Genomic DNA, 236389 nt, shown 5'->3' with positions numbered 1-236389 from the left:
CCACATGCCGCGGAGCGGCTGGGCCCGTGAGCCATGGCTGCTGAGCCTGCGCGTCCGGAGCCTGTGCTCCGCAACGGGAGAGGCCACAACAGTGAGAGGCCCGCGTACCGCAAGAACCGTCTTGGGTGTGGAAATGGAGTCCCATGAAAGAAGAGGAAGATGGAACCCAACAGACAAGCCCCGCCCACCTGCTCTTCAGATCACCGTGCTCAAAGCTGACCCATGTGATGCAAAACTTCAGTAGAAAACGTTCAGCTGAGCTAGCGTACTTGGCATCGTATAGATGGGAAATGTTATTTAAATGAATTTAGATACGTTTTCATGATTTGACAGATTGAATCTGCTTGCCTGTCTCCCTTCCCTCCAGTGACAGCAGTCAGGGGAGAGGGGGATATAAACCCAACAGCGAAACGCCACTGAGGGAGAGTGGGAGAGCAGGAAGGGAGAGAATCTGAGACGGAGTCCCAGGGGGCACCAGTATTTGAAAGATGGGAAGAGGGAAAAGAACAGGAGAGAGCAGGGAAGGAGGAGGAAAACCTGGACGGATGGTCCCTTGACATCCTAGGGCAGAGACCATTGCAAAGGGAGGTGAGGTCAGCAGGGCTGCGTGCTAATCAGGGGTCACGCAAGACGCGGGTGGGGTGCATCCAAAGGACTGAGCAACAAGAGTTACATTAGTGCCTTTAGTGAGACTAATTATGGGGCACATGCAGGGTTCTTAAATTCAGCCTCCAAAGAATGCGTAGTGTTTGACAGGGGGAGATGGGAGGAAGGGAGGAGGGTCAGGGAGGTGCCAGAAGAGGGCACTAGAGAGCATTCCAGACCCAGAGCACGACCAAAGTCCCGGGGTGAGACATGAGATGGGCCCAGGAGCTAGCACATTTGGCTTAGAGATAGTATGCATTGTATTTTATTTGTTTAATAAACACATTAGCACCTAGACAGTGTTCTAAGATGTTTACAAATATTAGCTCACTTAACAAATCCAGTATTTTACGCTACATAGAACTCTAGGTTGCCGATAGACCATTTAACTTCGGTATGCTATGAGAAACATAATAAAGGCAAGAGAACTGGAAAGGATTCAGTAACCACCTACAGCAGTTACCTCTTCTAAATCTGCTTTCTACCAAATGGCATGAGTAATATCTTTCTCAGGGATCAGTAGAGTAAACATGGGGGAGCTTGGACCTCGTTTCAAGTTCATTTTGCTCACAGGACAAGTGACAAAGGGGCTTTTCTTCATGTATGCCTGCAGTTGTGAAAACGCGCACCATTTTGAGGATATTGCTATCCTCAAGGCCACAAGATGGAGAGGTTTTTCTCTGTGGTGTACACATTCAGGTATGCGTGTCTTGTTCTCACTCTCAGGGTGCTCACCGTCTGCAGCCCCTGCAGGTTGTGCCTCATTCAGACTTGGTGTGTGTTGCCCTCATTTGCCTTCCTGGGCCTTATTTCTGGGTCGGAGGCTGTGGCTTTGTCTTTGAGGATGTGGCCAGCGGGAGGCAGTTCACTTTTCAGGATTCATCTTTCCAGATCTCACCTCTTTTTTGGCGTTTTGCTCTTTGTGTGTTTTCCTCTCTCTTTTTTTTTTTTTTTTTTTTTTTGCGGTACACCGGGCCTCTCACTGTTGTGGCCTCTCCCGTTACGGAGCACAGGCTCCAGACGCGCAGGCTCAGTGGCCATGGCTCATGGGCCTAGCCGCTCCGCGGCATGTGGGATCTTCCCGGACCGGGGCACGAACCCGTGTCCCCTGCATCGGCAGGCGGACTCTCAACCACTGCGCCACCAGGGAAGCCCTCCTCTCTCTTTGACAGTGTATCTGTCTCATCTTCTTTTCCCCTGTATCTTTCTACCTCTTCCACACATTATTTCTTCTCTCTCTCCTTTCCCCTTTATTATGATTCTGTTTCTTAACAAGTCACAATGCAGGCCTATATTTGTTTTACTTATTCTTAAGAAATTACTTCCTATTTCTGCTTTAAACCTTCGATCGTCTGAAATGATACATTTTGCATGGAACTGGTGTTTAATAACTACAGGACTCCTTAAACAAAAGCTTCAGGGGCAGGGCATTATACCACAGAGGATGTGAAAGGCTGGACACTGCATTCAAATCAGGAAAAACAGGAGCTATGGCTTTAAGGGCAAAGGGTAGAGTGAGGCTTGGCAGGGTGAAGGGAATCTGTTTGTGGAAATGGCAGCCTTGGAGGAATTACACCAGCAAAATCAGGGGAATAGGGAAACCATTCATTTTCTGCTTCTGCTCCTAGAAGAAAAAGGATCAGACACCTGAACGGGGATACGGGAAAGGTAAAGAGAGGCAGGAATGGCATTCAGCAGAAAAGAGTTATAGAAAAAAACAAACAAACTCACAAAAAACCCCAAACCACAATCAGCCTGTGAATGTAAAACAAGCTGTGATGTAGACACACAGAAGATAGGGTGATTTTGTTGGAGGTTTCAGGAATGGTAGATTAGGGTGGATCTGCAGGAGAAAAAGAAGCAATCCAGCCCTGCAGGGAAATTTCTGTGATGAGGGAAGATGGGTAATAGCTTGGTGTGCCTGACATGCAGTCCAGGCTGAACTTGGATAAACTAGGCAGACATGGCACAGAGAGAAGCCTCTAGCTCAAGAGTGGATGCAGAAAGGAGGGCAGACACAGGAAGAGCTCTTTGAAAAGCGCGAGGGTCCGATTAAGCCAAGTTAAACCTAGCTCAGTGATTAATCAGTGGGATTGAGCATTTCTGTGCTGTGCACAGTTTGTATCGTAAAGTCTCCTCCCCTGGCATGAAAGAGCCTGCCCCTATGTGGCAACCCCCAGAGGGAGATTGACTGGAATGGCAGAGGGCTGTCAGGGCTGGCTCTTTGCTCTGATGTTGCCGTGAGCTCTTCGATGCCAAATCCAGTGCCCTTTTCCAGCTCCTCCCCTGGTTGATCTCTAGAAACACATTAGTTAGGTGCTGTTAATTCCTTCATTGTTCTTGAATCAATCCCCTCCCTTTTCATAACAATGCACTTATAAAATTTCCCTTCAATTCTCCTGGTCATTCCTTCTCTCTCCCTTTCTTCCTTCCTTTCTTTCTTTCTTCCTTCGTTTCTCTCTCTCTCCCTTTCACTCTCTCTCCCTTTCTCTTCCTGTCTCCCTTCCTTCCTTCCTTCCTTTCTTTTTCTTTCTTTCTTTCTTTCTTTCTTTCTTTCTTTCCTCCCTTCCTCCCTCCCTCCCTTTCTTTCTTTCTTTCCTTTTTCTTTCTTTCTTTCCCTTTCTTTCTTTTCACCAAGAAATTCCATTCATCAAATGTTCAGTGATTGCTTACTATGTGTTAGAGTCTATAGCAGGAGCTGGGAGTAAAAAGGGAATAAGCCACAGAACCCTTTTTCAAGGAGCTCCAGTTCAAAACTACCAGGTAAAGTGTACAATACAGTATGGTGAGTACAACAATTAAAAGATGCACATGGTCAAAAGCTGGCACAGAGAGACAAATGGCAAGGAGTGTGTTTATAGGACGGGGGTAGATGGGCGTCTGTGCCCAGCAGCATGAATTCTGGCTTGGGGACAGTACGTAGAAAGGCATGTGTGTCCAGGATCCGTAAGAAGTCTGAATACTGCTAAACACAAAGAGCAGTGGTCAGGGAGGGATGCCAAGTCAACGAATTTGGGTACATATTCTATATGTGCCAGGTGTGGGGAGAAAATGAGTTCAATTTTGAACTGTTGAGTTTAAGGTTCCTATGAGATATTCAGATAGGAATGCTCAGTTGCCAAGTGGGTGTAGGGGGCTGGGGGATAAAAAAATTTTTGAGTCATCAGTATATCATGGGTGGCTAATCCCATGGGAGCAGGGAGATCACACAGGGAGAGGTTATATATACGTGGTGGTGTTTCTCAAAGTGTGGTCCTTGGGTCACCTGCATCAAAACCACACAGGGGCTTTCTAAACATGCAGATTCCTCGGGGGGAATCCCAAACCTACTGACTCAGGAATCTCTGAGGGTAGTGCCTGGAAATCTGCATTTTAAATTCACCCCCGAGAGAATACAGTTATAACAGGGAAGTTCAACAGCCACTGGTCTGGGGCAGTCACTGGTATGAGAAGCTAAGAGTTTAAAGGATGGAACTCGGAAGGGGAAGACCTAATCCTTCAAGAGGCTGTGTGATTTTCTCTAGGATTAGGTGCTACCCCAGAGTCCTGACATCTTGGAGATGAACTGACTTGGAACCACTAATTTCCAAGCATCTTGTTAAGTGAGAGGAGTGAGGTCTTTTTTTTTTTTTTTTTTTTTTTTGCGGTATGTGGGCCTCTCACTGTCGTGGCCTCTCCCGTTGCGGAGCACAGGCTCCGGACGCGCAGGCTCAGCGGCCATGGCTCACGGGCCCAGCCGCTCCACGGCATGAGGGATCTTCCCGGACTGGGGCACGAACCCGTGTCCTCTGCATCGGCAGGCGGACTCTCAACCACTGCGCCACCAAGGAAGCTCTAGTTTTTTTTTTATTTAAAAAAAAAAAAAAAAGGTTCTTTTGTCATAGAATTCTGAGGACTTTCACTGTACGTGTGAGATAAATTTGAATTTTTAAAGAATTTCTTTTGAAATATGGCAGTATGTTCAGCTCACGTTCTGTTTGCTGTGGGTGATACACTTAATCCACATTCAGAAACTGCTGATTTGCTTATCTTTTCTTGAGGAGACATATACTGCCTGGCTGATTTGAGCTAGCTTGTCTGGTTGAGTTGGATGTTTCAATAGAAGGCAGAACAAAAACGAAAAGTAAGATTTCTTTTTAATATTCTTAAATTTCCTTGTGTTCTTTCAACACTGTTTTGCTGATTCTAACTCCTGAACGTTAAATCCTGTGTTAAATAACCACTGAGAGGGGAAGGTGGTGAGCAGCAGGGAGGGGTCAGAGTTCTTTCTTCAGGAAAATAGGCTGGTGAATAACAAAAATACATCACTGGGCACCTGAGTCTGAACTTTGGGCAAAGCCAGGCCATGCCTGGAGACCATGTGCTAGAAACGGGCTCAACAGGGCATTAGGTATGAGACCAACCCTGCCCACCTTGTCCCCCAACCCCCGCTGTCCTTCACTGAACCCCATTTCCCTTACCCAGTGTTCTTAAACTTTTTTTTTTTTTTTTGCGGTACGCGGGCCTCTCACTGTTGCGGCCTCTCCCGTGGCGGAGCACAGGCTCCAGACGCGCAGGCTCAGCGGCCATGGCTCACGGGCTCAGCCGCTCCGCGGCATGTGGGATCTTCCCGGACCGGGGCACGAACCCATGTCCCCTGCATCGGCAGGCGGACTCTCAACCACTGCGCCACCAGGGAAGCCCCTTAAACTATTTTGTTCCATGAACTCCCTGGAAGTCTGGTGGAGCCTAGGTACCCCTTCTTAGAGAAATGCTTTTAGATGTATTAAAAAAATACATAAGGTTACAAAAGAATCTAATTACATTGAGATACAGTTATTAAATATATGTTTCTTTATTGATACATTAAATAACAAGACGTAACTGAAGGCGCAATAGTTACAAAGTAGTGATGAATATGAAAAATAGTTCAAGTTACCCATAACAACTGTCAATATGATATAAAAATGCCTGTGGCTTCCATTGGTGACAAAATCACAGGTACTGCAATTACTCCTGTGGTTGGCTGCCTATAGTCAGATTTGAAGATTTAAGGTTCATGAAAATAAAGAAGTTACTTTTTTTCCCCATCTAAGTTCACAGATCCTCTGAATTGTATCCATGAACCCCTTGTGGGTATGGAACTCCAAGATAAGAATCCCTGCCCTTATCCTATTCTGCTGTCTTTCTGCAGAGTATTTTTATTACTTTCTAACATATATTATTTACTTATTTTTAAGTTCATTTTTTACTGTCTGATTCTCCTAATTAAAATGTAAACTCCAGGGCTTCCCTGGTGGCGCAGTGGTTGAGAGTCCACCTGCCGACGCAGGGGACGCGGGTTCGTGCCCTGGTCTGGGAAGATCCCACATGCCGTGGAGCGGCTGGGCCCGTGAGCCATGGCCGCTGAGCCTGCGCGTCCGGAGCTTGGGCTCCACAACGGGAGAGGCCACAACAGTGAGAGGCCCGTGTACCGCAAAAAAAAAAAAAAAAGTAAACTCTAGGAATTCCCTGGTGGTCCAGTGGTTAAGACTCAGCGCTTTCAGTGCAGTGGCCCAGGTTCAATCCTGGTTGGGGAGCTAAGATCCCACAAGCGGCATGGCGCAGCCAAAAACATAAGGCAAGTAAACACACAACAGTATGGTGTGATTAATGCTCTGACGGACAAAGGGCAAGAGCTGTAGGAGGGTAACTCATGAGATCCTGAGGCCCATGAAATTCAGTCTTAGAGCCAGAGTCAAGGACAGTCCATTGGCTCCAAGTAATTTCAATTTTTTTTTTTCATTTCTGGAACAGCACAAAGGTGGGTTCAAACTCATAGTGCATGACAAGAATAATTAAATCTCCTTTTATTTTACCCCCAGATTTTATTTTCTTCTCCCAGTCACCCCAGGATTTTGTTGTACAGATTGACAAACTTTTGCCTTCCTTTTGGCGTTGAAGGAAGGAGACAGGGCAGAAATTCCATGGCTGGCAATTTCAAGGTTCTCTTTGGTAGATAATGAAAAAGAGAGGGCTGTGGGTGCCCCCTTAGTGGTAACTTTGCCCAGACATCCCAGGGAAGTGATTTGTAAGCCAAACACTGAAGGATGAAGAGGACAGGGGAGTGTTCCCGACAGCATGGGGCCTGGAGGATGAGAGATCATGGCCCCTAGCTGGGGGAATTCAGTCTGCCTAGAACATAAGGGATGAGTAGGAAGCTGGCAAGAGGAAGAGTGATGAGGAAGGTGGAATGGAGGGAGATCAGAGGGGCAGCGGAGCCAAGTCACACAATGCTTTATAAACCTCATCAAGGCATTGGGATGTGTCCAGAGATCACGGGAAGTTAGGGAGTGACAAGATCAGAGTTTTTAAAGCACTTATTGGGTGCAAAGTGGCAATAGATCAGAGGCCATAAGATTAGGAGGCAGAGAATGAGGCAGACCTGGGCCATGGTGATGTAACAGTTAGGAGAAATGACTGGTTTTAAGAGACATTCCAGGGCTTCCCTGGTGGCGCAGTGGTTGAGAGTCCACCTGCCGATGCAGGGGACACGGGTTCGTGCCCCGGTCCGGGAAGATCCCACATGCCGCGGAGTGGCTGGGCCCGTGAGCCATGGCCGCTGAGCCTGTGAGTCGGAGCCTGTGCTCTGCAACGGGAGAGGCCACAACAGTGAGAGGCCCACGTACCGCAAAAAAAAAAAAAGAAAAAAAAAAGAGACATTCCAGAGCTGGAATCTATAGGCCTTAATGGCTAGTCGTATGGGGAGGAAGGGGGAGTGTTACGGGTTAAACTGTGTCCCCCACCAAAAAAAAAAGACATATGGAAGTCGTAACCGTCAATACCTCAGAATGTGAGCTTATTTGGAAATTGGGCCATTGCAGATGTAATTAGTTCAATTAAGACAAGGTAGTGCAGTAGTGTGGGCTCTACTCCAATATAACTAGTGTCCTTAGAAGAAGATGGCCGTGTGAAGGCAGAGACACAGGGAGAAGGCCATGTGGAGACAGCGAATTGGAGGGGTGCATCCATGAGCGAAGGAATGCCGAAGATTGCCAGAGAACCACCGGAAGCTAGGAAAAGGCAAGGAAGTATCCCCTCCAGGTTTCAGAGGGAACATGGCCGGTAGACACCTTGATGTCAGACCTCTTGCTTCTAGAACTATGAGACAATACATTTCTGGTGTTTAAGCCATGGAGTCTGTGGTACTTTGTTACAGCAGCTAAAGGAGACTCGTACAGGAGGCAGTTAAGCCACACCAGAGCAGGGAACATGCAGGCTACTCTGAACTTTTATTATTACAACCATTACAGAGAAAGAGGAGCTGGAAAATATGAACATAAATTAAAAGGAAAACCCCAAAATGCTTCACATCAATTCAGAAATGCCTGAAGCCCCACAGCTGCTGCTGGAACTCGGTCTCCTCAGGCCCCGGGCTTGCCTGGTGGTTTAGATGAGGTGATGCGCGTAAAATTGTTTTGTACACATAAAGTGCTCTGGGGGTGTGAAAGCTTTGTCTTCACTTTAATTAAATAAAAACACAAGGTCATGTGTTGGAGTTGTCCCCACAAATAGTTCCCACCCACAGGCCTGGTGACATAATTTGTGGAGCCCAGGGCAAGTTGAAAATGTGAGCCCCTGGTTCAGAAATTATTGCGAATTTCAGGACAGTGTCAGCAGAGCATCAAGCCAAGCACATGGTCCTGTGCACCTGCCCTTGGAAAAGGGGCAGCCAGACCCATGGGGGGGCGGGCCGCCTTAGAATGCTGAGCTGTGCCCAGAGCACCATAGGATTGGACTGGAGGGAAGAGGAGAAGCGGGGAGAAAAGGCTCAGGGTTGAGAATGGAGGGATGAACATAGTGCATCGAATGGAGAGCGCCCTGCCCAACAGCGGACAGAGGTTAGGCAAGACTGAATACAGCACACATGTAGACAGTTAGATTGGGCCTGCACTGAGGATAGCCTTTAGTGCCAAGCAGAGATGTTCGACTCTATTTCTATAAGCAATGGAGAAGCACTGAATATTTTCCAGCAGGAGTCCAAGTTGGTAGAGAGCGAAAGACGGAAAGGAAGGGTTGGGAAACAAAAGCTATAAGGTTTTGAGTCCAGGTCAATCCTACCTTGTAAACTATTCTCAGAAGAAGACTTAACCCCTCACCCCAGCTCTCTCTGCATGACACCTGCCTATATGCTGAATGGTGGTCCTTGGGGTGAGGGTGTGTCACTCTGACCGGGTTTAGCACACCCACACCCCAGACATACAGACTCACCTTTCGGTCTGCTTTGTAATAATTTGAGAAATTACAGAAAATGCCTATACTTTTAGTATCTCTTTATTAACGAAATGGCCAACCGAGTGACTAGGATTTGATGATCTTTTTACTGTGGTCTCAGCTCACTGCATCCTGTAAGAGTATTTTTTTCTAGAGTATTTTTAGGTCTGTATGTGTAGTTCTACGTCAATTCCTCCTTCGACCGACACTGAGCTTTAACCGTTGCTTCGTAATCTGAACGGTATGGTTAGTTAGGCCCACGGGTGAAATGCCAAGGCATCTGTTTATCTGTTCCATCATTTATTTCCTCTTCATCCTCAAGTGTACATATCTCTCTACAGTAACTTCCCCTTTATCCCACATACCTGTGACCACGTGGCAATCATTCTATCCAAAACAGCTGCATCAAGATCTTAGGCTTACTAAATAATTTGTCTTAGCTACAGAGTCAGTGGAGCTTTAATTTAAAATGCAAGTAGGGACCAGGGGGATCCTTTGGGTTTCATGGTTGAGTGAAGTATTCAAACGTGCCCCACTTCTACTGCTACTACTAACAGCATGCTAATGATTTTTGACAACTGGAACAATTCAAGTCCTGCTAATTTCCTTTCATCCTCCTTTCTTTTTCATCCCCAACTGTTTTCTATTCATCTTTTATCCTACTTTTAAAGAAAAACTGAAATAGTTATTTAGAAAATCTCCCCTCCTGTCAAGACAACAAAACCTATCAGGCAAGAGCAATTGACAAAAAGTGCTCCAAAAGAGAAATGATTCCTTAAACTTCTGGAGAAAAGAAATCAAGTTTGCACTGTGATCAAACTAAACTAAGTTACATGGTAGTAAGGAAAATTTTTAATGTCAGACCATTTTTCCCCTTGCTCCTGTGCATTCATTCTCATGGATAAGGTGGGAGGTTTAGGTCTCTATATGAAATTTGTATGAGTTAGTGGATGTTAAGAGCATGGGTAACAATGATGGCGCTGTTGATTGAGAGAGGTTCTGGATTTCACATCTGGTTATTCATTTTAAAAAACCCAAACAAACAACAAACCGAAACCCTAACATGTACAGTGGAAGCCACGGCCTCGGTTCCGTCACACACCTGCTGTAACAGATCAAAGCTAACAATGGCCTAACACAATGGAAGTTGATTTCTCCTAACATCCCAGAGTGGGTGTTCAGCAGGTGACCTTTCGTGCAGTGATGCAGGGACTGAGGCTTCCCCCACTGCTGTGTGGGACCTCAGAGCCCTGTGCTTCCAGCTGGCAGACAGGAGAGAATGGGGCCCAATGGGAGGTTTTCGTGGGCCAGGCCTAGGGGTGGTGTCCCTGTCTTCCATCTTCACTCCAAGGGCTACAACTCAGTCACGTGGCTCTACCTAACAAGAGTGGGCTGGGAAACGGATCTTCTCCAAGAGAAGGAGAGCAAGTTACAGGAAGACCATACAGCCCCTGAACCGCCAAGGGCCCAGTTCTGCACTGGGTCATGTTCAAAGAAACATAAGTTCAGCCTCAAGAAATCATCACAGTAAGAAAGGTAAATTTAAACCCTGGCTGCTGTCACTCAAGAAAACTTCAGAGAAGAATTATCTTCTAAATGCACAAACTCTTAAGTCTTCTTGCATCTTGACCTTTGCATGTGTGTACCCCGTACACAAGGCAGCCACCTCCCAAAGTCCTCTCCTCCCTACTCCAAGCTCCTGAATCTCTTTGCAACTTAGATCGCTCGGACTTTTTCCTCCCTTTCACCTTAACTGTGCCTCACTTAGCCCTCTAGGCTTCGATTGCCCCATCTGTGAAATGAGAAACTTGAACCAGATGACCTTCATGTATTCAACACTCAGTGAATATTTATTAAGTGCCCACTGGGCTAGGCCAGCTCAGACATTCTCAGATGCTATGAAAAGGGCAAAATGCTTAAATCAGGGACTCCCTCAAAATGGCAGAAGCCTTATGAGAATCCATATCCCACGGGGTTGTTTAACAGCCCCTTCATGTAATGAGGAAATAGATTTTTCTGATTAAAATAAGGTCCTTCTCTTTGTGTCATTAAGAAATGGTCAATGAAATTCACTGCAATTCATGAAAAACAGCTTATAGAACTGGAACTACCATTTCTTTAAAAAAGGCATTCCCAATTTGGGGAATCCAGTTTACAGAAGCAAAAATATCAATATCTAACAATATAGGCACAGAAGTATTTAACAATTTATTATTTAATACTTTATTGTTATTGTAGTGGCCAAAGACTAGACTCGACTGAAGCAGGACATTGGGCAAATCTCCCCAAACCAGAGGATATGATGCAGCTACCAAAAGATAACGTGTTTGAGTTATATTCATCAACATATCAAGTGAGAAGAGTAAGTTTCAGAGTAAGGTGCCTCATATAAGCCCACATGTATAGAAAGAATTTGGAAATCCCAAACTGTGCTGTGTGTCTTAGTATGATCCTGGTGAAAGGTGCAGAAGGCTGCTAACCCCAGTCTTTCCACATCTAGGATGACAAGGGTCAGGAATGGAGATGTGAGATTATTAACTTTTTCTTTACTCATTTCTGGAGTGGGTTTTTTGTTCCATCTCTTGCAATGATTGCATACTTTGGAATTAAAACAATTTAAAGTATGATTGAAAGATGCTAAACGAAGATGCATTTTATAATGACATATGTAAATGGGTGGTAGTTCTCATGAAATTTAGAAAAAAGAAGTGAAGAGGAAGAATGTGTCTGTGTATCTCCACATTATAATATTCTTTTCCCTGGGAAGGCAGTTTCCAAAGCCAAGCAGGGCTGGCGTGTGTATCAGGCTATGCTATTCTCCACAGCAAGTGCAGCCCAAGACTCCGATTCCATGCTTAGCAAGCTACCTCTTCTTTAGAAATGTCATTTACCAGTTTTGTGTATATCAGAAGGTAAGTGCCCTGGACCTAAATATTTGGACTGTAGATCTCTCACTCTAATACACTCGTGCTGTGATTTGGGAGAAAAAAAAAAGCTAGTCTGTGGTTTGGTTAGAAAGCATCAACTCCTCAGATCTTGATGACTGTTTGGTAAACTGAAAAAACAGAGTTACCAAAACCACAAGGCTGAGACCTGGACCACGGCTCCACAAGATTCTGCAGAGATACAATCCCTGTGAGGCCAAAGAGCCAGCCAGCCTCACCCATGACCTGTTTGGTGGTTGGTTTCTGGCCTGTGCTATCACCCACTCTCGTCTTTATTCTCTCTGCAGTTCCCAGAGGTTGAAGACGCTCTCTTTTAGGTCAATTTACTAGAGAACTTAGCCCAGCATCTACGTATAGTTTATTGACAAAACAAACAAATTAAAACAGTGATAGCCACGTAGGCGGTTATCCTTCAGGAATTCCATGGAACAAAGTTGGATGAATGGTTAGCTGGTCCTCTTCAGCCACCAGGGATGTGAGGCAGTGAGAGGGCTCAGGCACCTCATCTACTTACACAGTCACAGGAGCCGAGTTTGCTCTGAGCCAGGGCTTTGGCTACTAGGTCGAGTCTGCGGCAAAGGATGAATGAGGGAAGAGAGAAAGGATTACTGTCACTCCTCTCCTCCAAAAGAGATGTCTTGGAAAATGCACTTTTTAATTTGTAAGCATCATTTGGTATTATTTGAGGCTGAGATAAGAGACCATAAATAAGAAATAAGGCAAAACAGTAAAGGAGAAGAGGACCGATGTGAACATTTGATGCGACATTATCTGACTTGCACCAAGAAGGGTCATGTGGGCTGTTTGCCTGCAGCCTGCCTAATTCATGGCTGACTAGGCAAGATGTTCAGATCAGATCACCAGTTTCTACATATGTAATCGAATGGTTATCTACCAGGTGGATGGCATAAGTTAACACTTCTTGAGGAAGAAAAATAGCGTAAAGCATTCCTGCGGGTATCCTATTAGTCAATGGTACATTTTTAAAGTATTTATTGAACACCTACTATGTGCCAGACACTGTTTTAGTGCGTGGCATACATCAGTGAACACCTCTGTCTCACAAGCTTGTAGTGCAAGACAAAACAGAAACCCAGAAGAAATGAACAAATAATATCCAGGCGGTATGTGATCCTGGCCAGATGAAAGATTCATATTATAAATTCTATTGACTTTTAAGGGATGGAAAGATCGCAGTCTGCTGAAATAGTCAAGAAAAGCTTAAATTTTGAGCCAAACATTTAGGGAAAGATTTGATTTAGAAAAGCAGGGAAGAAAAGGAAACATATTTCACACGAGATGGGACAGCATAATAGGGGGAACATTTAAAAGTGCTTTACAGTTTGCGGAGCATTTTCTCATCCATGCTGTAGAGGTGAAAATGAGCAAAGTTTTTCAGAGTCAAGTTCTGAGATGAAGCTGGCTTATCAGAAGGGAAACATCCCTCCTTTCCCCTCTACCCTTCCTTCCTGATCAGGGTTCATGGTTTCATATGGACTTGCTAATCTAAAGCCCTTCTACAGGGGAATTTCTCCCCACAGATGTGGCAAAGGGAGCCAGGAAGCTGTATTCTTCTGGATATCTCGCGTGTGTGTTGTGTGCCAACTAACAGTTGGCATGGGACACTTTCTATTTGGGGTGAACACGACATTTTACAGCTTATAATCCCAAATTAAGTAACTCCTGGACTTTGAAGGACTTCTCTTTCTTGGCCAATCTTACTTCTCATCCCTTCCCAGGTCAAAGTAGATCTATTCTTCCTCCCTATTTCACAGCCCCATCTGGCTTTTCTACTTCTACTCTTGCTATATGCTGCTTGCTCCACCAAACCGGGTCCTACCATCACCCTTCAGTTTTTAGATCAAGCCCTACCACCTTCACAAGCTCCTCTCCATCTATAAGTGCCAGTGGTGATTATTTGCACCCTCCTGATCTCTGCAATGCTTCTTACTATTGGGAGGAGGTGTAACGTATCCCTTTGAGAATCTGATGAACGCATATACACATATACACAAAAAATGTTCCTAATTTCAAGAGACTCATGTTTCTCTGAAAACATCACTTTATAGAACACATTTGTTTGGTACAAACCATATACTTCAATGCTTTCAAATATACTTTTATATTATTTTGTCTAACGTATGTCTTACTGTCATAATTAGACTAAACTTGAAAATAAAGCTATTTTAGAAATTTTTGGTAACCCTCTTAGAACTAGGTAGAATATAGAGCACATGGGAGGTATATAATAATACAAAACAGAATGGATAAACAAACTGTGGTACATCCATACAATGGAATATCATTCAGTGATTAAACCAAATGAAATATCAAGCCACAGAAAAACATGCAAGAACCTTAAATGCACATCGCTAAATGAAAGGAGCCAGTCTGAAAAGGCCACATGCTATATAATTCCAACTATATGACATTCTCGAGTAGGCAAGCCTATGGAGACATTAAATAGATCAGCGGTTTCCAGGGATACAGGGGGAGGGAGGGATGAAAAAGTAGAGCACAGGGGATTTTTAGGGCAGTGAATCTATTCTGTCTGATACTATAATGGTGGATACATGTCACTACACATTTGTCAAAACCCACAGAACGTACAAACACAAAGGGTGAACCCTAGTATAAACTGTGGACTTTAGTCTATAATAATGTATCAATATTGTCTTGTCAATTGTACAACATACTACACTAAGGTAAGATGTTAATAATAGAGGAAACTGGGGAGGGGGAATAATGGGAACCCTCCGCATTTTCTGCTTATTTATCTGTAAAATTTCTAAACTTCTAAAACTGTCCTAAAAATAAAGTCTATTAATTTTTTTTAAGAAAGAGTTTCAGATTTTGACCGTAGCCTCTAATGACTATTGGGATAAAGAATAGGCAACTCCTCATGCAATGCGTGTATTTGAGGTTTTCAAAGGTTGTATCTATTGATGTTAAACTCAGTTAAACTTGTTGCTTGACATCATGTCGACACACTATCCAGGATTTTTAAATGAACTAACCGAATTAGTAAGATGGGTTCTCATGATGTAGACTCAGCCCAATCCTCATGTCAATGAAAAATTCAACATTTAACACACAACTTTCAATGGGAAAAATACTATCAGCTTATAACTAGTGAGTCTTAGACATAAGCAGAAAGAAACCCCACCAAGACATGGTAGTTATTTAAAAGAGTTCTTTTTTTCTTGGTCTGTCTCTCTATTCCTAACAGGAGCTTTGAGGAAAAGTCGTATCTATCTGGAACAAAATGAATATTTGGAACCACAGAACATCAGTTTAGCAAGTAAAGGGCCAAATTCAGTGTCTTGTTCTCAATTTTGAAGGAACATAGTTAGGGGTGACTGGCCCAGGAAACTTCTCCCCCGAGGCTGTTTATGCCTGAATTGATTATTCTGAGGTCAGTCAAGGATGTTGACCACAGTATTAGCCATTTACCCCACATTGATTCCTACATAGTATCATCTTGTTTGGTTTTTTAAAAGCTCGAATTGATGGAATGAACCATGCCAAAGTCCTAGTATTCTGTCCATCTTAACAAATAAAGTTAAGCTAGTAGTGAGTCAGCTGGTTGGGTAGAAAGTCATCCATTATGAAAGTTGTTTCCCTCTCCTTGGCCATCCTTTTCTATCCCAAACAAATCTCCCAGCTCTTGACCTTCTTGTTTGCTGTTTGGCCTTGGGGGGAATGGAGGGAAAGAGAGAAGAGTTAAGTCAAGGGTCAGCAAATGAAGGCTCCCACATGGTCAGTGGGTCGCTCTGCAGTCCCCTGGGGCCACTCACAACGGAGGATACAGTGGACACAGTAGTCAAACTTTCCAAGAAGGGCCACGGTGCCCTCTCAGTGACTCTTTTGACCTCAACCACGGCTCTGGCCGTGCGAAGCATTAATTTGATTCTGCTTATTATCTTCTTCAATAATTATAAAAATAATGTTTTCCAGATAAAACGAAGAGACTACTTGCTTCAACTCTTCTCAATCATTCGTGATGTGCATTCAAAGTGTGTAGCCTGGGGTCGCCATTGTATACACACAATAAATCTTAGTTTATCTGGAATCCAGGCGGTCATGAAGCCTGGATGATGAGGGTTTTTTTTTTTAAACAGACAGAAGTCAGGGAGGGCAGTCATTGCTCAGACAATGCGATTCCAGCAAGTGCTGTTCTGAATCTCTGAGCTCTGAAGGGAAGAAGATGGATGAGCAGGCAAACTGAGAAGACAAGTGAGCCAGAGGGAAAGGAAGAAGTTGCTGAAGCAGGAAGAGAAAAAGGCATTAAAGGGGAGGAAGATAAGAAATGGAAGCTAGCAGAGGGGGAGAAGCGAATTGTCAGCAGGGGAGGAAAACCAGGGAGAGACCAGGGAGACCGAGTGGGTGGGCCAAATTTTCCGTGTGCTGTGAACAGGGGCCGCCAGGTATATTGGTCTGCAAACCACATTATTAGCTGCCTACCATATGGCTTCTGAGATATGTGGGGAAAGCAAAGGCAGAAAATAAAATGTTAGTTGTTCTAACACTGAAAAAGAATCTGTAAATTTTGAGAGGTGTGAGAATAGGAACCCTCAAAGTGGGAGATCAGTGTCTTTGTACATTTCATATATTGAGGTTCAAAGAGGACATTTCCCCAAACCATGGTAGTTCTCTTCCAAATAAAGTTGTTTCAGACCAACCATAATTAATGTTCCTAATGGTAACCCCGAAGCATGTCAAGAACCTAAAGGAAACTTCTGAATTTTCAAAGATTAGGTATGTTGAGTGCAGTTTGACTAGTGAATGCCAGTTGAATGTTAAGGGTGTGTTGCTATATTCTCGTTTTTGGGAGATTGTGCATCCACATGTGAAAGATAGAATCACCCTCAATTACCTAGCATGCAGCTCATTTGGCAACCAGTCTGGACCTTAGATCCTAGTTCCAATTCTGTAACTATATCTATTGTCTAGTGGACATTTCTCTCTGAGAGCCCTGTCGTCATTCAAAAACATTATCGGGAACAGCCTTGGGCTTCCCTGGTGGCACAGTGGTTAAGAATCCGCCTGCCAACGCAGGGGACGTGGGTTCAATCCCTGGTCCGGGAAGACCCCACATGCCACGGAACAAATAAGACCGTGCACCACAACTACTGAGGCTGTGCTCCAGAGCCCGTGAGCCACAACTACTGAGCCTGCGTGCCACAACTACTGAAGCCCGCATGCCTAGAGCCCATGCACCGCAGCAAGAGAAGCCACCGTAATGAGAATCCTACGCACCGCAATGCAGAGTAGGCTCCGCTCGCCGCAACTAGAGAAAGTCCTCACACAGCAACAAAGACCCAAAGCAGCCAAAAATAAATAAAATAAAATAAATAAATTTATAAAAATAAAAAAGAGTAGCCTCATCTCTCCACCTATCCTTTTCTGGAACATTGGCACCATTCATCTCTCATTGCAACTTTGATTCTCTCTTCTTTATCTCCGTGGGCTGCTAAATATTTCTTCAAAATCTCTCAGTCCCTCCTCACCATTCTCACTGCCCTGAATTAAGCCCAGGTCCTAATTTACTGGCCTCCCTCTCCACTCCTTTTATTCACAGCACACACGTCCTAGAACAACTTTCTCATCACTGCTTTCATCTGGATCCGATCTCAGAGCCCAGGAGTTTTCCCAGTTGCCCTGGCCGCAAGCCTAGCCTGCCCCACCAACTCATTATATGTCTTATCTGCTCATTTCTGGGCACCCTCCAACTGCATCTTCTCCAGCGGGGAGCGAGGTTTCACACCAGAAACTTGTGGATCATCCTGTACTCCTCCCTCCCTCCCTTAAACCATCCATCACCAAGCCCTGCAGATTTCCCCCCAGTGCGTTCACCCATCTCCCCCTTTGCATCTGCACAGTCACCACACCTGAGTTCAGGCAATCATAATCGTTGATAGCTCCAGCTATACACCAGGACTTGTTCTCGACATTCACCTGTATTTCCTTATTTAATCCTCACAATAACTCCATGAGGTGTATTTCATCATTATCCCCCTTTTATAGATGAGGAAACTGAGGCTCAGTGAAGTAAATTATCCAAGCAAATAATTAGTAGAGCCAGGATTCAAACCCAAAGAGTTTGGTTCAGGAATCCACGTGCTTAACTTTTATTTTATATTGCCTCTCTTCTGTATATTTTCTTCATTTATGCCTGTTTCTTTTCTGTGTCTCTTGTTTCCGTACATGGAGGGCAAAGAGAAACTGAAGAAAGAAGCAGATTGGTAGGTAGCGGGGTGAATAAACAAAGGAGCTTACTCGCAAGGCTTGTCTTGGGCTCTGCAGGACGAGCACGTCTCCACACCAGCCCACCACAATCTCAAGTTTATAGAGAAGCCTTAACGGGGCTCATTTACATATTCAGTCCAGATGGTTTCAACAACACCTTACTGTCTCAAGGCTGCATCCTTGAAACAGCTCTTAGTGTGGGAATAGTGGACAAAACATTCCAAGGACAGAGGAGGTGGTAAGGAGCCTCCCATTGCCCCGGTCCAGCTCATGGGTCAACCTGTGGTCACATCCTCCAGCAGTGTTGGTTGAAATCACCAGGTACACTTTCTCAGATGGATTTAGGGAGGGTCCCTGCCACATCTGGGAGGAGCCCAGCCGCCCAAGGGCTTCCCTTTTGGGGTGGCCAAGCCTCATTCCTGGGCCTGGGACACAAATGCTGCTGGTCAGGGGGTAGAAGGATGCGTCCTTCTCTAGCGGCTTCTCCCTGACACCATAACTCAGCTCCAGCACCAGGAGGGTCTGTCCCGTGCCATCTGCTGACACACATCACTTTCTGGTGAGTCTAATTTTAGGTCTTCCTTCTCATGTTGGTTCCCCTTTGCCTTAATATGTAGAACAAATCCCTAGATTTTTTTTGGACAATTACATAGAAGATTTTAGTGCTTCTCTGGCAGGAAGCAAGATTTCCTTCTTTTTATTTAAAAGAATCTGGGGGTCCTCTCAGTGGTTTCTGGGGGCTGGGGGTTGACTGCCTGTGTTCTGCTCCCCTCTTTCCAGGTCTCCCCCTCCTTCTTCCTTTTCTCCCTCTCTCCTGCTTTTTTTTTTTTTTTTTGCTTGTTAATTGAATCTTTATTTTTTATTTATTTATTTATTTATTTATTTATTGGCCGTGTTGGGTCTTCGTTGCTGCGCGTGGGCTTTCTCTAGTTGCAGCGAGTAGAGGCTACTCTTCATTGTGTTCTCATTGCGGTGGCTTCTCTTGTTGCAGAGCACGGGCTCTAGGTGCGTGGGCTTCAGTAGTTGTGGCACGTGGGCTTCAGTAGCTGTGGCTCACAGGCTCTAGAGCACAGGCTCAGTAGTTGTGGCTCACGGGCTTAGTTGCTCCATAGCATGTGGGATCTTCCCAGACTAGGGATCAAACCCGTGTCCCCTGCATTGGCAGGCAGATTCGTAACTACTGTGCCACCAGGAAAGTCCCTCTCCTACTTACTGAGACACTCTTCTCCTTTGCCTTCCATTATGCTTGGTTCTCAAAAGAGATTCTCTGGATGAGCCTCTCCCTACACTCCTTTTCCATCTGCACCTTGCTTCTCCCCTTTGCTGCATCCTCTGCCTGCTGACCTTTCCACTCTAGGCACTCTCCTTGGTGAGCTCACACGCCCTAAAGGTTTCACTATTATCCCCACGTCGAGGGTGTCCAGCCAAGGGCCCTAGCCCGGATGTGTTGTGAAGCTTCCTTTAAACAGCCAGTTGTCTGCTGGATATTCTCCCCCCGTCCTCAAAGACCAGACATCGCAAACTCAGCATGTTGGAAGCTGCACTAGACACCTTTTCTCACAGAATGTGCGTCCTGCACGGTGAGCGAGTCCATCTAGCGCAGCAGACTCTAGTTCGGCCGGCCTCCAGCCAGACAACACTCCCCACTTGTGTGAGGATGATCACCCCCTCCTAAAGTCCTTTGAAGCCTCCAGCCCCAGCTCCTCAAGGTGGCCTGCAAGGTCACGGGGGGTTTGGCCTCCTCGATCCCTGCTCCCTGCTGTGTTCTGTTCCCGGATCTCTGCACAGCTTGGAGGTCCCTGCCTTTAACTTCTGTGGCCTTGTCCTTGCCTGCTGGTAAATGGCCTTCTGGGGAGGAAATCATCCCTGATCTATAGCATTTGTGACTCTTCTGGTGTAAATACTACCACCACGGCAGATTTCAGACTAACATGACGTGGGACTTTCCTGGTGGTCCAGTGGTTAAGAATCCGTCTTCCAATGCAGGGGACATGGGTTCAATCCCTGGTCGGGGAACTAAGATCCCACATGCCGCGGGGCAACTAAGCCCTCGCGCCGCAACTAGAGAGAAGCCCACGTGCTGCAACGAAAAGATCCCACATGCCGCAACTAAGATCCAATGCAGCTAAAAATAAATACATCAGTAAATATTAAAAAAAAAAAAAAAACTAACATGACGTAAAGTTGGGAAAAGTAGCAACCATTAGACAGTATTTCCACCATATACTTAACAATAGCCCTAAAAAACCTCAAGGCATAGATAATAGTAAAATGTAGGAAAATAATTAGGGAGTAATATATTTTTAGTATTTGTTACCTTTGCTTTTAATGTGATTTATTTAATTGTAAAAGAATATAAATTTAAATGTTAATAATGATCACGTCTCACAACCAGCTTGCAAGACTGAACATTTAACGATCGGTCCTCGTGAGCTGGTTCGAACCAGCTCCATGGCACCACTGACCCCTTTCCCAGAGATCCCTCCACCCCACTGACATCTGGTCAAGGGTTATTAGGAGTCAGCTCTTTTCACGCTGGGAACGCGCCTCTATTTTTTTTTTTTTTTTTTTTTTTTTGCAGTACGCGGGCCTCTCTCTGTTGCGGCCTCTCCCGTTGCGGAGCACAGGCTCCAGACACGCAGGCTCAGCGGCCATGGCCCATGGGCCCAGCCGCTCTGCGGCATGTGGGATCTTCCTGGACCGGGGCACGAACCCGTGTCCCCTGCATTGGCAGGCGGACTCTCAACCACTGCGCCACCAGGGAAGCCCAACGTGCCTCTTTTTTGTCTCCATCATTGTTCTTTCCACATTGAGTCTATTTATACACCTGTCTCCCCTCCTAGTCCGCGAGCGTCTCAAGGGCAGAGGCTGTGTCTTTGTAATCCCAGTACAGTGCCTGATACGTACTAGACACTCAGTAACTTATCATTTAAATAATTGATGATGCCTTTCCTATTGGTACCATCCTATCCTCATCCATATCCCTTCCCATCTACTATGGGAAGGGCCTTTGGCTGCAGATGGTACAATGTTCCAGGTCTCAGTGAAAACAATGCTTGTTGATTGGATTAGCTGACCGAGTGGACTAGAACATTTACAGGTAAGAATAGTTTACCCACATACATTAGAGGTAGGAAAGGGTGTGCTCTCCCAACAAGTCCCCAGACATGGGGTCCCCATGCCCTTGCCCATCACAGCTCATGTCTATAGGGTGCCAATTCATGACTTGTGGGAAAGTGGTCATTCAAAGCACTTGTACACGTTTGATGTTCTGCATACTTCAAAGCTCAGATTTTGTCTTTTTTTTACTGAATGAAAATTAACATTCTAAACCATCATTCTGACAGAAAATCAGACCAGTCCACCAGGAAGACAGAATGGAACAGGGACTGAGCATTTTTATGTTAACAGGTAGTGTATTAGCCACAGGGATGGATCAATGGAAAAGGAATCTGTAAATGTCCCGATGGTATTGATGATATTTTTTTCGGTATTTCAACTGAATGCTTGTCATTTTAATGAGATAGACTCTAATTTCTCAGCATTTTTAGAGTCATGCATAGTTTTTGTAGCTGATTAAACACATAGACTGTAATCTAGAGTGACACATCTGTAGAACGTAGCTCCAGCCTGAGAAGGGGTAGCAGTACGTTTTCTAGAATTGTGATTTTATACTTCACTAGAATGACTTGTTTATATAAAGGAATCTTTCTGTTTTCCAAGAAGATTCAACAGTTCCATTAAGCAACAGCAAAAGCAGTAGTCACGTCTCCCTAACAGGTTTCAATCTTAGCAAGACTTATATTTCGCAAATAAATATTTAAAAGCAAATCGTAACAGAGTGAAAACCAACACTACTACACACACCCAAACTACACCAGTTAGTCTGGGTCCACTTCAAGGAATTAGGTGTTTCTGAAACCTATGTCGATTTCACTGTCTCCCTAAAGAAAAGTTTGGTGTCTTTACGATTCTATCTATACACACACACACACGTCAGTCTGAAAAGCAAAATCAAAAGACTGAGCTCACTCAGATTTAACCCTACTGCAAGTAAGTAGAATTTGAAAGAACAAGCTTTTCGACTGGATTCAGCCTAAAGAATACTGAGATTTCTTAATATCTCCTTTTACAGGTGAAACATTATTTCTTGCCTATGAGGGGCACAAATCTATATATACTCTGCACATACGTCACTCTTTGTCACCTTGGATAATGAGTCCCATCTGTGGTGGACAGATGTTTCCAAAGAGTCTAAGATTCACGAGCAAAAGGTATGTTGCAGGTGACAGTGGTGCCTGTTCCGAATGGATGTGTCAAAAGAGAGCTGTGCCCCACAGCTTGTCCAGCAGCCGAATGAGCCCCATCAGAGGAGGACAGAATGGCATGTGCAGGCTCTTTTCGCCAGTCTTCGAAAAGACCAGCATCTTAGGAGATTGAATCTCTCTGTTATTGATGATTCTGGACTAGACATGATCCCCTGGCATGATTGAGGCTCTTGGAACTATGGAACTCACTTCCAGAAGGAAAATCTAGGCGTGGTCTATAGACTCGAGAACTAATTGTTAAAGGAAAAAAATAAGGGAAAGAAGAAAAAAGGAAAAGGACTTTTTCACTCTGACAAGAACCACAGGAGTAGTTAACCCTGAAGATGGAAACAGCAAATGACCTTTGGTGAGGGACATTTTCTGAGCATTTCAAGCAGGACTGACTGCTTTATATTACTTCAGATGGCATGGAAAGTTCTCTATCATGAATGAGAAATATCCCCTTTAAAATGAGCAAAGCCTTAAGTTTTGTGTCTGACCAGGTGGAACATTTCAATCCTGCACTTCCTGGCCTGTACCCTTTAGAGCAATTGCATTTTGTAAATTACAGGAACGTGCCAAGAACAGGTGGTTGAGACATGGGGATGGTCATAAGTCTGGGGCTCAGTGGCTTCCAGCCCCCAAAGTCAAGGTTCTCAAGTGCTGGCCTTGACACAACTGGAATTCCTGCCATAGAATTGTCTTCCACAGGTGGAAATTCAGTGTCTTATAATATATTTCTAATCACCATCCTTGAAAAGCCGCAGTGTATAGGAATGTTAAAAGAGCTCTCTTTTTTCATCACACCATAAAAGGCTAGATGGAAGCTCTTTCTGAAGCAAAGATAATTAGGTTGGAATGTTGTACACTTTGTGGCCAAGGCTGAATTCCTACTGAGCAAATATGCACGAGCACAGGGAGGTGATATGGACCCCACGCTGCCAGGGTGAGCTTCTCAGACTCAGATGGAATAAACACCTTCCATGAAGTTATCCTCCTATCACATGCTTGCAGCCCAAATCAGAAGTTTTTCTAGAAGATTTTTTTTTCCATTTCAAAAGTAATACATATTCAAGCTAGATTTTTAAGAACTTCAGACAAAACATAAGGAAGAAAATTTCCTTTGTTTTCTCCATAAGTACATGCAAAAACATGTCTTTTTGCCCTGTGTTGCATTCTGTGGATTAGGTCTCAGTAAAGACAGCACTGTTCTTAGAGACAGGTTTCAAAATGAGTAGGAGGGTCACAAAAGGAGTGGAAGTAGAATATAACATGTCTCCACATTCCCACTCCCTTTCTTTGGGGGAAAGGTTGGAGATCTTCAATGCTCCTGCACGAGTAACATGGCACCTGGTCAGCTTCCCATGAAACATGGACGTTCAACTTCAGCCAAAGTGCTTTGAATGTCTGCAAAGAACGTGATGGGTCACTTGGTTGATCTTCTGAGGAGGTGCCATTTTGCTGGAGGACAAGGCATGGATTTTTCATATCCAGTCCTTCCAATATGTGGTATTCTGGACACCTTCCAGCATTGGGCCAATGATGTCCTTTTGGGATATGTTTGACCACCCACCTTGGAGGCATCTTATCGTTCCTCTCTTGTGTCACACCACCACAGGGCTGGCCGCCAAGAAAAAATGCTTCTGCTGAAGGGGCTGAGGAAAATTTACTGCCCATTGGACTGCTTAGAGCTTCTGGAAAAGTTTTCAAGATGGAGGGATAAGTCGGGGTTCCTTAGGTTTGTCCAAATGTTTAGCTATTTCACATCGTTCTTCTTTCGAATAATAACGCCCATTACAGGTTTATGAATTATGTCCCCAGACCCTGGATTGGGTCCCCAAATCCCATCATAATTGCTTTTCTCTAATTATGTAATTGAAGCCATCTTACCTGATTCAGGAGCCCTAGAACTCAAGCTCTGTGGATTTTCCAGATCTTTCTTATAACTGTGGTAAATGTTAGCAAATACTAGGTTCAATGATGACAGACATAGGATGTATATCTTTTTCTGCCAAAAGCAGGTGTAAATGGGAGTTATGACATTTGGGACCCAGTCTCGAAGGTAGCTGGGATGCAGGGGGCAAGGGCAAAATGGGAGCCTCCAGGTCCTATGCTCTCTCTCTTCTCCAGGAGCAAAGTCTTCGCCCCCGGTCTGTTGGTGTGGTCCAGCTTCCATCTCTCTGTCCAGCCCCCTGTGGATAGTGTTTCTACTGGATTGTTCGTGTGGCTTGAGTGCCTCCCTCCCCCCGCACCACCACCCCTCCCTGCCTGTCCTGAATGGAACACTGCAACGTCACAATGTGTCATCCCTTCACTACAGACAAATCATCTAAGAGGAAAGTAGTCTCTGAGTCCGTCTCTCTCCGTAGCATTGTGAAGAGCAGGCTTCCTTCCTTCCCTCAGCTCACTTCTCCATCCACTCAGGCCATGGCCTGGGCAATCGGTCTGTTCTCCGTGAGGAGGAAAGCCTGAAGCACAGGGTTCCAGCTCTCACGTTCTCCCCCAGGTTTGCTGGGAAGGTTGGATGGTGGGTTCACGTAAGATTCAGGAAGCTGGACTCCAACTGCTCTCAACATGATGGTGGAGCCGTGTGATGAAAGCACTGTCGGGCCAGGGGGCGCGTGGCCCGATTTCTAGTCTTGTCTTTGCCAAAGTTCGCTGAACCTGACCAAGCTGGAAAGTAACTGCTTGGTCAAGCGGGCACTCTCTGGCCCTGCCTAAACCCCAGGATGGTTGTCACTAACCGATAAAAGAACAGATGTGGGAGTCCTAGTACAGGTGGGGAAATTAGATGCAGATTCTGAAGCTGTGTAACAAAAGAAGGGTGGCTTTGCCGGAACTGAGCTCCCCAGAATTGGGGGAATTCAAGCAGAGACCAAGAGCTTCCAGGGATGCTATGAAGGGGGAAGGTTAGACTAGGTGCCTGGAGTCTCCGTTTGGTTTTCCAAAGATTGTGATTTTCCAGACTTTTCCAAAGATGGTGATTCATGCCCAAAAGAGATCTGACCTGGAGTCCTCACACAGACACGGTCTTGACTGGGGTCTGACGTCCTGGGTCACCGAGCGGCGAGCTCCCCAGGCACTTTCCTCATCCACCCTCCTCTCCCAGCCCCTGTCCCTGAGCCTCTCACCTCATGGGTGTTCCAGAGTGTTTCCTAATGGACGATGCCATGCTTGGCTCTCCTAACCTCAGCTTGGAGCCCAAGTCCTGTCTCAAATTCAGACTGGCTTGGCCAATTCACATAACTTGTTGGGAGAAGGAGAGGTGTCTTCATGATACTGACAATTAGTGTGACTTGAATCTCAGTGTTGCCATCCAGGTGTTTCATGTAATGGGCTGTGAGTTTCAGGCAGACGTTAGGATTGTGGGTTTGAGATGAGAACCTGGCCTTGCCCTTCCGTGGCTGTGAAAGTAGCAGAGGGAGCAGGACAGATGGGAGGACAGGGCATGCATGAAAAAGAGACAGACAGATGGGAAGATGTTCAACAAAGAAGCCCGTGGGCAGAGAGGTTCCCATGCAGCGCCCAGGCAATTCTCCTAGCTTCTAGGTAGCCTGACCAAGCAGGCAGGATAATTCGGTCACTTCCACAAAGAGGGTGCCTCTTCTGATGTGCATTCTGCTAATTCGTGGCTCATTCGACAAAGCAAAAGCAGAGACTAGCACACCCCAAATTGGTTTTGTTGGTAAACAGCATCCAACTGTTTTCTTATTAATTTACCTTGGCAATACCTCTCTATTATGTAATTATGTGGAATTTCAGACCCATATTTACTTCTATCCCACACACACCTTCTGTTCCTCCATCTTCCCACTACCATATTGAGAGAAAGGACACAGATCTTCTCTTAGCTCCCGCAGAGCCGCAAATAGTCCTATTGGGAGAGAAGACAGATGTCGTCCAAAGAGTGGGGCGAAACCAGGGCTGTGGCAGGAGGAGGTCACGTAGTAGCAGGGAGGAGGGGGAGGGGTAGCACCTGCTAAGCAGGTGAGCAGGCATGACCCACCCACAGGAAATGCAGAATAGAAATTTCTGGAATAAGAGCTAGGAAAAGCAAAGTGACAAGTGTTCATTGTGAAAGAACCTAGTTTGAAATAGTTCACGTTGATCCTTAGGGAGGATTGTGCAATTCTGGCCAGTTTAGTACACCTGTCAGGGAAAGAGGGAAAGCTGAGGCCTTCCCTGAGGGAAAAAGGAGGGCATTAGGGACAAAATGGGGGAAATTCATAAACGAAAACCAAAGAATTGCTAATACGTTGCCGCTCAAATACAGCAGCACTTCAGACCTGCGGTGTCCCCAGAGGTGCTGTCTGAATCTACTGTGTAGGTGGACGGAAAACCCTCTGGGAGAGTTCTTTCAGCGGGATGGGATTCTGGTGGTTTGGGTAGGGCTCTGACTTTAGCATGAAAGAAAATCTCCCGTGGTGCTCTGAACGCAGAGCTAGGGGCCAAAAGCTCTATTCTCAAAGAGCCCGTCCCAGACCAGCAGCAGCAGAGTCACCTGGGAATTTGATAGAAATGCAAATTCTCAGACCCCAGCCCAGCCCTACAGAATCAGAAAGTGATGGGGGGAGGGGAGGCCCAGTCGTCTGTGTTTTAAAAGCCCTCCCAGGTGTGTCTGACGTCCACTCAAGTTTGAGAACCGCTGCACTAGAGACATAGGAAACTCGAGATGCTCCTTCCCTTAAAAACGGCCCTCCCTCCATCTTCCCCATTTCTTTCAGAAACACCACCCATGTCTCCTTCATCCAGGCTGGGAACCTTGGAGTGTGCCTCGCAGGGCTGCTGTGGAGCGGGGCGGGCACGGAATAACTGAGTCCAGGGGTGCTGGTCACCCAGGAGCTTGCTAGACAAGACAATTGTCCAGCAGGCGGAAGTAAAGTGTCCTGGGGAAGCCATGCCTTTTTCTAATTTGCACCAAGTCAGGCTTTAATCAAAGGTGGGGCTCTTGCCCAGGCTCTCTTCTCTCGCTCTCATTCCCAATCCGTCGTCGAATCCTCCAGGTGTTCTACCTATGGAGCATCTCCTGAACCCACCCAGGTGTCCACCAGCCCTGTTCTCCACTTGTCTCCTGCCTCAGCTCTACTCACCAGGTCACCGCAGCAACCTCCCAGTGGTCTCCCTTGCTTCAGGATCCCCCTAGGCCCCCCTGTCCATCCTTCTCAACACCATCTGGTACATGTCCCTCCCTCCCTCCCCATTCCACCGCCCTTTCACTCACACACACACGTGTGCACGCACGCCCGCACGTGCACGCACACGTGTGCACGCCACAAGAATCTCTGCCAGTTACTCTGTTGCGTGCAGGGTAAAGTTCACACTCATCCCGGTACCCAGAGGCCTCCTCCCGCCGGCCCCTCCCTACTGCTCCAACCTTATCTCCTAGCCTTCTTCGTGAACCCTCTGCTCCAGCCAAACTGGTCTACTGGTAAAACCCTGATAAGATAAGCAAGTCAAATTAGAGCCAGTGAACCCGGAACAGGTACAGGCAGCCACAAGGGTGTCCGGCTGGCTGCAGAAACTTCAAATACTTAGGAGTCCAAATGGATACTCTTGGGTCTCTGATAAATAGTCTCATACTTAGATCAAGTGGAGAATGGTACGAAGGACTCAAGGACCCAACGGTGCTTTCTCTGTATCTCCTCCTTTCCTTTTTTATATCTTTATTATAAAGTCTAGCTTTAGAAATGATTTTGTGGGGTTTTTCCAATAAACTGATACATTTTATAGAAAATTAACCAAGTGCTTGGATTATGGGAACAAATCTCAGTTGATTTTCAGGTGTTCTTGCAGAAAGAGCATGACCACGTACCTTCATGACCCAAAGGACACTATTGCCATCTGGTGGTTACTACCTGAAACACAGGCAGAAGTGCATTTATTCATTCAACAAACATTCCGTGAATACCTATTGAGTGACAGACAGGCTTTCTCCTGGCCTCTGAAAATATATTGTTGAATCAGAAAAGGTCTCTGTTCTCAAAACATTTACATCTAGAGGGTAGACATGCAATTAGTCAGGCAACCTCAGTGGAGAAAGCTTGGGGTGCTATAGCAGGATAGGGAACTCATCATCATGGGTGGTCCTGGAGGACTTCCTTGAGGAGGTGACATCTAGCCTGGGTCCTGAAAATGCACAGGAAGGAGTCTGGCCTGTTATAGGAGGTTGAGGATATAAGATGACAAAGGGCTTGTCATGACTCAGGCGGGCACAGGTACAAGGCAAGCTGGGACTTCAGTACACAGACCAGTGCAGAAAGGGAGGGAGCTGGGACCAGTAGAAGCAGAGGCTTGACAAAATGTTCAAGGTACAAGGTTGACTTCTTCAGAAAGAGCAAATGTTTTTGGTTCACATTGTCCACTGGCGTGTGGAGACTTGAGGCTTGATTCAAGCAGCCCTACAGTCTAAGAGGGTCTAGTTGGGTGGACTAGTCTTGTCTAGTTGGGTCTAGATGAGCATCACACGTGGGTGGATGGCACCAATGGTCTCATGGAACTGCAGGCAGGCTCTGGCAGTGAATTTAGAGCAGGACCCCAGCTAGCAGCTGGGGCTCGGGAGGTAGGCTCAGCCTCCTGGAAGGAGTTGGGAAAACTTGGTCAGATGTCAGCACTCCATCACTGTGGAGGCTAGACCCACTTTCTCCCTGATCCCTGAACTGATTGCAGTCTGCTGTCAAAACCCTGCGGATGCTGGATTCTTCTTTCTGGGCATGTCGTCTGTCTCCACCATGCCTGCCCCACCCCCTGTGGCTAAGAGGTGAAAAATGGCTGTTCCAGACACTAGCTTGCCTTAAGGCAGCTCCAAGACTTGCCTCAAGGCAGTGAAGCCATCTGCTGACTCTCCGCTTCACAAGCAGAAGGATGCCTGATTGTCCACATGTAGCCACACCCTGCCACGAGCAGTGCCTCGAGAGACTCGATGACAATTTAGAAAGTGCGAATATCGGACAAGCCGAGATCATGGGTGACATATATTGACAGGCTGAGATGTGAAGGAAATGGGATGGGCCATGTCTGATTAGCAATATCAAGACACGTCCGGATCCTGCCTTTCAATGGCGCCCACGGCCAAGGTCCGGATGGTGGCACTGCCTCAACATCCCCACTGTGTGGCTGGGGACCTGGGCGATGTTGACGTGTGGCGGTTAGACTGTTATCTGATGAGCTCCATACTCATTTTAATAATGGGACCAGTTGAGGTACAGTTGGCGTAAGTAGCATCACGTCACTCTCCAGCTTAAAGCCCTTCCTTCAATGGCTCCCCCTACTTCCTTTGGGGAGGAAGTAGTACATTTTGCACATAGCCCACCAGGTCTTAGGTGCTCTGACCCCCACCTCTCCTCCTCCACCATGCAGTCTCACGTTTCCCTTGCCCAGTGCCTCCCAGGCACACTGGTCTCCCGGGCATTTTTCAGGCACCCCCAGCACAGTGCCAGGCACCGAGCACAAACTCAGCAAATAAATGTTGATGAATGAACGAGAGGCAGGGAGGCTGCTAAGAGACAGTTGCAATCTAGTGAGAGATCATAGTGCTGCGATTTGGGTGGATCTCTCTCCAGATACAAGCGCTCTGAGATCAGAAACCTAGCTTGTTTGCTGCCCCTCTGCCTAGAACAGTAGCTAAAACCGAGTAGATGCCGGTATATTTATTGAGTGAGCGAAATGAAGTGGAATGAATGAAAGAATGAACGGATAAAGGGAGTAGTGGTGAGAAATGGGAGAGACTCAGTAGGCAGGACCAACAGGGTTTGGTGATTAATGAATGTGGAGGTGGGGAGGGGCTGGGAGAGAAGGAAGAGGCAAGGATGAGCCCAAATTCCTGACTTGGGCGCTGGGGGGAAGGAGGTACGATTCACTAAGATGAGGAACACGGGACAAGGACGAGGTTAATGGAGGAAGGAGGCTGCGCTCATGAGGCCAGTTTTAGACACTGCGAGTCTGCAGCATCTGTAGGATATCTGTGAGAAGAGGTCCAGTGGGCGGCTGGATATATTAGTCTGAAACTCAGGAATGAGAACTGGGCTGGAGAGAATAGATTGGAGAGGGATCAGCCTATGGGTGTTAATTTAAAGCCAAGTCAGTGTATGAGATTGCAATGTGACAGGTAGCGTGGCTGTATAATGATATAGAAAATATGGTCCCTGCTCTCATAACCAATACAAAATCAAAATTTGATGTGGACCTTTAAACTGTTTACAAACCCATCCATGTCTCCATAGCAACCTTGAAGAGAAGAGATAGTTCTGTCCTTATCTCAGGAGGGAGACACACACAGATGGCGGCCGTGCCCTAATGCAGGAGATGTTCTGGCTTCACGTGGGTCACACAAAGAATGGCACCTGGAAATTCTATGCTAGCTGGTCCAAACCTGTGTCTTCCCCCACGTCTCAGCCATGGGGCCACAGAGATGGACAGAGAAGTGTGAATCAGTCCTTTTCAAATTTCCTTTTCTCTAGTTCTGTCTCTCTACACCCACCACTCCACCAAAGCCATCCTGGGAGTGGTGGTAATGATCAAAATTGCTGAATCCGAAGGTATTTCGGTAAGCACCTCACCTGGTTTTTCTGTAACATTCACGCCTGTGGCCATTTCCTATTTCTTTCAACAGTCCCCCCGTGGCTTTGGTGGAAACGATCGCAGACCATGTGTACGAGTGCTTCCCATGTGTCAGGGCTCCACTAAGCATGCTCCACGGTACCTTGTTTTCCTCACAACAGCCCTGGGAAGTATGTACAGTTATCCCCACTTCACAAATGAGAAACAGGCTCCAAAAGGTTAAGTACCCTCCCAAGAGCATCCGAGCTAGAGAGCTGAAGTGGTTGGATTTGAATCCAGGACTTTTGAAAACAAAAGGCTGTATCTTTAAGCACTAAAATAGGGTCCCTTTCCTGGTTCTGCTGCTGTCTCCCAGATCATCCTTCCTCCACCTCTTTTCAGGCCCCTCTTGGCCCCTCCCCTGCAAGGCTGCTCTCGTTACTGTTCTTTCTGTGACCCACTACGAAAATAAAACTCCTTCTCTAGTTCAGGTTTCTCTCCTGACCGCTCCAGGGTCTGGAGTCCTCCGGCGCATCCTTACCTGTGTGGCCACCAGGGGCCTCGTGCTCAGCTTGCTCACCACTGAAGTCACAATCACTTCCCTCCACTCATTCCTTCCCCCAAGTCCTTATTGTGTTGTACGGCACCACATGGGCTCCATCAAAGGAGCCAGAAATTGGGGACTTATCTTCAGCAATCCTTTACCACCACACCCAATAACCAAATACTCTTGATTCTGTCCTCCCAGTCCTCTCTTCCCCATTTCCACATCTACTATTTCATTCAGACCGTCCTCTCTTACCTAGACCAGTGCCTCTTCGCTGGTCTCCCATCTCAGCTGTAACCCATCCAATCTGCCTTCTAAGGAGTATTCCTAAAAATCCAATCACGTTGCACTCAATTTTTGGTCCTACCCTGGCTTCCTAGGATAAAGTGTGTGGCCCACACTGCCTTGCCTGACCTGGCCTCTGAGTATCTGTCCCCTCCACTCACCCCCAGCATCCGATGCCCTCAGGCAAGCCCTAGACGTGCGCCCTCTCCCAAGCACATCTGTCCTACTGTCATCTGCGTGGTCATCGGTCCAGTCTAAGCTCAGATGTCATCTGTTCAAAGCCTTTAAAAGTCTCCTTCCTCCTATTTTTGCCCCCTCTGTGCCCTGTCTATTTATGTCACAGTCCCTGTAACACTGACAGCACGTAGGTGTTTACCAGTCTGCTTCCCTATCCTGGAAGCTGAGTTCCTTGGAAGCAACACCTGGAACGTGAGGCCTTACACGTTGGGATTCCACTCCTGGTGCCAAGTGCCTACTGACTGTCCAACGCGTGTGTGCTAACTGATGGAATGAAGAGTGGAGGAGCCTCTGAATCCGACCCCTGTTCTCAGAAACTGGACAGGGAGTCCCTAAGATACTGGATGACGTTGAGGAGACTGGGCTGCACTGGGGCTAGCTGAGGTTTCCCACCTTCCAAAGGGGCCCCAGTAGCTTCTCCATGGAGATAAAGCAGCCGGCAGGCCTGCACCAGCACTTTGTCTTCCTTAACTGCAGCAGCTCTGCATCCCAGGAGCAGAAACAAGCTATATCACAACTCTGGTCTGCTGGGTGAACTATGAATATTTAGACCAAGATGTGGCTTTAGCTTTAGTGGATAAACCATTGGGTTTAAAGCCAGAAGATTAGGGTTTGAGTTCGTCGGCCTCTAGGATTTATGAAATGTACGATTTCCGACAGTCTTGTAACATCTCTGAACTCTTTTTTCCCACTTGGAACCCAGGAATGAAAAGTCCTGCTCACCTACTGCCCAGGGTTGCTATGAGGCTGAAACAAGGTTATAGGTCAATGCTCCATGACCGTCTACAGTGCTGAGGAAACACTGTTGTCCTTTCCCTCGGGGTCCTGCAGGGCAGAGGGAACACGCTCTGAGGCCTCAAACCTCGTCAGAGACGTGGGGCTTTGTGCAGGCCAGGTGGGAAGCTTCCGCAGAGGCAGTTTTTAAACACAGGGAACATGGAGGAAATACCACAGAATTTATGGAGTGAAAGCTTTAAAAAGAAACACGAGACTTAAGTCAAAACAGTTGACTCAACTCTGGGGGAGGCGTCTGCCTGGAAGTAGGAGAGAAAAGAGCTAGACTTGGAGTGGGTTGAGACAGAAGGGTAAGCTCTGTGGAGTGTCCCATGGAGCAGGGAAAACCTCAGTACACAGCTCGGGGGAGGGAAGCTGACTGTCTCTGCAGAGGGTAGCACCTACTTGCATTTTTGAAATTCCACTTTTGAGAATGTTGCTTGGGCTATACTCAGGCAAGGCCACAGTGATATGCATAAGGATGTTCACTGAAGCCTCATTTGTAGTTGGGAAAACTTGCAAACAGCTTGAATGCCATTCGACACAGGATGGGCTACATGAATTACAACACATCCAACCAGGGGAATCCCGAGAAGCAAATGATGTGTATCTCTGGGTATGAACACGGAAAGATATTCGCCATACGGAGAATGAAAAGGCCAGTTGTAGATGGCATGGATATGATGATCTTGTTTTCATAAAAACTAAAAATACACCTGTGCTTGCATATGCATAGAAAAAGATAGGGGAGGGCATATGCTAACTGCATGCTAAGAGTTTGTCTCTGGGAGTTGGGATTATAGGCTATTTTCTATACAGTTCTGTAGAGTTGTTTTTTTAAATAGATATATATTGAAAAGAAAATATCCAGAGATATTTTCTTCCCTGGTGGACCAGTGGTTGAGAATCCGCCTGCCAATGCAGGGGACACGGGTTCGAGCCCCAGTCTGGGAAGACCCCACATGCCGTGGAGCAACTAAGCCCATGCGCCACAACTACTGAGCCTGCGCTTTAGAGCCCACGAGCCACAACTACTGAGCCTGTGTGCCACAACTACTGAAGCCCACGCGTCTACAGCCCGTGCTCCACAGCAAAAGAAGCCACTGCAATGAGAAGCCCACACACTGCAACGAAGACTCAATGCAGCCAAAAATTAAAATAAATAAATTTATAAAAAAAATCCAGAGAATAAAGGCCTAATATTTAATTATGGTAAATATCATGGCAACAGTCTGCTCCCATCCTGGAAAAATCCCAACCAGCGTGTCCCTGCATTGTGTCACAGATACTGAAATTGTAATACATCCTTAATCACGTTATTCTCCTGATGAAAAGCCTTAAAACCTCTCATATTTGACCCTTCCACTCCATCCCAGTTCACTTACTGTCCACAATTCACTGAGTATTATCTCTGCTCTGAGGCGAGTGTAGAATGGGGGTGATTATCTTTCCACGGCATTTACAGCTTCCACAAATCACAAATCACACAAAAAGGGTTCCAACAATATTAGTCGGAGGAGTGAATGTGTGAAATTGATGTCACTAGGGGAGGTGGTCACCCCTGAGGACATCTCTGAGCTGGTGGCCAGCATCAAAGCCGTCTCCGTGAAGCAGGCAGGGCCTGTGCTAGGCCCACAGGTCCACGGCGGGATGGGAGGAGTACATTCTAGATGCAGATCCTGAAAAGGAAGATGAGGGTCCTGGGCTCTATCACCAGGCAGCTGTGGGACTTTGTACCATCACTTTCCCTTTCTGGGTTTTCGTTTCCCCCTCTGTAAATAAGAGGTCACCATGGGCTTGGTCAACAGACTTTCCAAGCACTTTCCTAAAAGCACATCTGGGCTGTTCATAAATGTCCCTTAAGAGGGATCCCGTGGTCAAATGCACTTGGGGGATGCTGTTCTCTGCACCCCCCTCTTGGAGAGTTCCCATGCACATCGGCAGGTTCAAGTTTCCGAGAGGTCTTGAGTAAATAAACTTACGTATCAATGCTCACACCAGCATTTCTCACTTTCATTCCACCTTGGAACCTTAATTTCTTTTCCTGAGCATCTTTCTGTTACAGACATTGGTCTAAGTAATATCTGAGGTTCTTCCAACGCTCTGAATCCGTGGCCATGATGAACCACGCCAGTTCTCGATCCTCCCACATCCCACACAGTGGTGCCTGTGGCTGAAAGCACCATATTTCTGATGGCCCTTGTGGAAGCACAGCTTGGTTTTGTGAGGAGGACACACAGATCCGTTAACATCTCAGTATGGTACTGATCATATGGGACAAAAGAGACATGGAATATGGAGAGAGGACAGGAAGTCCGAAAGGGCTGAGCTGGAGCATGGGGCACTGGTCCAGATGTGATGCAGCTGTTGGGGGACATCTAAGTAGAGATACAAAATAGGGAGTCAGGGCAAATGGTTAGAGAAAGGGGAAGGTGCTTGGAAGGTACTTGGTACTTGTGCGGTTCACTCCCTTATTTGTGGCTCATCTATGCCTCTGGATTTAACTACCATTTACGTATTGGTGCCTTCTACGTTTGAATATAACCTTTTGATTAAGAGTATGGGCTTTAGAGTCATACATCCCATGCCTCAGTTTCTACTTCTCTAAAATAGGGTTAATAATAAGCGTTACTTCATAGAGTGGCTTATGAGGATTAAATGAGCTAACATATCTGGATGTTCTTAGAATAGTAACTCGCACATAGTAAGTACTTCATAAATGGTATTGTCATTATTCATTATTATTACTTACATTTCCAGCTGAGATTCCTCTGTGACTTGACAGCTCCACTCTGAGGTATCCCAGGCATCTCAAACTTAACAGGACCAAAATTCAATTTTTATGCACAGAGCATTTTTTTCTATATTTGTGATTATAATTTGAGTTGTTTATGTTGCCATTGGCCTTTGGTATCATAGCCCTTGAAGTAGATACATCATAATTAATATCACTTTGTCCCTACTGTTGAACATTTTTCACTCTTCCCAATTTTTTTTCTTCTTTTGATTTTTTCTTTTTTTTTAATTGAAGTGTAGTTGATGTACAATATTGTACCAATCTCTGCTGTACAACAAAGTGACCCATTTATACACATACACACTTTTTTCGTATTCTTTTCCAGTATGATTTATCACAGGATATTGAATATAGTTCCCTGTGCTATACAGAAGGACCTTGTTGTTTATCCATTCTAAATATAATAGTTTGCATCTACCAACTTCAAACTCCCAGTCCATCCCTCTCCCTCTCCCCCTCCCCCCTGGCAACCACAAGTCTGTTCTCTATGTCTGTGAGTCTGTTTCTGCAAAACCCAGCTTTTGATCTTCCCAACAATACCACATCTTTCCCCAGCCTTCCTCATCTCAGTGAATGATGCTCCCTCAAGTCAGGAACCTGGGGGGTCAGATGTGCTACCTCCTTCCCCTCCCTTCTGTAGCCAATCCACCAGGAAATTCTGCAGAGTCAATCCCAGAATAGATTTCTAATTCCTCTACTTCTTTCCGCCTCCCATCCCTATTCTCGTGTGAGCAGCCTCATCTCGGGATGAACGAAATAGTCTTCCAAGTGCCTTCCTACTTTTCCTTCCATGAATTCTTCACGTGGAGCCAGAACAACTCTAACAAACAGAAATACGACCACACTGAACTTCCCTGGTGGCGCAGTGGTTAAGAATCCGCCTGCCAATGCAGGGGACATGGGTTCAAGCCCTGGTCCGGGAAGATCCCACATGCCGCAGAGCAACTAAGCCCGTGCGCCACAACTACTGAGCCTGCGCTCCAGAGCTCGCGAGCCACAACTACTGAAGCCTGCGTGCCTGGAGCCCATGCTCCACAACAAGAGAAGGCACTGCAATGAGAAGCCCATGCACTGCAACGAAGAGTTGCCCCCGCTCGCCGCAGCTAGAGAAAGCCCGCGTGCAGCAACGAAGACCCAACACAGCCACAAATAAATAAATAAATAAATTTATAAAAAAAAAAAAAAAGAAGAAGAAATACAACCACGCTAAACTGCTAAGTTGCACATCAAATGAAGCCCAGGCTTCTCACTGTGGCTCTGAGCTGTCTGCTCTCTGTCGATGTCTCCACCTCCCCCCAGCTGCTCCCCCAGCTGGCCCACTGGACTCTCTCAGGTTCCCACAATGCGGGGACTTCTTCCCCACCTTAGAGCCTTTATCTTTTTTTTTTAAATTAATTAATTATTTATTTATTTATTTTTTTGCCGTACGCGGGCCTCTCACTGTTGTGGCCTCTCCCGCTGCGGAGCACAGGCTCCGGACGCGCAGGCCCAGCGGCCATGGCTCACGGGCCCAGCCGCTCTGCGGCATGTGGGATCCTCCTGGACCGGGGCACAAACCCGTGTCGCCCACATCGGCAGGCGAACTCTCAACACCGCACCACCAGGGAAGCCCTAGAGCCTTTATCTTGTCACACTTTTTGGCCCGAAGGCTTTGCCCGCGGCTCTTTACCGGAAGGTCTCCTCCTCACCTGAGACTCTCAGCTTCAAGCTTTCCTCCTCGGACAGATTTCCTCCCACACTCTCTTAATGGGTTACCCCAGTCATTCCCAGTCACAGCCCCATGTTCACAACCTTCACAGCACCGTTCTCAACTCGCTATTACTTATTTCTTTGTCTACCTGTTTACTGTCTGTCTCTCCCCAGAGAAAATTCTCCAGAGTCTAGTACTTCTATTTTCCAAACTCTGTAGACTCAGCACAGAGCCTGGCCCCCATACGTGGTGAATAAACAAATGAGTGTCATGGTGAGTGAATGATTTCCTCTCTGAAACACCTTCCAGTTACTAAAGGTATCATACGCTGACTAATAAGCAAAAAAGAATTCTGTCTACCTTAGTCAGATAAGCTCAGAGCGAGAACAAGGGACCCATACATGAGCCAGTGGATATGCTATTAGACATTTAAGAAATCCTCCAACTCATGATGAGAGGGCTGGCCCGAGGCAAGATCTTCAGTCTGTCCCAACAGGCAGTCACCAGGGACCCCACTGAACCCACAGGTGTCACTGGACCCCAGGAATGAATGAACTTAATGGGATGGATATCCTCAGTGCAGCCAGCATTCTTCATCAGGCTGATGTCTGGCCTCAAATTTTTCTGGGACATTCAGTCTCCTCACCCATATCATCATTTAATTACAAATTAATTTTTTAAAAGAAGAATCTTTCTTTTTTATTTTTTTGCGGTTCGCGGGCCTCTCACTGTTGTGGCCTCTCCCGTTGCGGAGCACAGGCTCCGGACGCGCAGGCTCAGCGGCCATGGCTCACGGGCCCAGCCGCTCCACGGCATGAGGGATCTTCCCGGACCGGGGCACGAACCCGCGTCCCCTGCATCGGCAGGCGGACTCTCAACCACTGCGCCACCAGGGAAGCCCGAGGGGTCTTTCTTTAAGGACTACTTGTCACAGCAGAAATCTATGGTTGCAACCATTTTCTTTCCCAGCAAACAGGGAGCCAGTTCTGCTGCTGCTTCCCGGGGAAGTTAATGTAAATGTTTATTGGCTGTACAGTCATCAAGAAAATAAAGTTGCTGATTCACTGCCTTACACTGAAACCCTTTGTTTTCCCCTCCTCTTCCTTCCTCTTTATAAGAAGGCACTTCTGAGAAAGAGCACATTTCAGGGACCCACTTGATGTGATGTTTTCTTGGTTGCCTAAGTCTTTCATCTGCGGATCGTGGTTCCTGTAACTGCAGGGGGACCAGCCCCACCCTTTCCTCTGGAGGACCACCCCTCTAGGGTCTCTGAGGAACAATGGAAGTCTTGGGGTTCCTCAGACTGGAAGCCAGTGGCCCCATGGTGATGGTAGCCCTGTCAGTGGTCCTCTTGGTTCTCCTGAAGTGGTAAGTGCAGCCAGCATGTTCCAATGACTGTGACATTGTCAGGAATAGCAGCCGTGGAGCCCTGCTGGAGCCGGGGTGGGGTATGTGGGAGTGTGTTTTTCTTCCCCTCTAACCTAGAGGGAGTTGAGTATTAACACAGCTTCAGAATTGAAAGCAAACAGCCAGGTTAATCTTTTGCTCAAATGCACGAGATGGAGGTGTCAGGAAAGACTGGTGATTCAGTGGCTGAGAACGCTACACGTAATTAAGTTTGAAAGAGATGGAAAAAGCAACAAATTGGAAAGGTTTGGGGAGAAGTAGCTCCTTGCACCCCCATCCTATCTTCTCACCTCGTTTTTCTAAGATCCTCTCCCCAGGTTGCATTTACAGCAGATGCAGCCTCTTGGGTCTGATGACATTAAAAACAAAAAAAAAGATATAGGAGCTGTCTGGCAACATGGGCCACTTCGTAGAATGTCATTGACAGGGCTTTCTGTAGGTTTAAGGGCAAAGTGGTGGAACTAATTTCCTCATTTTCTAATATTTGATGGAAGGGAATGGATTCCAACGAACGCAGTGTGTGCAGTGCCACAAAGTCTGAGACCCTGGGGGAATCTCAAATTTAAACTGGGAGTAACCTCCCGTGATTTAGTTAATTCAACAGGAGGTTTTCTGAAGTCTGGCTTGATCGAAGGCTGGATGGAAGGCCCCACAATATGTTCTATTTGTACATATTCACCCTGTCGGCAAAACTTATTAAAGTTACCCACTCCATCAAAAGCACCTGAATTTAGGCGGCTCTGGTTTTTGAGGGGAAAGTGGAAAAAATAATGGAGAACTTCAGTTTGAACAGAATTTCAATTTATGTCTCCGGTAGTAATAAAGCCTCCTCTAGATTAATAACTGGGAAAGCACTTTGAAAAGCATCAAGCGTTATGCAAATGTGAGGTATTATTCTTTTGGAATTTGCATAGCTGAAAATGGAACTCACGTCTGATGTTCTAGGATGATGAAATTACCTCTTGGAAATTGGCTCTGAAACACAGCTTCAGTCCCAGTGCTGTTTTGCTTTCTAACTGGTTTAATTATCTTTTGAACTTTTCTCAGTGTGGCTTATCTTGCCTTGAAACCAGCCACATGCAAACCCAGGAGCAAGCGGTACCCCCTCTCCCCCCCAACTCCATTCATCCACCTCAGCTTCTGCTCAGAGATGAGATGCACTTAGCGCAGTGCCTGACACGTAGCGGGTGCTCAGTAGATGTCAGCCACTATCATTAACTATCATTTATATAACCTAAACGCACAGGAAAATAAGTCTTCAGTGCTTTAGGTATATTTAAAATTTCTCATTAATATGCTTATTAATATTAATTTCTCATCGACAGTTGTGCTCTGATTGTGATTCTCGAAGTGTGTCCAACCTGAGGCCTCCAGGTGGTCTCGCAGCATCATTGTTTCTATTGCACACTTCACTGTGCTTCTGTTTCTGTCTTTATTGGGTCTTTTTAATTTCCGTAGTCTTGACTTCCAGCTCAGTGCCTGATATACAGTACGACCTCGATAAACATCTGATGAATGGATGAGTGAATTGCATACATTAATGTTGCTCTGGTCACGGAAAGAGGCATGTGTCCTGACTGATAAGTTGGCTGTAACTGGGTGTTTCTAATCAGCGTAGATCAGAGTCACGGCCAATAACACCATACCATTCAGCAAGGCAGTTGTGCATTTGTAATCTGTTCTGGGGCCATGCTAATAACCTGGGTCAAAGACACAGAGATAAGAGAGATGCATGAAGCAGAGATGGTGAATAGGAAGTGAGGGCCGACTTCTATTGGTTCTTGCAAAAATATTTATTGATTTGTTCATGTGTGCCAGGCATGGCGTGAGGCCCTGGTACAAGGTCAGAAAACAGGAGGTCTGGATCAGATGCCCAAGGTTGGGGAGACGTGGAGGTTCTGGGTGAGCTCGGTGTCTGTTGAGGATAACGCCGAAGAGAAGGAGGCAGCAGGAGGGAGTAGCCATGGCCGTGGCCGTGGCTCTGGTGCTCCTGGGTCTATCCCTTGATCAGTTCAAGGTCACCATCCTTGGGCTCTCAACCCTCCTCTTCCAGGCAAGACTCCAGGTAGCCTCTGAGCAACAGACATCAGCTTGAATGCGGCAGGGCCTCCCTCCAGCTTCATTTTCTCGACAGGGTGCATGTGGGAGACAGAGGGGCACTCTGGGAGAGCTGGGGGTGGAGAGACCCTCACAGCCATGTGGCCCCCGAGGAGATCTTGTGGAGGGTGCTGTCCTGAACGTTTAAACTCCTTAGTCTTTCCTTTAAGAGTCCCCCCTGTCATTGGACCAGGCAAGTGTGCAATGAAAGCCTTGACTCTGGAAAGGTAACAAGAGGAGGACCACTTCTTGTCTGCTCAACGAGCCTAGGAGTTCTTTCAAGGCAGGACAGAGGTCCTGTATCTCATTGCAGTTCTGGAAACTTCTGTCCATGACTCAGATGTTCTTCTAGCATCTGGTTGAATGCGGGTAAAGTGAAGAAGTACACATTCATCAGCCCAGCACCCGGGACGTAGTGTTTGGTCCCTGACTCAGCGGCTTCATCCACCAGGCTCTGACCCCAACCTGTGGGCCTGGCAGTTCTGTGAACAGTCACGTTGCTGCAGGCGTCCGTGCCTCTGCCCTTGCTGGTCTCCATGCTTGGAATCCCCTTCCTCCTCTCTTTCCTTCAAGGAGCTCAGGGGCACCTCCTCAGGGAAGCTTCTCCTGTTTGCCCAAGACACTGAGAAGTCCCACTCACTGTTGTTTTCCTCATGACTCTCATCTCCACCACCACCCTTGCATGCAGTTGGTGCCTAATAAATGTTGGCTCGACTCTCCCCTGGCATTTTTCTTTCTTTCTTTCTTTCTTTTTTTTTTTTGGCCACACCATGCAGCTTGCGGGATCTTAGTTCCCCGACCAGGGATTGAACCTGGGCCAATCCTGGACAGTGAACCGCTGCACTGCCAGGGAATTCCCATCCACTGATATTTTCTTGCTGGTTCTTCTCTTAGGCATCACAGCTCAGTACAAATCTAATTCTTCTGCCCACGTGCATCACCCTTTTCCTGAAAGCCTATTGTGTTTTCAGTTTGGACCGACTTGGTGTCCACGTTTCTAATAGTTACAAGTGCACTGTTTTTGAATCTCCACTCACCTTGTACAGCAAGACCATGGCATGTACTTAATAAACACTTCTTAATAATTAAGTGTTGTGTGAATTTAGAAAGAAGACAAAAGAGTCAATTTCATCTAAAAAGAGACTAATATAACATAGGCATAGTATATTTTGATAGTTTTCCCCAAACTGCATTTGACACAATTTTTTGATGACAGTCACTTAAAGTGACAGTTATGAGGCTGAGCTGCGTGCACTGGGGTCTGAGGAGATCACGGCTGTTCCACTGGGGCTGGAGATGAGCTGGTATGTAGAATACATTAGCTAGAAGCACATGAAGCACATGCGAAGGTGATCTAAACTCGTGATAAAACATTTTTTAAACTCATTTTTTCTGTATAAAATTGTTGGAAATGCTGACTTCCGGAAGAGATTTGATGTACGAGAAATAAGTTGTGTGAGTTGAATAGTGGTAGAGGCAATCTTAAGTATAGTGTATTTAAACTTTCAAGTGTACCTACGAACTGGCAGCTTTTGGTAAGATGAGGGTTTCTTTATTAAGAAAGAGTGTAAGGACTCCCCAGATAATTATGTACAAGTTCATCTGCCCCATCCATACAGACAGAAAGTAGATGAGTGGTTGCCAGGGGCTGGAGGAGGGGAGAAGGGAGTGGCTGCTGATAGGTATGGAGTTTCTTTTGGGGCTGATGAAAATGTTCTGAAACTAGACGATGGTGATGGTTGCACAGCTCTGTGAATGTACTAAAACCACTGAATCACGTACTTTAATAAAAGGATGAATTTTATGACATGTGAATTATATTGCAATAAAAAAATTCATGTACCCAGAAAAAAAAAAAAAGAAAGAGAGAAAGAATATAAAGAAATAGCCTCGATATTAATAGTGGTTTTCTTCCAATGGTGGGATTATGGGTGATTTTTTTCTTCCTCTGGTCTTTCTGTATCTTCCGTATTCTTTTTTTAAATGAATATCAATTATTGAGCAAAAAAAGAGAAATTTTACTAAAAAGAACAGGGAATTGCTCCTCTCTAGTGCTGAAGAGGAAAGCAGTTTTATGCTTTGGGCATAGAGGTCTTGAGACTGTAAGCTAACTATTTCTACAGCAAAGTGGAATGTACAGGGGAGTTTGGAGTAATCAGGGAGCTTCTTGGCTGATGAAGCAGTGAGAAAAGTAAACCGTGGTTGTTGCATTAAGTAACTAAACAGTCAAAGCAGTTAAATATATAAATATGGTGGAAACTGAGAAGAGTTGTCTTGGGAAGGTGGAAGGGCTTTCAACGCCAAGCTGCATTTAAATCTCAGGAGCCTGAGACCCAGAGGTATAAATCAAATGGACATTAAAATAGGAATCAGGGTAAGTTAGTGTTCTGATCTAGTCTCATTCTAAGACCAGGTTAAATTAAATTGTGAAAGGTGATTATTAAGACTTAAGACTACAATGAAAAAGTCCATCCCTGTACTTGGAAGTTTCTTTCTCAGAGAGCTTCCTTTACATGTGGAAAAACTGGATTCTAATTCTAGACCTACATCTAATCACAGGCCATATTTAAAAGAAACCACTGCTCTCTGGGATGCAAGATGGTTCAACATATACAAATCAATAAACCTGATACACCACATTAACAGAATGAAGAATAAAAAATCCTATAATTATCTCAATACATGCAGAAAAAGCATTTGACAAAATTCAACTTCCTTTCATGATAGACACTCTCAACAAACTCGGTATAGAAGGAATGTACCTCAACATGATAAAGGCCATAGTATATGACAAACTCACAGCTAACACCATAATCAACAGTGAGAAGCTGAAAGTTTTCTGTCTAAGATCAGTAACAAGACAAGAATGCTCACTCTTGTCGCTTTTATTCAGCATAATGCCAGAAGTCCTAGCCAGAGCAATTAGACAAGAAAAGGAAATAATGGGCATCCAAATGGGAAAGGAAGAAGTAAAAATACCTCTGTTTGCAGAGCATATGATCTTATATATGCAAAATCCTAAGGACTCACAAAAAAAACTGTTAGAACTAATTAATGAATTCATTAAAGTTGCAGGATAGAAAATCAACATAAAAAATCAGTTGTATTCCTACGTACTAACAACAAACTATCTGAAAAAGAAATCAATCCCGTTTACAATAGCATCAAAGGGAATAAACTACTTAAGGAAAAATTTAACTAAGGAGGTAAAAGATCTACGCACTGAAAATTATACGACACTGATGAAAAAAATGGAAAAGGTTGCGAAGTACATGGAAAGATATCCTGTGTTTATGCATGGGAAGAATTAATATTGTTAAAATGTTCATACTACCCAAAGTGATCTACAGAGTCAATGCAACCCCTATCAAAATTCCAATGGCATTTTCCACAGAAATAGAAAAAAAATCCTAAAATTTGTATGGATCCACAAAAGACTCTGAATCGTCAAAGCAATCTTGAGAAAGAAGAACAAATGTGGAGGCATTGCAATTCCTTTTTTTTTTTTGGGGCCGCGCACCTTGTGGGATATTAGTTCCTGACCAGGGATCAAACCTGTGCCCCCCTGCAATGGAAGCACAGAGTCCTAACCACTGAACAGCCAGGAAATTCCCCATCACAATTCCTGATTTCAAACTATATTACAAAGCTATAGTAGTCAAAACAGTATGGTTCTGGGCTTCCCTAGTGGCGCAGTGGTTGAGAGTCTGCCTGCCAATGCAGGGGACACGGGTTCATGGCCCAGTCCGGGAAGATCCCACATGCTGCGTAGCAGCTGGGCCTGTGAGCCATGGCTACTGAGCCTGCGCGTCCGGAGCCTGTGCTCCACAACGGAAGAGGCCACAGCAGTGAGAGGCCCGCGTACTGCAAAACAAAACAAAACAAAACAAAAAAACAGTATGGTTCTGGAATAAAAACAGACACACAGATCAATGGAACAGAATAAAACATCCAGAAACAAACGGTCAATTAATTTTTGACAAAGGATTCAAAAATACACAATGGGGAAAGGATAGTCTCTTCAATAAATGATGCTGGGAAAAGTAGATAATCATATGCAAAGTAATGAAATTGGACCCTTATCTTATACCATAAACAAACAAAAAACTCAAATTGGATTAACAACTTAAATGTAGGACCTGAAACTGTAAAAATCCTAGAAGAAAACAGAGCAAAAGCCCCACGACATTGGTCTCGGCAATGATGTTTTGGTGTTTTCGACACTAAAAGCACAGGCAATAAAAGCACAAACAAGTCAGTGGGACTGCATCAAACTAAAATTTTCTGCACAGCAAAGGAAACACTGAACAAAATGAAAGGCCACCCGGTACCTTCTAGATTTACTCCATGACTGCTTCATCTGTTGATGGTCTTGCTTGGGCTGGTCTGTGCTGAATGCAGCTGCAGCTGCTGGTGGTGAAAAAGAAGTCAGATAAGACCCAATGGGTCCACTAGTGACTGCTCCCTCTCCTGCCTGGGCCCCCTACTCTTCCTCAGTGGCAGTTCCTATGGTGCTGATTGTCCCAGGAGCCGGGAAATACTCTCCGGAAGTGGCTTTTGGGGGCCTTTTAGCTTCGTGCATGATTTTTTTTTTTTTTTTTTTTTTTTTTGCGGTACTCGGGACTCTCACTGCTATAGCCTGTCCCACCGCGGAGCACAGGCTCCGGACGCGCAGGCTCAGCGGCCATGACTCACGGGCCCAGCCACTCTGCGGCGCGCGGGATCCTCCCGGACCGGGGCACGAACCCACGCCCTCTGCATCGGCAGGCGGACTCTCAACCACTGCGCCACCAGGGAAGCCCTCGTGCATGATTCTTGCTTCTCGCCTTCCAGCCCCAATCCTTCAGCCTTTCTGGGTCTCCAGCCAGTCACAGGTGGCTTTGGAAAGCAGAAAGGTCTTGGTCTAGGTCTTGAAACGCAGGGAAGGATTAGCAGAGGAGGGTGGACATTTTAGGTGGGCAAGTATCACAGGTGAAGGCAACATTGGGGTTTGTAACATTTGGTGGAACAGACCATTCAGAATGTGAATAATAGATGCATTTTAGAAATACATTTTAAAGGCCGTGGATAATTTCCAGTGTCCCAGAGCATGTAGAGAAGGATGAATGCTATTTGCCTTTTTTATTTTTTGTGCTTTTGTCTAGGATATGATTGGTACTTCCGTTTAATAATTCAGTGATGAGCTTGGAGATAAAATTGAGCCCCCTTATGAAAACTAGGTCTGTGTTTCCTTGAGGACCATTTTCACAGAATATCATTTTTTGTTTTCTCTTTTAAATAGCTATACACAATATCCCCAGCCTTCTTCTCACTTTATTGATTTTCCAGAACGAGAGTACGAGTTGTGATTATAAAGTAAGGTGACTGATTATTTTAGCATACACACCAGAACTTATACAGCCAAATGAATTTTATGACCTTCAAAGGCAGTTTCCTGATAGGCTATAGCCTTACTGCAGATATGCCATATCAGAAAACACATTCTTAGCACTTTTCTTTGGGAATGGTCCTCGGTGTGTGAATGCGGTTTTTTGACCGCCCTCAAGGCAACAAATCATTGTCTTTGTTGAGAACGGATTGATTTTTTTAAAAACAGCCCAAATTTTGGCAGCTAAGTGATTAGACAGGGTAATATTATTTTTAATCCGAAACAAAATATGATTATAAGACAATAAAACTTGTTGTTCTTTACTGAGAAGTTTATGAGGCATTTCTGGAAGCCGAGGGATTCTGTCCGGCCACACTCATTGGGCCTATGAGTTGCTCTTAGTTTAGCTTTGTTTTAAAGAAAACAACAGCAATAATCTTAACCCTTATGGTTATACCTCTTCTTATCTTGTAAGGAATTCAGGCTTGTGGAATTGGTAGCATCGACTCTTTGGTCAGAGATGAAAGAAGAATCTCATTCATTCTATAAACAAAGCAGACCAATTTACATTGGTGCCTTACTGAGCTGCTTGAGTCAATGCTTGGTGCTGCTCTCCTGGGAGGACAGTGGTTCTTCCAGAAATAAAGCCACTGAATGGACCCTCCCCTCCACCCCTGAGTACCATGGTAACAACCTACCAGATAGGCTGTCATCTGCCACTGAGGGCAAGGGTCTCATCTTTGGGAACCTGAACAGCATGGCAAGGACTTGTTTCTGTTTGTAAAAATGACGTACGTCTCAACAAGGGGGCGAGACTTTGGGGAGAGCAGGGACAGGGGGCAGGTCTCGCGCTGCTGTGGATTGGCGCTTCAATTATTAAGCGCCACCTTGTCCCTGGTTTGCCAGAAATCTGTGATGCTGCACAATGTCCTGGGGGTGGGGGAGGGGCGTCAGCTGAGTGGGAGACCCCACGACCCCCGCCATCTCAGGTGTCTTTGGGCCCCCAGGCAAAGCCTGGCACGGGGCTACCCTGCGGGGCCATCCTAAACCTCTGGGTGGCCTTGCGAAGGTGTGTTTCTTAGGTTTCGCCTCAGCAGATGGAAATTCCCGAATATGGTCCCAGAAACAGATGGCTTTTTTTGCTCAAAGTTTTCTGGGAAAATCGTGTCAGAGAATGACAGCAAGGCCAACCTCTACCAAGAGTGGCTTCAACCACAACCCCATTTCCCAAGCCCTGCCCAGAACGCCCCGGAGAGAGCCAGCTCCGGGCACCAAACCCAGCAGCTGTCTCTGCCCTCTGAGCTGGAAGGTGCACTGAAACCCTCCCCGAGTCTCCCTCCTCCACCCCTTCTCTCCACACTCTGCCTGCACATCACAGACTCCTGCTGCCCGAATGCCCTCCCCTCTCTGTTTAAATGAAATCCCACCCACCCCTCAAAACCTTGTCCAAACGTTGCTCTTCCTGAACGTCTCCTTAGCCAGGCCAGCCCTCAAGAGCCTGGCCTCCTTTGAACTCCAGCAGTGCCTGCTGTCCCTTGGCACACACTGTCTTATTCTATTGTTCATGCCTGTGTCCTATTTCCTAGCCTGATGATAAGGCCCTGAGGGCAGGGGCTGAATCTTAAGACGGTGGGTGCCTTGTGCATAGTAGCTGCTCAGTAAACGTTAATGATCACAATCACGGCGCTGCTTCCAAACGACTGCCGTCACGTGTGCGTGCGAGCCAGTCTCCCTCTGACTGGCACACTAGTGCCACCATGTTCTCAACATCTGGCAGAATGCTTTGCGTGCGGGCCATTGAAAGAGTAAATAAATTCCTTCTTAGTTCATACGCTCATTGAATGCTGAAGGCTTTCTAGGCTATGTGCTGGTTCTACGTCATTGATGGGCTATGGATCACATGCCCATGAACTCAGATACATAAAGTAACTGTCACGTTAGAAATCAAAGGGCAAGGCTCCGATGCAAAAGGAGGGGATGGGATAGAACGCAGGACACAGCCATTTAGAAGATGAGGTATGCGGGGAGTACAGAACACTTGGTGTGTGAGCGGGGCGTCCTGACCACAGTGTAGGGAAGGGGGGGCATCCAGCCCCCAGCAGAGGCATCAAAGGGCAAATACTTCCTTCTTCACTGTTTCATTAACCGCTAATCCCCACAGTTCGAAGCACCGCTATCTAAACTCTTCACCAACATCTACTGTTTATATTATTTCCCCATAGGTCCTGTGTTCTATTGTCCAAACAACGATGTACATTTAAGTAATGAATGATTTATTTTCCCATTTTAATTATTCAAAGACAAGCCGATGGAAGCTCTGCCAACGAGAACCAGCATTAGTGTACCAAGTTATAATTCTTCTCCGAAGCAAAGAAACTTGACATTTTAGTTAACCTGCACAATCGTATTGTCAATAAAGGCACGATTTACATTTAGGCTCTTTGCAATGTTGAAAATGTCTCACGTACCCCCTTCCTATCTTCGCAAGTCAATAGGCATCTGGGAAGCCCAGGCTGTGAGCATTGTAAAGCACAGTCAGTTACACATTTAATGTTTCAACACTGTCTATACACAGAGAGTGGCCAAAATTGGTAGCATCGTCTCGTGATATAAGGGAGATAACTGGGAAGTTCTTAGGAGAAATATGGCACTGTGGAAATCAGCAAGACCTTTCCAGTTGAGGGCAGATACACTTTTTCCACTGGAGGACCTTGGGCAAGTCACTCCATCCTTGCCGGTTTCCTCACTGATAAGAGAGGGCTGACAGTCCCTGGCTCTCAGCATACGGCATCCTTTCCACCCAGCCCCCCAGGCCAGCTCTCCCTCACCCCTCCCAGTTAGCCCAGTCTTGTTTCCTAAGTGGTGGCTGAATCCTTCTTTCCCCTTTCTGCTCTTCTACTCTGTAGTTCAGGATTTCAAGAGCATCCCTTGGCTGGAAATAGGCACCCAGCTGATTTCCCTACCTCGTGTCTTGTGCCCCTCAAATTTGTCCTCCAACTCTGCAGCCGGAAGAACACACCAGAATCTCACCGCTGCTTCAGAAAACCCTCCCGTGGCCCTCCCCGCCTGGGGAACCGGTCTCCCTGGCTGGCGCGGGAGGCCCTCTCTGACCTGGTCCCATCCACTTCTGCGTGGTCACCTCCTCACCTGGCACCTTGCTCTCCAGTTCTCCCCACGCCACGCTGTTTGCCCTCAATTTCCTTCCCTCTCCTGGGGTGCTCTTCACCCCTTCATTCCGGCGAGAGCCCTGCATCTCCTGTGGTCTTGGCCCTACTACAGCCGGTACCTTCTCTCTCTCTCTCGTACCACTTCCCTGGCTCCCCCATTAGAAGGTGAGCAGAACTGGGTCTTACCCAGCTTTCCCCTTAAGTGCCTAGCACTGTGCCTGTACACTTCTGTTGGGTAATAGGCATTCGATGATTTGTTGACCAAAGCTGAATTAAGAGGGACGGTGTATAGGATTTCGTGTGGCGCACGCTTGGCATATAAAGACACAAACTCATGTTAGCGGTTCTTTGCTGCTATGAATATCCTCATAGAGAATTTCCATTTATTTCTGGATGCATGTCACTGCAGCCAGCTGCCACCCCTACATGTTATAAAACAAAATTTCACTGAATTGAACTCTGAATCTCAATAAAAATTTCATCTTTATAATTCAGGCAAGACTGGGCTGTGGGTTGAAGTTCATCTCTGCATGGTTTATGAGGGAAGGCTTGCTAAACAAAATCTTAGTGCAAAGGTGACTGTTGAACCCATTTAAGAAAATAAACTATTCTCAAGCACGTTAGCCGACGTTAGTTCATCAACACCGCCCTTAAAAAACACACTAAAACCACTTCACTCTTGGCTCCCTTTCCCCACATGTGTAACGGTCCAGAGCTTGGGCTCTGGAACCTGATTGCCTGGGTTCAAGTCCTGGATAGCTTCGTGACCTTAAGGAAGTTTTTAAGGTCGCTGTGCCTCAGTTCACCCAGTTTTAAGTAGGGATAATAACAGTGCTCACCTCACAGCGTGCTGGAAGGATTAAACTCAGAGCAGTGCTGGGCACGGTTAATGTTCAGTAAGTGTTAGCTATTGTTACCCCATTATTAACTGCAGGTTTGGACTCCACAATAATCGCATAGATGCTAGGTAGGTAGATCGTGGTTTTTATTTTATCGTTTTAAAATACCGTTTGGAATTCTCACATGATCCCCAAGACTGCACTGAAGTGAGCAGTGAAGAGAGCCATGTGTCAAACACGTGGCTTCATTTTGATTGATCTTGAGCTTATACCAATAGGTAGCTTTTGGTCTTGAACAAGTAAGATGGGGTTTAAAAAATACCTATTGGACTTAGCAACTAAGAAGTTTTAGGTGATGTTGGAGGTGGTAAGAATAGACGCCAGATTGCAGCAGGTTTAGAAGTGACTGGGAAAGAAGAATAGCCTTTGTTTCACTGGTTGACATTTGCCTTGCCCTTGGGTTTGAGAACTTGGAGTGTAAACGATGCATAGCAAATCAGTAAATAAATCCTGGGAAGTTCTCACCCTGTTCTCTCTCACAGACCAGACCTCTGGTTTCCTGCGCACTCTTGTCCAAGCCCCTGCCTTCGTTATCCCTTTATTATGACACCGTAAACGTTTCTTTGCAGGTTCAGTTCTCTCCCGTCTTAAAACATACAAGCGAGTCAGCCGACCAACAGGCACCTCTTCTCTGACTATGCGCTCCACCTCTGCCACGACTGCATCTCATCCTTCCCTTCCCAGTCAAGACCCCACGCTTGCTCGCTTTCTCAGTTCCCATTTACCCTCAGCCCTACAATGGGGCTTCTGCTCCATTGCCCACAGAAACGACTCTCTCCAAGGCCACCAGTGAGTCCCTGGTTCCTAAACAGAATTCACATTTCCCAATCCTTCTCTTTCTTGAGCGCTTTGCAGTATTTGACTCTGATATGCTTAGTCTCTTACTGTTGGGTTTACTGCAGGGCTCTCAGTTGTGTAGGGGTAGAGAAAAGGCTGAGCACCTCGAATATAGTCCAATGGCCTCATTTTACAGATAAGGAAATGAAGGTCTAGAGAAGTGAACTGCCCTGTATCAGTCAGCTACTGCTGAAATAACACTGTGTAACAAACCACCCCAAACTCACTGGCAAATGACAACATTTATTTTTCTCATGGTCTGTGTGTTGGCTGGGGTAGTTCTGTTCCAGGCTTGGGTGGGGTTCAGATCTGCTCCACATGGGTTTGTGGCGGGGTGTAGGCTGAAGAGGATACTTCAGGAAAGTTCTGCTCCTGATAGATCACAGGGATGCAAGAAATGCAACAGGAAATAAGCAATGTCTCTTGAGGACTCAGCCTTAAAGTGGCTTAATGTCAATTTTGCCCATATTCCTTTGGTTAAAGCAAGCCACATGCCCAAGCCTAACATTAATGGGTTGGGGAAGAAGACTCCATTGTAGTGGGAGGTACTTCAAAGTCATAGAACAAAGGCTGATGATGTAGAATTTTGATAAAGGGAGGGCATGAAGAGTTGGGAGGAATGATTCAATCTACCACATGCTTGAAGATCGCACATGTGGGTTGTGATCTCTGACAAGAGAGAAAGAGGCCATGAGTGACTAGAGAAAACAAAAGAGGAAACAAAGAGAAAAACAAACAAAGAGCAAACAAAACAAAAACGTAAAGCTAATGGAAGTTTGGATTTTTATCATAAATGACAACAATGATCTCTGAAAAAAGAACAGACACTGATGGGAAGTTTGCCAGCTGAGGCAACGAGATGGTGAGTCAGAGTGCGTCTTGGCTGTGAAGTGAGGAAGTAGCACCAAGAGGGCTAAAGCAGGGTTGTGAGCTCAGTGTAGGGGCTCAGCTTGGACCTGGGCTGAGCCTGGGGATGAACCCAGGAATATCTAGATGAATAAGAGGTAGAGATCAGGAACTGACCAATGATGGAGCTACAACGTACCCTGAGAAGAGTAAATATTGATTCAGGTATGGGGTAGGGAAGAGAGCAGCTGCCACATAAAGGATCCAATTCTAGTCTGGAAAAGCAGGATTGAGGGAAAACATTTCTCAAGTCCAGAAAGACCAGAGGAACCCTGAAAGCAGAGAGCCTAGTGTGTTCACCATACCCTGAAATACAACAAGCAGGGGATATCCTCATAGACTGTGAGCTGTATCATTTGGGACAAATTCATTGTTCTATACTTGGCAATACATGTATGTATGCTGTTATACCAAGACACGGCTATGGCTGAATACATAAATTGCTCCAGAATTACTATAAATATTCTCATGGGTGCTGGGGCCCTACTGAGTTATCAAAGAAAAAATATGTTTTAGGATTGTCGCTTGCCCTTCCAGAAGCTACCCCTTGGTGCTGGCTAGTGGCTGAAAGGAGAAAGGGTGTGGGCCAGCATCACAAGCCCTGTTAGACACAGTGAACTGAGCTTGAGCTCTGAAAGATAAAAATTACATTCTCCTCTAGGAAGCTGCTGGTGAATCTCAGCAGTGACATGCTCTTGCAATCCAAAATCAGCCATAAACTTTCATTTCCTTTTTTGCTCTAAAAAGGATATGCTGACTGAAACAACTAAAATATAGATTAGTTAGCATACTAATAATAAATACCAGAAAATACACACCCCAATATACAAAAATCCCCACAAACAAACAAACAAACCCGAAGCCCAACGTTCAAAGTGAGCCAAGGAAAAATGTATTTGAATTAGCATTTTCTTTCATTAGAGTCAGTTTCTTTCCACGTTGCCTCCTCTGACCACAGGGACCTGTCCCCATCCACATACCCAGGTGTTGGCCTTTCCCATGGCCGGTGACAGCTCTGATGGTCTTGGTACTGGGTTAAGTAGTGTCCTCCCACCCCCAGATTCATGGTCACTTGGCACCTCCGAATGTGGCCTTAATTGGAAATAGTGTGTTTTTAGGGGCAACCAAGTTAAGTTCATGCTGAATTAGAGTGAGTCCTAATCCAGGACTGATGTCCTTTTAAGAGGAAATTTGGACACAGAGACACACAGAGCGAAGATGTTGTGAAGACACAGACACACAAGGAGAACATCATGTGAGGATGGAGGCCGAGATTGGAATGATGTATCTGCACAGGAACTCCAAGGATTGCTGGCAAACGCCAGAAGCTAGGAAGAGCAAGGGAGGGTCTTCCCTTGGAGCCTCTGAGTGAGCTTGGCCTGGCCAACATCTTGATATCAGACTTCCGGCCTCCAGAATTGTGAGAGAGTAAATTTCTGTCGTTGTAAGCCCCCAGTTTGTGGTACTGTTACAGCGGCCCTAGAAGATGACTGCAGTCTCCTTCCCCTCATGAGCCTTGCTGAGCCAGAACAGACCAGTCGAAGGCCTGGCTAGAGGCTCAGGCTGTTCAGTCAGAGAGACCAGGCCTGGGCTGCGGGCTGGCCACTGACCAGTGTGTCAGACACTGGGGCTGGTCTCTACATCTCAGTTTCCCCATCTGTATAATGGACATAACAAGGATGTTGGTGGAGATTAAAGGCCACCATATTTATAAAGTGCTTGGTACAATGCCTGGTCCATAGCACATGCTTAATAAATGTTAGCTGCTATTATCAGCCATATGGTTTCCACCTCAGTTTGAAGTTTCCCTGATTTTACTTTTCCAGTAAGAGCCAAGTAGATATCTATTCCCTTGGGGATGTACCATGGCATCTGGCACAGAGTAGGCACTAAAAACAACTTTATGGAATGAAGAATGGCACAACTACAGCTCATCATAGGAAGAACCAGCTTATAGGCTTCATAAGTTTTAGTAACCATCTGGAAAAACGCAAGGTGAAACTTTGGAAGAAGAATGTACTTTAATCAAATTTGTTCATGCTGGGGCATAGGGATGGTCCCTAATGATCCTTGTCCCCTAGGATTCACACCTTTGCTTAGTCCCCTCCTGCACTGTTCCAGAGTCAGTCGGGTGACCAACAGAATACAGCAAAGGTGACGGTGTATCACTTTTTTTTTTTTTTTTTTTGTGGTACGCGGCCTCTCACTGTTGTGGCCTCTCCCGTTGCGGAGCACAGGCTCCGGACGTGCAGGGTCAGCGGCCATGGCTCACGGGCCCAGCCACTCCGTGGGCTCTCTCTCCACCTTGGGTTGCTTGTTTAGGGGGAAACCAGCTGCCATGTTGAGCAGCCCTACGGAGGGCCCATATGGTGAAGCCTGCCAACAGCTACATAAGTGGGCATGAATGTGATTCTCTAAGGCCAGGCAAGCTTTAGATCACTGCAGCCTCAGTTGACAGCTTGGCAGTATCCTCATGAGAAACCCTCACCCACAAACCTCCCAGGAAACACCCTCCCAGATTCCTGACCCTTGAAAACCATGTGAGATGACAAATGATTGTTGCTTAAAGCCACTTAGGAGATGGGGGTAATTTGTTACACAGCACTAGATAACCAATACAGGCGATGAGAAAGGAATGGCCAGGATGAGCCAGGACTGGGACCAGGGACTGTAATGGGAGACATTATAAAACACAGCAGGCAGGCAAGAGGCCAAACCCAGATGGGTCAGACATGCAGATGGTCAGGCAGGTTCTGTGGGTCAGCACATCTGGTCCAGAGCCCAGGGGGGTGAGAGCCACAACCAACCACATCACTGAGCAAAAGTCACTGAGATCTTGGTGACCTTAGACTGGAGACCTTGTTTTACACAATTTCCAGTTGGACCTTCAGTTGACCGCTGTAGCTATGAGGTCATCAAAGGCCAATGAGTGAATTTGCCAAGAATTAGGTCAACACAAAGATATGGGGATTACGGTAACAAACAAAATGCGATGGGATTATAATTTTTGAAACACTCACAATATTCTTTTGTTATTTTGACTGCCTAAGTTCTCTAAGTTATCTGCCAAGCTGGGAGGCAGAATGGGATTTCCTAGGCCTGTTCCAGGCTATTGGGCAGGTCACAGTGCAATAGAAAGTTGGAAATATTGGCTGGGTTTATGAAGATGTACATCAAATCCAACTGGCAAATATTTTCTGAATGCTTACTAGGCTAGTTATAAGAGAATTTAGAGTCATCCGGTGCACCTAGTACAAGTACCTAATGCTCCTTACCCTCCCCGTGGCTACTCAGGGATATTGAGACTCAACAGGCGAGAAAACAGTTCCTTTACTCTTTGCACAGGCCAGGTTTCCCCTTTAAATTGACCTATCCTTGTTTCAAGCCTTGGGGCCCTGTTGACTCAGTGGCAAATCTGATCAGTTATTTGATCCCAGGGGATAAAAGAGTCCCGTGAATGGCATCTGTCTTTTCACAGGGACATCAGAGTCCTTGCTCCACAGAAGTGAGCAAAGCCTCCCACACCCCCTGTCTTGTAGACTGGTCGAGTTCTAGGCAATTTGCTGCTCTGCAAATGTAATACAAGAGACACAGAGGCTACTAGCTAAGGGCACAGACTCAGAGCCAGACAGCCTGGGTTTGAATGTCAGCTCCTCTACTTACTAGCTGTACAGCCTTGGGCGAGTGACTTAATCTCTCTGAGCCTCAGTTTTCCCATCTGCAAAACGAAGATGATCATAATAGCACCTCCCACACAGAGTGTGGAGAGGAGTCAATGAGTTAATGTGTGAAGCACTTAGAACAGCTCCTGGCCCCTGGGAAATAGTCTGTAACTGTTCGCTATTATTATGCAGGATATAGAGGCAAAAGTAGCCCCCTCTGCCCTCTCTGGGCTCAAATGTAATTGTCTTCTGGGGTTCACTCAAGGCAGATGTCTCTCTTTCACAACATCTAAAGGGTTCTTTAAGGACTTCATAAAAACAAAAGGATTAACTACAGATGACTAAGCCCACATGATGGACACAGAACCAGGTACAGTAAATAATGAGCTTAGGCAGGATTATATTCCTACAAACAATACACCAAGTTCTCCTGTTCTTTGTCTGCAATCCCCCTACCATGAGGGAGCCAGTGGCCAAGGAGAATGTCTCTGTGTGCCCAGGATAATCTTGGGTGGGCTCCTGGAGGAGGCATCCCTCAAGCAGAGACTTGAATTCAGGACTTGCCAGGTAAAGAAAAAGGCTGGGTACACCAGGCAGAGAAGAGTGCACTGGGAGCAGGGTGAGGTAAGCAGGCACCTGGGACACGAGATTTAAGGAGGCACTCACTCTCAGGGTCGTGTAGGAGCAGGGTCAGCACCTGCACTTCCCTGGGAGTGAGTGCCTCCTTAAATTTTGCATCCTAGATGCCTCTCTTGTTTCACCTTAATCCTGGCCCGGGAGAAGAGCACGGGTAAGAGCCTGGAAGGGTGAAACAAGTCAGTATAACTAGCAATGTCCAGGTCATGGAAGACTGCTTGAGGACAGAGATCGCTTGGAGTGAGGCTGAGCAGTTGGGCTGAGGCCAGATCATCAAAGGTCTTATGCGCCAAATAAAGGAGTTTAGCGTTGGTCTAAAAGTGACAGGTAACCAATGAAGAATTCTGAACCGGTCCACAACATGATCAGATGTGCATGTTAGCAAGATTCTTCTGGCACTAGCATGGATGACAGATTGGTGGATGAGGGAAGAAACTGGAGACTGGGAGGCCAGTCCAGGACTCTATTGAGTCCATGCCCAAGGGACAGACAATGATGGCCTGAAATAGGGCAGTGCCAGTCAGAAGTAAGGAGAACTCACTAGAGAAGTGGTTTGAAGATAGAATTGACAGCACCTGGTGATTGATTGCAGATGAGGTTTGATGGGAAGAGTCAAAAATGGCACAGTTGGGCTTCCCTGGTGGCGCAGTGGTTGAGAGTCCTCCTACCAATGCAGGGGACACGGGTTCGTGCCCCAGTCTGGGAGGATCCCACATGCCGCGGAGCGGCTGGGCCCGTGAGCCATGGCCGCTGGGCCTGTGCGTCCGGAGCCTGTGCTCCGCAACGGGAGAGGCCTCAACAGTGACAGGCACGTGTACCGCAAAAAAAAAAAAAAAAAAAAAGGCACAGTTTAGAAGCCATGGGGAGTTATTAGGTAAGATAAGAAGTACACGGACGACAATTATCAGGGCTTCCCCAAGTCCAAGGGAAACCTCCCCATGGCCCATTTGTTTTCCATAGGATGCAGTCTCTGGGAGTCAGATGTGTCTTACCCTTTGTACGGTACCCACACTCTCTAAGTATCGCTGACCTGAGATGAGCCACTTCCAGACCCCATCCCCCCATCTACTCATTGGCTTTCCAAGTAGCCTTAAGGTTGTCCAAGTCCTTTTAAAGACTGTGCAGCTGGGCTCAGACCGACACACCACCAAGTCCAGCCTTCTATTCTGGACACGCAGGCCCCAGGGCTCTGACCTGCCTGCATGATCCGGCCTGGGGCTCTGGGAGGCGAGGGAGGGGACGCAAGGGGATGAGGGCCTGTCAGGAGGCTGGCGAAGCTTCAACCACCTGGGAAGAGCCTTACGAGAGACAACTGGGATCAGAAAGGCAGCTGGAGGGCAGCTGGGTTCTGAGGTGCTGTCCAGAAAGGCTGAGTCAGCAACGCGGGGGAAGGAGGGCCGTGTTCGGGGGGCCAAGCCCGGAGCAGGGGGAAGTACTAGGGCTCACGTGGAGGCACACGCCGGGATGAACTTCCTCGGAGCTAGGTACAGCCACACGCACTGACCCTGTGCTCCACTAAAGGCCTCAGATCCCTTCCCATGAACTTCAGGGAAGGTCTCCCACCCTTCCTGCACTTGAGAAGTTTGGAAGATATCAGCTCTGCACACCTGACATTCTCATAAAAATAAAGGGAGTGAAAAAGCGAGTCAGAGCTCTTTAAAACATTCATTAAAGACACCATCGTTTCCTTATGTAACTGAGGGTTGCTACCTCATTTGGGATTATTAGCAAAGCGAGACAGCCTTTGTTGTGCTTGACAAAGTGGTTAACTCAGACTCTAGGTGACTTTTGGCTTTCTCAACATCTTTTGATATGCTAAGATTCCCCGGTGAGAACAAACATCGTCAATTACTTAAACAAGCCATTACCCTGAGAGCACGATTACCAGTGAGGCCCAGTCTACTAATTGGCAGATGAAGAGATAGAAAGGAACTCAGGCTCTGGCCTGGACCCTTACCTGTCAGGGAGGAGTGAGAGTCTTTTAAATTGTCTCGCGGCGATGTTCCTGCTGAGCTGGGACGACCTAGTTATTTTTCCATCTCCGCAAAAATGCATCTTGGGTGACTTGAGTCTCTAGAACCCAGAAGCTGCCCGTGGTTCTCGGATGACAACCTCATTCTCCTGGGCAGGGCTACAGGACTCAGCGTTGGGGGAACACAGAAGCGTTCACAGAAGCAAAATTCTTGCTTCAAGGGAGTTGGTAAGAAATTCTTTGGCTTGCTTTTTCCCTCACAAGAACCAAATCCTCCAGCTTCTGGGACAAGTGGGATGAGGCAGGGGCTTCTGTAGGATGCTGCGTCTGAGCTGACAGTCCCCTGACACATAAGGAATTCAAGGCTTAAATAAAAGAAGCAGGTTTTCATTTTAAAATATATAAACATATAAAGTTAAATTTATAAATTTAAATATATTATAATAAATTAAAATATATTTTATTTTTAAAATGTTTACTATAAATATTTTTTTCTCATTTAATTTTTATTGGAGTATAGTTGCTTTACAACGTTGTGTTAATTTCTACTGTACAGCAAAGTGAATCAGCTATACGTATACATATATCCCCTCCTTTTTGGATTTCCTTCCCATTCAGGTCACCACAGAGCACTGAGTAGAGTTCCCTGTGCTATACAGTAGGTTCTCATTAGTTATCTATTTTATACGTAGTATCAATAGCATATATATATCAATCCCAATATTTTTTGATGCACTAAGCTATGACTCTTTTTTTTCCCTCTCCCCACCTAGAAGAGAGGTTTTGGGGAAGATTTTTTGCTGCATTTATATATGTCATCGGTTTTTCTTGTGGGGGGAAGGGGGAACTCAGTCTAGTTAAATTCAGTCAAATAACCAATACCTAAAAAAAAAAAATTCTAGAAGTGTTTCATAAATAACACCTAACTGGTCTTGTCACATAATTCAACTGCTCTATTTTTAAAATAGAAAGACGAGTCGTGTGTGTATTTGTATTGTGAAACTACTTTCTGTGCTATCTTCATCATTCTTCTCCTTTAATTCTCACTGGCACGAAAGGGCAAGGCGGCTTCCAGAACCCTTCCGTGAGAAGTGGCAGAGAAATGGGGAACTAAGACAGAGGCGGGGCTGAGGTCCTCTCCCTTCTTTTTTTCTTTTTTTTTTTTACGTCTTTATTGACGTATAGTTGCTTTACAATGGTGTGTTAGTTTCTGCTGTATAACAAAGTGAATCAGCTCTACGTATACACATATCCCCATATCCCCTCCCTCTTGCGCCTCCTGCGCCACTTGCTGCCTTCGGTCCTAGAAGGTGTCAGCTAGTTTTCTTGGGTCGGGCTGGGCACCGGGAGGCACACCTTAGAAAGCAGAGCTCACTCAGTGTTAAGGCAGATGCCCAGTGCTTCCTCCACAGGAACCCCCAGAGCTCGCTCTTCTCAGGGGCCTCCTGGGACACCACCCCCTCAGCACCTTCACCGGCTATGGGTGACACAGTTCTTCTTTACTGTGCCAGCTTTCACACCTCTATTCTCAGTTTAATGGACTTTTGGAAATTGGCCTGCTTTGGAGGTCCCTGTTTTTTGAAAACTAGCCTTGGGGGAAAATAATAAGCATAAGGACCATTTGCCATTTTTTTCCAGTTCAACAAATATGTACCATCCAATGGTTGGACAGAGGAATGCTCTTAAGTGATCAAAACACACTTCAGTGGGCACATCCTCTGACACATGATGCTTCTTTGCTGCAAGGATCATAATGTAAATGCTTAATTGACTGCTTGGCATTAGCCATTGAACGTGTGTCGGGTCTCCTAGGCTGTAAGTGCCATGTTCCTGCAGCTTCCCTGGCGCCCAGCACATGCCTGGCTTGTAGGAGACACGCGTGTCCACCTGATGATTCTTGTAACATGTCACCTGTAACATGTCGGTTACCATTAGCCCTAACAGTGACGAAGGATGTCATTCCCAGGACTATTGCCCTTCGTGAGGGTAAACTGCTATCGTAGTTTGGAATAAATCCAATGTCAAATGCAGACCAGCTCTCTTAGGTTCTGAGAAATGAAATACAGGACAACAAGGTTCATTAGAACTGATTCTCCACGTGTACTCTGAAAAAGGACTGAGCTTCCTTCATCGTTCTCTGACCGCGGTGTTAGACTACGAGCTGAGCCAGGGCAACCTAAACAGAGCACATTTTAAAACGTGGCCTATTTGGATCAGCCTCGAGAGCCCCGTCTTCCTTGAAGTGCCCTTCTGGACCGTCCATGCGTGGCCAGTGAGATCATTCTAGGGATTTCCCGGGCTTTAAAATTTCCCATTGTAAAGTGTTTATTTTTACTGTTAGTTTTTCTTTTGTTTTTTTTGCGGTACGCGGGCCTCTCACTGTTGTGGCTTCTCCCGTTGTGGAGCACAGGCTCCGGACACGCAGGCCCAGCGGCCATGGCTCACGGGCCCAGCCGCTCCACGGCATGTGGGATCTTCCAGGACCGGGGCACGAACCCGTGTCCCCTGCATCGGCAGGTGGCCTCTCAACCACTGTGCCACCAGGGAAGCCCAAGTATTTATTTCTTGGTCACGCTAAGTGTCTATCACGGACCACTTCCTTCTTTGCTCATCATCAGCTTCATTGCAGAACCCAGGCTTCGGGAAGCCCTTTACTGTTAGTTTTTCTTTATGGAAGTGGTAATGGTTTTCATTTATGGTCGTGACATAAAGTTTCCTTTTATTTAAGTTTATTTGAAGGGAAGTGGGAAGCAAGTGCTAGCCTAGGTGATTTGCAGATATGGCAAAAATTGTAAAGATGTTGTACAAATGACTGAATTTAGAAGATTAACCTCTTAACACCAATTGAGATTTATTGACTCAACTGACTGAAAAGTTGGGACAAAAATGGAAAAGTTAGGGCTTCCCTGGTGGCACAGTGGTTGAGGGTCCGCCTGCCGATGCAGGGGACGTGGGTTCGTTCCCCTGTCCGGGAAGATCCCACGTGCCACGGAGCAGCTGGGCCCGTGAGCCATGGCCACTGAGACTGCGCGTCCGGAGCCCGTGCTCCACAACGGGAGAGGCCACAACAGTGAGAGGCCCACATACCGCAAAAAAAAAAAAAAAAAAAAAGGAAAAGTTAGTTAACTCTATGCATTATAGTAACCAACAATGGAGTGACTTTATTGTTTTTAAAGTGTAGGCTTTTCTGTAAAATACTTATCTGTCTGCTGCTTAGGTGGTAGGGCCCCTGAAGCTTGTTTCGGGGGCGCCTGAGGCAGAGGCCGAGTGCCTTGCGAGCTCTGGGCGGGGCTGCTACCCACCCCTCTGCAGCTGGGTCATCAATTCTCTCTAAACAGGAAGCCCTGATAACCTCATGGTCTTCACCCCAGACACTTCTTTTCAAGCACACTCCAAAATACAGTCAGCATCTATACACAGTACAAGCTGGTGCGGTAGCTGAATAACGGCCTCCAAACACCCTAATCTTCAGGACCTGTGAATGCCACTTTATATGGCAAAAGGGACTCTGAAGATGTGGTTAAGGGTCTTGAGATGGGGAGAGTAGCCTGAATTACCTGGGTGGACCCTACGTGTAATCACAAGGGTCCTTATAAGAGGGAGACAGTACGAGTCAGAGTCAGAGGAGTTGATGTGATCCCTGGAAGCAGAAGAGATTGGAGTGATATGGCCATAAGCTAAGGATGCAAACAATGGATACTCTCCTGGAGTCTCCAGAAAGAACCAGCCCTGCCGACACCTCAACTTCAGACTAGTGAGACTGATTTCGGACTTTTGGCCCCCAGAACTGTAAGATAATACATTGTGTTATTTTAAACCACCAAGTGTGGGGTTATTTGTTAGAGCAACAGTAGGAAATGAACGCAGTTGGGAAAGATTAATTTACTGAAACAATTCCTTAACTTTCTGATAGGATTCACCATATTGATCTTTTATGTAATGTACCACTAATACATTTAAAATAATTCTAATTACAAAGGCTTCAATTCACAAGTTTCAAAATCTATTAAAGTTTTTGAATAGGCAACCACATGGCTGAAATCTCAAACATGATATCATGAAGTATTACCAAGAAATACAGTGGAAAGTCTTCTTTCTGTTACGGTCCCTAGATATCATTTTCCACTAATTTACTGAAACAATTCCTTAACTTTCTGATAGGATTCACCATATTGATCTTTTATGTAATGTACCACTAATACATTTAAAATAATTCTAATTACAAAGGCTTCAATTCACAAGTTTCAAAATCTATTAAAGTTTTTGAATAGGCAACCACATGGCTGAAATCTCAAACATGATATCATGAAGTATTACCAAGAAATACAGTGGAAAGTCTTCTTTCTGTTACGGTCCCTAGATATCATTTTCCACTAAAAGGAAACAGAGTTTCTCGGGATAATGGCTGATTCAGGTCTGGGGCAAGAAACGTACAAGATGTACCTGGAACAACTTGTCATTTCAGAGAGTGGGGAAGCTGTTCTCCCAAAAAGCACTCGGGAACAAACTGACACGTGCTCCCACTATCCAAAGATGGCACAATCTGATGAAAAAAATAACCATTGCAATGGATCAGAACACATCAAGTATGTTTAAATTGATGAGTTTGTAATGATACAAAAATAGCATGTGCACCCAATGTAAGATGTTGTGGAATCAACTCATTATTTTGAAAACTAACACTAAAAGGAAAGAATCAAGCATTGATCCTACTTTTCTTATGTGAACTGTCCTTAGCAGAGGAGGGTAAATTCAGAATTATTCCAGCTAATAAATGAAGAAATATCACCACTTTGCAGCCCCTGGTGAATGAATAGATTTAGGTGGTAATCCTCACAGCTGCTAAGTTCATAATAAAAGAGACAAGTAGATTGTGAACCTCCTGTGGAGAAGTCTTGCAGAAAAAGCCTCTGGATCAGTGGTTTTCAAACTTGGCTGAACATTGGAAACACCTGAGGATCTTTTTAAGCTGCCAAGGCCCAAGTCACACCTTAGGCAGTGAATTCAGCACCTGGGGGTGGGGCGTGAGGGGGGCGTGGGGCGGATGGGACACAGGCATCAGAAGTTTGTGAAGCTCTTCCAGCTTCAGGCAAATTCGGGAGCCAATGGTTTAGATTCAGCTACTAGGACTGCAGAACGGGTTAATCTACACCATGGGAAGCAACCAGCAGAATTCAGACTGTGGGAAACCCTACGAGACACCACCTGGTTTTGTTGTGTAAAAATGCATAGGGAAAAATGGGGGTGGGGTGGGACTGGAAGGAGAATTTAGAGACTTAAAAATACTTCAGAGGCATCTGACCCAATTACGAACATATGGCCCTTATTTAGATCCTCACTCAACAAACATACTGTAAAGAAAAGTTGTGAGACAATCGGGGAAATTTAAACACTGACTAGATATTTGAGGATACTAAGGAACTATTTTTATTTTGAATTGTGATAATGATACTGTGGTTATTTTTTGAAAGAGTCCTTATATTTTAGTAAAGGGTACGGAAATATTTACAGTTGGAATGATTTGATGTCATGGATTTGCTTCAGAAAAATCTGGGCATGAGGTGGGGGGGAGTAAAGCTGAGACGAGATTGGTCACAAGTTGATAATTGTTAAAGAGAGTGGTAGGTACCTGGGAATTCATTTTACTGTTTTGCCTACTTTTGCATTTCTGTACTAAAACATCAAACTAAACATCTCCTTCCTGCCCCATCCTCATCCCCACAGTTCCATCTGTACAATTGGTAACCTCCGCAATTAACTTCTTATTTAGACTTATAGAGATCTTTTAAATAAACGTACAAGCTTATACAAATAGTAATTTTTCTCTCCCCATTTTTTTTACATAAATGGAAACATACTGAACTCAGTTTTCTGCATCTTACTATTTTCATGTAATACTGTATCTTGATGGCTTTCCATCTTCGTTGCATAGTATACTATGAATGGATGCATCATAATTTAAACAGTCCCAAACAGATGGTCATGTAGGTTATTTCCAATCTTTTGCTGTTATAAACACACTAAAATAAATACCCCTGTACATATTTATGTTCACATATATGTGTAGAATAAATTCCCAGAAGCAAATTTGATGGATCAGTGGATAAATGCATATGCAAGATACTAGCAAATAACCCTCCTTATGGGCTTGTACCAGGATAGAAGTAGAAGAGATGGAGAGAAGTGGGCAGATATGGAGACAGAGCTAATTTGAAGATGGAGCTAAAAGTATTTGCTGACAGATCCTATGTAAAGTATGAAAAATAAAAGAGAAGAATTAAGCATGTCTAATATCAGCCAGCTTCAAGTAAGTTCTGCCTGGGTAATAACTGACTCCCTTCATGTCCTCAACAAATCTCAGTGATTTACATCAACAAATATTTATTTATTTATTTATTTATTTTTGCGGTATGTGGGCCTCCCACCGCTGTGGCCTCTCCCGTTGCGGGGCACAGGCTCCGGACGCGCAGGCTCAGTGGCCATGGCTCACGGGCCCAGCCGCTCCGCGGCATGTGGGATCCTCCCGGACCCGGGCACGAACCCGTGTCCCCTGCATCGGCAGGCGGACTCTCAACCACTGCGCCACCAGGGAAGCCCCCAACTAATTTTTGAACCAATTGGTGTAGCACAATTCTGCCTGCCACCTAGATAAACTGTGGTGGGAATAAAGGGGAAAAAAGAAAGAGTAATTTCAAAGCTGGGAAATATTTTTTAAGTTGGAGGACAAGGGATGGCAAAAAATGTTCTCTCTCTCTCTAGGAATGAAAAAAAAATGCAGACATCGAGATATACTGATGTGTCTACAAAATTTGGAAAAACTTTATGAGAGTGTTTGGTGAAATGGATACACTGACACTGAGACTATCTGGGACAAACTCTCTGGAAAGCAGTTTGGCGTTGCACGCCAGTGTTTAAAACCAGTGACTCAGGGATTTCAGATCTGGATAAGCTTCATGTGTAAAGGCCAGAAAAGCTTGACGCATAGAGATGTTTGTTGTTGTGGCATAACTTAAATTAACTAAAAAACTGAAAACACCCTAAATATGTAACAATAAAAATAGTTTAGTAAATTATGATATGTCCACAAGAGGAATATATAGCCATAAAAATAATATTCATAAAGGATTCATAACATGGAGATTTTTTCCTTATGGTAAATGGAAAAAGTGGAAATATAGAGAAACAGAAAAAAATTACAGAGAACAGGATCTCAGATATATAAAAAATATACTCAGAAAAAACTACAATTATAATAAAATGAGGGTAGGCTTTCTCCCTAATATTTCTAGATTTTTTGGCTCAAATTTCTGTCAAGCATTTCAAGATTCATTTTCTGGAAAGCTAGCAAACCTCATCTTCAGCTCCCATGTCTTAAAATCTTTTGAAGAGGCAAAAATGTAAGCCCTTGTCTAATAAAGTTCCTGATGTGGTCAGAACCTTTTATGGAATTGCTGGCAAAGCCTTTAATGGTCGTGCATGTCACCAAGCGTAGAGTAACCATGACAAAGGGCTTCTCTTCTTCAAAGTTGGGACAGGTGGGTTACCTCGCACCCCCCGGGCTTTACCTCTTCCTGGAACACCGTGATTTTTATCCCAGGAAAATTGATATTTGCCAAAAGAATCTTTCACCATTTCAAAAATATAAATAGCCACTGAAATTTCCAAAAGCACCTCACTAAGTAGACATTCTTTGATAGGGATTGTGAAGATATAATGAATGTCTTTATGGCTGGCTGTTCCCAGAAGCACAGAAGAGAGAAACCAACTCCTCCTCTATGGCCGCTGCTTAAGATACACAATGAGGGACTCTTGGAGGACAAGCCATCGTTTGACTCTTTTCTACTTTGGCTCCAACCTCAATCAGCTCATCTATTTAATACACAATTTATCAAAATGTCCCCCAATTTATCATGAGTGGCTTCTTGGGCTAAGCGATGGGCTGACCACTCTTGTTGAATGCATCAAGAAAGGGCTTTGTCTTGGGGAAGACAAAGTATTGGGGAATTTCTTATGTTGAAAATGATCCCATGTGGTTCAATTTATTTTGAGAATGGACAGTAGAAGGAGCACCACTGGTACTGCAGGATTTGTATCCTATAGGGATAACTGACTACTTTGGTTGTAGAAGTAAAACCAAAGGATGCTATCTGAAGCTACTACATATCCTTTCCGTTGGCGTTTTCCAACTTAAGTATCCTTAATGTAAACAATGATAGATGTTCATGTTCATAATTGTGGAATACACTTGCATTAGTTCCCATCAAAGAGAAGCTATTCTAAAAATCGCTAGATGGTTTCCAGCCCTGAGAAATGGTGGCTGCATGATGTCTGCCTATTACCTGATTTACTAGCATCCCTGGCCACCAGCACTTTTTTGATGGCTCAGGACTTAATGGCCCAATTTGACATAAAAAATTTCTCTCACAATGACAATTTTAAAAAATCATAAATTTATTTATTTATTTTTGGCTGTGTTGGGTCTTCGCTGCTGCGCGCAGGCTTTCTCCAGTTGCGGCAAGCAGGGGCTATTCTTCGTTGTCGTGCGTGGGCTTCACATTGCGGTGGCCTCTCCTGCTGCGGGGCACGGGCTCCAGGCACACGGGCTCTAGAGCACAGGCTCAGCAGTTGTAGCGCATGGGCTCAGCTGCTCCACGGCATGTGGGATCCTCCTGGCCTGGGGCTCAAACCCGTGTCCCCTGCATTGGCAGGCGGATTCTTAACCACTGTGCCACCAGGGAAGCCCCCCACAATGACAATTTTTAAGGTAACAGGAGACATTTAAAAAAATTATTTTTTCATTGACTCTCTAAAACTCATTCATGGGTATTCCTGGTGTACCAGTTTCCTAGAGCTGCCATAACAAAGTAACACAAACTGGGCTGAAAATACCAGAGTTTGTTGCCTCACAGTTCTGGAAGCCAGAAGTCTGAAATCAAGGTTTTTGCAGGACGATGTTCCCGCTGAAATCTGTAGGGAACAATCCCTCCTTGTCTCTTCCTAGCTTCCAGTGGTTTACTGACAATCTTTGGTGTTTCCTGACTTGCAGCCATGTAACTCCAATCTCTGCCTTTGTCATCACATGGCATTCTCCCTGTGTCTCCATGTTTCACATGACATCCTCTTATGAGGACACCAGCCGTAATGGATTAGGGGTCCACTCTACTTCAGTATGGCCTCATCTTTAATTACATTTGCAGCCACCCTATCTCCAAATAAGGTAATATTCTGAGATACTGGGGGTTAGGACTTCAACTTATTTTACGGGGGTGCGGCGGTGGGGGGGGGTTGACACAATTCAACCCCTAACTCCTTAAGTCCATGGATTCTGGTTTAGGAGCCTGTTGAGACAGAACGGAGCCTGGGATCAGAGAATATGAAACATGGATGCAGAGAAGGAAGTGGGAGCAAATGGAACCCACTGTGCAATTTTGCTCAGAAGTCTGGAGACAGTGATCTCTCCCTGCAGATTTTAGTTCAAGGCCTCTAGTTGCTGATGGCAACATTTGGCCAATTCCTAGCTGAAGACGCTTAAGTTCTATACTTGACTCCAGGCTGCAAACTGAAGTTTATGGTTGTGTCCAGAACATTCTCTGCTGATGCCATATGCTTGGAAATGTCTGAATTTTGTGCAGAGACACACAGTGGTATTTTTGTAAGTGGAGTTACATAATTAGGGCATGGGCTTGCATGATAATTAGCATGTGTAATTAGGCACAGACTTCTTGTCCTTTAATTAGACAATCAAGACATCTAATTACAAAATTAAGATGTAATTACGTGGCCCAAGATCGACATATTTCTTTCTACCCATTAGAGATTACATTTAGAAAATAATTCACAAAAACTGATGAAAAAATGAACTAGAAACCAGATTTGAGGATGTTGAAGGGAGTGTTAAGTGGACTGGTAAGTCTCCTCCGGTCTTGCCTCTTACATGTGAAGGGGGTTATTTAAAACATCATAGTCTACTTGAATCACTTTTACACATTCTGCTGTCAACCTCTGGCAGACGCACTAATGAAGAGGAATGTTGGCATGACTAATCCATGTAATTCACACATGGCCCTTGAGTGTGGTTTGTAATTACACTTGAACGTGGACTTAAATGTGATGTCCTGGGGATTCATTCAAACCCAATAATGCAGCTAATATGGTGGAAACCTTGCTCGGGAAAACTGGGAGGAGAACCCGCTTTCCCTTTCTGCCCTGGCTTGGCTCTCCCTGTGGCCACTTTAAAGGTAGATGCTTTGCTCAGAAGAACACAAAAAAGTTAGCCTGTTGTCATTTCTCTACTTGAGTATTCATTGCAATGCTCTTATTTTAAGTGCTCCTCATTGGACAGCAGGCAGCAAAGGGGAAGGTCCGAGTCTACAGCAAACATTCCATCTTTCTCGTGATAAGTGAGCCTTAGAGCAGTGGCGTGTTTTAATTTCCAGCACTCCTATGAAGTCTGGCTATATGAATATTCTCTATATTTTTCCTTGCTCTTAAATTGAGATTTGGCTAATCTTTGCATGATGCTAAACACCCAGTCTGACTCATTAATTTTTCTGAACTAACTGAACTTTTGACCTAATTGGCTGGCTGATTAGGGATTACAGCCATATGTCCAGGTTTTTCTAAGCCAGTTCTGACTTTCACTATGTTATCCCTCTGTTCCCATAAACTGTTGAAATATCCTAGTAATTCCAGTGTTTTGACAGCCGCGCTGCACCCCTCAGACTGCCGCTTTCTCCTGGAAAGTGGCACAGAAATCTGTCGGCCACGTCTCCTGATTTGGGGTAAGGAAAATATGCTTCCCATATGGTTTCAGGCCATGGAAACAGACATAAAGAGTTTGTAAGTGCTTGGTGAGGAGGTCTCCATGGGGTGTCCCTTCCATCCCTATTTTTTATTTTTCTCTATTAGGCCATGGAATGTGATGAGGGATATGTCCAGGGGTCAGTTTTGACCAAGGAAAACCACATATTTGCACAGGGAACTGATTTTTGCCACTGCTACTTTTTTTTGCTTTGCCTTTTAAGACCATTGTTCATGGTAGATTGAAAGGCCGAGGAGCTGAAGTGGAGAGAGGTGCAGTTTGGTTGGGTTTTTTTTGGTGGGGGAGTGTGCCCACGCTGCACGGCTTGTGGGATCTTAGTTCCCCAACCAGGGATCGAACCCGGACCCTAGGCAATAAAATTGCAGAGTCCTAATCACTGGACCGCCAGGGAATTCCCAAGGTGCAGTTTAAAAAAAAATTTACTGGGACTTCCTTGGTGGTCCAGTGGGTAAGACTCCACGCTCCCAATGCAGGGGGCCCGGGTTCAATCCCTGGTGGGGGAACTAGATCCTGCACGCATGCCGCAACTAAGAGTTTGCACGCCACAAGGAAGATCCCGCGCACCTCAACTAAGACTCGGCGCAGCCTAAATTAAATTAATTAATTAATTTTTTAAAAGTTACTGATGGAAATTGTAGGTGGGGAAGGGGCATCTGGGGTACATCATCTCTAAGCGGACTTCCAGCTAAGAGATCTGAGGATGACTTGATCTCAAGTCTGTTATCAGGAGGAGTTTACTGAGCTCTATTCATGCCACTCCCTCACCTCTAGGCCTCCACCTCTTCAGTCCTTAGATGCTGTCAGCTGGAAACTTTCTCTACCCTTACTTCTGGTGAACTCAATAATTCTGATTTCTAACAGGGCCAGAAGTGTGAATGCAAACCTGTGTCTTGGTTTTTAAAATGTGCTTTTCCCCTCAGGTACTCCACATCAGCATTTTCAAGACTAGAGAAGTTGGGCATCAGACATCCCAAGGCTTCTCCTTTTATTGGAAACTTGACATTTTTCCGCCAGGTAAGGGCTGCCTTCCACTGTCTTTTGGCATAAGATGCTCTGAGCCCAGTGCAGCTTTACCCACAAAGCATTGCTCTCGTCTAGGTCGCCCACACCCAGGGAGGTCTATGTGCGAAGGCGCCACGGAATGAGCCTTCCTCTGCTTGCATCAATTCTTATGTGATGAGGATGATCCCTCACTGATCACTCATCAATACATACTGAGTCCTGGTATCCATTCATTCATCCAAAAACCCAATTAATGAGTGTCTAAGGTGTGCCAGGCCCTGGAATGTGGAAGAAGTAGAAGTTGCCCATGCCCATGCCCTAGCGCTAGCTAGGTGGTAGAGATGGTAGAGATGGTAGCTGCGGCTGTCCTTCAGAGGAGAGGGAGTTCCGTCAGGGCTAGAGTCATCCTGGAGGACTTCCTGGAGGAGGAAATCTGCAGGAGCGATAGACACAAAGACAAGGACACACACACCAGGTGGGGAGCGATGACGTGTGTGATTGCACCATGTGAGAAAGAGGGCACAGCTTGGGAAGCAGCCTGGACTAGAAAGAGGAGATTGGGGAGTGCCAGGGAACACCACTATGTGTGTGTGTGAGAGAGAGAGGCAGAGACAGAGACAGAGAGACAGAGAGACCGAGAGACAGGCTAGATCACTGACAGTCCAGAAAGGCAAGTGAAGAACTGTGCGTGTCCCATCACTGGCGCATAGAAGTGGGGAGGGGGACACCAAAGAGGAAGATTTCTCTGCAAGGGGGAGGATTTAGGTCAGGTCTGTAGAATCCAACTGCTGTTGAGGTCTGTCTGGATATGAAGTGGTGAGGGCTTGGCCCGGGTGGAGATGAGAGTGAAAGAGAAGAACAGTGGGGGCAAAATTAGTAACTCTTGTGGTGAATTAGGTGTGGAGGATTCAAGGGAGAATGGCCGTGAGTTGACAAAAATCAAAGGTCGGGAGGTTGGCAGGTTTAAGGAGGTACCTTTGATTTGCCAAAGTAACATGGAAGTGGAAATGCCAGAGGGCATTTGGAGATAGGGGCCCAGGACTCTATCTTCGGAGGTTATTTTTTTTCTCATATTGGGTTTTCTCAGAAGCCAGATGATTTATTCTGCTAACTCCTGGGGGTGCTGCCACCAGACCCGACATCAGGAGCCTACAGATCCTGCATGTGAAGAGCCATTAAGCCAAACAAAGGCAGGAAGTATGAAATTGGGGCCAATCCTGATAATATCCCCTTAAGATCTCTTTAGGATTTCCCCACCCCTGCCCCCGGAAAGGCTGGCCCTTGGCCTTAGATAGAAAATAACATAGACTATTTCTGTCCTTTTTCCTTCCCATCTCAGTTTCTCTTCTGTTCCTTTCTCAGTCCAACATCCTTTCCACTCTTCATTGCTGTTTCTCTCTTCCCAGCATTCTTTTTAAACACCTCCTTCTCTCCTCTCTAGCTCAGGGGTGGCCAGGCTACAACTTTCAGCCCACAAACAGCATCTCATCAAGACTCCCCGTGAGCTCCTTGGAGCAAGTGTGAAGACATTTCTAAGTACCAAAACAGAACGACAGACCAGATAGGAAATTAAAGCAAATAAATGTCACATATTTCTGGGGGGAAATGATCAGTTGCCTTCAGTCGAGTAATTAATTTAGTCTCAGCATTTTGAGGAAAGCTGTATCCCTGTCGATGTGACAAGAACACTGTGCCCTTCCTCTGGATAATTTCCACTTATGCTCCCTTTCTCCTCCTCATCCTTGTAGCTGCAAACCCTGCCAAGTTCTTGCTAGAACATAGTTATTTCATTGACCGTTTCTATAGTCACATGAGCTTTCTTTGATAGACGGCAAGCTTAGACGGCGTAGCTAGATTTAATGAGCCTGGGACGGATTTCCATTAAAAGCATCCACCTCTTCTACCCCCCAACTCTCTACTCTCACCCACACGTTGTATGCCTGCCTGACCACTCCATTCCCACAGCACAAGTCTAGAGCATTTTCCTGTCCTCGGGCTCCATCCCAACCTTAGAATATTTTCATGTTTACTTCTTTCCCACAACACGATGGATCCAGCCATCTCCAAGCCTTCACCCACACCATCCCCCTGTGTATATCTGCACACATATTCCACCCCTACAGCACAATGGGTCTAGCATTTTCTGACCCTCTACCCCTACTCCACCCCATGTATATCTCCAGGAATCCTCCTTTCCCACCCCAAAGTGTGTCTAATATATAAAGTCGCTCTAAGGTTCTTATGCTTTGAATACGTTGATTTTAGTTAAAATTTAACTTGGATCATAATTCAGCATTTGTGATAATTTGGGTACACTCAGCAGACGTTCATGCATGTAGTGGTTGTGAAAAGAGGTTTCGCCCCAAAAATAATAATATAAACCAAATGGCAGAGGAGAATGTGAACATAGTCGAGAAAGCAAAAAATTTTCAAATATTTTAGCAGCAATTATACAAAAACAGGATCTTCTGTCCATTAAAGCAGAGCTGACTGAGACTTTCTCTTGGCAATATTGTTTTTTCACGCAACTAGTGTTTTTTTGTTTTTTTTTTGCGGTACGCGGGCCTCTCACTGTTGTGGCCTCTCCCGTTGCGGAGCACAGGCTCCGGACGCGCAGGCTCAGCGGCCATGGCTCACGGGTCCAGCCGCTCCGCGGCATGTGGGATCTTCCAAGAACCGGGGCACGGACCCGTGTCCCCTACATCGGCAGGCGGACTCTCAACCACTGCGCCACCAGGGAAGCCCATCACGCAACTACTTTATTCTAATACTCCAAAGTACTTGAAAACAATATAACTTCAATTATTTTTTATTGTTTATATAACTCTGTTCTTACTATTCCAGACTTTCTTTCTGAATAAGTTTGAATATTTGAAATGTTGTTTCACCTGATTCTTACTACAGTGCTCTGTTTGCTGCAGGGTTTCTGGGAAAGCCAGATGGAGCTCAGAAAGCAGTACGGACCTCTGAGTGGGTAAGAGGGAAACTCCATTCTTCTATCATATATTTTGATTTGTGTGTGTTAAATTGATATGGAAGGAAGGACAAGAATGGGAATGTTGCATGTGTTTATAACTTTTGAGGATCCACAAAGCGAGTGCCCAGCAGTATAGACAGGGCTCCTAGAGAAGACCCCAGGGGTCCCCAGTGTGCACGGTGCTAGCCTGAGGAGCACCACTTCCCAGCCTCTAAACCCTGACCATCTGAGTCAGGCCCTGGGTGCCCTGACCATCTCTCACCACTGTGCCAAAGGTGTGCTGCAAAGGACACAATGGCCCTCCACACCTCAGTCTAATTTGCCTTGACAACCCATGGAAAGTCTTTCCCCACGAACTTATCTAAACCTTACTTGGACCTGTAAAATATGCTGTCAGCTATACGGCCATATAATCTGTTATCCGACACAGTACACATCTGAAAGTTAAAGGAGATGCGATTCCCAATTACCGCAGGACAACAGCAGAAACTAACAAAGACTGACCTGGATATACTGGGTCACGTGGTGACCCTAATTCTCAGCCACGTAAAGTAATATAGGCCTTCCGCTGATTTTTCCCGTATTTTCCCCCTTTATGCTTCAGAGTATGCTTCTTTAAAAAGAAAATTCGAGAATCTGACAAACAAACCCATGATCAGACCATTTACCCTATTCAAGACTGGACAGACTTGAATCATGTTGATTCTCAGCACACATCCTTCCACACTGGAGTCCTAGACATTTCAGTCTTTTCTCGCGCAGCTTCCCTCAGCTACTGGATGGATGATTTCTGGTAGCTCTTTTCCAGATTTTCAGGTCTCTGATAACTTTTTTAGGTGCAGCGAAGTTCTGTGGTGTCCCTACTGTATATCCTAATGGGGTCCAGTGGTTTGTGAGCCCTTCTATGCACACGACATGACGCTTGTTCCCCCAGTGTTGATTTTCAAAAGGGATTCACTTGTATTGTTTGTGGAAATGCCAGGAGATCCATGGTTTTGGCCAAGTTCTCCTTAGTTTGCTATCGCTCTTTAGTTTACTGTGTAACACTGCAAAGGTAGTACATGAAGATATTCTACTAGATGGTCTCTGATTAGTTTGTTATTCCTGGATAACGAACTACTCCAAGATGCATTGATTTAAACACAAGAAGTTATTATTGATCATGCACCTAAGGGTTGGCTGGAATTGGCTGATCTAAGCTCGCCTGGCTGGGAAGCTCAGCTGGGCTTCCTGGTGCTTCTGCAGGTTCAGCTAGGGAGGTGGCTCATCTAGGCCAGGCCCAGCTGGGGCAGCTGTGCTCCACACACTTGTTTCATCCTCCTTGGAATGGCAGGCAAGCCAGGGCAGGCTCTTCTCACAGTGAAGGCAAAGGGTCAAGAGAGCAAGCCCCCAAATGCAAGAACATTTTAAGTTTCTGCTAACGTTCTATTGGCCAAACCCAAAGTCAAGGCAGAAAGCACGCTCCGCATGCAGTGAGGCCAAAGCAAGTTACTTGGCCAAGCCTGACACTGATGGAGCAGGGAGATGTATTCCTCTAAAGGAAGAGTGGGGAGATGGTGCATATTTTTAGTAATAGGGAACTCCACCTCACTCTCTAAGACCCCTTTTAGCTTGGTCTTTACTTACTTTTTTTTTAGTTCATAGCTTCCTGCTTTAAGCATAAGAGGTACTCAAGAACTTATCTTTCCAACAGTCTCATTCTGCAGTTGACTTGACATTGACCTTGGAGACTGTCTCATACATTTCTGAGACATAGCACTGACTCAGAAGGACGGTGGCTTCCCCAGAATTAGATAAAGGCCTTCCTGAGTTTGAGTTCTAGGAATTACCTCCCTGGAGTACTTCTGTACAGATTTTCAGAGTACAGCCCTTGGGTATTTTAAAATAATTTTTAAATGTCAGATGAAGAGTTTAAATGGCACTGTATTAACTGGTGGATTGTGTAGTGGTGATGGTGGTGATGGTGGTGGTGGTGATGGTGGTGTGTGTGTGTGTGTGTGTGTGTGTGAGTGAGCGAGAGAGAGAGAGAGAGAGAGAGAGAGAAACAACTGGTTTCCTTGACAACAGGATGTCCAATCAACTTTCACCCCCAACTTTAACACAAGGTACCCTTTTCGTTTCAAGAAAACTTAAATCATAGAGAATGGTTTCAAGTGAGGTTGTAAAAAGAGAAATAGCAGTATCAACTCTGGTAAAAAGGGAAAACAATGAAAGGTGATGGCATAATTTCTTCATACAAAGCTATCAACTTTTTCTGCCTTAGAAAAAATGATGAGCCTTACTTAAAATGCTAACTTCTTTTTCAATGTGTCCACTGCTGGATTGAGAGGCACTGCAGTGGTGGGGTAAAGTCCTGTTTGAGCTCTGTAACCTGGGTGAGACTCAGTATGCTCACCTTTTCAGATGAAAGGGTTGAACTAGTCTATATTTAAGGTCCTTTCTAGCCCTAAAAATGATTTTGTTACTGCTTAAATTTGAACAAAATGGTTTCACTGACTGGGAATGGCAAGGATGAACCATGATCAATGAAAGATCCTTCTTTTAGAAAATGATTTGGTTTGAATTGTCTTAACTTTTAGACTCCTTCTGTCATTAGGAAACATCATTGATCCCATATTGGTCCCCTTAACATTGAAATAGTAGATTGATTCATCATTTGACAAGTGAAACCCCATGCAGTTGATACCATACAGAGATGCATGTGTCCTTAGATGACAGGGCAGTACTATATGCTGGGAGAAAATGTGGGCAGAGAGGGTCTTCTCTTGACTCTGTGCCTGAAAACCAAACCTGATGATTATTTATGCTTATTATCTGTTGTCACCATAGCAACTCAGTCAGAGTTTGGGTCCCCAAACTGGAAACCTGCTTCTTCCCCTTTTCCCTTTCCTGCTTTGAGGAAGGTAGTGCTGGAGAAGCCTTCTGCTGAGAGGGGTTGACAGCACCAATGTTTGTTACCATCACCACGACCACCACTGAGAATCCAGTGTCTTCACCAAGTGTCTAATTATGCCACCTGCTTTGCTAGGTCCTGTGCAAATAAAACTATGCACATTGTCTCTGGCTCCTTTGAACTTGACTGTAAAGCAGGAGGGCTGGCATGCACACCTATACAACTTTGCGTCACAATTCATGATTAGAACGCTCTTGAACTGCACGTTAGCTCAGTAGCCCCCTCCCTTACCCTCGAGGGGTACGTCCCAAGACCCCCAGTGGATGCCCGAAACCACAGATAGTATCGAACCCTATGTAAATCATGCTTTTCCTGTATATACATACCAATGATAAAGTTTAATTTATAAATTAGGCACAGTAAGGATTAACAACAACAATAATGGAACAATTATAACAATATATTGTAATAAAAGTTATGTGAATGTGGTCTCTCTCTCTCTCAGAATACCTTACTGTACAAATTTAATGCCTTTCCATCTTAACTAAGCACTTATCAGGCACCGTGGCCGTATCTTTTACGGTTTGTGGTGTGGCAGCAAAACTAGCAGAAATTTCTTTTTCCTTCTTCACAATTTCATGGACGGAAGATGCGTTCTTACTGTAGATCTTGGCAACCTCCGCACATGATTATTTTCTTTCCTTATTCAGTGGAGAACTTCCACCTTTTCACTGAAAGAAAACACTTTATAGCTTCTCTTTGGCATATCCAAATTGTCAGCATCATTACTCTTGTGCCATAGGGCTGTTAAGTAAAATAAGGGCTACTTGAACACAAGCACTGAGATACCACGACAGTCGATCTGGAAACTGATTTGGCTACTAAGTGACCAATGGGTGGGCAGGATATGCTGGACAAAGGGATGATTCACATCTTCAGCGAGTGGACTTTTATCACACTGCTGAGAACGTTTTAACACTTAACCATTGAACACTTATGAAGTGTTTATTTCTGGAATTTTCCACTTAATGTTTTTGGACAGTTGACCACAGGTAACTGAAACCAGGGAAAGCAAAACTGCAGGTAAGGGGGGCACTAATGTACCCCTGGCAACATATTATGAAGAACGAAAGGCTTTACTGCTTTAGATAACCTTCAATTAATGATTACTTGTTAACTCCTTCAGTCTGAGATTGAGCCCCAAACTGGATTTATATTCCTTCCCAAACCCTAAAAGAATAGTATCAACATAATCACCATACATTTGGGATTGAGTGTAAACAGGATAGAGATTATGTTCCCTCCAATTCGTGACTGACTTTGTAAGCCAGTGGATGACAAGCGTTTATTGTGCTGTTACCGTGAATTACTTAGAAATACATACACAGCAGCCTAAGTTCAGCTCACGTGCAACTCCTAAAGGCTCCTATCCAAAGCCCCTTTTCCCCTTATCTCATCTCTGCTGTAAGTGGTAGCTCTGCAGTTATTCTTTTATTTAGTCTCATCCCCATTTCTTTTTGCCTCCCGCATCGCTTTCATCTTGAATTCTAGTAGACCCTCAGTTCTGTCTTGTTGAATTTGACTTCCATGCTTCCTGGTATCCATCACCCATGCCCCTCCATTTGATTCCTGTATCCATCCCTTCATCAAGCCAGGTTTGTTGAATAATCTTATAAACTCCCATTAGAACATCAGGTTGTAAGTAGATAAACATACACATTGCATATAATTCATAAAGTACAAAGACACAGAAAAAAAGTAAAATGGACTCCCACCTCGGACCCTCAGCCAGTTCTCCCCAGAAGCAAACTGTGTTATCAATTTCTGAATACTCAAATGAATAATATATGATAGATGTAGTTCTCCACCTTGCTTTGTTCATTAATGATATTGGGGAAACTGTCCCGTTTCAACACACTCATTCTTATTAAATACTGTTCTATTTTTTTAAAGATTCCACTGTATGGATGTATGCTAATTTTAAAAACAAGTTCTCAGTTGATGAATGCTTTTTGCTTTTATAAACAATACAGCAGTGAATATTCTTGTGTATACATCATTACTATCTTGTGTAAGGATGTCTGTAGGATAAATTCCTCGAAATGGAATTATCAGGTCAAAGATTATCTACATTTTTATTTTGGTAAATATAGCTAAATTGCTCTCACTAGGGAGCAATTTACACTCCCATAAATAAGCATATGAAGGCACCTGGTTTCCTCACACATTAAAAACGTGTGGTCACAATTTTAAATCTTTACCATTTGATGGTAGTTTTAACTAGCATTTCTCTAATTATGAGAAAGTTTGAGCATCTTTTCATAGGTTTAAAATTTCTGAAGAATCCTTTGCCACTTTTCTATTGGGTTATTGATCTTTTCCTAATTTATTTGTAGAAGCTCTTTATTTATGAAAGAAAATAGCTCTTCACGAGGGGTCTGGGTCACTGGAAATCTTCTGCTTCTTCATTTAGCTGCTGATGGGAGTGTTCAGTTTGTGAAAATTCATGATCGGTACACTTTTCAATAATGTATATGATTCTTTTCTGTATATAAGTGTATTATACTTTAATAAAATGGGTTTTTAAAAGACTTGCAATGTTACCACCCTGCTTCAGTCAATATACAGTAATAATTCACCATTAAAAAAAAAAGAAAATAGCCCTTTATGTTTAATATATGTTGCAAACATTCTCTCCTTTTTATCACGTCTTTGACTTTGTTTATTGTGTATCTCTTCCAATCAGAAAACATCTGTTTTTGTATTGTTGAATTTAGCCTATTTTAATGGTGTCTACATTTTGTATCTTACCCAGTAAGGCTTTCTCCACTAAGGATATATATTTTTAAACGTCCATTTTTTTCTAGTATTTTTTATTTCATTTAAAAATTTAGATATTTGATCCACCAGGTATTTATTTGAGGGTAAGGATGGAAGTAGGGATCCACCCTCATTGTTTCCAGATGGTGGCGTTCCTTCTGGAAATGCATCCTTTCCCAATTGATTTAAAATGTCATTTTTATCATTTACTGGTTCCTATATGTATTTCTGACTTCTCTGCTCCATTCTTCTGCTTGATCACAGGCTAGTGTCATGCTGAATACTCTCGTTTGGTGCCTATAGCACCTTCTTATACCTAGCAGCAACAGAGTATTCTAAGAACATCTTTGTAGGTATCAGAATCTAAAGAAGTCTATCTCCCAGGGAACCTTAGGTCTCTGCACTTAAAAAAAAAAAAAATCAATTTAGCAAATATAAAGAAGATTTTAGCATAAAGGACCCGGCACTTAGACCCAAAGTTCACGCCCACAGGAGGTAGATGTGTCTCATATGCCTCCAACTTGGAGGTTCTTAGCGCCATGTTTTATTTAACTACCCAGCACGTATGAACTAATAACACCTTGTCACCAGCCAATGAGGAAGCTGAGGACTTTGGGATACATACGGAAAAACGTGTGGCATCAGCAAAGATAACAGTAGGATCGTTCAGACATTTTTTTAAAGCTCATTTAAGATTCCATTCCAGGAGGAGAGCGTGTGCTCCGGAACTGACTAAGGTGTGAAAACTTCTCACGTAAGCGCTCTTCACCATCGGGCTTGTGCACTATTTAGATGAGGTTGAAGAGCCACATAGAGATGGTTTACTTTAATGCAGTCAAATGTCTCTGTCATCAACACGTGGGAGGTTTGCTGGCCTAATTCCATAGATCCAGAACTCTGGGAACTAAAAGGCCCCTAAGGACTCAGCCTGTTGCACCCTGTGTCACGTGACTGCTCTTTGCTTTAGAAGACACTGAGGCACCTGAATATGCTGGACTTGAAAATGAGGGAGAGGATGGGTGGGGTGGAAACTATGGCCGATTTGTTGGAAAAAATACAAGTATTCAGACTCACACTGGGCCGCTGATATGGGGAGGTGGTTCTCATTTTTAAACTGGACTGAGCTCCATAGAATCATAGATGTTGAAGAAAGGCAGAAATCTTAGGTTGAAGTGAAGCCACAGTTGCAAAATTGCCTCCCAGACAATGCGCAGAAGTCAAACTTTTAAGTTTCTGCTGCTAATAGGGAGTGCACGCCTCAGAATGAGACTCATTTACTGAGTGACCTAAAAATGCGACTCCGTTTTCAGAGGAATTGATGAAAATGAAAACACCATGATCACTGAGAAAACACAGTACCCTTGAAACTGTGGAATTAGGTACAGAAATCCTAAATTATCCTCACATTTCTGGCCATAACACTAGACTGGGGGCAATATTTGGGTCCCCTAGCTTGGTAAAAGCTGAATCTTTTATGAGTGTTGAAAGCAAAGCTTAGAATCACTAGCTTCAAGTAATTTGTGTCTGAAACCAAAATGAGACCTGATGGTCCCTACGTCATAATTATTGAGAGTCATTTCAGTGACTTAAATATCAATAGTCTCACTGGTCAATATAGATCCATCACTAACACTCGGCCTTTTAGGATACATTTTTAAGTGAGTGTTTATTAAAGCATTACTGTACTTTAGGGGGCACATTATTTTATAAGAGCAAATACCCTGACAAAATGGGCTGATTTTTTTTCTAGGAGGCCATTGAGAATAGGATGAAAGTTGTCAGCAGGAATATATTTGACTGTTATCACCGATCCAAATGCATAGCCCAACAGGTAGAATTATCGAAAGAAAAATTGTCCTCAGACAACTAGGCGATTTAGACCAAAAAGAGTAAGAAGAATTCTATTAGAGCCCCAGTTTTCTCAAATGAAACTTTAATAGACTCTTCACCCTATCTGCCCTTCTCATGGTCTCCTGTTATCCCAAATGGTGAATTACTACAAAGCTTCCTTCTTCCTTATGGTTTAAGGCTTCTTCCTCGTCTTCATCCAAAGACCCTTCTGAAGAGTACCCCTTTCTCTGGACTTCTGACCTCCTCCTTTACCCCTTATTTCACACCACTTTCTTGCCCCCCATCTTCACTCTACCTGCAGGTGACGGTTGCTACATATTTTAGTGACTACTGCTGTCCAAGTTTTTGTGACCCACTCTCCTAAAGATCAAGAGCCTATATTTAATTCCTCTTGTTTGGGTAGAAAAACGTCAAATAGAGCATGTCAACTTACAATAGAAAACTGGGGTTTAAACTTCAGCTCCGACTCTCTTTCTATCTACCACCTGTTAGCTTAATGGATTTGGGCCAGTCACTTCCCCTCTTGGAACCTCAGTTTTCTCAGATATAAAACGAGGGGCTTTGAACTAGATCAGTGACTTTGTTTAATTATAAGCCTCAGTAAATAATATATTTTACATTATGATCCCATACACACACACCTGAAATAAAAGTTTTACTAAATATCTTTTACTATATAAGATCCACTTGGATCTATTCTATTCTCCTACTCTGTTCTATTCTACTCTATTTCATGAAAAAACAAAACAAATACAAGCTGGTCACAACCCACAAAATTGGTTTCATAACCACTAGTGAGTCAAGGTGAGCAATTTGAAAAGCAAAGGTCTAGATGATATCTGACATCCTTTCCAGTTCAAAACTAGGTGACTCAACTCCAAAAGTCTACATTAGAAAAATTTTATAAGCCCCTGGTTTTGCTCCAGTGTGGTTTAAGAGTCTGAGAAATTTCTGACAAAAGAGATTTTGTCAGCTGCAGTAGAATCTAAGATGAAACTTAGATTCTCCAGGGATGGGGCTCTTGCACTACGTGGACCTGGGCAGAGACCTTGCTGCTCGATAGTCGTTCCTTCTTCTTTAAAATCATAAGTTGAAGCATTACCAGAATCTTTCAAGCTAAAAACCTTATCAAAACATATTAGTTGACAATATAAAACATCTCTCCCTAAGATTTCTGCATTGATTGTAAATGCCTAAGTAAGTAATTATGTGGATGCCCTATCTTAGCTAGGTGTGCCCAGTGGATGGCTTACTTCCAAGAGGTGGGGCGGCAGGAGGGAATGGCTTAGAGACCGGAAATCGCCGCATTCCCTGGGATGTCTGGGCATGGAAACCTGACCAGGCTGTGTGTGCTGACAGAGCAGGTTCCCGCTGATGAGCAAAGCACAGCATTGAAAGGGGAAGAAATTGACAACTCCCCATTCTAGTAATCACTGGACAGTCCAGGAGAAAATTGCCCACAGAGAAGGTGTTGGCTGGATGGTAGTCAGGAGTCCACTAAAGCAGGAATCAAGAAGGCCTGTCGGGCTTCCCTGGTGGCGCAGTGGTTGACAGTCCGCCTGCCGATGCAGGGGACGCGGGCTCGTGCCCCGATCCGGGCAGATCCCACATGCCGCAGAGCGGCTGGGTCCGTGAGCCATGGCCGCTGAGCCTGCGCGTCCGGAGCCTGTGCTCCACAACGGGAGAGGCCACGGGAGTGAGAGGCCCGCGTACCGCAAAAAAAAAAAAAAAAAAAAAGAAGGCCTGTCAGTGGACATTAGGGCCCAACTAGGGGGTGATCTGGGCCCTGAGAAGAGAGTCTGGCAGGAGAACAAGCAGGGCCTCAGTGGGAGGAGCCTGGGGAAAAAGTCATGTGCAGATAACCAGTCCTAAGAGTGAGAGCATGATGTGGGGCCCAGGACTCAGAAACCAGCCCCAATCCCTGTTATCAGCTGGGGACAAAAGGTCCAACCTGGCTGGGACAGAATGAGGTGAGGATGCTAGGGACCGTTCCACCTCTAGGGGCAGCTGGACTGCGGGTGGAGGATGAGCACCCAGCTGGGAAGGCAGCCGCAGATCTTCAGTTTTGCATTCCTTGACGTGTGTTTCCAAAATCCACCAGTATATCAGGTTCAAAGTGGAAGGGGGTTCATGCTCCATCAGGGACAATCAAATCTGGTATCAACAACCTCTTTTTCCCCCCAGATGACAGCCCTGCACAGATGTGTTCCCAAACAATAGAACATCTCAAATTACAATTGCATAAAAGCTGTTTCTAGTTAATATTTCCGAATAATGAATTTCATATTTAATTGTATTGTACCTGCAACAAATCCAAGTTGTTCAACCCAGAATGCAAAATAGAGTTATGTAACATAGTCATGAATCACTGTGGCATTTGCCAAGGCATTCTCCCATCTGGAAGTAGGTCCAGAGAACACATGGCACTACGCATGTATCTTCTGTCAAGAACTCTTTTGCATAGATAATCTAAAAAATTGCACACATTTACCCAATTCTTATGGCTCTTAACCCTAATTAACTGAGAATGCAAATAGCTTTCCCATTCTATTCAAAAAGACGAATGACGAACCATCTTTGATTTCGTAATTAACAAAAAATCTTTGCTAAATTCAAAGAAGCAACAAATTCCCAATTCCCATGAAGCTTAAAGTTCCTCTTTGATCACTATTTTGTGAGCAGAAAAACTTTTCCCAAACAAATTCTCAGAACCCTTGAATGATTAAAAAAGTTTTAAATTGTGTTCCTCACATAGGGCAAAAGGCGACAGCAATACCTGTCTAAACTAAGTCACTTTAGATACACAGTGTAAACTTTCAAACAAAAAAAATGTCATACACCATCACACAAACATTTGAAATTCTACTAAAGTGTGAGTAATCAAAGTTTATCTTTAAAATGGAACATGTTCTCAGTTCTTCCTCAGGACCCTTAAATCTTTCAGAGTTTGGGTTGTTTACTATGCTTTCCAATTCTTCCTGGTCAGTCTTATGTGTAACATTTCTGCAGCTGTGCACATGCAGTAATTCCCAGCAAGGCACTGCCAAGTTTTATGATGCCTACATACCTAGGGCAGATCATAGAAACCTAACTACTCAAATAAGTGCCTTGGGGGCTTCCCTGGTGGCGCAGTGGTTGGGGATCCGCCTGCCGATGCAGGGGACACGGGTTCAAGCCCTGGTCCGGGAGGATCCCACATGTCGTGGAGCATCTAGGCTCGTGCTCCACAACTACTGAGCCTGCGCTCTAGAGCCCGTGAGCCACAACTACTGAGCCCGCGGGCCACAACTACTGAAGCCCGTGCGCCTGGAGCCCGTGCTCCGCAACGGGAGAGGCCACCGCAATGAGAGGCCCGAGCACCACAGTGGGGAGTGGCCCCCACTCGCTGTGGCTGGAGAAAGCCCACGTGCAGCAACGAAGACCCAACGCAGCCAAAAATAAATAAGATAAAATAAATTTAAAAAAAAATAAGTACCTTGATTATTTTTCGCATCTCAAGACCATGCCCCTAACAACTTCTCCCCCATCTCGCCCACAAGCTGCAAGAATTTTGCAACCCACTGTATCAACTTTTCCATTCTGGGTGAGGCTCTCAGTTTATTGGCCTGTTTTAAAAGGCTTGGCTCTCTGACATGTGCCCCAGGCTCCCCACACTAACCACTAAGGAGGCGCTGTTCGCAGATGACTCTATTTGTGCCTCTGCTTAAAGCAGAACTTGCTAACCTTTGCCCTGAGTGCACGGCTGGTGGATGGCCTGTCACCGCATGGTAGGTGGACGTGGGACGTGTGGTCTGTTGTATTACAACACCCACTGGCGCCTACTGATACTACTCAGACTACGGGGACGTGGGCATCCAGGTATTAATCGAAACTACTGCCCTTCACAACTGGACCCCCAGGGGGAGGGAATCCAAGCCCTCCCTACTTTGTCCCCCTCTATCTTCTCCATTGCTAACGTAGTACCTGGGGCATATGACCCACCAGAGAGGCAGTTCTTCAGTGGACTTTCCATTTGCCTTTGAAAGTTGTCTGTAACTCTTCAGGTTCTCCTCTCCATCTCACTGCCAGACCACAGGGTGTTTCTTATGATGGACATGGCCCCTGGATCCTTCCGAAAGACTCCAGCCCGAAGATTCGTAACTGATTCCCCCAAATCTTAGACTTCTCTGCTAGAGTTTGGGCTCTCCAGACCACCCCGTGAGCAAGAAGCCTCAGTTCTTTATCCTCCTTAGGCTGGGGGCCCACTGTAATGCTTTATCTCCAACCCTGAATGGATGCTTAGAATCCTGAGTTCCTCCCTCCTCCAGTCCATACTTGTTAATGAGTACCAGGCTTCAGGGCCTGAGCACTCACAACTGACACCCACAGAATAAAGATTTCATCTCAGTAATTGGAATGGGGCTTCGTGCTTCTACAACATGGTCAGCAAGAGGAACTCTATGACCCATGGCCGTGGGATGGATGGGTCCTCTGCTTCCTAGTCACCTCCAGATGTTGAGGATGGCATGAAGAACTTTTGGCTGGAGGACTTTGTTTTCTTGTGTTAAAGTACAAACGACATAACATTGACCATCCTAGCCATTTTTCAACGTATAGTTCAGTGGCATGAAGTACATTCACATTGTTATGCCACCATGACCAACATTCAGCTCCAGAGCTCTTTTCATCTTGAAAAATGGAAACTCCATACCCATTAAACAATAACTCCCCATTCCCCCCTTCCCCTAGCCCCGGGCAACTACCATTCTACTTTCCGTCTCTATGAATTTGACTAGTCTAGGTACCTCATATTGGTGGAATCGTACAGTATTTGCCCATTTGCGACTGGCTCATTTCACTCGGCATAATGTCCTCAGGGCTCATCCATGGAGCATGAATCAGAATTTTCTTCCCTTCTAGGGCTGTGTAATATTCTATTGTACGTATATACCACATTTTGTTTGTCCATTCGTCTGTCGATGGACACTTGGGTTGCTTCCACCTTTTGGCTATTGTGAACAATGCTGCTATGAACACCAGGGTACGAATCTCTCTTCAATACGTCCCTTTCCGTTTTTTTTTTTTTTTTTAGATCTGTTGAATATATCCAGAAGTGGAATTGCTGGATCATATGTTAATTCAATGTTTAATTGTTTGAGGAACTGCCATACTGTTTTCTGTAGCAACTGCATTTGGAGTTGCAATGCTTTATTGTTCCTTTTGACAGTGACTGAGTGGCCATTACTTCTTGCCTTCAAACCTCACAAGTGAACTCTAGAAGAAATATAAACTTCTCCCTGTGCTCCAGAACCTAACTGGTCAGTGTGAGTGACACATTTCTGATCAGAATGCATGGCCCCCGTGATCTGGCCCCAACTTCCTGTTGACTACAAGCCAGTGAGCACATTCTTTACCGGACTAGCCCTGTTATCAACAAATGCTTGTACTGCACCATAAATTCAGTTCGTTTTAATAAATTCCCAGTAGTCCTTACCCAGAGCCCTTTCTCGCCTTATCTCACTCCTCTCTGCCAAACCCTTTACAATTTATGTGTTTGCTTTTCGATTCTGCTTTCAGCCCCCTCCAAGTTTCCTCTTTCCCACCAGGTCACTGTGGCCTTTGTGTCTCATATAAATTTAGCCTTCTCTGTCTGGGACTCTTTCTTGTTCACTGGGCCCACACTTCTCTCCCTGGCACCAGCCCTTCAATCTCTGGGCTTCCTACCTAAAGTAATTTGTCAAGATCATGTCCTTGTCATTTGTGGCTTATGAGTTTTCCCTCTCTGTGTTTCTTTCACTCAGTCTTTTCGCTGTTTTCAAGGCCTGTGTTCCAGCTTTGTGGCCCTTTGCTGGAGGAGACACACTGAATCCCCCCTGGTCCCCCCAGGACACAGCGTGCGCTCTCACTGAGAGGCTAGCTAATTCCATGCTATCCAGGTAAAGGAGAGCTGGCAGGTGGCCTGTGGATCCAGGCACATAGGCTTGAGAAAAAGTTTAGAAGTTTTGGCTGAGATATTGAAAGGGAGACTATAGAGGCTGACGATATGCTAGGAAAGTGTGAGGACAACCTCTCCGCAGTGGCAGGAGAGGAGACGGACCTAAGGAATGGTGCTAAGGAAGCGGGTTACTGTGCAGGTGAACAGAATAGAGAAGGGCAAGGCGAGGGATGAAGGGGGAGGATGGAATCTATAAAAGACGAACAAACAACCGCTCTAGCAGCCCAGGTGAGTGATGACAGCGATTTGGATCATCAGAAACAGAAGGAAAAGAGAGGGAGACTTTTATAAAGGAAATGTGCTGTACAGCAGAATTGAACTACTCATTGATTATAAGGATAAAGACGACTAGTCAACATTAATCACTGAGGTTGGCTTTGAATTCTAGAGACAAAATGGTCATTCCCACCATCACGAGGAGATGGAACATGGCAGAGGGAGAGACAGCTCCATCCTTGCCACCATAAGTTGTAGCTACGACTGCGACATTGGGTCCAAGTTGGCTTGGGAACAAAGCACTCGAAGGATTACCTGGCCACACTGGGAAGGAGTGGGGAGGGGGTGAGTCCCAGCCCACGCTTGGAATCTGGAATCTTCCGCCTCTCATCCTTCAGTGGCATTTCCCACAGTGTGTTCTTTGGACCATTTCCATTGAGAATAATAATTGTTACATGGAAATAAAGTGAGAAGTTCCCCTTGGCCAATTGCTGGAAACACTGGGCTAGTCAAAGGAACACAGGTCTCTTTATTGTAGGACTTCTCAGAACTGTTCACATAATAACGTGCATGGAAAATCTCCAAGTGAGAAATTTAGTATGTAGTGTGTTTATTTGACCACAGACTTTTTTTTTTTTTTTTTTTTTTTTTGCTTGCTGGAATATCTCTTGGGACTAGAATATGGAGAACGGGCATTGAGAGAAAACACTGATCTAATAAGCAGTAGCATTTTACTCCTAAAGAATTCTACATTGAAAACAGGCATCGATAAGAAGAGTTTACTTCACCATTGTAAATTATCAGTGTTGCCACCAGTAATTATTAATCACCTCCCTTTCAAGGTTGTGTGGGTGTACATGTGTTTATTCTGTGGCGCTGTGGAGAACTGGGGACACACTGCCACATGTTTTGCGTGTTTATTGATTCCCTTTTAGCCCCACACCTTTTCCTCTCCCCTTCCTATCCCCAGCAGACAACCGTTCCATTGTTCCATTGTGCTTAATGTGTATTTTTTTGGTGCAAATTCTTGCAAACTGGGTAATATGGTCTCATGTATGTTTTCTTTAGCTTACGCCAATGGTAGTGTCACATAGCTCGTTCTGTCCTTTAGTTTTTCTCACTTAGTGCTATGCTTTGAATCTCCATCACGATGCTGTGCTCCCATGGAGTCTGTTACCTCTGGCTACCGCCTATCACTCTGCAGCATGCCTCCACCCGGCTTACCCACCCAGTTTCCCAGAGAGGGACACCCAGTGGCATCCAGCAAACAACGTTGCAGTGGACATCCTTTTCTGGGCCCTTTCTGGACCTGTGCATGCTATGTGTCCTGCTTTTAGGACGGTAAGAGAGATGTATCTTTGTTCCCTGGGGCCACTTATGTAGTAAATTATTACTCCATAGCAGTTTTCCAGTGCCCTGTCTGGGTCTTGTCCTTTCACTACCATCCCAACAACCTTTCGAGTTTACCTGGGCTGACTGCATTAGCTTATATAGAAACATCAGTGCCTTTAAGACGAGAATGACACGTGATCAGTAAGAGGCGAGCACAGGGCCATGTGGGTTCTCCTTGTTAATCCAAAGCCTTTTTCTGTCCCACTGTCCCTTATTGTTGTTCCTTGGACACTCCCCGAACTCCTGCTTTTGGACTCCAGCCCTAACAACACGTCACGTATTGTCTACTGTACTGCTGTCCTGCTAGAGCACAAACTCCATGAGGACAGGCACTCTGTCTTTTATTTGCTGGGATATTCCCAGGGCCTAGAACAGAGTCTGACACGCAAAAAGTGCTCAGGAACTTTCTGCTGAATAGCCAAAGGAATCTCCTCTGAGCACAAGCCTTTCAGAACAAATCTGTCCCCAAGAAAACCTCAAACAGGAAGGTCTAGTTATGTTGCTGGTTTTGCTAATTTGTATTATTTCTCTGGGACATAACGAAAGGACTTGGGGGAAGTCTCTTGTCCTAAAATCAAGGCTTTGGGTAGAAGAGTCTGTAATCTTTCCCCATCAGTGACCTACGCTCCATCAATCCAGGAGTTAGCCCATAAAAGTACAAAATTGACTTACTACCATGTCAGGCCATCTTGGATATACAGGGTAAGGTGAAGGGCAGGCTCTTATGACGCACTGGCTGGGCCGCACTCACTCAGACCATTGGTATCCCTCCCCAGGGGCCACCCTCTCCTCTAGCCTAACTCTTAGGGGTCTGCCTAGGGTGCCAGAAAGAGCACTGGATTCGGAGGCAGAGCTGGGTCTGGTCTGAGCTCAGCTCTTCCCAGCTGTGGGACTAGAACGAGTGACTTAACCACCATCTTCGCCTTTAAAAATACCTGAGCGACTGCCTACCCCCCAGGTCTCATGTGAGACTAAAGGAACTATCAGTGTTCTCCATGAGCACAGCCCGCCCAGGGAGCAGGGATCCTGGCCATGATGCCTCAGCCCACCAGGGCGGGCTCTGAAAGGTCCTCTTGCAGCCACCTGCCATCCCGGGGGAGTGTTCACAGTAGGAGCCCGTCCCTAGCCAGCTCTGGGGTGAACTTCCCCAGTTCCTGTACGTGGGTACTCAGAAAAATTGGGGAGGCATTTCTCTGGCCTTTCATGCCTCCTCCTGGCTACGGGGCTGCTCTAGGCAGATGGCCTGTGTCCAGGCACTGCCCACCCAGGCATCTCACCTCTTTGGATGTCTATTTTCCTAGCTATGAAATGGGGGCATTGGGCTAGAATGATCATCTTGAAGCTTCCTTCTATTTCTAAAATACTATGATCTGTGCTTTAATTATCCCCCCGCCTCTTGTTTCTCTCCAACTGCATCTAAAATTCTTTGGCCATTAAATTCTCCTTTCTCGAGAGTTCCACATCTGGGCTTTCTAATTATACCTAGCCCAGGACAGCACATTCCTCTGATGGCCTGGGGTTCCTGGTCACAGTGTCTTTTCAGAACTGATTCTAGCTTTTGCCAAGCCCCTCAGTTCATATTCTGAGTCCACATATCATTGGGGGAGGGGAGATTTTGCTACGTACTCTCACACAAATATATGTCCTGCACATATTCTATGTGATAGGACACACACACGCACACGCACACGTATACACACACACAGAGCTCTCTCTGATGCCTGAGAATCTACATGCCTGGGCATAACCATGTGGGCACAAATATTCTGGGACAGCCAAATGACTATTTTAATGTTTCTCCGTCCCTGCGGTGCCATCTAACTATTTATTTACTAGCTTGATGCTGTTTGCATGAACAACTTTGCCTTATAGGCAAAGTTCTTCATGTTTATGATTCTTACTGTGAAAAAAATTGCTTGCCTAACATCTGTTCTGAATTTGTGTTTTCTTTCTTTTTATTTATCTGTTCCCTATTGAATTACATTTGCGCCAAGGACAGTAACTTGAATTGGAATCGTCAGTGTCCTTCAGGATTTCTATACACTTCAATACATCTCTTAATTACTCTTTTTTTTATTGTTATGAGATATACATATATATCCATACTCACGCAGGCAGATTGGTTTGTAGCTTACCTCTGCCTGTCCCCCTCTGGGGAATAAGTTTTATTAACTGAATAAATTAAATGGGCGGGTATATCCAATAGAGTAGAGAGGTTTATCATTATAGGTTTGTCTCAGATAATTTTCCCCCTTGCTGCCCAGTTCCCTCGTTTAGCCATAGCTCTGTTTGGGAGAGAGCTTGCCTGGAGCCTGAGGTGGCCACAGCAGGGCTAGAAGGGCCCTTCGTCTTGTGGATGAAGAAGCGCCCCCAGGCCGGCTTATGTGAACTCAGACCCAAGTCCTCATTAATCCCCTGTTCTCACTACTTAGAAACCCACCCAGGGACCAAGCAAGCACATCCCCAGCAGTAGCCTAGAAGGTCCTTGAAGGAGAGCGCTAGACCTGTTTCCTACCCAATACCTCGGAAGTCCACCAGGTGTAGAGACTGTGACCTCGAGACTCAAGGGACTTGCCCCAAGTCACCCAGTTCTAACTCCAAATGCAAAGCTCGTTCTACCATCAGGTCCCCACTCCTCCTGGGAGGGCTGTGCACTCCTCCCCCTCTTTATGACCTCTCCCACACTCACTTCAGTCTGTATCTGTCTTCCAATGGCACAAAGACAGACGAGACGGTTCCCCCCACATCTGGGAGAACTCGCTGCGGGCCTCACACCAGACATTGTCCACTCAACAGCTATTTCGACCTCCGCTGTGTGTATAACACTGAGCTGATGGTGGTGGGAGATACCGCCCCTCCCTTTCCCCAAAAGTATCACTCATGTCTCTTTTCCTGAAGAAATCTGGCATCTAATCTAGAAGAAAAATACAGATCTGGTCCACGTTGCACAAGAATGCCAGGTAATGAGTGACTGAATATGCCATGTCGAGCAGACAACCTGAAGCCACAAATTGGGTAGAATCATGGGCCAGAGAAGCCTTCCAGGAGGAGGACGTAGTCGAGCACAGACTTGAATAACGGGGAGATGAAGAGGAAGAGAGAAGAACGGTCTACCCAGTAAGAACAGTTGGAGAAGGACCTTGGGGTGGGAATGGTGGGAGGCGGGGAAGTTGACAGCTGGAAATGGAGACACAGATGGATCGACCGGTTGCCGTTAGGTGACCCTGGAGGGAAGCTGGAGGCTCTCTGCCGACCACAGTCTCTGCGGGAGTGGGATCTGAGTAGCACAACTCGGTCCACCACGTCATGGAAACTTTGGTTCAAACGAGATCTTTGGCAGAGCCCTTGGGTTGCAATGGGGGCCCAGCTCCCAACGGTGACTCCATGCATAGGCAGGCCTAAGACGGCCACCAAGGTGGGCGCCCAGGTGAAGAAGCCAGTAGGGCAGGCATGCAGGTGATGCCCCTGTCAGTTGGTAGAAGAGAAGGAGAAAGAGTGGCCCACACGTTTTAGAAGGGACAGAGACCAGTGACTTTGGGAATGCAAGATAAAGATGAGCAAAGAGAAACAAGGTTCAAGTCTGGCTTCAGATCTGCCAGTGGCAGGAATTGGGAAACCAGGAGGACAAGAAGTGATTTCTCAGAACTAGAAAGGCAGTCACAGAATCATCTTCCCATTTACTCATTGGTACGAGGCACTCTGCCAGCTTCTTGGGGATGAAAGGAAAAATAAGACAGTGCTTTGTCCTCAAAGAACTCACAGAGTAGTAAGGAGTCTGTTAAGAAATAAAACACTGAGATGCAAATCAATAGAGGAATGGACAAGGTACTATGGGAACTGCGGGAAGCGAAGGGTCTGAGAAGAGTCCGCAGAAGAAGGGACAGGTGACCCGACTGTCAGAAAGGTTTTCCAGACGAGATGGAGACCAGGACTTCAAATGGAACCATAGAGAAATAGTGCAAGTGTGGGGAACCACAAATAACTGTTTCACAGCAACACTGTATGGCTGTAGTTCCCAAACTGTGCACTAAGGCCCCCAAAGGTGCCATAGAGAATTCACAGGGGCTTCCTGGGATATCACGGGGAACACAGCGACATCTGTTGGTCATGGTGAGAACTACTTTTAATGTATGCGCATTCTTTTTTCAAATGTCTACTACGTTGTTACAACATGAATATTTATTAAGTTGTTTGGGCATAACTGCTTAAAAATGACTGTTGGGTACTTCTTTGGGCCTTGCAGGGGGCATGAAAAGTTACTGAGTCACTAAGGGTACCATGAATTGAGAAGGTTTGGAAACCTTGGTGGAAGAGGAGTGGGACAGGGAGAGAGGTCCTGCAGGGCTCCTTGTTACAGTCAAGAAGTTGGACTTTTTTTTTTTTTTTTTTTTTTGGTACGCGGGCCTCTCACTGTTGCAGTAGGAGTTAACCTGGCAAGATAAAAAGAAGGAGGGCTGTTCCAGGGAGGCAGGGGAACAGCATGTGCAAAGGCCCCCATGGATGGGAGAGGTGATGGAGAGTTTCAGTAAATCAGGTTGATCATCAGTACCGGCTTTGGGGTGGTGGGAAATAGGGAGGGATGAGGCCAAAAAGCAAGGCGGGGGCTGGGTTGTGAAGGATGTTGCAGTGATACAACGTGCTAAAGACTCCCAGAGACCTTGATGGAGACAAACCACTGAAGGGTGTGAAGTAAGAAGTGATGCAATCAGACTCGCATTTTGCAAAGCCCTCTGTAACTGAGTCAGGGCCCACGTGTAGACAAGCAGCAGGTCAGGAAAACCAGCCAGAGTGATAGAGGCATAAATCTGAGAAAGTCCATCCAGGAAGTGAAGGACCAGAGACTCCACCAGTATCTGAGGGCAGGAAAAGGGAGCCGACCAGGCCCCGGGTACTGCAGAGAGGCGAAGGGCTGACTCAGTCCATCAGGCTCTGCAGGGCTCTGTGAGGTCAGGGTCAGTCCCCAGGCATGAGTGCCCTGAGGCTTCCCTGGGCAGGAAATGCACACCCTGATCCGAGTGGCAGGTGGGAGTTGGAAGAAAGCAGCTCCCGACTCCAGGGACCTATGACTGTCACTGGCTCCTCAAGAAAAGTGTCCCTGGCAGCTTGAATGGGCTCCGCCTCTTGGCTAACTCAAGACTGCCTTGGTCTAATGACAGATCAGGTGGCTAATGAGAAAGGGCAGTATGCTCCACCGAGCCGGGCAGGGACAGATCCGCAGGACTGCGGGGGCCGTGCTCTCTCAGCAGCACTGAGTACCGCCCAGCCAAGGGCCCGCTCCTGTGAAAGCCAGACGCCCGGCGCTCCCAGCACTGAACGCCTGCTTAGGTCCCTCTGAATGTTTTGGAGGTTGAGAGTCTCTGACGCTCACCACGTGATCTCCAGCAGTCAACGCTCACCCTTCCACGCTGAGCTGCCCACCACTTCTGTGTCTACAGTCCAAGCCAGGGGTCAGGCTTAAGGGCAGGACAGCAGTTACCCTATTAGCATCCTCCACCTGCGGGGACACAGCCCTGCCACCGAGGCAAGGATTCATCAGTTGCTCGCTGTGTAGCAGCTGTCGGAGTTGCTAGAGGCCCTCATCAATCCTTCAGCCCCTACCTGGAAAGCAGAAGTCTCTGGAAGCACATTCAGATTGTTCCCGCTAAAGCGAGGGAAAGGAGCGGCATGTCACCCGATCTCCCGGGGGCACTTCTCACCCAGCTTCTTCATCCCCTACGAAGTGGCACCAGCCGGGTGCAGCCCCCCACCCCGGGAACAGGGGCCTTCACTCCTCACGGGGAGGTTATCATGACCTCATGACCGGCATTTGCCTAAAACCCTACTGTGGACAGTGCATTCTCATGTTTCTCATCTGACCCTCATAACAGCCTCTTTCATCAAGGAAATTGGCTCAGGAAGGTTGTGGTTCGCTCAGTGTGACACAGCTGTTAAATCACAGGGCAGGGCCTTGAACCCAAGTCCTGGCAGCTGCACCACTGCCAACACCCACCTCGATTCCTGAAAGACTCAGTGGGGCCGATCCAATGACAAAAGTCTTTTTTCTTTCCTTTTCTTATCGCAAAAGCACTCATTGTAAACCACTGGAACAGTAAAGAGATGCACAACGTGAAAAGTAGAAGTCCGCCACGATTTCCTGATCCAGATATACGCACAGTTAGCTAATATATCTTACTCCAGAGTTCTTCCAGAGATATTGCCTGAGCCTATTGCCTGACACAGAGTATGTGCTCAATAAACGCTTGTTGAATGAACTGTCAGATAGGCTATTATTTATTTCTACAACTGTATATACTGTTTCACAATGTGCTTTTCCATTCAGCTGTGTGACTTGGACATCCTTTCGTGCTGGTGCATATAGGTACCTCCTGATCACCAGCCTTTAGAGCTCAGCCACCCCTGATGGGGGCAGGCCTTCCGGAACAGGGCCAGGCAGCACACAGACTAAGGGCAGCAGTGCACCAACCTCGAGTCCCAGAAGGCAGCTGTGAACTAGTTTGGTCAAACTGACTGGCCAGTTTAAAAAAAAAGAAAACGGCTAATTAAACAAGTCAAACAAGTGTTGTTTTTGTCTGCACAATACTTCACTGATTTGCCTAAATCTTCTCTTCCACCAGGTGCTTCAGAGTTGAGTAAGGACATGCTTATGTACCTACATAAGTATCAATGCATAACTGGCTAAGAACTTTTTGCCCCCCAGAGTGACTATACATACATTTAAATTAGCGGGAAGCAAGAAGTTACCTTCACAATTGGGCTGGGGTTATTTAAACCAGAAGCTGCTCTGAATTTCCACCTTTAAAAGACACAGTCTGCACAGCTGGAAGCCTGGCTGCTTGCACACCTCCTCAGCACTGGAGCTGTTCCACCAAGGCTGGCCTGGGGAAGCGTGTCTCTGGTGCAGATGGGTGGCAAGGTCGCGGCCAGGGGCCCAAGCTTTGGCAGCCGTCAGACTGGGATCAAATTCCTGTCTTGGGCAACTTCTTAATGTCTCTAATTCTCAGCTTCTTATTCTGATAAGTGGGTATGATAACTACCCCGTCCATTTTCTATGAGGATTAAATGAGATCCTACAGGCCAGGACACTTAGAACAAGGCCTGGTAGGTAGTAAGCACTCAATAAACACTAACGATCATGGTTTCCCCAAAGGTTCTGAGACGGGTCCTCAAGCCACTCAAATACTTCACTGATACAGGATGTTCTTTCACGCCCTATAGAGAGTAGACTTAAAATTCAAAGACCATAATTCAATGTCCTTTTTAATTCATAAGAATTCGAGGATTTAAAGATAGAGCAAACTGCGGAGATTGCCTAGGTTTATTCCCATATTTCAGAGGCGAGGAAGCTGAAACGCAGGGCATTTCCAGAGTCTGCCGACGACGGTTGTCTGACTGAGTACCAGAGCTGGATGATCCTGGATCCTGACTCCCAGGCCCTAGCCCATGTGCGTTTGCAGTATCCCAACCCACCTCAGGAGGCAGTAAGATGCGGCCATACGTTCACACCAGTGTATGAAACTGAGATCAGACCCTCGTGGGGAAGTAACGTTTTGAGAGGCAGAATGGCATAGGTATTCCAGAAGGTTGAGAAGGAAAAGGGGTACTGTATTAGTTAGGATTTCTGGATTACAAATGATAGAAACTCAGCTCAAACGAACTTAAAAGCACAAGCTAACTTAAGCTTGGAGGATGCAAGGAAGACTACAGGAAGCAGACCTTGACCTGGAATTTGTACGTCCTTGACATTCTCCATGTTTGTCTTAAATTTTTGCTTGTCCCTGTTAGAGCTTTCTGCAGGCAGTTCTCACCATGTGGTAAAAGATGGCCACCAACAGCTCTGGATTCATATATTCCCAGTTTAGCATCTCCAGGAGAAAAAACAGAGCTTTCCTCATGCAGTTTCCATGTATATACATCCAGTGAAGGATTCTGACTGGCCCTGACCCAGTCATGTGTGTCCACCCTGTGGACCAGTCACCGTTGCCAAGGAGATGAGATACCATGACCGGCCATGCCTGGGTGTTGAGTCCATCCCTGTGACCAGAGGGACAGGGTGCTATCATCGACAGCTCCTCCAGCACTGCATGGAATGGGAGAGGGTGCTTCTTCAAGGAGGGCTGGGCAGACAAAAACAGTGGAGCCGTCCAGGCACCCAAAAGGAAAAACAAACTTCATTTACATGTTTCTCTGTTCAAGATCTTTCCAGGAGCTCCTCAAATTGCAGAAGAGTATTTGTGCAAATATAAATTCACAAGATGACACAATTTACATGTAAAATGGGGCCAGTTTTCTCACGAGGTTCATAAACCAGCTCTGAAGCAATTCTAAAGAAATTGTGACAAAATTGTTTTTAGCATTAGCAATATTACTAGAAAAGAACACAAAGACTCCCAAGGTGCCTACTTGGAAGGACAACTTTCATTTGAATGTAGAAGTATTATTTTGTTCTTTTTGAAAAACAAAACAATTATCTTGGTAATAACTAAATCAATACAAATATATTACCAAAGTATGTGTGCATCCCAATGTAAATGTTTCCTTTTAGATCTAAGAATTTAAGGAAATGAGAATGGGTGTGAATTTGAGTTAAATATAAAGCAGGGTTTTTAACATGGGGTTTAGTGGGTCCCCCAGTCTGGTTACTGTCAATCAATCAGAATCTCCTGGAGAGCTTATTAAATTTAGAGGGGACTGGGTCCCACCCCAGAGATTCTGGTCATGTAGGTCTGGCTAGGTCCAGACATCATTATTTTCTGAATGCTTGGCAGGTGTTTTTGATCAGTCGTTGAGGCTGAAAACAACTGCCCTAGGACGGCGTTTCTTGAAATGTGGGAGTAGTCATCTTGCATCAGAATCTGGAGAGTCTGTTAAAATGCAGATTCCTAGGCCCCTCCCAGACCTACTATATCTGCTCCAGTGAGGAGCAGAGCTGTGACTCTATAGTTTAGTAAGCTCCCAGGTGACTTTTATACATTTTAAATTTGGGGGGCTTCTCTGGTGGTCCAGTGGTAAAGAATATGCTTTACAATGCAGGGGACGCGTGTTGGATCCCTGGTCAGGGAACTAAGATCCCACATGCTGCAGGGCAACTAAGCCTGTGGGCCACAACTACTGAGCCCGCGCACCTCAACGAGAGAGCCCGCGTGCCACAGACTACAGAGCCCCGTGCCCTGGAGCCTGTGTGCCACAACTAGAGAAGACCCACACACCACAATTAGAGAAGACCCACACGCCACAACTAGGGAGAAACCCGTGCGCTACAATGAAAGATACCGTGTGCCGCAACTAAGACCCGACGCAGCCAAAGATAAATAAAATAAATAAATAAGTAATAAATCAATCTTAAAAAAATAACCATTTAAAATTTTTGAGATAATTATAGATTTACAGGAAGTTGCAAAGAAAATACAAAGAGATCCTGTGTACCATTTACCCAGTTGCCCCCAATGGTAACCTCTTGCATAACTATAGTACATTATCAAAACCAGGAAATTGACATTGGTACAAACCATAATACCTATTCAGATTTTATCAGACTTACATGCACTTGTGTATGTGTGTGTCTGTGTGTGTGTGTAGAGTTGGATGCAGTTTTATCACGTGTAGGTTTGTGTAACCGCTACCGCACAGCTAAGATACAAAACTGTTCCATCACCACAAGGCTCTCTAGTTTTACCTTTTATAGCCATACCACTCCATCACACACCACACACACACACACACACACACACACACACACACACCCCTATCCTTTGGAACCTACTAATGTCTTCCCAATCTCTATAATTTTGTTATTTCAAAAATGTTATATAAATGAAATCATATAATATGCAACCTCTCTAGATTGGCTTTTTTCACACACATAATTCCCTTGAGATCTATCCAAATCATTGCATGCTTCAATAGCTTGAGGTTTTTTTTATTGCTACATAGTATTCCATTGTATGGATGTATCACAGTTTGCTTTACCATCACCAGCTGAAGAACATTTGAGCTGTTTTCAGTTTTTGTTTATTACTAATAAAGGTGCTATGAATGTTCATGTACATGTTTTATGAGAGCACAAGTTTTCATTCCTCTAGGACAAATGCCCAAGAGCACTATTGCTGGGTCATATGGTAAATACATGTTTAGTTTTATAAGCAACTGCCTAACTATTTTCCAAAGTGACTGTAATGTTTTATGTTCGTGTCAGCAATGTATGAATGATTCAGTTTCTCCACATGCTCATTAGCATTAATGCTATTTTTAAAAAAGTTTTAGCCATTTTGAGAGATGTATAGTGAGATCTCATTGTGGTTTTAATTTGCATTTCTTTAATGGCCTAATGATGTTGAACATCTTTTCATGTGCTTACTTGGCATCCATGTATCCTTTTCAGTGAAATGTTTGTTCATGTCTTTTGCCCATTTTTTAACCAGATTTTTTGTTTTTTAACTGTTGAGTTTTGAAAGTTCTTCATATATTCTAGATGTGAGTCCTTTGTCAGATGTATGGTTTGCAAATATTTTATTCCAATCTGTTGACTGTCTTTTCATCTTCTTAGTAGGTCTTTCAAAGAGCTTTTTTTTTTTTTTTTTTTTTTTGTGGTATGCGGGCCTCTCACTGTCGTGGCCTCTCCCGTTGCGGAGCACAGGCTCCAGACGCGCAGGCTCAGCGGCCATGGCTCACGGGCCCAGCCGCTCTGCAGCAGGTGGGATCTTCCCGGACCGGGGCACGAACCCGTGTCCCCTGCATTGGCAGGCGGACTCCCAACCACTGCGCCACCAGGGAAGCCCCAAAGAGCATTTTTTTATGACATCCAATTTATTGATTTATGTCTCTTATGGATTGTACTTTTGGTGTCAAGTCTAAAAACTGTTTGCCTAGTCCTAGATCCCAAAGATTTTCTCCTAATTTTCCTAAAAGTTTTGTTTTACATTTAAGCTCATGATCCATTTTGAGTTGATTTTTTATATAAGGTGTGAGGTTCATATTTTGGCCAATGTATTGGCCAAATTTAAAAAAAATTCTATTATGACTTATTCCAAAAAATCTTTTTGTATATCACTTTTTATAGCATAATTTTCTTAGTGGTTACATAAATGTACATGCTTAATTTATCACTATCTACTGGTATCAATGCTTTACCACTCTGAGTAACATGAGGAAAACTTATTTTCATTTTGATCCCTTTATCCTCTTAGTTTTAAAATATAATTATCTTAAGTATTTTCTCTAAATATATTGAACACCATATCAGATGGTGTTATAATTTTTGCTTCAATCATCAAATTTAAGAAACATAATTGTTCACCCACTCCATTGTTCTTTCCTTTCCTTTCTGAAGTTCCAAGATTTCTTCTGTTATCATTTTCCTTCTGTTTGGAGAACTTCCTTTAGCCATTCTTTTTGGTTTTGGGGGGGGGTTGTTTTTTGTTGTTGTTGTTTTCCTTTTGGCTGCACGCGGGCTTTCTCTAGTTGCAGCGAGTGGGGGCTACTCTTCGTTGTGGTGTGTGGGCTTCTCATGGCGGTGGCTTCTCTCGTTGCGGAGCATCGCCTCTAAGTGCGCAGGCTTCAGTAGCTGCGGCGCGTGGGCTCAATAGTTGTGGTGCGCAGGCTTAGTTGCCCTGCAACATGTGGGATCTTCCCGGACCGGGGAGCAAACCCGTGTCCCCTGCATTGGCAGGCAGATTCTTAACCACTGCACCATCAGAGAAGTCCCCTTTAGCCACTCTCGAAGGGTAAGTCTGTTTGTGACAAATTATCTTAGCTTTCCTTCATCTGAAAATATTGTTATTTTCTCACCTTTCCTGAAGGATATTTTCACCAGATGTAGAACTTGTGGTGGACGGTTTTCTTCTTTCAGCATTTGAAAAATGTGTCAATTCCTTCTGGCCTCCATGGTTTCTGAGGAGAAACCTGCTCTCCTTTCATTGGTGTTCCCCGTAAATAATATGTTATTTTTTCTCTGGCTGCTTTCAAGATTTTTTCTATTTTTTAGTTTTCAGAAGTGTAGTTATGATGTGTCTTGGCATGAATTTCTCTGGGTTCCTCCTACTGGGGTTCACTCAGCTTCTTGAATCTGTAAGTTTTTGCCTTTTGCCAAATTGGAGACATTTTCAGCCATTCTTTCTTCAAACCCAGGTGACATTTTAAGTTTGAGAAGCATCGCTCTAGAGTGGGCTTCAAGGGTCCAAGAACCCCTCAAATTTTATCTGAAAATGCTGTGAATGTCCATTTTTCTTAGGAGAATGTCCACAGCTTTCACTAGATTCTCAAAAAATTCCATGACATGCCCCATAAAGTTTACAGAAGCATTGGTTTATGGCTTTATTGGGTTATTTTTGGTCTTCTTGGCTAAAACCAATTTTTAAAAACCAGTTAGTATTCTTCCTCCTACCACATCTGTTGAATTCCTGTGTCCCAAAGGTTTCTCTAACCGTTTTGGGAAATATGATCACTCAGATGAATATTTCTGAGTGCCTGACATGTGCCAGACAAATATTTTTTTTCCCCTAGTTAGTGAGAAGGGGAAGAGTTAAAACATTAAAGACGCTTTTAGCTCATGAGAAGTTTTAAGTAACTAAGAAATCAAAGTAAACTTTGTTCCTTTCATGTCGTGTGACTTTGTTCCTTACTGGTCTGAGCTGGATGTGCCAGCGATCACATTACATCCTGAAAATATAATTCCATATACAGTACTAAAAACGTGGCATTATGCAGTGGGCCCACTTGTCATCACTCTAGTTTGCTTTATACGGTTGGAGCCAAGCACACATAGTTCCTCCAAGCAGTCTTGTCCCTGGATAACTGCACAACTGAGGCGTCTGCCTGGTACACCCTCACTCACCTTCGCCACCCACCTTCCTGGAGTAACTCTCGCTCATCTCTCAGAACTCACTTTAGGAAGCACCACCTCTAGGAAGACTTCATTCTCTCCTCTCCAGGGGTTGAGTAGGGTGTGTCTCCAATGTCACCCATGCTTGCCAGATGTCACAGTATATGATGATTCCCTAATTGTCACTGCCACCAGACTGTGAGACCCTTGGAGGCTGTGACCGGGTCCGCATGCTTTTGTGCCCCAGCACTTTTGAGCCCCAGCACTTTAATAAACATAACATGTCCTTAAGCGCAGCTCCCTGTGGGAATTCACCACCACCACTGACTGGCTAAGCCTTTCCTCCATTTCTTCATTAGTGTCATAAGTATCTCTTGAGCTCCTTCACAGGTAGGTGTAGCAGGATTCCATAGATGTTTGTGGAATGAAAGTTGGTGTTAGATCATCACAGCTCTGCTCTTCCTCAAGCTTAGCCATGCATTTTCTCATCTTCTCCACAGCTTTACCTCCTATTTATCTTTTATCCTTCATTCTAAGCCACTGTGAATTCTTTTTGGAAAGGAGGAGAGGGCAGATAAATACAACACATTTTAAAGTAATCTTCTTATTCCTCCCAGGTACTATCTTGGTCGTCAGATGTTTATCGTTATCTCTGATCCGGACATGATCAAGAAGATATTGGTTGAGAAGTTCAGTAACTTCACCAACAGAATGGTATGTAATTTTCTTTCTTCATATGGATGGATGGGGAATCATTCTAAGATGCAAGGACCGCACGTCACATCTAACAGGGATGTGATTGAGCCTTTTGTAGGGTTTAGATCAGTTCAACTCAAAACTGTGCTCCCCAGTGAATTTGAGTTTTCAAAAGGGATGTATAGGACGCTACAAAAGAATGGCATTTACATTTAAGAGACGCTTCAAGAAAGCTAAACCTCAAGAGGAGTTGGGGCTAATAAAATTCTAAAACCGGGAGGGTTTTGAAAGCTGTGTTCAAAGCTAGAGGAATCCAGAGAGTCAAGTGACCTCAGACAAGTGACCGAGGAAGACCGAGCAAGGTTAATAAACATCAGAGGGAATGCAAGATATCAAGCTTCCCGCGCTTACATCCTTCCCAGAGAGTATAAACATCTTAAGGCTGGAAAAAGAAGACAAGTAACATTACGAGGGAAATTTATCCCCAAGTAACAAGTCTCTAACCCACTAAAGGATGTACATATTCCATCTTTTTTTGAAAGCACATATCCTGCTTTTTATCTTTGATGAGAAATCCCAAAGAATTGAAGAGGTGACAGAAAATGGCAAAGCTCAGTGCTGTCCATATTTTCCAAAAATGAGGAGATGAGAATTCTAGCAGAGATGATCAATAACTTTCATGTTGATTTTTGGAAAAAGTCTAAAGGGAGTTGATAAATAGTTGCTTATGAGAATTCAGAGAATCACTATGCACCAACCTTTTTTTTTTTTTTTTTGGCAAATTAAACTCATCTTCCATTCTTATAGGAGTAGTAAGCAATGTATGCGCTCTTTTGTTGGTTATTTGACAAACTTCTGCACACTTGCCATATATACCAGGCACTGTCTAGGTAATGATTAGAAAGAGATAGAAAACTCAGTCTCGTCCTTGAGGAGCTTATAGTCTAATGACAGAGGCAGAGAGGAAAGAGACCAGTACAATACGGTACGGTGAGCATGGAAAACACTGCACCATCCAGGAGGGGAACCAGGAAAGGCTTATTAGACGTAAGGTGACTGGGACTGAGTCTTAAAGAAATTAGCAGTAGCCCCCTAGCTTTCTGTACTGGTTGAGCTGTCCAGAGTGGGTTTTTTTTTTTTTTTTTCCCTCGTTAAATTTCACAGGAACTAATGAGACTGGTACAATTATCATCTCTATCTTACTGACAAAGATACTAAGGCTCAGGTTAAGTGACAACCCTGGTCACATGACTAACAGGAGGAAGACTAATAGGGTTTAGGTGCCATCTCCCAACTCAAGTCCAGGGCTCTTTCTACTGTCACTATTGTAACAGCTGCCTAGGTGACATCTCTGGATTATCAAGGTTTCACTGAGTAACTGTTACTCGCCCAAAGCACGCTCATCTTGCGGCCCCAGAGCACCACGCACACTTCCAGGCACCACATGGCCACTAGAAGGAGGTGATCTGGGAGGGGGTGATCGCCTGGCCTGCTAACTCCTCCATCGCCTCAGAATGGCTGAAGGAAATACAGAAGCTTAGCCACTTCTCTGCCTCCGTTTGATTCTCTCCCCAAATACTCTGCTGTTACTTCCCTGTTCAAAGTCCCTTGAAGGTTTTTGTGGCCTTGGGATTTTAGAGACTGAGTCTGATGGTTAAAGGCAGTCATAGATTGCTGCTCCCCCAGACTGAGCAAGGAGGGTTGATTAGAGAAACAGAGGAAGCCAGTGAGTCAAGGGCCCTGACCGCCAAGCCGCGTGCTGGCAGGCATGGAAAGCACTCCAAGGGCTGCCACGGTTCTTGGCCACGGCTGAGCCTCTGAGCAGTGAGATGGGACACGTCAGCCATGTGCCTCCGTACTGTCATGTTCACATGACATCCAAGATGTAACCAAGGTATAAGACCCCTCGAGCTGAGCTGGAATAGAGCTGCTCTCGGATTGATGTCCCAGGGGCAGACACATACTCAAAATACACGTTCAGGCAGAGGGGACCAAATCAAGCTGCCCAGTTTCAGTCCATTTCTCCTCCAAACCATGTGTCTACCGTCCCTATTTTTCCCCACCCCCTGACTAAGATCTCTAGGCCCCAACCTCCAGAATGTGGTTCTAATTTCCTTCTTTCACTCAACACAGTGTCCTCAAGACAAAGTTCAAGTTCCTCAGGTGAGATTTAAGGGCCCCTATAATTTAGATCCATTACATATGCTCCCACCTCAGCTCTCACTGCTCCCCAGTACAAGCAGTCACCCCAGCTGGAGCGGCCTCTCCATTCTCTCTGCAACCTCTCCAAAAGCCCTGACCCAGTGCCTTTGCTCATGCTGACACCTCTGCTAGAATTGGAGACAGCACAGCAGTGGGTCTTAATTGACTCTCCATCAACTTGACATTCTCCCCAGAAGAACTAGGTAGTACCTGGAGATTCAATATGTACATCCTCTTGTAGGTCATTCACAAACATGTAAAAAGATCCATCAAAGATAAGATCTCTAGGAAACCCCAATGTTTGTAATTTTCCATCTGGGAATGTAGCCACTTATCCTTAGCTTTGTTTATGGTCTTTAAGCCAATCCCATATTCATGAGGAAACAATGCTTAGTGACTCAAAGCAATCTTCAAAGAACCAACTTTAGAGTGGGATTTTCTCACAGGTTTTGAAAGTCAAATTACATTGGGTTCTGTGGTTCCCTCTTATCCATATGCTTATTTATCTGCTCAAAGAACTCAAGGAGATTAGCGAGGCATGATTTTTTTCTTCCTGACACCATGCCACCTTCCCTCTAATAAGCCATGTTTACCTAAGTGTTCAGCAATTCAGCTTTATTATACATTCATTCAGTAAACATTAAACACTTACTCCATGCAAGCTCCTACCAAATGGTCCCTTGTGAGACAGAAAATACCTCAGCATATTAGTTTGATACGTGAAGTGAAAAGGAACTTAAATAACGCATGATTTCATTTTCCAGCTGTAAGAACCCATCTCTGCTCACAAATCCAGGCTTGACTTACGTGTGCCCCCGACAGCCTATGGAGAGCGGCTGGGATGGGGAAGCTGGGTTTAGCTCTGAAATTTGGTGTGACCTGTAGGCATCCCATGAGGGACTGACAGAGCACACCGGCTGGAGTTGGGACGACACCACCGGGAACTCCCTGACATAAGTCAGTATTGAGCAAATACTTGAATTCAAAAATTGTTGAGTGACATATTTTTTTCCAATTCAAGAACACCGGGCTGAACAGACTCTACGGCTTGGACCCAGGGTGGCAGTTCCTATATCACGCTTCCCCATTCACATTTTCGAGGCGCTCAGTTCCATGGAACGTGACTGCTTTCTCTTGCCCGTTTTCCGAATGGACCCCTTGGGCCTCTATCACTGCCCTCAGCAGTTCCTCAAGTTGCTCCCAGTGGTGCAACCACAGTTTATCTGTAAACCCCAATCAGTCTCCTTAGCACGGATAGAACCTCAGTTGCCCCAGCACCTCTGGACTTGGCTATTTTTATGCAGGTATTTTTAATTAGCTCCTCTTGCTATCGGGTACTCAATGAGGCCACGCGGGCAGCTCTTTTTTTATTATCTGCGGAAACTGGAGCTGGGTCCACTTGATTCAGCAGAAATGGTCCTAACCAGCAGTAGAACGCTGTACTCCTGGCCTGTCATTAAGGCCCAAGTTGGGAAAGCCGTGGGAAGGCTGCTGAGAGGTAGGGAGGCCTTTGGCCCATGTTGGGTTGGTCTAGTTGGATACGGGAATGGAGAGGGGTGTGTTTGATCACTAAACCTGCTGCCAGGAGTTCTGAGCCCTGGTCTGAGATGAGTATGGCAAGAAGGTCAGGCAGCAGGCATGCCCACTGCCAGGTTCTGTCACATGTTTGTGGAGTGGAGTGGAAGGTGGTGGTGGTCACCCATGTGTGGGGTGAGATGCCAGCCCTCAGGCCCTCACAGGCAACATGGGGGTCAACTCTCCAGGCACCGGTTCACACCATCGACTCACATCTAAAGCCACGTGATAGATTTGGGGAGTGGTTTTATTCAGGACCCCCAGGGCCTGGCTCCCCAGGTACAACCTCTCCAAGGCTACTTTCACCCTCTCAGCACACGGATGTCGGAATCATAGGACGAGTTCCTGTGAAACCACGCAGCACTTGGCACTGGCAAAGACTGCTAAAGTTCTGAGGCAAATATGGCACTGGAAACCTTATTAGCCCCTGTGCCTGCAGCAGTGCCCCATCCCGGGGGCAGAAGCACAGCTGGTCACAGAGCTCGGGAGCCAGGCAGACTCCACCCGGGGCTCCAGATGGATCGGGCCACCCGTGCTGGACCCCCAGGGACCTGCCCGCTGCTACCCAGAAGGGACAGAGGGGCCTCAGGAAGTTAGCCACAAATATGCCTCGCCCACACCTGCAACAAGTCCCCCTCCATCAACAGCTTTTGAAAACTAACTCATCTAGAGTTTCTGGTCCCCTTTCTCTTAAATAAAACATCGAGTAAAAGAAAACATTCTGGTTTTCAAATGGGTGCAGGGAGATTTAAGTGAGAATGGTTTGGCCCATGACTTAGGGAAGCTCTCGTCACTGCATTCAAAACCTGACTACTTTTTTCGGCTTTGCATTTCTTTTTTTTTAAATAAATTTACTTATTTATTTATTTTTGGCTGCGTTGGGTCTTCGTTGCTGCGCGCGGGCTTTCTCTAGTTGTGGCGAGCAGGGGCTACTCTTCGTTGCGGTGCGTGAGCTTCTCACTGCAGTGGCTTCTCTTGTTGCAGAGCACGGGCTCCAGGCACGCGGGCTTCAGTAGTTGTGGCACGCGGGCTCAGTAGTTGTGGCTCGCAGGCTCTAGAGCGCAGGCTCAGTAGTTGTGGCGCACGGGCTTAGTCGCTCCACGGCATGTGGGATCTTCCCAGCGCAGGGCTCGAACCCGTGTCCCCTGCATTGGCAGGCGGATTCTTAACCACTGCGCCACCAGGGAAGTCTCTCCTTTTTTTTTTTTTAACAACTTTATTGGAGAAGGGTCAACTCACATGATGGGTCCACAGCTCCAAGAGGTAGAAGTTCTTACTTAAAAGACCGAACAGACTGCAGAGAATCAGAAACCCAGGTGTGCAACCTCATTTGCCTGACCCCTGTCTGTTTTGAGGCAGGCCTCACTGTTTTATGTGAAACATTGTGCTGTGCACTGGAAACCCTGCAGCCTGAGCTGGGAGCTTCTCATCCCGGGATGGGCTGCCCACAGATCACTCAAACCTCCTGTTCAGAATTTCCGAGAAGTGGGGTACAGGCTCTAGTGATAGGGGCTCATCGCTCAAGGCAGGTTATTTTTAGTAGTTATTTAGACTTCTGGGAAGTTCTCCTTTAGAGGAACTGGAATTTTCCCCATAGCTCCCACTATTGAACCTAATTCTACCACCCAGGGTCAAAAAAAAGAGCCAAATCTCTTCCATGTAATATGCATTCAATAGATATTTTTAAAGTACAGACTAAGGACCACAATCTGATCTTCCAAGCCTTCTCTTTCCAGCTACGCATTCTAAAATCTGTCAGACTGTCCCCTCACCAACCGACTGCTCTTCGGAAATGACCAGCTTGCCACTTTCCCTCTTCCAGTATCGTATCTAGAAATGAAAATAGATTGGTTACTCTAACCAATGCTTCTGAAATCTTCCATCAGAGAATGAAGAATTCTAATGGAAGTTGTAGGCTGAAGGGAGAGTATTGTCATGGCAAGCTGGTGAGGGAGACAATGCTGACATATTGCACAAGGGCTGGATTTGTCCTCCAAGGGCAAGATAAAAACTATCATGGAGCCAATCCTTAGGTCTATAGGACAGACACAAAATCCAGTCAACCTTGACTCTTATCTCCAATTTCCTCTGTTCCATCAGAAGCCCATAAACCACCACCCAGCTTTCCTTGGAGCAAAATGCTTTAGGACAGGTAGTGTGGCAGAGGACCGGCATTTGCCAGTATTCAAAATGTACCATTTCCTCCTTTGATTCTGGAACCCAAACAAATGGGTTATGTTCTAAAAATTCCATAAAACCACAATTCTGTATAGAGACCACAGCACTCCTAAAGAATTTTATTCTAAATATAGACGAGGTATTCCTCTGCAGAAAAAATATCCCAGCAACTTGGTTCTAATATATAATTAAATCCCCCCAGATACTTTGCAGTTATGTATTATAGGTTATTTTGAGTGTTCATATTTTATCAGAAAATTATCATTTTCCTCTGAACAGGAGTTTTTACAAGGCTTTTGAGTTAACGGTGGCTGGCTTCATGTTTCAACTATAATTAAAACAGTGAAAAGAAATAGCAAAACCGTATATCACATGCAGTCCTGAAGAATGCTTTGTCCTCCAGTCCCCCTACTTCCCCTCACCCTGCAGCCCTGGGGCTCAGGGCTCTGAACAGCTGTGAGGGCCCCCAGTTTTGACCGTTTGGTGGGAGTAGGTGGTCTTAGGAAAGAAGAGAGTGGCCTGGGAAGAAGGGATAAGGAGACCTCATTTTCTGTGTGCTTCCAGACTCAGCTGGACTGTCTCCTCCTCAGAGAAGGCTTCCTGGCCATTTAATCCCCTATCATTTTCTCACCTCGCTGCCCTCTCTCCCCCTTCATAACACCCACTTTCCCATGAAACGTAATGACAGCTATTTGTTAGTTTAGGAGGTAACTGTCTGCTTCCCCACTAGACTATCAACTCATTGAGGGCCAATGCAATGTCTTCTTTATTCAGCACCGTATAGCCAACTTCTCGTGTATATTAGACATTCAACAAACATTCGCTGAATGAGAAGAATGGGTGAATGAATGAGTGAAAGAACACAGAAACATCATGACAGGAAGGAGTTCTCTTGGAACAGCTCTGTTGGGGCATGCTTCTGAAGGACTCTCTTTTTCCCTTTCCCTCTCCTCCCCCCACCCCCAGGCATATTCCAAAGACCCAGACACGAGTCTGTGAACTCCTGGCCCAACGTAACCAATCCAACCACACAAAACCCCTTGCCAAAATAGTTCAGACATGAAACTCAATCCCAGGAAAGACGAGCCCACCTCCAAGAAGCCAGCTGTTGGGTCCTCCGGGAACCCCCACTCTGCAGGGGGGCTGCAGAACACACAGACGCCGCTGAGTTATTTACAGTGATAACCACAGAGTAACAAGATAGAATTGGGCCAGCGGCGCTTCCCCATCTGCTCCCGGTGGGTCCTCGGCCATGGATCTAGAGACCATTGTCCATGAGCCTTTATATTCTGTACATCCTTGCAAGAGAAGTCTCCTAATTATTGGTCACGGGTGACTTGAACCAGAGAGTTTATCGTGGACTGTATTGCCACCCAGGCGTCTTGGGCTCCCTTGTGTCCTAACTCTGCTTATCGCTTTCCACCAGGCATCAGGTTTGGAGCCCAAACCGGTAGCCAACAGTGTCCTGTTTTTACGTGACAAAAGATGGGAAGAGGTCAGAAGTGTCCTGACGTCTGCTTTCAGTCCTGAAAAGCTGAATGAGGTAAGACCTGGGAAACGCAGACTCTCTTCCATAAAGAGCAGGTTTCCTCTCTCCAGCTTATGATGGGAGCCGGTTCACTTTGCGTCACTTGTCCGTTGCCCCGCCCGCTATGCCCGTCAAACCTCCCTATTATCCCCAAAGCACAGGAAACTGTACTGGAGTGTCTGCCCTTTCTCCAGCCTTCCGCAGCCCCAGTTGCCATGAATCTGTAGTGAGTCAGCAAGCACTCAGGGCACTTCTGCTAAATCCCAAGGCTCTGCCCCGGGCACTTTGGGGGCACCCAGGAGAAAACTGGAGGGGCTCTCCTCAGACTTTCATGTGTAACGGATCACCTGAGAATCCTGTTAAAATGCAGATTCTGATGCAGTAGGTCTGGGGTGGGGCCTGAGACTCTGCATCTCTAACAAGCTCTCAGGTGACGTGGATGCTTCTGAACAATGAACCACACTTTACATAGCAAGGAACTAGAGAACATCTTGAAATGAAGGTGAGCTTTGAATCAAGTCTGAAATAGGGAAGAGATGGCCATGGATACGAGGATGTCCTTGGGCAGAACTCTTGGGAGGGGGGTGGGCAGGCCCAAGTTAATCTTTGTGGCCAGGTCAAAGGGCAAACTGTCATTTACAAGATGCTCTTAAACCCGGGGCTGCCGCCTTCCCCCACCCAGGGACCCACCCTTCCCTACCAGGTGTATAAATAAAACTTACTGTTTGTCCTGCTTCCTGACCAAGTTCTCTCACACCTGATCCTCACTGATGGCCCCTCAATTGCTCATCTGGCTTTGATGCCTGTTCTGAATTCTGCAACAGCAACAGCTCATGACTGAGCCCTTGAGCCCTTCTGATGTGACGTGGCTGAAGGGCTGCCTCAGTGTGAGTCCCAGGTACATGGGCAACTCCAGAGCAAGTGCCCTTCCAGAGCCAGCCACCACATCTAGCTGTTGCAGAACGCCTGGCCTTGGAGTGGCCTGTCTTCAGTTCAATACATGAGAGCTACTCTGAGCTTCAACTCAAGATGCTCACCCATATGGTCCTGCTGAATTCCTCTAAGTCTTCTGAAGTCCCCCAGAAGAGGAGAGGGTTCCAGACTTCATAATTAATCCCATCCAAATAAACTCAGAAACCAGAGATCCTGCCCATCCTCAGTGAGGTTTTTCTGTTGTTTTCTTTCCTCAAGGCGGTTTTGATTTGTGTTTCCATACGTAGCCTTTACATAGCCAGCTAACACTCACACAGCTCTTACCATGTGCCAGACACCACTGTAAGGCTTCCTGCTCGTATTAGCATACTTAATCTTCACCACATCTCTGTGAGGTAAATACTGTTATCAATCCCATTTTACAGATGAGGAAACTGAGGCCCATAGAGATTATGCGCTTCACGTCACATAGCTAGTAAGTGTGGCAAAGCCAAGGTTAGAACCCAGTTCCAGAATGCTCTTAAGCTCTCTGCTTGACTGCTTCTCCTATCTTGTCCTGAAGCTCCCTAGGACTGTCCTAGGGACTGTCTGGAGGGTGGTGGAAGGGAGATGAAGCAAATGGAAACCTAGGGGTATCAGAAGCAACACTCCTCCGTTTGCTGCCTAAGTTTGGAACCAATTGAGGTATGGAAACAGGTTTCAGACAGAAACCTCCTTTCTCACTGGTAAAGCTGTTTGAGAAATACAGCCTGCCTTCTGGTGGTGTGGGCTTGCTAATGCTTCACCCGGAGTGGGCAATTGCAGCCTCCCCCCCCAGCAGGAGGGCAGCCGAGAGCGCACGCTAACATGCCCCCCCACCCCGTCCCCCCAGGGCGGGCCCACGCAGGCTCAGTTCCTTCTTTGCACGCCTCGGCCTGATAAGGGAGGGCAGGACCCAGCCTTCCTCAGCCTCAGGTACACACTGGAGTCATCTGGGGAGCTTTGCAAACCATTGCTGTCTGGGTCTCACATCTAGATTAAATTGGTTTGGTTTGGAATGCAGCCTGGGTCTGAGGGGATTTTACAGCTCCCCAGGCGATTCTGATGTAAAGCCAGAGTTGGGAACCACCACTGGTAGAAATTACCCACAAGGAAACATGAGGAGGGGGTTATCCTGCTACAGCTGGAACCAGGAGCCCTGCTCCACAGTTAGCCCTGTTATATACTGAGGTTTCATGTGAGAATTTGTTTGAAGGAAGGGCCTGCTTCTTTAAAAAGTTGTAAAGCATTATTTGGGTCACCTTTATTACACCTAGTCACTAAAATGCTGAGTTAACCAAAAGGGAAAGGATGGGGTGGAGAGGTAGGTAAACCGTGGGTTGACATAAGGAGCTCCAACACGTTGCATCCCACTTCCTCATTTGTGAGTAAACAATGACTTGACAACGCTATAGATACAGAAAGAATCTTATCATTTGTTAAAAAATAAATTGATGAAGGGTATCTGATTTTTTTTTTTTTTAAGTAAGAAAGGAAGTTTTTTTGACAGTGAAGAGGAAAAAAAAAAAAGAATCTTATCAGGGTCTAGATTTCTTTAACACCCTACAGGACACACTCCAGAAACTGATACAGCATCATTGCCCAAACAAATTCAGGGCTCCTGACGTCCCAAGCATTTTCTCCTTTGGTTCAGAAATCAAATTCTTAGTGCCTGAATTAGCTGCAGAAAATAGAGTTCCTCCAAGCGGTTCATAGCACTGAGATGCCTAGTAGCCACAAATAAGAGGGAGGGGGAAGGGAGGGGGAGAGAAATTTTCATAGACAGATGCCCTGGGTTTTGCTTCAGATCTAGCTCATTGTTTAACATATTCTACAAGTGAACTTAAAGCTCCATTGGAAGTCATCTTTCTACTCAATATAGTTCAATTTAGGTTCTTGGGTTTCAGTTGAAAGGATGCCATTCCGGTGCAGAGTTAGTCACCTTCGTCCCCACCTGTGGAGAACTTAGACCTGGTGAATTTAAGGTGTCTGGGAGGCATCTAAGTAGATGCATCAGGCAGAAGTTGGCTGCAGATATGGAGCTCAGGAGAGAAGGGTAGGAAAGATGGTCATCAAAAACACAGACAGGGGGCTTCCCTGGTGGCGCAGTGGTTGAGAATCTGCCTGCTAATGCAGGGGACATGGGTTCTATCCCTGGTCTGGGAAGATCCCACATGCCGCGGAGCAACTACGTCCGTGAGCCACAACTACTGAGCCTGCGCGTCTGGAGCCTGTGCTCCGCAACAAGAGAGACCGCGATAGTGAGTGGCCCCCGCTTGCCACAACTAGAGAAAGCCCTCGCACAGAAATGAAGACCCAACACAGCCAAAGATAAAAAAATAAATAAATAAAAACACAGACAGGGGCCACGGGGATATAATATACAGCGTAAGGAATATGATCAATAATACTGTAATAACTTTGGGGACAGATGGTTACTAGATTTACTGTGGTGATTGTTTCATAATGAATGCAAATGTCACACCAGTATGTAGTACACCTGAAACTAAGGTAATAGTGTACATCAACTATATTTCAATTTAAAAAAAAAAGAAAATTTTTACGAGAGAGAAAACACAGGGCTTCCCTGGTGGCGCAGTGGTTGGGGGTCCGCCTGCCGATGCGGGAGATGCAGGTTCGTGCCCCGGTCCAGGAAGATCCCACATGCCGCGGAGCGGCTAGGCCCATGAGCCATGGCCGCTGAGCCTGCGCGTCCGGAGCCTGTGCTCCGCAATGGGAGAGGCCACAACAGTGAGAGGCCTGCATACCGCAAAAAAAAAAAAAAGAGAGAGAAAACACAGACATGGGTGAGGTCGCCCCAGGAGTGTATATAGCATGAGAAGAGGGCTGGGGAGAACCATATATGAGTGAGGGGCAGAGGAGAGACCTACAAAGATGACTTGGGAAGAACAGCTTGAAACTGAAGTCCAGGAGAATGTGGAAGGGAAACGCTTTTCAAGGAGGAAGGAGCAGACAAAGGTGTTAAAATGCTGGTTAAAAAGAAAGGAACATGAGGACTAAAAAATACATGACCAAAAAAAAAATACATGACAAAGATAATAGTTTTCAAGGGTTAAGCCAATGTCTGTGTGTTTCATGCTCCATAAATCACGTCCTGGATTTTCTCTCCCCCACTGAATCATTGCTTCAGAAGGAGGCGGCAGTGGGCAACTTCCAGAATGAGGAGGTCTTTGCTCAGTTTTACACATGAGGCTTTCCTGAGCCCTACTGAGACAATGGTCTTGGAGTTGGGAGCTTTGTTGGGAGTGAAAAGTTTTCCTAATTCCTAAAGCAGCTCTCTTTGTATATGAAGAGCAGGGTTTGAGGCTCTGAGCAAGGAGTGTTACTCTACACCAAAGTGTAGACCGGATGGAGGACCTTCCTATCCTACGGAAGATGGGTGGAGGGGAGAAAGATGGGAGGGCTGGTTGCCAGACATCAGTTGCCAGACGTCAGTGTCCTGACTGCCTCCTTCTCCAGCGCCCGGGACCCTCCAAGTTTCTAGATGCTTCCCTGGACTTTAACCTCACATTGGCTTTCTCTTTCTAGTCACTTGTTCTCAAACCCTGTGTGACCAAGGGCTGCGCCCAAATCACCTAGTACCCTTGTTTAAAACACATAATTCCAGCCACCCCAGGACCTATAGAATGAGAATTTCTAGGGCGACTGAGAATCTGTATGCTTTACAAGTGCCCTGGCACGATTCTGGTTAGAACCCTGTTGGAAAGCACTGGCGGTGCAAGTCTTCCTCTTGGTCCCTCGTCTGACCTTCTCAGACCCACAGACTCCCCAGGCTTGTAAGAGCTGGGCCCCAGAACCCCACCCTCCTCCCCTGCTTTATTTTTCTCTGTGGTACTATCACCAGCTAACATTCCATTTATTTTACTTATTTTTTCTTTATTGTTAACTGTATAGCAATGACGCACATAACGGACACTCAACAGTGATTTGCTGGATTGGTGGATGGATGGATGGATGGATAGGGAATCACAGAACCAAGAAGCTGTCTACCTAAGGATATATGTTACAACTGAGATAAAAGGGAAAAAAGGGAAATAATTTCATCAAAGAAAAATTACATAAGAGGATGTGGCCGCTTGTTGGCTTTCTCTTTAGAGGGTCTCAAGTCTAGGCATACGTAGAAATAGAGAAAGCAGGTCACAGAGACGCAAAGAGGAGGAGAAGGCTCACCGAGACAGAAGAGAGAAGCTCGGGGAACCCATGGGAGCCCGCACTCCACCGGGACATGGGAACCTGGCTCAGTTTTCCCACAAATAGCTATGGAATGTCAATAATCTCCAGTCCTTTCTGAATTAGTAAGTTGCTTTGGGACTTTTATTATCAAACTTGAGAGTTTATTCTTGAAATAAAGATGTGTTTTCCCTTGGAATTCTGAGGCTTTTTCCTTCAGCCCCTGGCAGCCTAAGTTAAGTACTTTACTCCCTGTGACTGTAGGTGTCATTAATATTCATAAAGTTCTGGATGGCACTGTCTTTATTTGTGTGGTTATTAGGCTGTCTTGGCCAGCAATGCCTGAAAGTTACTTTAAACTTTAGCATTCTATCATGAATCCATGGTTTTATCTAAAATAAAATTGGTTTTTGGTTTATGTCTTACCAGGGATAATATAGAGAGATAGAGAGCCAGTGAAAATTTGATTGATGCATCCCTGATCCCGGAAGAGACCGTCAAAATCAGAGTCCAGTGACAGACAAGTTATTGGGATTTATATGAAAGGATGGCTGAGCATTGCTGGGAAAACAACTGATTTTTTTATTAGGGAAAATTCTGTCTGATTAGCCTATCGGAATTTTCACCCCATCTCCTAAGAGGTTAATTTTTTTTAAAGGGGCAACCAGTAGACTTACTTGGATTTTTACAGACTCTTTTGCTAGATTCTTTACCAAAAACTATTAATAAGTAACGCTGGGATTGTGTAAAAATTTATTATGGGTCAGGAAGTAAATAGATTCAGTTTCAAGAAACAAAACTGGGGCTGAATTAATCCTTCTCTGAGGAAATACATAAATAATGGGATTCCCTGGGGACCCGGGTTAACACTAATTTTATTTTTAAATTTTATAATTCATCTGAGAGAGGGAGACTACCATGAAATTTATGCATTTGTATATTTCTCTAAGTTCTTCTGGTTTGAAAAATATTAAATCAGTTGGAGTGAGTTTCTAAGACTCTTCTAAGATTGTGTAAGTCAGCACAAAAGTGTCAGATAACCTTCAGTGTAAGCAAGGATAAAATAATACATTTAGGAGAAAAGCATGTAAACCGTACTTATATGATGACGAACTTCAAGCTATGAATAACTACCAGGGAAAAGGATTTGAAATTGAGGATTGGAAAGGCCCCATGGTCATCTAATTCAGTAAAATATTGTAAACTGGCTTCCTCTACACATAAGGATTCACTGTGCATATTAAAAGCTTGAGGCCAAAACTGCAGTAAATAAGTCTGTTTAATTTTGTTTATTCTGGGTTCAAATAAGTTTTCAATAAGTGAAAATATGGGGCGTTAATATCATAGTCGGCTACTGAGAGAAGTGAGGCTTTTGAGCACCATGCCTTTGGACGTAGATTCACGGGGAACTCCATTACCAAGTACTTCTAGCAGAGACCAAGCTCCACGTTGGATGGACCACGGATCCAACCCAATATGGCAGCTCAAATCTTCTCAGTCCTCAAAGCCCAATAAAAGTGGTGGACATTTGCTCATTTGTCCAGATAACTAAGCTGATGGTGACCCACTGAGTGGATAGAAGAGACCTGGCAGCTCCAAACAGGAGAGCCTGAAGCTGGCTGTGTGTGTCACCCAAGAGTAAGAGCAAATCATATCTCTGCACATGGGGACTCAGCTAAAGAAAAGCCAGACTGGACTTCCCTGGTGGCGCAGTGGTTAAGAACCCGTCTGCCAATGCAGGAGACATGGGTTCAAGCCCTGGTCTGGGAAGATCCCACATGCTGTGGAGCAGCTAAGCCCATGCACCACAACTACTGAGCCTGCACTCTAGAGCCCGCGAGCCACAACTACTGAGCCCACGTGCCACAACTACTGAAGCCCGAGCGCCTAGAGCCTGTGCTCCAGAACAAGAGAAGCCACCGCAATGAGAAGCCCGCGCGCAGCATCGAAGACCCAACGCAGCCAGAAAAAAAAAAAAGAATTAGCTTCAGCATTTTTAATGACCTTTAAATCACACATAATAAAATCTTGATTGACCAGACTATTAAAAAAAAAAAAAAGAAAGAAAGAAAAGTCAGAAAATCAGACCTACAGGGAAGGCTGGTATCCCTCCCAGTCACTGCTGATCCAGCTCAATGCCTAAGTTTTCACTTTCATCCAGATGTTTCCTGTCAGGAAGACACAGTCAATAATGTACGAGTCTTAAAGACGGAGACAGATGTGGTTATTATTCCCTCTAGTCCTTTCCTGCCTTGGAGAAGACATATTGCTCGGGAATGACTACAATTTTTAAAAATTTAAGTTGATCTGGCCAGCTTATGAGTAAATGCCTAGCCATGACCATTTCAGAGCAAAAGTCTTTGCAGAATTACAGTCATCATCACAGTTTAGTTTGGCCTTTAAATTTTCACTGTAAACGCTTCAGACAATCACGCACGAGGGCTTCTGTCACAGAACATGGTCTCCCTGCAATGTTGGAGCAAGCAGCTTTCTCTGGGCTGCATCTGCTTCCAGAAGCCTATTTTTAATATTTGCTTTTATTTCTTAATCCTTCCAGACAATAAAAATGAAAGTCATTATAACCAAGTATGGCTGTGGTAATAAATACTTCAGAGTCCAAAAATACATTGTCCCTGCCTGACCAGTTGCCCAGTTTCCAGAACGTCTAGGTATTTATCTAGCAGCAAGAGACCATTATCCTGCAGCACAGTTGTATTCCACTGACACCTAGTCTCCTAATTAAAACTGGTATAATGATGGACTGTTTAAATTCTGGTTAAACATGTTCCTTTTCCATTTGCATTCAAAAGAAAACATACTCTTCATCGTGGGCACCCCATCCTGGGTTATAATTTGGTTTTCCTTTGCCAGCATCATAATGTCACTCTGACTTGCCGCTGGTTAAATCTAAAAGAGCATCTAAATGTGCCTCCCAGCTTGCCTGTTGCTTGGCAACACCAGTGGCCACCACCTCATCAGGGTGAGTTCTCATTGGTTACAACTCTTGACAGGAGCCACTGACTTATTAGAAATGACACTTGATTATTCACCTAGACGGCTAGAGCTGATACTTACCAGCGGGAGATTTTGCATAAAATAAGTCATGGATATTTTTAATATCTGGGTGGCAGAAGGAGGCTACAAGTTTCGTTAACTGGTATTAATTTTACATTTATTACTCACCAGTTTAGAGCACTCTAACATATTACTTTTCTATTTTCTAATCCAACAATATGTTTAAATACCATCTCCCATCTCCATTAGCTGACCCTTATTTATTCAGAAAATCCCCCTCTGATGAGTTCCTAAACAGCATTATAAACAGGTCTAAGAATGCCAAACAGAATGAAACATTAAATTCATAAAATTCAACCAATATTTATCAGCTCCTGTCTTTAAGGGGTTTATAATGTAGAAGGTGCAGAAACGCCTACATTATTACCAGGAGAGTGACAGAGCGCACATCTTCTCTTGAGCATCAGAAACCACTTTAGGGGGCAGGGCGGGGAGCAGCATTGGAACTGAGCCCTGAAGATCTTGCTGAGTTTTGACGGAGGGAGAAGGTGCGTTGCAGGTGGAATGAGCGGCAGGAACAAAGGCATCTAGACAGAAAGTACAGGGTGTGTTCAGGGACTAGAGGAGTACAAATTGGCTGGAACACGGCGTACGTGGAAGGGATTAGTGAGGAGAAACTGGAAGAAGAGGTAGAGGCATGGAGTCGGCTGTTCTGTGTCAGGGGAAGGCTTGGTACAAACTTCACTGTAGAGTGAGGAGCTATTAGATCCTTGAAAGCGGGGGGGGGAGTAAGGAAGAGGGCTTCCACTTCAGCTGTTTAGCCTCCAAGATGCCAGACGTCCCCTGGACCCTGGGGCGGAGCAGGGAAACCGCAAGTGGTCCCTCTGGAGTCTCTGCTCTGCCGTGGCCCCCAGGCGGGTGGCTCCCAGGGGTCGTGTTTGATCTCAGAGTGGTAGCCTCTGCTCGGGCTCTTCTCTGAATCCCTCTACGTGTATGGACAGGTGTGGCACCCAGCCAACACACCATCCACGTGGGGGGGGTGGGCATCTCAGTTTAGAAGTCTGAGTTGACACAGGAGAGACCCTCTCCCTGCTCAGGAAACGTGTCTCCCCCCAGCACTCAGGCTGACTCCATTCCGCAAACTTCCAGGAGCTCCAGAGGCTTAACTGTGCGTGTTTGTTTGCTTTTCAAGTTCATGGCATCAGAGCTGTATTGAGCAAAATTATAACCTAGAAGTTAATTAACTGAGGAGCAAAAGGAATGTGGATGCTGATTTTGGAGAAAAAAGCAACAAGCCAGGAGTCAGTGGATCTGGAGTCTCACTTTTATTAAATTATGTAAGCATAAATATAATCAGATTCTGCCTTTTAGATCTTTATGTAATTCTGAAGTCAGTGCGTCAAACAGATGTCAAAAGGCCTTCTTAGGGATGGCGTTGCTGGAGGCTTTACTGCCCCCAACTAGGAAGCTGCCTGCTCTTTCCATGGTCCCCAAGCAACTGTCTCAGCTGCCGCTTAGTGACCTCGGAATCCTAGCGTGTCCATGGAAAGGGACTCTGCAGCTCATTGCAAATAGCCCCTCAGTTGGGAGTGAGTGAGGACTCAAGTTCAGAGAGATTCAAACGACTCGTCCAAAGTAAGAGATAGAACCAGCATGGGTCTCAGGTCTTTCACTCAGGGCCAGCTCCCAGCAAACTGCATTGCATTCATGCTGCAATGGAAAGAGCACCTCACTCTATTAACGTTTCTTACATACCTTCTATGTCAAGGCCCTCAAGGAATATTCAGTCATCCTGTTCTACAGAATCAACTGAATGTGTTGCACTGTGTGCTCATTTCTAACAGAGCAAATACCAAAACCTTCAATAATACATAACATACAACAGTTGCCAGAAGAGGGTGTCACTGAAAGTGTATTAGTTATCTCTTGCTGTGTAACGGATTACCCCCAAACTTAGCTTAAAACAACAACCCTTTATTAGCTCATTGCTTCTGTGGGTCAGGAATCTGTGCATGGCTTAGCTGGGTGCCTCTGCATCAAGGTCAAGCAGTCAAGCTGTTGGCCTGGGCAGTGATCTCATCTGAAGTCTTAACTGGGAGGAGATCTGTTTCTAAGCTTACTCACATGGTTATTGGCAGGATTCAGTTCTTAGCGGGCTTTGGAGGGTAGGATAAGAAGCTTGTTCTATGTCCTAAGAGCAGGCAGCTTCCTAGTTGGGGGCAGTAAAGGCTCCAACAATGCGATCCCTAAGTCAGTGGGAATCTCCAAAGAATTTTAACAAAACATTGCTCAGATGACAAGTATTTTCAGAAGACCAATCTTGGGACTGAGTACAGGATGGATTAAAAGTGAAAAGACAGGAGGTACTTTCAAAAATTGTTTTCTTAGTACATCTATGTGCCAGGCACTATACAAGGTACCCAGACTATAAAGATGCTTAAGATATGGTCCTTGTTCTCAAGAATCTCATAGATGATCTCATAGATGATACCTCATAGATGATAGCTATGTTCCAGGTTACAAGCAGCAAAGCCTGAATTAGAGTGGTCCCTAGGGAGAAAAAGATGAAGGGACAGATGTAAGAGAGGAAGTGATGTTAACATGGTGAGGCAAGACAGGTGGATCCAATAGGACACTGTCCGCGTGGAAGAAGAGAAGAGAGAATGATGCCGGGCATCCCAACCAGTCTGGGAGCATGGGACTCTTCCAGAGGACAGCCGCCAGGCTCGGAACACTCACTGCCTTCCAAAACTTGCACACATTTTGTTTCTAATCTTGGACACAACTCTTCAACAGAGGTATTATTATTCCCATTTTGCAGATGAATAAATAGACTTATTGAGGTTAAGCTATTTGCCCATCACACAACTAGAAAGTGCCAAGGAGAGGAAACCTAATTATTGGCTTTGAGTGTTTTCTCTCCCCAGGCCAAGTGTATTTAACAACTTCAGAGTCTTAGCCTCGAGAAGACCTCTCTACCTCCTGGAATTAACTCTCTTGTCCTCTGTCTACACCTTGATTCACCCTTCCTCAGACTCAGTCAGTAAAAATTCCATTTTTTTTTTTTAAACTAAGCAATTATACAGTAAACTCCAGGTGAGCAAGGAGTTCCTTCCTCGGGGAATTTCCTTCCCAGGCTGAGGATGGTGCTTTTCCCTTGATGGTTACTGCTAGTTACCAAAAATCTGACCATCCGTACACTCAGCATCATCTATAAAAAAGATAGCCAGGGGGCTTCCCTGGTGGCGCAGTGGTTGAGCGTCTGCCTGCCAATGCAGGGGACACGGGTTCGAGCCCTGGTCTGGGAAGATCCCACGTGCCGCGGAGCAACTAGGCCTGTGAGCCACAACTACTGAGCCCGCGAGCCACAACTACTGAGCCTGCACGTCTGGAGCCTGTGCTCCACAACAAGAGAGGCCGTGACAGTAAGAGGCCCGCGCATCGCGATTAAGAGAGGCCCCCGCTCGCAGCAACTAGAGAAAGCCCTCACACAGAAACAAAGACCCAACACAACCAAAAATAAATAAATTAAAAAAAAAAAAAAAAAGATAACCAATGTGAGAGGTGAGAGATTCAAAATGGGAAACTTTATCCCCAGGCTTGGCTGCTGGACTATAATCCTTCCCCCAAATCATTCTTTTTAATCATTAATTTAAAAATTAATAACATTAATATTTTTTCTGATTATGAATATAACATATGTGCATTATGAAAAAAATGTGGAAAAAACAAAAATAGAACTCACTCATTATCCTACAAAGAAGATGAAACAGAACAACCAAATGAGAGTCTTTTGTTAAGATCTGTGTGATGATAGCATTGTGCATTCATCTGTGCATGTGTGTTTGCACAAGCCACCTATGCCTGCTTGTCTGCAAATCTAGGGGAATAACTGTGGGGTTTGTGGATTGTATAAAGATGATTGCAAGCCCATCAAAGAGAGCTTTTGTTTGTATGCAACTCGTGTAAGAGTAAATATTCCATAACTGCTTGGGTATAATGCAAGGAAGAAAACCTGAAGTGATGGTATTGTCCAACATACAGATCATGCTCCAGTGTCTTACAATATTTTCTCTGCATTGCTTTTTAAAACATTTTTCATATTACATGCCCCATCTCATATCACATTAACCTACATAAAAACGTCATTATCCATTCAGTTCAACAGACAGCAGGCAGAGTGTGGTAGAAATTATAATCACGCCAGCCGACAACAAAGCATCCTAACCAAAAGCACACAGAAGAACTGATGGTGGGCAGCTGGTCCAGCCTCCACTTTGCACTGTCCAGGCATACGATCGGATTCAATATGGAGAGACCCCTCTTTATACACAGGGCATGCTTCTGAAGAGTTGCGTGTAAATCAGATTTTATGTTGCATCCCAGTTTTGTTGCATGAAAGAAGCTTCAAGCTTGATATCTAAAGAGACTTCCTTTCAAACAGTATTCTTCATTTTACCATGTTACTATCCCTCTGAAATAAATCTAAAAGACATTTTGGTATATGAGATCGCATTAAGGTATAGTTCACTTGTACCGCTAATTTTATTAAAATAATGGAAGGAATGTAGTCAGTGAGCTAGTCATAGAAATGGGACTTAGAGAGTACTAACTTCTCCAGCATTAAGTTAGTCAGAGCTTTACTGAGAGTAAAAGCCTAGAGGCTACTAGAAGTGACCCGTTTGCCCACACTTTTGTACTGATGGATTATTAAATTGATGGCTTGTGAGAATTTAGAAAGGAATGCAGCAGTCATAAGCGTCCAACTCAGAATTACCAAGATAGTAATTCAGGAGAGTCATCCTCATTTTTTCCTCTTTTCTTTTTTTTGAGTGGACTTCAGGATAGGTAGATGAGGTAGATTATACTTCTGTTCTGGCAAATTACTTGGCAAGTCCTCGGCCACTGACATTGATAAGATGCTGCCTGGGGGATATTTACTTAGGTTCATGCACAGCTGACCAAAGAGCTGGAAACAGTGATACTGACCAATTCCGTGGCTGCCTAAAGTCTAGTGGAGGGCCACAGCTCTGTGTCCGATCCTGTGTACATAGCGACAAACTAAAGGCTTAGAAGGCACACTGACCAAATTTCAAATGGAACAAAGAAGGAATAGCCAAGGACACAGGAGATGACATTTGAATGTGTGAGCACACCCTTGGTCCACCCACACTGAGTACAATCACCCCAGTGCTCTAAGCCCTTATGGCTTGATGAGCAGAAAGTTCTTTTTCCCCAGATTTCCTCTCCAGATACTCCCTCTAAGAGTCCCGGCAACAAAATACAAGGGGAGGGTCTCAGACGCTCTGCCGTCCCTCCACTGGGTGTGTAGGTGTGTTCTGCTTTGCACGTCTGCTCCTTGACCAGCTGCCCATAGGTGCCACCCAGGCTACTGTCCCCGCCCCGGGCCATGGAGCCCTGAACTCAGACTAGCTCACTCAGTCTCACTCAACAGGGGCGCCCTTCTGCTTCTCAGGACCAACTCCCACAGCCAGCAGTGGGGTCCCTGGGGACACAGTACTTTCCTTACATCCCAGAGCACATGGGGCTGGCTTGGAGGGGGCCATAGGAAGGAGGGGTCCAACGAGACCGTGGGATCCTCCAGCCTCGGGCAGCAGCAGCCCAGGCTGGCCCCCCTGCTGGGCCTCTCCAATCACCTGACTGTCTCAGGGCAGGTAAGAGATGGCTCTGCTCAGAACAGATGGTGGGACAAGTTTCTACAGCAATACGTGTTAGGTCAGTGTAAAGCCTTTCCAACGAATGGACCCTCGAGGGTCAAAAAACCAACTGCACGTGATGATGACTCGTGGAAAAACACCTTGTGGTTTTCGTTGACCTGAACGTCAGTATTTGTCTGTGTTATGTGTCTTCCCAAAAAGTCAACATGTACCCCTGGCTTTGCGACTGACTTGCAGGGAAGGGATCCATTTACGATTTACGGGATTGCACCTGAAATGCTGTTTCCATTTTTACTATATACCAAGTGCTGTTCTAAGTGCTGGGGATACAAAAATGAACAAACAGACAAAAGTCTCTCCTGATCTCAGGAAATGATATTTTGGTATCAAAAAAGTAAACTCTAAACATAAGTAACATTTCAAAGTATGTTTTCCATATGAAATGCTCAGAACAATGTATCACAGCATGTTGCTTTAGCTACAATGTTTGCCCATAATGTACACCGGTTAAAAGGATTCTGCAGCCATAAAGAGAAACGAAATTGAGTTATTTGTAGTGAGGTGGATGGACCTAGAGTCTGTCAGATAGAGTGGAGTAAGTCAGAAAGAGTAAAACAAATACCATATGCTAACATGTATATATGGAATCTAAAAAAAAACAAAAAGCTGGTTCTGATGAACCTAGGGGCAGGATAGGAATAAAGATGCAGACGTAGAGAATGGACTTGAGGACACGGGGAGGGGGAAGGGTAAGCTGGGACGAAGTGAGAGAGTGGCATAGACTTATATATACACTACCAAAATAGATAGCTAGTGGGAAGCAGCCGCATAGCACAGGGAGATCAGCTCCGTGCTTTGTGACCACCTAGAGGGGTGGGATAGGGAGGGTGGAAGGGAGATGTAAGAGGGAGGGGATATGGGGATATATGTATACGTATAGCTGACTCACTTTGTTATACAGCAGAAACTAATACAACATTGTAAAGCAATTATACCTCAATAAAGATGTTTAAAATAAATAAATAGATGTTAAAAAAAAAAAAAAAAGATTCCCCTTGTCATTTCCGACTTGGCTTTTCAAACATACAGGAGAGAATAAAAGGTCACGTGCGTGCCCATCAGGCTCCACAAAGAATTCCACCCACTCAAGCCGGACTTTTGGGGTCAATGTAGTGGGTAGCCAAAATGAGACCTAAATTTGTTGAAGGTGGATCACAGCTACATGAACGTTCATAATACCATTCTTTCTTTCTGTGTGAATGTTAGGTGTTTTCCATAATAAAGACATTTTAGTATTAAAAAAAGAAATTCAGTAGTTGTCCTGCATGGGCACTGAAGGCTTTTAAAGTCTAGGGTTCCCTAAATTTGAAGGTTTAAACAGCTTAAGCAGAAGTGAATAACCATCCATCCACATGCTGTACAAATGACTTTTGTACTGAACAAGAAGTTGAAATGGATGACCTTAGGTTCCTTTCAATACTGAGATTCTATATTCTAGTGGAGGATCTAAAGTATAATTGGAACCAAGCAAACAGGGATTTGGGCTAATTCCAGAGTTGGTACATATGGACTGTGGTCTATTTACTCTCTAATGCTAACCAAATGTCACGAAACTGAGTACTGAGTCTCATTTCTAAGCATTTAATGATCATTTTCATAATTATTTCACAGTATTTACTCTAAATCCTTCCTTCTTTTTTGCTTTCAAAAAAAAAAACAGATTGCTTAAACGAAAATAGACGTTTACAGCAATCGTATTTTATAATATTTGTGAATTTTAGATCTTCCTCTTGAATCTTAGGTGCATGAAAGCTACATTCGAAATGATGACCATTTTTCCAGGAAGCACCACATATAACCTCTTCATCTGCCGCTAATTTAGGTGCGCTCCCTGCATGGTGTCCTAATTACACCTTTGTTATCTGCTATCAGATGATGCCTCTGATCAGCCAAGCCTGCAACCTGCTCCTGGCCCATTTAAAGCGCTACGCAGAATCCCGGGACGCTTTCGACATCCAGAGGTAAGGGCGCTGCATGGCTACATTACAGATGAGAAATCACACGTTTGAATTGCTGCTTCTTGTAACTGTACGTAATTGCCAGACAATTACCTTGGGACCAGCAAACTATGGAAATGCTAGAAGCTCCTAAAAGTATGGGTGGACTGAGAAGAAGAAATGAAACCCACGGAAAATGTGAAGCAAAAGCAGACGAAGCCCAGGGGGTTGTGGCTTGTGGAGGGAACCCTGAGTGGGCAGTGTTTTGTGGGTGGACTTGCCCTCCGACCTCTATAGACCCAGGAGTGGGCAAGATATGTCTGGGCAGAAAGGACAGGGTCCTGGGAGGCGGGGGGTTGTGGGGGAGGAGTCCATGCATTTTTAATTCAAGAAAAACGGTGGCACCCCTCAGGCTAGAAGCCAGGACTTAGTGGTGGGCCCTCAGTTTAAACGACTGACTGTCTGGCTTTTTGCCTAATTGTCCTGTGCTAAATTATGGTTTATACCAGATGAAGAGTCACACAGCAGATTAGCCAGAAGCCAACTCGCTCTTATTATCATTGTTAATAAAATAATAACATAATCATCACCAGCATTTACATTCTACCGTATTGTTTACAAAACTCTCTCCTCTACATTCTCTCTGGTCATGAGATGGTGAGTTGGGTAAAGATAAGATGGGCCCAGCAGCCATAAAAACAAAGTAAACAACTCTTAAAACCTTTACATCGTCAACAGTTAGGATCAGATGAAATCACATTCAGTAGTCGAATTATTGTTTTTGCTGTCACAGGGAAATGTGTCATCAATTATAGAAATGTTTTCAGTAAAAACAGTCAAAATAAAAGATGTCACCCGGAGGAAATGTCGTGTAGTCCTTAATGATAAGTGATTGGTTACAGAATTTATGAAGAAAAGGAACTAAGCATGTGCCTACCTCAAGCCAGAAAAATAGACCTTTTCATTATAAAAGGATACGAACACCCAGTTGTGAGCCTTTTTAGAAGCAACCTGACTACCCCTATGACATAGCAAAAAGGAATTATTCTAGCTTAAAATGGCCATTTGGGGGGCAGGTTTCCTAGAACCTAAGAGGTTAATTTTTCTGAAGTTACTGCCAGACACTTTTCCTTGTGTTTGTTTCTAAAGTGCAATGTGTGTTTCCTATAATAATATACATACGTTCATGCAGCTGGTACCAAAGTTTGTCTTGTATTTATTTGAGCCTAAAAGGGCCCTGGTTTTTTGTTTGTTGCTCTTATGAAAACTGTAAAATCACTAGGAAGAAGAGGGAGACAGAGCTAATAAAACTAGAAAACCAGGTTGTTAGTTTCATCAATCACGATTTGCTGTACATCCATTAATCGTTAGACGCTGGCCTTGGATGGGCTCTGCAAGGCCTCTGTAAAGCACACAGGCTTCGGGTCAAGTGTTTTCCCTCCTTCCTGGGGAGGAAAATATAAAGTGTACTTCTTGGTTTTGACTGAGTCCGGTTTGCAGCTACCGGAAGGAAGGCTGAAAGTTGAATACCTGAGGCTCTCCTCCCCTCCCCCATCTTTGTCTAGATCGGCTGTTATGTGTTTATGTTTCCCCCTCAAATTCTGCTCTCATGCCCCCAGGATCTAATCCTGGGGGCTCCTCTCCCACCACTTCGCTTCGGATCTGCCAGAAGCTCCCCTTTCAAACAGGTAGACGATGGAGTCGTGCCCCTCCAGGAGAGCGTATGATGGGGAGGCCCGTGGCTGAGTCCTTTCCAAACGCAAACTGTTCTCTCTCCCGTAGGTGCTACTGCTGCTACACCACAGATGTGGTTGCCAGCGTCGCCTTTGGCGCCCAGGTGAACTCCCAGAAGGCTCCCGGGCACCCCTTTGTGAAGCACTGCCGGCGCTTCTTCGCAACCTCCATCCCCAGACCGATCCTGGTTTTAATCTGTAAGTACAGCTCCTGTGGAGGGGGGGTAAATTGAGCAAGTTGGGCAGACCCCGTGACACCCCGGTGGCCCCAGGCGGCTTCGGGGCTCAGCCCCTGCCACCTGGAAAGGGTACTCAGGGTGTCTCTGAGAGTCACCCTGCGGAGTCTGCCCTGCAGAGCCCCTGTTTTCCTGGAGCCGCCCAGGCTCCTCTGCACCAGTCTGGAGCCACTTATTACCAACACAGGTAGCCCTGGCCTGGCTCATCGCTGCCTTAGCGAGCATGGCCTCCGTGCACCGGGCTGAGTGCTTCGCCTGCATCGCCTCTGTTAGTGCTGGTTTTCACCCCATCAAGAAGGCATTCTCCTCCCCACTTTACAGATGAGAAAACTGAGGCTTAGAAAGGCACAGCCAAGACTGGAACCCAAATCTTTCATTTTCTAGGGCATGTTTCTCACCCCCAGCAAATTCCTCCTTAGAACGCTTCTCTGCTTGAAGCCAACGCATAGTGAATTAGAAATCATATGTGATGGGCGACTAGCAGATTACCGAATGCTGTGGAGACCATTCCATTTATTTTATTTCTGTTTTAGAAGTGAGTTTTTACCCTCTGGCCAATTCCGGTATCTTCTTGCTTTTTATGGAAGCAATGAAGTGTTGTTATTATGGTTATTGATTATTGCCATAATTCCTAACCATTCTGCTGGGCTGGTAAATTCTATTCATTCCTTGGTTAGTTTCATTCCCATTTCTGAGTCAATTTCTGTGGAAGCCCCAGTCACCTCCATCTGCTCTGCACTGACATTGTAAGAGTTGTCGCTCTGGGGGTCAAAGCAGCCTCCTCCTTCGCCCCTCACCCTCTGCACTCCAGGGAAATGCCCTTGCCATCAACCATGGAGCGCCCTGCAGGGCAGGTGGGTCCGCTGTTCCATGGCTGCTGCCACTCCAAGCCCTCCCTCCCTGCTGTGTCATTTTGGTTCAGGCTCCCACTGTTGAAAAGGGGCAGAGCATCCTGAGACCGGCGTGGATCCATTAGGGTCCTCTCCCCCGGCTCCCACATATGCCTGTGCACAGTAGGCCCACCGTGAATGCTGAGGAGCTGAACTGAGCTGAGCTCCCCAGAGACGGGCTTGGCCCATGGCCCAGGCTACCGTCCAGGAGGGGACAAGTGTCCCTGACCCAGGGAGCCTCGTCATGGAGGCTTGTCATGCCCAGGGCATGGTGGCAAGGGCACAGGCTGCACATGGCACGGTAAGGGACGTGCCCACAGGGGACGAGGCCAGCATCCCTGTCAGCAGCCACAGCGGCAGCTCTTAGAAACAATTCAGGTGGCAGCTCTGGGGAAAATGATCCAAAGGAAAATAAAAAATGCAAATGACCAGAAAGTTAAGTAAGTAGATCGGCTTCTACCACTTGCTAAGACTTGAAACATGGCCTACAATCTGTTCTTTCCTGATGAAATACAAAGACCTTGGACCCTCATCTCTAGGACCTGGGAAATTAACCTATAAGCATGAGACTTGAGGGGTAGATGGAAGTGGGGATTCAACTGTACAGACGTTTATCAAGTGCTTACTATGTGCAAGGAAGGGTAAGGGGTCCCGAGGTAGAATAAGACAGAACCCTGCTCTGAGCAGCGGCAGTTCAGAGGGGAAGACAGGCCTTCAAAAGACCGATTCAAGGCCAGGGCTCGCTTCCTGGCAACAGGCATCTAATAGCCCTGGTTTATTCTCACCCGCTTTTCAATGCCACTTTTGTTTTTCTCTTTCAAGTATCATTTCCATCCATAATGGTCCCACTGGCCCGGATTTTGCCCAATAAGAACCGAGATGAACTGAATGGCTTTTTTAACAAACTCATTAGGAATGTGACTGCCTTGCGGGACCAGCAAGCAGCAGACGAGGTAACGTATTTTAATAGGACACAGCATCGAAATGGAGTAGAAGCTAAGCTGGCATCGCTGTCTGTTTTCTCTCCCTCCAGTCCCAACCCCACACACCCACGCCATGCTGTCCTTCGGTGGCCTACCCCTTACAGCTTGCCGGGGCAGCCGAGGCGGGGCAGTGAGGAGGGGTAAATAAGGAGAGAAAGGTGAAAGCAAGCAGGAAGGGCGGTGGGGAGAAGCCCAGAGCAATCTGTCCACACTCTGACCCAGGCGAGTAGAATTCAAGCTGTCCTCCCCCAAGCCCACGGGCCTCCCTATTTCAAGCATCACTCCCAGCCCAGGTTACGGGCAGCCTCAGAGAGTTTTCTAGGTAACTTTGCCCACGTGTTTTTCATCAGTGTATTCTTTATATTGAAAAACAGCAAGATGGAGCTTTACAGCGCAAACAGCATCATCATTAGAGGGGAGTTCAGACAGCTGTCACCAACCCCACGTTCCCTTTCTGCGTGGAGGGCATTGCTGCAAAATGCGCGGTTGAGGGCTTCGCGTGCTTCACTGAGACCTAGAAATTTCTTTCCTCCTTGAAGACTTGCCCTATGCTTGGCTCACAGTAGGAATCGAGTAAATATTTGTTGACTGAACTTGGCTGAGAATAGAAATAGGAGTTTTCAGTGTTAAGGAAAATAATTTCAATATTGCATATGCTCATGCATGTATAATGCTATTCTTTATGGCCCTTACTGCAGTCAAGGAAACCACTTAAAAGGAAAAAACAAGGCTGAAGTGTCTCTTCCTGAGCTGACTTGTGTCAGATGTAGCTGTAGCGTGTTTTCTCAAAGACTGGGTGGCTCAGGGGGGGATCACCAAGCGGGGGACGGAGGTCCAGTGCTGCAGCATTGGCCGAGCGTGAGATCAGGGGTCAGTTAGTGGCCGGGTGCACGGAGCAGCCTCAGGCACAGCCTCGGCCTGCCCGGCTTCACTTTCTGGATCCTGTGCAGCAAAGGTGTCCTAGACCAGAAGGTGACGGAAGCTCACAGGTGCAGACAAGCTCACAGCCCTTTGGCCCAAACCACTGAGAACTCAACCTGCAGCCCTTAGAGGTGTGGGAAGAATCAGCTCCCTGGTGTCCCTGGCCCAGCTCTGCCATCTAAAAGGACAGACTGTTCTCATCCAGGTTCATGCCTCTCCAGGGTGAGGATGGAGCCTGGGGAAGGAGTGGCGAGGGAAGTCCCATTTTCAAACCTTAGTATCGCGGTGAAGGTCCTCCTTCACGCATGTGGGGTTTGTCACACACCCCGCCCCCAGCCTGAAACACACTGGTTGTAGAATCAGGCTGAAAATTCTAACCCTGTTGCACCAAATAGCTTACTAAGAGGTGAGGGGTTATTAAAGGTCCAGTTACTGGGATTGCCTCAAGCTTTTCCTTTTATAAACTCGAGAGCTATTTGTTTCAAACAATGAGCTGATCTGAGAAAAACCTCCCAACCACAAATCCAGGACTGCCCGTGTCAAGACAGAGCTATATGGTTACTAAGAAAACTTGCTTTAAACCCATCTAAACTCTGTAGACATTCCATCAAGCAGATGTGTGTTTGCGCAGTGGAAAATGCAGCACAGATGTTAAAAGGTAAATATTTTCCTAAGCTCTGGCCGATGGGTGGATTAGACACCTACATCTATCAGGGTGCATATTTCTCTTGGATATAACCATAAACCAGCACTGTTGCAGTCCTAAATGGGCAGTGTTCAAATAGCCTCCGTGATGCAGTGCAAACAAAAGAAACCCATCTACACTAATGCTCCTCTCCAGCGCACAGGCCCCAGAGAGCAGCCCTTTCCTCTGGCCTCTGGAGCTGGAGGTTAAGACAGATTTCTGTAAGGCTCCATAGCCCTGAAGCAGCCTGGCTGAGCCGGGATGAGAGGAAAGGTTGCCAGCTGCAGCTCTGCCACGGGGAAAACCCAACAGTGTGGATGTGCCTGTGCCCTCCCTCCCATCATTGCCCCCACATGACTCCAGCAAAGCCACAAGCAAGCCTCAGGGACCACAGCTGTACCGCACCCGAGGAGTTTCGAACGTGCCAGCCAAGAGAGAGCCCGGGGATGCTCTGCGGTCCCCAGCTAGCATCCAGGAGCCGACAGAGCAGAGGATGCTCACCTCCCACGCGTGCCATCGTGCCCTGCCCCGGGACCAGGGGTAGAGTCCCGGTTGTTGACCAGGCAACAGGAAGGCAGCTGGCGGAAAGCCAACCCTTGTGGATGCCATTTGGGAAGCAGAACGAGTAGGGCTAGGGTGGAAAGAGGGTGGAAAGGGCCATTCTCTCAGCCATTCCCACCTGAGCAGACTGGCAGGACACTGAGGCCTTGCCTCCTAAGTCTCAAGGTTCTTGCCACCCACAGGCTTAGCTGGGAGCCCTGCTGGAATCTCAGCAGACACCTCCCAAAGTCACAAAGCTGGGAAGCAGTAGAGCTGCAAACGTCTCATGTCTCCAAGGTTCCTGCTCCGAGTAGCACGCACTTGCGAGCAGATCCAACACAGCCTTCCTCAAAATGCACATAGGGCGTTGCATGTTTATCTGTGGAGTTATTTATTGCATAGCTAACATGTGCTCGGCACAGTACAGGCATGGTGTGCGAGTGGGGTGGGGCAGGATCCTGCCCTGGAGACGCAAGAGACCCCACGTGACATAACAACCACCTTAACAGACATAGATTATTAATGCAATAGGAATTCAGAAGCCAACCGGTTGAGACAATGATACAACAAGTAAAGTTCTCTGAAATTATCATTTTTTTCTGTGGGTGGTTCTAATGTTCTCCCTTATGCTGTTGAGTCCCATAAACTTCAGTAAAGAGTAACATATTGGTTGTCACTCATCACATCAAAGAGCTGTTCAAAGATGGGATGTGCCAGGTACACGCTTTGTCAACCCTAAAGCCATATGTAAACACTTCCATTGCTACCATTAGGGGTAGTAAAGATATAAAGAACATGCAGATTGCTGATAAGGAAGGTAGGGGAAAGTGGTAAGAAACCTCTAACCACTTAAATGGGGTAGGAGATTACTGAGGATAAAAAGGACCCACATGGGGAGGCTAGGCTAAGGGATGCAAAATACAGACTGGAGACTTTGAAGCCAGGCTTTACCAAAGCTAGTTCCCTCCCCCGCCCCCAGGTCCTGTTAACTCCCTGCTGTGAGAAACACATGGCGCAGAAGTAAGCCCTGGACGGTGGGGAAGTGAACAGTGGAGCACATGCTTTGATTTAAATCCATATGATGCTTCAGTTGCTTTCTTGCTGGAAAGACCAACCAGCCAACAATACAAACACGGATAAAGTAAAAACAATAAAAGCCCCCCTGGTTTTCCCAGCTCCTCAGCTCGCTGTGAACTGTGGGGTATGGATGTTGCTAAACATTTTCTATGCATGGACAAACATAATTAAAGATATTGTCCATGTTCTGTTCTTACAGCAATGAGATTCTCCTATGCATACCGTTCTGCAACTTGCTCTTCTTACTTACCAAAGTGGCTTAACGTCTTCTTGACTCAGCCCAGATAGAGCAGCCTCAGCCTCTGTAATGGCAGCGTCACAGTCCGCTGCTGGCTGCGCTAGTCTCTGAACCAGTGCTGCAGTGAGGGATGGGCAGGGGGGTTCCAGGTTCTCTCCATCTCAGACCACCCTGCAATGAAAATCCTCGCTCCTCTCGAGCTCTTTAAAAGCTGCATGTGGACTTCCCTGGCAGTCCAGTGGTTAAGATTCGATCCCTGGTTGGGGAACTAAGATCCCACATGCTGCGCAGCCAAAAAAAAAGTGGAAATATAGTGTTCTACACATGAAACCTATATAATGTTATAAACCAATGTTACCTCAATAAAAATAAATTTTAAAGACATTTTTAATAAATAAATAACTAAAAGCTGCGTGTGCACATCTTCTTTTGTGCTCCAAGAAGCCTCTCTTATGTGACACTAAGGCCAAAATATGCTCTTTCTTCTTTTGTTCCTTAGAGGCGGAGAGATTTCCTCCAAATGGTCCTGGATGCCCGACACTCCACCACCTCCGTGGGCGTGGAGAACTTTGACATGGTCAGGCAAGTCTTCTCTGCCACTGAATGCACAGTGAACCCTTCCCAGCAACACCAGCCCAGACTCCTGTCCAAGCCTTTGACTGTGGATGAGGTGGTGGGCCAGGCCTTCATCTTCCTCATCGCCGGCTACGAGATCATCACCAACACTCTCTCTTTCGCCACCTACCTCCTGGCCACCAACCCTGACTGCCAAAAGAAGCTTCTGAGAGAGGTGGACCATTTCAGCGAGAAACACGTGAGTGCAGTTGTCCATGCGATTGTATGTTCATAGAAGTGAAACTTATTTTTGATAACCGTCTTGCTAAAATCACATTCTAAGTTCATAAGGGTGCCATGGCCCATCTTCTCCATCTCTCTGGGTTAACAAGTAAAACGGAGTGCTCAGAACAACAGGGAAAAAGAAAAAAAAGAAAAGAAAAATTGTCCCATGCCTTCATGGTCTGGGGTGGTCCATGAAACCAAGCCCGGCTCAGAGAAGCTGCAGAGTCCCGGGCAGTCAGGGTCAACGATCAGGGATGGGGAAGGAGGCCTGGTTTCCCAATGCTCTGTCTGTGGGGTCTTCATGCTCAGGGAGGTGGATGTGAGCCAGGAAATGGAGCCAAGTGGAAGGCAGAAGCAGGCCTAAGGATGGGCCAAGTCAAAGCCGGAATGGAGATGGGGGGAGTGCTGAGGAATAGGTCTGTGAATGGAGTGATGTGAAACGGGGCCAAGTCCAGGTTCTAGATATTCCTTCTAGATGGGGCTGCTCTTTGCTGGACTGGAAGCAAACTTCCAAAGGTGCTGAGCTCGGCTACTGTTTTTTCTGGGTGCTTATGTGTGTACTGCTTTGACTTATGAGTTGTTAAAGAAAGTCATTTAAAAACTCTGCGCTTTCAAAGGAAGACCACCATAATAGAAATCTTTCTAGTACATTCTGATGTAATGACTATTACATTCACAATGTTGGGAGGAGGCCTGTTCCGTTATTGGAACCGTCAGAATTTTTTTTTCATATATTGAGCTGAAAACTGCTTCCCAGGAAATTCCACTTCTTTGTCCCACTGGGGAAAGTAGATGCAAGGTGAGGCTTTCTTTTGAAAACTGCACTACCTGTGTTACTAATTGCCTCAACTTCTGGCTCACCACGAGCTTATGGTCCACGTAAAGTTCTGTGACGTTATGACATCCGCCAAGCCCGGTGTCCCCAGTCCACTGCTTGGACCATTGATTTTCTGAGCATAGGTGCAAGAGTTTAGATTTATCCTTATTATTGCTCAAGTCAGCCAAAATAATTTCGAATCTTGATTCTACCATCTGTCATATTAGCAATTCCTCCAGCTCTGTGTCATCTGAGACTTGCTAAGCATGTCTCCTATTTCATCCAAGTCATTGATTAAAATGTTGAGCAGGACAGGTCTTCCCTGCAGGTTGACATTGATCTATTAATCAATATTCTTTGGGCATGGAGTCTCAACAAGCCATGAATCCATTAACCCTACTACCTACTTCCACCACCCATCTCACCTCATTTCATAGGTAGTTGTGGGATTTTTTCAGTTGAGGAGGTCAAGGAGGAAGGATCAAAGATGACTGGGGTACATTACTGCAAGAGAGATAAGGGGAGCTGAAGGTATATTAGGATGCAGTTAGGGCAGGAAACAAAACCCCAACCCCAAATGATTTAAATACACACATAAAAGGAGGGAGGTACCTATTAATACAGATCACTAAGCAGCTTAGGGGTAGATGTGGCTTCAAGCAAATCTTTATCGAGGCTCAAAGATAGGCTCAGGTCCCAGGTTCTCCCCACTTCTTGGTTATGCTTCCTTCAAACTGGTCCCATTGTCAGTTGTGCCCTCGTCTTGAAGCCCCAAGCAGCCTGCTAAGAACACCTGGGACTACAGGTTTCCTTGCTCATAACCAATGGAGAAGAGAGCCTGTGACCCCAAATTCTCAGCAAGAGTCATCAGGTTCACTCTGGTCAGAATGCTTAAGTCACTGCCCATTCTTGAACGGACTATTGTGGCCAGGGGAAGGGGGGCGCGCATGGGCCTCAGTCAATCAATCCCACCCCCAGAGTCAATTGTACCCAAGTCAGATGTCTGCAGAACTTGGGAGAGCGACCCCCCAGAGGAAGCTCAACAGCTATCCCAGGAAGGCGGTCAAGGCAGGAGAGGGAATTTAGCCCCCTGGTCTCAAATAAACCAGAAGCAGGTCAAACTAAAGACTTTGAAAGCATCTAGAGAGTGGTCAGCCATGTAGTGGACACGGTGGTGGCCTGGAGAGGGGACAACAGCTCTGAGAGGTAGAAGCCATGATTCTCACCTTCAGGGACTTTAATTGCCAAATAAAACAATAAGTTATGTCTATTTCAACAATCCCACCTTCCAAATGAAATTCTCCAGGGCGACAGAAGGTAGCACTTAATCAGGTCTAGAATGTGCGGTGTCATTCACAGAGCTCGGGGCTCCGGGAGTCTGTCCCCCCAGCTACACTGGTTATGTTCACCTGCACAGGGAGTGCTTCCATAGGCCTCCATTCAGAGGCCCTCACGCACACAACCCCTTACCTCTGACGTGGCCTAGACTGACCTTGACCTCAAGGAGGGTGATACGATCTCACTAAACCCTGGCCTCCTTCAAATCCCCCCAGCGTAGGATGGGGGCTTCTTTCCCCAGAGAACGACCTCCCGTGGGACTGTGCAGAATGCACATGGGCAAATAAACAGATTTCAGGAGGTAAAGCTTTTCAAACTTTAGTGTACATAAAATCATCTGGGAAGATTGCTAAGACGCAGAGTCCAGGGCCCTTCCTGCAGAGATTCTCTTTCCATAAGTCTGGGCCAGGGCCCAGGAACCTGTATTTTAAATACACATCCCAGGTGATTCTGACGCAGGCGGTTCCTGGTTCCACCTTGAGAATACAGCCTTGGACTCTCAGGGTCCAAAGCCCTGCCCCAGCCATGAAAGCCCCTGGGTCATTTTCTCTCTCTAGGTAACAGGTGGGACTGTCCGAGAAATGGGAATATATAGAGCTGGTCTTTTTAAAAAATAAATTTGGTAGTCACGATAGTGTTAAAAGTTGTACAGCCTTGCACGTGGTACACACGCAATAAATAATTTCAGGTTCTCTTTTTTCTTTTCTTTTCTTTTCTTTTTCTGTAATCAGAGTTCTGTTAATATGGGCCATCTGTCAGAACATGGAAATGCAGTTTAGATGTTCACACGTTAGATATTTTCCTGAAAATATTCCTGAAAATTTGCATGTAAAGTATGACTTGTGATAATTTTCCTGCTGGTTTCCATTCAACAAATATTTTCTGAGTGCCAGTTAATACCAGAGTCAGGCTCCAGACCCTACATCCAAGGACGTTCTGACCTAGTTCTTCCATGATATCCCTGTAGAGCCCCGCACATCTCATTAGATGGTCTTGTATTTGTCAATGAGGTCACTGGATTTGAGCTCTAGAGTTTCTCTTCCCTGAGCCATACTCTTTTTTTAGCAATGCCCTAAGAGAATCCAACAAAAGCTATGCTTTCTCCCCAAGAAAAAGTATGTATATGTGTACTGTATCAGGATTCTTTCTGCTGACAGTAATAGAAAACTCAACCGAGGCTGGCTCAGAGAGTTTATTGACCCACGTAACTGAAAACTCCAGAGTAAGGCTGCCTTCAGGTATGGCTTGACGCAAGGGCTCAAACTCCGTCACTGAGACCCAGGTTGCTGTCTCTGCCCCTCTCTCAGCTCCAGTCATGCTGGGCACACTCTGTTCTTAGACAGGATCTCCCCTAGTGGTCTCGAGACAGCTGTGTAACCAGTATGTTGAACAGCCTGAACTAAGTGAACATGGAATCCTGAACATGGAATCCTTTTGTGTTTTTTCCAATTATTTCTTTTAAATATGCTCTGACAAATCTCATCCCCTTTCCTTGATGATACTTGGGACAGATCGCAGAGGTTTCTGTTCCCTTTGGCCTTAAATAGCTCAGCAGTCTGGTCCAGGTTAAAACTTCAGTCTCAGATCCAGTTCATTGCCCGTCCATCCCCTTAACTCAGGCTGACCTATGGCCTGAGGAAGCTGTCTGGGGGAGGGGGTGTGGTTTGTTCTTCACCCACCTTGCCCTCCTTCCCCGGTGTCTCCTGTACCCCCATCTCCTCCCAGGGGTGGGGCTTCTAACAGATCCCTAAATCCTGCCTGAAGGGGGCTTCTCTCAGCCCCTCCCCTGTGGTATGAAGGTATGTGGCCTCTGGTATGAAGCGGACAGATGCAGGCATTATTCAGAGGGCTGACTCCTGCGACCACCCCATATCCCCACAGTTCCCTGATGGGGGAGGGGCTCCTGCCTCACAGCTTCTGGGTGCTGGGGTCTCCTGGTGGCAGCCAACCCTCTTAAGCAGGGTACTGGCAAGGTGGCTGGAGCTGACCAATGATGCCTTGCAGTATCTGAGTGGCACACAGGAGTCACACATCTTGGCCACACCCACAGGGGCTACGCCCTCTGCTGTCCCCTCTCTGTGCCCTGACATCTCTCTCCAGTTACTTTTCCTTTGCTCAAATAGGTAGAGAGGGCAAACGGACAATTGTGCTGCAGCAGCAGGCGGCCGCCGTGCTCAGGTGGCTGCCTCGTCTCTCTAGGAACGGTTCTTTTGGAGCCCCCCTCCGACCTCCTTGACTCAGGACAGGAGAACTCTTCTCCAGGCTGAAGACCCCTTGCTCTGATACATTTTCCTTAAGTCCCTCTCATCTTTTCATGGGCTGAGGATAGGGGCAGTGGAGAGCTGGTTCAGGTCCAGCATGAAGGAAGAGTCTCTGTCCTGGGGGTTCTCAGTGAAAGTCTCGCAGCATCTCACTGATAGACACTGGGTCATGCGCCTGCCTCTCAGGCTGAGGGGAATATGATGCTCTGGCTGGCTTAGACCTGGGTCACTCCCCATCCCTGGAGTTGGTGCCCCGAAGGGGCCTCGCCGGAGCCACCCAGAACTCAGATGGAGGAGGAGTGGGGCCCTAAACCCCTGTTACTAGAAGTGGGGTGAGTGGCATCTGGGTGGGCAGAAAACAGTGTGTCCACCCATGTACGTGGAATCCATGGTCTCCAGATTAGAAGCTCCACTTTCAAATTCTGTGCTGTGCCATCACACTCATCTTTCCCCTGAACTTGTAAAAACAAGCTTTCCAAAGTTGAAGGTATAAATCCAACAGTGACTAGTACTGCCTGCTCTTTTGCACTTCTAAATGATGTGTACTTCTTGTAAATCATGTGGCCACTCCACACCAAGTGTCTGGCGATGTCCACAGAGCCAGCCAATGCTTTTTTATTGGTTAGAGTGGTGCCCGGGTTGGCAGTTGGCCTTATAGCATCCTTTACCAGTGAAGACGGGAAATTGTCGGTGGTGAGGCCACTAATTCAGGGGCTCTCCTTGAACAGAAGTAAACTTCTGGCACATATAGGGACACTCCAAGGCCATCCTTCACTATTGGAGATTATCTTGATACATGCTTTACAACCCACGCATTCAGTGTGGTAATACCCCATCTCTCACCACCCTTCTTGATTCAAGTGGCCTTGATTGCTTTTCTCCTTTCAGGGCAGAGATCTCTGTTCCAGTATAAAATACAGCTATAATACAGTCTATAATGCATGCCTCAGGGCTGCTTCTTTCTAGAACATGTATGTTTTCTCCCAAATCATCTGGCTTTGGAATTGTGTCTGGCCTCCCCTCCTTTCACAAAACTTTCTTTCTCAAGTCACCAATCTCATGGGGAACTCTCTTTTTTCCCCACGTGTTTCCTTAGTCATCTTAAAGGGGAGGTACCTTCAATAGTGGAGGAGTGGGGAAAGATTTGTACAATTTGGACCACTTGTAAAATTGAGAAAACACACAAATTATTTAATAAGACCTCTGTAGTATGGATGCTTCATTGTGTTGTCCAATATCTAATTTTGAAAAGGATGAGAAGGAAAAAAAAAAACAAACTTCTTTCCATATAAATTGTTTTTGCTGTAGCTTTAGCACTTTATGTTGAAATTATTGACTTTTGATCTGGCTAAACCATTCTCTTTCCTTCTCTTTGGTGCCGGACTGTGGCAGCCAAAATTTATGACCCATCTTCCTTCTGCTTAATTTGTTGTTATAAATCTGCCGTGCAGAACCCAGTTGTAAATTTATCACAAATTGGACTAGATTGATATACAGACTCTCTTCAGGATAATTTGAACACAGTTATGCCTTAGAAGGAAGGCCAGATTCTTAAAACTTCTCTTGAAGAGCTGCTTTGTAACCACTATAAATACCTAATTAAAATACAACTTTTTCTCTTAAGGATAAAAGAACATTCTATGCTGGGTATTTCAGCTGATTAGCTCATGCTGCTAACGTGAGCAAGGGTGAGGATTTGTTCCTTGAAGTAGCCAGAGGATCTCAAAGGAAAAAAGCATATTCTGTGGCTACACACACACACGCACACACACCACACACGCACGCGCACGCACACTCACGCACGCACGCGCGCACACACATGCACGCACACACACACACCACACGCACACTCACACACACACACACACACACAGAGTCATTTTGCCCCATCCAGCTGTTTCATAAATACACGTCCTTTTTCACAGGGGTAGGGTTGGGTGGAAAAACTGTGAATATCTTAACACAAATTCATCCTCACTATGGAAAAAAAAAAGTCTCCCAGTTTGGATTCCACCCAGGGTCAATCTTCAGAGTCATTTTCACAGGGAGTAGGCCAATCTTAAATATAATTTTAAGATTCAAGTGAAAAACTAGAAATGGGTTTTTCCCCATTGAGAAGGTTTCCTGCCCTATGCCCAGGTCTGCTGGGGCCCTGCTGTCTGACAGTTTAGGAGAGGTCCACTCAGCTGCTCCCCTGATTCAATCTTCCAGCCACACGGGGCTTAGTGGTTCTTCTGGAAGCTTCCCTTTCTTACAGATCCCATAATAGTACAACAGAACACAAAGCAACGAGGTACAAAGCAAGAGATAGGAACAAAGAACAACTTAGAGCTCTAAAGTCAAACTGTGAAACAAAGACGAGAACCGGGACGCCGGCACGGTGAGGTTAGTGTCAACAGACGGCAGTACCAGCCTCAGAGTGGACCGCCTCAAAATATAATGTACACATGAATCCCCTGGGGATCTTGCTAAACTGCAGGTTCTGGGGTGGGGCCTGAGACTCTGCATTCCCAACGAGTTCCCAGGTGACGCTGATGCTGCCAGTCCATGGCCCACCCTCTGAGCAGCCAGGTTCCAAACCCTAAAGACTGCACCTCCCTCCGTTGTGAAGTACGTAACAAGTATTTCTTTCTTTCTTTTTGCGGTACGCGGGCCTCTCACTGTTGCGGCCTCTCCCGTTGCGGAGCACAGGCTCCGGACGCGCAGGCTCAGCGGCCATGGCTCACGGGCCCAGCCGCTCCGCGGCACGCGGGATCCTCCCGGACCGGGGCACGAACCCGTGTCCCCTGCATCGGCAGGCGGACTCTCAACCACTGCGCCACCAGGGAAGCCCGAGTATTTATTTCTAATGATAGCTAAAGTACTGACGTTCTGCCAACGATTTACCTTTTGTTAATAAAGTAAAACAGTTTCAAAATTATTCCAGCAATAATGGTTTCACTCTTACTTGACTGAGAGAGAGAAAGTGGTGCAGGAATTAATTCTGGACGTGTCTTCAGAAGCGCACTGCCTGTAACCCTAAAATCATCTTGCTTCCGTAAATACAGTGGTCCCTTGAACAACACGGGGGTTAGGGGTGCCAACCTGCTGCACAGTCAAAAATCTGCCTATAACTTTTGACTCCCTGAAAACTTAACTACTTAGCCTAACTAATAGTAATAGCGGCCTAAGTAAAACTCAGCCTGCTATTGACTGGAAGTCAATTAACATATATTTTGTGTGTTATGTTATACACTGTATTCTTACAATAAAGTAAGCTAGAGAAAAGAAAATGTTAAGAAAATCATAAGGAAGAGAAAATACGTTTACAATACTGTCCTGTATTTATTAATACCGTAAGCTTACTTCGTGTTTACAAGACGAATCGTCTGTCAGTACCTGCGTCAGTATTGTCTTATACGACACAAAACACTATAGATGTTATAGGTGCTACTAACACTAGACATCAAAACGGAAAAGATAATGTTAAAAAGAAATTCGTATTTATTTACAGGTATAATGATTCATGCATTGGTAAAGAAGAAGCAGCAATATGCTTGCTTTATGGTAGCCTAGCCTATATACTAATCATTATAAAATCTCGTATGGTACACAGTATTATAGTCACATCCATAATACAGTATTGGAAACATAGTTACATTTTTAAAAAAACCACTGACCCATGATGACAGGCTGATACAGTTTCTCCAATTATGAGAGAAGCACACAGTATGTAATATAATTATTTGAAAGCAAAGTTATAGAACAGTAAGAAAACTAACATTATAAAATTTTATATTAAATATCACCTTTATACCTATGTAAGGATAGACTGGTATCTACATATATTTCATGCATGCGTGACATACCTTTTTCTTAATTTTTCTGGTATTTCTAGGCTACGTGGTTTGTAAGTTTTTCAAATTGTCGCAAATCGCCAACAATTTTTCCAAAATATTTGCTGGAAAAAAACTGCTTATAAGTGGACCCGTGTAGTTCAAACCCGTGTTGTTCAAGGGACAACTGTAATGTCCTCCGGAGTCGGGGCTGGGGATCGGGGGGGGAACTTTTGAGTTGATTTAAAGTTGTTTTCAAGGCAGATGAAAGGGGCAACCAAAGCCTTCTCTCCAGATTCACATGTAGACTGGGGATCTGTCACATTCAACAGGCACCCACCTGGCTGGACCTTTCAGAAAGGGAGCTCCATCTAGACCATATGCACCCCTAACAAGCCCTTGGTGTATACAACAGCTTTGGGTGTCAATTGAGAGGCCGTGTCAAAGCACCATGGTCAAAGAGAACTTCCCTGATGCTCTCTCCCCGGGGCCCAGAGCAAAACCTGTACTGCAGAAGCAGGGGCTGCAGTGGGGGAACCCTGGAATGTGTCCAACTTGCTCACTTCCTGTCCTTCTTTCTGGAAGTGTCTGACCCAGAGAAGCAGACTCTCTCACCCTTCCCTGGCATCCCAACAACTAATACCAGAGCAGAGAAGTCTTGACAGCCTACAAGAGGGGCCTCTCTGGTGTGTACCTGGACCTCCATCTTGGAAGTTAAGATTTGTGGCTACTGCTTCCAAAGCACCAATTCTGGGAAGGAAGAAGGAAGACAGGATGGGAGGCATCTCTGTGCCCCATCATTAGACAACGCAAGAGTCTCCAAAACAAGGTGAACAGCTAACCTGGACCGGGGACAGAGGCCCCGGTTTTAAAGTTCTCAGATACACACACCACCCAGGGCTCAAACTCTTCCACATCGGCTGGAGACATTCAAAGCCCATGGCCACAGTGACCCCCGGGGAAACTGACCGGCCTTGACTTTGAACTGCCCCCAGGGGCTTCAGCGATGGCAGCCACATCCCCCGGGCTTGTGCCGTCCAGAACTCAAGAGATCCGGGAGGCTCCCTGGCCTCTTGCTGTCTTTCCTCTCCCTCCTCATCCACCCCATTTCTCTGTTTTCTCTCTTTTCTTCGATGTTCGCAGCACAATTTAGGCTTCTTGCTCTCTCTCTTTCCCGGATTCTTATTCTGGCTCTAGGATCCAGAGAGACACAGAAGCTTCCCCACTCCACCCCGTGACCCACTGCCAACTTGGGAGCCCCTGGCCATCCCAGAAGCCTGTAACTGCACGGTGATGTCCCACTATGGGTGCACTGTGGGTGGTCAAGTGGGAGGCTGCTTGGAAGTAGGAGGGACTTGCAAGTGTGCCTTTTGGGCCACCCGGCTTAGACAAGTATGGCACTTCAGCACGGTGAAGTGCTGTGAATTTTTAGCAATGAATGCTCCAACTCCCGCCCTCCCTTGAGTCCCTGCAGAGCAGTTCCGTCTCCGTCTCCGTCTCCGTCGAGGAGAGGTGACCTGCGAAGAGATGTTCCCCCTGGGAATGGGGCACACAATCAGCATATATTTGGCATCTTTCATGTGGCGACTCAGAGTATTTTATATTCAATATCTGGGCCTCTAGAGGGGCCAGGCTTTGCAAAGCAAATAAGCTGGTGGCGTTGGTTCACATCAATCCAGAAAAGCGAGAATTGAAAACAAACTTGGGAAAGTGAACTCCACAGGTGAAGCTTGGTGTTCTGTGGGTCCACTTGGCATTGAGCTAGATTCTCAACTGAATGGCTCATTTATTTAACTACTGCTCACATTATGGGCTCTTAAGACATCAAAAGTATGCGTTTTATTCCCAACAATTGGCTTTTGGAATAAACAAATGAACACATACTTTTTTAAAAAACTTCACTGGACTCTGTTGACCAGTGGTGGAGTAGGAACCTCAGAATGGTGACATCCCAGGCAAACGTAAAGACTTTTTAGATAAGACTTTTTAGATCTACCCGTCACTAGGCATCAAATTTCGCCATTAGGAGGTGCTTCCTTTGTTTCAACACACATCCATTATTAAATGCCACTGCTCTTGGGAGGGGTGATGCACTCAAGTCCCCACTAGGACGTCAGCCCCGTGAGAGCAGAGACTCTACTTGTCAAACTGGTATATCCCAGGGCCTCCAACAGCGCCTGGCACACGGGAGACCTGCGACAGATAGGTGACGAATGAATGAATGTTCATTCCTTTTCTAACTGGAGACTAACTCAAAGCAGGGAGGAAAAAAAAAAAAAAAAAGCAGGGAGGGCGTCATAGGGAGGTTACTGCAAGCTAGAAGGAAGGAAGCAGACCAGAGTCAGCGAGAGAAGGCACTGCCGAGGGAGATGCAGGCAGGTGAGAGGGCACTCGAGGTCCCTACAGACCTAGTCGTGCTCCCACAGGGCTCCCGTGGGGCTCAGAATATGTCATGCCAAGGAAAGGAGGGAACCTGGGCCCTCAGGGTCCAAGGAGACTTTAGAGGCCATGTAGGGCAGCCTCCCACCCAAGACCAATACCTGAGAGAAGGGCATGCCACTCTGCTTGAATGCTCCCAGGAGCAAAGAACTCACTACCTATCGTCCTCCCATTATCCTTGATGAAGCTCTCTCTTCCTTACTGAGGGCTGAAACCTGCCTCTGCTGATTGCCCGCCCACTTGCCTTTGTCCTACTTCTCTCTCAGTTCATGGTATTTGTCCACTAGCAATCAGCAAATTAAGTTTCTGTCTAGGGGGCCACTTCCACACTCACTAATAGTCTGTCATCAGGCATCTCAGAGACAGAGAGAGGAAGGAAAATTGGGAAATCAGTAGAGGATAAAGAGGCCTTTCTAAAATGTTTGCTTGTGGTCCAGACAGTCCAGTTACTTTCAGTTTTCTGGTAAGTCTGTTTTGCCCCAGGACTGTGGACAGCATTACGTTTTGTTCTGTTGAGTGTCGTGTTTTCCTTTCCCCCCCAGCATTGTGGCTTATAGCTGAATATGGTACATGTGACAATATCAACCACGTGAGCCTCCTACTCCAGGTATAGGAATATTCGAGATCAGAGAGAATGTCTGACTCCCCCCTATGAATTGCAATGTGTAAGGTCTATAAAGTTAAGCACTTAGAATTCTGTCTTTAAAATTCAAATATTTAGATTGGGTCTCTAGGACACAAAAGGCAACACCTGTTTCTCACTCGCTTCATTTGATTTTTTTTTTTCTTCTTTTTGGTAGCACAAGTTGAGTTTCAAAGACTCATTCCTTGAATGTTCCCTATAGGAGGAATGTAATTAAACTCCACTGGCCCCCCCCTGCTGGGACCAAGCTGGGGCCAGAGCTGTAGGAAACATAAGACAGATACCCTGTGCAAAGAATCCTTATTATAAGGATGAGAAGAGGATCAACCTTCCTCTGGTTATGAGCAAGAAGCTTTAGAAAGCCACCCAGGCTCTTTTTGCAATGGGCTTAGTCTCCAAGACATTTTAATTAGTAATTTAAGACTGGAAGGAAGAGGATCAACTCCTCACCTCCTCAGTGATAGGCAAGGACTTCAGCTCCACGAGAAACTGGTTCAAGTGCTGAGAAGGAGCGAGGCCCGGCGGGAGGGTGGTTCTCGACAAACTTTTTCATGGAAATGGCACAGCTAGGTATCCTGCCCCGTCATTCACTGTGTTTGGGGTCCCACTCGTTGAAGATGGTTCTCAGCACTTACCGAGGACAGGCATCGCCTCTTGCTGAGATACCTGGCAGGTGGCGAGCCAAGAAGCGCTCACTTAGGGAGGGGCTCTCAATCACACTTGGACAAACCTCGACTTCTCTCTGACCGAGGAGCACTGCCCCCCAAAGCGCCAGGTCCAGCCCTGCCGAGGGCCCACACGGGGGCATAGAGCTGCTACTCACTGGCAGTGTGACATGGGTGACTGGCATAATCTCTTTGTTCCTCAGTTTTCCTATCTGTAAAATGGGAATAGCAACAGTGTGTAGCTCATAAGTCTGTCGTGAGGCCTAAGTGAGTGAATCCATGTACGATTCTGGGCACAGTGCCCGGGTGTTTATGTATATATATATCCCCCTCTACTCTCATCCCCTCTCTGTGCCTCAGTTTCCTTATCTGTGAAAGGACTAGACCTCTTCTCTGCTGGCAGTGATGACGATGATGATTGAATGTTTACATGCCAGGCCCCAAGCTGAATATTTTACATACAAAAGTTAACTTGATTCTCACGATAACTTTATCAAGTAGCAACTATCACCATCCCCATTTAAATGATGGGGAAAGACAGGCTGTATAAGTCAGGGATCTCCAGAGGACCATAACCAACAGGAGAGAGAAAGGGGGTAAGACAGAGAGATTTTAAGGAGTTGACTCCTTCCATTGTGAGGGTTAACATGCCCTACATCTGCAGGGCCGGCCAGCAGGCTGCAAACTCGGGCAAAATTCGATCATGCAACCTTGAGGCAGAATTTCTTCTCCAGGAAACCTCAGTTTTTGCCTTCAGCTGATTGGATGAGGCTCATTTCCTTTATCAAAGGTAATCTACTTAAAGTCAACGGATTGTAGGTGTCAGCCACATCCACAGAATACCTTCACAGCAACACCGAGATTAGTGTTAGGTTAAATAACAGGGCACTACGGCCTAACCAAATAGGCACAAAAGACTAACCATCACAGAAGCATTCAGAAAATAAGCAACTTGTCAAAGGTCAGACACTAGGAAGGGCCTAGTCTGGACTGGAGCTCACATCTCCGGCCAGTTAATCTCTGTCCTTCTCAGCACTGTCTCTAGCATTCACGAGTCTGCAGTTATTCCTCAATGGCTTGTGCCCCGCCTCGGGGGGGAGGGTCAGTGACGGCGCCAGCATTTCGCTAAAGAGGGGCTACCAGGCTGCCTTGGGAGATGAGTGGCTTGCAGTTGTGTCTGCACCACACATTCATGGCATTGAGAACATGCCAACTGCCCAGGGCACACAGCGTCACTGCCCAACTTTGCCAGCGCCATCTTTGCCCTGTCATCCTGGCTCTCAGCCTTGAGGATAATATGTTTCCCTGGAAGATCCTGGGTTTGTTGGGGCTTTTTCAGGGTCCGTTCTCTGAGTTTATGAATTCTTTCTTCATGGCCCACAGAGTCGAGATGAAGAGCACGGGGACAGCTTCTTCCCTGATGCTCATACATCCCTGGACACTTACCCTACGAGGCAGGAACATTCCTGAGGCAGGAACATCGTACCCCCAGGCTGCTTTCTACCTCTGCAGACACCCTTCTCGGTGCTTTTCTCACTTCTCCATGACGCTGACCTCGTCTCTTTCATTGTAGAAAGTTCTCCTCTTGCCATCCCAGGCTTTCTCTTTGGGTCCCATGACCCTGGACTTTCTCACTATAGCTGCTTTTCCTCGTAGTTCATTGTCACTGTATTCTTTGGTAAAGAGCATGAAATGTGCATCCGAGACGTTTGTCTGGCAGCCTCATTGCCAGCCTGCTCCCCGCCCGCCCCGCCCCCATCTGTCCATCCCTGTGCCACGATGGAGAGGAGCACTGTCCTCCCTCTGCCCGGGTCTCTGCTGGACGCCAGATTTGATGCTCTCCTGGCTGGAACCAGCTGTTAACTACTGCTGAAGCCATGTGCATCTTGATTTAGGAAAGTCCTTGGGAAATGGTCAAGAGCCAGGGAACAGCCCTGCATCCTGAGACTGCAGAGGTGCCGTCTGCCCTCCACCCAGAAGTAGGCTATTCCTGCCTGACCCCTCCCTGACATCACTGCTGCAGGCCGCTGCTACCCTCGGATGCCACACAGAGCAGGACCTCCCCAAGTTCCCAGAGTCTCTGACTGAAGTCGGCTGAGGCCTGGGGTTATAGAGCAGACCCCAGCCCGCCTCGGTGCAGAATCTGACTTCAGGCAACGAGAGACGTGCTCACAGTTCCTTCTCTCATCCACGTGGCAGCTCAGACCAAGGGCCCACGTGCAAATCAAGGCCCAAGAGCCGCCAGGGGGATCCCCACGTCCTTGAGAACTCACCAAAAATCCCACTTGCTGGGATCCACCCCAGAGGTTCTGACGTAGTTGGCCTGCCATGAATCCCAGGCATCCCTTCTTTAAAAGCCCCCAGGTGATTCTAAGATGCAGCCAAGTGAAGAGCCATTGCCACATTCCCATGAGGTATATACGCAAGCTTAACTTTAATAGTGACCTCGGCTTGCGCTATTAAGGACAAGACTAATTTTATAAATATGCTGCATAATGACTGCAGCTGCTTTTTGCTTTTTAGAAGGTCACTCACTCATCGGGTCACCAGAAAGCAATGGGTTTTCTGTGACTGTTCTGTCATTCAGATCCAGCCCATCCAGAGCGCCAAGAAACAAAGGCCCTGCCCGGCGAGACCCACGAGACCCACGACGTGCTTGCTCTGGAACACTCAGCAGACCAGCTTGTTTGAAAGAACTTCTTACAATTACGGTCCTTCAGTCTGGAGGATATCAAATGCAAGAGGTCATCTGGTCTGTGCCCCACCTCCAGGAGCGGGAGAGGCTATTTCTCCATCTTACAGATAGGAGGACTGAGCCCCAGGGAGGTTCCGTCAGGCCACATCTTATCTCTAAATGAAGGAGGTGTGTTTCTGGCTGCCCTGGGCCTTCCCCTCCTCCATCCTCTCACCTTTCCCTGAAAAGCTCCTTTAATGATTCCCAAGCCTGCCCGCAAATTAGTGATTCGTAGACCTAAAAGATACTAATGATGTTGGCCACCACCATCATCATCGAAACGGTAAACATTTATGAAGCACCATAATCATTCATCATAAATTTTATGTGGTAAATAAATTTGACCTAACTCTATAAAAAAATAGGACCTTGGGCTTCCCTGGTGGCGCAGTGGTTGAGAGTCCGCCTGCCGATGCAGGGGACACGGGTTCATGCCCCGGTCCGGGAAGATCCCACATGCCACGGAGCGGCTAGGCCCGTGAGCCATGGCCACTGGGCCTGCACGTCCGGAGCCTGTGCTCCACAACGGGAGCGGCTACAACAGTGAGAGGCCCGCATACCGCAAAAAAAAAAAAAAAAGAAATAGGCCCTTGCAAACCAAGAATGTTACATTAATTAGAAATCTTCCAGAAGCATCTAATGGAAATGTCTCAGGTTCCATGACACACGTACCTACCATTTGGCGGTTTTGTTTCTGGGCTTGAATCTCTGTGAATTCCTTGTACAGGGTCAGGGCTATCATCCCTCTTCCCGGCTCTCAGTCTGTGACCTGTGGCCGGTTGTAACCCTCTGCTGTTTACGTGAGCTACGTTAAGGTCGGGTGCAGAAACACCCCATGTCCAGCATGGTTTTATCCAGGAGTGATCCTTAGGGATCAGGTGTTCACTGTAGATTAATACTGATAATAATTATGATGGAAAGAAGAAGAATTACTCTTCATTGAACACATGCTCTGTGCCTGGTGCTGGGCCAAGCAATTCTAACAGCCAATTCGATATTTTCTAAATATAGAAAATATTTCCCACTTTAGAGATTAGGAAAGTAAAACTTGGAGATTAAGTGATTGGCTCAAGGTGGAAGTAGAGCCCAGATGTGAACTCAGATCCATGGGCTCAGGGCTCCTTGGCACTGTTTTGGGAATGACCACCTGGTCTGCAGGAGATTGCTCTACGAGAGCAAATGGTTGGCCACAGCACACCTCTGGGACACATTTATGACCATTTTGCTAGTACTGTGACAGCCGGGTCTCTGTCAGGGTGTTGGGGAGTCCCCAAAGTCCTCCTCTCTTGGGTGTCCCCTCCCTGTCCTCTGCCACCAAGTACCTAAGGACATTATCAGAATAATGGCTTTTTTTACTTGTATCTTTGGCTCTGAGAAACTAAGAAATCCTAGCAAGTCAAGATGTGTCTGTCTTTACCATAAAAACAACAAACAGATTAATTTATTTCAACAACCAATAAACAGATCAAACAAAATTAAAATCCATAGCAAAAGAAAGGGAAAAAACCCTAAGCCAAGAAGTACAGTTTCTTTGTACTTAACATTTGACAAATTTATATTCTCCTCATCTGCCCCTGGGTGTCTTAAAATTCTATTGATATTTCCACGTAAAAAAATTTGTTTCCATGTAAAATCTACCATATCAGGAATGCCTCTATTCATTCTGTCCCTTGGGTTTCAGAGAGACAGTTTCTCCCTTTGGGAATAAGTCATACGTCAAACCTGTCATTTATCACCATGTCTAGTAGAATATTTCTTCCTGTCCCTCAAATTTTAGCTTCAAGCCCACTAAATAAAGTCTGTGAATATCCTGACAAACGTCCTCCTTAGGCGCCATGAGATTTCTGGTGAGATAGGCCATAATCCAGCAAAACAAATCTTGTCCATTGCTGGCATCTAAACAGTATCCTGTTAAATGTCCATACTTGCTTTCCTTTTCTACAACTGAAGTAAGGATGAAAACATCATCCATGCCTCCAAATCTTAATTCCTACAATGAATATAAAAGCCTTGGAGATGCACTGCGGGTTTCTTCTGGTTAGTCCATCCATGTCCATGCAAATCAGCTGAAGTGAGAATTGGCCCATGGGTTTAATCCACCTCTGCTGAAGCTCCCTCTTGGACAGAAGTTTCTAGAAATCAGCACTTCCTAGCTGACTATGTTAGGTCATTAGAGGCCTCTCCTTCTTCAGCTGGGAAAGTCAGTGACCAGAAAAACAACAGATTTCCCCCTTAGAATTTGTTTTCCTCAGTCACTTTCAGAAAGTCAGGAGTCAGCAACCTTAGAAGTAATTTCACTTCCTATCCCCACCTCCCCCTCCCCTTCCTCCTTCTCCTCTTAGGCAGAATGACATGCTTCTGCTTGTTGACCCCTAGACAGGCTCAGCTGTTGACACCCTGAGTGCAGGATCCTCTTGGTCCTCACATCTGGGCACACAGTAGGTGCCCAACGTTAGCTGAATGAATGAACGACAGCTAACATCGAAATAAACTTAGAGACCGTTCAACCTAATCCCTTTATTTTGCAGGTGAGGAAACTGAGGCAAAGGACATTGGGAGACCACCCAAGACCACGCTGTTTGGGTGCGGTTTCCTGACTCCCAGGCCCATCCTCGTTTCTCCATGTGTTCTAATAGCCTGTCCTCCTCTCCTAAGACAGAGTGTAGATGTTGTGCCCTTGTCCCTACCCGCCACTGCAGGGGAAGGGAGAGTTCGAATCTGCAATGGGGGGGCAAGCACAGCACACCCCCAGCACGCCACTTCTGAGTCCTTCCTCAGTGCCTGTATTTTCTCTTCCAGATGAACAAAGAGTCCTTTTTAAATTGTATAGGCCTCACCTGCCTTACTCCTGTAATTTCTGCTGCAAACAGCCTGCCTTCCAAGCCTGGCCTGGCAATCTTCGAAGATTCCTTAAGGCCATCTGGCTCCCTGCCCTCCTGTAAGCTTCTGCTGGCGGGACCCCTTTGGGGATGTAATGTGTCCTTAGCAAGATTTTACCCCTACTTTCCAGAAGAGACACGGGCATTTCATCCACAAATAATATTCCACATTTTTTTTAAAATTATAAATGCTTAAAAAAAACACCCCAAACTGGTGGTATACCAGGAGCCCTCAAGAGGATGACGGTCATCAGTTAAAAAATTAAGCAAATCAGCCTGAAGATAAGGCATATCTATTATGCTCTGAATATGCAATTAGCCAACTGGTGGCCATTTCTACAGTGATGCTATAGAAAGGAAACAGCAGAAATTCCTTTTTTTCCCTTCACCAAGAAACGTGAAGGCAGAGATCAGAAACCAAATTTTTTCCCTTCTCGCTTGTCCAGTCAAGCCAACCTTCACAATGCACAGTGTTTATCGGTGGGAAACCGCCAACTTCTAGGTGAAAGACAGGGGTGTACTCTCCTGTTTTTCACCACCAAGCTGTGTTTCTTCTGAAAGGCATTAAAATGGAGGGAAAACAACAACTGACAACTGGTCACTCACTGGGATTGTTTTGAAGGATTCAAGACAGACTATAAGTAACTCAGTGAGTCACTCACAAAGACCCTGGCTCTGTGCGTTTGTGGCCGCGGCATTTGGGCAAGCCAAGGGTAAAATCAGCGCCACCAAAATGCAGAGCAAAACTCTGATCAGAAGATGTCGTTTTTATCTAAATGCAATTTTTTTTAATCACTCATCTGTTTTTTTTTTTAACATCTTTATTGGGGTATAATTGCTTTACAGTGGTGCGTTAGTTTCTGCTTTATAACAAAGTGAATCAGTTATACATACACATATGTCCCCATATCTCTTCCCTCTTGCGTCTCCCTCCCTCCCACCCTCCCTATCCCACCCCTCCAGGTGGTCACAAAGCACCGAGCTGATCTCCCTGTGCTATGCGGCTGCTTCCCACTAGCGATCTATTTTACGTTTGGTAGTGCATATATACAATTTTTATTGGAGCGTGATGACATAGTGAATAACTTAACATAAATTTGCATAACACAATACAGCTGTTAGTTTATGAGCATATTAGAACACAAAATTTTGTAGTTTAGGGCACTTAAAAATCTTACACTTTTGGGCTTCCCTGGTGGCGCAGTGGTTGAGAGTCCGCCTGCCGATGCAGGGGACACGGGTTCGTCCCCCCGGTCCGGGAAGATCCCACATGCCGCGGAGCGGCTGGGCCCGTGAGCCACGGCCGCTGGGCCTGTGCTTCCTGAGCCTGTGCTCCACAGCGGGAGAGGCCACAACAGTGAGAGGCCCGCGTACCGCAAAAAAAAAAAAAAAAAAAAATCTTACACTTTTGAAATTTTCCCTCCTGTTTGCTGTTTATTTATCACTTACTTAGGGTTGCTGGATAAAATACAGGTGTCTGGTTAAATTTAAATTTCTGATAAACAACTAATCATTTTTTAGTATGAGCATTTTTCATGCAGTATTTGGGACATACTTCTATTAAAATATGATGCATCGTAGATCTGAAATTCACATCTAATTGGATGCTTGTTTTTTTATTTGATAAATCTGGCACCTCGATTCTTGCTTCAGGAACACCTGAGCCTCTATTGGCTCCTTGCTGGCAGGGCGAGAGGGACTGTGTGCAGGGAAGGGCCTGATCTCTGGCCCTTGGTATCTTCATGCAGAGTCAAAAGGGATCAGGTTATAGAAGAGACAGTGCAAAGGGGGAAACTGAGGCAGGCAGACAGCTGTGCTTTCTTGGCAGCACTGGGGGTGTTTGAGCTATGTTTTTCAAACTTGTTTGACCACAACCCATCATAAGAAACATAATGTATAATTCACCCCAGTATACACATACCTATGTCACTGAAACAAAACTTTTATGAAGCAATAAGTAGTCTTCTACTTGTGATAGAAGACTCTGTCTTCTATTCTGTTGTATTTCATTTTTTTAAATTCTGGTCTTAATCCCCTAAATTGAATTCATAGTTCCCTAAAGGACCATAGCCCACATTTTGAAAAACACTGGGTTAGACAGTTACAGGTCAGGAAAGTGAATGAGGAGATTAAAAAAAACTCCACTTTACGAACGAGGAAACATGTCAGATCAGTTAAGAGACTTTCCAAGTCCATTTCACTGATCTGTGGCCAAACTAGGAATGAAACTTAGGTCTCCCAACTCCCAAGCCTGTGTTTTTGGTTTCATTCTACCACACTTTCTAGCATCCATTTTCCTGTTCTCCAAGTTATAATCCACATTCTGAGAGCAGCATTTTTTTGGCTTTATTTTATCTAATTATATTACATCTATACCATTTTGTTATCACTTCATATTCTTCTAAAATTTCCAAGATTTATATAAATTTCCTATCTAAACTGACTATACTGTCATTGCTTATGACATCCATCTGACTTATATCAACATTTCAACTAATTCATCTTGGTACTTACCCTTTGATCTTGAGCATCTTACTGCCCCCCCTGACCCCAGTCTTGTCTAGTGAGACAAGTGCCTCAGGAGATCTTTACAGTGCCTCTTCCCTGTGCCCACCCCTGGACTGGCACCGTCGGAGATATAAGAGAAACATAAGAACAGTAACTATTACTCGTTAGCATTTGTTCTCCCTAATCTATGAAGTTGATAGAGTATTATGAATATTGCCTTTTATAGAGTTGAGAAAACATTGGCTCAGAGAGGTTAAGTGTCTTTCTCAGAGTCACACAGCAAATACAGAACTCAAGTGTTCTTGCTCTCTTACACTCTGTCGTCAGGACATGGAAGTCTGCTAAGCTGAGATGCCTGCAAACTGGCAGGAAAAAGACCTCAAGCCAAGAGATGTCCATGTATATTGTCTATGTTTCTCACACGCTAAGTCTAGATTTTCAGAACACATACAGAAGTTTCTGGAACCTTATCATTCAGCTTAACCTTATCATTCAGCTTACTATCCTCTCCATGGCCACCCACCCCACACCTTTTATTTTCTTGTTGTAACAAACAAATCCAGAGAAATGCATGGTCTCTGAAGCACTATTCCCATTCCACCTCTCGCGAGTCTACAAGAGTACATCTTGGCTTGCAGCACCCACATTCAGGGACTCCCTCCAACATTTTTGTTAGCTCAGCAGTCAGTCAATTTGCACAGGACGTCGGTCTGGTGCTCTCCCTCCCCCCTGCGGGATGAGCTTGCCATTCTGCTTCTCCTGGTCCCAGCGGTGCCTGCTTGAGCTGCCAGTGGAGAAGGTGGTTCTGGCAACCCCACAGGGCTTGGCGCAGGGGAGTCGCAGCCATCCCTCCAGGGAGGTGCGAAGCAACGATGCCCACAGCAAGACCCACAGACAGAATTCTGCAGGTCCATGGCCCTTGTACCAACTGGTCTTCACCCATCCTGGATGGAGCCAGACTGATGGCTAAGAGCACGGGCTCCGGGTCAGACTCCCCACATCAAAGCCATGCTGAGCCCCCAAAGCAGCCATGTGACCCTAAGCCTCAGTTTCCTCAACTGTAAAAGGGGATAATAATCATATCTGATTAAGTGAGGTAACATGTAAGTACTCAGCACAGAGCCTGGCACCTAGTGGCCCTCTAGAAAAATCTGTTTCAATTTTGGTTGTTTCAAATCTTCCCATTATCCACATCTTACGGATCATTCCAGAAACCCTAAGTGGCCACATGTCCCCTCCGAGTGTTCCTCCTTGCCTTGCCGCCAAGCCTCTACTGCACCCAGGGTCTCAGCATCTTCTCCCCTCCCCTGCCACCCCTGGGCCCCTCACTGCGTGTTTCCTCCGGGTCCCACCCACTTTCAGCTCACAACTTTTCTGCCCTCCTTTCCTTCCAGCAAAACTCACTCCTTCAACATCCCAGTTACCAAGACACTATTTTCTGCTAGGGACCAACAAAATGATAGAATTACCAAATCCGAGGACTTGGAAGGATTTCCAAGGACCATTGGTTGATCCCAGCAACCAAGGCTGGAATGCCCTTTCCCAGGCCCTGCCGGAGGATGACCCTCCAGCTCACTCCAGGAATGTGGGCACACCTCTTCCATCTCACATGGCTGGACCAGACTGCTAATCCATTGATCCGCTTCCGTATAGCTTCCACCCATGGTTTCAAACTCTGGGACCACATAGAATAACGCTTTTTTTTTTTTTTTTTAATTGTAGTATAGTTGCTTCACACTGTCGTGTTAGTTTCTGGCGTGAGACCCAAGCGGGCATTCTAGGAGCATCTTCAGGGAGAAACCAAGCCAAAGAGCTGGTCGGGCCTACCAGAGAAGCGGTCAGTCCAAACTGGCTGGCTGAGGGGCGGAACCCAGGGCACCAGCCTGGATGGACCCCGGGAGGCCATATGAGGCTACAGCTGCAGCAGCGGCAGGCACTCCCCGAGGCCTGTGCGGCCCAGGTAGCGTTAAGTGCTGTCCACGACAGGATCTCTGCCAACTACAACTCGATGGAGGACGATTAGTACTGTCCCCATTTTACTGGGTGAGAAACTGAGGCTGAAGGTTAAGTTGGCCACGGGCATACAGCTGGTAAATGGTGAGACACCAATTCAAACGTGGGCAGTATGGCTCCTGTGTGCTTTTAAGCTCTGTGTCACCTTGGCTTCGAGGGTGGAAGTTTGAAGTGCGAAGCAGGGGGCAGACCCTGGAAAAATTCCCCAGGCTCTTTGCACAGAGCTAGACTTTCTACAGTGTTCCAGAAGCTGTGGGCTTGGGAGGTTAAATGAACAGCCCCGAGCCCATACTCAGCCTTTATCTCGCAAGCCTTCCCTCGGATATAGTGCAGGTCCCACTGTGAATCAAAATGCAAGAGGAAGATGCTCTTCCCCTGCGCTTTCCATGGCAGAGCTCAGAGGCTTGGGGGAGCCCAGAACCCGGGTCTCACTTCCACCCCCCAACAGAGACTAGAGTTTCAAATCCACACATACTGAGTGAGACGCCAGAGTGCTCGGCGCAGAAGGCTGACCGACAGTTCTGATGACCCCGGCCAGAGGCTGGGTGCATTTTCTTTTGACTGCATTTCACTTTTTTCAACTCGCCTGGCCATTATTCTTACAGGAACCCTCAGGACCAAAGGCTCCTTCCCCGACTACATACATATAAAGCCTCGCCCCTTGTTTCCCAGCTTCATTCATCATAAATCAGTTTTCAGGGCCTCTGAGCCTTCAACAGTCACCTAATTATAAAACACATGTTTGATTGTGACACGATCCTCCCACTGAGATTGCTCATCAGAAAGGTAGCCCACAGGGACATTAGGAGCTTTCTGAAAGGCGTTCCAGACGTTTTTACTTTAAATCCGTATCACCGTTGCCATATTTTAAATTTATCTTTTATAAAAGCCACTGGGAAAATAAGTCATCTGAGGGGTCCCAAAGATCGGAGCAAGCTGACCAGGCCACCCTTGCCTTGACCTAAGAGATTCTATGGGTCACAGGCCCTCTTGGAGCTCAGAGGGCAGCGGCACTCATAAAGGAATGGTGTTTCTTCATCAGGCGGTTTTTCTCAATTTTACAAAATTCAACTCCCAAACCGGGAACCCAACCCTACCTAGCACTAGTCTAAGTTTTTGGAAAGGACTCTCTTGTCTTCACTGGGGCAGCACACACAGCGTCCTGTGAGCTGGGCCGAGCAAACATATCAGCACGACTTCTGTGGAAGGCGACGGTTCCACGTGGGGTTAACAGGCCTTGAGAAGATGCCAGGGCGCCCCTCCTTTTGCTGGAGTTTAAGTCCATTTCCTCATGCCAAGCCCTTAGCAGAAATTAAGAGCAGCTTGGCACCATGCTATTTTCAGTAAACTTTGCAAATATACTCACTGGTCTGAGACCAGGACCCTCAGGGGTGGCCCATTTTGGCCCATTGTTCTTTGAGAAGAGTCCAGAGCCAGCTGGGGGCAGCGAGAGAAGGCGGGTCAGCAGCCTGGGCCGGGGAGCCACCACCCCAAATTCAACTCCAAAGACTATAGGGCAGAGCAGTGGCTGCCTGTGGGCCCAGCGCCTCCCCAGATGCTTAGGGACATTAAAGGACGAGGCCAAGGAAAACAATAAGGCAGAGAGTCCCCATACCTAACACACGAGAGCAGGTGCCACAGAATTCTCCGCTGCTTCCTCTCCCTTCCTGGGAGCCTCGGGGTGAGACTGGGCCTGGCCAGCTGCAGCACCCGGCTGGCACCCCAGGGGACCGTGAGGTCTCTGCGTGGCCCCCTCCCCATCTCCCTGGTCTGGGTTTAGGGACACTCAGGACGCACCCAGGTCCTCCCTCTTGCTGGATCCTCCCAGCCGGCCCCTCACGTGCTTCTGCCCGGGTTTATGTCCTGCCTTATGAAGCATCCGCCCCTGTTCCCCTGCCGCGCCTACACATCCCCGAGTGTCCTGCTGAATGAGGAAGGAAAAAGCCCTCCTTTCCTGTTTGTCTTTACTTGGCCTTGTCATGGCCTCTGGAATTGAGGAGACGGGTCCTTCGATGGGCCCTATGAGCCCCTATTTCTGCCAGGCTCCACCCTCTCTCTGCCTACTGACCTTACACACAAACCCTTCCGAGCCTCAGTTTTCTCATCTGTAAAATAAAAACTCAGTGAGATGATCCGGTGAAACACCCCGGGCCGCCCCACAGAACTGAGTCAGTAGTACTCAGCGTAGCTGCGTAACTTCACCCGCCTAGAAAGACAGTGCTGGTCTGCTCTCTGCCCCTCCCCCGACGCCGGGCTCGCCCTCCCTCCCCGACCTTGTCCCCACTTCCCCGCCCCTCACTCAGGGCCTCGGCTCTGGGGGAGACAGAGACCAGCTGCAAGGGCAGCAGCTGGCGTCTGGGGACGCGGGGTGTGCTCTGTTCCGGCACGCCTCTCCTCTTTCCTAAACGCACGCATGGGTCCGGCATTTACGGGCAGATACACCAGCTCCAGCACGAGAGCCGCCAGCAGCCTGGCCTCCTGGGGGAAGTGGCAGCCGGCCTCCCAGACCCGTCTCCTGTGCAGCGGCCCCTGGCCCTCGTGTCCTCCGGGGAGCCCAGCCTCCTTTGTCTGCTGGGAGGTCATCCCACCACCCCTGGTCCTGACCCCTGGGGTGCAGGGTTCTGAGGCTCTCAGCCCTTGAGCTCCTGAGGGCCCGACATCACCCCATCATGGTCAGGAAATAGGGCCCCCCAGACAGACCTTGCCCAGCTCAGCTGTGCCCACCCTCTAGGGCTGCTTCTCTGTCCCCCGGGTGCTGCCACAAGTCCCCCCACCTGGTCCATGGTTGTGGACTTGGCCCCAGGCTCTCTGCACCTGCGATACTGCAAAAATCCCTCCAGCCAGCTGGTCCCGCCTCCCTCAGGGTCTCCTTGCGCGACACTGTCACCTCTGGTACCTGGAGGGACCCCAGTCTGTCCCCACCTTAAGGTTAAGTCCTTTTGAGAAGCCTCACTCCTGTGCAAGGGGAAATGCAGTCAGGCTGGGAGGCTGATGGAGGCCGTCTGACACAAGCAGCAGACACGGAAGACAAAAGAAACAAATGATTCCTTAAGATCCACGGCCAAAACAAATTGCCGTAATTAACACGTGCGACTGCAACCATCTATGGGCTGAGATGCGGTTGGCGCGAGGCAGAGGCATAAACCGCAGAGAGCACGCGCTCCAATAAAACGGCAGTAAATGGTGCGGCTGTGAGGGAACTCGTTTCAGTTTTGTTCCAAAACCCTGTTTAAGTGCTTTTATTGTTTGTGTGAAAGAAAACAAATGCTTTTTGAAAACCGCTTCAGCATAAGCCTCACCTTCCCTGGGAAGTCTTTCCTAATCCCCCCAACCCCACCCCGGGCAGATGGGGTCCCACGATGGCCCCTCCAAGCTCCCAGGGTACCCACACTTCCCTCCATCAGAGCCTCAGCAGCGGGGTGTCCCCTGGGCTTCTCTACCTCTGGGGACCGAGAACTGCCCATCTCCACCCCACCCCTAGGACCATGTTGGGCACACAGCAGGCATTAGGTGACGGCCAGCCCAGCAGAATGATTGTCAAGGCATGGAAGGGGTAGTTTGTAAACATCAAGGGGACCCCAGAGGTTGCTAAGGGGACCCTTGTAGGACAGGGGAAATTCTTGAATGGAAGGGATCTTATTAGCAAGCTCCCGAAAATAAATAAATACTAAAAATAAAAGCATAAAGGTAGGAACACATTAAAGAGAACCTTTTATCGTGGTAGGGCAGGTGGGGAGTAGTGACTTGCCCTCATGTAGCCACAGTCACCCTTTTGGGATTTGTTCCACGTTAAAAGAACAGCCCAATAGCAGAGGTGAGAAAACCGAAAACGGATAACGAATGTTAGGCCCAGGGTGGGGACTGGGTGGAAGCCCCCCGGGGCTGGGCAGCTCTGTCCAGATGAGCAGCTGCCTGCTGAAGGGGGCGCTCCTAACTGAAGCCTTTGTTGGATGCTTGGAGGGAAGGAGAGGGCCTTGGGCTGGGAGAACTCATTCCATTTCAGTTCATTCCATGAGACCCTCCCCATTCCATGAGGGATGAAGCTTGCAGGTCTCATTTCAGGGAGGCCTCCCGGTGACCTTCTCTCCCTCCCTGCAGGCTTGATGGGGCACACGAGGGAAGGAGGATGGCATGCAGTAGACGTTATCTCTCCCCATGCCCACTCCACAGAGCTGAGCCTTCCACATCCGTATTATGATAAGAGGGGCAGGATGTGCCAGGCCCCTCCTGAGAGGCCTGGTGGGGACCACCTGCAGGCCAGCTGGCAGGAGCCCGGCCGTCTGTCCTTGGCAGCCCCCTTCACCTGGGGCCCCAGCCTGCACCCGGCAGACCAGAGGCTGAGGTTTGAATGCCGCATCTCAGCTACTCTGAACGCTAGGCCCTGAGGCACATACCAGCTGTGATTTCCTCCCACCCCCAATTTAATTTAAAGGAAAAAAAAAATTTCCTTCCCAAGAACCTCATTCTTATTAACCAAACCTACTCCAACAGCTCCCAGAGAAAGGGAAGGATGATTTTTTGTGTACCCAGGCCCACAAGTGGGGAGACTCACGTTAGCTATTACTCTGAGGCCCATTTTTATTCGCTTTGCCACTGTCGAGGTCACTCTTGGCAAAGGAAGCCTTTTCACTAAAAGCCACCAGCTGCAGAAAAGGGGACAAGGCTAAAAGTGCCTCGGGTGGAAGAGGTGAGGAAGAGGTAGGAGGTGGCCCTCAGACAAACCCCAGCTCTCCCAGGGCCTCGTTGTGTGGCCTTGGGCAAGCCACCTGAGCTCCAGAAACCCCGTCTCCTCCTGTGCAAAGTGGGCTCTTGTGAGGACCGGACAAGATGATGGGGAGGTGCTCAGCTCGGTTCCTGGCAGATGGAAGAGTTGAGGTGGGTCTCCAAGGACCAGCCGCCTCTCAGCTGTAGCCCCTGCTGCATCTTCTAGGGTTTATCTTCCAGTTTCTTCCTCCTCTGATGACAGGAGTGGGGACTTCTCACCAGCAGCTCCCCCAAGGCGGCCCCCACTAATTTCTTAATTCTTATCGGCACAACTGTTTCTATCCCTCCTGGGATGACTCCAAGCTTGCAGCTTCTGCTCACAGGGTCACATGTGTCCCAAAGCAGAAGAGTTACAAACCAAACTTCCTAAGAAAACCCCCTATATGGCACTTACGAGGAATCCTCACTACAGCCCTCAAGGTGTGGTTTCTCCCCATTTTACAGAGGAGCAAACTGAATGTCGGCATGGCTTTAATAACTTGCTCAGTGTCTTCCAGCTAGATCTGACCAATTCCACATCTCCACTCTTCCCTGTTTACAATTCTGCCTGCCGGTCCTGAAATTCAAAATCTCAGGAGTTCATTATTTTAAAAAGAGTAAATTGCTCTCTAGACTTTTTTTATAACTTCAAAACGTACTCTTAACTAGAGTTGGGTTTATTTTAAAACTGAGCTGGGTTAATGGATTTTTTTAAAGAGTAATAAGTGAGGGGGGACTTCCCTGGCAGTCCAGTGGTTAAGACTTGGCGTTTTCACTGCCGAAGGCCCGGGTTCAATCCCTTGTCAGGGAACTAAGATCTCGCAAGCTGCGTGGCATGGCCAAAAAAAAAAAAAAAAAAAGACAATTAAGTGAGAATTTCTGTATGGGCAAAAGTAAGGGCAGGTCACCTCACCTCTCTGGGCTGTGGCTGTTCAACGGGACAATGCGAAGGTTAAATTCGTGTCACTTCCAAGTCTCTGCTCTTTTCTCCCAGTCACGTGCCAACTGAGAGCACTGGGCGACCGACTCTCCTTTCCCCTCAACTGGCCAACAGATATACCTCACTTCCTGCATTTGTTACAATCTGGTACCAAACGCCACTTAAAGCCTCTGGATATCATTCTTGGGAAAGGAGATGTTTGTTCTTTTTCTATTTCTTTTTTTTTTTTTTGGCTCAGGCCTAGCCCTCCCCGCTTACATCCTGAGCTGTAAAAATGGACTGAGCAGGCAACAGAGAATTTAAAATAAGCTGGGGGGAGAAAAAAAAAATCCTGCTACAATAAATCGCATCACAGTGGCGATCTCTATCTAACCAGAAAATTCTCAGCCCAGACAATGGCTCATTTATTTCCAACAATATTCAATACAGCAGAATTCCAGGCCAACAAAAGGATTTCTACAGGTTCTTGGAGTTGGTTGTAAAGGGGTATAACCTACATAGAAAAGAGAGCTGTTCAATTATAGATTCCCAGGCGTGAGGGAGACCTTTGTAAAAAAAAAAAAAAAATTGTAAGGTGGTCTGCTGAAAATGTGGCGTCTTCCCCGGGGAGCATCTCACCTCTTGGCAATGCAAGACCGAAGCACCAGGCCCTGCCCGGGAAGGGCATTCAGGTGAACATCTGGGTCGACATGGCTGCTGGTGGGATGCCGAACAGAGCCCACTACCCAAGGCCCTCAGATGATACATTTTATAAACATCCAGGCAGGCAGCCTCGCAATACTCCTGGGCTTTACAAATACATTTAGATTCCATGGTCAGCAAGACTATATTCTGAGCATAGGCGGGAAAAAGGCGGCAGGAAACAGGAGGGCAGGGAGGGGTCTGGAAGCAGCCTTCTAAATTTAACATGCAGTTGCTTTTAGACCAAGTGGATGGAAAATAAATTCCAGTGCTTGAAGCTCTTATCTTTGTTTACCGTTTCCCCAAACAGTAAGTGACCCGGACTATGGCTTTTAGACTGAATTATCAACCAAGATGCACACAGGAATGAGGGATGAGATGCTGGGGGCTGGGCCAGGGGGATAAATAGAGCAAGCTGACCGCTGGCTCTCCACCTTCACGTGACATTTCCTCAGCCTGGCAGAGTGACGGGGATCTGATGTCACAGGCTGTCCCTGGGTGGGCCAGGGCGCAGTCATGATGCGTCAGACCACCCCAGACATGGAAGTCACCATGGAGTCATCCACCTCCTGTTGATGAGGGATCCATAAATATCCTACAGCGACCTTTTCAGATGTTCAGTAACAGCTTCTGAAAATCTCCAGTGGGCATGAGGCTTGCCTGCTTGATTGTTACGTTGTAGTCATTTGAAAATTCTTCCGTATGTCCAGTCAAAGTCTTTCTCTCTGGGACTTACTGTTGGGCCTGACTCCATCCTCAGCACCTACATCCTTTTCCTTTGTCACGTGCCTGCCACTCAGACAGGTGGCAATGCCCTCATTTCTCCCCTTGGTTTGCTCTGTTCTCCTGAATTCGTTCAGTGTGATTCACAGAAGCATATCAGTCCCGCCTCACTCTCTCTAGCTCCATCCCTCTCTCCCTGCCCATCCCTTGACCCCATGGATGCTGGCTTTGGCCTCATTTCCCTCCTCCAGTTGGCCGACGCAATGGCCTTTCCCGTCCCTCTGCCACCTTCCCCCAGGCAGCCCTCACGGTTCGATGCTCAGCTCCGTGCTTTCCTCTCCTACCTCCATCCCAGAGCACTCGCGCATCTCTGTGGGCTGAACTGGATGCCAGACCCTGCTGGGGCCCCCAGCACCGGCCTGTCAAAGCCGAGCTCCTCCTGCAGGAGGGCAGCCTTACCCAGGTCGGTCCTGTCTCCATCTTTCTTCCAGCCCCCCAGGGATGAAATCTGGAAATCGCTTTTAGGTCTTCATTCCCTGACCCCTTATATCCAGGGATTCACCTCGCTGGTGAGTCATCCTTTCTACCAATGACTCTGGATGTTACTCAGAATTACCTTGGGAGCTTTTACAACCATACTAATTCCTGTGCCCAGTCCAGACCAATTAAAACGGAATATTTCTAAGTGGGGCCCAAGCATCAGCAGGGAGCAGCCGAGAGGGAGGCTCACGGCTTGCACTGCTCCCCTCTTTCAACCCCTTTTCCCGTTCTGACAGCTGACAGTGTCATCAGAGCTCATCACTTTTGCCTGGACTCCTGCTGTCACCTCCTGTTTTATTGCCCTATTCCCCCAACTCTTCCAAATATCCCTCCATGTCAATATCAGATCACAAAATACCATTTTCAGTATGTTACCTCTACTCATCAAAAACCTTCAGTGGCGGGCTTCCCTGGTGGCGCAGTGGTTGAGAGTCCGCCTGCCGATGCAGGGGACACGGGTTCGCGCCCCGGTCCGGGAAGATCCCTCATGCCGCGGAGCGGCTGGGCCCGTGAGCCATGGCCGCTGAGCCTGCACGTCCGGAGCCTGTGCTCCGCAACGGGAGAGGCCACAACAGTGAGAGGCCCGCGTACCGCAAAAAGAAAAAAAAAAAAACCTTCAGTGGCTCCCTCTTACCAAAATAACAAATCTTTGAACAAGTAGATGGTTTCCCGAACACATAGTAAGTTGTAGGTATGGGACTGTATCTTATCGCCCCTTTCCCTTTTTTCATCTCCCCCAACACTCGGCTAAATGCCTGTCAGGTACTTGACGTCTGTCTGAGGAGTGAACAAAAAATATTTATCTGCAAATTAATTCCATACACTCTTTCCCCAGCACAGAAAACTGGCTGGGTGCTTTAACTATCATTTACTTAGGGGCTTATTCCTTTAAGCATCACATATAATCAACTGTGGACGATCCATGCTAATGGAGAGAACCAAATCCTAAATATTACAAGACAGCAGATAATTCAAAAACTCGAATCTAGTTGATTTGGAAACGTGTTTTATGCTTATGAGGGCTTATGTCTGGTAACTGAGACAATTTTAAAATTAGGTAATTAGATGTGTCTTATTTGTTCCTATCACCATCCCCCCCCCCACCATACACAATATAGGAATACATAACACAGTTCCCAAAATAATACACTATTTTTTCTCTCAACCTTTTCCTGAAATAGAGATGGTGGTTACATTCCAGCACACTGGAGGGGGCAGGCAGAGGGAAGAAGGGAGGAACCCACAGTGACAGTAAATAGAGGGGACAGGGGTGTCCACGAGCTGCCTTTCAACTAATTCACCGTTAAAATTTAGGCATTACACACACCAGTTTGTAAATCGTTCACAGTATCTACTAAACCTGACCACACACATCCCCAGTGACCCAGCAATTCCACTCCTAGGTACATACCCAACAGAAACATGACTTACATTCACTGAAAGCCATATACAAGAATGCCCCTCTTTATTCATAATGGCCCCCAAACTGGGGACAACGCAAATGTCCATCCACAGCTGGAAGGATGAACAGATGTGGAATGGGCACACTGCAACTCACACCGCACCCACCGATGAGTCTCAACGACACAGCAGTGAACACAGAAAGCAGGCGCAAAAGCCATCGCACTGGATGCTCCATTTACACAAGGCTTTTTAAAAGGCAAGATCACCTCTTGTGTTAGAAGTCAGGATAATGGTTGCTTTTGGGGGGCTATGACTGGAAGGGGTCACGGGGGCACTTCTGAGGGCTGGAAATATTTTGCATCTTGATCTAGATGCTGGTGACACAGGTGTGCTTTGTGAAAATTCACTGAGCGCTACACTTTTGTCTGTGTTCTATTTTTCTGTGTGCGTGTTATTATTCCAGAAAATATACAGAGGAAAGTAAGGGAGGAATGAAGGGAGGGTAGAGGGGAGATAAAAGGAGAGAGGGAGGGCAGTTTAGGCAGAAACGCATGATGGAAAAGCCTTGGAATCTGAAGATCTGGGTTTAGTTCTGACTCTGCCATGTACTAGCTGTGTGACCTTGGACGAGCCACTAACCTCTCTGTTTTCTTCATCTATAAAATAGGCAACAAAAATGCCCTAGCTGCTTCACAGTGCAGTTGTGAGGACCAAATGGCATAAGGGATGTAAAAATCCTTCAGAAGGCAGTACAGTACTGCAGGAAGGGAAGTACCATTGTTAGCACAGATCTCTGCAGACAGGAATTCCTGCAGAGGGTCAGCACCATCAACAAAGCTGAACCCAGGGCCGTTGGCGGAGAGGGCTGACACCGTGGTGTGTGTGTGCGGTTTACGTTCTTTCATTACATCTCCTCACCTAATCCCTTAATGGCCTGGGCCTCAGAGTACAAGAGCACCTGGAATAATCCCTGTGTTTATGTGATATGGGTTCTGTCTCATTCCTTTGAAAGTGGATATAAATAGATGTCATACACACTCTCCTAATTACCTTTTCTAAGGTGGGGATGCCCGTCTACATCTAAATCTGCCACATTCTTTAGACCGGCACACAGGACTGTCTGGGCATTGGCTAGGCAAGCCAGCCATGTTGAGAGAAAGGAACCCGCCCCATGCCATCCGTCTCGGGTGGCCCCGCCCCACCCCCTTCCCCCACTGCTTCTTGCTCCAGGCCTGAAACAACTCACTCAGAACATCTATGGATGTCAAAGCTGAAGAGTTAGAGCTGGAAGGACCCCAGCACCCCAGTTTAAGAAGTGGTCTGTGAAGAGCCGAGGCCTGGGGACTGCAGGCTTCTCTCCCGGGTCAGTGGGCAAAAGGGCAAAGCGAGAGTTGCCAGGTTTTCCACGGTAGGGTTTCATCTTCTAGTCTGTGTTCCCCAGAGAAGGGGTGCAAGTGGAAACCTCGATTTTTCCCGTGGCTGTCTTGGCCCCGCTGTCCCTCGGCTGGAACCCCAAGTCTCACGGGACTGCAAGTTCCCAGCTTCTAGTGGGCAGGTGAGGGCAGGCATGACCCCGCCCACTGCATGCAACACCAAGTCCAGCACGTGCAGGTGAGCGCTTAGCAATACTATCTGAGGCTGCTACTTCTTGGGAGGAACAAACCTGAGGCCATCGCCCACCTCTATTTCCTTTAGGAAAATAAGAAAATACTAATTCTTCTATTAGGTCCCTGAACCTCCAGGAAAAATCTTTTTGAAAGCCATGACATTTTAATTTTCTTTTTCTCATTTAGACTCCATATCAGCACACACCCAGTGTGAAGTGTACGTGTAGGTGTGAGCGACTCAGTGTGTGTGTGTGTGTGTCTGTGTGTAACCTGCAGAGAAAATGGCACGCAAAAATCCAAATGTAGCAAAGTGAGATTAATTGGCAAGGGCAATATTTCCTACTTAAAAGTATTTATCAGTAGATTTTTCCGTAGAGTTCCCTTAACCATCAGGTTTAGCTGCTGCGTTTAAATATTGGTTTATAGAGCCTAAACTAAATGATAGAAAGACTAAGAGACCAAGAGACTTAGAAACAAAATTAGCAGTGACTGCCCACTGAAAAATCAAATACAGATGAAAAAGTCTCCCTGAAAATTAAAGAACTCTGGATTGAGAACAGAAACCATAAGGCAAAGGTTCCGCTTGCTTTTTTTGTTTCTATTTTCCCCGATATTTAAGAGTTAGTCAGTATTTCCCAATGTTAAATATTATTTTCAACCTTCTAAGAGTACAGTTACTTGTTTTACAGAGTCGGTCCCAGCTGGGGTGACTTCTATAGGATTGTACTATTGCTTCCCTCCTTGACACATCCTTACGGGATCGCTTAAAACGTAGAACGGATGATGGAACATGCTCCCTGCCGCCAAATACGTTTAACCAGAAGTACTGTCTGCTTGTCTGGTACCTTAGTTTCCGGAGACCTTTCACCTTTACCATCTCATTGGCTCTGCTCTGAGAGATGGGTGGGGAAACATCATGACCTGGAACTTAGAGACCAGGTGACCTGTTGATGTTGCCTTGGTGACTGGCCCAAGGCCAGGGCCGCTGGGCAATGGATCCAGGACAGAATCCCTGGCAGGACCTGGTGACCACCCTGAGGCCTGGCCCAGGTCAGGGAGAGAGGCTGCACGGGCATCCTCGTTGGGGGGAGAGGCAGATTGATTTTAAGTTTCCTCCCAATTCTAATTCTGGGTAACATGGCCTGTGCTACAGGCTCCCGAGAGGGCCCTAGGGGATCCACTTTTAACATTATCTTTTGGAACCCCAGACACTTAAAGTGCTTACTGGCTTGAAATACTCTGCTCAGACCTCCTGAGTCCCCCAACACTCCAGGCCAAGCAGACCCCCTTGGCCCTTACCAGCACAGACAGAGGGCCTGGCATGCCGAAGGTGACAGCACAGGGAGGGCTGGCACAAAGCTCGGCCCCGGCTCCCAGCCTCCCGCCTGCAAGGATGCGGCTTCTATTTAAACATCTGGGCTGAGCTCACCAGCCTTTTCTTCCAAGGAAAAGCACTTTCTTGACTAAACTTCCATTTCTTTCCCTTTTTCACTTCAAATAAATTCCACCCCCACCCCCAGTTTTAAGTGTTAGTTTTGCTAGACGGCAAAGAAAAATATGCAGCACGCATACAGCACACCCACCTTTTCCATTTCATTTCCTGACGGCCACGTCCCCCATCAGGCACCATGCCCCCTGCATTCACTCGCGTCTGCCCCAGCCCAGGTCGCCCTGCACAGAGGCCTTTCTCTCACCTGCGCCTGCAGCGCTGCCCTCCATCCTCCAAGATGCCCCAGAACAGCAGCTCTCCCTGTCAGCCAGCCTGACACAACCATTTTTAATTCTTTCACGCATGTCAGAGTCTTTACATGGGCTCTTCCACACACTATTGCTATTTCAATTTCTATTTAACACCTTACATTTTAATTTGTATTCTCAAACTTTATTTTTTCAGAATAACAATTAATAGTTATTCCAGTTAAACCGATTTTTTTAAGCATGAATAATTTATATTTCTTCCACCAAGGAGAAAGTAACCACTAATACAGATTTAGTTCTACTATATAGGTATCTTTCTTTTTCTTTCTCAAATTACAAGATTACATCGTTTTCTTTTTTAGCCTGCTGATGTAGTGGATTACGTTGATTGATTTTTGAAATAGCCTATCATAGCTAGAAGAAATCTCACTTGGCTATAGCACCTTAACCTTTCATGAAGAAAAACTTTAACCTGTACAAATTGTCAGAATAGCTGAGAACCTGTGTACCCATCACCCAGCTTCAACAGATGGCAGCTATGGCCCCTCAGGTTTCCCCACCCTCCCCCACTGCCATTGTTTAAAAAATCCCAGACATCGTATACATGTCATCTGCAAACATTTCAGTATATATCTCTAAATAAAAGGGCTCTTTTCTAAAACTTGACAACCAGGGGCTTCTCTGGTGGTGCAGCAGTTAAGAATCCACCTGCCAATGCAGGGGACACGGGTTCAATCCCTGCTCCAGGAAGATCCCACATGCCATGGAGCAACTAAGCCCATGTGTCACAGCTACTGAGCCTGCGTTCTAGAGCCCACGAGCCACAACTACTGAGCCCGCGAGCCACAACTACTGAGACCGCGTGCCACAACTACTGAAGCCTGCGCACCTAGAGCCCGTGCTCCGCAACAAGAGAAGCCACCGCAGTGAGACCGCGCACCGCAACGAAGAGTAGCCCCCGCTCGCTGCAACTAGAGAAAGCCCGCGCGCAGCAATGAAGACCCAATGCAGCCAAAAATAAATTTAAAAACTTTCTTAATGCTTTAAGAAAAGCAAAACAAAACATGACCACCATACTATCCTCACACTAAAAACCGAATGGACCATAATTTCCTAAGTGCACCGAATGTCCACTCAGCGTCCAAGGTCCCATGATTGCGTTATAATTTTGTTCTTAGATTGGGTTTGTTTGAACCAGCACCCAAACAAACCCATCTACTTTTCACTGGCCTTTCTTATTCATCATAAATATCCCCATTTAGACATCACTTTCTCCTGGCAGCTTCCCCGATCCCAAATGCTGGGATGTGTGTCCCTCGTCTGCTCTCCCACAGCACCCGTGCTCACCACTCTATAACCTGCAGCCCTGGTTTGCACCTGAGACGGACTGTAACCTATCCGAGGCCACGTCGGTGCTAGCACAGTGCCTGGTCAACAGTAGGCACCAGCTCTGCAGGTGAATGAATAAGTAACAAATGAGTTCCCACACAGGACTGCTTCTCCTGCCCCCGCCAAAGCCCCTTCTGTAACATGACCCAAGTTCAGTACAATGACTTGCTCAGCAGTCTGTTTCCCCGCAGAGCAGAGACTTACTCATTCTGGGATCCCAAACACCCAGCCCAGCACCTGATACCAGTGGGTGTTCCCTGAGGGGTTGGCTTTTCTACTCCACATTCTATCTGTGTGACTTTGAGCTCACAGCCTTTCCTCTCTGGGTCTCACGTTGCTCATCTCTATAATGAAGAATTTGGATTCAAGATTTCCAAGGTCCTTTTGGGTTCAGTTTGTGATTCTGAGCAGCAGCCCAGCCTCGCAGGGAGTCTCCATTTGCCATATGCTTGCTGCCCTCTGCTGGCAGGATTGGTGCAGGACGCCCCGCCCCCCCCCCATCCCGGATTTTCCTGAAAGAACTATAGGCGGGCAAAAACAGGTCCCCAGGGGCGAACTGGTGCGTGAGTGAGTGGGGGGCTTGAATTGCATTGCCTCACCTGGATCTGGTTAAAATGTAGAGGCCTGAGCCTTCCCCGACCCCATGCATCCACGCCTCCAGCAGAGAGGATCACTGGGGCAGGTCAGACAGACAGACTTACGCAGTGGTGTCACGTCCTTGGCTGCACAGAACTAGAGTATCCAGGCCCCCACCTTAGACCAACAATCACACCCCTGGGGGGCAGGGCTCAAGCATCCTTATATATTAAAAGCCACCTGGTCACTTCTAATATTCGACCACATCAAGAACTGCTGGACCAGCACGCTGATGTTGACATGTGTATCTTGAGCCCAAAGCTAAGAAGTGGTGAAAAGCTCATCCGGGGAAAATAAATGAAGACTTGACTTTATAATACAAATTTCCCTTGGCCTAGCTTTCAAAGTTCCCTTTCAAGTAGTGACAGCTTCCCAGCCAATTTTGTTTGAGGAACCAATACTCATTAGGGCTGCTACTCCCAGATCTGGTTTTTCTTTTTGAGATATATTGAGAGTTCTATATTTTGGTGCACAGTACCCCTGTTTTGTTTTGTTTACATTTCTGCATTTGTTAAGACTCCTTTGGTTGCAGATAACAGAATTCAGCTGTCACTAAGGTCAAAAATGGGAACTTAGGGCTTCCCTAGTGGCACAGCGGTTGAGAATCTGCCTGCCAATGCAGGGGACACAGGTTCGAGCCCTGGTATGGGAAGATTCCACATGCCACAGAGCAACTGGGCCCGTGAGCCACAACTACTGAGCCTGCGTGTCTGGAACCTGTGCTCCGCAACAAGAGAGGCCGCAACAGTGAGAGGCCCGCGCACCACGATGAAGAGTGGCCCCCGCTCGGCGCAACTAGAGAAAGCCCTCGCACAGAAACGAAGACCCAACACACCCAAAAATAAATAAATAAATTTATGTTAAAAAATAAATAAATAAAGGGAACTTACTGGAAGAGTACTGAGATGCCACCCACAGGGCTACTTGCCAGGAGCAGATGGCAATCAGGACACCAGGAAACAGTCTCTGTCTTTTGCCTCTGCTTCTCCACACATCTGACTCATTGCTTCTTTCTCATGGCAAATGGGTTTTCCGCTCATTAATCCACAAGGCAGAACATGGCCACCAAAAGACCATAACTCACCCGTGTTCAGCTTCCACCTGCTGGAGAAAAACTCCTTTCTCCTCTGTCTCAGGTCCAAATGTCCAGGCTGGTGCCCTCATATCAGAGGCCCACTCTTGGTCCAATCAACCGTGGCCTGTAGGGCTGACTATGTAATTTGTCGTACCTGAGGCAAAATGAAAAAAGCGGGGGAAAGTGCCATTAACAGTACATATAGGGGCTTCCCTGGTGGCGCAGTGCTTAAGAATCTGCCTGCCAATGCAGGGGACACGGGTTTAAGCCCTGGTCCGGGAAGATCCCACGTGCCGCCGAGCAACTAAGCCTGTGCGCCACAACTACTGAGCCTGCGCTCTAGAGCCAGCGAGCCACAACTACTGAGCACATGTGCCACAACTACTGAAGCCTGCACACCTAGAGCCTGTGCTCCGCAACAAGAGAAGCCACCACAATGAGAAGCCTGCGCGCTGCAACAAAGAGCAGCCCCCGCTTGCCGCAACTAGAGAAAGCCCGCGTGCAGCAACAAAGACCAAACACAGCCAAAAATAAATAAATTTATTAAAAAAACAACAGTACATATGAAAGTTCTTCCTATCTTCTTTCATCTCTCAAATTATCACAGTGGTTTTTTAATTTTCTATTTAATACCAGTCTAAGTAAAGAAAACTCTAAATTTTACATTATTAGCACAAATTTTACCACTCATCTCTGGATCATGCAACACCACAGTTTTAAATGTTAAGATCAGAGCATTTAATGCACATGCAGAATCACTGAATTACATAATTTGTATTTCGTGACTCACGGGACAGAAGAGACAAAGACAAACCAAACTATTGATGACTGGAAGGAGGATGAGAGGGTGCGCCAGGCTTCCCCAAGGGGGCTCGCCCTGGGGTGTGGGGACATGGGGTGGGCTGGGAGAGCCCTGCCCTCTCTGGCCAGCCGCCAGGCCCATGAATCCTGGGGCAGTGTCTAGGGAAGCGGAGCCAGGCGTCCCCCCTTCCCACAGGCTCAGCCCCCAACCCACAGTAGGCTGTGACTCTCAGAGACCTTTAAACCTCTGTACCAGGACATGTGTTGTACCCGGACCAGTGGTGGGCAGAGGCTTGCCCGGGCCAACACAGCCATGGTGCTGCCAGCCCGGGGCAGGGACGGTTGACATGTGCCCACCGCGAGATGCTTCAGGGTGAATGCACCCCATTCCTACCCTCTCTGTGCCTGAGCCCAGGCCCCTGTCGGGGGTGACGGGCAACAGTGGTCCAAGGGCAAAGCAGAGACGGGTGGCCGGGCTGGGCCCCAGGCACAGGGGCAAGACAGCAGGCAGCTGAGAACCCATCCTGGGGAGGCGGCCAAAGTGGGACCACTCGTGGGCGAGGCTCCAAGACCCCAGCGCATGCTCCACGGTCCCCTCAGACTCTACTCCCAAAACACAAATTCAAAGATAATGACGATTAAGAATCTCCAGATGGCAACCCACAGAGCATTAAACCCCAAGCACAGGGCCCCCCTCCTTGGCCACGTGTTTATCGGGCCCGCCCTCGTAGCCTGGGATGGAGATGGAAGTGTAGGGTCGAGAGATAACCCTCTAAAGAAACAGTTCCCAGAAATGAAGATGGAGAATGTTGGAAAAGCCAACTGTTTTCATTTTTGCCCTTCAAATTCGTAAACATTAGACTGCACATGTTCTCTGCAACTGGACTTTTTTTACTCAGTATTTCATGCACATTATTAATGGCCACACTACATTGATGGCTAGACTCTAATAGATTAGCTAAGATATTTACCAGGGACGTCAAACCTCCACGTGTCCTGGCCCCATCACTCTCCCCTCTGCCCCTCCTGTCCCCGCATAAAATACTGTGTATTTTATGCACATCACTAATGGCCACTGGAATAGAGCCTACGCAGGGCAGCCCTGTGGCAGCTACTGCAGGGCTGGCAAGACGGACTTGCCCCCAAGTGCTGCCCCCTGCTGTCCTGAGAGGGGAGGACAGAAGCAAGCCGACCTCCCAAACTGAAGACTCCTCTTTGATTAGCATTAAGTGATTTAGAAAGATGAGGCTGTCACCTATCAGGCAGGTAACTTCACTCAAGCTCTGTTGGAAGTGGGGAGAGAGGATGGGAGTATCTGGGGGAAATCCTTCCTTGCGGAAACTAGCAGAGCAGCTAATAAGCTTCTATAACCCCACCCTAACTCATCCCACTCACATGCGAGCCCACATCCAGCTTCTCAGTTCACCATCACCTCCTCCTCAGGCCATGGGGTGAGGGCCAGAGGGCGACAGGGTCACCCCAGTGGAAGTCGTCGAGGGGATGCTAGGGTTCCCCAACACGGGGTGCTGGAGTTGTGCTTCTCCACACCTTCCTCCCTAGCAGATGCTGGTAAATCAACATTTACCAGCTTTTTACAATCTGATGAGTGAAGACCAAAGCTCATGGTTTTAATTTGTATTTTTCACCATGGCAACTCACATTTGTTCTGTCTTTTGCCTCCTTATTTCCTTTGACCACTTTTCTGATGAGTTTCTTTTCTGACTGATTGATTGTAGCCCTTTGGGTTTTTGTTACCATTGATCCTTTCTAGATGTGGTGATTTTTGTTGTTGTTGCTACTTTACTATTGGTCTTTTAACTTTATGATGTGCCCATTACTACCATGTGACAACCTCTCTGAGCCTCAGTTTCATCATCTAAGAGATGGGAGAACAGCTGTTCCATTGGTTTGCTGGAGCATTAAATTAAGTGTCAACAAAAATAGTCAGTAAACAGGGCCATTCCCGGTGGTCCAGTGGTTAAGACTCCACGCTTCCACTACAGGGGGTGCGGGTTTGATCCCTGGTCAGGGAACTAAGATCCCACATGCCATGTGGCATGGCCAAAAAATATAAATTAAAAAAAAAGAAAAGAATTAATAAACAATCAATAAGAACAGAAAAGAGTTTTATTTGAGCCAAACTGAGAACTAGCCTGGAAGCCCACTTCCCAGATTACTCTGTGAAACTGTTCCAGAGAAGCAGGGTTTTCAGTCCAGTTTTATATCTTCTCAGAACAAGGAACATTAAACGGGTCAGGGTTTCATTTCTTCAAGGTTAAAAAAAAAAAAAAACCCAAAACACAGACCAGCACGTACACAGCAAATCAACATGGCCTTGGCACCTGGGAAGGGAGACTTATCATTGAAGAAGTACAAGCATTGGCGTCCCAGGAAGAGAGGCATTTAATCTCTATTTTTAACATGGACATTCTTTACTTCTGGTCAGTGCGCCCTTTCCTTTAATAATTAAAGCAGATGTACAATGTATGTTTGGTAAGCCACAAACAGGCTATTTTAGTTAGCATAAAATTCAAGTTAACTCACGTATAAGCCAGATTGGCTTTCCTATATCTCAATATGTAAAAATTTCTTTCCTCATAAGGGAGTGTGTACAGTATGTAGCCTGCCAGATCTTCAGCTCTCAATAAACGCTAGCAGTGCAGCTGCTACCATTGCTTTATTACAAACTTCTCTGACACTCAAAGGCCCCGCAGTCCCAGGCCTGGCCTGTCCATCTTCAGTGACGGACAGCACTGTGAAACAAGCACAACAGAATGTGCGGAATATTCTGATAGAGTGCTAATCTAACGCAATTCGCATAGTATCACTTTTCATCTTGTGGGTTTCCATTTAAGTCTGTGCAAACATTGGAGCTGGGACTCTAAAGTTAGCGGAAAAGACAGAACACCGTGTGACTCGGTCTAACTCAGCATTCTTTGTCACCACCCCTCCATCAGCCGGCCCCTGAGTACCGCCACCTCCAGAAAGGCCTGCCCTACCTGGACATGGTGATTGCAGAGACCTTGAGGATGTACCCACCGGCTTTCAGGTAAGCCTATACCCCAGGGCCCCTGCACCCCAGGACCCCTTCAGCATCACTGTTTGGAGTCCTTGTTAGTCCTCAGTCTGTCACCACCTGGGTTATGAAGAATGCTGGACCCAAGCTCCTGGAGGTCGAGGTCTGAAACTTGGGTTTTTTAATCCCCTGGGGTACTGGACGCCATGCCTGACATAGGGTCACCATAGCAATAAATGTCTGGCCTATATTCCTATATGTTAACCATGTTTTCAAAGCGTCATTGGTCTTTTCTTAACATGACCTTCCTCCCCAACCCAAGTCGAACTCTTTGACCTCCTAGCCCTTAGATGGCTTTTGCTGTTCCCCGGGTCACTTCATCCATTCATTCACCAGCTATTTATTGAGCATCTGCTCTGTGCCCCGCACCGGAAAATCAGCCAAAACAGATAAAATGCCAGCCCTTGCAGTTGATGTTCCAGGGGCAACTTCCAAGGCCTGGGACGCTCCTTCTTATTCTCCAGCACTCCACACCCGTCCCATCCTCAGAGCTCCGATCCAAGACTCACCACTCCAGGAAACCTGGCCAGCCTCACCCGTTCCCTGCCTCTCCTCCCCCAGCACTTTGCATGCTAACTCTACTTCATATTATATTTTTGGATAATTCTCAGCTGCTCTGCAACATTTCACCAGTGTGCAGTCATCCAGTCACACCAACCTGTAAGTGCCTTGAGAGCAGGAATCAGGTCTTCTGCTTCTTTCAAACTCCCCCAAAACAAGATGTTACCGAACCAGGCTGGTTCACCCCACGCACAGCAAGCCAAGTGCTGAGATGCTGAGGTTGTCAGCAGAGAAGAGATACATTCACAAGACAGCCAAGCGTGGGGACAGGAGAACAAATCTCAGATCTGCCTCCCCGATGGCAAGGGGCGCTGGGTATTTATGGGATAAAGCTGCGGCGTGGTGGGCCCTGGGAGCATGGGAAAAGGTAATGATTGGAGATGAGAAAAAGGTGAGACAATCGTAGTTCTGCGCAGGTGCAGCTAAGCTACAGGCTTCTCCACGGGACCCAAGTTCAGAAAACGCCTGCGTTAGCGCGTTCCGAGGATGGAATTTTGGGCCCTCTGACGTCAAGAGGTCACCAAGCGAACACTCGAGCATGCCCAGTTGGAGGGTCGGTGGTCTTAATCAGTCTTAACTGGCTCAAGCTCCAACTAGACACAGCTGACTCCAAGCTCCTGAAAAACAACTTGGGCAAACATCTTATTGTTTAAGCTACGTGACCCTTGCAGGACACGCAGCTTTTTCTGTAGCAACAATTAAAGCGAACTTGATCAATGAAGGGAAGTTTCATGGGTCTTCCCGATGAGTACTCTTGGTTTCAGAGGCATCCCATGGAGCACAGGGGTCTTCACTTAGGTCCCCAGGCCCTTAGAGAGTGAAACATTGCCAGATTTCAGGTTCTAGAAACAGAAGCGACACAAAGCATTTAACTGTATATCATAAATTCCACTCTGCGTCTCTAGGAAGTAATGTACCACATAAACCATATGGAGATAACTTTTGCCATTTTAAAAAGAGAAAATGTGGATGATTTGTAGGTATCTCAAAATTATATTCCAAACCAAAAATATCATAGAGAGTGTGGTTGTAGATATTGTCCAAAATGTTCAGACCCAGAGCCAATATAGAGAATTCCTGGGGTGTGAGTCAGATCACATCATCCTCAAGCACACATGGTTTCAGTCTCCTGGTCTGGGAGCAGACAAGGAACGCCAGGGCTCGCCTCATTGCTCTCCTGACGCCAGCATTAAGACCTGATTCCACAGGCCTTCCCCGACGTCTTTAGGAGCCTCAGAGCAAACTGTCATCCAATCTTCGTTTTTGAATGATTTATACCAGCGTCCTTCCAAGGAAACTGCGGGCAGCTGCTATACACGTGAAATTCAAAATAAGACATTCAGTGATAAAATAGAACAAAGGCTGTTTAAAGGAAAGAATCCTTTACAAGACCCCAGAGATGGCAATAACTGGGGTCAGGCTTGGTGGCTGAGACTCCTGGCAGAGAGGGAAACCAGCGAGTTGAACAGTCATACTCTCTAGTGGGAGGAAAGTGTATAAATTGATCAAAGACACATCATTTCCTGGATCTAAACTCAATCAAGAATTCATCACCTGAGACCTGGTATAGATGACATGTTGAGAGACAAAGTCAGCAGTCTCTTCAACACCAAAATTCTGCAGTCAATTCTCCTTCTGACCCTTTATAAACAGCAACGTGTAAAAGGAAGTCAGTGAAGGCATTGCTCTGGGGAACCAGGATGCTCGTGATCTGAGAGTATCTGGAGGGCAGGACAGGACAGGACAGAAACCAGAGTATCTGGATGAGTTCGTTAAAATTCCCAGTAAAAATATACAGCCAGTTCTCCATAATGACAGAGCGAGTCTAGACATAAAGTCAAGACAGTCTCGGTCCTGCCCTTAGTTTACTGTGTGATCTTGGGTAAGTTCCAGACTGTTCCGGGCTTCTGTTTCCTGTGTGTTCAGAGGGCACACAACACCTGCTCTGCCTACCCCAGAAGTGTTGGGAGAATCAGTGGGACAGTAGATGTAGAAACGCAGTACCCCTGCAGGCAGTGTGCCGTGTAAGGTATGAAGTAAAGAAAAAGAAGCACAGAGCTTAGAGTTGAATGGCCTGACCCCATGTGGCTCCAGTCTCGGGCAAGCCACACTCTCCCTTCCCCATACCTACTCCACTGGTGTTTTTAATCATATCACTCTGCTGACTTCTGTTATCAAACAACAGAAGTGAGAGAGGCAAGTCATCATTATTCTCACCCAGACAAGAGGCCAATTCGTCTTGGCCCTGGGCATAGGATTTGGGGGTGAACACAGCGACAGTGAGAATTTTATTTTATATTTTATTTTACTTTATTATTTTATTTTTTTAAAGATTTTTTTTGACATGGACCATTTTTAAAGTCTTTAGTGAATTTGTTATAATACTGCTTCTGTTTTATGTTTTGGTTTTTTGGCCACGAGGCATGTGTGACCTTAGCTCCCCGACCAGGGATCGAACCCATACCCCGTGCACTGGAAGGCAAAGTCTTAACCATGGACCACCAGGGAAATCCCATTACTTTATTAATTTTTAAAAATATGTATTTATTTGGTTGCACCAGGTCTTAGTTGCAGCAGGCAGGCTCCTTAGCTGTGGCATGCGAACTCTTAGTTGTGGCATGCCTGTGGGATCTAGTTCCCTGACCAGGGTTCGAACCTGGGTCCCCTGCATTGGGAGCATGGAGTCTTAACCACTGCGCCACCAGGGAAGTCCCTACTTTATTATTTTAATCTTAGAAAAATGCTTGGCTTTTCCCAAACACTGACACACTTGACTGACACCTTTATCCATAAAAAACTCAACATGGCCTTTGTGGAAAACATAACAATTCTCACTGAAGTGTTATTAATGTCAATCCAGGAACCCAGGCAGTATAATTCAGCAGATTTTTCTGGCTTTGTATGCAGTCTAGCCAGATAGGAGGCCCAACCACTTACAGAAGGGAAGCCCCCATTTTCCGGCTTTTAGGGGGTCTTGCATCCAGGTCCAAGCTATTTCTGGTAAAGATGAAAAAGAAGGAAGTCAAAGTATATCCTTATTTGATTGCTCAGAGCTGAGGTTGCACACGTCAGAGCCCCCTGCCTGCTCTGATTTGAGTAAGAGTGTTTTGTGACTTAGCCCCAAGCACAGAATAATTGCATTAGGAGCTTCGGATCTGAATGGGTGTCTCACAGCCCTGGCCTTTCATGTTCCTGATATATTAAAGGCTCATAATAGAGTGATGAATGCTGCAAGGAGCTGCTGGTACTCTTAATTTCTTTTATAAGCAGGAACAGGGTATAACAGTAATTAGTATAATAACTGTATCTCCTCTGAGATATCTAGGGAAGCCGAGTCCTGCAACCTGAGGTAAAAGCCATCCTAGATTGTTTTTAGTTTTTAAAATAATTATTTATATTTACCAAAATGATATGCTTCTACTTAAAAAAAAAAAAACCTAAGAAATACAGAAGAATCCAAAGAAAAAACTGGCACCCCTGGTACCCTGCCAACCTCCACCCCAGCCCCATCCCTTAGAGGAGGTGATGGAAGAAGTTTACGTATTCTTCCATAAACTTCATGTTCATATGCAAACATATGTAGTCTAGCCTTTTAAAACAAAACATAAATGGGATTATAACATTGCCAGTTGGTAAAATAAACAATCTGACCAAGATGTTTTCCTCCCTAGTAGCAGTTCTCCATAGCGACACAGACAACGAAGGGGAACAGATTTTCAAACCCAAATCTCCTGTAGGTAAAGCGAGGGTGTGTGTGCGGGGAAAGAGGTCCCAGTGGGAATGGGAAGAAGAAGGAGAGGTGGCCAGGGGAATAACCCTACAAAGCCTCCACTTCCAAGGCACCTGTGCACCGGAACACCAGGCATAAAATGGGCTCTTCAGTCTTGATGGGTGGCTGAAGGAAGGAATGGAGGAACCTAGAGACCACAGGGTCCAGAGCAGCATAGGGTTAATGGCCCAGGAAGGGATGGGATGGGGGGTGGGTCACTATCCCGGCCACCCCGGGAAGAAGGCGGACCTTCCTGTCCCCCAACCTCATCCCACACTGCAGGCCTTTGCCCCAGCATGGCCACCCTGGAGCTCCCCCTTCTCTGCTCTGCCTCAAGGCGGGGGTGACCCATGTGTCCCCGCAGGTTCACACGGGAGGCGGCACAGGACTGCGAGGTGCTGGGGCAGCACATCCCCGCAGGCGCCGTGCTGGAGATGGCCGTGGGCGCCCTGCACCATGACCCCGAGCACTGGCCACGCCCGGAGACCTTCGACCCTGAGAGGTGAGTACTGTCCCCTTCAAACAGGCCCTGGGGGATGTGAGTGTGGGGGGATTGGAGGCACCTGCCAGGAGACACAGATTTAGTAAAGGCCCCCAAAAGTCAAAAGTCATGGCAGTGAGACATTTTTTAGGCATAACTTCTAAAGGAGATAATTGTACCATTTTTAAAAGCCCAAAACATAATCCAGAGATTTAGCATTTTCACAGCACTGCATACAGGTAACAAGACATTTTTTTAAAATAAATTTATTTATATTTATTTTTGGCTGCATTGGGTCTTCGTTGCTGCGCACGGGCTTTCTCTAGGTGTGGTGAGCGGGGGCTACTCTTCGGTGCGGTGCAAAGGCTTCTCTCACTGCGGTGGCTTCTCTTGTTGCGGAGCACAGGCTCCAGGCGCGCGGGCTTCAGTAGTTGTGGCACACGGGCTCAGTAGTTGTGGCTCGCGGGCTCTAGAGCGCAGGCTCAGTAGTTGTGGCGCACGGGCTTTGTTGCTCTGCGGCATGTGGGATCTTCCCGGACCAGGACTCGAACCCGTGTCCCCTGCATTGGCAGGCGGATTCTTAACCACGGTACCACCAGGGAAGCCCAACAAGGCAATTTCAAATGGGTGTCCACTATTTGTTCCAAGAAACAAGGACACATTTCAGGAATGCATTAAGAAGTAGCAGAATGTTGTTTCCTTTTTTAAAACTTAATGCCTGTTCCAATACAAGAGCATCAACAATTTCTCCAGGAATTCATGAGAACCAGCTACCCTAACATGGTAGGCCTGGATCCTCTCTCCTGTCCCCTGCATGGATTTGGTCCATTGTCTAGATTTCATTTCTAGACTCCCAATTTAAAGTGTCTGAGCAGGCATCTACACCCCCTCCTCATCAGAGTCGACGGATATCGCTTCCTGGCAAATGGGGGGGCTAGCCAGCCTGCAGCTCTGTTCCCACCGTTAGTGGCTCCAGCTTCCTGTTAATGCGGCCCCAACTCTACAACCTGGTCCCTGGGAAACCATGGGCAGTGGGACCCAGATAAATAACATTCTGCTGCCCAGCAGCTCCTGGAATTACGGTAAATATCAAGAAACATAAACAGCAGCTGCAAGGCTTGCAGCATCACCTTTGAAAACAAAAAGTGCATTAATATGATGTTGAAAAGGCGGGTCAAGGGCTTCTTGGGCCCATGAAGTCCAGAGATAGTAAGAAGGGAGCTGTGGTTGTCACGTAGAGTTACTGTCACAGAACACACGTGGCAAATGCTGTCATCTGGGAGCAGATACGGCAATTCATTCTGAAGAAGAGCTTCCAGTGGGTCAAATACTGCCACCCCCAGTGGTTCAAGTTTCAGTGTTTAAACCAGAAAGGTGAGTGTGGGCAGGGAGACAGCTGCCCGGCATGGCATCAAGAGACAAACTGGCAGGACATGGCCTCCAGAGGGGTCTGGTGCCCAGGGACTCTGCTTAGGAAAGGGATGCTGGCCAGCCAGTGTCACCCTCTGGCCACTGGGGAAGTTGGAGCCATGGGTGAAGCGAGAGCTGTGGTTTCTTTGAGACTTTCATCCTGGATTCTAGTGAGCCTGCAAAGCTCATTAACAACACAGTGAATTCACCAGGAGAGGCAGAGAGGGCAATGCTGACGATCCAGGTGATTCTACTAATTCAGCGGTGCCTTTGGGGCTTTGCAGGACAGGAGGAGGGGAGCCGGACTGGAGCACATGGATGAGTGGCCACCAGCTCCAAAGCCTTAGGGACTGACCGGTCCAGGAAAAAACAGGATCCTGTAGACCGAGGTGGGGTTTAGGCCTCATGTGGTGGGAGCGTGGCCTCAGATGATGCGGTCCCTCAGCCAGAGCCAGTGGCTGAAGCCCCAGGAAGGGAGGTGGTGACCCAGGCCAACGCTGACCGTGCTGCCCCGTAGGTTCACAGCCGAGGCCCGGCAGCACCAGCGGCCCTTCACGTACCTGCCGTTCGGGGCAGGTCCCCGGAGCTGCCTCGGGGTGAGACTGGGGCTCTTGGAGGTCAAGCTGACGCTGCTCCATGTCCTGCGCAAGTTCCGGTTCGAAGCCTGTCCCGAGACTCAGGTGAGCCCTGCTGCTCCGGGCGCAAGGGGTACCCACCCCAGTTCCCTGATGCCTGCGGTGGCTTCCCTGCTTTGCGTGAGCTGGGGCAAGTTCCTTAAGCTCTCTGGGTCTCAGTTCCTTGATCTGTAAAAGGAAGTAGCAGTAGCAGAAGTAGCACACCTCCTCCCTCTTCTTGTGGGGTGAGGATTGAATCAATCGTAAGTGCTCAGATAAGCTCCTGGCACATAACCTGAGTCTGTGTTATCTATTATCATTCTTGTCCTCTGTACAGCAAGGCTGGGCCTCACCATGCTGTAGCTCTCCCCTCTTCAGCAAAGAGAACCCAGTAACCCTGCAGAGTAAATTATATGATTCCCATTCTTCAGATGAGGAGCTAAAATAAAGCTCAGAGAGGTTAATAACTTGCCTGACGTCACACAGTTGGACTGCACACTCCTTGAGATCAGGGACCAAAAGACTGTCCTATTCATTGTTGGAGGCTCCAGCACCCAGCTTCAGGCCAGGCATGTGGCAGGTGCCCACTCAGTCATTCAACAAACACTGATGAACAAAGGAATGAATCGCCGGAGAGTGAAGAAATTGAGGTTCAAACCAGATCTCACTCACTCTCAAGCCCTCCCTCTTTCCTCTACAGGTAGCAGCCTCTCTGCACAGTATCAGCTCTCCCCACACAACCCGAACAGTGCTGTCCTCTGTGCCTATTCACTACCCCTCAGCACGGCTGCAGACCTGGACAGGAGGGAGTAAGGGGACAGATAATAAGGACACGATGACAGATGGTAACAACATCTAGATTCAGAGAGTGGCATTGCCTCTGACAAACAGGGAGACTGGGGCGAGCTGCTGGCTGGGAGGAATAATGAGCTGGGTTGAAATACAAAAGGCTGAGGAACTGTATGTGATGATGTCCATAAAGGTCTGATGGTTAAGGCTGGAGGGAGGGAGGGGCAAATTGGGAGCAGAGAGCCAAATCAAGATGAAGGAGCAGAGGAGAGCAGGCCCCTGCCTGCCTTAGGCATTCCATGGGTACAGGACTTTCTCTGGGGGTTTGTCTCATTTACCCTTGATCTTGACATACAGCAGCCAGACCAATGTCCCAGAACACTGCTTATGCCTGGCACTCCCCCAGCTCAAGATCCAGCCCTGAGTCCCAAGCCTGCTGGGTCCAGGGAGAACTCTGAGCTCACTTTGCCTTCCCCACCCCAACTTCCCACTCCAAGAGCCTCCCACCCACTCCTCCCTGCCTGCTCAGTCTGTTGCTCCTTCTGGAATGCCATCCCTCCCCCTTCCCCACCCCCAGTCTAATCCCATCCTCCAAGTCCTTTGGTGTTCCCTCAAATCCCGAAGTGGTCCCTGAGAAGCCCTGCTCACAGGGCGTCTCCTATTCCCAGCCCCACCCCAGGCACCAGTTCCTCCAGGAAGCCCTCCCTGACTTTGCCAGCCACAACAGACCTCTGCTTTCTTTTTGAAGTCCAATGGTGTTTCAAGTGTGCCTATAACTGTCTGATACTGTAGCCACTAGCCACGTGTGGCTATTTATATGTTAATAATAAATCAAATCAAATAAAAAATTCTGCCCCCATTTGCATTAACCCCACTTCAAGCATCCAGCAGCCACATGTACTAGTGGCTACCGTACGAGATAGGGCAGGTCTAGATCGTCTTGTTTCTTGAGCATGTAACTGGTCTCCCATCTGAACTCTCAAAGACATCTGAAAGCCCACCAGGCCCCAGCACTAGGGCCTCGTGACCCTTCTTTCCTTTAAAGGTTTCATGGTAGCCACTGAACAGTCCTTTTACACGCAGCTCAAGAGGACGCCCTGCTTCTTGAGTAATTCTGTGGCTTTTCTTCCAAGTCCTCCATTGGTCTGCCTAAGCTGGACATAAGGAAAGCCTTCTGAATGGCAGCGGGCCTTCAGCAGGGAGCTCTCCCCAAGCCCCTGGGGAGTGGCCTACTCAGTTCCTGGCTGGGCCCCAGGGTGAGAGACGAGGGGAGATGAAGGTCTGAGGCTTTGCTCACCACTTTCCAGTCATGTGCCCTCGGGCAGGTCGCCTGGCCTCTCTGAACCTCCATTTCTTCATTTGCAAAGTGAGCTGCTCCCACCTTAGGCAGGCTTATTAGAAGGATAAATGTGGGACCCCTCCCCTGCGGTATTTTATTAACACGGGAAAGGTGGTGAGTCGCCGTCCAACACCCGGCCCAAGACACAGCTCTGCTGCTTCTCAAGGTCCCCCTGGGGAAGCTGCTTTGCTCACTCCCAGCCTGCCGGCCCTCAGCCCTCAGCCGAATTCCCACAACCCTGCTTCACGGCCCGTTCTGAGGAAGTTTTCCTGTCGATAGGATTAACTATGACAAATATCTTAATTTCCTCTATTTTAGGTACCGCTGCAGCTAGAATCCAAATCTGCCCTAGGTCCAAAAAATGGCGTCTACATCAGGATTGTCTCCCGCTGACAAAGTCGTGACCAGCCCCTAATTCAAAGAAAACCCTCATGTGGAAATTCAGGTTTTTGGAAAGACATCACCGAAGCAACTGAAAGCGTGCCTGGCATATGAGTATAAAAGAGGCCATTTACGTAACATTTCCTAACTGCTTAATAAATGTTTGTTGCACTTAGTTTTGACTTTGCCAATAGTGTTTGAGCAACGGATCCACCTCTCTCAATCAGGGATTGCTGATAAATGAGTGAAAACGTAGTTTTGACAAAATGATTGAGTACTTGGGGTTTTTAAAGAAGTTCTGGCCTCAGGATGGAAGGAATCGATAGGGCAGGGGACACATGGATGCTCAGGTGAGTGGTCCTGACGGCCCCAGCTCGGGGGCCTTTTCAGCGTCTGGTTCATTTAACTTAGAGAATAACATTCGTCAGAAGCTCAACTTCAAACGTGGTTCAAATGCTTTATCATGCCTCGATTTTCCTAGGTAGGCTACTACTAACTTTAAGTTTAATGTGCAGAAAAGTGATAGAGGCTTAAGTGTACTTTTTCTTTTAAAGAACATCCTATCTTAATTTTGATCAAATAATCAAAATACAGAGGTGAATTTTAGTAAAAGTAAATATTGTGTTGCTGAGAAGCTCAAATGCAACAAAGAACTTGCAAACTGAATCCCGGATCTGCCACCAGCAGCCTGTGATCATGGCTGCTGCTCTTGCCACCTCTGTGCCTCCGTTTCCTCACCTGTAAAACAAGGCTGCTGACCCAGGTCACAGTGCCCTCCTCTACTTAACATCCGAACAGTGCAAAGGGGCTGATGTTGTATAAATAACAGAGCAGGGACCCGCAAGCAAGGCTGGGCTACCCAGGCTGAGCCACCTTTACGAAGTGCAGGCTGTTGCAGGAGAGCTGGGAGAAGGGGTCTCCCGTACCCACAGCTGCGAGCAGCTGCTTCTGCTGTTGCCCTCCCTGCGTCCAGCACGCCATGCTTTCCCAGAGCGCTCCCCTGGAGACTCCCCTCTCAGAATATAAAAGAGGCCAGCCTCACTCTCACACAGTCTCACAGACACACACACACACACACACACACACGTTTGCTCTGGATCCCACTACCTCTTTGCGTGAAAATTCTGAGGTCTTTTTGACTTCTTCCCATCACAATGCCCACCCCCTCCAGTGCCCACAGGAACAGCTGCCCCATGCTCCCACCCACAACTGAGCTACGTGTACCCCATCCCTTTCTCAAATGTCCAGTCCAGGTATTTGCCAATGTGCTTTCTCAAAGGTCAGCAAGTGCAGAGCCCTCGGCAGTCTTCACAGTGCACCCGACTTCCCTGGAGCGTTTCATCATCTCCCGCCCCAGGTTTCCCCTTGCCACTCTCCTCACCCACACTCCCAGACGGACCACTCTTGCTGCTTCCCACTACCCAGCTCCCAGCAGCCTTGGATCTGAGAACTACAGGCAGAGGCATCATGTGGAGACTGGACACACTGTATCAGGAGGCTGGGGAATGGGAAGGAAGGGTGCAGGTGAGGAGAGGGACACCTTGCTGAGGACTGAACCTGAGGCCAATGGGACCAGCCATCCAGGAGGAAGCAGATGGCCTTATGAGGTGGAGCCATCCTGCCGGCCCCTCCACCGCCCAGCAGAGACCCCTACCAACCACCGTGTGTGGAGGACACAAGAACACACCACCTGCTCCGTGTCCACAACACAGTGCACAATAGTGGATCTGGGTTTTGTGGGGCTTGAAAGCTGAGTTCAGGGAAAGAAAAAAAACAAATATGTAACTTGCAAATTTAACCAAAATGTATGATCACGCAGGCCATACAGCAGGGGTCCCTCCTCAGGCTGTGGAAAGGGTCCCAGCAAATGAGGGGCCATGAACCTTTAGCTTCATTGGCTGCATGATACATCCACACACAGCCTCCTCAAGGCCAGTAACGGGGGCTGTTATATCCCGACCCCCAGAAAAGTGCCTGTACACAGCAGGCGCTCAATAAACAGACACTGAAGAATGAGCTGCAGCCATCACCCACGTCAGATAAATATTCTTTTATTCCTGGACTCTGCTGTGACGCTGCAGCACAGGTATGCAGATCTCATGGGGACATAAAACCCTTATTCACAGGGTGCTTGGTGCAGAGGCACCTGCCAGGGTAAGTGCACTTCCTGGGTGATGGTGACTGCTGCTAGGACTAAGGGAGACCGACAAGGACTCAGTGACACCACACAGTAGCCATGGTCCTAACAACATGATATATGGGCCAATTTCAAGGCTGGAAGCCCAGGAGAAGCAGCAGAAGAGCCGCCTAGATTAGAGACACAGCAATGGACACAATGACTGTGCCTCACCAGGCCCACAGCCCAGGATTTCCTGCACCAACGGCTGCTGTGTCATTCGGACAAAAACAAAACCAGGTGCCACCAAGACCCTGAAAAACCAAACCACTGAAGAGACAGAAACTCTTGAAAATTAAAACCAATCGATAAAACAGTGTCTGGAAACTCTGTGCCTGGGGCCAATCTGCAGCAAAGTCAACAAAGAGTAAAAAACAAAACTTTAACACCTGAGTAAAAAGCAATAATGGGTTCACCTACAATCACTACTGGATAGTCCAAAAGTGACTTAAAAGTGAAAATATTATCAGCCAGAGATTAAGAACGTAACTTCATCACGAAGTCAATGTTAAACGAACAGCTCATTAAAACATTTTTGTTTAAAAAAAAACCAACTTTCCCTAATAGCTATTTCAAGTAAGATCAGCCAGAAAGGCATAAAACCATTGGGGTGCTCACTGCCGAACACCGAAGAAGGATGCAAAGGTGAACAGGCCGGTGGTGGCGGCAGTGGGCCCAGGGGAGTCGGTGTACTGGATGACGTACTCCGGGTAGGCCTGGTGCTTCTCGAAGACCACGAAGATGGAGGGGTCAGACACGCGGTTCACGCAGCTGTCGTACAAGACGTCGCCCTGGCCCTCCTTCGCCGGGGGACGGACGAAGCTGGCGTTGCCTCGGACGAATTCACCCACCAGCACCCGAGCCAGGAACATCGTGTGGGACTTGGTGTCAGTTTTGCTGTAGTGGTGGGAATACGCGGCGTCCCGGGCAAAGTAGCTCCCTGCAAGGACACCAGGGCTGGGCTGGGCACCGGGGGACAGCCCGCGGCCGGAAGAGGCACGCCAGTGTCCTGCAACCCGGGTGAGGCCAGTGGCCTCTGCCCTCCCTCAGCTCCCGTCTTTCCAGCTTTTCCCTTGTAAGGAGCATCAGAGGGGTCACCAAACTCTGAGACAGAAAACTCCTTTCAAGTTAAGACCTGTCACTCAAATCCTAAAGGTCTCTGGACACCTCATTACTGAGCCCCCATCCCCCGCCCAGAACCTCCGTTTCCTGAGCCATAAAACAGGGCTGTCGGGCCCGTCCTCCCAGGGCTGGTGTGGAACGTGGCTAAGACCCCACACAAGGAGCACGGGGCAGACACCGGCAGCCCAACGTACAGATTCATGAGCCCTGTCGAATGGGGGCCTGAGCTGGAAGCTGCGCCTACATATTCAGGTTCACAGCCACCACTGGCTCTTGTGCACCTCGACCCCGCAGCCGTCCTTCCGCATGCAGGACGGAAGCTAACGGATGGACTCGGCAGAGGGGATGCTGACTGCAGATCGCACCACTACGAGACTCTCTACATCTAGTAACCGTGTCGTGGTTACAGAAGAGAATGTTCTTGTTCTTAGGAGGTGTTACGGGGTGAAGGGGTATGATGTATGCCGCCTACTCCCAAATGGTTCAGAAATAAGGGAAGGGGTAATAAAGCCAATGTGAAAAGTGTTAAAGCTGATGAACTAGGTAAAATTTACATGGGAGGTTTCTTTTTTTAATATTATTCTTGCACCTTTCCTGTGAGTTTGAAATTATTTTCAAACAAAGTTTAAAAATAACTAAGAGACAGGAAAACCGGGAACTCACATTATAGTAAGAATGACATATTTACATGAGCGTATCTGAGCATTCAGATTTCTACTCTAAGAAAACAGCACAGGCAGGTGGGGACCTGACTCAGGGCTGGTAAGGGTCCCACAGGGATGCAGACCCATTTCCCAGTGAAGCCAAACCACAGCCTAAGCAGGGCCACCGCTGCTCAAACCCTGGGCCAGGCCTAAGGCTGCACACAGGGGAATGAGAGTAAGGTCCTGGGCACCCCACATCCTGGCCAGTGCTGAGTCTGAACCGCTGGTGCAGCTCATGCTGGTTCCCCCCACGCCCTCCATCAATTTGCTCTAAAGTGGTTTCCGAGCCCTGGACAGCAAGGCAAAGAGGGTTCTGCCAGCAGAGGCCGCCTCGCACTTACCCTTGCCGTAGGAAGTACCATGAAGACCACTGACCCGCCAGTCAAAGTTCTGCTGGCAGATGGCGTCAACGAAACCGGTGCTGGTGCCGTGGAACAGCTGCCTCTCATCCACCGTCTTCCCGCCGTTTCTCTTCTGCATCTGCTCCTTCTGCCTAGAATCACGGGAGTGAACGTGTGCCGGCGGCAGAGAATGCCGGCCACCAAACACAGGCCACCCGGCCCAAGAAACACGTTTTATTAGATGTGTCGTGAGACCAGGAGCCACAGGTCCATGAGACTCCAGCCATGGGCCAGGGGCCAGAAAAGGCGAGAGCAGGGCCTGGGTGAGAGCAGACGGAAGGCTTCCCTCCAGGGCTCCAGGCCTGCATTGCTCCATGAACCCCCAAAGCAGACAGACCAGCCCTTGGAAGGCAAGTGTGCTTCCTCCCACCACCCTGCTTCCGCCTGGAGCTTAGCCAGGGGAGCTGGAAGATGCTGGCTGGGGGTGGGAGGGGGGGCCTCCTTCTCCCTCTCCTGTAAGTTACCTTGATCTCATCACTGGAACCAGAGTTCAGATTACACTGCTCCAACCTCTTGTGGGGAAGGTCAGCAGGAGCCCAGGCTCACTGCGGTGACCTGATGTGGGCTCCTCCCCACACAAACAAGTGCCTGAGAACATGCCAGTCCTCAGGCACAAGAAGGAGGCCCCTGCTCTCTGGCTGCCAGGACAGCAGCTTTACACTCCCCAGGGTGTGGGTGGCTTATTCGGACCCGTCCCCTGTTGGTCTTCAGGGAGGCCAAAGGCACTAGTGCAGGAGCCAGCTCTGTCTCTAGGGAAGCCGCAGCCTCCCATCTCCCTGGAGGAACATGCCAGCACTGAGCTTGTACGGATGAGGAGGTGGACAGGAGAGGGAAACAGCTCCTGATCCCAGCAGCACTGGACAAACAGAAGCTGCTTTCTCGGATTGTCCCTGCAGCCCAGGGCATGTCTGGTAAGCAGCTGGCTGAGGGGACAGAGGCACCAGCCCACCAAGAGCGAGCCCCCAACGCACCACTGGTAGACTTCCCAGAGGGCCACGTTCTGGACCCGCTCAATCTTCTGAACGTAGTAGAGAGGCATTGTATGGGTGAAGAGTTTCCAGATCTTTCGAAACTCCTCTGAGGACGAAGGGAGGGCGATCCTCTGTAAGGGGCAAATATTTTTACTCTCTTATCATCAAAGTGTAGAATATACATCTCTTCCCAAGGCTGCTCATGAAATGCCAGAACCACAGGCAAACCCAGACGGCGTCTACCACGCTCCCCTTTACTTCAAGGGGCAGTCTCTGCAGGCTCCGGATGCATGCTATTTGTGGTCACTTCTCTCCTCTCTCCACTGTGAAGCCAGCCTAAAGGACAGGCAGGCAATGCTATGTGAGTACCACCCTGGCTGCCCCCAGCACACCCCTGCTCTTCTTCTGACCCCACACAGGGCCGACTACAGAGTCGACAAGACCACGGAGCTGGTGCCAACAGATGTGGAACACACACATCTGGCAGAGAAGGGGCAAACCCTGCCACAGGCAGCAATGCTGCGCGAGCCCCACACACGGCGAGCACTGAGCGAGAGGCCAGGCTGGCAGACAGCACACAGCAGCCCAGGAGCTCAGCAAGACCCGCGGGCGCCCCTCCCTCCCAGCTGAGCCCGCCCTTCCCTTAGCGTCTGGCTCTGGGAAGCAACACTCCTGATGAGCCCAGAGGGGTCCCTGACTCACAGCCCCCAACTGTCTCACAGAGTGACAAGCCACAAATCCCTGCCCTTGCAGCCTGGACCCCAAGCAGCCTCCCTGTTCCTGGCTCCACAGGGCCTGGCCCAGTGACAGCCTGACCCGGGATCACCGTCCTCCCCCACTGAGTGCAGCCGTATAATAACCACCTCACCCCGCAAAGATCCTAAATGATCAGGACTCTGTGTAAACATCCATGGGTCTCTGCAACCCAAAATCTGACTTTGGTTTCCTTGCTCCCATCTCACTAGATGCCACCAAACCCTCTCCCTCAAGCCCTGCCCTCCCAGCCTGGAGCCTGGCAAGGACTCCCGCACCTATCATGGCCTGCAGCTCGGCCCCCTGACCAGGACACTCCACAGCTCGGCCCTGACCTCCATCTCCTGTCCCCCAGCCCCCGCCTATGCACGCCCTCCACCCGAGACACTCCGTGTCCTGACTTGGGTTCCTTCCCCAGCCAGTTCCCATCAACTGGCGTGTCCTTCCCCACCCTCTGCCTGTGTAAGCGCCAGCCATCATTAGGTGTGGACCCGGTGACACCTTCCTTGATCCCTGAAATACAGTCGCCTGGTCCCCTGATGGCCGAGCACTGTCTGAAAGTTGCCCAGCCCTCCACACGTCCTGCCAGGGCTGCTGGTGTCTGGGTGTGTTTGTGCGACTCCCAGGCGCATGCTGGAAAAACCAGTCTGCACAGTGCCTGCCAGGTCACAGGCCAGTCAGGGTGCTCCATGTACATGGGGCGTCATCGGACACCGGCCTGAGCTCTCTACTCAACTCAGCGTGGCGCCCACTGCAACTCGCTGAATAGACTGTTCCTTCTCTCATCTTCTAGTAAGTTCCTAGCACCTCCCAACAGCAACTCCCCTTCTAGATGGTCCTCATCACACCAAACCTTCTGCTGGCTTCTTTCCCTTTTCTTGCTTAGTAAAACTTTTATTAGCTAAGCAGCTCTTAAGCTCCTTATTTATGCCCTTCCTAGAAAATTTCCAGTTCGTCATCCTCCCTCCACCATACATCCTCTCCCCTCAAGCCATGGCCACCTCCTGGGTAGTCATCTAGCCGTAAAATCCCCAAGATCTGAAAGAAACCAAACCTCGCACGCACCTCTCAGCGGCGGAGGACACAGCGTCGTCCACTCACACTCACCTGTGTCTAAGGACACCTCCTCCCCAGCCTGGGGCAGTGCCAGTCTCATACCTTAAAGCCGGTGTCCGACAGGGCCAAGTGGTCCCAATGCTCAGGGATGCTCTTTAGGCTTTGGGAATTGACGCTGTTACAAAATGTAAAGAGAAACACTTAGTTTGTTCTTAGGCATAAGTAGGTTTCCCAGAGGTGCCTCCAGCAGCCGAGGCCATCAGTCTTGAGCGTCAGCATATGGTTCTGTAAAAGCAGGGAGGAGGCGAGGAAGCACATAACCACACTCTCCACCACGTAACAGCACTTCCATCTTTGCCGATGTGGTCAAAACCAAAACCAAACCCAAAACCAATCAGGCACGAGGGATCCATTTCTCACCTGCATCCCAACTCCAACACATAAGGGACTGAGCATATGACTAAAGCAGCACACCCAAACCCTCATCCATGATTCTGAAATTCAAAGATCCCTGAAACTTTCATTAAAAACAGCCTCAATGGGACTTCCCTGGTGACACAGTGGTTAAGAATCTGCCTGCCAATACAGGGGACACGGGTTCGAGCCCTGGTCCGGAAAGATCGCACATGCCGCGGAGCAACTAAGCCCGTGCGCCACAACTACTGAGCCTGCGTTCTAGAGCCCGCGAGCCACAACTACTGAAGCCCGCGCACCACAACTACTGAGCCCGCACGCCACAACTACTGAAGCCTGTGTGCCTAGAGCCCGTGCTCCACGACAAGAGAAGCCAGAACAATGAGAAGCCTGTGCACCTCAACAAAGAGTAGTCCTGCTTGCCGCAACTAGAGAAAGCCCGCGCACAGCGAAGACCCAATGCAGCCAAAAATAAATAAAATTAAAAATAAATTAAAAATGCTGTGAATTCAGAACACAATAAAAAAAATTTAAAAACCCAACAGTCTCAATGAAACTAACACAACCTTGTAAATTAACTATACTCCAATAAAAAACAAATTAATTAAAAAAAAACAGCCTCAATGATGTATAATTGGCAAATAAAACAGTTTTTAAAACATAAAATTGATGTCAAAATTCATTTGGCAGTAGAAATTTGACTTGAACTGCTAAGAGGCTACTTGTGGTCTATATATATTTCCTTCTTAAAGTGACTATGCATTTTTTACTGCAAAAAATATTAGCATATTTAATTGCATATGTCACATAATACAAAGCAGCACATGCTCTTTCTAAAAATGAAATTAAAACCCATTTCTAAAAAACAGATGGCCCAAAGGATTTAGAAATAAGGACTGTGAAACTCTAACTCCAAATCATTCCTATTCAGTTTCAGAATGCTGTTCTTCCTACAACAGATCTACCTTCTGTTTCTGCTGGCATGAGACGTGTACCTTCATCCTAAGCCTCAAAGAACTCCCACAAATAACTTTCCTAGGAAAATGGCACAGTTTAAAAATAACTAAAGAAAAGGTCCCACAAGCAAGAATCAACCAGAAACAGACCCATGAAGACTGAAGATGCTGAATTACCAGGGAGATTATAAAACAACTATTCTTTCTATGTTTAAAGAAATAAAAGACAAACTTTAAAACATATGCAAGGTGAAGTAAGTCAGAAAAAGAAAAACAAATACTGTATGTTAACACATATATATGGAATCTAAAAAAAAAAAAAAAAAGAATGGTACTGATGAATCTAGTGGCAGGGCAGGAATAAAGACGTAGACATAGAGAATGGACTTGAGGACGTGGGGGAGGAGGGGGAAGCTGGGGTGAAGTGAAAGTAGCATCAATATACGTACACTACCGAATGTAAAATATTAGCTAGTGGGGAGCAGCAGCACAGCACAGGGAGATCAGCTCGGTGCTCTGCGATGACCTAGAGACATGGGATAGGGAGGGTGGGAGGGAGCCTCAATAGGGAGGGGCTATGGGGACATGTGTATGCATTATGACTGACTCACTTCATTGTACAACAGAAACTAACACAGTATTGTGAAGCAATTATATTCCAATAAATATCTATTAAAATAAATCATATGCAAGGAACAGAAAACTGTTAAAAAGACCTGGAGGGTCTGAAAAGAAAAAAAAACAAACAGAACTTGTAGAAATGAAAATACAATCCCTGAAGAAGAAGTTCAATGGACAGGCTTACTAGCAGATAAGATGACCTAAAGAGAGGGTGAGCGAGCTGAAAGGTAGGGGCAGTGAAATTATTCAGAATGTGGCGCAGAGCAGGAAGGAGACAAAACAAGGCAGGGAAGAAGCCAAGACACGGAGAGCAGAGTGAAAAGGCCTGAACCTGGTCAGAGCCAAACTGAATCTCCAAAAAGAGAGTAGCTAGAACAGCATGGAGGCAATTTTCAAATAGAACTAATGAGACAAACCAACCTACAGACTTAAGAAGCAGAAAGGATCTCAAACAGGACAAATAAAAACACATACCCAGACACACCATAGTGAGAGTGCATAATACAAAGACAAACAGAAAATCTTAAAAGCAGCCAGAAGGGGAAAAAAAGTGATTCTGGAAGAAAGCATCAGTTAGACTAACAGCTGATTTCTCAAAAGCAGCAATGGAAACCAAAGCACAGCAGAGTGATATCTTCAATGTTTCAAGAGAAAATAACTACAAGTAAAATGTCTACACCCAGTGAAAATATCCCTAAGATTGAGGACAAAATAAAGATGTATTCAAGCAAAGAAAAGCAGATTTTTTTTCCCAACAGATCTTCATCTAAGGAAATTTGAAAAGACAGAGAAAATGGTATAAGTGGGAGTAAATTTAATGAAACAGTCATAATGTAAAAAAGCAGTGTCTCATGAAGTTAAAAAATAGCAAGTCCAGAGGAAGGTAAATAGAATAAAGTATATGAAGGATCTTGTGTCAGCTGGTAGGACAGCAAAGATATTGACTGACTTATACCTACGTGAAAAACTCATGTTGTAATTTATAGAGTGGCCTGAAAAAAAAAAACAGTAATAGAGTGTATAACTTCCAAACTAGTAGAAAGGAATAAATTAAATGACAAAATATATCAAAAAGAAGGTAAGAAAAAAATAAGACAATCATATGAAAAAAACTTCATGGAGGATGAAAGGACAGTAATGAACTAATAAACCAGATACCTGATATATAAATGCCATTTCAATCCTTAAACTTCTGAATATGGAGATCATATTCTGTGACCCCATTAATTATGTAAATAGACGATTTGTTTCTAAAAGTGACCCACACAAGAGTCCCAGGTGGCCACAGAGGCCCAAGCAGACTTGCTTGCTGGAGTCATGACCACCAGCTACCGTCACACAAGTTAGAGGGAAGCACGACGCACTTCACTGCACCAATGTGTGTGACATAGCAGGGAGATCCTGAATCCCTCGTATCTTACTCTGAATTTAACCAAAATAACCACTCTTATTTCTGACATGTGGTGTCTGCCATGATCCCCTGACAACTAAGCAGAGTGACAACAAAAGAGATCCAGTCTCAGAAAGGAGACAGATAAGTTTTTCTAAACTGCATCTAGGGTAGGCTCTGGATAGGGAGAGACTAAAACATGACGTCCAGAAGTAGGATGACTCATAGTTAACCGAAACTAAATCCAGAAGCAATTCACAGGAGAGACTGAAACATTTAACTAACTAAATAATAAATATTTCTGCATGGTAAAATACTTCATAGACAAAGCCAAAAGGCAAACAACAAATGAAGAAAACACACTGCAATTTATATAACAAACTGAGGGCAGATCTCCCCATTAGATAGAAGACTCTTAATGTTTAAGAAAAATACCAAAATGTTGAGAGAAGAATGGACAAAAAGACAAACAGTCCACTGAAAAAGAAAGGCAAATGGCCCATACATGTAGAAAAAAATATTAAACCTCATTTATAAGAGAAAGTACATTAAATACACTGAAACACCCTTTCCCACCTATGAGAACAGCAAAAATCCAAGAGCTTGATGACTCCCTCTGTTGGCAAGGGGGAGGGAAGCAGGCACCTCACACATTCTGGGGTGAGTGCATTAACGGTTCCACCCCACAAAGAGGAACTTGCATTTACCTTCTAGGACTCTAACCTGAGGACCCACCTCCACAAATATGAAATAGCATATACACCAGACATCCTTTGTGGTATCATACTTGTAACAGCAAAAGACTGAAAAAGGGCAAAACATCCCTCGAAAGGGGACAGATTAAACTATGGTACATGCAAATGATGGAGAACTGTGAAGACAGAAACAGAATTTAGAAGACTTCAATGAACTGAAAGGGAGTAATTTTTTTTTTCAATATTTATATATACTGTGAAATGATCACAACAAATCTAGTAATGATCTATTTTTAAGTGAAAAACAAAAGGTACAGAATAGTATATATAGAATGTTACCTTTTATGCAAGAAAAAGAAAATAAGATACTTTTATGTATATGCATTTGCTCATTTTTGCAAAAATAAACACAGAAAGATAAACCAGAAACTGATGAAAATGTTTGCCCATCATAGGAACAGTGTGGAGATAACAGTGAGAATATTGACTGCTGAGTGTATCTTTTCATATAGTTTTGACTTTTAAATCATGTTTTACACATAGCCAAAAATAAATTTTAATAAGAAAGGGAGGAAGGAAGGCACACTTGGCTTCGAAGGAAACAGGGAGCGGAAACCCCAGGAGGCTACTTTGTTAGACTCACAGGTACTCTATTTGCTTGGATTGATAATACCTTTTCCCTCTAGCTTCTTTAAATGACCCTCCCATGCTCCACAAACACAACCACTGAAGTCCATCTGTGAAATCTTAAAAGAAGAAACAGAAACACTGTAAGTTCTCTGTGAAACAGAAACGAGCCAGATTTCTCCGGCTGATGGAAGGTGCAGTCCGCTAACAGCAGCGCTGGCTACAGCTCTGGCTACAGTCCCGGCTTGCTGTCAAACACCCAGACTAATGGGCACCATGGTACCTCTCACCATCCAGGCCACCCTCCCCCAGTAAGTGGCCGTGGGGATTGGAGAGAACTGACCCCTCCCCCAGCTCCAATCCTAGCACACTTGCCTCAAGCCTAAAACTACTGATTCAGAAGGGTCTGATCAGTTTGCAAAGTTCACAGATTTGCTCATCAGCTGCAGGAGGGCCCTGCCTGCTCCTAAATGCATAGAAGGCCAGGCACTACCCTTGTGGCTTCTGGCAGCCTGTGACACAAGGGATCCCACCCTGGGGATGAAGTTGGCCCATTAGTGCCTGCAGCACCTGTTTTTGGTATTCCATGATATCCAAGTACTAAAATAATGGGGTTTTATTGGTGTAATTTTTGGTGTATTTCAACATTTACAAAAATTCAGGTCTGTGACTCAATTATTCACTTGAAAAGACAAGCTGATGAGCTGGCTTCAAGTCTAGAGTGGCTAGCAGATCACAACAAGCAGCCCTATAGTTACATTATCACAAAGCCTCTACCCACAAGGATAATTCTTTCTCTGTTTCAAAGCCTTTCCAACTAGTGGAATATGCATGTCAGTAGTCAAACTGCTACAGGTGACTCTACACTGGAATTGCCATTCATACATGACACAACTGGAGGAAAAAGAGGAACTTAAAATCCTTTGTTAGAAACAAAAACCAGTTTGCTACCAGTGGAAAAAACCTGACTAACAAACATACACACAAGTGAAGAGAAAAACCCCAAGGGCTGTTTAAAAAGATTTCCTGCAAGTTATAAAACAAAAGATATCATCACTTGAAGATGGAAACAGAAAATATCAGGAGTTAGATTATTACTATTTCCTCACCATTCTCTAAGTTAGTCTAAACTAAGAAAGAACTTTTTGGCTTCTGGAAAGATCTGCACAAGAATACCTGATGTCTCAGTAACATCACTGGCAAACTTAAAGATAAAACATCTAATTAAGTGATTTTTCTGGTGTCTTTTTCCTTTATTTTATGTTGTGTTTGGCTTATCATTTAATGCTTTGTTAACTGCATCTGCATCATCACTAAAATGATTATACACCAAACATTTACTTTTTATAAATTTATGTTGTATTTTATAGCTTTATAATATATGCTACTATGTTTTCATTTGAATGTGGTAAATATACACTGATTTTTCTGTTTCATGAAGCCTCAACCTTCTTACAGATCACTCAAATGAACAGCAGCACTTTGGTATTAAGTGAAGGAAAATACTCAGAGGAGGGCCAGGTACAGGAAACAGAGACAGAGAGTGCCAGGGCATAAGTCTGCAAGCCAGCTAACCCTCTCAATGCTGCAGCTAGTCTGAGTAGGTTTTGTACCTGCAGCAGAGCACACAACAACTGATACACACACAAGTTCCCCAAATGCCACCTACCAGGTCTGCTTCAGCTTCACATCCTGGGGAGATACAAATTTGGGTCTCCGGCAAACGTTTCTAACTGTGCCATAGACCAGGTTTTTCTGAACGAAGGCTGGGAAAAACAAACAAACAAACACATATACACATATGGGATAGCAATGTTTTATAAACACAAATTAAATGGGTTGGAAAGCTAATCCAAATGTAAAGCTCACAATCAGTCTGTTAAAAAAATAAGGCAATTTTACACATTTCAAATATTCAAAAAGAAAACAGGTATCTGTAGGAGACTGGGTTTAATGACTAGATGAATGATTAGTAATTGACATATCAATTATACATGAGTGCTTTAAAACTGTTCCTTCCAATCTTATTTAAACTATTATTTTGCTCAGCAATTTTTCCCAGCTTGGATATAAAACAGCTTCAGCCCAGCCTGAGACCGATTTACCACATCTTGAGCCAGTGGAATTTAGAATTAATATAATAATTTTACTCTTATGAGTTTTTTTTCTTACTTTGACTAAACTTACCCTACAGAAATACTTCTCAACTTTTTAAAAACTGGACTATCTTTAATAAATGAAATCCTTGCCCCATGCCCAAGATTCTCAGATTCCTCCTGAGGGCAGCAGTGGGGGGACAGGGGAACTATCCTTCATGTTGAAAAATCACAATACCTCTAAGTTAGACTACATGTCCCGACCCACCAGGAGAACTCTGTCAAGTCTTATTTTCTGCAGTAGAGTACAAACAATTTTCTTTCACTTGAAAAACTAACTCACCCTACTGCATTTCAGCATACACCCAGTGATCACCTAGGCGACACTGTGTCCCTCATGCCACAGCCCACATGGTCATCACGATGGGCACTCCTGGGGGGTCCCCTCATTCTAATCGGGAGCCCATATAATCCAGAGATGGCTACCACAACCCCTTCGGTTACCCATCACTCAACCTCCCACCAATACTCTGCTAATTAGCTTAAACGGGCTTTTTATTGGTCTGTTGACTAACACTGCAATGAACCCCAAATGAGCTTTTACTGGTGAAATGAAAAGGTATTCAAGATAAGTGAACTGGATAAATATATGCGAGACCCATTCCCCACCGTCCCCTAGACAGGGTAAACATGAGGCCTTCTCCCTAATTTGCCCTTAAAGAGGATACACCAGGCGAAGTCCCTAAACAAGCCCTGATCTTGGGGATTCTACCCAACTGATACATCAGAATTCTGCCTCTGGAGTCTTGGCATTTGCCTTGAGCGACTGTTTCACGACAGGAGTCTAAAAGGCAGAGCCAAGTCTTCCCTGATCCTACAGAACGAGTCAGTTGTGCGTGTTTCTTAAACGTCCCTGCTTCCTCATAAATATTTAGTTAATAAATGTGAGGGGCAGGTTGCGGTCTGAGACTTGCTTTCACTCTACCTAGTAGTCAGGTTATGAAGGGAGAAGTTAACTCACCTCAAAGTACTTCTGTGGCTACTGTTATGTACCAAACAACAAACAAAAGAATTGTGCCCACCCAAGTGAGCTTGAGTGAGTCTGCAGCAAACATGCTTTTTCTTGCAGTCTGCAGTGAACTCAATGTGTGTGCTCTTCCCCACCCTCATCTTAACTGTTCTGTCCCCTGGGGCTGCTGCCTATGTTGAGAATGATAAAGGCTACATCTGACATCTCTGGTTGATCTGTTTTGATACAGTCCAGATACTTTAAAGAAATACTTCAAACTATGGTCAGCAGCAGTCAGATGGGTGCTAGGTGTATAGACTTGTTCTTCAGGCCTGTCCTGACTTATTATTTCATATATTTCTCACCATCCCCTTTAATGCACTTGTGTTTATCAGACTGTGGATTGCAAACCACCTCACATATGACTTGTGTTCCCCAGCTGACACTGCAGACTGTAAGCAGTTCTCGCTGTAGAGTAGAAGAAACTTTTAGGCTCTCTGTACAGGCACATTGAGAGGGCAGCAATTCTACTTTAAGTAAAACCACAAGTGCTACAAACCAAAAGCAAAATCAACTGGCTAAAAGCAAGCAGATAGAGTGGATTCAGGATAATTCACCAAAAACACTTTGCTGCCCTCCAAACAGAAGGTCCACAAAAATAAAGAATAAACTATGCTTCAAGGGAGGCCCACTTAATTTTCTTGAAAAATGAAAACTCAGAGGGATTCAGAGTTTTAAATGTGAATTTAAAGGCAAAACTGAGCTGAACAGGGATGGACTGATAAATCTCTGTGAAAATGGCTTGAGAGAAGCCACAAAAAACCTGAAACTTAAAAAAAAAAAAAAAAAAGTCACAAATAAGCCACTGGAAGGCCTGACCAAAGGGTGTTTGGTCTGTTTCTGTCTATCTGCCTGTCTGTCAAGGCAACCAGAACAAGCCAAGGCCCAGACTCAGGATACCATGAGCAGAGCATCTGAAAATCTGCTTCCCAACAATTTTTAGTTGAAGTGTGTGCCTACCACGTGTTTAGCCGGCCGGCCATCTGTGCTGAAGGTGTCTACAGAAAGCAGAGCTGCACAGCAGAACCACTATGACACGTGTCAGCGACCTGGACACAGGGACGCCCATGGCCTACAGGACAACCGCCACTGCCCACAGGCTGATGCTGCTTGTCCTCCACAAGGAGGGCTCCTGTCCCCTCCTATCACTCCCCAGGCAGCTCCCCACCCATCTCGCTGGCGGGCCTCTATGCCCCCTTCCAGTCTGGCAGCGCTTCAGGAGCAGGGACCACCCCATCCTTCTCTTTCCTGGCTCTCAATGTGTGTGCGGACTTTCTCCAGGGTTAAAATGGAAAAGGCAAAGCCAGCAGATGACCAGGCCCTGCTGGGTGGGTGCAGAGGGTCAGGAAGTATCTTTTCTCTTTTGGCCAGATCAAGCAGCTTGCGGGATCTCAGTTCCCCAACCAGGGATTGAACCCAGGCCACGGCAGTGAAAGCCCGGAATCCTAACCACTAGGCCACCAGGGAACTCCAGGAAGTACCTTTGAAGTCTAATTCGTATGTGTGCTTTCCTGCCTGGAACTTCAGAGCGGCAGCCTGGGGGTCAGACCCTGCGGCACAGTACGCCAGGTAGGCCTTCTCCACATCGCTGTTGCTGACGCTGGTCACGGGGTGCTCCACGCCCTGGGAAGGCAAAGCCAGACACGAGGTGAAGGCAAGAAGAAGACAGACGCTGGGGGCCGTCCGCACCACCCACAGATGTGCCCACGGTGCTTGTTTGTGTCCTGGGGGAGGCGGAGGAGAGGAGCCGGGCACGGTGCGGTTGCAGGAGTGGGAGGCACAGGAAAGGAGCCGACGCAACTGCCTCCTGGAAAGCTGCTCAGGAACAGAAGCCCATACACGAGGACCCCGCTAACCCGGACAATGCATGGGAGCGATGAGAGAGAGGGCATTCAATTACTCATGACGGATGATACAACCCTTCAAAGGAAGGTGAAACGTCAATGGTGAATTCTCAAACGCTGCTTCACTGAGGGCCTGAGCGACGTTACCTCCTCTGTCCCTTGTTCCCACCACCCTTTAATCAGAGTTCAGTTCTCCTTGCTGTTGTCTTTTTCTGGTCTCTTGGAGAGCTCTATTTTTTCAATTATCCATTTTGATCCCTCATCCTCTTTCCCATTACCTACATGATATCGAAGATTTTGGAATGGACTTGAGTTTGAATTCTGGCTCTCAAATCTGTTTCCTCTATAACCTCAGCACGTTATTGGAACCTCTCTGAACCTCAATGATCTCAACTCTATGACAGGAATAACAACAGAATTTAAATCATACTCATGTCATTATACAATAGGACCATCCCATCCTCAAAGACCTGGAAAACTGATTAAAATAAGGCACAGAGAGCCCTTAGCACAGTGCCTGGAACAAAAAGCAAAGGTGCCACAGAAATAGAGGCAGATACCTGGGCATACAAGTCTGAAGTCTGGAGAGGAATCTGGTCTAGAGACAGAGATGCAGACATCACTCAAGGTGGCCACCAATGTCAGAAGAGCGGGGGTTCAGGCTAGACCCCGGGAAACGCCAACATTCACAAAGGAAAGTAGAAAAAAGAAGCCCATGAAGGAGACAGAGGAGGAGCAAAAAAGGAGAGTGAGGCTCAAATGTGACATATGAAACATTTTTTCAATAAAATAAATAAGAACTTTAAAAATTTTAAATAAACAAATCAAACAAAACAAAAGCAAGCACACAGATACAGAGGACAGACTGGTGTTACCAAAGGGGAAACAAAGGGGAGGTGAGGAGAGGGTGAAATGGGTAAAGGAGGCCAACCGGTGACAGATGGAAAATAAATCTTTGGTGGTGAGCACGCTGCAGTGTATGTAGAAGTCAAGATACATCGCTGCACACATGAAACTCATGTAATATTAGAAAACAATAAGTAACTGAATAATTAATTTAATCTAATTAAAGAAAGAAAGGAAAGGAAGGAGGGAGTGGGCAACAAGCTGGGTGGAGACTGGCAATGCCACAGGATTTGGCACCTGGGCCCTTTGCCAGCGGCTATGGCTGGTGATGGCTGTGCTGAACCGGGTCCCACCTCCTGCAGGCGTTCCATGAATGGTGACCAGATGAACAGAAGTCAGATTCTGGCAAGAGGAGGAATAAATGGAAGTCTTCCCTTTCAAGCAGAGATAGATGGGTTGTTTGGGTACAAAAGGGTGAGGGCAACTGTAGAGCTTTTAGGTCAAACCAAAGGAGATCACAGGAGAGGGGAAAAGGCAAAAGGTAAATCGACACAAGAAGACTGTTGAGAATAATCCAGCCCGGATACAGGTTGGGGTAATGCGTCGTGGAGCCCACCACCTCAGGGACGGCAGGTTCAACGTGGGAAAACTCAGTGGGCCAAAAAAGAGTAACACATTTATACACAAGATTAGGTTATGGATTAAACTGTAAGCCCCCAAAAGACATGTTGAAGTCTTAACCCCCAGTACCTCGGAACGTGGCCTTATTTGGAAATAGGGTCATTGTAGATGTAATTAGTTAAGATGAGATCATACTGGAGTAGGTGGGCCCTTAACCAACATGACCAATGTCCTTGTAAGAGGATGGCCACATGAAGAATGCTACTGATGAGCAGGTAGAGATTAGAGTGATGCAAATACAACTGAGGAACGCCAAAGATCACCAGCAAACCACCAGAACTGAGGAAAAGACAAGCAAGAATTCCCTACAGGTTTCAGAGAAAACATGGCCCTGCTGCCACCTGGATTTCAGTTTCCAGCCTCCAGAGCTGTGAGACAACAAACCCCTGCTGTTCTAAGCCACCTAGTTTGTGGTACTTTGCTATGATGACCTAGGAAATTAATACAGGGTGGAGGCAACCTGGACCTGAAATTTGGGCGTATATCCTGAGCTCAGGCAGAAAAGAACCCAGCTTTTCCGATAATCAAGAGAAAACTGTCTTGAACTGGCAATTAGCAGAAAACTAAGAAAGAAATCCAATTATAGGGTGACATCAGAAGTGTGTGGAAAAGGAAGAGCTAGAATGGACAGGTCACCCTATGAGGGGCCCAGCCATTGGTACAAAATGAGACCATACAGCCGAAAGTCACCGAGTCCGCACGTGCACATCTGAATGCACCAGCGTGTGGTATGTTGGTAAAACCCACAGAAAGGTTATTCCCAGAGATTCTTGCTATTCTAAATACTCAATGTTCTAAACTATGCACTCCGGCTATACTGCAATAAAGGAGCAGCAGCCTAGAAAAGAAAAAGGGAAAACCCTGAGTTCGGTCGTTTGGAGGAGAAAGACCCCTGTCCCCAAAGTTGTGACAACGCAGTTTCTGAAGTCACCCAGGGTCCCGTATCATCCCACTCAGCTCCCAGAAGGGGGACGAATCACCAAACAAAACGTGAGCGGCTGTCACATTTGCCAGTTGCTTCTTGCCTGCTGTGTGTTCCTCCATGACGCCTCCGGGTGAGCTCCACTCATCGTCATCTCTCCCGCTCAATGCCAGGCTTGGCCTCTGCACCCCACTCCTGACCAAACCCAGAGCAATGCTGGAGAGCCTCCCTGGACAAATCCAGGGAAGACAGAAGGAACCCCCAGGACGCTCAGAGAGGGAGACGGGTTGGGAAGAGGACGGACAGAGCAGTGAAGCGGGAAGGCCGGCACTGGAAGAAGTGGAGGGGAAGAATGAGGGCACAAGCCATCTCCTGAGAGTGACCGTGTCCAACTGGCCAGCGGGCACAGGCAGCAACACCTCTGTCCTTCAACTGGCCAGTCTAACTCCTGAGGATCTGCCAGGTGCAGGCACCACCCTCAGCAGGGGGGCACACCAGTGGCAAAAGCTCCCATGAAGCTCACATTACCGAGTCCCAGAGAAAAAGATATCCCAAGTGCAGTAGAAACTAAAGCCTTACTACTATAGCATCTTACAACCCGGAAGAATACAAATGTCTATTAGACCACATATCCTAATTTTCATTCGGGAGAAGGTGTCACTATAGAAATGGTGACCTCCCTATACTTATACCTCTACAGGTAACCAGGGGGCTCCCTTTAATCTGATTCATCCACAAACATCTTTGAATAATTGACAGCAGCAATTATTTGACACAGATACCAAATCAACAGCTGAAATCAGTCAATTTTCGTATACTTGCCCACCTTCTGTAAAGTTGCTGCTACAGATAAGGCAGAAAGCTAGCTTTGAAAAGCCTTCAACTTTATTCCACAGCTACACAAACACTCCAGCACACATAGGCACTTGCTCTGGAGTTACCTGCTCAACAGTAAGAGAGGCATCTTTCTACCCCATTTAACGAAATGTGATCTCACTACAACTAAAGTCATTCAGTCCTGATGAACGAACAGATAGCTAATTGTTCAAAGATGGAACCTCATACAAATGAACTCTAAATTATCCCATTTTGCCATAATTCCTGCAAAGCAAGTGCGTCATAAGGGGACCTGGGGATCTTTGGCTCTGTCAAGGGCTCCCCAGAGCAATCCTTGTGCCCATGTTTGGAAAGGCTCCCCCATCATGGACCCTCAGGAAGGAACACTCACCCTCTTTCCGTGACACTTACTTGTCTTCCATACTCCTGCCAAAAGCCAAATTCATCGTTCCAGTACCAAACCCACTCAGTGGTGAGGACAAAGTGTGGAGGTTTGGTGAGCGAGGAGGCCGTGGAGAGGCGGCGAGCCAAGGTGGTACCAAACGTCATGGAGTTAAAGTTCAGAAAACCAGTGAGAAAGCTACTGGTGCACATGATCCTACAAAAGAACATGAGAAGTAAATTGAAAACCCACCCGCCACATGGACTCAGATACTCAGCTCCTCCATGGTCTTCTAGATACTCTGCTGGAAGATGTGAACATACATGTGACCTGAACATTTACAAAAATGTGTTGGGGTGGGATGCGGGACCTGCTTTTTAAGATCCATTTTGCTGTGTGAAAATAATAAAATCACAGTAATATGGAAAACCTGTTATCATGACATTCCTTTCACTACACAGAAAACGCTGGTTAAAATATTCTTTTTTAAAATGCATTGCTGAGATGGCAAGAAACAGAAATCCTCAGAAGCCAAAAATAGTTTAACATACACTGAATGCATGTGGGGTGGGTCAGCCCCTGTACGAAGTGCTTTGTACATATTAAGGGATTAAGTCTTCATAACACTGAAGTTGTAACTCATCCCCACTTCACAGATATGAAAACAGAAGCCCAGGAAGGTTCAGAAACCTGTCCAAGGTCAAACAGCTAATAGATGGCAGAGCTGGGGTTTAAGTCAAGCAGTTTGGCAGAACAGCCTGTACTCTGAGCCACCAGGATCTATTCCCTTTCCAAATGCTGAAGCGCCCCAAGAGCAAAGGGAAGGTCTGGAACCAGATAGGTGAATGAGGACTAAAGCCAGTGGCTGTCCAAGGGCAGTGTCAGTGAGTAACGACAAAAAGCCCTATTTTTAGCAGCAATGAGGAAACAGAAAACAAATGTAGGATCTGAATATGGTCAGGGGTCAAATCTCCGAAGAGACACTTCTGCATAAAACCATGATCCTAAAAGACTACATATATCCTTAGTGAAGGGAGGCCAGGAAAGGAATCTGCTTTGCAAAGAAAGTCAGCAAGGAAATTTGCCTGTGTCAGTGTTAGCTTTGGATGGAAAGGAAAAAAACTTCCATTGAGAACTCATAAACCACTCAGGCCTCACAAAAGTTAATTCACACTTCCTGCATGAGAATTAACTTGAAAGACTCACCGTGGCAGTTCCCAGAGAAGCAAACACAAATCCCCTCTGGAAGGAATTCACCTTCAACTCAGGCCTCAAAAGAATTTCCACAGGTAAAGTTTCAGCAAACATGGGCTTACAATCAAATAAATCAGGAACAAGACACCATGAGCAAAACCCAGCAAAAACAATCAGTCCACCAAAGACAACAAACATTAGAGTTCTTGGATATAAATACGCAATATGTATGAAATGTTTTTGAAAGTTAAATTGAGTATCACAAGTATGAGTAAGGATAAAGAAACTATAAGAAACTGGACAGCCACATGTAAAAGTATGAAATTAGAACACTCCCTAACACCGTACACAAAAATAAACTCAAAATGTATTAAAGACCTAAATGTAAGGCCAGACACTATAAAACTCTTAGAGGAAAACATAGGCAGAACACTCTATGACATAAATCACAGCAAGATCCTTTTTGACCCACCTCCTAGAGAAATGGAAATAAAAACAAAAATAAACAAATGGGATCTAATGGAACTTAAAAGCTTTTGCACAGCAAAGGAAAACATAAACAAGATGAAAAGACAACCCTCAGAATGGGAGAAAATATCTGCAAACGAATCAACAGACAAAGGATCAATCTCCAAAATAAATAAATAGCTCATGCAGCTCAATATCAAAAAAACAAAGAACCCAATCCAAAAATGGGCAGAAGACTTAGACATTTCTCAACATCACTAATCATTAGAGAAATGCAAATCAAAACTACAATGAGGTATCACCTCACACCAGTCAGAATGGTCATCATCAAAAAATCTACAAACAATAAATGCTGGAGAGGGTGTAGAGAAAAGGGAACCCTTCTTGAACTGTTGGTGGGAATGTAAATTGATACAGCCACTATGGAGAACAGTATGGAAGTTCCTTAAAAAACTAAAAATAGAACTACTATATGACCCAGCAATCCCACTACTGGGCATATACCCTGAGAAAACCATAATTCAGAGTCATGTACCACAATGTTCACTGCAGCTCTATTTACGATAGCCAGGACATGGAAGCAACCTAAGTGTCCATCGACAGATGAATGGATAAAGAAGATGTGGCACATATATACAATGGAATATTACTCAGACATAAAAAGAAACGAAATTGAGTTACTTGTAGTGAGGTGGATGGACCTAGAGTCTTTCATACAGAGTGAAGTAAGTCAGAAAGAGAAAAACAAATACCATAGGCTAACACATATATATGGAATCTAAAAAAAAAAATTTTTTTTTAATGGTTCTGAAGAACCTAGGGGCAGGACAGGAATAAAGACGCAGACGTAGAGAATGGACTTGAGGACATGGGGAGGGGGAAGGGTAAGCTGGGACGAATTAAGAGAGTGGCATGGACTTATATATACTACCAAATGTAAAATAAATAGATAGTGGGAAGCAGCCGCATAGCACAGGGAGATCAGCTCGGTGCTGTGTGACCACCTAAAGGGCTGGGATAGGGAGGGTGGGAGGGAGACGCAAGAGGGAGGGGATATGGGGAGATATGTATATGTATAACTGATCCACTTTGTTATAAAGCAGAAACTAACACACCATTGTAAAGCAATTATCCAATAAAGATGTTATTAAAATAAATAAAATAAAATAAAATAAACTATAAGAATGAACCAGGTAGGGCTTCCCTGGTGGCACAGTGGTTGGGAATCTGTCTGCCAATGCAAGGGACACAGGTTTGAGCCCTGGCCCCGGGAGATCCCACATGCCACGGGGCAACTAAGCCCATGTGCCACAACTACTGAACCTGGGCTCAAGAGCCCACAAGCCACAACTACTGAGCCACGTGCCACAACTACTGAAGCCCGTGCACCCAGAGCCCATGCTCCGCAACAAGAGAAGCCACGACAATGAGAAGCCTGTGCACCGCAACAAAGAGTAGCCCCCGCTCGCCACAACTAGAGAAAGCCTACACACAGCAAGGACGACCCAACACAGCCAAAAATAAAAACAAACAAATAAATAAATAAATTTATATAAAAAAAGAATTAACCAGATAACTTTGAAGGAAAAAACAGAACCTTTAGAATTAATATAATAATTAAAAATTTTAAACCACAATAGATAGGACACAGTGCAACTCAGACAAGGCTGAACTAGTGAACTGGGAGAACAAGTGAAGCAATTCCCCTGCATACAGCAGAGAGAATGAGAGAAGTTAAAAGACATAAAAGATAAAGTAAGAAGATCTTAACATATGTGTAACCAGAAGTTCAGAGAAGCAATACTTGAAGAGATCATGCCTGAGGAGCTTCCAGAATTGATTAAACATAAAGCCTCCCACTCAGAAAGCACAACAAATTATAAGTAGATTAAATAAATATAAATCCACACATAGACAGATCTTAGTGAAACTGTAGCACCAAAGAATGACGAGATATTTAAAGTAGTCAGAGAGAAAAAAGAGATTACCTATCATGATGGGTTGAACTGTGTCCTTACAAAGATATATTCGAGTCCTAACTCTTGGTACCTGTAAATTTGGAAATATGGTCTTCACAGATGCAATCAAGTTATGATGAGATCATACTCAATTAGCTTGAGCCCTAATTCAATGACTGGTGTCCTTATAAGAAGAAGGAAATTTGGACACAGAGACACATGGGAGAAAGCCATGAGACAACAAAGGTAAAGATTACAGCAATGCAGCTATAAACCTGGGAATGCCAAGGAACACCAAGGACTGCTAACAACCACCAGGAGCTAGGAAGAAGCAAGGAAGGATCTTCCCCTGGAGTCTTCAGACAGAGCATGGGCCTGCTGACACCCTGACTTTGGACTTCCAGCCTCCAGAACTATGACAATAAATTCTTGTTGTCTTAAGTCACCAAGTTTGTGGCAATCTGTTATGGTAGCCCCCCAAAACTAACACATTTATACTGACAGCTAACTTCTAAATAGAAGCAATGGAAGCAGAAAACAATGGAATAATCTTTGAAGAACTGAGAGAAAATACCCAATAAAACTATCTTTCAAGAATGAAGATGAAATAAAAACACTTTCAGACAAACAAAAAATACATCTGCCCCTAGACTCTCACTAAACTAACTTCTAGAAGATGAACTCAAAGGAAAATGATCCTCACGGAAACATATGAACAAAGGAATTGTGCGCAAAAACAAAATGGTAAACCTAAACGTCCATCCACAGATGAGTGGATAAAAAAGATGTGGTACATATATACAATGGAATATCACTCAGCCATAAAAAAGAACAAAATAATGTCATTTGCAGCAATGTGGATGCAACTAGAATTATCATACTAAGTAAAGTCGGAAAGAGAAAGACATATACCATATAATATCACTTATATGTGGAATCTAAAACATGGACATAGAGACAGACTGCTGGTTGCCAAGGGGGAGGGGGGAGGGGGATGGAGGAGGGATGGAGTGGGAGGTGGGGTTTGGCAGATGTAAGCTTTTATAAATAGAATGGATAAACAACAAAGTCCTACTGTATAGCACAGAAAACTATATTCAATATCCTAAGATAAACCATAATGGAAAAGAATATCTAAAAACATGTATATACATGTATAACTGAATCACTATGCTGTACAGCAGACATTAGCACAACACTATAAATCAACTATACTTCGGGGAGTTCCCTGGTGGCCTAGTGGTTAGGATTCCGGGCTTTCACTGCTGTGGCCCATGTTTAATCCCTGGTCAGGGAACTGAGATCCCACAAGCTGTGTGGCGAGGCCAAAAAAAGAAAAAAAAAAAACCTATACTTCAATATGAAATAAATATTGATTAAAAGAAAACATTAAAAAAACCAAAATGGTAAACATTTAAATTTAAACAAATATTGACTGTATAAAACAAGGCTAATTTCTAACTTCTGGGATTAAGAAAATAATAGAAGCAATATTTACACAGCACATCTTACATGCCTGGCATTGTTCTGAGTGTTTTACACACATTAATTCTTTTAATTCTCAAAATAACACTTTGATATAGGAACTATTATTTTTATCTACTTGACATATGCAGAAACTGAGGCACAGGACGGCTAAGTACTTTTCCCAAATTCACACAAGTAGTATATAAGTTTGAATGGAACTAGTCAGAATTCAAGTGTTCAAGATTCTTTTACTGTTCAGGAGAATGATAAAAGGTATAGATTAGCTTAAGTTGTTAAACTAAGGTATATTAAGTTACAGGGTCTGTTTTCCAGGGTAATCACTAAAAGAACAGAAATTCACTATGTAACTTCCAAATTAGTAGATGAGGGGGAAAACAAAAAATCAAATGTGGAAACATCTAAGAGAAGATCAAAAAGGGAAAAGAAAAATAGAAAAAGCAGGTCAAATAGCAAAAACCAAAACAGACAGTAGAATAAATAAATTCAAATGTATAGGTAATCACAACAAATGGATAAACCACAATATTTAACTTTTGATTAAAAGAGAAAGATTGTCAAACTGAAAAAATAACCAGTTCTACAGTGTTTACAGGAAATATAACTAAAATGTAAACAAAAGAGCTTGAAAGTAAAATAGTGAACAGTAGCTAAAAAAAAAAGCTGGCTTAGTTATATATATTAATATCAAATGAAACAGACTTAAGGCATAAAAGCATTACTAGAAATAAAAAGCATCCACTTTCTATTACTAACAGGCTCAATTTAACAGGAAGATAAAAGTTTTAAACTTCTATATACTTCATAATAGTTTTTAAATATATAAAATAAAAATTGATGGAATTACAAGGAGAACCGACAAATTCATAGTGAATGTTAACATACCTTTGAGTAACTGACACAAGAAGCAAAGAAATCAATAAGGATAAAGAAGATTAGAGCCACACAATTAACACGCTTCATCTAACACCACATCCAAAAGACTCTGCATACACAGAATTTTACCAAAACTAACCATGTACTACACCCATAAAGCAAGCCTCAACAAAATTCGAAGAATCTATTATATAGCCTGACCACAATGCAATCCATTTGAATTTAAATTTAAAAACTAATTTTAAAATACACTTAGAAATAAATCATGGGTCATCTAATCTATGAGATCAAAAAAGGAGAAAAGTTTGTTCCTCTAAAAAAGAAAAGTATTAGTAAAATTAATAAATCTCTGCAAGATTGATCAAGAAAAAAGACAGGGAGAGAAAAAAGATTAGAACTGTAAAAGGGGACAAAATTAAAGATGGCATATACACTAAAAGGGATATTACAAGTAACTTTATGACAGTAGGTTTGAAAATAAATAAAATGAACAAACTCCTAGAAAAAATATCAACTTACCAAGTTGACTCAAGGAAAAACAGAAAACCTGACTGGTCCTAAAACAATTATAAGAAATTGGGTCAGTAGTTTAAAATCTTCTCAGGAATTAAACATCAGGCCCAGAAATTTTTAGAAACATGATCATTCAGGAAAAAAATAATTCTAATTTCACAGGATTTTTTCAGGAAAGGAAAAGAATCCATCCCAATCTCATTTTTATGAGGCTAGGAATTTCATAATATAAAAACCAGGCATCATTTATACTGTACACCTGTAACATATAATATTGTACATCAACTATACTTCAATTAAAAAAAACAGGCAAAGACAATATGAAACAATTATAGACCAATCTTATTCAAACGTAAGTACAAAATTCTTAGACCAAATACTGGCAATACAAAGTTCACCATCATGTGCATATGTGCATGTGTACACAGGCTACGTATGACTTCAGTCTGGGAATGCAATGGACTTAACATTAGAAAATTAATGCAAATCACTGCGTTAACAAGTAAAGGAGAACAAAACATTGGCTCTTAAATAACATAGAAATAGCACTCAATAAACTTCAATTTCCATACACAATTAAAAAAAAAAACTCCTGGCATACTAGGAATAAAACTAGAATTGATTAGCAATGCCAAAGGATCCAAACATTCACACATGCTTAAGGAAAAACATTTTTAAATTACTCCTTTTACAATTAGGAAAAAAAGAAGAAAAGAAAAATCTTCCAGCTATCACCACGTCTATTCAGCACGGTACAGGAGATCTTAGCCACTATAATAAGACAATAAAAAGAAATAAAATGTGTAAGAATTGAAAAGGAAAAACAAACTGCTATTCACAGATATTAATTTCTATACAGATATTGAGAACATATAGATAACTATACAGATAATTCAAATAAATTATCAGTAGATTCTGAGTTAAGGTATTTTAGTGAAGTTGCAGGATATAAGAGAAAAGTCAACTGCATTTCTACACATCAGCAGGGAGAAAATACAGCAACAAAAAAAATGTAACTAGGGATGTAATGTACAACATGATTAACTATAGTTAATGATGCTGTATGGTAATTTGAACGTTGCTAAGAAAATAAATATTAAAAATTCTCACAAGAAAAAAAATGGGTAGAGGTAACTATATGAGGTGCTGGATGTTAACTAAACCTACTGCAGTAATCACTTGGCAATATATACTTGTGTCAAGTCATCGTGCTCTACACCTTAAACTTCTACAGTGTTGTATGTCAATTATCTCTCAAAAAAACTGGAGAAATTTTTTTTGAAAAAGGAAATGAAGGGCTTCCCTGGTGGCGCAGTGGTTGAGAGTCCGCCTGCCGATGCAGGGGACACGGGCTCGTGCCCCGGTCTGGGAAGATCCCACATGCCGCGGAGCGGCTAGGCCCATGAGCCGTGGCCGCTGAGCCTGCGCGTCCGGAGCCTGTGCTTCGCAACGGGAGAGGCCACAACAGTGAGAGGCCCGCGTACCGCAAAAAACAAAAACAAAAACAAACAAACAAACAAACAAACAAACAAAAAAAGGAAATGAAGAAGCTAATAAATCCCTAAAGAAAAAAAAATCTAACAAAAGATATACAAGACCTTAATGGAGAAAATTAGAGAACTACTGAAAAATATTAAAGAACGTTTAAATGAGATGCTATCACGTACATGAATAGAAAGTCTTGGCATCATTATGATGTCAGTTCTCCCCAAACTGATAATAGACAATGCAATTTCAAGTTAAAAAAAATCACAACAGTGTTTTTTGTGAAAACCAACGGGCAGATTTTAAAATTTCTAAAGAGGAGCAAAAGACCAAGAGGCAACACAATTTGAGGAAAAATAAGGTGGGGATTTGCCTTATCACATGCTTAAACGTACTGTAAAGCACTTCTACATGAGACAGTGTGATGTTGACACAGAGACACACAGACCAATGAAACAGAAGAGGCCAGAAACAGATGGGTGTGTATTTGCTAACTCAACACCTGACACAGACAGCATTGAAAACAGGTGCAAAAAAGATGGCCTACTTACAAAAGTAGTACTTAGCATCTAAGTCTGAAATTAAGCTATAAAATGTATTCACATTTTGCCAAATCTGGCTCAGTTTTGGCGGGTTTAAAAATCGACTGACTTCTGGAAATGAATGGTAGAGATGGCTGCACTACAATGTGAATGTGTTTAATGCCACTGAACCTTACACTTAAAAATGGTTAAGATGGAAAATTTTATGTTATGTCTATTTTATCACAATTTTTAAATTTTATTTTTTTGCTGAGTAGAGTTTAAGACTTTTTTTTTTTTTGCTCTTCTTTCGTCCGTAAGAACGTATCTTTCTAAAGATGTAGAGTCGAATTACAACATATTAAACAAATCACTTGGAATATTTCTTCTCTATGTGGTTTATCCTTTATCCCATATATATTTTGGTTCGTTTGTCTCATTTTGATTTTTGTTTTGTTTTTTTTTTTTTGATTTACTTTTCGAATACTTCTTTTTTTTTTTACTTTTTTTATCCTAACATTTTATTTTTTTAATGGTTTACTTCTTTCTTTAAAATTTTTTATTTTATATTGAAGTATAGTTGATTAACAACGTTGTCTTAGTTTCAGGTGTACAGCAAAGTGATTCAATTATACATATACATGTATCTATTCTTTTTCAAATTCTTTTCCCCTTTAGGTTATTACAGAAAATTGAGCAGAGTTCCCTGTGCTATACAATAGGTCCTTTTTGGTAATCTATCTTAAATATAACAGTGTATACATGTCAATCCCAAACTCTAAATGTTTTAAATATATTTTTAAAAAGTGGTCTTTGGAAAACCTGGTAATTCATCTGCATAAGAATGAAACTGGACCTACACTTCACCACACGCAAGGAGCGGTTAATACAGTTCTTAAAATGTTAAAAATTTTTAAAGAAAATTCAGGACAAGTATTTTATGGTCTCAGGATAAGGAAGGATTTCTTACGACACAAAAGGTATAAAACCTCCAAAAAAAAAAGAAAAGAAAAAAAGTATAAAACTATAAAGGAAAGAATGGATAAATACTTCTCTTCATTTCATAAGCTGACAGGAGTTCATTTATTTTCAACACACATTTAATACTCAGAAACTTGAAGAGTTCCAAAACTAACTAATGAAGAACACAACCTTCCCCCTCAACAAAACAAACTACAAGCACAGACATTTCACAGCAGAAGAAGCATAAATGGCCACTGAACATGTGAAGAGACACTTTCCCTCACCAGGACTCAGGGATATGAAAATGGAGACCTTATTTTACACCGAAGACTAGAAAAGTGCAGACGTCAGACTACACCAAATGTGCAGTACAATCACTGTGGAAAAGAATCTGGCATCCCCTGGCAGAACTGAGGAGGGACCAGCCTACCTCCCAGCAGGCGCACCCCTGAACACCTACCCCAAGGAACCCTGCGCACACATGGCCCGGGAGGAACGTCAAGAACAGAGCCCTGAGAGAAGCCTCCAGGCAACAGTCCAGAGTAGCTCCATTCAGATGAGGTTCAAGGACAGGAGAAACTATCTGTGCTGACAGACTTTGGAACAGCGGTGGTTTACAGGGTGGGCACTGACTGGAAGGGGGCAGGAGGGGACCTTCTAGGTGATGAAAATGATCTACAGCTGGATCAGAGCATTGGCTACTGCAAACGTACGTACCTTCCTCAAAACTCACTGAACTATATACTTAATATCTGTGGCATGTCACCGAGTATAAATTTTAACTTAAAAAGCCTCAAAAAAAAAAAAAAAAAAGCAAGAGAAAGAGAAGGGGGGACGTAGGTAAGAGCTGGTTATGTGAGCCACTTAATCTTCTGAAGGGGGATAATTTGTTTCACATGCTTTACCAGTAGCAATTTGCACATAATTGCACCCTAAGCACAAATTTATTTTATCCACTCAAAAACGGGCTCAAATTCTCTTCTTGGCAACACATTTTAGCAAGTTTAATCCAAGATTTGAAAATAAGGCTACCCAGGACTTCCCCATTTACTCTCAACTGACTAAGTGAAAATACTAGGACATACTTAGGAAAATAAAAAAGGCTGAACAATAAACAGTAGTTCAGCTGTATGACTTTACAGGTAAAGGCTATAAATTTCACAAATGATTGCCTCTTGCTTTTCTGGACTAATCAATGAGGATATATTTACATGATCAATCCCAGCATCAAATAATTCAGAACTTACTTGGTACCCACCCCTTCTCTCCCCATAGCTCCTCCGTGAAAAAAGAGAAAGATGGGGCAACAAGGGCACTAACCACCAGCATGACCATCAACTTCCAAATTCATGCACGGAGCTTCCAGCCTCCTTACTCTGTGTGTGTGCATCTGTGTATGAAGCCCATCAAAACTAAACCCTTCTGTATCTAAACTTCCCGTACCACACACAAAAGTCCAGGCACAAAGCAGACACAAATGACATATTTCATACCCGTTTCTTGCAGGATTGCTATAGGCCTCCTCAATAAGGTACATTTTATGCAAATCCTTCCACGTGCCTCCATCTAAGACTTGCCATCGATATGGCAAATGGAAATGAACTCTACTGCACCTATCTGAAATAAAAATATAAAGAAGTGAGCACACTGGCAATACACAGCCTGGCCCAGTCCCACGGTTCTCAAGGGGTATGGTGCTGCCTGCTGACCTGGGAACATTCTGGAAATCTATGAGGGAGCCTTTTTTAATGCAGTCATACCTGAGCATTTAGATACCAAATACTATGCATTTTAGGATATACACTTTCCTTTTATGTCTCCCTTGTTAATAGGACATTAAACACATTAAACTGATTTTTTAAAAACTGTGTGTTGGTGGGTTACATTATGTATGAATTTCATGTCATGAGAGTAAAGAAGCTGATCATGAGATAGATGGTCGAAGGCTCCATGTCTGCAGGGGCAGTCTGTCCGTGCATTACTGCTATACATGTGACACTTGGATGGGGCGTGGTCACACCAGAAATGGGAGCAGGTTCGTCTCTACCAGAACCATCCCAACCCCAGCAGGTCCTACAGCAGGTGGGTCAGCAGTGTGGTTTCAGCTCACCTTGATCTTTCTGGCTGCTAAGTTACTCACCCCTCCTCAACACACCCCACCCCCCGAAGGCATTGTACACACAGCCCGGGTCTACGGTTTCCATCCAACTACTCCCCCATGCCTTCCGTGTGCTCCCGGGGCCTGTACCTCCTAGCACCTCCTGCCCACTTTGCCTTGGCTCATGCCAGCCGCTCACCTGGAATGCTGCCCACACCCTCCCTCTACCTTTCAACAGACTGTGAGGTTCTGGTACATCCTGATGGAGGAATGTTGTGAGAGGAAAGAGAGGCACAAAAGAAGAGCAATGGGAATCTTCACACTGACACCTGCAGGATTTATACTATTAGGTAGAAAGATACATAGCTGTGGAATGCCTCTATTTGGGCAAAAGAATAGAAAAAACAAGATTAGCCAGACTCGGACTAAATACACATATATGCACACATTATTCCTTGCTGTGGGGGGGTGGGGGTGGGGGCGATGGGAGGACTGGGTGGCGCAGCACAAAGTTATGAGGAGAGATTTGTTTTGAATTTTGAACCACAAAAATATATAGTCAAAAAAATTAAACATCTAGTTAAGTGAAAAAAGATACAAAAGAGCGTTCATAGAGTGCACCTGTGTAAAGAGAAAGACTAAACATACACACTTGTGCTTGTATAAAATCTTGATGGAAAAATAGTCAAGGAACTAGTAATAATGACTGTTTCTGAAGGGAATCTGGGTGCTGAGGAAAAGGGTTGTGACGAAGACATTTCTTACTGTCTTTTGTACATTTTTAATTCATCTTTCAAAATAATAACAATGAAGCATGGCTAACTTGACACCTGAAAAAAATTAAAATTTTCTAACATCGTACGCAGTCTTTCAGGCAAGTCTTAATGCCACTTCTTTCCCAGAGACCCTGCCAGGGAGCAATGGGGTGGCAGGGACCGGGGAGGAAGTAGGGAGACGGCCTGGGCTTGTCAAAGACCAGGCCTGGGGCCAGGCCGACAGGGCTTAGAGAACAGGAGGAGGGACCCCAACCAAGGAAATCTCTGCCAAGTTCAACCAGGCTGGAAACAGCCCCACTGGGGAGTCAGGATGTCCTGATCTGTCCAGAGTTAGGGCAGGGATGGCTCACACCAGGCCAAATGGAGCCCTCTTAGGCTCCTGACCAGGGGTGTGGACAATAAAGTGATAACCAGGGGCTCGACCTGAAGAGATAAGGCCACAGCTGTGGTCCAGAGGTCACGACCAAATAAGATTCCCTGTTTCCTCCTAAGGGGCACTAAGGGAAATGATGAGGAATGAGTGTTCAGTCGCTCATCTATACAGCCCAGCACAGGTGAGTCCTGGACAACCTGAAGAAAGGCTCTCCCCTTAAGAAGGCACCTGTCAGGGTAGGAGCACCACCCACCCCTCTCCAGGCTGACACTTCCTTGGGAAGGGCATAGGGGCCAGGGGAAGGCACTGTGAGGCCTGAGGCTTCTAGCTCTTAATCCAACCTGAGCATGGAGCCCATGCTGCTCACAAGCCGGCAGGTGCCCTGAGGAGGAGGATGCCACACAGGCCACTGCAGCCATGAAGATGGCAAGAGCGGAGTCCTAGCTCAGCGCTGGGGGTGTAAAGCCCCTTCTCTGCTACAACTTTCCTGGTCCTTCTGTCCCCTCTCTCAGTTTCCCTCCCTTCTTCCAATGTTCCCCACCTCACTGTTGCATTCCCAAGTCTAGGTTTTCTAGAAGGTTAGTCACAGAAACCAAATCAAATTGGCAAAGTACCCACATCCACATCCCCTGTCTCCCTACTTCCCTTAAAATGACAGATCACAAAGAAGAAATCCAAAAGCACTGGAAAACGGAGTACCATCAAAAGACCAGAATTACTAAAGAATTCCTAAAAATATGAAGCAGTAAGAACCAAACCAACAAAGAGAGAAAAATACATGCAGAATATGCAGAAGAGAGCCACCCCAGAAGTAGGAAGGAGCTGGGGGCTTCACAAACTCAGAGTCAGACGTAACAAGGAGCAAGAAAGACACCCGGACAAGAGCACTGAGAGGAATCAGGACCCAGTGGAGCAAGTGCCCCATCAGTGCCTTGCTTGTGCCCAGCAACCTTGTTCTTTGTCCCATGGAACACGTGGGTGTGGATATAGGGGCTGGAGAGAGAAGCATGCGAGAAAGCCATCAAAGCCCCCGCCCTGACCTTCGAACATACGCCAGCAGCCCCCGCAACCAAGCAAGACTTACCGCCTTTTCCCCATTAAGCCTGGAATCAGAATCGGCCTCCACCAGTAGGCACAGGGATTTGAGTACCAACATGGTCACACAACCAAGAGCCACCCAACACACGAGGAAAAATAACACAGACAGGCAGCTAACTCACACAGAAGAATCAACCCCTAAGGAAATAATTTTTGGAGAAAACAGATCAAGAGAAACCACCAGACCTAAACATAAAAGCTAAGCCTATAAACTTCTGGAAAAAAAAAAACCCATAGGAGAGACATTTTCCTGGGCCTGAAAGAGACAAAGATTTTTAGGGCACAAAAAACACAAACCATTAAAAAATATATTAAAATGGACATCAACATAAAACATATTCTTCCACAGATGACTGTAAAAAAAAAAAAATGAACATGAAAGACAGACTGGGAGAATATATTTTCAATACCTATATCTGACAAAGACATGAATAAAGAATATTCAAAACTACCAGAAGTCAATAATGAGAGATCAAACAACCCAATAAAAAAATGGGCCGAACAGTCACAAAAGACCACACGTTGTATGATTCCATTTATATGAAATATCCAAGCAAACCCAGAGACATAATGTAAATGCCAGGAGCTGGGGGGAGGAAAGAATGGGTAGTGACTGCTAATGGTTATGGATTTCTTTGGAGGTGATGAAAATGTTCTAATATTGACTGTGATGATGGTTGCACAGCTCTCACTATATTAAAAACTATTAAATGGGTGAATTGTATACTATATGAAATATACTTAATATCTTAACAAAATTGTTATCTGCCTGTAAAATAGGCAAAAGATTTAAACAGATACTTCACAGAAGACATACAAGTGGCCAACAGGCACATGAAAATAAATGGTAAATATCATTACTCATCAGGGAAATGCAAATGAAAGCCACAATGAGATATTACTCATTTGCTAGGATGGCTAAAATTTATAGGACTGACAATACCAAGTGTTGGCAAGGATGTAGAGCAACCAAAACACTCACACACTGCTGGTGGGAAGGTGAAATATATCCACTTTGGAAGACAGCCTGGCTGTATCTCGTAATGTTAAACACACATTTATCATATGATCAGACATTCCACTTCTAGGTCTTTACCCAAGAGAGGAAGACATACATCCACATGAAAACTTGTACATGAATACTGATAGAGGCTTTATTTATAAAAGCCCAAAACTGGAAACCCAAATGTTCATCAACATATAAATGGATAAACAACTTGTAGTTAATCCATGCAACAGGAGAATACACGCTGTATGATTACATTTATATAAAATTCTGGAAAACACACATCTACTCTACATCAACAGAAAGTAGATCAGGATTGCCTTGGGTCGGGAAACTGGGGGGTGAGGATCGACTGTATAGGGGCATAAGGGGAATTTTTGGAATGAGAGAACTGTTCCGTATCTAGATTATAGTGATAGTTACAGGGGCAAACATACTTACCAAAAGTCAAAGGGTATACTTAAAATGGGTGCATTTTATTGTATGTAAATTATAACTAATAATGTTGATTTTTAAGACTATATATATACACACACACACACACACACATATATATATATATATATATGTATATATACAGCACATATTCCTTGACCTAGTATTCCATTTCCAGGAATCTATCTATGGAAATACACATGTGTACTCAGATGCTCAGGGGAAAAAAATCACTCTAATCAAATACTACAAAGTTGTTTTTAAAATCCCGGTAGACATACACATACATATCAATGTAGAAAAAATCTCAAGGACACACCATTAAGTAAAAGAAGCAGATTAAATAATGTGCATGTTCCCATCTGTTGAAAAATATGTGAAACAAATATGACCACACGTCACATGTTTACCTTCAGAGAAGGCTGAAGGAAGACTTCAGACTTTACTCTGTATCATTTCACTCTTTTACAAAGTGAAAGTATTCATGAATTGCTTGGGTAGTTTTTAAAGACTGAAAACAAAACAGGAAGTTTTGGTGTTTGTTTTTTTTTTTAAGCAGAGTCACCAAATTTGAGAAGGAATCTTTCTTCAAAGCCCAGGACAGCAGCAAGAACAAAGGTTTAGTGAAAATACAGTCTCACACCCACACCCACACAAAAAACAAGATTTGCTACTTCTGATAAAAGAGAGAATGTGGAGAGAAACCCCAAACTTAAATAAATACTCATCCCCCAAGAGTGAACACAGGTGTCTCCTCCTGAGGGAGGGCATTCCTAGGTTCTAAGGTACCTCTGAGACTACAACCTCCCTCCATAAGGGACACTAGACTGGGCATCCAAGTGCCTTTGCAGGTCTCTGACCTCACGCTATGTTGACCAAGGGGCAACACTTGACACTCATTTGCTGCATGAACCAAACAGTCATGCTCCCCATCTACAGTTTGATCTTTAGAAACTCTAGTAATTCCTACCACCCTCAACTCCTCAACAAAATCACTGAAGTGCCACCAGCTCACAATTAAGATGGCCTGACCCTCTCTGGACGGGGGGGAGAGGACCTCGAGGGTGGTGTCAGAGCAGAGCTCTGGGAACCAGAAGCAGTTATCCCGCCCACAAGTGGATGAAGGGGTTTCCCCTGACTCACCTTGAAAGGTACAACGTTTCCAGATATGGAACAAGCAAATCTGATCACTCTCCTCTTGGTTGGCAGTGTTTGGGGACGCAGAACCTGCATCTCTTCTTTCTACAAAGAAACACTGCAAAGATGTATCACCGATGCTTCTGACACGGGGTTGGGGTAGTTCAAGGTACAAAGGAGAGAAAAAAGGATTCATTCATCCCTCTGCACGAGGCAAAAGTGGGCAAGGCAACCTCACAAAATCTTATAAAGTTCTGGATGAAAGGACCCTCAGACATAAGGTGGGCCCTCTGCTTTTTAGGGAGGAATCAGGGAGCCCAAGGTCACAGGGCTGCTTGCCAAATCCAGGATGTCATTGTTGGGGGCTGGGGGTGAGTCTTTTCTCAACTCTGGCTGTGCACCCAATTCACTAGGAGACCTGTTTAAAAATAGAAGTGCCCGGCTCTACCTCAGATTGACTCAATCAGAAGCCTTCAACAGTGGAACCTGGGACACTTTTTTAATAGGGGGGAACCACTAACCAACACATTTTCCTTCTGTATCTACTGATGTGATGAGCCCAGAGAGCAAGTGAAGGCTGCATTTTATAAACTAGATTTGATTGCAAAAGCAAATACTTGTCAATGAACTATTAGAATCGGGTGCCAATACCAAGAAAAAAATAACAATAAACAGAAAGCCCACAATTCACAATGAAACCTAATTTAGGTTAATTATAAAAATTGTAGGGACTTCCCTGGTGGCGCAGTGGTTAAGAATCCGCCTGCCAATGCGGGGGACACGGGCTCGAGCCCTGGTCCAGGAAGATCCCACATGCTGCGGAGCAACTAAGCCCGTGCGCCACAACTCCTGAGCCTGCGCTCTAGGGCCCATGTGCCACAACTACTGAGCCCGCGAGCCACAACTACTGAAGCCCGTGTGCCTAGAGCCCATGCTCCACAACAAAAGAAGTCACCATAATGAGCTCACACACAGCAATGAAGACCCAACGCAGCCAAAAATAAATAAAAATAAATAATTTTTTTCAAATATTGTAATATAACAAGAGCGTGCAAGTGCTCTCAAAGTTTACCTTTACTAGAAGTGCTTCAATGAGCCATTACCTAATAATTACACTTCAGTGGGCCCCAACTGTCAACCATATAAGCATATAAAACTCATTAGCAAACCCTCCCTATTTTGTTATTCATCTTCCCTTGTTGTTTTATAGGCCCCTCAGACAGCCACAGGCTGCACCTTAAAACCTACACCTGTGGAGCCTTAGAGCTGGCCTCCCTCTCCCCCCAGGAGCAGGTATCCTCCCCTCCCTTTCTAACAAGGCCATAATCCAATTGACACTTTTAACAAACTATTTAAAGCAAAACCTGTTTGCTTCTAGGCTTCTCACTGTTGAAAGAAACTAACCAAAAATAATTGAAGAAAATGTAAAGAAAAAACATATGACAAGGACAACTTTCAAATATAAAAATCAGGTAAGATTAGAGTGATAAGTTTGTTTGCTGGTCATCCTGGCACTGGTATTTTAGGAAGTGTTCTATTAAAAATCCTAGATTATCACTACAGCTAACAAGTAGGGGGGAGCCACGGCTCACAGTCACTAAGGTATAAACAAGGCCCAGGACAGTGGCCAGCACATGGCCAGGACTCAAATTTGTTGAATGAGAAAATGGATCATCAGAATGGCCAGCCTACAGCAGATACTGTGAAAATCCAAAGGACACCAAGGCATCACAGCCTCCCTGAGGGACCATGGTATTCACGTCCCAACCAACAGGTACTCAAGAAATGCTTATTAAATAAACAATCTCTGTTCAAAATCCCTCCATTTGCCTGTCACTAAGCTTGATATTTCTCAAAAAAATTTTTTTAAAAAGTGTCCTGACAGATTCATCCATTCAACAAATGTCTCAGTGCCTACTGTGGTCGGCACTGTCTAGAGATGAGCGGTGAACAAAGTCAATCTGCAGTGACGAAAAAGATCCATTCATGTCAAGAAGAGAGCTGAAATTAAAATATGCTTCATTCAAAAATAAGTAAATAAAATATGCTTCATTCACTCATTAAAAATATATATATATAAACAGAATGCAATGCAAAGGATGGCCCCAGAGTTGTACAGCATGGCATTAACTCTGGGGTCCCTCACTGGAAAACAAGCTCTCCAGGGGGGCAGAGGGAAGACTGGATAGGGAGAAGCAGCATCTCCCATCTCTGTGCAGATGAGGCCCAGAGAGAATTCACCCACCCTCCGACACCAGTCGGCATTTGTTTAGAATGTCTTGCTCGTTCACAGCTCTGACTTCAACTCATCTTCACAGTCCCCACTGGCCAGGAGGGGATGGCCAACTGCATTTTACTAGAAGCAGCACAGACTTGCCCAAAGTCACACATGCCATTTAGCGGTCAGCTGGCATCCAGGAGCCCCAGCCCAGAGCCTTACCAGAAGTCCCCTGTGACACACAGGGAGAAGGCGGCACTCTGATGGACGGAGAGCTCTTATTCTTGATGTCATGAGCATTTCTGTAAATGGAAGGCAGCCTGCTCACCAGCTCTGACCTCATGCCCAACTTCTCCAGTTTTTCCAGGTTCTCAGAATTAGAGAAATCATGGGATCTCTTACAGCCAGTGCCAAACTTGCATTCACCCTGTGAAAAATACTGGCAGATGTGGAGTTTGACACATTGCTTTTTAAAGGAACAAGAGCCATAGGGTCCATGTCCTTTGTTGTAATGAAGGCAGATCTGTTAACAGAGAAGGAAAAAAGACAGCAGCTTAGAAAGGCCTCACACAACACCACCTCCTTACTGAGCCTACTACTACTTCCTACTAGAGAAAGAGGTTCCTCCAGAGACCTAGCCAAGGCTGCGATCCCATCGCGACACTGGTCGCACAGCTCTGAGAACACCCCTCACTCTAGATGGACGCCACTAGCACATGCCCTTGGTAAATGGGACCCGGGGAGGACAGCGGACTGCTCAGAACAAGCCCCTCCACCGGGAAAATCCAAAGTACATCCGGCTGATCAGAGCTGCTCCCTTCACACGAAACAACATTTTAATGTAACTCACACAGCAAACCTTACACTACTAACAAACCTTACACGCTACCTACCCCCTGCCCCCACTGATTCACCAACTCTCTCTAACTCAGGGCCCAGTTTCTCCCAACACTTTTTTTCTCCAATTCTAGGTCAAAGAGGCTCTGAGGATTTAAAGTATCTTCAAGAAAGCCAAATACAGCCCTTTCATTTCCCAAGTGCAAAATGAGACTCAGAGAAGCTAACAGGCTTGCCCTGGGTCACACAGCTGTCTAACACACCTGGCACATACAGTACCTGCTGGACAGGGTTGTTGGTAAGGTGGAGCTTGAACTTGAATCAACTGTTCCTTTTCCTCTACATTCCACGTTCTTGGAGATGGGAACTAAACCAGAGACCACCAAGGGCCCACTCACTCAACTCACAGGCATTACACTGAACAGAGGGCTACAGAACCCAGGCCCAGATCAGCATGGGGTCCCTACTGGAAATGGAAGCCCCGAGGGAAAAGATCAGAGGGAGCTGGGCCCTAACCTTGATCCTGCCACTTACAAGCTGTCTGACCTTGGGCAGGCCACTCACCAGCTCTGAGATTCCGTTTTTTAATCCCCCAAATGGGAATAATGCCACCTACATTGCTGGGCTATTGTGAGAATTAAATATAAAAAATATACCAAGTGACTAATACAATGCCTGGAACACAGTGGGTGCTCAACTCACGGTGGCGGCCCCCAAACGGTCAACTGATAAGGGGGCTAGCCTGAGAGTAGTGGACCTGGCAGGAGAGCTGCCCTGGATCTGAGCTTTTGGTCACAGCCCCCATGCGCTGGCAACTGTGTCCTGAAGCACCCCACACACCCCAGGAGACAGAGGCTGCGCATTCCAGGCCGGTCACCTGCTGATTCAGTTCTCATACCACTAACAAGGTGATCACTCCAAAAAGTTAATGCCTACCCTCCCAACACAACCTCGCCCCAAATCCTGCCTGTGACACAGGAGGCTGTATGGCTGAGCCTCCACCTTCGCATTTCTCTCTCCCCTCCCCCTAAGTCCAGGTCGTGCCAACTTACACACTGTGCCCTGACCAGGTAGGCCCCCCGTTCTCTGCTTCCCTCTTCCCACACCTTCATCCTTCACTCGCCCTCCAGCACCCAGAGCAGGCACCATCTACTCCAGGGCACCTTCCCCAGTGCCCAAACTGTGCCCCCGAGACCAGAGCACTGACTCCTGCTAAAGCACCTACAACAGCACCTTGCTATCATCCACTACTGCCCCACCCAGTAGCTGTGCCCCCCCGAAGAGCAGAAAGGGTCTTTCACCTCCTTACCACCAGCGCTCGTCTGTAACGGATTGTCAATAAAGGTGAGGTGAATTAAATCTATACTAGTTTTCAAAAGGCAAAGAAAAACACTTAATACCTGTTATGTGCCAGTCATTTGCTACGTAGCATCTTTCTCAAATGGGAGGTTTCAGCTGAGTAATAAGGAAGCACTGTCATTAAAATATATCCATCTAATCCCTGTTGCCTCATCCAAGAAGCAGTGCCAGAGCATCCCACAGAACCTGTGCTGGCCACAGAACGACCACTCAGATCTGCCACAGAGCACAGGCAACTCTCGGCCCAGCTGCTGCCCTTTGCAGCCGCCCTCTTTACACAGAGGGCGCTCCCAAGGGCTGCTCTCAGCCAATGACCGGGCAGGTTGTTCTGGGGAGACACAGGATGCCAACCAACAGGGACTTTAGCTCAGAACTTTTCGCTGTCTGGGTAGAAGCTTCCTGAGAACTGCACTGCAGTCAGGGTCTCTTCCTACCGGGTCCCTTTCCTTCCCCTTCTCCTGCCACAGATGTCAGAGCACCAACACCATCTGAAGCCTTCCCCACCTTCTTCTGCTCCCTCCCCAATAAATCTCTCACACTTCCAATCCCACCTCGGTGTCCGCTTCTCTTAGGACTCAAGCTAGTCCATGACCATTGCAGTGAGCTTCAAAGCAAGTGGGTGGTTACTGTCTGAAATGCAGTATGAGAATTCACATCACCCCAAGTTAGAAAACTTCCCCACAGACCTCCGGGGTCTGGTGGTACCTGCATTTTTCTAAGTCCTGCTAGACAGGGACAGGCCAGCTGGAATCTCTCACCCCCTTCGCTCTGTGTAGCAACTGGCTGCAGCCACTGGCCAAACGGGCTCCCCCAACCTCACAGAAGCCCTGCAAAGGAGGTACCAGCCCAACTGACATGGAGGGAAAGGAGGCTTCAAGAGGAAGCAAGGTTGGCACAAGATCGCAGGGCTAAAAATCAGCAGAGCCAGGAGCTCAGTCCAGGTCTCCCTCCAGGCAGACCCCAGCGATCACAGTGGGGCCCTTGGCCTCTCTTCCGCCGTGTCTTCCTGTCTCCCCACCTCCTGGTCCCTCCCTCATCACTTACACTCAGGCCCACCCTCTCCTGGCACTCACCTCCGGCAAGAGCAAGGGGTCGTTCTGTAACAAGAGCACGCAGAGCTCACTGAAGCTGAGGTGGTCCACGCCCTGAGTTTTCAGCACACGCGCGTTGTGTTCGGACGTCAAGTTGTGACCGTTCCTACAGTCCTTCCTGCAAAGAAGCAGGGCTAGGGTCACAGGTGAAATGTCTCCCCAAAACCCTTATGTTGAAGTCCTAACTCCCGGTACCTCAGAAGTGACTGTATTTGGAGTCTTTCAAAAAGGTGAGTAAGTTAAAATGAGTTCACTGGGGGGCCTAATCCAATCTGACCGGTGTCCTTATAAGAAAAGGGGATCAGGACACAGAAGGAAGACCATGTAAAGGCACAGGGAGAAGAAGGCATCTGCAAGCCAAGGTTGGTGTCGGGAGACACCAACCTGCTGACACCTTGAACTCTGACTTCCTAGCCTTGAGAACTGTGAGAAAATAAGTTTCTGTTGTTTAAGCCACCCAGTCTGTGGTACCTTGTTAAGGCAACCCAAGCAAACTAATACAGCTGGTAAAATCAATCTTTAAGAAAATTTTTCAGGAATAGTTCCTGACATTATTTAGAGGCACCAGAGAAAACCAGCATGTCTATGCCATGAAAAATCATAGTGCTTATTTACAAAGGAAGAGATGGTGCCTTGCAAGCACCTCTCAGCAGGTTTTTGGTAAGAATGATGGAGCCATTCCCCCAGAGTCACAGCATGCCAGTCTCTGGGCACTTACTGGCATTTAACATTGGCTGAATAAATGAGTGTGGATACAGGCGTGTACACACACACACACACACACCACACACACACACACACCACTACTGGGGCCCAGCCCTTTTTTCTGCTCCCCTCCTGCATTCTTTTGATCAACAAGCCCCTCTTGAACACTCTCTGTGAGCCAGGCACTGGCACCACGCCCCCATGATCCAAAGATAAGCCTTCAAATGATCACCTGAGTCAACAAGACCCAGAAGGGTCAGGTAAATAGCATTTGCTTGACTCAAGACACTGCCATACCTACGATAAGCATCTCAAAAGAAAACTGAACCCCTGGATCTACTCCCCCAAACCTGCACCTCCCATGGGCTCCCCCATCTTAGTAAAGGGCAACTTCCCTCTTCCACTGCACAGGCTGAAAACCCTGGAATCATCCAACTCCTCTCCTTCTCTCTAGTGGAGACACAGACATTGAGATGACTCTAAAATGCTGTGGGAAATGCAAGGTCAGCTGTGATCAGGATGCATCAGCGCAGAGAGGGGGCACCTGAGCCTGATAGAAGTGGGGGAAGCAATCAAGGGATGGTGCCTGGAAGGTATAAAACCTGAGCCAAATACTTAGGGTTGAGGAACCAGGCACGGAGAGCAGGGAAGCACATTCTAGGCAGAGGGGCCTGGTAATCACGATGATGATGATGGCTACTAAAACTCATTGGGCATTTACCACAAACCAGGGTTTGCCTAAATGTTTCGTGAGTTAACTCGTACTGTCCTCAACAAGCCTATAAGGTGGGTAATACTATCCCATTTTGCAGATGAGGGAACTGAGGCTCAGATAAAAACTAATTTGCCCAAGATCACTCAGCGGGCAAGGAGCAGAGCCAGGGTAGAGACAAGGCATGCTTGCCTTGGAGCTGGGCTCTGAACCACTGTGCTCACTGCCCCCTAAGCACAGGATGGAATTGGGGACCTGGGACCCTCCCCAACTGTCGCCAATGAACAAAAGCAGCAGTGATGATCTACTTCTGAGACAGCTGACCCTGTGGTTGAGGAAGACAAGTAACTTCGCAGGGAAAGTATAGAATGTGCAGCTGACCACACCCACTCTCCCTTCTGCAACCCAGAAACAGCCAGAGAAGGAAGGTTCAACAAACTGTCCTGTGTAAACCACAAGAAGAGGGAAAAAAGAAGAAAACTCCGGATCATCCAGGCCAGTAAATACCAGATTTCCAAGACAAATAAAATCTGACCCCAAATTTTGGGAATTAGCCTAATAGGGCTGCCATCTTTATTTTACCCACTACGGACATTAATAAGGCCCACCAGTGGTCCCCGTCTTCAGGTCCCTCCATCCGCCATTTATTGTGTCTGCCTTCCTCTCCAGGTGTGCCCTGCCTTCCAGCCCGGAGGTGCTGCCTCTCCACCAGCCCCCCTGCAGGCCCGACTGCCCCAGGGCTCCCTCCACTCTCAGCCTCCACCTGGATCAAACCCATTCCTGGTGCTGCAGCCATGGCATACACTGCCCAGCAAGTCCCAAAACTAGCATCTCAGGGCCCTGGTGATCCTCCCAAGCTTCAGACCTGGATAGCTACCCCCTGGGCACACTTTGAAACAAAACCCTCTCCCGCTCTCTGTCAACAGTAAGAAAGGGAAGTCAGCTCTGTGTCAACACTAATAAAGAAAAATGAGTCATCGCCTCTTGGATCCTGTCACCACCCTCTCACCAACTCTCCCAAATTCCTCACACATACGTCCCTTCCTCTTCAGGGTATTTCTGGGCAGCTGCTTCCCAGGGATCACATCTCCCAGCTCCCCCTGCACCCAGGCAGAGTCATGAGACATCCTGTGGTGCAGGTGCCATGGACAGAAAGATAGCTACCATTCCAGACCTGGCCCACAAAAACCTCCCACCAGCTCTCTACTTTCCATCTCCTCCACCTGCTCCTTGGAACCTGATACCCAGATGGCCTTAGGAGCCATGGGCTGAGGAGGGCAGAGTCTAGGTCCGCCAGCCTGGGTCCCTAAATGACTGCGTGCATCAAGGTCCCTACCCCATGCTGACTATTAAACCTTACCCTTAGACCTGATGTGAGCAACAAATAATGTCCACCATGTTACGGTATAAAAAAGAAAAGAAACTAATTCTTCTAAATAACGGGGCTAGCTTCCAAACAGGTCTGCATCACATCCTCCTCTAAATAAGCACCCGCACCACTAAGATCTCTTCCTCAAACGCACACCTGATGGCTACTCGCCTGCCATTTGACGGGCCCCATCACCTTCAGGGTGAGGTCCAAATTCTTTAGCATTAACCTCATTAATCCACTCCACAAATCTCACTGAGCACCTGCCAGGCGCAGAGCACAGAGCTGAGGGCCGGAAAAGGCCAGCCAGGGCCAAGACAGAGGGGCCTCTGCTCTCCGAGTTTTCAGTTCTACTGAAGGAATGAGCGGCCATGACGGGCGCTATGAGAAAAGTAAACAGAACAATGTGATGGAGAGGAAGAAAAGTGATGCCTGAGTCCTGAACGATACAGCAGGCAAACCAGGAAAGGCGGTCCAGGAGAGCAGAGGTCACGAGATAGACTGGAAGTGTTCCAGGACCAGAAGGGCATCAACGGAGGGGACGAGGATGGAGGGCCGGCAGGGACCAGTTCCCTGAGGGACACGGGGGGCGACGGTAAGGAGCTTGCATTTTATTCTAAATGCAGCAGAAGCCACTGCCGGCTTGTAAGTAAGTGAGAAAGGTTTCAGAAGAGTCCTTCGGCTGCTGGGCACAGAGCCCGCCTCTGCGTGGGCCCTCACGGCCAGCTCTGGAGCCCGGGGCGCTCTGGAGCTCCGAGCAGAAGTCAGCCGCAGCCCCTTTCCTTCTGGAGCTCCCTCCCTCTTCCCTCGGCCAACGCTCTCCAGCCCCACCCCGGTACTGCCCCTCCCAGGGTGTCCCACCCCCTGCTGGGCTCTAAGTCGCTCTCCGAGACCGCAGGGGCCCAGAGGACACCGCTCGACGCGGAGTCCGGCGCACAGTTCCGGGTATTCAGTAAATGCTCGATAAATGTTCGCTGAAGGGAATTCCGGGGAGAGGCCAGGGAACAGCCACCTCACTGTCGCCCCCGAATTTACGAAGGGCCACGACCGGGCTGGGAGCGAAGAGGCCCTCTCCCCTCGTCGGGCTCCGGGGCGCGGCGCCTTACCTGTCCCTCAGGATCTTGCACTTGCCGTAGAACACGAACTTGCAGAGGTGCAGCTGAGCGCAGAGCCCCACGCAGCTCGGCTTCGAGCCCTGGTACGCGCCGCACACGCGCAGCGGCGATACGGCCAGCACCAGACGCTCGACGGCCGCCGCGCCGTCCCCGGCCGCCCGCCGCGCCACCGCCAAGCGCCCGCGCTCCCGCAACAGCCGTTCCAGCACGTCCCCGCCGACGTTCGCCCGCAAGCGGCGCCTCAGCTCCTCCAGCTCCAAGGCGCCCCCGGCCGCGCACAGCGCCTGGGTCACCTCACGGAGGAGGGCGTCTGGAGCCATGGCCGTCGAGCCTGGGACTGGAGGGGCGTGGGCGGTTCCCGCGAGGTGGAGACGCCGGCCGGAAATGAAACCGAAAGCTCCTCAGGGCCTGGGGGGAAACAGAATCCGGCCTCGCCACGCCCCCGGCCCGCAGCTGAGCGGGGCTCGGCGCCTTCCGGCCCCAGCGCCCCCAGCGGCTCTAGGCCTCACGCCCTCCCCGTCGGAAGTCCGCAGCCGCTTCTTTGGCGTCCCGGGGATTCGTCGCCGGGTCCCTCAAAGTGGTGAAAGAATAAGAGTCACCACAGCCTTGGGGGCCGCGCTCGGCGTTCTCGAAGCGCCTTCGCCTGGACGAGGGGGGTGGGGCCGCCCAGGGGCGCGCGCCGCCCCCTCAGAGCCCGGGCCTCGGGAAGTAGCGCGGCTAGCTGACCCCGCACCTTTGCCCCCGGCGCTAGGCGGAGCAGCAGGGAACGCCCACCTGCCAACGGCCGGGCGGCGTCGCGGAAGCCGAACTCAAGACGACGCTCAGGGAAACTGGGAAGAGGAACAGGGGCTTCGCCAGGGGAAAGCAATCACGCTGAATTGGAAAACGGGCTTAAGTGTTAGCCTTCTTTTCGGTGCAGGCAGTGAATCCCTTATTTAAAAATAAAAGCCGTTTCTCCCCACCCCTGCTGAGTGAAGATGGAATATTAAAGGCCATTGGGGGCACAGGGACCCTCACAAGCGTCGCTGATGGAAATGTGAAGTGTTAGAGCCCTTTGGGAATGTAATCCTGGAATAGTTATTAAAATGTTTAATGGGGCTTCCCTGGTGGCGCAGTGGTTGAGAGTCCGCCTGCCGATGCAGGGGACACGGGTTCGTGCCCCGGTCCGGGAAAATCCCACATGCCGCGCGCGGAGCGTCTGGGCCCGTGAGCCATGGCCGCTGAGCCTGCGCGTCCGGAGCCTGTGCTCCGCAATGGGAGAGGCCACAGCAGTGAGAGGCCCGCGTACCGCAAAAATAAATTTAATTAATTAATGAATTAAATAACATGTTTAATGTGCGTCACCTTTGACCCAGCAATCTTTCTTCTGAGAATCTTCTAGAAGTCAAAGGAACGGTAAAGAAGTTATGTATAAAAGCGTTTGTGTGGAGGGGGAAGGGTTCTGGGAGCAACGCGGTTGATCGTTGTCCAGACTGTTAACACAGCTCGAACCAGCGTGCATTGAATCTCTGCCTATTGATCTAGAGAGACATCCACGATGTGTGGTTAAGTGAAAAAAGAAAGCTGTATAAAAGTGTTTAGGGCTTCCCTGGTGGCGCAATGAGTTGGGGGGTCCGCCTGCTGATCCGAGGGACGCGGGTTCGTGCCTCGGTCTGGGAGGATCCCACGTGCCGCGGAGCGGCTGGGCCCGTGACCCATGGCCGCTGGGCCTGCGCGTCCGGAGCCTGTGCTCCGCAGCGGGGGAGGCCACGGCGGTGAGAGGCCTGCGTACCGCAAAAAAAAAAAAAAAAAAAGTTTAAATCGATAGCAAGAAGAGAATCCCATTTGTGTGTGAATGTCGCGGGATATTTTTGAATGGGCATCGAGACAGCTGAGGAAGGACCCAGTGTTGTTGGCACTGACACTGGTTGTAGAGAGTACGCACTAGGAGGTACAGGGAAAGTGGGAAAGGAAAGTTGAGGGGCGGAAGAATTGTGGGGGAAAGATATAGTATTACATTAACTTAAAATGAACATAAAATTCTATTTATAGTATTACTACGAAAGTGCAAAAATCTATTAAGTGTATGGATCAAGAGTAGATAGTAACACAGACAAATAAAAATGAATTAATTAGGGGATGGGATGAGGGACAATTTTTCTCTTGCATTTTAATTGTTCTTTTAATTCTTTTAAAAAAATTATTTTTATACAGCAGGTTCTTATTAGTTATCTATTTTATACGTATTAGTGTGTACATGTCAATCCCTATCTCCCAGTTCAGTTCATTCCCCCCCTCCCCCCGCCTTGGTGTCAGTACGTTTGTTCTCTCCATCTTTGTCTCTGTTTCTGCCTTGCAAACCGGTTCAGCTGTACCATTTTTCTAGATTCCACATATATACGTTAATATACAATATTTTTCTCTTTCTGACTTACTTCACTCTGTATGACAGTCTCTAGGTTCATCCACGTCTCTACAAATGACCCAATTTCGTTCCTTTTTATGGCTGAGTAATATTCCACTGTATATATGTGCCACATCTTCTTTATCCATTCATCTGTCGATGGACACTTAGGTTGCTTCCATGTCCTGGCTATTGTAAATAGTGCTGCAATGAACACTGGGGTGCATGTGTCTTTTTGAATTATGTTTATCTCTGGGTATATACCCAGTGGTGGGATTGCTGGGTAAATTTTTTTAATTGTGTAAAAAATTATTAATAAAATTTTATTTTTAATTTAACTTTTAAATTTTATTTATTTATTTATTTTTGGCCACACCACGAGGCTTGTGGGATCTTAGTTCCTGGAACAGGGATTGAACCTGGGCCCCACCCTCCATGAAAGCACTGAGTCCTAACCATTGGACCGCCAGGGAATTCCCTTAACTTTTAAATTTTAATTGTGGTTTTAGTATTGTTTTGTAATAAAAATAACATGTTTTAAAAAAGAAAGGAAGGATGATGCTATTATCCGAAAACTGGGTTCGTTTCTTGGTTGGGTGTTGCGCCAAAAGATACAACCAAGCCAAAGATCGACTGGGAGAAGGAAGGATTTATTACCTGCAGCAAGTAAGGAGAACACGGGAGAGCTTTCACAAAGCACTGTCTCCCCAAACAGCAAAATTGGGGAAGTTTTAAGCTAAGGGTAAGTGCATATTCATGAAAGGGCTTGAGCAGAAGTCAGCATAGAATTGGGGCAAAGTTGACAGAGCCCAAGCTTTAGTTAATTGAAGTCATGAGGTTCAGAAAAGTCAACAGTATCATCCCTTAGGTTCCAGTTTATCTGGTGGTTGAGCACCTGAGGGGTGTTTAAATTCTGCAAAACAGCTCAAGTTAAGTGCTTCAGACTAGTCTTTACCATTGAAACAGAACTGGGAGTCTTTACAACTGATTTGTTATCTTTGCTGTTGTTACTTCTCTTGCCTAATGACAGTTTGTTCTTTTGACCATAATTACTGAGACCTGTTCAAGGGCAAGCATTGTGTCCAGGCCTAGATCTCAAAATGGCTTAGGCCTAAAATGGTTTCTCTCGTGTCAAGAAAGCCATGCCATGGGACTTCCCTTGCAGTCCAGTGGTTAAGACTCCACACTCCCAGTGCAGCAGGCATGGGTTCAATCCCTGTTCGGGGAACTAAGATCCCGTATGCCACACGGTGTGGCCAAAAACAAAAAAAGAAAGCAACGCCTGGTTTTCTTTCTCCAGGGATCCCCTACCTTATCTGCTTACAATATAGCAATGGAGGCATAGATTGTAATGATGCCTACAAATCCAGGAAGGCTAAGGACTGCCATCAGTCACTAGAAGCTAGGAAGAGGCAAGGAAGGATTCTTTGGAGCCTTCAGAGGAAGCACAGCCCAGCCGACATCTTGATTTCGGATTCTAGCCTCCAGAACTGTGAGAGAATAGATTTCTGTTGTGTTAAGCCCAGTTTGTGGTAATTCATTATTGCAGCCCGGGAAACTAATTCAGGCTTCTATTTTCCCGGTGAGATGTGAAGAAGGATTATCAGCTGCAAGTGGGGCTAGAGTGGAGACCAGGGAGGGAGAAGATGTAACCCCGGGATCGTAGCTTGTTTCAGAGAATGGAAGAGCAAGTTTCCCCCAAAAATACAGGCGTGCTAGACAATATTAAGTCCCATGTAAGTCTGAGGATCATAAATTTAACCTTAAACCAGTCAACCTGGTTATGCGATTGGTTTTTTTTCCAGCAGAGATTAGTTGCTTCTGAGTTGCAGGGAAGTTGGGTTCAACTTGGATTGGGGTTTTACCTTTTGAGAACAACTTGGAGGGAGATCAGGACAAGTTGTAGAGGGCCTTTGCAAAGGGGAAATTGTCTTAATAGATCATGGAAACCAATCTGGGTTGGAAGGAGAGCGAAGGTGAAGGGAGTGTAAGAGATAGTGGGAAAGATCAGGGGTTGGACATCCAAGTTAGACCAAAAAAACCATTGCAGGAATGAAAACCTGGGGGAATACATGACACGTGATAAAGACAATAAATAAATAAAGACAATAATACAAATTATACAAATGACAGTGAAGACACAGAAGGTAAAAGAGTTGGGAGGATAGAAGATGGTGAGTGGTGACTTGAAACATAGTAGAGACTTGCTTATGAGGCAATTAAATCCTGAGCCTGTTTTGAAAGGTCCTTCTACTGTTTGTGGGAAGTAGCAGTCACTGTGGGCAAACCTCAGTTGTTCTGGGAACAGTCACTGCGTGACCCGTCTTTAGTGTGTATCATGGGGAAGTGGGAGTCTCATTGAACAACCGTATAACAGGACTTTGTTGTTGTGTGGCTTGACAACACTGCCCTCCCAATACCCTGCCTTACACAGAGCCGGTCTCTGGGTAGGAGTGGAGTACACAGCAATCCCTTCCCTGATCATCACCCTGCCCAGGAGTTAAAGCAGAGCAAGGAGCACCCATGAAGGGTCCTGCCTCAAAGCTCTGAAAATACTGCTCCGTGGAATCCAGTGACTCCTTCAGGAAGCACGTTTTCCTTTCCTTTTGGTAGGGAAAAAAAAAAAAAAATCCTTTCTTAACCTAATTAATCTGTTTTGTAGTTTTACACAATAACCATTAGTATAATCTGTATTTTCAAATCAAGTCACACCTATATACAGTAAAGTTTGCAAAGCATTACCATAAAGTTTTGTTTCAGGTTCTAAGGGAGGGAGGGATTGGGGGAGGGAATCATGAAAATGAGGACTATCTGTGTTTGTTCATGTGTTTATTCAGTGTATTTTTAGTGAGATTTGTGCCAAACTCTGGGGAGGTGCTGATGACAGGAGAGTAATACATGTAGTCCTAGGCCTAAACGCAGGCTGGTTGTTCAGACAAGACAAGGGGCACTGCTGAGTGAGAAGCACAGCGATGGGAGCACGGACAAGGCTGAGAGCTGGGGAGGAGGGAGGGTTTCCCCCCTGGTGACCTGCTGGGTCCCGTGCAGCATCCTGACCCAGCCCAGCCCTGCTAGGTCACCAGTGCAGAACCCCAGGGAGCAGCAGGGCCTGACTTCTGATGGTGTGAATGTGTACCATGGTACAATTAGCCTCCTTAGGGCAGCTAATCCATACCCTGTGGTAGAACACATTTGTCCTTTTAAATTACAGATTTGATACTTTATTTGAATTAGAAAACAAAAATCATTAAACCAAAGTGTGTGCAAGTTCCCAGCCTCAGTGATCTCCCCATCCCTATTCCCAGTCCCCAGAGGTCACCGGCCACCACTAACTTGGTGTGCGTTATTCCAGAACCTGAAATGTATCTGAAGTTCCCTAGGTATGGAAGCTTCTAAAATAAATGCGTAGGGGAAGGTCAAATACTATTTCTTGCTATTCTTGTGAATCTTTTGTCCCAGGTTATATTTGCCTTAGAAAAACTTAGGAAATTTACACGTATTACTATTTTTAGGCCCTTTATTGTTCTCCAGCTCTGGCATGGAAGGAATGGGAATCTACGAAACTTCAGAACTAGCCCTTCAAAAAGCCTAAAGAGTATTTCTGGGACCGAGGGTGGGAAGAGCCCGGCAAGGAAGGGGAGATGGGGGAGCCCGAAAGCGAATGAAGATGAGGAGACAGACGTGGATGGGAGTGGGGGTGAGAGAGGAGCCAGGGTCCGGAAGGCGTTCGCGCCGGCAGAATCCAGAACCGTTTTTCTCTTTCTCCTTCC

General features: G+C 46.1%; 2 protein-coding genes across 5 annotated transcripts; one reads left to right on the top strand and one right to left on the bottom strand.

The window, feature by feature from the left end:
• Positions 1–38384: 38384 nt before the first annotated feature.
• TBXAS1 (thromboxane A synthase 1) lies at positions 38385–184056 on the top strand. 4 transcript variants are annotated; one of them, XM_022579794.3, is made up of 14 exons: positions 38386–38611; positions 69937–70030; positions 72940–72992; positions 101576–101672; positions 109036–109152; positions 124905–124993; positions 126752–126900; positions 128651–128781; positions 132772–133086; positions 174419–174510; positions 179232–179369; positions 181276–181438; positions 182073–182217; positions 183819–184056. In XM_022579794.3, the coding sequence occupies exons 1-14, from the start codon at positions 38523–38525 to the stop codon at positions 183902–183904; spliced, it is 1758 nt and encodes a 585-aa protein (XP_022435502.1). In that variant the 5' UTR covers positions 38386–38522; the 3' UTR covers positions 183905–184056. The 4 variants fall into 4 exon arrangements, with proteins under 4 accessions (XP_089773449.1, XP_022435502.1, XP_022435512.1 ...); XM_022579804.3 differs by lacking the exon at positions 182073–182217 and having other exon boundaries at positions 38388–38611; XM_022579812.3 differs by lacking the exons at positions 181276–181438; positions 182073–182217 and having other exon boundaries at positions 38388–38611.
• A 1860-nt stretch (positions 184057–185916) lies between these two features.
• Positions 185917–230850, bottom strand: PARP12 (poly(ADP-ribose) polymerase family member 12). Its single transcript, XM_022579779.3, has 12 exons — positions 230228–230850; positions 226318–226453; positions 223271–223571; positions 220837–220935; positions 215401–215524; positions 204474–204660; positions 200414–200555; positions 197437–197533; positions 191167–191239; positions 189256–189386; positions 188225–188376; positions 185917–186997 (listed from the first exon to the last, which is right to left on the bottom strand). Exons 1-12 carry the CDS (start codon positions 230554–230556, stop codon positions 186672–186674), a joined length of 2097 nt encoding a protein of 698 aa, XP_022435487.1. The 5' UTR covers positions 230557–230850; the 3' UTR covers positions 185917–186671.
• Positions 230851–236389: the final 5539 nt, after the last annotated feature.

The sequence above is a fragment of the Delphinapterus leucas genome, chromosome 9 (genome assembly GCF_059928025.1).
Source record: "Delphinapterus leucas isolate spDelLeu-1000000601 "Yukka" chromosome 9, BTC_Dleu_Yukka2, whole genome shotgun sequence".
Classification (NCBI taxonomy): Eukaryota; Metazoa; Chordata; class Mammalia; order Artiodactyla; family Monodontidae; genus Delphinapterus; species Delphinapterus leucas.
The sequence above is the reverse complement of the archived record's forward strand: the minus strand, read 5'-3'. Positions and strand labels throughout refer to the sequence as shown.

Excerpts from the sequence above, each read along its gene's own strand:
- TBXAS1 (XM_022579794.3), top strand. The coding sequence starts at position 38,523 with ATGGAAGTCTTGGGGTTCCTCAGACTGGAAGCCAGTGGCCCCATGGTG. Across the intron at positions 101,673-109,035 it reads GTAACTTCACCAACAGAATG|GCATCAGGTTTGGAGCCCAA; the intron begins GTATGTAATTTT and ends GCTTTCCACCAG. Across the intron at positions 182,218-183,818 it reads TAAGGACACGATGACAGATG|GTACCGCTGCAGCTAGAATC; the intron begins GTAACAACATCT and ends CCTCTATTTTAG.
- PARP12 (XM_022579779.3), bottom strand. The coding sequence starts at position 230,556 with ATGGCTCCAGACGCCCTCCTCCGTGAGGTGACCCAGGCGCTGTGCGCG. Across the intron at positions 223,572-226,317 it reads ACCCCTTGCTCTTGCCGGAG|ATCTGCCTTCATTACAACAA; the intron begins GTGAGTGCCAGG and ends CTCTGTTAACAG. Across the intron at positions 188,377-189,255 it reads CTCTGGGAAGTCTACCAGTG|GCAGAAGGAGCAGATGCAGA; the intron begins GTGCGTTGGGGG and ends CCGTGATTCTAG.